Raw genomic sequence first — 288,358 nt, forward strand, 5'->3', positions numbered from 1 at the left:
CAAAACAAGACCAAAAAACAGAGGGACTTTTCAAAGTTCTCTCCAGAAAAAACAAAAAACAAAACATAGGTCAAGCCAGCCAAAGAGCAAGGCAGCTTGTCAGCTTCCTTCTTGGCCTGCATGAACCCATGGATGAACCCATGGATGAACCCGTGAAATCTTCCACAAGACTCCTGTTGGTTTGTGTTATCAAAGCTTCATGAGCTGACTCAACAAGTATCCTGCCTTTATCCTCTCCGCCGGTATTATCTTGAGTCCTCACCTTTGCTACTGACCGTGGAAGCCTATTCTTTTCAGGCAAGACGTCAGACAGCCCACAGTGGTTCATCTTCAGGACAGTGTGACAGGAAAGAGTTTGCACGGAGGCTGGTTCTCACTCTTTCATTTATCCGTCTGTGGATACAAATCTGAGCACTCTGTTAATTTCAAAGTTTCATGTGGACAATGCTTTTATTGGAATGGCAGCTGATCTGTGCTGAATTGACCCCCTAACCCCAACCCCCTCAAATGCTGAATTTCTAACCCCCAGTGTCTTGGGATAGGACCATATTTGGAGACGGGGTCTTTAAAGAGGGGTTTAAGTTCAAATGAGGTCATATGGGTAGGCCCTAATCTACTAATATGATTAGTATAAGAGAAGGAGATTAGGATGCAGACCCACACAGAAGGAAGGAAGACCATGTGAAGACATAGGGAGAAGGTAGCCATCCACAAGCCAAGGAGAAAGGCGTCAGAAGAAACCAATGCTGCCCACACTTTGATCTTGAACTTCCAGCTTCCGGGTTTGTAGGAAAATAAAATTCTCGTGTTTAAGGCACCTGGCCTGGGGTGCTTCGTGATGGAAGCCCTAGAACACTAGTACAGGGGCTAAAATATCTCACCTTGGTAATACGAGTTCTAGTCACACACTCTTCGGTTAAACACAGCTCCTGTCTCCATAGTAATGACTGACACCGAGAGCCTGCTGAGAGTGTGCGTGGGCTCAGTGACTGCAGACGCAGCCCACACCACCAGTGAACCCATCATTCACGTGAAATCAGACAACAGTGGGGCTGGCTGGGCCTTATAAACCCTCTGGCCCCTTCTAATTTCACTCAGGGCTCTGTTACAGCAGTCTGGACAGATGGAGCACGGGAGTCCTGTCCACCCCCCCCATCCCCAGAGTCAGGGTTCCCCACGGTGCCTTTGGGGCTCACTCTGCGCAGCAAACACGAAGTGTTGGAATTCCTTCAGCTGGGTCAAAACTGCCACGGGTTGTATTTGAGTTAGTTACTTGCCTAGTTTATGCCCTTATGCCTGGACCAACCCTGAGGCGAGCTTGTCTCAGCCCAGCGTCTTTCCACAACACACTGCCTCATAAAAATAACTGATTTATTTAAAAAGAAAAAGAAAGAGACAAAATTCTTTAAAAAGACAAGCTAATAGATAATCGTTCTCACCACCAAGGGATTTGCAAGTCAAAGAAAGGATTCAGCATGCAGGCTCTCTAGGAAGGTCCCCTCGTATATCAGAAATATGACTGGCTCTATAGAAATTCATTTTATGACTCTTTAAGACTCACCTATTTTGTAAAGTGAAAGGGAGCACACAGGGACTCTGAGCATAGCAGGTGGAGTCAGTAGTCATACCCTGGGAGGGTTCCCTAAGGGAAGGGGTCACAGGCCAGCGAGGAAGGGATACACTTTGATGCCCTTGAATCTGAGGGGAACTTTGTGAACAGCAAGCACTGTGTGTGCCCTGTTTCATGCGCATTAGCCACTGATTTCCTTTTCACAACCCTGGGGGGTAAGAACGATGTTTAGCCCCATTCCACAGGTCAAGAGACTGAGGCAGTGAAAGATGAGGTGCTTTGCTCAAGGTCAGATTCCTCGCTGGTCCAAACCACCATGAGCATCCCTAGAAAATAGGGACTTTAGCTTGAATCTGAACTGGAAATTAGAAAATCAAAAAAAGCCACTGGACATTCACAGACTCAAAAATAGAGAACACGTATTGAGCTTCTGGTTCTGAAATTGTTTAATAACTGGAAAGTAGTTTCAAACATGAGTCTGGCCCAGTTTTGAGGAGTCCATTGAGAGGAATACAAGACTTATTTTCCAAAGCGAGTTGCTACATTTTTCAAGGCAATGATTTCAAGTCTGAGGTAGGAGGAAACAGATACGAGGGAGGTGTAATTTAAACATTTTATAACTAATTGATGTGTAAAGTAAAATATAAAGATCCTCCTTGTAGTTTTGACAATTGTGGAATATTCAAAGCCTTCCTTTTTAAGGATTAGGGAAAATATTCAGGTCCTTATTTGTTCAACTCAACCATCTAATTACGTGACTGTCTTCTTCAAAATACCCTACTATAATCTCAGAGGAGATGTGTGAGTGTTCTACGCCATGTCTTCCTTACAATAATAATAAGCAGAAAGTAAATACAATTTGGTGTTTAAATAGCTTTCCTCTTTTCTTTGGCCACCCGGGTCTTCATTTCGTTTAATTAATCTGTTCACTACTGACGCGTACCACCTCTCTGCCATGCTTTGGGATGCTGCGAGTTCCTGGTGTACAAAAGAACAATCCGTGTGGTTGGATTCTGGACTGTGAGCTTGCACGTGGGTGTGCTTGCACTCTGGAAACTTTCTTCCTCATCCCTGTGGGTCAGCAGGGACTTCCCGAGTTGTTAGTGGCTTCTGCCCGTTCTGAGCCGTCCACGGGGTCCGACTCCCCGTGCTGAACTCACCAGCTTAGAGAAAGCAAATGATGTCTAAACACCGTAAGGCACGATACTGTGAGGGACCCCACTGGATATCTGGCTCGTTTGTGCCATTACTGTGTGTTCACTTCTGTAAGCGAATATTTAAGTCTGGTCACTTGCTTGGTTTTCCGTGTTGTTTTTAATGCACAGAGCATCTACCGTTCAGCAGCCCTTGCCCCTCTTCTTTTCTTCCTTCCTGTGTGTGTGTGTGTGTCCTCATTTCCCTCCCTGGCTGCCCCCTCATCAGTACATTCCTTGGCCATCCCCCGGTAGGAGAATCGTGGGGCTGGGGGTGGGGTGGAGGATGAGGGGGGCCCAGGCAGGAATCACTGCCTACCTTTGATGCCTTTTCCAGCGCGGTGCTCTGACTAATGAACAGAAGCCACTAATGAAGAACGAGGCCGGGTCTCTCCTTTTCCAGAGACTGAGCCCATTACCCTCTTGGTCCCCACTAGCCTGCGGGCACCCAGCCTGCTTCCCGAATGGATGACTTCTGGCTCACTGTGCCGCTTCCAGTCCTGGTGCCAGTGGCCGTGAATAACCTTGCTTTTGTGCGTATTTATTTTATTTCGAATTTCTCCACCCTGGTTCTTTCCACCTCCAAACTCCCCACTCCTGCCGCCCCCTTCACTGGCCCCATGTGGTGATGTTTCTTGAAATGTTAGATTCTTTCTTCCTCTGTCCCCCCTCCAGCTCTGGAAGCATTTTGTTTCTGTACTGCTTTGTGAAGCTGGTGCTGAGTCCAGATCCTTGGGGCTTTAAAGTCGAATTAATTATTAAACAGGAAGGGAGCGGTACTTTCAGCAGGCGCCAAGTAACTATACTTAAACTGCAACCTGGCACTGTTTTCCCCACCCTGGTGCTGTGGTTTGCTGAAGGCAACTGGAGATTTTTATTCTAGTTTTAATCAAGCATCTCTGTAAGTTTTCAGGCCGTTAAGATTTGGCAGCGGAGGGCTGGGAAGTCAGTCTTCATCACCCCCTGACCATTTTGGAAAAAAAATATATTATTGTTTTTTAAATCAGAAGTACTTTCCCAAGTTCATAAATCAACCTGAAATTGACCGCTCCCTACTGTGCACCCTTCCTGAGAACAGGGTGGGCTTTTCTCTCAAACGTATGTGCATGTTGTCTTCTATTTCTATCAATTAGTTCCCGCTTGTAGAGAAAGATGAGGTTTTTCGGCTAGAATCATCAGAGCATTGACCTTGTTGCCTTGTGATTGTTATGGTCATGGCTTTAATTTGGAGGCTAAGTTGATGATACCAGGATTGAGAACTACTAATGATGGACATGTAGTCGATTTCCCTAATTTCCTGAATCCAGGCATGAATAGTTTTAAGAAATCCACAACCCTTTGGAGTTGCTGGGCCCACTTGGCCCAGATACTGGCCATGGGTGTCCTGTCCCAGCTTTGTGGGGTAGTCGGTGCCAGTGTTTTGTAGAGAAACCCAAGCCCCTATCAAAGGTATCAAAGTAACAGCCTGAAAGGGCCAGCTGACCCCATGCCGGGCGCCCCCCTTTGATTTTCACAGGGCTGCTGGCGTGTGGTGGCGGTCCTTTCCTGGTCTCAGCTGACTGGCTTTCCACAGGAAGCTGGATAGGAAGAGCGCTCAGTCTGCTTCATTAAGTCTCCCCTGTGGCTGAGCAGCCTTGCGGGCTGCCGCAGTGGGAGGGGGAAGAGCTCTCTGGGTGCAGCTGGGTGCGTAGGTAGGAGCATGAAGCATCCTCAAGAGGAAAGGGAACAAAGATTTGGTTAAAAATTTAGATTCATGCATATACATTGGGAACAGGGCAGAAAACAGTAAGCCCAGCACATACAACCCTCCTGCTCTCCTCCCGTGGCTTGTGACGAGTGTGCACGTTCGTGACTGAGCAAGGTACACCCTTCCCACCCTTCACGGTGTGTGGGGGCGGGGGGAGCGTTCACTGTGCACATCCTTTCTCTGTGAGAACGGGCAAAAAGGAGGGATGATCTGGGAGCCTGGCTAGCCAATACTCTCTTGAAATGCTTATTTCCTGTTAGAGATAAATATATGTGTGTGCACACATAGATACATACATTTATTTATACGGGCTGACAATTCTTACTTTTAAAAACACATAAAATTCCTACCTCATGTATATTATCTACATCTTGACTGTATAATTTCCATCAGCCAATACATTGAATAATGCTAAGGAAAAAGTGTGGTCCATTGGCTCATTTAAAAAGACCGGTGAGAAGAACCCGGATACATTCACACTCCTGAGAATTTAACTGAACTCTAAATTTCAGCGACCTTCTCTAGACTTCCCTGCATTGCCATCTTCCCCACTGGCGGACCTTTCCTCACTGTCTCATCCTGGGACCCCCCATCTTCCCCCCACCCCCCGAGTGCCGATGCTGCTTTTGGTTCCCACTCTCCTGTTGGGTCCTGTTACTTAGGATTCTACAGTGGCTGCACTGTAATCGTTAGGCTTCTGACTCCACGAAGTAATTTAAGAACTTAGATGAAAAATGATGTATTCCGCATCGAGCAGTATTTGGAAGATATATTTACTAAACAGACGAGTTTGTACAATTTCGACCTGTTCTTCATGTCCCGTTCTCCCCCACTGTCCCCGAAAATATATTAAGAACTGGTTTTAAAATGAAATGATCGGATTTCTGGTCTTCGACTAAACAAAGATCTCAGTCCTTTTGGTTTGAAAATGAGCTGTTACTCTCATCTCTCGCCCATGGAGTGTTTGCAGCACAAAACTTTCAAAAATACTTTATTTAAAGTAATCTCCTAGGGGCTGCCCTGAATCTTCCATGTTCAGATATTGGAGCATGCTGGAAAAGTGAGTTCGCTTCGTTGAAAAGGAAAACTGGCCAACCACAATAACAACACTGTAAACGAAAACAAAAACAAAAAGAGGAAAGAATATGGGGAATATAAAATATGCATGCACTGCTTTTTCAACACCTTTTATTCCCCCTCGCTTTCAAGATAACTCTCAAAATATCATCAAGACCTATAGTTTCCTGCAGACTATCTCCCCCTGAACGCCAAAAAAGAAAGAGTTAGGAAATGCGTGTTTCTGTCTGATTTGCGTCAACACCGTTCTGAAAGAATAATGAGGCATTGCTGTCGTCGCGAGGAAGATTTACTTTAAAAGGGGGGCGGTCTGGGCGGTTGTCACCGTCCCTACTTGCTCTTTGGAACGACCAGCACCGGGCAGGGCAGGCTTCCGTGCCTCGCGACAGGCTTCGATTCTCGGCTGAGCCCAGCCGCCTGCCACGTTGCAGTCCATCTCTGCAGGTGTATGGGCCACAGCCCTAGGCAAGGCCGTCCCTGCCTTCCCCCAGAGGTCTCGGAGCCCTTCTGCTGCCCAGCTGGTTCCAATTTGAGGCCTACACTCAGTGCTGGAGCTGTATTGAGTTTCTTCCCTGAAACCAACAAAACCTGCTTCAGCATTTTGCTTGGATTAAAATATTTGTCCCTTTTTTCACAGGGCAGAAGGAGGACTCCTGAAGCCTCCGAAGGAAGGAAATCATTACAGGGCCCTACAGAAGTAGGTCATGTGCTACAGCTGCTCATAGTTTAAGAGGAAGAAACATGGGACCTCAAACCTGGAACACGACTCTTTCAAAATGCTTGAGAGCAGCCCAAGAAAAACATCCTCCCGAGGCTTATCTAATAACCATGATCTATAATCGTCTCAATGTGTGCTTGCGTTTCCTTCGGAGTTTGCACCTACTTCCCAGAGCTAACGAGATGCTGAAACAGAACACAGAAAAATTTAATGAAGGGGATTTAATAGTTTGTGTTAAAGCTAATATGGTCCATTAGGAACTGTCATTTTTATAAACAATGAAGATATGTTACCCTCTCCTTTGGTGTAAAGTCATTCCATGCAGGACCTGTAAACATTCAGTAATGATCTGTAGAACATGCATGAAAGACAATTAAGGCGCCACTTGAAAGAAAAGTCTCTTTTGCTCGCATATTTGGTTTCTTGCTAAATAAACTAGGAAAGATCATACATGTGTCAGCATACGCAGACATCGTGCAGAGGAACACGTGTGTGCATCGCCTTGACAAAATCAAAGAATAAGGGTCTTGTAAGTGTGTTTGGTTTGCGTAAGCTTGGGAAATATCGGAGGCGATTAGTTAATTTAGGATCACAGTTTCGGTTCTTCAGTTCATGCTGTAGTAATAGATCCGCCGCTATGGTATGGGGGTGTAGGGAACATGAAATTAACAGTTCACGATGCCATTAAAGGCGCAATGACAACCTTCGAAAGCTGTAAATAAAAAAGTTTCTGTAAAATCTACGCACTGCCAAGATAGTACGTTCTGCTGGGATCCAACTACCTTTCGGAATTTATTTCTTCAATTGTGGCCAGCACCCAACAGGGGTTGGGTTTTAGGAATTGTCTATTTTTTGGAGCCTAATGAAATGTACTAGAGAAAATGAAATCTCGACTCTCCCTGACTTCGTAAACAGAGTTTGTTCCCTCGCTCTCCGTTTTCTCTTAAAGACAAATGGCTCCTTCTTACAGGTTTTAGGTTTGGCAGAATTTGATGAAAAATTCTCCCAAGTCCTTGGTGTTTCCTTCTGTGGACAAGAGGGGGAAGGTGCGGGGATGGGGGGAGTGGGGAGGTCCAGATTAAAATTATTCTACTTATTCACAGAGACTTGAAAGCTCTGGTGAAGAGTTTTGAGAAGTAGCCTCAGGCAGAACTTGCTATCAATGAAGGCCAGGAACAAAAAACATTTAAAAGCAGATTACAAATCCCTCCTAACAAAGCAAAATCAAATCACTGATCGATAAGTGCAGCTGGGTTTAAATTGTTTCCTTAAAAAGGCTTTACAAACTTTTTTGAACGATAGGCTGGAGGCTGAACCTTTTATGCTTCAGAGCAAGTTCCTTCTGGAAAAGTCTTTCCCCTCTCTTCCTGGGAGGCCTCTCCTGGGACAAGCCAGAGTTCCTCTTTTCTTGCTAAACATGGCCCTGTGGCTGGAAAAGACTTGCAACATGGTTTCCAAGAAAGGGGAAGATGTTCTTTGATGTATGTCAAGGGCTCTAAGATATTTTAGCAAATCGTCCCAGTAGCCTAGCTGGATTCCCCATGGTCATCTCGGAACTATTTGTGAAATGCCCAAACTGGGGTGTCTCCTGTTGCTATAGAATCAACCTGAAACCTAAAGAAAATCTTTAACAAAGAAATGCCCCAGACACTAGGTCACTCAAGCCACAAGAATGTGGGGGGTAGATTGTGGCTTGCTGTCTAGATCAAGGCCATGTGGGGGATGTGGAGACATACCTCCCAGACCCATACTTAAACTCAGATGCCTAGCCCTTTTGGTGACTGAATTCAGAGTTTTGTTTTGTTTTGTTTAAAAAAAAAAAAGGGGAGAGAGAAAAGAAAGGAAACCAATGAGCAAGTGGTGTTTAATTTATTCCCATATGTTCCAAATGGCACAGAGATAAGCAAAAAGGGTTCTGGTACATTTTTTAATGATTTCATTATCACCAGACAAGAATTGAAAGATCGTCCAGATGTTACTGGAGAGATAGAAAAATGAGATTAAAATGTAAAAATAATAATAATACTATGAATGGCTCCCTGCCCTAGAAAAGTCCTGGGCCGACCTGGTGTGATCTTTGAAGTTAGGCCTATTTGCAAATGAGTTTATACAAAAGGCAGGTGAAGAGTAGGTACAAAAACTTGGTTCTGGCCTGGCCCTCTCTTCTGTCCATGAGCATCATTTGACTGGCCAGTGGCCGGGGTGGGAGGGCGGGGATTTGTAATTTTGGAGAAGAATCGGCAGGGGCAAAAGATAAAGGAGTCTCCCTTGTTCACATGGGCTTCCCCAGGCTGAGTGGTGGCCTGGCCTCAGCCCGTGTCTCACACACACAAGAATATGTGGAAGACAGGAATTACCCCCTTGCAAGTGGGTCACAGACCTACTCCTCCCTTTTTCCTGGGCTCTTCCATTCCCATAATATTCACCTTGAAGGAATGGATCCTGTCCCATTACAAAGTGTCTTGGCCACTCTTGTCTGAAGAAAGCTCTCCCTTTTTTGAGGGCTCCTGTCCTGCTCGTATAGAAATAATTTACTTCCTAGCAAATGGTTTTATTATCTCTTCACAGGCCTGCGTGTCACCTAGAAGACAGTAAGCTCCCTGAACGTGAGGACGGAAGTTTTCTCATTCCTGCTCTGGGCTCTTACTGTCCCAACTGCTCAGTAAAAATCGGTCTATTAGGGGTGCCTGGGTGGCTCAGTTGATTAAACGTCTGCCTTCGGCTCAGGTCATGATCCTGAAGCCCAGGGATGAGCCCCACATCAGGCTCCCTGTTCAGTGGGGAGCCTGCTTCTCCCTCTGTCTGCCGCTCCCCCTCCCCACCACTTGTGCTCTCTCTCTCTGACAAATAAATAAATATAAATCTTTAAAAAAGGTGGAAGCAAGAAGTGGTTTTGGGAAAGAAATCTCCCCTTGACAGCACTGTCTGTCCCCTCGAACCTTCTTCTAAAAATCCCTTGAGAACAGGAACTGCAACTCCTGAGTTTGGATTTCAGGCCCTTGTCACCCTTTTATTCCATTAGGCTAAGACCTTCCACCACCGGGCAGAAGGAGCAGAACTCCCATCTCCTTGAAAATATTTGAGTTGCCATGTTTCTTCGTTCTGCATGACAAACACAGAAGGACACGTTTGTTTCATGGCTAAAGCACTATCTGACCTACCTTGAAACCCCAAGAAAAATTCTCCAGCCACAGAGTTGTTTTCTAATGTTGGAAATAACCTCTTTCAGCAAAACGTTACATGAATACAATATAAATCAGTATAGCTATCTGAGTTGTGTAGTTGAAACATTTTTAGGGATACTTGTAAATTAGGTTCTCAAAATTCTAACAATATCTACTTGTCTTTTTACTTAGAATTCTTTAATTTTATATTTTTAAAGATTTTATCTATTTATTTGAGAGAGGAAAAAAAAAAAAAAAAGAAACCATGATCGAGGGTTGGGGGAGAAGCAAGCTCCCTGCCGAGCAGGGGGCTCGATCCCGGGACCCGGAGATCATGATCTGAGCCAAAGGCAGATGCTTAACTGACTGAGCCACCCAAAGCACCCCAATCTTTACATAAGATTTTTTTTAATTTTAGAGTTTATCTTTAAGTAATCTCTATATCCAACATGGGGGTCGAAATCACAACTCTGAGATCAAGAGTCATGTGTTCTGCAGACTAAACCAACCAGGTGCCCCTATAATTCTTTCCCTTTTACCAAAAGACACCTAATTTCCTGTTTCCGGGAATGGAAACAAACAATATATAGCAGTGCATTTATTATGTTAAGGGTTGATCACTGGGTTGTTCAAGCCGCTGAGAACTTTTTGTCTTTGCTCCTGGAGAGGCTTGAAGGATGAGTCTCTCAGCGGTTAACGGTCTTTGTTAATTCATGTGCCACGAAAGTTCTTTTTGCTTGTAGTACAAATCACCTGGTAAAGAGCAAGTTCATCTCTTTAGCTGAAAAAACGTCTGTCAACTCCCCCATATACACAAATACGAGTGACAGCAAAGTTGCGTGTAAAGCCCATTAGTTGCCAAAGCTATTGTGTTCAGCTCTTCCTGCTTGTGTCTGTAACAGGACACAGAGTCAGTGGCTCCAGTTTATACAGCCAGGGCCCTGTTTCCCTCAGTGGTTCTTCAGGTGCATAAAGGCAAGGTCATCCCCAGATTACTGTGGTTTTAGTACACAGAACTCACTAACGGAATTCAAAATCTAAGTCTGTGCATGGGTTTTTAGTCTATATATATATCAGGTAAAGGCTTATTTTCCACGAAATAGACATGCTCTAAGATCCTGGAGACAGTTGTTGGACACCCATCATGATGGCATGTATCATTTTTACTACTCTGTGGCTTGGGCGGCCAGCTTCAAGATGTCAGTGAGAAGGTCCATAAAGGGAGTGTGACGAGAACGTGGAAGTGTCAGTGAGGACCTTAAGTCCCCACAGCCCGTTGGAGCCGTTTTACCTGACTTTAAAAGCCCCCCTTCCTCCCTCAGTGATCTTTATGGAATTACCTGCCTTGTTGGTCCATTGTCCCACACAAGCAATTTGGTGTTTTCACCAACCTTGGTATCCTTCTGCTCTAGGACTTGCTCATTCTGGCCTGGAAACTTTCTCTTGTGTCTGCCAGTCATCCTGGAGTCTCCCCAACCAGTCACTTTTTACCTCTTCCAAAACTAACTCTTTAAAGCTTTCATGGAAGTAAAAACTCTAGTAGAGTACTGGGAAGCGTTGGTCAAATAAAAGCCGTTTAATTGAACTTGGGATGACGTCACCCGATGACAAGTCCTCGCTTATTTCCCTGTCTTTCAAGAAGCTCTCCAGATGAACTCCGGTGTATATCCGGTCCTTCCGCTTCCGGAGATCCTCCTGCTTCTTCGGTTCTCAGTTCTTCAGTTTTTACTGTATTCTTCTACTTATCTGGAACAGGTGCGTGTGTATGCGTACGTGCCCATGTGCACAAGTTATTTTGGGACTACGAGATCCTTCAGGAGGACAGGAATTATCACCTTCCTTTTAAAATTTTTACTATGAGTCCCATTCCCACCTAGTGTCAATAATCCCAGAAGTCATTTGATAAACATTGCCAAATTACTGGTAATTTTTAAGGGAGAATTCTTGTGACTTCAATAAAAACTTCACCTGGGAAAGAAAGATAGAGTAGAGCAAAAACACTGTGCTCTAGTTCTGGATTAGTTCTGGACTAGTTCAATTCTACAAAGTGCATATTTAATAAGAAACCCTAATAAAGAAGAAGTAATGGAAAAATGAGTAATTTTATTTTTTTAAAAAGATTTATTTATTGGGGTGCCTGGATGACTTGGTTGGTTAAGCATTTGCCTTTTGCTCAGGTCATGATCCCAGGATCCTGGAATCGAGCCCCACATTGGGCTCCCTGCTTAGTGGGGAGTCTGTTTCTCCCTCTCCCTCTGCCTGCTCATGCTATCTCTCTCTCTTAAATAAATAATATATAAAATCCTTTAAAAAATAAAAAAAAATTATTTATTTCTTGGAGAGACAGAGAGGCAGCACAAGAAGGGGAAGTGGCAGGCAGAGGGAGAAGCAGCCTCCTGGTTGAGCAAGGAGCCTGAAGTGGGACTCAGTCTGAGAACCTGGGATCCTGACCATAGCCAAAGGAAGATGCTTAACCAACTGAGCCACCCAGGCATCCCCAAAATTAGTGCTTTAAAATGCAGATTTCTTTTAGTGTTTCTAATTTTAAGTAGGTTTTGAGGTGGGTAGAACATAGTTCATCTTCAGATAATGTAGTCACAAGCAGAGCTGTCCTATGAAGGTTATTCAACCAGTGTTTACCAAAGATACCTCTTGATTCTTTTCTTTTATAAGTAGTGATAGGATTTTTAATCCATTTTTTTTCACTAAAACTCTCTTGTCTTCTTGTCTAGGAATTGGACTATCACACCAAAAAAAAAAAAAAAAAAAAAAAAAAGAAAGAAAAAAGAAGTCAGAAAAGAAACAAAGGGTATCACCATTTTTCTGACATTTAATTTACTTATTTCATTTATTCATTCATTTATTCAGGAAATAAAGAATTTCTGCCTATGGGCATAAGAGATCAGGGGGAAAAAATGTGGAGTCATCCACAAGGTTGAGGTAGAGCTAATGTGTTCCCATCAGATGTCCTGGGATGACTTTTGAGTTTGATTTTTGAAATTCATTCAGATATACAAAGGCCCAGTGGAGAGTTCAGAGAGTGCTGAGATTTAGTTATCCAGGAGACAGTTCAGTGCCTGCCTTGGGAGGAAAGCAACTTACAAAGTCTGAAAGATGTAAGGAATGGGTTGCCATTAATCCACTAAGAGATTTCTGCAGGGGAATTTCTGCAAGCTTCAACTCACTATAATGTGGTAGCAAATGCGGTTCTGCAGAGATACTTAGTAAAATTCTCAATGAACTAGTAGCAAACCCAGCTCCTTGTACATCTGATACCATTGTATTTATCTAGTAGTCAGCAAAAGAAAAAAAAAAAAAAAACAATGTACGATTATTTTCCTAAGTAAAAGCGAATGAATGAAAATCTAAATCAGCCAAATTGTGCCTTAAAAAGGCATACTTTGACAGAGAGTAACAGTGGGAACTGCATAGTTTGTTGTCTGAATTAAATACAAATTTACACACCCAAATGACTAAAATAATGAAAGTGATAGATTAGTGTATTGATGCATAATCACTGTCTAGAATGCAGAACTTATGAGCAGCCTGATTTTGAGAACAATTACATGTAATTAAAGCTGTGCTGGTTACCAAAAAAAAAAAAACAACAACCCAACAAAACCCCAAAAAACCAACAACAACAACAAAAAAAAAAGCAAAAAAAGCCCAGAGAAGCCCTTTGTGTATAACACCAACTAATTACTTTTTTTTTTCCCCCAGGGAGGATAGCTCTTAAATATCTGTGCTGCTATTTATATCTGAGCCCATTCAGGAGTGATAGTGATATGAATATGGATTGCTTAGTGTGTTCTTAGAATGCGATTCGCAACTCATGCTTTTTCACCAGTCCTCTTTAAACACCTTTATAAAATAATAACATCCTTAAGACTTTATAAAATAATAACATCCTTAAGACTCTTATGTAAGAAGGCCATTAAGATTCCTGCTTTCTGGAGCACCTGGGTGGCTCAGTCCCTAAGCGTCTGCCTTCAGCTTGGGTCATGATCTCAGGATCCTGGGATTGAGCCCCAGTTGGGCTCCCTGCTCAGAAGGAAGCCTGCTTCTCCCTCTCCAGCGCCCCCTGCTTGTGTTCCTCTCTCACTGTATATCTCTTGGTCAAATAAATTAAGTCTTAAGGAAAAAAGGATTCCTGCTTTCTTCATTGTTAATAAAAACAAATCTTTAGGCACCTAGGTGGCTCAGTTAGTTAAGCATCTGCCTTTGGCTCAGGTCATGATCTTGGGTTCTGGAATCAAGCCCTGCACTGGGCTCCCTGCTCAGTGGGGGGTCTGCTTCTCCCTCTCGTCCTCCCTCTCTGTGCTCTCTCTCTCTCCCTCAAATAAATGAATGAAATATTTAAAACAAAAACAAAATTTTAAAACCCCAAATATCTAGACCTAGCATGGCAGTTTGTAAATCAATTTTTCTGGCTTTGTCCTCACTACCTGAAGGGCGACTCATGGTAAATACAGGAATGCTCCAGTGTGACAAACACTCTTTTCCTTGTAAGGTCCCCCAGTACGATCGTATTTAATCTAGCCTCACGACAGTCCTGAACTTCTGTGTCACTCCAGCATAAAAGGTTGTAGTGGTTCGTGTCTGTGTCACCAGGCACCCCCCATTCCTTGCCTTTTGGTAAGATGCAGGTTCAGCCAGCTGTCGGGGCTGCGGGAGAGGCTCTCGCACTGGTGTCCAGCTGCCTCCAAGGCTGCAACCACCTTCCAGGTGCAGTGACTTCACCCATTCCCCCCTCTATCCTAGTTACAGAACCACTTCTGGATTTTCTAAGGCAGTTCTTTCAGACATGTTCATCATTCAGAGGATAAGCAACAGCGGCTAGATCCCTTTCCTGTTGTAGAATTGTCCGCACAAATCAGGGAAGGGGGTTTCTATGTCTAGATTCAGCGGGCAGGAAGAAAAGTCACTGGAAGAAATACCAAAATAAACGAGAAAATGGATTTTATTCAGGCGGGTGACCTCTGAGAGGTGTTTTGTTTATTTTCTGTTACCCAAGGTGCTTCTGACTTTTCTGGAATGAAAGGTGATCTGTCGTGCTTGACCATGCGAGATGGGAGATGGCACTGTCCAGGGGGGCAATTCCTGGCTTCAGCCATCAGTGCTCTAAGACTTTCAGAGACTTATCTTATTCCAGGTCTCCATGGGTCCCATTGGAAAAAACTACAGTAATATCTATGTCATAATGCTATTGTGAAGATGAGGAGATTTACAAAAAGGAGGCTTTCCGTGCCAGATCCAAAAGAATTTTGAGTTGCCCTTAGCTGTTCATTAATTAGTTGTATGTAAAAATTAGTAAAAACACAAAAATGAATGATTACTACACGTTAATTTTACCTCAGATTCTCATCGTATTCCTCACTTCTTTGGGTTAGGATATCATGGCAGAAAGTTCTTACTGAATATCGACCTGGTTATATGCTGAAGACATTTTTCTGGAAGGGCACAGACAATACTGTTGATAGCAATTTCCTCAGTGGAAAGGATCGGTCAGGAGAAGGAAGAAGAACTCTTCTTTGTCTTGTACAGGTCTCTGTAGAATTGAATTTTTACTGTGTGCAGTATATATTTTACTTTACTGTAACAGACATGGACACCAAAGTGGAAATGCACTTTTCACATTAACTGATGCTGCACAGGATTCTGGGAGGCAAGAATGGTTTAAATGAAAGACACTGTGGCCCATCTCAAGGCATAGTGGGGATACATGGGGACCCCACACCCTATTACTGACCTCAACACACTCTGATATGGGGATTATAGTCCATATGAGTTGGCCTCAGTCAGACCTGATGTTGAACATCAGTCTGGACACTGGTGAGCTGGGGTGCCCCTGAGAAAGTTAGTTCATCTCTCTGGGCAGCACTTCCCTCACTGGATAGGTTTTAAAAGGAGGATCATAATGTCAAATTCTCCATTTTTCTACTTCCACGTGTGTTGTGAATATTAATAAGCTCTGCCATAGGGTAGGGTGGGGAAAGTTGGTAAATCTTTTTTTTTTTTTTTTTTTTTAAAGATCTGATTTACTTTATTTTTAGAGAGAGAAAGAGAGAGCAGGGGGAGGGTCAGAGGGAATGAGAATCTCAAGCAGACTCCATGCCAAGCATGGAGACCCAAAGAGGCTAGATCTCATAACCCTGGGGTGGTGACCTAAGCTGAAGCCAAGAGTTGGGCATTTAACACAGGTGTGTCGAAAGTTGGTAAAGCTTAGCTTTTTCTTTCCCTTCCTTGATTCCTTGTCTACTTGACCTGTGGAACTTTATTTTCCCCCCAAACATGGTATTTTCAATGAACTATTGGGACTTCATCAAGATAAAAAGCTTCCACACAGCAAAGGAAACAATCAACAAAACTAAAGGTAACCAGCCTACTGAAAGGGAGAAGATATTTGCAATATCTTTTTCTTCTTTTTAAGATTTTATTTATTTATTTGACACACAGAGATTACAAGTAGGCAGAGAGGCAGACAGAGAGAGAGGGGGAAGCAGGCTCCCTGCTGAGCAGAGAGCCTGCTGTGGGGCTCAATCCCAGGACTCTGAGATCACGACCTGAGCTGAAGGCAGAGGTTTAACTCACTGAGCCACCCGGGCGCCCTGATATTTACAATATCTTGACAAATCTGATAAATCTGGCAATAAATAAATAAATATTTGCACTATCTTGACAAATCTGATAAATGACATATCTGATGAAGAGTTAGTATCCAAGCTCTATAAAGAACTTATCAAGCTCAACACCCAAAAACCAAATAATCCAGTTAATAAATGGACAGAAGACATGATTAGACATTTTTCCAAAGAAGACATCCAGATGGCTAACAGACAGATGAAAAAAATGTTCAACATCACTCATCATCAGGGAGGTGCAAATCACATCTACAATGAGATATCACCTCACACCTGTCAGAATGGCTAAAATTAACAACACAGGAAACAACAGATGTTGGCAAAGATGTGGAGAAAGGGGAACATTCTTACACTATTGTTCGGAATGCAAACTGGTGCAGCCACTCTGGAGAACAATATGGAGTTTCCTCAAAAAATTAAAAATGGAATAACCTCAGGATCCACCAACTGTACTGCTAGTATTCACCCAAAAGATACAAAAGTACAGGGATGCCTGGTTGTTAAGTGTCTGCCTTTGGCTTAGGTCATGATCCCAGTGTCCTGGGATGGAGTCCCACATTTGGCTCCCTGCTCAATGGGGAGCCTGCTTCTTCTTCTCTATCTCCCCCATGCTTGTGTTCCCTCTTTCATTGTTCCTCTGTCATAAATAAATGAGACCTAAAAAAAAAAAAAAACAAAAAAACCCCACCAAAAACCCCACAAAAACAAAAGTACAGATTCAAAGGGATGCATGCACCCTCATGTTTATAGCAGCATTATCAACCAAAGCCAAACTATGGAAAGAACTCAAATGTTCATCAACTGATGAATGGATAAAGAAGATGTGGTATATGTATATACAGTGGAATATTACTCAGTCATCAAAAAGAGTGAAATCTTGCCATGTGTAGGGACATGGATGGAGCTAGAGAATATTATTATGCTAAAGGAAATAATTCAGTCAGAGAAAGACAAATACCATATGATTTCACTCATACATGGAATTTAAGAAACAAGACATGAACATATGGAAATGGGGAAAAAAGAGAGAAGGAAACAAACTGTAAGAGGCTCTCAAAGAGAGAACAAACTAAGGGTTGATGGAGGGAGGTGAGTGGGGCATGGGCTAGGTGGGGGATAGGTATTAAAGAGGACACTTGTTTTGATGAGCACTGGGTGTTGTATGTAAATGATGAATCACTGAATTCTGCTCTTAAAACCAATATTGCACAGTGTGTTAATTAACTAGAATCTAAATAAAAATTGAAAAGGAAAAAATATATTTACGACGCAGTTCCTAAATTATAGTAAATATTATATCTCGATTTAGAAACAAACAATCAAACATGGTATTTTTTAGAAGAATTCGCTCCCTGTCTCTTTCTCTCTCTTACTGTCCTCTCAACACAGTGTTTGGTGTCTTAAAAAAGCTACCCAAAAGAAGCATTCCCAGTCTAGTCCAAAATTTTTTTAAACAAACAAACAAACATAGCCCCCCCTCAGGAAACTTTGCCTCAGAACTGAACCCTACTGTGGCCTAGTTAACATTCTCTGATTCCGCCAAAGTGGAGGCTCAGAATGTCTGCCAGAAGCTACTATTCCCTCTAAATCTGAGAAAAACGAGTAGTCTTTTTTTTTTTTTTTTCTTTTTTAAGCCTTTGTTGGAGGCTAAAGCATCACTAATCATTGACATTCCTTTGTGGTCTTACTTTTTGTAGTTTTAAATTTACTTTTGGGTTCAGGGACTTTTCTAAAATGCCTTTTCTGGGCTTGGCAGGGCACATGGCTGGAGTACTCAGTTCTGCCTAATCGATGGAGAACGTGGCTGGTAAAGTCCATCCTCCCTGCCCTCTTTTGCTTCTATTTTGAGGATTAGAATAGGGTTCAAGTCCAGGGATCCAAAGGAAACCTGACTTCCTTCTTCCTTTCTTTAATTTCCAGTCTTTCCAGCACATCTTTCCAACACCCAGAATGGATTCTGTTTCTATCCCCATTGAAGACTCTTCTCGACTTACCATCACGTAGGCATCTGATCTGCAAATCACCAAGTGTTCTCTGTTGAAGACCTAAAGGCTGACTGTCCCAGCTCAAGTGATGAGCAACATAATGACATTTGGACTGGCTGCGGGAGAAGCTGGATTTCTCGTTGCTCCAGTCACTGGTACACATGATGACAAAACTCAAAGCCAGAAAGCCCACACTACTCCAAGGTAGATCAGGAGTAAACATGCACTCTTCCAGGAATTACTTTTGAATCCAAGGGTTTCGTGGTAGGACCTACATAGCAAGTTCCCTCCGTGGACTAGAAGTCGCTGGATCAAAATATCCCTGTGGTGCGAAAGTTGCCATATTTGCAGTGTTCCATTCTTTATACAAGAAAGTTCCGTTCTTTATACAAGTGTACTGCATTTAATAGATACACAGGGCTATGTTCACAGTACCCTAGGTTTATGGAGGAAGGTGTGTCGAACTAACCACGTTTTACAAACTGGCAAGTTTTTGGTTTAGTTTGTGGACCTAGTGTGTAGTATGGGCTCTAGGGGTTGCATTTCATAAGCAAACAGACAGTTATGTGCAGCTCAAAAGGGGGACCAACCAAAGTGTCCACTGACTGACTAGTGGGTAAGAAAGATGCGGTATACACACACACACACACACAATGGAATATTATCCATCTAAAAGAATGAAATCTTGTCATTTGCCACAATGTGGATGGAGCTAGAAAGTATCATGCTAAGTGAAATAAGTTGGCCAGAGAAAGACAAATACATTATTATTTCATTCATGTGTGGAACAAAAAAAACAAAACAAAACAAAACAAATGAGTGAAAAGGGAAAAAGAGAGAGAGGGAAGCAAACCAAGAAACAGACTCTTAACTATAGAGCACAAAATGGTGGTTATCAGAGGGGAGGTGGGTGAGGAGATGGGAGTAAGTGATGAGGATTAAGGAAGGCACTTGCTGCAAGGAGCACCGGCTGGACTATGAAAGTGTTGAACCACTACATTGTATGCCTGAATCTAATATTACACAGTATGTTAATTAACCAGAATTTGAATAAACACTTTAAAAAATGGGACCAACAGATACAAGACTCCAGGAGAGTGGTAAATTCAATTCAGAAAAAGAAATGTTTGGCTCAAAAGTCAGGGAGATGAGGTTCTAAGAATTGGAAGTGGGAAATGAATTAAAATGCTTTTAGTTAAACATTTTAAAGGAGAAGGATCAATAATTATTTCATACCTTGAAATGTGACACTTGTTGGAAACAAATCTTCCTCTTAACCCAAAGGAATGAGAACAAAGACATTTAAGTGGCTGCAGGGAGGGACGGTTGGAGGCAAATGAACCTTTTTATGTCCCTTAAAAAAATTCTTTTTTGAGTCTAGTTGACACACAATGTTACATTAGTTTCAGGTATGCAACAGAGTGATTCAACTTCTCTATACCTTATGCTATGCTCACCACAAATGTAGCTCCCATCTGTCACCACACAACGTTATTACAATATCATTGACTAGACTCCCTATGCTGTGCCTTTCATCCCTGTGATTTATTCACTCCATAACTGGAAACCTGTATCTCCACTCCCCTTCACCCACTGTGCCCATCCTCCACACCCCTTTCCCTTTGGCCGTCATCAGTTTGTTCTCTGTATTTATAGGTCAAATTTGGCTTTTTTGTTTGTTTATTCATTTTCTTTAACGTTCTGCATATGACTAAAATCCTATGGTATTTTTCCTTCTCTGTCTGACTTATTTCACTTAGCATAATACCCTTTACACCCATCCATGTCAATCCAAGTGGCATGATCTCATCACTTTTTATGTCTGTATAATATTCCATCATCATATACACATTCTTTATCCTTACTGATGGACTCTTTTTTAAATTTTTAAATTTTTATTTTTTATTCTTTTTTGGACTCTTTATTTAAAAAAAGATTTTGTTTATTTATTTTAGAGAGAGAGAGTGAGCAGGGAGAGGGGTAGGCGGAGAAGGGGGAGAATCGCAAGCAGACTCTGTGCTGAGCACGGAGCCTGATTCAAGGCTCGACCTCATGACCTGGAGATCATGACCTGAACTGAAATCAAGAGTCAGACGCTTAACTGACTGAGCCACCCAAGCGCCCCTACTGATGGACTCTTAAGTTGCTTCTATATCTTCACTATTGTGAATAATGCTGCAATGAACATAGGAGTGGATCTATCTTTTTGAATTAGTGTTTTCATTTTCTTCGGGTGAATACCCAATAGTGGAGTTATTGGATTATATGGTATTTCCATTTTTAGTATTTTAAGCCACAGTGGCTGCGCCAGTTTCCAACCCCAACAACAGTGTGAGAGGGTTCCTTTCTCTTCACGTCCTCTCCAACACCTGTTCTTTCTTGTGTTGTTGATTTTACCCATTCTGACAGGTGTAAGGTGATCTCTCTCTGTGGTTTTGTTTTGCATTTCCCTGATGGTGAGTGATGCTCAGCATCTTCTCATCTGGATGTCGTTGAAAAAAGAGTCTCTTGAGCGCCTCTGCCCGTTTTTTAATTGAATTGTAAATAACCAACTGTGTTTGGAGGCAGAAGACTGGGGTTTGAATGTACCCCCCCATCAATTTCCTACATGGCAGCCAAAATGCTTTTTAATGACTCAATTGTGATTATGTCCATAACCACAGTAGGGTTCCCCAGCAGCTTCTCATCATTCTAAAATCCCCATGTCCATAACATCATCTATACAGGGAGACCTAGGGCCAGCCGCACCTGGGACAGTCTGGTTTGTGCTCTTATCCTGGTGTGAGTTTAACAGCACAATCTCTGCAAACACAAGCCTCTAATTTGGACACTTTCTGTCACCCCTACCCCATTGGTCTCCCCTGGGCCCTCCCTGCTCCATCCCTGCTGCCCAGCTGTACATGGGGGCAGAGCCTGCTGGTTGCCAACGTGTGTGTTCTCCTCCTCTTTCTCTTAGTAAGGGATCGATCGCCCCCAACTGTTAGACCTTATACAGTAAAGCCCATTTCTCCTCCCTAGCGATGAGGTACAACCATGTGATTAAGAGCTTGTTAAAGGGATGTGTGCCAAAGTGATGGAGGCAAGACCCAGGGAAAGTTCTTAAAAGGAGGAAGTATGTCCATCTTCTTCCCTTTTCCTTATCCTGCTGCTTGGACCATGGATGTGGAAGTGAGCCCTCTGGGACCATGGAGCTGAGAGATGACAAGATAACTGGGAATGACCAAATGGAATGGACCCACACACCAGCCTGGGGTCACCCACCTACCGACAGTTCCATGAGTAAGAATAAATGCCAAGCTTCACTTACATTACTTTTATTCGGGGTCTCTTTTACATACAGCTATACATACAGCATATCCAAATGAAACAGGATTTGCTACTAGAAATGCCTAAAATACAGGTGTTGGCTTTGTGTCATAAGCTGGTTCTAGGGCTCAGTGGGTTAAGCCTCTGCCTTTGGCACAGGCCATGATCTCAGGATCCTGGGATCAGGCCCTGCATCAGGCTCTCTGCTCAGTGGGGAGTCTGCTTCCCCCTCTCTCTGCTTACCTCTCTACCTGATTGTGATCTCACTCTCTCTTTCAAATAAATAAATGAAATATTTTTTTTAAAAAGAAGCTTGTTCTAAGGACTCAGAAACTGCAGGCTGTCAGGCAAGCGACCCTTTTCACAGATGACCCTTGATGAAAGCACCTCCTACAGTAACTGGAAAGTCAAATTACATACCGGTCAAGTGGGGGAAATGGTGGAGAAACTGGGTGCTCTAGTGGGTATTGGTGGCTCCTAGATGAACTCAGGTTAGAGGTAGTCATGTGGCAGACAGTGATGGAGGGCGATTTTGTTCTGCAATGGGCAGGACTCTGCAGCGTAAAATTGGGGTTGATGGAGAGACCAAGTTTAAAAAGCTAGCTGTTACTGTGCCCCTAAATGAAACCCGTTGCAAGCAAATCTACAGGCTTAGGAGGTGATATTATAGTCCAAAGTCTTTTCCAGGCATCTCTGGGCAGTTTTTTTACTTTGTCAGACAGTGTGAGAGATAGATGAAAGAGGAAGGCGGGTGTGTGTGTGTGTGTGTGTGTGTGTGAGAGAGAGAGAGGGGTGGGGAGGGAGGAAGAGGGGGAGGGGAGGAGAAGGAGGAAAAGAGGAGGAAAGACAAGAGAGGCAGGAAGAGGGGGAGGGGAAACACTAGTCCAGTGTCAACACTGCATCCAGAGGGTATGGCCAGGCCGCTAGAGCTTATCATTTCAGAGGATCTCAAATTGCTGTCATTAGGCTGAGAGAAGGAGAAGGGATGGAACAGAGGGCTAACAAGAACAAACCAGTGGCTTGGGGCTTTGAGCCTGTTGGGAATTGACAGGTTGCATTCACAGGGTGCTGAGCAGAAGCAAACAGGGCAGGACATGACTGGGTTCTTTAGGCAACCGTGTTGCCAAAGAAGTCAGATATTCGCTTTGCCAGAACCTGTGACCCTCCACCCCTCAAGCCACTCCAGGGGCCCCCAAAGGGCTCAGGTAGGAAGGGGGCTGTGGAAGCTGACCTGCCATCAAGAAAAACCACCGATGCTCATCTCAGATGCTGCCACAGCGGAGAAGGGATAAGGCACAGAGAACACGGCCCAGGAGCCCGGGAGACAGTGGGAGCAGGTTCCGGAGGCAAGGGCAACACATGTGCACGTGTGCCCCCCACATGCTTTACTCCATGGCCCAGGCGGGCTGTTGGAAACTGTTTTAGGAATAGGGGCTCCTGGGTGGCTCAGTCTTGAGCGCCTGACAATGGGTGTGGCTCAGGTCATGCTCTTGGAGTTGTGGGATTGGGCTCCACGTTGGACTTGGCACTAAGCGGGGAGTCTGCCGCTCCCTCGCCCTCTGCCCTTCCCCGTCAAAGAAATTTTTGATGAACAGGTGACCACTGCAATTTCCCGTCTTTGTCCTTCAAATCTGAGTGGGGATATGGTGTTATTTTGGGGACTCTGTGTATTAGTTGGCTAAGGCTGATTGAAAAGCAACACAACAGATACTTAGAGTGTCACGGTTCTGGGAGCTGGGAGTCTGAAAGCAAGATGTCAGCAGGATTGGTTCATTCAGAGAGCTCAGGTGCTAGGAAGGCTCCAGTCCAGGCCTCTTGCCCGGGCTCAGGTGGGTTGCTGGCAACCTGTGAGCAGGCAGGCTCACCACCGTGTCTCCCTCCGCCTTCTTCTTCACACAGTGTTCTGTGAAGTCTTTGGCCCCTGTCTTCCAACCACCATATTCTTACAACATCCTGTGTTCTCCTTCATAGCACATAAATCAATGATAACTAGATGTATATGGAATTGTAAATGGAATTGAATGATAGCTGCTCCTAGGGCCATATTGTAAGCTCCTGAAAGGAAGGCAAAATTTGCTTCTCGGGTGGCCTCTGTGATAGGCTCATGGTCTTGGAATGCCCTCTTCTTGAGTGTGGGCTCAGCTTAGTGACTAAGGTAATATAAGATGACAGAAGGAATCAGAAGGCATTTCTGAGATGAAGTAATAGGAAGGCTGTGGCTTCTGTCCTATGTGCTCTGTCTTGGATCACTCCTTCTGGGGGAAGACAACCGCCATGTTGTAAAGGCAGCCCTGCACAGACAGGCCTACCTGGGTGAGCTCGGACTGGTCTTCCAGCCCCATTCATGACTTGAGATGACTGCAACCTTGTGAGAGATTTTGGGCCAGAGACATCCAGGTAAGCTATGCCTAGACATCTGAGGCAGGGAGCTGTGAGAAAGCGAAAGTTTGCTGGGGTAAGCTGGTAAACCTTGGGCCAATTTATTATCCAGCAATAAGGAGCCATACACTTCCTCATGAAGACATCCCTGGTACATAACCCGAGGACACTGTCAGAAAACACTGGTTGAATGAATGATGTATACATACATGGATTCTCTAATTAGGAAATGTAATATATCACTCCAGCTCTCTAAGTCTCAAGTTCCTCATTTTTAAAAAAGATTTTATTTATTTATTTGAGAGAGAGAAAAACAGAGACAGCACAAGTTGGGGAGAGAGGTAGTGGGAAAGGGAGAAGCAGGCTCCCCAACTGAGCCATGCAGGTGCCCCTTGAGTTCTTCATTTTTAAAATTAGTTACTCTTCTTAAAATAAGGATTAAATAAAACCTTATGCAGGAGTGTCTTATAAACCATAAGAAATGGCACAAATAAGTGAACTCACTTAAGTATTTGTGTTTCCTGTATGCTCTCTCTAGAAATGACCGAAGGGGACTGATGATTTGCCTCATGTGAAGGCCACTGGGCTGTTGGCACACAGCCTATCAGGTTGCCTACCACACTGCCCTGAGGTAATTTACTTTAAATACTTCACCAACCACATATGGCACACGTAAGCGTTTGTTTTCCATGAAAACCCCAGGAGTGCTTATTTAGCATTTGAAAGACCCTAATCAGAAACCCACACCCCAGGGGTGATGAATTATGAGATGGAGACCTTTACCCAGGAACCCACACTCCAGAGGCAAAAACTTTGACTCTTATTCTCCAGACCTGCTGGTGAGAGTCTGCCAACCAGCACAATCGATGTTAGAAGCAACTTTTTATTATTGTTTCTACTGGACAGCATTTAAGTTTGTGGTTGACTTGAAAAATGTGGGGGTTCTTCAATGCCTTATGTCAATAAGGATCTGGGGTGCTTTGGGCCCTGGTGGTCCCCAAAGGAGGACCTTATCTGCTGAGCTGCCTTGGAGGACCAAGGGGCTGCAGGAATGCCGTGGGCTGGTCACAGAGTGAACCTCCACTCAGAATTGAGGACAGAATTTAGGGGCTATCCTAAGCTTAACAGAATGGGCCTGTATAAATTTTTTTTTTAGGATGTGTTTTAGTAAGTGTTTGTGTGGCATGATTTTGCCTGAGACTTGCTTTCTGTGTGACAAAGGGTTGTGGGGCAGGAGACAAACAGCCTTGACCTACCTTGAATCACTGGACATGACTGAAATTCCCCCCAGAGGACCCGACATGGCTGGACCACTGACACATCTTAGGTCAGCTCACAAAACCCAACATTGGTGTGGCTTCACTGTCCACTGCCGAAACGGGACACTCTGTCCAAACTTGTAAAGACCAATACAAGTGGGAAAATGAATGCATTATCACTGAATTGCCCTCAGACTCCTCAGATGGTGAATCCTGGTGGGAATATATTTGCTAAAAATAACTTGGACTTCATTGCTCTTGCCTCTGCCTTTATGTAAGACCTCCGCTTGCTGTCAGTCAACCCCACTCCCATGGCCCGCTGACCACACCCGCTGCTGGGCCACATCCTCCACACACCCCACATCCACTGGCCGCAGGCCGTGTCTGTCCCCCCAACCGCCATGGGCACAGGCTGTGTGGGCGACTCCCCACACCCGAGAGTTTCAGGGCCCCACCGAGAGGTTGGCAGATTGTCCCTTCAACTCTGTGTCACCGTCTGTCACCCTAAAATAGCAGAGCTCCCCATTGGTAGCTTTTGCCTCTCGCTGCGCTTCTGTGGGGGATCGGAACTTGTCTTTGGGTGCAGGCAGGGGCAGGAGACAGACACTGTCTCTCTCCCACCTTTTTCCACTCCCTCCTCCAGAGAACTTCACACCAGAAGGCTCTGCCTCCTCCTTCAGCTGCAGCCAAGTCCATGGGCAGCCTGGCTCCCATCAGCCCATCTTCCTTCTGATCACCAGACTTTTCAGGACCCACGGACCCCTCACTGTGGGCACAGCCCCGGTGCAAGCTGAAATTGCTGCTCTTTCATTACTGTGATTCGAGAGACAAGACTTTAAAAATGTCAGGTCCAGAAGGGTCTTTGGTTATGCAAAGATAGGGAATTTTTGCCCTAGTTTTTCCTCCTAAAAAAAGAAGCTTTGCTCCTTGGTTGCTTCGCCTTTCAACTTTCACAGCAGAGGCTTCTGAAGCTTGGGAGGAAACGATCAGCTCCTGTCATGAATTGATGCAGGACAGGAGTCAGGAAGCACATTCAAGGAAGTTCTTCAGAAATGTAAATAACACATAGGATCGTGGCAATAAGATCTGATGTCAATAATTAGCCCTCGTTGAGTTAACAAGTGGATTAACACCATTTACAAGTATGAACCCAAGAATGTGCTGGAAAACAGCCTCTCCAAGATGTGTTGGGACAGAGCCGTTACTAACAGATTAACAAATTCTGGCCAACAGACCGGATATTCTGTTGTTTGACAAACTTAATAAAACAGAGATGCTCACTGATATTGCTTTCCTACTAAATAGAAATATCCCAAGAACATATGCAGAGAGGATAAATAAGTATGCGGCTTTGACAGAAGACTCAGAATGAAAGCAGAATGTGAGGGACAAGAGAAAATCTAGCTAACGCTTCTGTACTGTGGATGGGTTTCCTAGCTTAACACACTGGACATTCACTGTAATGAGACTTCATTCAAAGACAGAAGTTCTACGTGTATATATACAGGACTTTTTTATTCTGTGTTAACGAGTGATGGATAATCAAAATGTGGCCAGCTTCTGTTCATTTTTGAAGTACATAAAGATCTATTAATCCAAAGAGCAAGAATAAAATGCTGATGTGAAAATATATCAGGCTGTACACTTAAAATATATGTGTGTCTGTGTTCTTGGTGGTATGCTATGTTTTGATTAAAAATTTTTAAAGTGTTAATGCTGAAGATCTCCGCTCTCATTTAGGCCATAGTAAGCCACCATGACTCACATGTTTTTATAAAATACATTTTCTAGGACTACAGCCCACAGCACAGCTCTTCATTGTTTAATTCCTAGGCCGAGTGACTATTTCAGAGCTAGCCACCGAAGTGTTCTGATGGTACATGCTTTGCAAACTCTGATAGGTATGGAAAAAAGTGAGAGGAACATTAACGGTAGCCAAGAACTCTACACTCTAAACACAAAAATAAGCCCACCAATGCTCTGCTTGCCCCAAACTCACAAAGCTCTGCTTCTGGCCCATGGGGATAAGGCCAAATAGAGCCTCATTTGCATTGCATAGCACCTGGATTGTTTAAATTCTTTTGGAAGGCACACCTTCCTTATCTGTTGGTCTATTGATGGACACTTGGGCTGTGCCAAATTATGGAAGCAGCCCAAGTGTCTTTCAATAGATGAATGGATAAAGAAGATACAAATATATATATATATACATATATATGTATATATATGGAGTATTACTCAGCCATCAAAAAGAATGAGCTCCTGCCATTTGCGATGACACAGATGGAGCTAGAGAGTATTATGCTAAGTGAAGTAACTCATGCAGAGAAAGACAAATACTGTATGATCTCACTCATATGTGGAACTTAAGAAACAAAACAAATGAGCAAATGGGAAAAAAAGAAAGAGAGAGAGAGAGAGAGAGACAAACCAAGATGCTGACTTTACAGAGAACAACATGATGGCTACCGGCTGGAGGGGATGGGTGAAATAGGGGATGGAGGTTGAGGAGGGCCTAAGTGTTGCATAGAAGTGTTGAATCACTACATTGGACACCTGAAACTAACATCACATTGTATGTTAACTCTACTGGAAAGAAAACAAAATAATAATAAAAAATTCCTTTGGAAGGCGACTCACGAAGCCCCTCAGCTCTTTTCCATTTAAGTAAGTGAACTGAAAACATGAATCTTGGGAGCAATAATTCAAGTACTGGAATGTACTGGGTGAAATAAAGTCTGAAGATGGGTAATGCTTGAACACATGCCAGAACCTTCTGTCCAAAGCAAATACAGACTTGTCTGCAAGGTGATGATGGCATTGACACAGTGAATGTCACACACCTCAGGATCGGATGGGAGGCTGACATCATCGCATCTCTGTCCTGAGGGGTGGCAGGACGGTTCCTCAGGCCGTGTGTGTTCACTCTGGCTGGCAGTGAGCGTCCCCAGCAAGCCAGAGGGCCTCGTGTTTTCGCCCAGGCCTGTGATGTTGTAGATACAACACAGGCCACGGATCAGTGTTCAGTGGTGCCTTGTCACCAAAATAGTCTATAAGATAAAATCATAAAATAAATAAGACACACATCTTGGCTCTCCTTTTCAAATCTAAAAGGTGGGAAGAAAAACAATCCTTTGGAATTGTGAGGGAAAGAGAGGGGGAGCGGTCAAGCTGCCCATGCACTTGACTTGAGTGGAGGACCCCCGCTCCACCGATCAGTGACCCTGTCAAGGTCACGCACACCACACACTTTCTAAAATCACTCTTTCAAGGGGCACGTACCAGCTTTGGCATGGGAAGACGGAGACTGTTAAAGAGTGGGTAGAGGGCCAACCTTCCATGGTGACAGAGTGGGCAGTGATGTAGGTGAAGAGATATGAGCTCTGATGAAGGTTTCCTTTCCCCCAACCCCTTTCTTTATTCAAAAAGCGGGCTTTGAGCTACTGCACCGAGCTATGTTCTGTGGTCGGTGTCTGCTCCTCCAGCCTGAGCAAACATGGTCCTTCTCTCTGCACTGACAACCATCACAGGTACCACCCAGTGCCCTGGAAGGGACGGCTTCCCTGGCAGGTCAGGTCATGGCTGCCATGGGGCTCCAGGCACTAAAGGTGAGGCCCAGGCAGAGAGGTTCAGTGCATGCTGTGGATGTTCCAAAGAGCAGAGAACAGGAATTTCTCAATCACATTTTCCTTGATCGATTCGGTTGCAGTGTGAGGATTTCCTGAATGTTGGCTCTCAAATTATCAATATAATAATATTATATAACAGCTTCCACTCACATATTAATTTTAAAAAGTCTTATCCATACTTTTTTTTTTTAAAGATTTTATTTATTTATCAGAGAGAGAGGGGGAGAGAGCAAGCACAGGCAGACAGAATGGCAGGCAGAGGCAGAGGGAGAAGCAGGCTCCCTGCTGAGCAAGGAGCCCGAAGTGGGACTCGATCCCAGGATGCTGGGATCATGACCTGAGCCGAAGGCAGCTGCTTAACCCACTGAGCCACCCAGGCGTCCCTTATCCATACTTTTTTAATACGTTGATTACAGCGTTTCCCTCCCCTTCCTCCCTCCCTCCTTCCTCCTTTCCTTCCTGCTTTCCCTCCTCCCCCCTTTCTCCTTCCTTCCCTCATTCTTTCAAAATAGAAGAGATAATATGCCCCAAACCTATTGGCCGAGGGCTTCACTTGTTTGGGGCCCTGGGAAGGCTGGGTCCCCTGAATCAGCTCTTCCTGTCCCCGAGCTTGGAGTGACTCTTCGCTCTGTGACTGTCCCCTTTCTTCTTCCACTTTTTCCCTTCCATTCTCCTGCTAACCTTCGTTTTCAACCTCGCTTGAAACACTGGGGATAAGCTAGCTGCCACCTGCTGGGAAATGTGCTTCTCACACGTTTCCAGGACATAGATCCTACCATTCTCTTCACCCTGGGCACCCCAGTGTCCCTTTTATGCTTCCACTCTGCCCCTTCCCACCCTCGACCATCACAGAGCATGGGCCATGCTCTCACAGCCAGCAACTCCTTTCAACCCATACGTGACCACTCCGCATGTTTTAAACATGCACAGTTTACGTGCTGTTTCTTACAGTTGACTGGATCTCGTTTTGAAAACAAAATGAAACAAGAACAGTTGCTAAACTCTGAATGAATTCAAAATCCTCCCTCCATTAGGAGAGTTTTACCCTCTCCTTCAGGTGCAATAGTAGTATTTGTTAATTGTTTTTGCAATACTAACCTGTCTTCACTATTTGGCAGTCTACTAAGCATTTCCTTGTCACAAGAGTTGATAAGTAACCTCTCTCTAAATTCTTACAGTGGTCCTATGAGGCAGGGACTGTAATTTTTTAAATGAGCAGAATAAGACCCAGAAAGTTTAAGTGACTTACCCATGTCACCTGGCTGTAAGTGGAAAGGAAGAAGAAGGCCCCCCCCCCTCAAAGAGGTGCTGAGCTGCAAGGTAGGGGTGGGGTGAAGGTAGTTTCCCTTCTTGCCCACTTCTTTCATACCATAGAGAAGACACTGCTTGTAGGTCCTTTGTTCCTTTAAGACTTAGAGAAGCCTGAGAGAGCTGGAACAATTACCATTACCTAGTGACCTTGACCTTGGCCTTAACTGAAACACCAAAGAAGGCAAAGCAGCCCAAAGAAGAGAAGAGCTTCAGTCCCATAAAGAACTTTGCTGTTTCTACTACAGCATATTTTTTAGCCTTTAATTCTCTCACAACAATATTACAGTATTATTTTCCTCGGATACATTATTATTACCCAAACTAAGCTTTTCGTTGCTAATTATGTTATTTTGAGACCATCCATACAGTAACAAAAACACATGGTAGAAAATTCATTCAAACATTCAGTTGGACCTTTTCTTCTTGTTCATGTAATGTCCAGTAATGTCAAATCTAATTTTTACAGAATGAGTTGGGCCCAAGTTAATCCATAAAAATAGATTTTTTTTTTTTCAGGGAAAATGGGAAATTGACAATTTCCCCAAGAATCTTATATGAAGAAGTACTCTCTTCTATTTGAACAACGACATGAAATTAAGCACTCCTGGATTCTTTTCCCCTTTATTAATGAATTAGAATACACAATAGATTTAAAATTAAATAAAATTCTCATCAGCATCATTCACGTCTTCATTACTGGTCACTTGTGCTTTGTGCAACTGGGTTTCCATTTAAATGGCATCATGTCAAAATAGGATTTGGCTGTGGATGACTGCCAGGGGAGTGGGGTGGGGGTGAGGCCTAGCTGGGCTGCAGGCTGACCTGACCCTGTCCAGCCTGCTCCGAGGCCAGTCAGGGCAGGGGATGGCCACAGGGAACCAGCCGGGGAAGCCGTAACGGGGCAGCCAGGTGGAGGCAGCGGCAGAAGGACAAGCACAGATACAGAAAGCCGAGGCCAGCCACGGCCTTGAGACGGTCAACAACCACTCGGGTGACTCCCAATAAAGGCTCCTGAGACAGTTCCTCTCCTGGCACCTGGCTTGAATTGACTCACACAGCAGCTAACTTGGCTTTCCCTTTGTATTCCAGCCTAACACCTGCGGGTCACTTTCCGCATGCTTCTGGACTCTCGTCCAGATTCTCAGGAGATCCCCTGGACAGTGGGGACCTTAGATACTCCCTGGACAGGCAATTTTGGAATTCTCCCTCCTGTGGAAGGCAGACACCTGGACTCAGAGTAGGGCTTGAGGGCAACCGTCTGAAGGGATTTTTGCCTCTTGATTTACTAGTTGTGTTGGAAATGTGAGAACACAATGCTACATGGCTAATTCTTTTCTAATTCTGGTGCTGTTTTCCAAAAGTGACAGATTTCAGAATAACTAAATAATTTCTAGCATCTTTTTTTTTTCCTCCCAATATTAGTATTATATGTGAAACCTGGTATTCTGAGACCTTTCCACCACCCATCTGGTTCTCTAGGAATCTTTAAAAAGTGCAAGTACTAAAAAAAGAAAGAGGAAGAAAAGAGAAAAAAGAATGATTTCAGGGCCATACATATGTCCCTTTGGCCAAAGAGTGTTTTCTAGTATCATCAGCAGGCCATAATGAACTCAGCATCATTATCTAGTCTTAGTAGTTTAGGGAAGAAGTTAAATATGGTAGCATAATTGATGTCATCATGCATTGCTCAGATTAGGGATTGACTCTTGCATTCTTTGCTGTAGACCACTGGAAAGTCTTTAGTGAAACCACATTTAACCGGTTACGCCGACCGGTTACGCTGACCGGTTACGCTACCGGTAAAAAGGAAATCCTCCTCCTTCTTGCTCGATTACAGTCAGTCTGAACTTCTCCTTCTCACACACCGCCATTAGCTTATAGAGGATCATGTGATCACAATGGACCCAGATCATCCCTGGGAGAGCTATGCCCATAGGCACCACTTGCCGGGGGCCACATGTTCTTAAAAGATCACTCCCGTCTGTCTTCTACAATCTTGTATTTTTTCTGTTAAGGAATGACTGTCCTTTCTCACCTTCTGACCCAGAGCCATGTTTTGAAATGAACATAGGAATTCTGCCGAGCATTTTATCAGCTGTGATGGAGCTTCAGGTATTTCTACCAAATTATTAAATTTACGTGGGGGTGCCTCTGTGGCTCAGCATCTGCCTTCGGCTCAGGTCATGATCTTGTGGTCCTGGGATGGAACCCCGTGTTGGGCTCCATCACTCCATTACTCAGGGGGGAGCCAACTTCTTCTCCCGCTGCCCCTGCTCGTGCATACTCTTGTTCTGTCAAATAAATAAAATTAAAAAAAAAAAAAGCTATGTGATAATATGATTCTGAATCCTGTTTTTGTCTTTGGTTTTTTTTTTTTTCCCTTCTCTATGTCGACTTCATTTCTAGAGCTGTTCTTTTTCCAAAGCGTATTCCTCAGTGACAGCCCTGGAAAGTGAACCGTGTACGAGGAGCCACCCACATGTATGGGAGCTTATGCAGATTGCTGCAAAGATTCTGAATAAAATATTAGCAGATAGAAATGGCCATCAATTAAAAAAATCAAGTGGAGATCACTCCAGAACACAATAATAGTTCAATATTAAGATATATGTTAATATAAATCACCACTTTAATAAATTAATCACCCATCATATGTTGATCCAAACAAATGCTATAATGTGTCCTAGAGGTAATATCACACTCTCATTTTTTAAAAAAACCTTCCTGTAATGGGTATACCTTCTTACTTCCTTATGATAAATCTACACACATATTCATTTCAATGTTAGTATCAGAGTGTTGTGTGGTAAATCCCTAAAAGACAAGTACTTCCATTCAAGTCAACAGCAGGTCAGGGGCCTCTATTATTACCAATATTATTTAAAATTATTCTGGAAGTACTAGTTGAAGGAATTAAAATCACAGAATAGGGGCGCCTGGGTGGCTAGGTGGGTTAAAGCCTCCGCCTTCGGCTCAGGTCATGATCCCAGGGTCCTGGGATCGAGCCCCACCCGCATTGAGCCCTGCATCATGCTCTCTGCTCAGCAGGGAGCTTGCTTCCTCCTCTCTCTCTGCCTGCTTCTCTGCCTACTTGTGATCTCTCTCTGTCAAATAAATAAAATAAAATCTTAAAAAAGAAATAAAATCACAGAATAAGAGGTCCAAATAATACACCTAAAGAGGAGGCAACATTTTTATTATTTGCAATGATATGATGTGACTTTACATGGAAACCCCATGGGAATTATATAAAATCTTATTTAAAGGTTGGGGCATATGGGTGGCTCAGTCGGTTGAGGACTGATCTCAGTTGATCAGTTTTTGATCTCAAGGACTCTTGATCTCAGTTTACTCAGGTCTTGATCTCAGGGTCGTGAGTTCAAACCCCACGATGGGCTTTGCGTTGGGCATGGAGCCTACTTAAAAAATAAAAATCTTATTTAAAAGAAAAGAAGGGGTGCCTGGGTGGCTCAGTTGGTTAAGCATCTGCCTTCAGGTCAGGTTATGATCCCAAAGTCTTGGAATTGAGCCCCACGTAAGGGCTCCTTATTCAGTGGGGAGTCTGCTCCTCTCTCTCCCTCTGCCCCCCAACTTGTGCTCTCTCTCGTTCTCTCTTTATCTCAAATAAATAAATGAAATTAAAAAAAAAAAGCAAAAGAAATAGGTGACCACGTAAGAAAAAAAAAAAATTAATAGCTTTTAACCAAACAGAAGAAAGAAGGAAAAAAGGGGACACAGCATTCTTTTTATTTATTCATTCAACACATTTTTTTTCTCGAGGGACTCCTTTGTGCCGAGCCCGGGGACGCAGCTGTGATGAAACGGAGTCCTCATCCTCCAATACCTGCCTTGTTATTAGAGGAGATAAACGGTACATAAGCGAGGAAAGTTGTAAGTAGACAAATCAGACTTTTCAGACAGCGGTAAGTGCTGCGAAGGAATCCAGGAGAAGGGTGGGGTGGGATTGTGAAATTAGGGGGACAGCGACGGAGGAAGGTGTCCCCTGCAGGTGGAAGGATGAGAAAAAGCCCATCACGCAAAGGGCTGGGGACGGAAATGCAAGAGGGCGAAGGAGAAGGAGCTGTAGGCAAAGAGCTCCCGGGGTCTGAGAGACAGTGCAGAGGTAGTACAGCAAGCAAGGGGCTCAGAGCAGGAGCACGCAGGACGCCTTCAGGACACGGAGTTTATTTTAATGGCAACAGGATGCCACAGAAGGACAGGCTTTCAGGGGAGTGTCCGTGATGTCATTCAGTGCTCCCTTGAGAAGCTGACTCTGGCTGCTGTGCAGAGAACGGACGGCAGGCAGCACGGGTGGAAAGAGAACAATCTTCCACCTAGACGAGAGGAGACGGCGGTGGGGCGGCGACAGGGACGCTCGCAGAGCTTTGCCGTGTATTTCAGATGCAAAAAGAATTGCCAGTTCTTGCGAACAGATTGATGTGGAGAATGAGTAGGAGGAGAAATCAGGGTGTAATTCAAAGATCCCATTCACAACAGAAAACAAACAAAACATGAAATGTCTAAAAATAAATTACACGAGAAATGTCCAAAACCTATGTGAAGAAAACTATAAAAAATCTGCTGAGGGACTACGGAAGAGAGGGAAAAAAGATTTGCATAATGGAGAAATAACTTGGTTCTCGCAGAGGATATCAGTGCAATCTCAACAAATTTGGTTTTTTAAAAATATAACAGAAGGTGATGAATCAGAGACCTGTACCTCTGAAACAAATAATATATTATATGTTAATTTAAAAAAATATATCAGAATGATACCAAAGTTCATTGGAAGGAAAAAATATTTATTTGAAAATAGCCACAACATTTGTGGGGAAAATAAAGGGCAGTGACAGAAAAGGTCTCTACCAGCTACAAAAATGTGAATAAAGCCACAGGGAGGGAAACAGGGAGATCCTGCAGGTAGAGAAATAGACAAGCACATGAAAGGAGCAAATAAATGTCTAGTCAAGGAATTGATCCAAATATATCTGCACATTTTCTATATCATAAACATGGCATAACCATGCAGAAAATTATGATTATTAAGTATCTATTGTTAGGCTGCTTAACTAGGCCTTTGAAGAAATAAAGCTGGATCTCAATTTTGCTTTTGACAAAAATAAATTCAAATGGACTAAAGCTGTAAAGGGGAAAAGGTGAGTAATTTTGCCATTGCAGGGTGAGAAAGACCTTTCTACGCATGCTCCGATATTTGAAAGGGATGTTTGTCAATTCAAACTACCTGGACGGTAAAAAGTTGTTTGTGTGTCAAAGAAGCAAGAAGGCAAGCAAAATTCAAGTTTAAAAATATGATTAAACTCATTCAATTCTATGGGTTTGTATCCCATCTATTTGCTCGCAACTTCCGAAAGAGACCTCCAGCCAAGTATTTCCACATTGTTGTAGGTTGAATTGTGTTCCTCCAAAACTATGGTCCAGCCCTCACCCCAGGAATCTGTGACTGTGACCATATTTGGAAATAGGGTCTTTGCGGATGTCATCAAGTGGAGGTGAGGTCATCTGGATGAGGGCTGGCTCTAATTCAGTGACTGGTGTCCCTACAAGAAGAGGAAAATGTAGTCCCAGTCATCCACAAGGAAAGTCAGCCAGGCAAACGCAGAGGCAGAAATACAGTGAAGCAACTACAGACTACGGAATGCCAAGTCCTGCTGGAAGCCTCCAGAAAGAGACAGACATGGGAATGATTTCCTTTGTGGAACCTCACAGGGCATGTGGCCGGGCTGACACTCTGATTGCTAACTCCTGGCCTCTGGAACGGCAAGAGAATATGTTTCTGCTGTTTCAAGCTGGTTTGTAGTAATTTGTTACAGCAGCGCTAGGAAACTGATACACCCATCAGTGTCTCATGTTAGGGCTTACTGAGCTTCGTTAAAATGAAACTTACCTGCATAAATAAAACACTGGAAATAACATACATCCAATGGTAAGAGTGGTTATATCTGGAGAGTGAGATAAAGGGGACTTGAGCTTTTTACATACTTATATGGACTAACTCTTTTGCAAGCTTGTTTTTTTTTTTTTTTTAAGTAGGAAGAGATTTTCAGAGAAAAGCCTGCCACCATGCCATGAATGGAATCCAAAAATTCAATTGTGTAGAACGGAAGGATATGTTATTGGGGGAGTAGGAGACAGGATGGACATGAGCAGCTAACCAGCTAAGAGTTCCACGTGTCCAGTTGCTCATTCCAAACCCAACTTGGTCCCAGCTGGGCCTTGTTGCTGTGCTGGTGGTTGTCTGGATATGTGGCTTAAATATCCTTGGGGCTGATTCGAGGGCTTGGGCTGGCTGGGATTTCTGGAATAATGGCTCCATTCCTGAAATCTCCCGGTTAGTTAGCACCTGTTTCATGTGTCCAATTGTGGAGACTGAGCCTGAGGACACCAGCAGACACAGAGATCCAGAGTCTACCTCTCTCCTCCCCAAACTTCACTTCCTGCCACTGCCCATTGGCTCGGCTCCTGGATCTCTCCACACCTCTCTCTGAAATCACGGGTGCCACAGCCTTAAGAAAGTCAGCCTATCCCCTTTGGAAACTGGGAATGCCTAAAAGTCAGGGACCAATAGCCAATCTCGATACATATCTGAGTTTGAACTTCTATGGGATATACTAAGGAAGTGTGTGTGGTGTGTTATATATTGCACCATGACCTGGATAAGGAGTAATATAAAATAATAGTAAATTATTGTGTCTCATATGATTCTAAGGCCCAGTCCTACTCCCTTAATATTTTGATATTCTTGTTTTAGACTCACTTTTCACAAATCATTGGTTATTAACTGGATTCATTCTACTGGATTGCCGTTTGCCTTATAGGTTCATTAATACTTTAGCATTTGATTGTTTATATACATACACACATATATATATACACATATATTATGTGTGTATATGTATATATTTGTGTATATCTACACATAATATATATGTAAATATGTATGCATATTTATTTTATAGGCATATGTATTTTATATATATACATATATCATCATATATACATATATATCTATTTATACATCATATATGATATCATCATATATGATATCATATATCATATATGATATCATCATATATGATATCATATATCATATATGATATCATCATATATGATATCATACATCATATATGATGTATATATGATGATATATGTATATATAATGTATATATGTATATAATGTATATATACATATATAATGTATATATGTATATATAATCATGTGATGATATCATATATGATGTATAAATAGATATGTATATATGTATGTATATATAGTTTATGTGTATGTTTATGTATTTATACATACATGTATAAGGTATATGTATGTGTATATATTTCATATATATGTCTGTGTGTGTGTGTATATATATATATTTCATGTAAACATATATAAATACAATCTCATGTCCAGAGTTTTTTATCTATTTCAGGTTTGTTGTATATATACCCTACATTGGGCCTGTTGGCGGCATCTGATAGACAATATGCTAATAGTTCTGGATAACTGTTCAACCTACTATAATTAGCCCTAAGTAACTGACCCTTCAACAGTCCCTCAACAGCAGCAGAATAAAGGGCGTTTCTTTAATGTGGCACGTTGGGCTACCTAAAACCCTGAGAATTCCAGCTGCTGACAACTCTCTTCTTCTGATGGAAATACCAGTTTTGTAAATCTCTGTGAATGCTTTCCTGCCAGTTTCCTACCCCATTTTACTTCACATACCAGGCTCTCTGGAATCTTCCTCACCCCAGAAAGCTAAGGTCATTTGTGCTGGTGAATTTTATGTGTCAGTTTGACTGGGCCACAGGATGACTGGAGAGCTGGTGAGACACCATTTCTGGATGCGTTTGTGAGGTTGTTTCTGAATTTGAATTAGTGGACTGGGTACAGCAGGTTGCCTTCCCCAGTGTGGGTGGGCATCATCTAATTCACTGAGTGCTGGAAGAGAACAAAAAGGTGGCGGGAGAATTCACCCTCTCCCTCTGCCTGAGAGCTTGAGCTGGACTCAGTATTCTCTTGCCCTCAGACTGGACCCCACACCATGGGCTTTCCTCATCGCCAGGCCTTTAGACTCAGACTGGAGCAATGTCATTGGCTCTCCAGGGTCTCCAGCTTGTAGATGGCAGATTGTGGGACTTCTCAGCCTCCATGTTGCAGAGTTAACTCTTCATGATATAGGTATATATTTTCCAGTGGGTGTATTTCTCTGGAGAACCCTGACTAATACACCATCCCACAGCTTCGGGGCCAATCCTTCCTATAACTTTCAAGCATCCCAACCCTCCTCAGCCTTTCTACATAGTCCTGGAGCATGAGGGAGCCAGAAATACTGGTTCCACCATTCACCAGGCCAACTTGAGTGTCAAAGGCAAATGAGAATCGCCAGAGCATCTTCCGAAGCTGATGTAGGTACAAGGCAAAGACTGGAAAGCCTGGCCTGCCGCCAGAACATGCAGAGTCCCCAACAGACAACCGTTTCTCTAACAGGGGGGTAACAGAAGGGAGAGACTACATTTATTAACTGTGTCCTTGGCCTGCTGCTGCCTGACTTCCTTTGGGCTTAGCAGACGTGGTTTGGGCGCCCCACACTAATGCATGCATGCTACCATTTGCATGTCTGTGTTAAAGTTGACATAATAAGGAGGGCTTACCTCAAATAAGTGCTTAAATGAATTCTCTTACCGGTGTAACATTTTTGTCTACCACCTCTCACTGTGCCTTGTGGCTGAAAAAGGACGGGACCTGTGAAGAGTGCAGCTGCTCTGAAGCCATGTTTACACGCATTGATGTGCAGGAGGGAGAGAAAATGGGACTGGGGTCGAGTGAACTCCTGTAGGATAAATAGAGATAAATAATTCAGATTCTCATTATAATAGAGGCATATAGCTCTGGTGCATGGGAGCGCCCTGCCTTTGTGCAAATTGGTATGCAGTGGCTGTTCAGAAGCTATAGCATGTAATCTAGCATTAATATTAACATAAATCAGAGGCAGGAATTAGCAATATTTCTGAAGTCTTATAGGATAACTGGATTCACACTATATTGTTTAGTCCTCCTGGGCATTTTAGTAATCGTGTAATAGAAATGTTGAGGTAGTTGAGATATCCTTTATAAGACTCTATGAAAGGATCTTCAACACAATGTCTTTCGTAGACAGTTTTGATAGAATGCGTCGAACAAAAAGAAATATGCCTATTTTGGTAATATGGGTATGTTTCATTAGCTCAGCCTGCAGCGATATGACATTACATTCTAAAAGGAATACAATTAATAACAATGAGAGATTTTTAGCTCTCAGAGTGTAGCTGGAGGAACTAAGCACGGTGTCAGGGCAATTAAGCAGAGTCCCTGCATTACCTTTGTCTGCCCACCCTTAACATCACCCTGTCTCAATGCGTTGAATAGTTATTTCTTGAGCATCGCATTTGTAATTTATTTTGATGTTTCTTATAATTCAGGCCACCATTGTAGGAAAAAAATGATTCCCCCCCCTTTTTATTCAGGTAAGAAAAAAAAAATCTTTTAAAATAACCAGCTAGGAGAAATGAACATTTCTTTGGATGGGCACAGCGTCCTTTTTTTTTTTTCTTTCTTTCTTCTGTGAGGGAATAAATGATTGCAAGGAAGATGTACCCAGTAACTGCCGGGTGACAAACTGGGATAGAGCTACCCTATTGGTACAGCAGCAAAGTAGAGAAACACTTTAGAAGTGGGTAGAGTCTGTGCCTTCTACAAGAGCAATCCGGGGGAAAAAAGTTGTACTTTGAGACGATTAAAATAATCAGCCGGGATATTATTTTATTCAGTGTTAACCTTTATGTTTTATGTTAAATGACAGTGAAGGTTCTGGAACATGGTGATTCCCTAGGGTCCCAGTAGCCGAGATTTCTTTTATTTCTAAAGAGGTTTCATTTCACTCTGCAGTGCTGAAACCGCTCTTGGCTCCGTTCACTGGTCAGTTTTAATAGGCATAGCGAAAGATAAAATGCTTTGAAACATGAAAACTCTGGTTTTTAAAAAACAGACGATGAAGAGGCTGGTTTAAAAACAAAATCCCATTTCTGTGCATCCTGTCTGCCTCAAGCTTTTGGAATCATGGCTCTGTTTGGGAAAGTGGGGAGCCTGAAGGTAATTGGTGCTGAGGAGAGAGTGCGGGGAGAGGCAGAGAGAGAGAGAGAGAGACCCCCACCGATCATTCTCGCTGCCCCAAATTTATCCTGACGGACTTTTCTGGGCGAACCTCGACAGTCTGTAAGCAGGCATCCAGAAATGCTACTGTTGAGTCTAAGCCTTGGGGGGATTAATACGCAACTCCATTTCCACTCATGAGTAATGTATTAAAATTTTGTAGCTAATAAATTCTTAATCTGAGCGGCTCCAGGTTATTTCTTACTTACACAGCGGCTTGGTTAATGTAACACCAACCTGGCCAAGGCTCCGGCTACCTGTTATTCTCTCGTGCTGTTTTCCCAAGGCTGCCGAACGCGGTCGGCCGGACTGCCGACTCCCCCTTCCTGTGACCACTGCTTAGTTCCTGCATATATGCAGAAGCACACACCTCTTCAGACAATTAAATCACACCAAACTGCTCGGGGACTGCAGACCTGCGAGGGTTATGTGAGCAGTCCCCCTCCCCTGCTAAGTATTATTGACAAATCCATCAAGGGCAGTGATGCATCGGTTTCCACCTTACCTAGAAGGACACTAGGGCAATGGTGACATGCTGTCACCGTGGTAACTGCAGCTGAAGTGAACAGCCGGTTAGGATAGGTGACCTCTGCTGGCACGGTGCCTAGAGATGGAGCACTCACTTGGCCGCCGTGTCATGGGGACCCCAAGGAGCGGCCCGGTGCCCTCAGATTGATTCATTAGGCCCTAAACGTATCGATCGCTCCAATTTGCAGGAATTTATTATATTGATATTGGACTGATTAACATTTTGTGCCAGACTGGTTCGATATGTGCTTGTAACAGCTTTTAATGATTAATTGACTTTTATGATTCCATCTCAGGGCTGTCAGTGAGCTGTGAACTGTGGGCAGGCTCGCTTCTGGGCTGTCTCTCAAGTGGCACAGGGCAGTGATTGAATACCTCGGAAATTAGTGTCCTTGCTGTCTCATTTTATGAAAGATAAATGCTATGACATTTAATGCAGACCTTAATTTAGAACAGAACTAAGCAGATCATTTTGCAATTTAATCATAAACAGGTAAATATCAAAACTTGTTTAGCATTTTACAAGTAAAGCACACAGAAAACAGAGGCAAAGCAGAGCAGGCGACCGGGGAGCCAGCAAGAGGCAAAATAAAATCCTATGGGCTAGGAGCCGCACGGCATTTTAATAATCACGTAATTTATTAGGACCAACGTCCGAGCCCATTTTGCAGCCCAGAATATACTGCTCTCATTCACTCCGTGGTGAGCCCCGGGCGTGCTGTCTGGCAAGGGCTGAAAAGTTAGCATTTACCTTCCCGGCCGCAGGCGGCCCAGCAATATTGCCTGGTGAGTCGAGGAAAATACATTGGCTCCTGTGCCCCAAAAGTAAATAGCAGACTAAGGGACGGGCTCAGGTTGAATGTGTGCCCCTGACATGCAATAAGGGGTATATCATATTCAGCGTGGTTTATGTGTTACCTAAAACAACCGTAAACATTATGAAAAGGCAGCCTGGGAAGATGAGATTTTATTGTACTCTCTAACAACAGAGAGAGAGGAGCGTGCGGGCTGGGGGCTGCCAGCTCACACCTTCTCGCATTCATATTTAAAGCATATTTCCTTCCTTTCATTTTAATTAAAAGACTTAAGTTAGGGAGAAACTGTCTAAACATCACGTCAAATTATTCATGTTTGTACATATAAGGAATAAAATAAAATGGGTCTGCGTGCCATTCTCCTTTCTTCTTTCCCCAACCCGCGTTCTTCTATCAAGTGGCACAGAGAGTAAGGACACCTCTACCTGACAGGCAGTTGCCAGTTGCTGACGTGTGACGGGATGGAGGCCGTGTGCATACTGTATGGCCCTCTTCTGAGATATGCTCAAACCCCAGCGTTGTTATTTGACCCGCCCTTCTCGCCTGTGAGAGGCATAGGTGATCAGGAACCAGGCACCGTATGGACGCTGGAAAGGGCTTCTTGTGGCTCTGTGCGCTTCCGTCCAAGGCCAAGACCATCCCTCGTCCTGACCTTGCAGACAGACTACCTGACATCATTTCCACCTGTGCATGGAGCTACGGTTTTGTTCCCTGATTCTTTTATCTGATGGAAAGCAGAGCTTAATCAGGTTTCTTGATACGTGTGTATCTGCACACACACCCAAACAGGCAATCTTTGAATGTATGTACTTCACCTCCATGGTCTGGAGCGCCCTCACCTCACTGTCTGCCCCAGATTCTGAGCCTTGCTTGTCATCCGTGACCGTGGGCTATGCGTGGCCTCACAACCCGCTGTGCAGTGCCCCAAGTGTAGACAGGACCAGAGCATGGGAAAAACCTCAAAGTGCCTCTCTCCTGTTTGGAAATTGAGAAAGCAGAAACATAATTGCTTTTGTTGGATCACAGTCCTGAATAGCAAAAGATGTTTGAAACATCTGCCCTTCCTTTGATTGGCTTTACGTCTTCTCTCTTTTTTGGCTTCTGTTCATTATTCTGCATTATATTCATTACCGAGAAATCTCTTCCAAGCCAGTATTTTCATATGCCGAAGGACGACTTGGATGCGGGGTATTTAATCTGATCCAGCCCCACACAAACTCATAATAGACTATGACACACCACATATAGATAAATTCTATAGTGAGGGCTCTGTTTCGTGCTCACGGATCTGGTTCTCTCCATTGTGCCAGAAATACCGTATCCTCAGGCGCAGAGGGGGGAAATGATCTCTTTCCAGTTTCTCCCTTTTATTGCAAAGAGGGGAGAGGAAGACTTTGGCGCCGTCCCGAAGCCCCGCTCCGGGTTCGTGCTGCCGTGCTCCGCAGCAGGGTTTCCTCCGAGTGTGTAAACACACACACACGCCCAGGCACACACTTCAATACCTCTGATCCATCACTTACGTAGGTTCTGCCAGTCCCCCTCCATCAGGGAGGGGTCTGTCCTTTTGGTGTCTCGTCGGCATCATATGCTCACTATGCTTCTCAAATTAGAACTCAGATTTCTTAACTTGGTTGAAACCCACTGGTTTCATCTGACTTCCATTCGTTCCGCAAGGAGAATTTGCAGGCACCGCTCACTACACTCTTGCCTCTTTCCTTCCAATCACTAATCGAATAACTTTCTGTGTCTATTTTATCTTCTGTTTCTGCTGTCAGATACCTGTCATACTATTAGCAGGAATTCCATGAAAAATTTAACAGGAAAAAAAAATGTTGATTCCCCCACATGGACTGCTGGAATACATTCTCTCCACATCCTGTGGTTATTAGCCTTCAAAATATTTACCTTTTAGTGAGCATTTTAACTCGGGCAGAGGAAGGTATAAAAAAATGTGGACAAGGGTCTTATGCTAAATCTAACAGCTAAGGAAGATTCACAAGTAAAACACGTTCAAAGTTTCTTATTTAAAAAAAAAAATACATTTTTTTCCTCCCTACATTTTATCAGTGAGAGTTACCGAAGAACCATGATGGTATGCTTTCCTTCAGTCATACAATTTGCAAACAACCTGTATTAGACATGTAATAGAAATTCTAGTACCAACAACCTTACATTTTTGTTACTAGAATTTCAACGAGGTATTGGCATTTTACTTAGCAATCATTGCCTTCAAAATTGATGGCCCAATCCATCACAGTGGTATGAAGATTTATTGTTTTACTCTATTCTGTAATTGTATCTGTGTGTCTCCTCACATAGCCCAACAACACCCCCAGTGAAAGGTGCACATACAGGTATATCTTACCTTGTGTCTCAGTCAGTCTGGGCCGCTATGACAAAGTCCCTTAGCTTGTTGGGTAGCAGGCGGGGGTGGGGGGTGGCTTATGAACAGCAGAAAGTTCTTTCTGGCAGGAGGCTGGAAGTCTGCCATCAGCATGCACCCTTGGTAGGGCTCTGGTGAGGACCCCCTTCCATACTGTAGACAGCCAACTTCTTGTTCTCTCATATGGCAGAAAGAGAGTGACCCAGCTCTCTGTCCTCTTGCTGGAAGGGCACTAATCCCATCCATGAGGGCTCCATCCTCATGACCTAATTAATGATCTCCCAAAGGCCACACCTCCAAATATCCTCACGTTGGGGACTGGATTTCAACATCGGAATCTAGGGGGAAGGGGTCACAAACATTCAGGCCACACCCCTGAGGAAAACATAATTTTTCCTGAGATAGTTTAGTCGGAGTTTTAAAACTAGCTAAGTTTATCTCTTCATCCTCATAAGGCCTCAAGAGGGAAGCCTTGGTCGGCTTCCATGTTTCACTGTTTGAAGAGATCCTGAAACGTCAGTACCCAAGCAGTGTTGCTGAACGTCTGCTCGTTTGGTTGAGACGCACACAGGATACTGGTTTGAGGTGATGTTTCACTTAGTATCTAAGTGTTTCGGTGATGTGCAGACAAAAAGACCCACTTCTGAGATGTCACTCACCCTCTGTTCCTCGATAGTGCCAGGGCCTGCTTGGCCTGAGGCCCCACAGCACCCGGTTACCTCCATGGTTGGGCAGGCCCAAGCCACCCTACCTCTGAGTTAGTTCTGGCCTTTTGAGGGAGCTCACGGGTTGATGTGTGGCACTGTGGGTCAGTTTGGTGGCCGTGTGGTGACTTGCCCCCATCGCCCCCTCACCCCCAGCTTCTCCCTCTTCCAGGTGGGAAAGTAGGAACAGGTGAGCAAAGGGGGAGTTGAGGTGCTCCTTTTTTGCCCCTCCTCAGGTGTGATTCCACGAAATGAAACAATCCTGGACTTCCTATCCTTCAGCCATGAAGCCCCATCAGCTCTCAGGGGTCCAGCAGGCTTGTCGTCACACTGCTGCTCTGGTAGTGGAGCTCCCACTTCCCCCTCCACTTGGGTACCATCTGGAGCCCCTGACACAGAGACCCTGGGATGTTAATGGCAAGCTTGTAAGGAGAAAAGAAGAAATGGGGATCCTGAGGGCAGGGAGTCAAAAGTCCACTGCAGAAGAAGGTCTGGCCCTCAGAGAATGGTGGCCACCAGCCGGAGTCTAGGAGACCTGACGCTTGCAACCCAGCGAGCCAGTTCGGGTGCCCAGCTCTCAAGGGGCTGAGGCAAGGCCCAAGGGGTGAGCCCATCAGAACTCTATCCGAGCCCATCTTTGTGGAAACAGGAGGTTTAGGGCACAGGTCTGTTTCCAGAAGGCCGTGATGGGGAGAGGGGGAAGGAAAGAGCAGAGCACCAAAAGGAAAGTCTGACAAGCTGGGGAAGAAATGGACCTTCACCAGGTCTTGATTGTAAGCTAGGCTCTGTGCCAGGAGCTTCGCTGATGTCATTTCCGTGTTTCCCATGGTGTGTTTCCTGTGTCATGGACGGATGAGCTGGAAAGGCAATAAAAAAATTAAGTAAAATACAGTTAATACAAAGATACAGGGAGAACGATGAGGGTGTTACCTAACTGGTTGAACTTCGAGAGCCACTGCATTAGCTCATGGCATCATCAAAGCTCTTGGAGTCCAGCAGTCTTTGACTCGGATCATATGCGGATCAGTTCAGGGGGAATATGATCCCATCGGGCATCAGGCCCACATTCTTGGGACTGGAGAGTGCCGCCTGGGCAATATCCACCCTGAGCAGAGCAGGTGTGACGGGTATGCAAGTGATGGGGACCAACATTCCCATGAGACACAGGGCTGAGCTAGCAGGATGAACTCGGAGGCTTCCTACTCAGCCGTTCTTGGGTATGGCATGAGGAATGAGGAGAGCTGAGCAGTGTAACGGCCAGAAAATCCTGAGTCCTTAGGTCACGGACATCCTGCCTGCTTCCCTGCACAGCAGCTGTGACTTATTCTTGCCTTATTCTTGGAATGGACTCCTGGGTCGGCTTTAGGGTTCCTGTTCCCATCTGTTCAGTCTTCCTAATGTTGACTGTCCATCTACCAAGCTCCCTTGGGCTGAAAGCCAGCACCCTGATAATCCATCCTAGCCACCTCTCTGCCAGAAGACACTCAGCTGCCTGCCTGCCTGTAGGTCAGGGCTGGACCCCTGGAGACTGTTCTGAAAGCTTCCTAGAGATGCATCCATACTCCCCAAGATTACCTGGTCTTCAGCCCTGTGTCCTGGGTCAGAGGTTTCACTGCCTGGTGAGTGCCGTTTCTGACACGGCAAACCCTATGGGGTTACAAAAATGCTCAAGACCCCCAAATGGACAAGATTTCTCTCCAATGTGTTTATCCAATGGCTCCAACCTTTGCCCCTGAGGTTAAAAGGAAGTGGGAATTGACATGAAGAATGGCAGAAGCCGAATAGCAGAACTTCTCATTTGAGTTTGTTTGTCTCCCGTGGCTCGGCTGCTTTTCCTTGGGTTTGGATATCTGGGAATAAATTCTTCAAATTGCATGTTAATTACCGCATTTGTGGCTTCCGTAGTATCAGACATTTGCAGGAAATATTACAGTTATAATTTCCAGATTAATAAAACTGAAGACAAAGTTGACCCAGTGGACATAATTTACTGTACTTTTCAGAAAGCTTCTGATAAGGCCCCTCATAAAAGGCTATTAAGGAAAATAAATAACCATAAGGTAGAGAGTAAAATCCTATAAATTACAGCATCCGAAGAAACTAAACCAAGTGAAGGGATTCACAGTGACCTGCTTGTATGTATTGTGTTGTTTATCGAAAATGCGTGGGCAATGGGTAGTGAAGAAATAAAACAAAACAAAATTAAACAAAACAGAAAAACAACCTTGAATTTCCATTGAGTCTGAATGGCTTTGAAATTGTCAGACCCTGCAGAGAAATAAACAAAACAGAGGCTCTGAGAATAGCACGGTACAGAGGTGCATGTGAAGTAAGGAAGATGTCTGAGGAATGGGGCCGGGGGAGAAAGCGTGTGTGTGTGTACACACACACACACCGTGAAATACCTGCTGTCTGTTCTGTTCTGTACTGGTAGGTTTACTTTATTAGGATTTTTTGGTAACATTATAGATAAAATTCCTCAAGAAAATAGCATTAACAGAAAAAGAAAAGAGCATGTTTAGGGGTAAAGATGAGCACAGGCACAGAATAAAGAAAACCTGAGGCCTGCAAACAGACTTCACAGCCCTGGGGGAGGCGCGGGAGCCCCCTTGCCCCTGCTCCTGCACTCACCTCGCAGCGGGGGTGAGGGGAGCTGAGGCTGAGTCTCTAGGACGACACAGGATAAGACTGGCCCCCAACCAGCTCATCTACTGTGGTAGGACAACACTTGGAACCTCGTCTCCGTAGATGTTTTAGACAGTCTCCTTTTTTTTTTTTTTAAATTTTTATAACCATATAATATATTTTTATCCCCAGGGGTACAGGTCTGTGAATCGCCAGGTTTACACACTTCGCAGCACTCACCATAGCACATACCCTCCCCAATGTCCATAACCCAGCCACCCTTCTCCCAACCCCCAGACAGTCTCCTTCTTAACTGAAGTGGCCGGATGCTCACTCTTCCTCTCATCTGTGTTACGTTGACCCAGCTACCCAGCCAGCTCCTCAGGGCGCCTGGATCAGGAAGTGACCAAAGGACTGAGCAGGACAAACACCGCTTCCTTGCCCCAGATGGAGGCAGAGCCAGCTGGTGGCCAACACAGGGTGCAGGAGAGGATGCCAGAACTGCCCTATAAGAGACAGGCTTCTGGAACTCACCTTCTTGGGTTTTCTTCACTTGCAGGTGGAAAATCTTGTTCCCTGTGTTTCACAAAAGAGATGGGAAAAAGTAAAGGAATCCTTTCCTATTGGGACATGAAAGCTCTTTTAAAAGTTAAATCTTCGGGGGGCACCTGGGTGGCTCAGTGGGTTAAAGCCTCTGCCTTCAGCTCACGTCATGATCTCAGGGTCCTGGGATCGAGTGTTGCCTCTGGCTTTTTGCTCAGTGGGGGGCCAGCTTCCTCCTCTCTCTGTGCCTGTTTCTCTGCCTACTTGTGATCTGTCTGTCAGACACTAAATAAATAAAATCTTAAAAAAAAAGTTAAATCTTTGATTAAAACACTGTGACAGTATGGTAAATGCAGAGAAGGGTGTCTATGTAGAATTTTATTATTTAATAATAATGCCTAACATTTATTGAGTGCTTTCAATATGGCTGGTGTACTGTACATACCCGATCCCATTAAAACCCCAGAGATTTCCCCCAAATTCCATTGTATACACAAGGATAATGAGGTATAGAAAAGCTGAGGAATGGACCCAAGGCCATGGAGTTAATTGGCAGAGGCAGAACCCCAACTTGATAGCCAGCTTCCAGAAGTCACCAGGTGACCTACCCTCCTCTACAGCAAACATTTAGCATAATCACTATGCTAATACCTATATCCATATAATTTCATATAATATGTCCTAGATATCATACATGTAACTATGCCGTAAGAGCTAACACTATTTAAGCATTCGTAATTGACCTACTTGGTGCAAATTGCTTTCCATGTACACTTTCCAGTCTTCATTCAACTTAGTGAAGTCAGTGAAATTATCATTACTGAAAACTATACAAACAGTCTGTTTGGATAAATCTGGTCCAAGACATTTTCCTTTCCCTGGGTGGAAGGTAAACCATTTCCTCGTGCAGTTTACCCAGAGACGACTTGATTTCCCCATGTGGTCACACCACAGCAGCTCTGTTCTGGACTTGCTGTTTTCTCTACCGCCCAAAGAGCTGTTCTGAGCAGCACTGTCTTCTGGGTTTGGCCCAGGCCTTTTCAGAGTAAAATCCAGAGCCAGAGTGAATAGAAGTGCAAGCCATCCCACTTAATGCCATCATAATGCCACCCATCTCTGGAGATCATTATCATTTTAGGAGTGTTTCCAACTCACCTTTGCCAACCTGGGTTTATTTCATTGTCAGAAAGTGAGTGTGAGCGTGGGGACCTAACACCAAGTACGTGACTCCGGTGCATACTGCTGAGTGACTCAGAGGGCCCTAAGCCCAGCCTGTGAGTAGTGTACACACTGTCCTTCGTCTGCAAGACTTGAGTCTTCAGGGCCTCCCTCTTCTTACACATTTGTTATTTCCTATGAATAAACATGCCATGTAAATGTAATGACCTCACTCCAGCGTCCATGGCCAACCCCTGGATATGACCACAGAGTGAAGATGACACGTGCTGGTAAACTTCTCAGAGACAGCTGTCCTCGTCGGTCCTGGTTGTCCTCTTCCACTACCTCAGTCTAAACCTTCACAACAGAGGGTATTAAATGCTGAAATGAGTCTGCTGAAAGGCTCAGATGCTGTAGCTCCCGCTGACCTCGGCCCTGCCTGAAACAAGTGGGAGGAAGTCATCTTGGCGCATATTGGTTCTTCCGGTGGCCCAGGGAGGTGAGCAGGTGTTTCCCAGCCCCTCCTCTCTCAGAGGGGCCATCTTCACGTAGGACCTGGTGACAAAAATCACACAGCCAGAACATTAGGACATACAGCTCCCTTTTCCCAATCTTGCCACTGGATGGGTGAAGAGTCCACGACCCGGCAGCCCACACAGGGTGCCGGGCACAGTGTGGCATCCAGGCCAGGGCCTCCTCTTGGCCTCGTAGAGTCCTGGGCAGCTCTGACCTGAGCTCAGGCGCGTCCTTCATTCAGTTGCCTGGTGGAGAAACGTCGCTGGGGATGATTCCCTCTTTATAGCTCAGGAACGCTGTGTTCTTCGGTGAGCCATGTGCCTAATGTGCTTTAGGCTGTGTCTAAGTGATGTGTTTCTCCAACCAAAAGTGAAAAATTCAGACGGTTTGTACCATATTTTTGTATATTTAGAAACAGCTGGTTGATTGACTGAATTTTTAATTTTTCACAGAAATGTTTGATGTTCTGGAGACTGTGTCTTTTAAGTCCTCTGAGGAAAGAAAAGATTTATATGAAAGTTTCTTTTTCCATAAATATTTTAGACTTCACTGGATGGCTGTGAACAGAAGTTCGGTCCCTGAGATGATCCTTCCTCCCCCACTACCTCAAGGTTTGTTTTCCAAAGTCACGACCACCCACTCCGGCTCTGGGGATTTGCCCTTAAACCCTTCTTCCCTATTCAGCTGACATCAAACCCTTCCATCACATTTTGGAATTGGCTTTCGAACTGCTGTTACCGTAATTTCGAATAAACAAGCCTGAATATTCTGTCAAAATACTTACATCACCTGGGCTGCAAAAAATAGGCTATTTCTTCAAGCCTTACACATAATAGACACCAGATGGATATTCATTAGGTATATATATTGGATCAATATTAAATATTAACTAATTCTGGGGGGCGCCTGGGTGGCCTGGTTGGTTAAGTGTCCAACTCTGGGTTTTGGCTCAGATCATGATCTTAGGGTCCTGAGAGGGAGCCCTGCCTCAGGCTCGACGCTCAGCAGGGAGTCTCTCAGGGGATTCTCTCCCTCCCCTTTCTCATCCCCTCACCCCTCCCTCAGTCTTGTGCACGTGCACATGCTCTCTCTCTTTAATAAATAAATAACATCTTAAAAATAATAGATATTTATTAATTTTTAACACACTAAGGTATTAACATAAAGTTACTTATATGTGATACTATAATATTTATATGAATCAATAGATAATTAATAGTATAAAATATATTAAGTTGAATCCAATTGCCTCCCTCAGGTCTAATATATATGGATAAGTAAAATGATTCAAAAAGCTACAAGATTGGAATGAAGCTCATATTTAGTGAATATGTAAGTGGATGCTAAATATGGTGTTACATGTTTCATAAATTATCTCATTTAATCTTCACAAAAACCTAGGTGGTAGAGCCTACTGCCTCCAGCTTTACCCACTGGGAAACTCAAGGATCAGAGAGGGTCAGGCACTCACCCAAGACTGCACAGCTGGTAGGTGAAGTAGCCTGAAAGTTAGTGGAGGCTCTGGTTCTAAGGGCCATGTCTTTACATCCTAAATGCTTCCTTGAACTAGCCCTTTCACTGGTCTTCAGTATTGATTTGTCCCATCTTCTGGAGCTTTTACATTAGGTTCCCTTGGCTGGATTAGAAAGCAGAGCGTGGGCCAGGCCTCCAGAAGTCCATGAAGAACACGCACCCACATGGCCTATGAGTGAAGAAGTGGGGCCGGAGTCTCTTGGCCTCTTGCTCCTGGGTGTTGAGGAACGTATTGGATTAACTGGCTGTCTTTGCACAGTTGCTAACACCCAGCAGGTTTGAACAGATGGGATCATAACTTCCCAGAGTAATTTCAAGGGCACAGAATCAGAGGTCACGAGACCTCATCCAGCCAGAGTGAAGGAAATGCAAAATATCCAAGTGTCTTACACCAAATTCTATGTACTTAGAAATCTTCAGGTGGGCGGCTCAGTCAGATAAGCATGCGACTCTTGATTTTGGCTCAGGTCCTGATCTCGGGGTGGTGGTCATGATCTAAGGGCCATGGGATTGAGCCCCGAGTTGGGCTCTGCACTCAGTGAGGAGTCTGCTTGTCTCTCTCCCTCTGCCCCTCCCCCCTCAAATAAATAAATAAATAAATAGCGTCTTTGAAAGAAATCTTCGGGTGGTGGCATTTCTTTTCCACAGGGGTGCTTGATGTCACTTTCCCCTCCTTTGTGTGACTCAGCCTGTTCCTTGGACAGGAAGCTGAGCTATTGAAGTCCCTCCTCTCTGATATTTCGTGTGGCATGGAGAGGACAGGGAAGGGAGGAAGGATAAACGTTGAGAGGTGAGAGCCTCCCCAGGAGTCAGCCACTAGTGTAACACGTGCAAGGGCAGCCCCTCACAAAGCAGGGAAGGTGCTCGACACGGTGAGGAGAAGAGGTGTGAAGAGGACCTGTCTCTGTGTCACACCTGGACAGGCCACCACGTTCCAATTTCTTACCTTCTCTTGGGTTTCTGATAAGTTGGTGGTTAAAAATAAAAATTCAGGCACACCTGGGTGGCTCAGTGGGTGGAGTGTCTGCCTTCGGCTCAGGTCATGATCCCAGGCTCAGCAGGGAGCCTGCTTCTCCCTCTCCCTGCCCCCCCCCCAACTCATGCTCTCTCTCTCATTCTCTCTTTCAAATGAATAAATGAAATCTTATAAAAAACAAAATCAAAACTCATGAGAAAAGATGATTTAAGACAAAAAGTTGACCCCTGAACAAGATGGGAGTTGGGGCAGTTGAAAATCTACATATAACTTTTGACTCTCCCCAAACTTTTAACTATGAATACCTGCTGTTGGCCAGAAGTCTTACCTATCACATGAAGAGTTGATCAACATGTATTTTATATGTCATATATATTATATACTGCGTTCTCACAGTCGAGCAAGCTAGAGAATAAATATCATTGTTTTTTAAAGATTTTATTTATTTATTTATTTATCTATATATCATCTATCTATTCATTTGAGAGAGACAGAGAGAGCCGGGGGAGGAGCAGAGGGAGAAGGAGAATCCCAAGCAGACTCTGCACTCAGCACAGAGTTCCACATGGGGCTCGATCCCATGACCCTGAGAGACCATGACCTGAGCTGAAATCAAGAATCAGGTGCTCAATCACTGAGCCATCCAGGCGGCCTTAGAGAAAGAAAACATTAATAAAATCATAAGGAAGGGAAAATACATTTACAGTCCCGTATTGTATTTACTGAAAAAAAAAAAAATCTGTGTATGAGTGGACTGGTGCCATTCCAAGCCCTATTGTTCTCAGACCAACTGTATATTTTCTACATCATAGAATTCTCTATTAAGAGAGAATTCTATTGACATTAATTTAATTGACATTGCCAAGTTCTTCCTCACTCTAAAAAGTCAGTAGTTTTTGCAGAAGTTACGCATTCGGTTCAGCATGACTTTCCCTGGCACTTGCTGTGTGTCCTCCTGCATGGTTAAGAGGTAGACAGGAAGGTGAGAATGACCGCTTACCTGCCGGGAAGTTTCGCTGCAATGGTGCCCCCTTCCGCATGGATCATCTGGTTACAGGGGTGGGGTCCTCGTATGGAAAGGGTCCCAGCTTCAGAGGCACAAACTTGCATGACTAGCAATGGGACCTCTGTCCCAGTCCCCTCAATTTCTGACTTTCAGTTTTCTCATTTATAAAGCGTTCAAATACTATTTCTTTTTTGCATGTACATTTGAGGCTTTGGTGAGATCATGAGGGAAAACCACTGAGTGGCACACGCTTTGGCTCTCCTAGGTGCCCTTATTAGTATAGCTTCTTAAGGGGGGAGGCCCTCTTCCCCTCAGCTCCACGGGTAGCAAACTGAGCAAGGCTTCAACGTATTTATTAGGAGCTGGTCCGGCGCATTTCACAGAGTGATATCAGAATTTGGTCAAAGGTGACTAGGGAGGACATCTGAAAACAAACAGTTTAGGCCTTCGCAATACTGATGCAAAGACTATCTTCCCCCACCCCCACCCCCCCGCCCCCACTCTACCCGGCCCCCGCCTTTTCAGTGGCATAATTTGGGAAGCGCTGACTCAGAGTGTTTGAATCTGTGAGAGGGAGGGTGTCACTGGGGGAGAAAAGAGGGAGGTCTCTTCGCCAAGATTTGCAGGTGTTAAATATAAACCCCAACTTGGTTACTGTGACTCTCCTGAGATGGGAGAAGGAAGTGGGTGGGTGGACGGGAGGGTAAGGAGTGGCAGAATCAGGCTGGGAACCAAGGAACTCCATATGAGGAATCTGAACAGATACTCCTTTCATATTTCCTTCCTTCTCCTGGGGGTGGGATTTACATAAGCATTTTCTTGAGTCCAGACCACTAAGACCATGCCTTAAAAGACATTTCACTTTTCCTGCCCATCATCGGGGCCAGTACCTTCCAAGAGGCAGAAATCCTGGAGCAACAACGAAGGTGCTCGCCGTGTTCTGAAAGCCTTCCAAATCACGGCACGAGAAAGAACGAGGAGGTGGCAAACCCCACTACCAGCCTGCCATCCGAGCTACCCTTTTAATCAGGAGTGTTTGTTAGCCCGCTGCGTCGCCATCCTGTTCAAGCCCCGCATCAGCTTTGTGATGCCACGCACAGCAGAGTGATCTGTTAAGCCTTCCTAATAAATAGTAACCTTTGGAAAAGTGGTTAATGTTTGCCCCCTAAGAGCCTGTAAAAATATGCCCATTTCACACGCGTGGCAGGGCGGCCCCTGGAAAGACTGAAGGGTGTGCTTTTCAGATGAACGGTGTCTTTTTCAAGTGCAGTATTGTTGTAAAAGGCATATTATATCTGAAATGGATGCACTTTTGGTAGATAATGAATGATAGCACTTCCTTATTGTTGGTACCCACTCTCAACTCTTATGAAAAGTGGGTGTTGTACAGCTTTTGCAATGATCCTACAAAAGAAAAATTTTAGAGGATTTAAATACCTGACTGTTCCTAATTGTTATTCAGAATAAAAGGTTGTACTTCTTAAGTGTTCCCGCTTTTAACACTGTTTTTAGTTCCTCCATTTAAAGCCTGAAAATAAAAATGCTTTTGCATGTGAATACAGAGCTAGGTGTTCCTGGGGGGGTCTGTCTTGGGGGCTGGGGGCAGACACCCCCCCCCCACCGTGTCAGGAAGCCCATGGGACTGGGGAAGGCCTGGGGAGACCAGGCACTTCAGCCTGCATTCCCACATTTACTGGGCATCTATTATGTGCTGGCTGTTTCCAGGATCTGCAAGGCATATAAATAGTATGACATTTTTCTGCCTCAATTTCAGCTTTCAGTGGCGAGATATGACAGAACCGTTCCCTTGGTTGTGCTATCTGATCAGGGCTTGGGGCATTGAGCAATTCCACATCTGAAAAGGGCCCTACCCGGGTGGTTCCAGCCTACAATGAAGACTCTTAGCTGGAAGTTTCCAGAGACTCTTCACCCCTGGATTCTTCTAGGTGCCTTATGATGCACCTTGGCTTCCAGAGGGAAACTGGACTAAATCTCTTCAGTCCAACCAACAGTAGTTTCATCAAAAGGTGTTTGGGTCAATCGACAGCTGAGAATATTCTATTCCTTAGGTCCCTGGACAGCCAGTTTTTAGCAATATAACTTTTACCCTAAGTCCCTTATCATGTTTAATGCTTACGTCAGTTTTCCTGCCCTAATGAAGGACAGAAACTCATATTTTGTTTTGTTTCCCTTTGGAACAGCCCAGAATGTGCATTCTTCCTGCATTTTGTGTCTGCCTTGCTGCTCCCCTACCTCTCACTCAGACCTGACAGTTCTCAGCACACACTAGGAATTTAATAAGCGTGATTATGCATCCTGAGCGGCTCAATTTTCAGTGATCCTTAACTTCCTTGTTCTGTACTAGACATCCTCCATTTCTAATACATTCACCTTACTGTCCCTTGGAATACCTTTAGGGTTAACCCGTCTTTCTGGAGTCGCGGCGCCCAGGAGGGGAAAACCCTTCACAACGAGGTAATGATGAAGACTTCCTATCTGCAACCCTTTTAATACCTCCCAGGATGGGACTGGGTCTCACTGTCACAAACCAAGGCAGGATGGCCGTCTCCTGTCAGCCCGTCCGAATCAGAGAGGAGTTCATTGCTGGCTTATGGTGCCAAGCCCTTGTGGGCTTCTCCAGGGATAGACAGTTTTGCCTAATTCAGTGGAGACATGTGCGCCCCGAAATTATCTCCATTAGCTATGGTGCTGGGTATGTGGGAACGTGTGTTCTGACTTTCTCAGCAAATGGGTTTACAAAATACTTCAAGGGCTGGTTTTAGTGTCACAGAGAAGCCCTTGTTCGGTTGGCCCGCACTCATCAGTGGGATGCTTGGAGAACAGCGGAGGGGCTGGTTCCCTGGGGCAGCGAGCCGTGCCCCTCCACCTTCGGGAATCAGCAGGGGACACAGAGAGAAGCTCTCCTACCAGCTGCTCAGACTCAAGAGGGTTTCTGCAAGCAGCTTCAAGGTTTAGTAGCATTGAATTCCACAAGTTCTCACACAAACAGGCAATCCTCTACCCCTGGGTATTTTTATCCCCTGGTATACCCCTGATTTAGCTCCCAGGGGATTTCAGATATCACCCTCAAATAAAGGTGTCTGGATTTTCATCACTGTTCCAAACTAATTTTGAATTTAATTGTATCCCATCTTTTATATACTCACATTCTTTTCTGTCTCCCCTTCCAGAATCCTCTCTCTACCGATCATACCAGATCGGTGTCATCCCTAACTTGATGAGCATGATCTCTATTCTAAGCAATTCCTACAGGTAAGAGCAATTCGACATCATGTGCAGCAATCTGAAACGGACCACTGAGGAGGCACCTAGGGAAGCAAGAGCTACAGAGAACGTTCTTTCCATCTTCCTCCCATGCCCTGTTATGTTGTGTGTGTGTGTGTTTTTTTTGTTTTTGTTTTTGTTTTTGTTTTTTTTTAGTTCTGTCCATCAGCTGCTGGCAAGCTTAGGGATTCTGAGACAGGATCTCTTTAGGAACTGGGCTCTTTACTTATTAGTGAAAGGACAAACATCCCCCTTGCTCCTCCCCTCCATCTCCTCCCCAACAGTGAGAACCCGGATGATATTCATTCTCAAATGTTTGCAACTTTACAACACAACATGCCGTCGTTCTGACAAGAAACATACGGCTGGTACAGGAGGTCCTGGAAATGTTTCCCCTCTGTATTGGAAGTAGAGAATTGCCTTCGTTAGAGTCTCCCAGGTGCTAAAGGAAGAGAGCTGGGCTGAGAAGGGAGAGCTGGACAGAATCCAAAGCTGCTGTGTTATCTTCCTGACTCTCCTTTGCCAGATCTTCCACAGGCGAGAGCACAGTGCGCAAAGCTCCCTCCAAGGGCAGACCTGCTCCTTGCAGCGCTGCCTAATGGCAGACCAATGTGTGTTCATGCCCAATTTGAAGGAGGAAAAAAACAAAACAAAACAAAAAAAAAAACCCAAAGCTGTCAGTGTGTGGTTTCTATGGCCCCAAGCCAATCCAGGGTCTTGAACGGTTTCATAAATCCTCAAGGCCAAGGCTGCCACAGGCCTGGGGAGGGTGCTATACAGGCGTGATGCTGCCTTGCTGAGGGCATCACACACCAGGGGAATTCCACCTCACTAATGGCCGGGGCCCCTGGGAGTGCACCTCTCGCTGCATTCAGGTTGAAAGGCAGGCTGTTTTTCTCCACTACTTCCCCTTAATCCATTGAGGGGTCATCCCTGCCATTCTCCACAGGAAAGACCTGCTTTCTGCCAAAAGGCCAAGCCCATCATTCTCCTCCTCCCTGTGAGGGCTTTGCCTCAGAAGCTGATGTGGGGATAACTGCCCCCCAGGACCTCTCGAGGTACCGAATTACATGTTGATGGCTATTATTTTCTGGATATTCAATAGTCTTCTTGCTTACAGCTACCTGTCATTTTCACCTGTTGTTCTGGTATCCAATTCTTACCCTAATCTACTTTGCAAAGCCTTCCCTTTATTCTGTGGTATTTCTTCTTGGCTCCTTCCTAGAGGGAGTGAGTTAAATTAAAATTTAAAAACAGAAAAGAATCATGTGAGAAGGTGTACGTGCCTCTCAGCGTGCTTTGCATGCGAATTTGTTTCTGAATTCAGATTTCGAGTGTTGAAGTCGCACAGTGTGTCAGATGAGGATGGTGAGCTCCCCTGGATTACTCAGACGTCAGCGAGTAGGATTTCCAGTCAGTGCGAACAACATCCCAGTTCTAGTATCTACTCTACAGAGATGAGGCGAGGTTGAAGGAAGAAAAGGGTAAATGAGACCCTCCATGTCTTCTTTCCGACCAGAAAGATTGTGCTTATTAAGTCAGGTCAATATCTGAAATTTTAAACTCAGGTAAGACTTAAAAAAACATACAAACAACCTTTCACTTTGAGATGCTGCTCATTTCTTAGAAACCCATTCCCTAACAGTAGATTTTATCTGCTCTAATAATCTTTTGCTGAGTCAGTAACTCTACCAACTGGACAATAAGCAAGGTAGCAACTTGCTTCGTTATTTTCCCTATAAGTGTGGATTTTATTTCTTCTTCTTCCATTTTCAAAGAGGGGAAGGAAAGAACAACAACCTTGAGATGCAGTGAAGTGCAGGGAACAGTGATTATCCAATGATAAATATCCCAGGTTGGAGAACCCTCCCGTCTTAGCCCAAGGGACTGGGACCCAGACCAAGAGACTGTTCTTTCTTTGTTAGGATATTGTGGCTGCAGCTCCAACTCAGAGGAGCATACTGATTCCTGGGAATGACGGGGGTCCTTCCCGTGGAACCCTCCCAACAAATCACTATAATTAAAAACCATAAATGAATATTATTCTACCAAACTCAGGCCAATTTATTGGTTTTTTTAGATATGCCCACAGCTATGTCAGAAAAAAGTCAAGGCCACTGGTTGAAGAGCTCGCGTGAATTTTACGTATACATGGCAGGGAGTGACTCACTGAATTTCTGTGCAACCACTGTATCTGGAGAAAGAATATTAGGTATGTATAGAAACTACGTGAATATCTTTTATGTAAAAGAAACTCGATGTGCTTCATCTTCGAAGAGTCTAAAGCAAAGAATATTTTCACCCTGGTAATGTAATAAGTCGTTTTTGATACACACCTTTTGCCTCATTGACTTTTTAGAGCATTTAAGGGCTGAACAGATTAAAAAAAAAAATCCCCCAATCTTCTGTTGAGGGTAAAGGGCGGACGTGTACTGGTGTATCAAAGGGAAGAGTACCCAGCCCCCTGGTGCCCAGAACAGATACATCCTGTCCCTAAGGCTTGGCTCAGGGCAGAGACAGGTACCCTGCTCACAGGCATTCCTCTGGAGCTCAGTGACAGTCACTGAGTTCTCCAAGGACTGGGCCAACCAGACACACTCTGATCTTTAGGAGAAAAGAGGAAGACAGCGAGCGTGAAGGGGTTTCCTTTCTTTTGTGCGTTCCCAGCCCCCTCCCTTGCTTGGTACAGAGTGGTGAACAAATCAGAATGCATTTGATGGCACGGCCTTGAGAAGCAGTAGTAGACTTCTCTGAACACTTCCAGGGGAGACATCCAGGACACTGGCAGTAAATACAATGCAGCAACGTATCTCAGTGAGGAGCACTGTTGGGTGCCTCAGAGTGTAACTGGGAGCCAGCAGGAAATGGGAAGGGGCTCGGGCCCCTCAGCTACTCCTCCTAGAACCATAGGTCTCTTATGGACGTCCACGGTCTCCCTCCAGCCAGCCGCACTGAGTTAATCACACAGACTCCACTCGGTCCAAGCACAGAACCGGGAAGCAGAGCCAAAACAGGGCTTTCTCCTCCCAAAACGCCGGAGAGGGCATTGTTGTAGACAACGCAGGATGAAGGAGAGAATCTGGCAGGAGGAATCTTTTCCATCCTCCTGGCTGTGGAGTGAACAGGTGGTCCCAAATCTGTCTAAGTGGTGGTGGGGGGGAGGCGGGTGGGGGAGAGGATGAATCTGAAAATATAATGTCCTGAAACTGAAATCCAAACCGCAGAAAGGAGGGGGAATAAGTGATAAGGTAGTAGTCTCAAAATTTTCCACCAAAAGATCAGTAATCTCAGAAGAAAATGCATGTGTTTGGATGAGAAGGGGCAGGGATGTGTCCAAAGCCACCATCTCCAGCCACAAAAAGCATCTGAAGTCTTGATGGTTGCCGCAAGCTTCTTGCATAATACTAGATTCACACTTATTTTTAATATAAAGGAGTATTTTGAAATTATCTATCTGTTAAATCACTTGACTTGTCCCCGAAAGAATCAGACATTAAATGGGTGCTCCAGGAAGACACACTGTGCTCGTCTGTGACTTGGTTTCTGGAACCCAGACCCATCACCTGCACCATTCTGTAGCCGCAAATCGAACGAATATAGCCACCGGACGGGCTTTCTGCTATAAAAACAAAGTCCGGAGACCAGATCCGGAGATGTCAGGATGGGGGCGTCCGTAGAGAGGAAGGAGACATGCACCTTTTCCCCCATGACTTCCCCTCGCTTCACCACTCCCGCTCTGTTCTGCTCTCCAAAAGCCTCCCTTGAAATGTCAGGGCCCAAATGTGGGAACAACTTGCCTCTGATCATTTCTCTTAGCCTCGCCTAGATGGGTCATTTGTTTTTCAAGAAGACCCAGGGGGGAAAATGAGAAAACAAATAGGAAATTAAGGCTAAGAAGCACAAAATGCTGGGTCTCTTGCTTTTTCCTCATGCACTCACCTGAGATGACCACACTTCACCTCACAGGGCTGGCGGGGCTTGGCAGCCACTGTACCCTTATGGGACCTGGTCTCCTGGACATCCAGACGAGAAGGAACTGGGTCAGAGCCCAAATGTGACTGAAGATGTGTCGTGTTATGTGTGTGTGTTGTCTGTGCTTTGTGTGTTTTGTGTCTTGTGTGTGTGTGTGTGTGTGTGTGTGTGTATACAGTGTGTATGATACGGGCACACAAATTTGGGGACACAGTGCAGTGAATCTTGAAATCAAACAGAGCTCAAGTTCGATCTTTGTCACCCACCTAGACCCCTCCCACTCAGTCATGCCACCTGAAGGGTCTATTTTTTATCCGGAGATGGTGAGGAGGGGTGACTGGCAGATTCAAGAATCTCAACTCTCAGACGAGATGCCAACGCTTGGATACAAGATCTGTCTCAGCCCTGGATTCTATCAAGTGCAAATAGTACTAGGTCCACGTTAATAAACCCAATACTCACACAAGAATTCTAACTGTTGAATAGTAAGAGTGCAGCCTTATTACAAAAACACAATGCAGCAAAAAAGTCCCAAGCCGCCACTGAGAATATGGAGGGGGTTGAGAATAGTTGCATTTAGATATTTCATTCCAGTCTGTACTATGGAATAGGCAAGGACACAATATTTATATAACAATATCGACAGTTCTTAGGGTTTCCTTTTATCACAGTCAAGAAAAAAAAATGGCAGAGAGGAAAAAGAATACACTTAGTTGGAAACAACTTATCCTTATTTCCAGACCAAATCCTACAATTGAATTTAGTCTCTTAAATTTGGGTAAATTGCATGATTTTGTTTCCACTCTGACCTTTGGAATCTGGCTGATTAAGGCTCAGTCTGCAAGGGCAGCTGGTCTGTCCTTCGACCAAACCGACCCACGAGAAACCAGGCAACCAGCTAGGAATCATCTAGTATCTGGTTAATCTTTACTGCTTCCAAATGCCCAGATTGTTCAACTGCCTGCATTTGAAGGTGTGTGAAGCTTTTCCCTCTCATCTTTGTCCTGCCACAGGAGGACATGAAGGACGGTCTTCAGGGGGAAGGGTCACTCTACAACTTAGAAGAGATTCATTGGCAGCGACTGAGCCCTGAGGCGGTGGCCTCCCAGCCAAGCCACACACGGAGGGCACGCACCAGCTTGCCTCTGATTCTACGTCTCTCTCCTTGGACTGAATGGGACCGTGGGAATTTGGGTGGCCTTAGCACACACTATCATCAGCGGAAAGCCTCATTGCAGACTGTAAAAGGAAGACACCGAAATTAACCACTGTGTTCCACTATCTGTGGTCTCTGGGTTTATGGAGAGGACATTTTGCAGGCTAACTGTGTGTTAAGGATACACTTTGGCTATCTCCCCTGGCAGGGTCAGTTGGAGGGAGAGCTAATCACTCAGTAAACAGAGAAGAGAGATGCTTATACTTAATAAGCCATTGCAAATGGAAAAAGCAAGCTCCTAGTCGATGTGATTCTCTCTAGAAACAAATGGCTTGGATCCAAACACTACAAAGCCTTTCAGAATGCTGAGGGGTCTCCTGGTCCCAGGGCCCTCAGGACGTAATCCTTCTGCCTCGTCTCTTTCACATGGAAGTAGCTTTAACAAGGGAAGAGGAAATGATTGTGCGTGCATGCGTTTGTCACAGCCGTGATTTTTTTTTCTTTTGTCTTAAGTTACGGGAGCTCCTGATGTGCAGCATATCCTTCCCTCTAGGGAACAGACGCGGCAATTAAAGGGGAGGGCCAGACGGAGCCTCCGCAGCACCCTTCCCCAAGGGGCTGCCCCGCCCCCTCCCCCGCCCCACCCAACCCAAGAGAGCTGCAGCACAGTCGAGCTGTGGCTGTTCAGCAAGTGGCAAAGTTGGCCTGTTGGCAGAAGGGAGGTCGAGGTCCCTGCCAAGGCTTGCTGCTCTGGTTTCTCTCATCTCTGGCCCGTGCCAACCCTCCTGTCAGATGGAAGGAACAGTGTGCTTCAGTGGGCCAAAGAAAGCTCTGCGACCCCGCCACCACCACCGTCCTCTCTAGGTAGCATCTTGTGCCCATTCTAGATAGTTCCACTTAAAATGTGGGCAATAAAAACACTAACTGGGGGTACTTGGCTGGCTCAGTTGGTACAGCGGGTGACTCTTCATCTCAGGGTCCTGAGCTTAAGCCCCATGCTGGTGGGGGGGGGCAGTGGTGGGTAGAGTTTACTTAAAACGAAAAACAAAAAAACCCTCAAAACCACTAGCCTGTTTCCCTGGGCACTACTTTAAAAAAAAGAAGGAAGGATAATAGAGCACTTTGTAAATACACTACACATAATACTAAATAAAGCTGATATGAGGTTACTGCCAGACAGGGCCATGGAAGGAAGTGGGGGGATGCTTTGTACAAGAGAGAGCTCCCAACCAAGGAATTCTACCAGTAGAATGGCAGCCCCCCTCCCCCGCCCCGGCTTGCACATTTCCTTCTGTTCTTTCCCTAGGAAAAAGGACTTCAGAGATTTCCACCAGTCCACATGGCCAATGTCTGGGACACTAGCATCTTTTAGTTGGAAGAAATCAAAGAATCCAGGAGGAAGACAAGACCATTCACCTGCCTCTCCTCTCTACTTAAGAGAGTGTGAGTCTCTGGTCTCCTTCTGCAAACAAAGAAAGGAACAAGTTTACTAATCTGTGTCCCTTCCATGTTCCAGCTTGTGATGACAAAGTGATGCCAAAACACGGTCATCAAATAGTGTTTGTTCTGTGTACTCCTCTATTTTGGCCATTTCTAGAACTGGACTCAAAACTAAAGATCAGAGATTTGAAATGATTACCTGGATATTTCCACTCTGCCAAAAACCTCTGGCTAATTTGTCTGATCAGTGTTATTTCATTATGTGTGTACATTTACACTTGAAAAGAAGTTTTAAAAGCACAGTGAGATACCACTTCACACCCATCAGGATGGCTATTATTATTATTAAGAAGAAGAAGAAGAAAAAGAAGAAAAACCCAGGACATAACAAGTGGTGGTGAGGATGTGGAGAAATGGGAATTCTTGTTCATGGCTGGTGGGAATGCAAAATGGTAGGACCGCTCCCCCCAAAATTAGATGTAGACATCTCATATAACCTGGCAATTGCACTTCTAGGTATAGACCCCAAAGAAGAGAAAGTAGGATCTCAAAGAGATACTTGTACACTCATGTTCATAGCAACATTATTCACGATAGGCAACAGGTGGACCCAGCTCAAGTGTCCATTGCTGGATGAATGAAGACCTGAAATGTGGTCTGTCCATACAATAGACTATTATTCAGTCTTAAAAGGGAAGTAAATTCTGGCTGGTGATAGAACATGGATGAACCAGGAGGACTTGAAGCTGAGTGAAGTAAGCCAGCCATAAAAGGTCAGATACGGGATGATTCCACTTCCATGAGATACCTGGTGGAGGCAAATCCATAAAGACAGAACGTAGAATGGCTCCCTAGGGCCTGGGAGGAAGGAGGCAATGGGGGGTTTGTATTTCAAGGATACAGAGTTTCCATTTAAATGAAAATTCTGCGGATGGATGGCAGGGATGTTTGTACCCAATGGGAATGTCCTTAGTGCTATTGAACAATACACCTGAAAATGGTTAACAGGATAACAGGATAACAAGAAAAATATTAGTCCATCTGATATCATGGTCTACCCTCATAACATACTTGAGGGAGGAAAAGGCTTTCTGATCTCCATTCTATAAACCAAGGAAGGCAGGACAGGGGCTGTCACTGAGATCCACCACTTCCTCCTGGAATCTGGACTCTAGCCCAGCCCCATCTGACCGCATCGCCAGCTCCAACCATCCTGTCCAAGGCGGTCCACAGGCCCTCCCTGCCTCCGGCCCTTTGCTCCAAGGCACTAGAGACAGGACCCCCCCACGGTTAAACCTTAGGATGTCTGACAGTTGTGGGATCTCAGGAGAGGGTGATCAGGCCTGACGGCACCTCTCCTTGTCCTCCTCCTTTCACAGAGGGTCAGAGACATCAGCCCCTCTGCTGTCCTCCTAGACTCTGCAGATCTCCCGACCTGACCGGAGGGCATGGTTCCTGCTTCTATCGCCTGTGAGTTCCTCCCAGTGGCCTGGAACCTTCAGGAGAGGCCTGGATCTCCTCAAATGCCAGCCACCTCCTGGGTAGGTGGGTCCCTCCTTTCCATTCCCTTCCTTTTCCCTCTTCAGACACCCTTCCTTCCTGGACTTCAGCGCTTCCCACTCTCCAGGGCAGCTCTTCAGAACCCAATCCCTCCCTCCCTGGGGACAGGAAAGCTCTCCCCAGGCCAGCACAGGACCAACACCCCCTCAGTTGAGCCCTTCTTTTTTGTTACAATACTGTTATCCTCTCTCACCTCCTTTCTTCATCCCTCTGGAAGCTTCTTTGGCTGCTCTGCATTACGTGGCTGTTCCTTTTGGAAAACAGGTGTGCCCTCCCAGGGCTTCTTGGGACTTTCCATCACAGCCCAAAAGGAAAAAGAGAGAACTTGAAAAACACCAGGACCCTATTAAGGCAGGTGCAAGACAATCCGTCCTCTTCTGTGGCCTGGAGGAGTCCGGAAGGGAGGCGAGGACAGGGGAGCTGGGGACAGTCCCAGGGGACAGGCAGACAGGCGGCGCAGGCATGCTTCCTTGGGAAAGTGGGCTTCGGGGTGGTGGTGGTGGGTGCTCCGGAGTTCCAAAGCATGTATGTCTGCGTGTGCTGGGGGGGGGGGGTTGTGTGTCTAGCCCCGATGTACGAGGAGAGTGGGGGAGGGGATCCTCCACGCCTGGGAGTCTCCCCCCACCCCACCCCCAGTCCAGCCTCGCGGGTCCTGACCTCCACCCAGCGCCAACTTTTTGCTGCTTCCGTTAGATGGCGCTCAAGACTTTCTAACCACTTGCGAAAGTGAGCCTGGCCCGGAACAAAAAGCACCGCGGGGTGTGAGTGTGAGCGTGAGTGTGAGTGTGTGTCATTGGGAGGGCGTGCGCGAGGCCGGGCACAGGCGCGGGCGTCGCCCTGGCACCACGCAGGGCCGGGTCGCGGGTCAGCCGGTCCCCGGGCGGGAGCGCGCAACCAGGAGGGCCTCCGCACGGCCGGCCGAGAACTTTCGCTTTTTCCTCGCCCAAGTGGGAAACACTTGGGTTCGCAGCCGGACCCCAGGCTGCGCTCCTCTAGAGGAGGGAGCGCCGGGCCGCAGGCCTGGGGATGCAGGCGCGGGCGGCCGGAGGAAGGCGGGTGCAGGGCAAGCGGGAGGAGAGGGCCCGCGCTGCGCGGCTGGGCGACCTGGGGCGCAGACAGCAGTTTCGGGATGCACTCACCGCCACCCTTTCCTCCGCCCGGACTGACGGCCCCAGCTCTCCTTTTAAGAGCAGGGGACAGGTGCGGGGTTTGTTGTTTTAACCGTTCAAAGGCAACTGTTTAGTGCAAGGTTTAATAAACTTAGCGCGTTCGTGCGTCTCCAACAGACAAGGGCAAACTTTCTTGCTGGCCCCAATGCAGGTTAAGCCCGAGTGCTGCAGTCTAACAGCTTCCGTTTTAAAAAAGACCCTGGGTACCTTAAGACGTAAGATACGATCGCTGATTTTAAAATAACCGATTAGGGATCCAGGTGGGAGCTTTGTCTCCACCACCAGGAGCATGTCTCCTTCCACGCCCTCCAAAAAAAGTGACTCGACGAGAAGGCACTCCCTTCTCCTGATCCTCTCCTTAATGTCAGTCTGAGCGGGCACCGAGGCGGAGTGGGGATAAGTCGCCCCAACCTCGAGAACACAGGAGCCAGAGACCTTCCTTTGTGCCTCCCCTCGGGTGTGAACTTTGTCGCGCGGTCCGTTCTCCTTTAAGAAAGTCGCGATCTCTGAATATAACGCCTGCGCCAGCCGGCGGGACACTGGGAAGCCCAGGAGCCCACCCGCTTGGATCCCCGCGCGTGTTGCGACCCAGGCGCGGGGCGAGCGCGTCCACACCAGCGGGCCGCAGCGAGAACCCGGGTCAGGGAGGGCGGGGGCTAAAGGGAGCAAAGGGCTAGGAGCAAAGGGGCTGGGGCCGGGGAGCCGGGCGCGGGGTGAGCGGGCCGTGCCGTTCATTTCCATAAGAAAGCTGAAATCTCTGCTGGAGGGAGGATTTCTCGTCCCGACCGCCCTCCCCCTAGACCCGGTTTTCTGCAAGAAGCGGGCTTGGGAGCTCAGAGCCCTACGTGTGCGCGCTGGTCTTTGATGGTATTGATAAAATGTGGTTTCAAATGCTGCCCCGACTGAGGCCGGTTTCCTGTCTGCGTGCGGAGTGGAAGGACCGCGCGGGGTGAGTCCAGAGCGCCGGGGAGCGGGCAGGAGTAGCAGGGGAAGAGGAGAGGGAGGGCGGCCGGGAGGCGCAGAGGAAGTTCTCCGGTGGGATTCTCAAAAGGAGAGCTGGGATGAACCAAGATCCCAAGGCCAGAAGACTGGGGGTGGGGGGCCGTGGCGGGGGGGGGGAGCGCGTGATCTGGGAAGAAGGCTCGCGAAGCCCCCAACCCAGTCGCCTGGCTGGTGAGAAGGTCTGGCCCGTTCCGCGGTGTCCTTCTTCAAAGATCGAGGGAAACTTCCTCAGCGCCACAGACCCTCTTCCTGAGAAGGAATAAAGTGAACTTGCTTACGTACTTGATTCCACGGACGTTTCAGTTGTTCCTGCTTTCGCCTTGAGTCCCTTTTCGGCTTTCAGTGTGAACACCACCCATGTGTCCTCAATTTCTATAGTGTGTGTGTGTAATCTATTATATCTATATCTATATATATATATATATATAAAATATTATATATATATATATATAATCTCCTAGGTACTTTATGATCCCATCTGGAGAAATTAAAACCCAGATCTGTAATGTTTATTCTTAGATAGTTTACAAAAAGCAGGGGAAAAAAATGTGTGAGACACATGTCTGCAAATATAACAAAAGTACTTTCCCTTCTGCTTGAAAAAGTTGCCTGCAAATGGCTTCCCTTTACTGGTTCTGGACCACCTGTACTTATCCCAAGAAACTAAATGGGGTCAGGAAGAAAGCGCCAATCAGATCAAGCAATTAAATACCAATTATGACTATTAGTGACTTTATTACTCATGATTGGAGTGGAGGACTTCAAACCTGCTCAAGATAATCAAACTGTTTCAAAAGTCTGCTACCTAAGTTTTTTTTTTTTTTTTTTTTTTTTTTAAACAGCACTCCACCCCCAATAAAGGAGGTAAGAGGATAGAAGATAGAGGGGATCTTTTCAAAAAGTACTCCAATAGGTTTCCTATAGTCGATGCTGAATTTCTTTCTTTCAACAAAGTTTATTGCCATTTCTGATAAATGACAGGGTCCACTTTTCTGGCGGGCATCTAGTTTGGCAGTGTGTGGCTGCTGATGGGGATTCCAAAGTCTGGATGCAGAATTGGGGTGGGGAGGGTGTTTTCTCCCACCAGCAACTCTGGGACTGCTTAAGCCCCAGAGGATTTTTAAGGAGCAAGTGTTATAAACCTTCAGATGGGGTAAAACTTACTGGGATGGTTGGGAGGTAAAGAAGTGAGGGATGGTGAACTCAGGGAATAAAGGAGACATAAGGAACTTGGCTTAGGGTTTAAGTTTCCTTTTTTGCTCCTGGGTTGACATGGTTTGGGCCTGTCAAAAGCTGAGCGACTGTTTGAAACATAAAGGTTCCTGAGAGGAGTCTCTTGGGTTTAAAGGCTGCTGTGGTTGGGTCTCTTTATTAATTGATTGTGGTGAGGATTCCATGGTAAAAAGAGAGGATGGGGCAGCCTGCAGGGCCACCAGGAAGCAGGTGGGCGAAGCAGCCAGACCATTTCCGTGTGTGTCGCCTCCCCTCATTGCCCTTGAATTCAACCCCCTCCTATGGGCCTGTCAGGACGCTGGGTGAGTTGGGACCCTGAATTTCGGGTCTGTCTGCTTTGGGCCGTCTCCCCAGCACCTTTGTTCATGGGTGGAAGACCACAGCAGCATCACACATCTTGTTCTGATGTATTTACCGGGCTGGTCTGGAAATGCCCAGGCTGCATGGTGGAAACCCGAGCTGCTTACGACAAGCAAACTCCCCTGAGAAGCCTGTAAAAGTTTGGACAGTTTCAGAGTGCTGGGTGGCCCCTTCTGTTGATGTGAAGCACACGGTCACCTCCTCCCAGTTCTAGCTTGTTAGAGTTAATTGCCCTTCAGTGAGAGCATCTCACACCTCAGCCAATACCTCCGAGGAGGACTCCTCTGTAGGTGACAGGAGAGCGTGGAACCATCTAGGACACCAGGAAGGTCCCCAAACCTCACCCGAATGAAATGAGCCTGGGATGGTCTCCTTTCCATTGAGATACATGTCTCTTCTGCCAGGCTCTGGCCATGACCTACAGAAGACCCTTGAGTCCAGAGACTCAAACTACGCTCACTTCCTTGAGTGCTCAGGCAGCCAACCCCAGAAGCAGATCTTCACAGGACAGCCTCATAGGTCCATAGCAAATTTGCTGCTGACCCTGAGAATGCCGCGAAAGAGGGGGCCAGAGCTGGCATGAAGCACCCCTTACCCTTAGCCATTTGGGCCCTGCCTACCACTGACCCTGGCAGGGAGGGGAGAGGGGCAGGGCTTGGGAACAGGGCTAAGAAAAACCATTGTTCCCGGCCTTGGGTCAGCTGCAGACAAGCCTGAGACAACAATTCCTAGGAGGAGGAGTGAGGGTGGAGGGTGGAGCTGGCCCTCTGGTTCTCTCTGGCTGTAGCACCAGGAGTTCTAGGGCTCTGTGCTAGGGAAAGAGAGAGAGAGAGAGAGAGAGAGAGAGAGAGAGAGAGAGAGAGAGAGAGAGAGAAAGGCTGGCGGTACTTGCTTTCTCAGGAAACCTGGTTGGGGAGTCTGGTCAGAGTTGGAGGCAGTTGTTCAAGGTGTCAGGCCAGGAGAAGGAGTTCCATCTGTTCCCTGCACCCCAGTAAATACAGAGAAATTCTGTTCCTTAAAAAGAAATGTTAGAGCTTTAGACTTTTCCCAGCCAGAAACCTACCTAGTTTCCTCAAGGTTGCTTGTTAGCTATATCCCATCCTGCCTCTTTTCCCCTTTGTGGCCTCCGGTTGCATTTCGGGGGGCTTTAGATAATGCTGCTCGTGTCAGCAAGCTTCCCTGTCTCCAGCCGCACCCCATCTCCCTTTATGGAATTGTAGTCGAAAACCAAACGCGCACACACACAAATTCTCGTTAAAATTTTCTGCTATTCTTCCTGACTGGAAGAGTTGACAAGACGGAGACATTAAGTTGCATAAAATACAGTGGACTGATCAGCCAGAATGCATCTCATTTGCACTTGTACGAAGTCGGGGTATGAGCTGGTGTCACTCACGGCCTCCAGTCCTCTTTGCCGTGCTGCACTGCCTGGCTGGAATTTTCTAGCAGGCCCCACTGTGGAGGCCATTTGTGAGGTTGGAGCCTTCCCCCCCAGCCCAGGCCATTCAAGGTGAGGGGGGGGTGGAATTGGGGAGGGCAGAGGCCTCTGGAGGCCTGGCCCGAGGGCTTGGGCCAGCTTGGGGAGACCTTCCTCTCTGGGACGCTCAGACAGCTGGATGCCCCAGGTCTGCAGTGATTCCAAGGGGATCCCTCTGGCTTGAATGAAAGGGGACACCATGAAGGAGAGGGATGGTCACTGAGCACATTTTCTACCCACTTCTACCCATCTCCCTAAGTTTTGTTCTCATTCCCTGCTTTGTCCCCAGTGGAGGGGTCCCTGGGCCTGATAGTTTCCTTCACCTCCTCCTCCTCCTGACCTCAGACAGAGCCTGAGGGCTTCTCTCTTTTCTCCTGTCTCCCTGAGCTCCACTCCTGGGCTCCAGAGTTCCAGAAAAAAATGCCTTTCTCATCAGCTCCCAGAGGCACCTGGCATCTGCTCAGAGAGCCTCAGGATCCCAGCGGGGGTACTAGAGGAAGTTTGGAGTCTTTATGCTGTTCCCCCTCACCACTCACAATCACCTTCCAGCTTTGGTGTCCACTTTTCCTGCCCCAGATGCTGAGGCTTCAGATTCCTATCTACCAATTCGTACCCAGCACTTGGGTGCTGGGTAACTGCCAGGGTATATTGGAGGCTGGAGTCCTGGAGGCCTTAGTGGTAGAAGGTCCAGAGGAAATGGGGTCTTCTGGGAGTCTCAGTGGGGGTGGTGGGAGGGCCTGAGTGCCCCAGCTTAGCCTCCTTTGAGCACCCCCAAAAGCGTGTCCCGGGTGCTTCTTTTCCACCGTGTTCTGCCTGCTTTCCTTGCAAAGGTCATGGGACTCGGACTTCCGCCAATCCTAGGAGCTCCCCTTTTCTTCAGTGCTTTTCTTGCCCAGCAGGGAGGCTTCTGGACTGCTTCTGGGCCTCCACTGCCAGTCCCGGACTTCGGCCTGTGACCTTCCCGGAGGGGTGGGGAGCCAAGGGCCAGGGATGTTGCCCAACAAGACCACCGCCTCACAGGGCCTGGACCACAGACGAGGGCCTTCGGACCCAGGCGCAGCCAGCCACCCACCCGTGCCCGCGGTGGCCTGCAGCAGCGCAGGGGCCAGGGCTGTGGAGCTGGGCAGCCAGCCCTGCACCATTGACAGCCGGGGCACGTCTGCAGCGCCCCAGGGAACAATCAATGGACTCTGTGTCCCGGGAGCTGGGGACACGCCTGTAAGGTGTGTGATAATTTAAAGATCCTTGGTACTACTTTTGCATGAATCCTTTGTTACAGCTTTGTCAGTTCGCATGCCTGCAGCAGCTCCCCCTCCCGGGTCCTCCCCCCACCCCCCCATCTTGTTCCCCCTGGCGAAAGGGATTTGGCACTGGGGATCTGCCCAGACCCACTCCCCAGCTCCACAGCCCCTCCTGCAAAACCGCTTGTCCCTTAGTTGTGATCCACCGCCCCCCCCCCCCCCAATCGTGCTTGGGGCAGATGAACACAGTTCAACCGCCTTTGCCTTGGGAGGCTCTTCTGGAAGAACAGGCTTTCTGAACCTCGGAGGGCTGCAGGGGTGGACTCCTGCTGCAGGTGAATGAGTGGCTCACCTGCCTCAGCATCTGGGGGACTGCAATGGGCACAGCAGGGTGCATGGGGGAAGGGGGAACCTGCTCTTCCAGAGTAAGGGTTGGAGGATTCCTTCAGAAAGAGCAAGGGTGAGGATAACTCAGAGCTCAGAACTGATGGCCTCTACTAGCCAGGCATCAGGGCCACCAAATCCCAGCTTCCTTGGGTCAGATTGCCCTCCCCTCCAAACCCCAAATCAGGCATGACTCCTCTTCCGGCCAAAGCACAGCTCTAGCTAGGGTGTTTAAAGAATGCTTGGTCACAGAGAATGTGTAGGAAAATTTACATGCTTCATCCTATATGACTATACATTTCCCATAGATTTCCTATATAATTTGTCTTCATCCCTCTTTTCCAGGCCTTTCTGCCTGCACAGTCACTGGGAGAAAAATCAAGTGTAAGCTCCTCTCCCTGCAGAAGGTTCTGTATGTTATGTAATGCTCACATGGGGTTCCTCAGGTTACCATTTTGCTGCAAATCAGCCGCCACACGGTTTTCTGGCCCTGAGATGGGGGTGAGATCCTCAGGGTGATGCTAATGTGGGTGGGGGCCTTCATTCCCTGGAGACTTTTACTCCCCTCCTTGAAGCCCAGGAACAAGGCCCAGGAACAAAGTGGGTAAGTAACTGATCTGCCTTTTGGTCTCTCCCCTCCCTTTTACCCCTTCACTTGCAGGTCCTCCTCTTTGATACATAGAGGAAAGCCTGTGGGATTGAGGTACCTATGTAAATAGTGATGACCTCGGTGCCCCTTCTCATTGAAAAGCAGAAAGTCCATTGCAGGTGCTGGCTGCTCAGTGGCCCCACTTCCACTCGCCTAGACTTCACTGGACCCAAGACCCCTTACTTTGCCTCCTTCCCTTGTTGAAAACATCCAGGACAACTATTAAATAGTTCTCAGAAGAGTTAAAGATATGTCTCGGGGTCAAAACATATTTAAAGCCCTGGATGAATCTTAAAGGAATACAATCAGTAGGACGGCCTGAGCACCTTTGAAAGACTGCCCCCCACCACCTCACCGCCCTCCAAAATGCTTGTTAAAAATACTTTGTTATTGTGTTCCTTAATGGGTTTTTCCACATTGTAACCTACAGATTCTCAAGACCAAGCTACTAAAACATTAATTTCCCTTTTGTTAGTTTCTGGGTGATACTACACTTTCTGATTAAACTTACTGAATTTATTTTTAAAAACTTGGCTGGGAGAGTTTTCAACCTTGGAAGTGTGAGTGAAACATAGATGCTCTCCCTCCCAGATTCCTACAGGAGTTGGGGGAGTGGGACAAACCCTGACTCACACCTCCAAGTTGGCCTGTCTCAACCTGGACAGAGCGAGGGTAGCAGGTTTTGTCACCTTTCATGCCAGTGCTGGAACAGAGTGAGCTCCTTGAAATGAATATCTATTCTATTTCAGTGTGCAGCGTTCTGGCCGACTAAATGGGCTTGCCTTCTGCGGAGAGGCAGTCCTGGAGGACATAACTCAGGAGCCATCTCCCAGGAAACTCTTCATCAGAACATCCCTTGTCCTTCTGTATTTGTTTTTTTGCTTTTGTATTAAAAAGCTGTTTTGGGGGCTGCCTGGGTGGCTCAGTGGGTTAACCCTTTGCCTTTGGCTTAGGTCAAGATCTCAGGGTCCTGGGATCGAACCCCGCATCTGCTCAGCAGGGAATCTGCTTCCCTCACTCTCTACCTGCCCCTCTGCCTACTTGTGATCTCTATCAAATAAATAAAAAAATTTTCAAAAAAAGGTTTTTTTTTTTTTCAAAAGCTGTTTTTTGTTTCCCTCTCAGCGCCTGTTCTGTTATTTTGCAGCGACAACAATGAAACATGAACAGTTGATCATTCTTTTTGTCCTCTGTAAAAGTGTCGTGTATTGGGGATGTCACAAAGCCCTAGACACACCTCAGCGTGTCCTGTGCTTTTGATGGTTACTTGCTACTCACCGGGTCACGAAGGACCCACGCTTGATTCTGCCTTCCCCCCAGATGATTCTCCCAAACAAGGTCCCTCTTCCCAACTTGCAGATTCACTTAAATGTGGCTTCTCAAAATCAGAAGGACCAAACTCAGGTTCTCCAGGGAAGTCGTACTGGTTTATACAGTGACTGGGCAGCCTCCCCAGGATGACTCCTCTCAAGAAGGAGGGAGAACGACAGACATGTTTCCAGAGACATTTCTAAAACTATGGCAACTAAGTGAGTTTCACGGATAAAATTCTGGTATATTCTCAGTCAGCTCAAGTTATTTAAATTTTAGTTTTGTTCCCACGTATAGGCACGCACACGCCAACTAGGATTACGTTAGCGGCGCATTTTCACTGGACAACTCTGGTGTCAGCAGCCACGGACCAACAAACTTATTTTCTGAAGAGTGGAAAAGAAAAAAAGCAAAAAGCTCTCCATCTCTTTTCAGTGGTTATTTTATGCTGCTTAACACCCCAAAAAGACAAGAATTGCCTGGACTTCCCAGCTTCTTTTTCTAGGAACAGGTAACTAACCATGCTCTTTCCCCTCCCCCCCAAGACCCAGCTATTTTTAAAAGCTAAAATTTCTCTTTCCAAAGGGAGGAAAAGGAACGAATTTCATTAATGAATTACTTACATGGAATGTGACTTGTCTGGGGTCAATTGTATTTGTAAATAAACGGCTTCCTGTTTATTATACACGTTTTACCAAAAAACGGATTCTAATGCCTCTGAGCACTTAACACAGCAAATATTTCAACTTCTGGTTTGATCCCCCCCCCCTCTTTTTTTCCTACTCACTAGAAAGAAATCCGGTAAAACAGTCATTTGGGTGTGGGGTGAAGGGGGAAGGTATCGTTATCCTTAAGCATCCAGACTGCCCTGGGGAAGTCACCCCTTTAAGTTCTCAGGTATGCCAAAGTGCGAGCGAGGGGTTTTGGCTCTCGGGGAATGATATTGGGACCCATTTGGAGAGTTTCACTTTGCCCCTGGATCTTTCTAAAAAGGGCCGCGGCCTTCTTTTAGCCCTTCAAAAGCCAAGCCGGCGCGCGCTGGTCCTGGCGGGCGGACTGGGCACCAACTCGCCGCCTGGCACCCCTGCCTTCCCCTGCGGCCCGCGCTTGCCTGCCGCCAGCTCGACATCGCCGCGCAGGCCCGGGGCCCGCGGTCCCAGGCCCGGCCCGGGGTAGGAGCGCGGTGGTTGGTGACCGGGACGGGGCCGGGCACTCGCAGCCTGCTCCAGCATTTTCCCGGCGCTCGAGTTTTCCCCACACGCGGGAAGCCGAGGCGCGGGCCGAGTGCCCAGAGTTCCCCAAGCACTCCACTACCGAATGCGGCGCGCAGGGCCTGGAGGCCCGAAACTTCACAAAGCCGCCAACGTCCTCCTGGCCCTGCCCCCGCTCCACGGCTCTGGCTTCCAAGGTCTCCGCGTATTCCCAAACAATGCGACCTACCCGCGCACGAGGCCAGTCCTCTCTGACCCCTACTCGCGCCCCCCATCCAAACCTCTCCATCTTCCGACAGTATACATACATACATGCAAAGGGTTAGAACCTCATTTCTGAGCCATTGCTTCCCCTTCCGGGCACGGCACCCTTCGGGCAGAGACACAAAGTGCCCCCCCCCCCCCCTTCTGTAAATCCCAGGCTCCGGGCTGGGCCAGAGTCTTTGAAGACCCAGGGGGTCTAGCTCCGTCTGTACTTTTCCTCCAGGGCTCCGGGCCTTGGGGCAGCAGGGAGGTGGATCTCCGGGAGGGCCTGGGTCAGCAGGCCCTGAACTCAGCCCCTCTGAACTCTGCGGTCCGCGGAGGGGGAGGCGGCAACTGAATTCCGGGAGAGGAGGCTGGACCCCAGCACGGAAAATCCGCAAACATGGAACGGAGGTCGACTGGCATTTCTACCTTGAATTCCCCTATGCGTTCCAAAAAAGTGTTCGCCAGGACCTCTGGAACCTGAGCCGACCGACCTTCCAAGGAAACTTTCCCAAGTTTTCATTTCTCTCTCTCCTCGATTTCTTAGGTTTTCTCCAGCCACCGGCCTTGTCAATTGCTCCACCAACTGCCCTTTAGTCTCTAGGGCTCCCAAGGCCCTAGTATTTCCAGAATTATGACAATAATTGTTATTATCAGGCTGGGGAACGAGCGCAGCATCAGAGGACAGGGAACAGGGGGAGAGTAGAGATGCTGATGAAAAGGGATATTTCAACCCGTGTTTCAAAAAAAGTTTCAGTTGACAATTATCAGTAACCCCGATAGACAACTCCATTACAGAAAAAAATTTACTACTGCTCTTGAAAAGCCGTTATTTTTTACATCGCTTTTAGGAAGATAGATGAACAAAACATCGCGTTTCAAGCCATTTTGATCTGTAATTAAATGGCAGGATCGGTTTGTATTCTCCTACGGCTTTTACAGAAGTTGCAGTGATCCAAAGTCGGGTTGCTGTGTCAGAGTGGCATTTTATTAATGAGAATACAAAAAGCTTGCATATTCTTAGCCCTGCTTGAATTTAGTTGCTAAGCAACCGGTGTATGGTAATTCATCCGCGAAATTTAAATCTTTGAGAAAGGATCGTGCGTTTTGCTGAATGGTCGCCACGAGGAAAACAACTTGTGGGACTGGCAGCAGCTGTTACGGCTGGGCCTACGGCCGGGCCAGGCCAAACAGGGATCGAGCCACCCCACGGCGACCGCCACCACCCCACCTCAGCGCCCGGTCTGCCCTGGGTCCCAGAGAGAAGCGGGGTTTCTCCCGCACGCTGCCCCGGCGCTGCCTTCCTCCGCTCCTCGGGTCCCCATTTCCACTTGAGGCAGGCCCTGCACCTGAGCAAGCCATCTGCCTCCCTAGGGCTTGAGAGTCCAGGCCGAGAATTTCCGCAGCCCCCTCCCCTCCCCAGCACCCTCAGGCACGCGGCGCGAAGGCGCGAGCGCGCACACACACACACACACACACACACAGCGCGCGCACAACGTGCGGCCTCGAGAATGCCAGTTGCCCTCTTCCCAGACCCCTCTGAGGTCATTTCCAGAGCCATCTCTTCCTTGAGGAAGATCCGACTCAAGACTCATAAAGAACGCAGCCCACAGCCCTCCAGAAGGCCAGGCGGCCGCCGCTGACCGGCAGTGACATCATAGGCTCCTGCTCGCCACGCTCGCTCCCACATTTTAGGATACAGGAACAAACACGGATGTGAAATCAAGAATGAAAGAGAGAGTAATCTAATTAATAGGCCATGAGCCAGGCTAACAAAATCAAAGAATCTGATTACACAAGCACCCCTCTTGCTGTCTCCGCTCTTCCACCCCCACCCAGGTCTTCCAGCCTCCGCACTATTTCCTTTTCTAGACTGGAAAGTTCAGGCAAACCCAGAGCCCTCCGATTTCCTTGTTGAAATCAAGATCAAGCCCACGGTGGGGCTCCAGCAGCCGGGAGGTCACGTGGGTGACCTTCAGGCCCTCGGAACAGCCGCCCTGAGGAACTGAGATGACCAAGTGACCTACAAAACCCCAGGAGCTGGGGAGGTGGCCCCCGTATTTGTGACGCGCCGCACTCTTCCCAACATCAGCAACAGCAACACCTGTACTGATTGCTCATGCTGTCAGAAACAGACTAGCAGAGAAAGGTTCTTCACTCACAGCCATTTCAGGAAGAGCTATTTTTGGAAAACAAACATAACACAACTCTATCTTTCCAATCACCTTGCTTCTGAGTCACTGATAGCCTCCAAGTCTTAACTCTCAACACCTTTCCCCCAGCATAGATGTCTGAGCACAGCCAGGTATGGGGTTTTTATCACTGATACATAGCATCTGTCCTAATCAGTCGGCAGCCACGTGCATTTCATGAAAGAAGAGAATTCTTTCATTGCTATCCTTCAGCCTTGAAAAAAACCAGGTCCACCTCCTAAATAATTAATTTCAAGTCTGCATCCAGTGCCAATACTTGTTGCATCCATTTTAGAGTTTGATTAATTACCCTGGAACTTGGGCAAACTAAACTCCATGTGGAGAGAATGTTTCTTCCTTCAATTTAGTTCTGAAAGCTACAAGTTATTGATGGCTCTTACTCTATTTACATACAAATTGGTGCAAATATGCCCATATCTTAAAATGCATTTTGTATAAATATATAAAAGTGTCATTTTTGATTTAGCTTGAAGAGGTTGATCATTTATTACAAAAATAAACGAATAAATACAACAATATATTGTTGCTTCCAACAGGATAAATACTTTACAAATATATAATTTAAAAAACAAATTTAATTGTTAAAATTATTTAAAATATTACACTTATCGATAAAACTATCAATAGTATATACTGCATTTAATATTAGAACCAATTATTCTCTGAATGTTGAAAACCATTCATACAAAACAGATTATGAGCATGGTAATAAGCAAACACTGGAGGCTACAGGGAAGCAGAGGGAATCTCTAAGATCAATAATGAACAGTTCTATTTTGGAACAAAGAAGTAGTCCTTGGCTAAGTACTTAAAATAAAAAAAAGGCAGAGCAACAACAGCAAAGTGACTATTTTAAATACACCTTGAATGATTTATCGCCCATACTTGCAGGAAGATGGTTGGGTGAATGAGGTGACAGGGGCTTGGACAACTGATCAGGAACCACAGGACACTGCAAACTATAAATGGGCCTAGCTCGGGATTAGCCAGATTGATGGAACAGAACTTTGTCACTTTCCTTTGGGTTGGAAGGGGAGGAGGGGGTGGATTGAAATGGAGGAAACAAATGGCCACTTTACGAAGCACAAGACACTTGCGCTGCAAAGGAACACAATGACCAAATTCATTAAAAAGATCTGGTGATATATAACAATATTTTCATTATTTACATGTGTAACAATATAAGCCTTAGCACAAAACCTCTCAGTTTTGGCTGCCCTCTTTTGTTTTTCAGCCATGAATTTCATTTTGTAAATACATTCAAAGGGTTGATTTAAAAAAAAAAAATATGGAGTGCAAGCATGAGCTCACTTTTAAACGCAAAATGATGAAATAAAATGGGCTTTCTTTCCCATCTTCTCCAATCAAAAGTTACTCTGCTACCCCTAAATCTGGGCTCCTTCCAAAGTAATCAGCAAAGGTTGCTTTTTAATAGAAAACAGTGTGAAATCTAATGTTAGTTCTTTTGTTGTCAGCCAAATCGAGTAAGCAAATACCTCCTAAAATTTTAAATGGACCCATTCTCGGTCTAATCAACCACTACCATTCCTGTAGGGAAAATAGGGTTTCATCTCACGTGCCAGTAGTAGCCACCCTATAAAACCCACCACACCCAGTCCTCAGCTTTCTCACGAGGCCTGCTTTACTTGTCCCAGTAGCCCCTCAAAAAAATGATGAAGTTTGTCCCCACCCCCAACCCTCACTCCAGGTTGTAAATTTGCCACGCTGAGAGATTACAATAACAAGAGAAATAGGAAACAAGAAGGCAAAGAAAAGTAAATTGTAGTTTCTTGTTTTCAATTTTTTCCCTTCTCTCTGTTTAATAAATATGGCCTTTTTCAGATTTCACAAATCAAAATGATTGTGATTTTTAGTACGATTTGGTGTTTAAAATAATGCAACCCAATACACGGCCATCTGGCTGGGCTTGATTTATGAAAGTGACACAGGGTCTGTCTGGAAGAAATGACTGTTCCTTGTTGCTCTCACAGTTTTCCGGGTTTTTTTTTTAACCCCTGCATCAATATCAGAGGAAGAGAGAGGAAGATGAGAGAAGGTAGAAAGTGAGAGACAGCTAAATGAGATTAAGAGGAAATTAATCCATAAAAAATCATTGCTTTATCACTCCCCAATACTTTTTTAAAGTACAATACAAAGGGACTCAACTGAGCAGAGTCTTTTGCGTCTGTAGTACTCACAACCTGAGGCATTATACTTTCATTTTCCCACATTGTAAATATTAATACATTAACTTGATAAATGTGACCGCTCTGCAGGGTGTGGCTAAAGAGTGATCAAAAAAAGCTCAGAGCCCAGGACCAGTAAAGAAGATACAGAATCATACTGGGGAAAGACCAGAACACAGAAATATGGCATCTGAAGTCTGAGCTGGTGATCACACTGAGGGTAATGCAGTGTAGCCCGAAATCAGGGTATTAGAACTACATTCTTCCAGTACAAGAATAATAAACAAAACAAAACAAAACAAAACAAAACAAAACAAAAAAACTCCCAAACAGCTTAATAATTTAAACTGAATTGCATATAGTTATTAATGGGAAGTAATTAATATAAAAATACTTTATAGACTTGTAAGCTATTCTTTACAACTATTAGTCTTCAGAAAAGAGGAAAGACACTTAGTATGGTTGGGGGGACGGGAGGGGAAAGAGAGGCTAAACTTGGGTTGGGGAGCTCTGTCTTAACCATTAATAACCAGTTGGCACATTATTACTGGTGCTGTAGTCCAGTCTTCTGGGAAAGATGATAAAAAGACACAGGTATCTCCAAGAAAAGGACTAGTCTTTAGACAATCTCACCTGAAAACACTAAAAACACCCACTGAAACCAAGGGAGAGAAAAATGTTGTGAGATTTATGGATTAACGAGGAGTGACAACTATGTTAAAGTACTAGCAGTTTCTGTCATGTCTGTCCTTTACTCTCTATTTCCAAATATACCTTAGGTGGAGCAGGGTCTGCTTCCTCAGTGCTATCACTTAAGGACTTGCATTAGTAAAAAAATATCTTCTAAAGAACTCTTTTCTTCCCACATAGCGTTTACGCATCAGACACAGACTAGTTCATTCTAACAAATTTATTTTCTCGATCAGCTCTTACGGAATCACTACTCAAATTAAATTACAATCAAATGATCACATCAAAAGATACCCTTACTACCTAGCAACTGTCCATATTTTCATTTCATTTTGATTTGTGCTCGTCTGAAAAAAACACGTAATACAAGATCTGGGGAAAAATAAATTACCGTTTTTGCAGCAGTTCATAAGTATTCTGAATAAAATATTAAAAGAAGTCATTTAATGAAAATATAAAGCAAATATTTTTAGATCAACAACGGATCTAACAATTCTATATTGCCGTCTTTTGAAAAGTCTGTTTATTAAAACCTACCAAAAACACTGCTTGGAAATGGCAGTATTATGTAATCACAACCTCAGCACCCATTCAATCAAAGTTGGCAACGGATTGAGAAGAGAAGTCCAGAGAAGTGCGTCGGCTGGTGCTCAGTCCTTCTAAATCTCTTTATCTGAGTCAGTCCAGAAATAAAAAATAAAAAATATTAATAAAAAAAATATTAGCGGTGGAATCTTTAGGCCTCATCCACCCTAGTGACCGCCGTTAAAGCCGGGGTTGGTGGCGGGGCCTCGCTCCTTGCCCAGTCCGCGCCCGCCCTGCCCAGGACTCGGCCGGGCCTCTCCCACTCCTCGGAGGACATCCCCTTCTCCTTCGCCCATCCCTCTGCTCTTTCATGATGCTTTATTTCCAAGGTTACTTTGAGGATACTTTTTCTTTTGGCTTTGCTATTCAGTCTGTTAATTTCAGAAGCTGTGAATATTTCCTTTTTTTTTTTTTTCTTCCCGAAGACTGTTCTTTGTTTTCTCCTTCCCATTTCATAGTCAATTTGTCCCCAAATGACTTTAACATGGCCAAGAAACACAGGGCCCCCGAGCACAGAGTCATCCTCTGATTAAACCCAGTGCCTCAGCTTTCTTTCAGGTCGTTCCCAGGAAAGAAAGTTTCCGTAGATCACTTTAGGCAGCCCTTTGGAGGGGGGAGTGAGTGAAAAGGAGAGAGGGGTGCTTTTTTTTTTTTTTTTTTTAAGAGGAGAGGACGAGGCAGGTGCTAGGTGCTGGTCCACCGTTGCCATGTAGGACTTTCTAGGGTGGATAAAACCTCAGGAGTGCAGTTTTGGTGCGCGAGGCATCTTCACTCTTCTTTAAAAAGAAAAAGAAAAACAAAAAGGAAACACCACCACAGTATAAACGAGATCTCATGATCGCCTCCTTTTTCTCTTCCGGTTTTGTTTGTTATATATATGTATATAAAACAGTCTCGGTATTTATTACGCTTTTTGTTTTGTTGTGCCCCTCCTTCCTTGGACTTCAGAAACGTCTCCTTGGTCTGTCTCTCTCTCGCTCTTTTGACTCCAAGGGCCGGCATGTTTGTCTTTGGGCGGAGGGGAGGGCGGCGGACCGGCCCCGGCCCCGTGCGGCCCCAGTGCGGGGTTGGCGCTGCGGCGGCGGCGGCGGCGGCAGCGGCGGCGGCGGTGGCGGCGGCGGCGGCAGGAGTTGGTGGCGGTGCTGACAGCGGCTGCGGAGGCGGCGGCGGCGGCGGCCCTCTTTGCGCTGCGCCCCTGGCCTTCACTGCACGCTCGTCTGCAGTCCGTGGTGCGGCGGCGGCGTGTCGGCGCTCACGGTGCCCACCTGCGAGTAGACGTCGTCCGGCGTCTGCTGTTGGATCCCGGGTGGCGTCATGCGCTTCTCCTTTTGGCGCCGGTTGCAGAACCAGACCCGCACGACCTCTTTCTCGAGCTGCAGGCTGTCGGCCAGGTTGGTGATCTCCTGCGCGGAGGGCTTGGGGCACTTGAGGAAGTGGCTCTCGAGCGCGCCCTTGACGCTCACCTCGATGGAGGTCCGCTTCTTGCGCTTGCGGCCCTGCGCGGCGATCTTGTCGATGCTCGTGGGGCTGCCGGTGCTCGAGTCCGCCTCCTCTAGCCACTTGTTCAGCAGCGGCTTGAGCTTGCACATGTTCTTGAAGCTCAGCTGCAGGGCCTCGAAGCGGCAGATGGTGGTCTGCGAGAACACGTTGCCATACAGCGTGCCCAGCGCCAGCCCCACGTCGGCCTGCGTGAAGCCGAGTTTGATGCGTCGCTGCTTAAACTGCTTGGCGAACTGCTCCAGGTCGTCCGAGGTCGGCGTGTCCTCGTCCGAGTGCGGATCGTGGCTGTTGAGTCCCGGCCCCGCGCCGCCGCCGCCATGGTGCGGAGGCCCCTGCGCGTGGTGCGGGTGAGGAGGGTGAGGGTGCGCGTGGTGGTGGTGGTGGTGGTGGTGCTCGGCCAGCTCGGGTGTGTCCCCGCGCACCAGCCCCGGGTGCACCAGGCTCTGGGCGCCGCCGCCCGCGCCGCCGCCGCCGCCGCCCGGACCCGGGGGCGCGCTCAGCATGCCGTTCACCGTGAAGCCCCCGGGCTGCGAGTAGAGCAGACTCTGAGGCGGCGGCTGCTGGCCTCCGGCCATGGACGGGAGGTGTGCGGCGGCAGCGGCGGCGGCGGCGGCGGCGGCTGCGGCTGCGGCGGCCCCCCAGCCCCCCGGGTGGCCCTGGTGCGGGGGCGGCGGCGGAGGCCCGAGGTGCGGCGGCCCGCGGTGGTGCAGCGCGGTGCCCGCGTGCAGGTCGTCGCGTCCGGACCCGCCCTTCACGTCGGGGCCCTGCGGCGGCGGCGGCGGCGGCGGCTGCGGCGGCTGCTGGGGGCTGCCGGCCATGCCCACGGCGCTGCCGGACCACGGCGAGCTCGCCTCCACGGCAGCAGCGGCGGCGGCGGCGGCGGCGGCGGCGGCGTGGGGCAGGGCTGTGACCCACTGGTGCGCGTGGCTTAGCATATGGCCGCCGTTGCTGGCGGCCATGGCCCCCTGCATGAAGTCGCTCTGGACCATCTTGACGGAGGACGGGTCCCCTCGGTAGGCGCCCGAGGTCACGGCGGCGCTACCGGGCTGCATGCCGCCCGCACCGCCTCCCGCGCCGCCGCCGCCACCCCCGCCGCCGCCACCCCCGCCGCCGCCGGCTCCCGCCGCGTCCGAGTGTACAATGGAGCCGGCCGCCAGCAGGCTGTTCCCCGGCAGGTAGGGGTTAGAAGCCGCCGTGGCCATGCCGCTCCGCTCCCGCCACCCCACCGCCGCCACCACCGCCGCCGCCGCAGCAGCAGCAGCCGCGGCCGCCGCCGCCGCCGCCGCCGCGCCCCCCCGCCTCCCGCCTCCTCCCCCCCCTCCTCCCCCGCCCCCGCCCGGGGCCCGGGCCGGCCCCGCCGCCTTCGCCGCCGCCTCCTCCTCCGCCGCCTCCGCCCCCGCCGCCGCCGCCTCCGCCGCGGCCCCCGGCTGCAGCTGCAAGGCCGCTCGGCAGGGCGCGGGGGTCGCCGGCCGGCCTTGGTCAGCAGCAGCAGCAGCAGCAGCAGGAGCAGCGCTCTGGGAAGGGGGGCTCGCTTCTCGGGGCGCGCTCCGTGGCCGCCCCCTTCAGGGGGGGTCGTGGCCGCCCCCCAGCCCCGGCGCGTTCCGCTCGCTCCAGCGGGGCTCACCGGGCGGGGCGCAGGCCTGCGCTCCGGGCTCTTTGGCGGGGCGCGCCGGCTCCGGCTCCTCCTGCTGTCCTCAGACGAGTGAGGACTCTGCCCGGGCGCGGGGCTCAGTCCACCTGCTAAGTGAAGATTTCACGGGAGACAACAAAGAAAGCAGCCGTTCCTCTCTTCCTTAACCAAATTATGGATGACCAGCCACCGGACTGCTCCTTCCCCTCGCCCGCTCTCTTCTCTCCTCCTCAGGAACACATTTCACTCGGTTTCCTTTCGAGTAGTAAAACTTTTTTTTTTCGTCCTTGAAGGCGTGGTGATGCTGGCTGCTCGCGTGTGCGGAGAGGAGAGGCTGGCTCCTGCTCTCCTCCTCTGGTCCTTTCGTTTCAAGTTTTGTTCTGTCCTAGGAAAACTTCTTGCGATGGTGCATTTCTCTGAAGTTGCTATTGCCGGAGCTCTTGGTTGCCTCTGAAACAAGAGTCCTTTTTCATTCTCCTCGCAACAGTCACAGTCTGATGCGACATCTTTCCTTTTGGGCAGAAATTAGGAAACAAATATAACAAGGAAAAAATTGAACAGGAGAAAAATGAGGTCGAATGGCTCTGTTACCTTGTTGCTGACGGTTGGGGTTGGTGTTTTATTTTTTTCCCAGCAGTTGTCTGGAGGAGGAGGAGGAAGAAGAGTGCATTGGTGGAGGTGGAGGTGTGTGTGTGCATATAGGGGATCCTTGATACACAACCAACTCCAGTGGGCACGTTGCACGGCTCGTAGAGTGCACCGACGGCGCTGGCGCTGGCCGAGCCGAAGCGGAGTTGCAGCGGGAGCTCGCTCTGCGCCCTCGTTCGCGCTCTCTCTCCCTCTCTCACTTTCCCTCTCCCTCCCTCTCTCTCTCTCTCTCTCACTCCCTCTCCCTCTCTCGCCCGCCCGCTCTCGCTGGGATCTGACAGTTCGCTCTCTGTCCCTCCCTCTCAGAGCAGGGACTGTCGAATGTTTACCCTCCGCCGCGAGCGCGCACCCACCACCACACTTTCCCAAATACAAGGAAGTCGAGCACCAGGGCCCCCGCTGATTGGCTACCCGCTGGGTGATTGGCAGGCCCAGAATGACTGGCTCAGGACGCGCGGCCCCCCTTCCGGCCGTTCCGATTGGTTGCTTTTTAATTTAGGCAGAGCGTCGTAGAAGCTGGAAATCTGTCGTCCCCCCCACCCCCCCGCCCAGCCTCCCTCCCCTTGGCCACTTTCTCCTCTCCGCCCCTCCCCCTCCACCCCCTCCGCCACATCTTAACTCTTAGTGTCCGGCCGAGAGGTTGGCGTACTCTCCGCGGCTCAGGGCGTTCGCTACCAGTCTGGGAAGGGGGATGAAAGGGGAGAGAAAAGGGAGGGAGGGATGGGAGAAAGGAGGTGGCGGGGGTGTGTGTGTGTGGGGAGTTAGAATCAGAAGGAAAATGAAGAGGGGAAAAAAATCATGAAAAATAGCAACCTACCCACTTCACCTAGTACTGCGTTGTGTTGCCGCCCTCCCCGCCCCCACCCCCATCCCAGAGATTTGTAAAGCGCGCGGCATGGATGCACCATTCACGCTAATACCTATAGGCAGATGTATCCCCAGTGGTTTCAAAGTTTCCTTTTTCCTTCACCAGCCGGCCCCCATCTCTGTCTCGGCGGGGGTGGAAAGGGAGAGCTCGCATCGCCAAGGGCTCGGGTCGTGGCCACGCTCCTTGGAAATCCGCCACCGCAACTTTCCGCAGTCGCTTTGCGCTGGCGGCGTCCCCCTTTGTTTAAGTTCTCGGATGCCATCATCTGGGAAACCTGCAGCCCAGGACCAGCGCGGTGCCCGCGCGTGCGAGACGGACCGCTCGCTGCCGCGGCTTGCTCTCTCCCCCACCCCCTCTCTGCCTCTGCGCTCTCCCTCCCTTCTTCCCTCCCCCCTCCTCTGGGATTCAAGCAAGTAGCGAGCGTGTCCTTGTGTGTTTGGAGGGTGCCGGTCAGCAGAGCCCTGCGATGTATTTGAAAAGCAATCAGCTCGACCTTTCCCCATAGATCCATCGTAAGTGTATTCCACCCCAAAGGCTCCGGGGATTCCCAGTGCAGCGGGAGCCGGCCTAAAGAACCAGGATCCACTAGCCGCGCCCTCCACCGCTTACATTGTGCTTGTGTGTGCATATGTATATGTATGTATATATATGTGTGTGTGTGTATGTATATATATATATGTGTGTGTGTGTGTGTGTGTGTGTGTATGTATTTTCCCCTCTATGGTTATTAGTGGTGTTTTGCTTGCTCGCTATTCTTAGACACAGTGGTGCTTTTTCTTTCTTTTCTGTTTCGGATGGGTTTACGTAGTGAATGGGCTGGCGGCGACAAACGCTTTCTCAGCCCCAGCCTGGCTGAAAGAGTTAAGGGGGACGGGAGGGGGCGCGCGCAGGGTAGGCGGGAGAAGCGGGGGTGGGGGAACGCGGCCAAGCGGAAACGCTGCACAGAGGAACCTCAGCGAACCAAGAAAAAAGAGAAAGTGGCAACGAAAACAAGGGCAAATTGAACCCTCCTCGGGGATTTCCAATGAACTAACCCAACTCGGACATTCAATAAATACATCGTTTCTAATGAGTGTGCGCGGGCGTGCATCCCGCACCCCTGGCTGCGGGTGCGCCAGCCCTGCGCCCGCCGCCCCCAGCCAGCTCCTCCAGCCGGCAGTCCTGAGCTCCAGCGGCGGCCCTGGGGGTAGTCGCGGAGCCGCCGGTGTGCTCCGATTAATCTGTGAACCGGGCTGCCCTCTCCCGAGGAATCATTCCTCTGGCTGAATGCAGTTAGGTGTACTCAGTTAAAGCCAGAGCTCTCCAGCCCAGCCGCAAGCTACGCCTTTGCATGATCTCGAGATTAACTGTAGACGCGTAGGATTTAAGATCTCCTCCAGCTCCTGCTTGCCGGGTGAGAGATACCGTCGTAGGTAGGTTTTTAGCAAAGCCATTATTGCTAAGGTACAGCTCTGAAAGGCAGCGGTAACCAAACCCCAAACAGAACGGATTTTTCCCCCTTTTACGTCCCCCTAAGATTCCTTTAAAAAAAATATTTATGTATGTGTATATGTATATATAAAAGATGGAACACAGATTTCATTGAATAAATCTGAGATCTCCAGGTGCAGACGTTTGAATAGTCGGTGCCAGCACCCCGTGTTTTCCTTTCCTGCCGATTTTGCTTGGATCCGGCTCAAAAACCGAGAGAGTCTCGTGGTTTTGTTTACACTGAATGGGGAGGATAGGAACAGAGCCATGGGGCCGCCTTTCATTAATATACAGTGAGGATTTTGTCTAAATTACTGCTATGAATTTCACAGTACACGCTTTCAAAAGCAGTCTCAGGTGGCCTGATGAAACGTGATAGCGCCTCTGCAAACAGATCCACTTTCTTTCTTTTCAAGGAGGGTGTGTGTGCATATGGGAAGCCCCCCAAAACGCTGTGCTCCTCGATAACAGAAATACACTTCTGTTCCGAGGTCTGTCCCCTTCGTCCTCCCTCCCTTTCTGCGCGTACTTAGTTTTCGAGTCGCTCCCCAGCCTTCCCCCCCACCCAGCCCCACCCCATCCGCCCCCTCCCTTTGCCGAGTGTGATTGTTTTGTCTGGAAAAAAAAAATCCAAAGTATATAACAAGGGGAGAACAGTTAGTGCTGATTTTCATTTGCATACATTTTCATATATTTTGGTGAAAATAATAGACTGGTGGAGAGCTGGGTTTAGAAGAGTCAGTATAAAGGGAAGACTAAGGATGCATCGGTTCTGGGGAGTTGAGAATATGCCTCCCCCCCCCCCAGGCACCTTTAAAAAATAATAAAACATCTTCTTTTATTTTAAAATCTAATCCTGGAAGTTTGTTCGGTAAGTCCTTTTCATTTTCTTTACCTGCTTTCTCTCTTTCTCCCCCCTTTTCCGGTTTGTTTATGCTCTTGTAGGTTTGGGAGCTTATTTTCATGGCTTGGGACAAGAGAGGGTTCACAGAGCAACTGTTTTGAAGGAAGGAAGGGAAAGTGTGCTGGGGGAGAGTAAAAACACTCAACCCTGCTAAAATATTACATAAAAAGATGGACTCATTCCAAAGCTCCCCTGTAGTGAGGCATTTCACTTTTTGAGGGGTGGGGGAGGAGAGTGCTATTAATTTTAATTGTTGGTTGTGAGGGAGAGCCCTAGAAAAAATCATTATAAAGCACGCAGTATTATACATATTTCTTGTTTTGCCCCCCCCCCCCAGAGAATCAGGAACAGAGGGGAAGTTACCCCCTTTCTGTAGCCAGGGCTGATGTGGTGACCCTTGTGTGCTTGTCTGGGATTGTGGTGGGGGGATTCCTGCTGGGAGCAGGGGGATTGGGGGGGGGGGCTTGGCAAAGGGAGGGCAGAGAGCCGAAGTGGAAGGAAGCAGGGGAGGAAGAGGAGGCAGGAAGTCAGTGCACCCCTGGTTAATGGCGAGTCTGGGGAGCAGTCTCAGTTGCTGCCTCCCAGCTCGGTAGTGAAAGTCCATCAGAAAAGGGTGATCAATCAAAACTAACCAGGACATCCTCCACTTTATTCCCAAAGGAAGCGGGAGCTTTATTATAAAAAACCAGATTTTACTTTGTTTTCCATTTTGACAGCCGTCTTTGGCCCTCCACCCTTGCCACTGTCCCTGGGTTTTGTAAAAATCGAGGGGGAAGTTACTTGCGAGGTGCAGTTAGTTAGATAAATATGGCTGGAGGAAAGAGCTAGGCCAAGGCCAAGCCTGTGTGGGCACCTTACCTTGGTGAAATAGGCTGGAGAGGATTGCAAAAGCTTCTTGGTTTTGTTCTTTTTTAAAGAAAGCCGAGTCTGATGTGATGAGGGGGTAGGTTCAAATGGCTGGAATTTTATTGCACGCTTGCTTCCAGAACACCTTACAATTCAAAATTTGTAATTTCTTTGGAAACAGTTGATGCCAAATCAGTGAAATGGTTTGTAAGGAGGGAGGAAGCAGTTTCAGTTGGGGAGGGGGTGGTAAGAATCACCAGTTTTCCACTCCTTGTTTACGTGCTTGGCAGCGTTGCTTTTGACTGGGGTTAACTCTCTGTGCTCCATTGGACCAGATGCCATATAGAGCTGCTCCCTGAAGATCATTTGTTTCCTTGATGGGGAACATTTCTGAGCAGAGCATATTGGTTGCCATAGAGAAAGAAATAAAAGGAAGAACACTAGTCACATTAAGCTATATGTTTGTGCACTGGGCTTTAGATAAAAGGACCTCGGTTCAGCCAAAGAGAAGAAGCCAAACTAGAGATTTCTAGCGCCACTAAAACTAGCTTTATTTTGTTTTGGACTTTTACAGTTGAAACATATAAGCTAATTTTATTGGTTGTTGTTAATTTTATATGACACGGTTTACTGAACAAAATAAACTTTGGAAGTGCTCGGGAGTCGCACTGTTGACTTGTCAGCAGGGGGCGCACTGACTCGCCTTAGCAGGTTCTGAGTAAAATGTAGCTGTTTCAAAAGCAAATCTGCTCCTCCAAACTTGCCAAAGGAACAAACACCCCTACCTCTCTATGCATATTCACAATGAGGAGTGGATTCATTACATAACACAGGGTTTTAAATGTGAGGACCGTGACCTCTCTGTCTCCCACCCATCCCTGTCCGTGAAATGGCCCTGAAGGAAATACAGTTAAAAAAAAAACAAAAACAAAACAAAAAACAAAACCAAACAACAAAAAAACCACAGAGAAACAAAAAAAGCATTTGTCCATTTCTCTCAGTGAAGTGTATGTAGGATTGGGAAACAGAATTGGGCTATGGAAGCAAAAACATTTAAAAAATTATCAAGAGCACAGAATAAGTTACTTAAGAAGCTACATTTCAGGTTCTATTTTTGGGGAAGCAGTCAAGAGAGCAAAATTGCATTCTAAGGTATTATCTGTTAAATACTAAATGTTCTTCAACTTGATACATGCTTTGACTTCTAAATAGAACTCAGGCTCTTGGAGATTTAGTCAAGGCTTCCAGTATCCCTTTTACTCCATTTGATACTTAATGGTTACTTCAATTCTGGCTACCTCCTATAGCTGTAGAAGATTTGGGGTTTACCCTGGAAAGCCTTGTTAGGGAAAAGAAAATACAAAATAGCCGTCGGTGAGAGGAAACTGTGGGCTTGAAACTTTTGGGGACAATATTACTTAACACAGTTGAAGAAAAGTTTTAATAGAGCACAAGCTTCCCGCCTCAGGGATTTTTAGGTACGGCCAATGAAGACTGAACTTTATTGAGCAAAGGATGAAAAAAAAAATGTGCGGAAAACTTCCTAAAATAATGAAGGGCAAATCCTGACCAGTTCTGAGGAATTAGTCTGTTTGTCACTAACAATTTTCCCAAGGAGATTTAGAGACTATGACTAAGGAAGGGAAGCCATGAGTGACTGGAAGTGAGAAGCTGGCTTCCACGGTTCAGTGGTTCAACGCACCTGTGAATGTGTCACAGAGCCAGTTAGGAAGGGGGCACGTTTTGTGAAAGCTCTAATGTCCCTCTGGAAGAGGGGAAAAGACACTTTATTCTTTCAAACTCAACTCCAAATCAACCTGGTTCCAGCCAGGAGAAGTTTTTCTTTGAAACTGACTTGAAAAAGTCAAGGTTTGGATTTATAAATGGCATTCAATTTCAGGAGAGTTGAGAGATTATGAGACTCCTGTGAGCAAAGCAGATAGTCTGAGCAACATTTTAATTCCACGATTTTCGAACGGGAGCTCTCACATTTAGTCAGGAGATGTACTGTCAGGTTTGTGCTAATAAAACAAGGTGGAAATTTAAAGAAACTGTGTAATCTGAGTCCAAACATTGCTTTTTCTTCAGCTCTCCGGACTTTTTCAGACAAAGAACTTCTGGGGAAGATTCACGTGAACTGGACAAATGCCTCTAAGCTCCAGTTTACTTTGTGTGTCCAGGGTCGCTAAACGCATTTAAAAATTATTAAGGAGAAAGGAAACTTTTTCTATTTAGCAAGACAGTTTGGGAGAAAAAAAGCAATAATTGTACATATTTAGAGAGTGAATTTTTTTGGTTTTATGAGATCTGTGATTATAACTATGTTGGCTGCTACTTTCCTTTCTTGCAAAGGTACTTAAAGACACACACACACACATACACACATACCACACCAATGAAAAATGCTCGCTCCTTATGATATCTATAGTCTCAAATTACCTAAAGTAAAGGAAACAGAAAATAATAATTCTGGGTAAAGCAACAAGTTAATTTGAGAACTGACATATTATAGAAATCGTGTTAGGATTCTATAATGATTTGGAGGTGGCAATGATCAAGCTGGGTATGAATTAAGATCCCAAGTGCTGGGCAAAACTACAGGCTTTTAATCGTTGGGGATGGTGAAATTGCTTTTGCCAAAGGAGAGAATGAAGAACATTACCTGGGTCAAACGTACAAAACACAAAATGGGTATTTACTCTTTTGCTTCCATTTGAGGATAGTAAGGTGCTCTGATATTTGTAGAAGCACATTCGCAATTATCATTTACAAATTAAAATGTTAAACATATTCATAACCCATACTGTGTGTCATATACAAAGGAAGGGGCTCTTCAACAGCAGCTTTTGGGTGGAAATGAGTATTTGTCATCTTGGCAGTGGATGAGTTGTTTCTTGGTCTTGCTAAGTTTTTATTTATTTATTTATTTTTGAAGCCTGCAGATAGCCCCCTCCTTCCCAGCCCAGTTCTTTGTATCACTTTTATCTGATGATCTGTAGGAAGGGAGCAAACACTTAGTTGTTTTTTTTTTTTTCCCCTTTTAAGATGGGTTTGGAGGAGCAATTGTAAATTCAGACACTAGAAATTCTCACCCTAAATAGTAAGAAGCTTTACTTCTGATGCTTGTAGGACTGCTTTAAACTACAGGCCATTTCAGACTGTGGAATCTAAATGAAAAAGGCATGTTAAGTTGGTTATCGAGTGCAAGCTTTTAAAACAACCCATTTCCAAGTGTTTGCCCGCTCTAGCTGCATGTATGCACCTGGCAAGTCTAGTAATGAAAACTACCAATCGCTAGGGCAGCCATAGCTGACACAACGTGGTGATGGACTATTCTTGCCTGCCCCTCTCACCTCCCTGCTCCCCTATTCCCCCCCCCCCCAACACAATGGTCTTCTTCGAATTTAAATTCACAGAGCTAGGTAACATAGAACCCAGCTGATTGACCAGGGTGATGATGGTGATTTATTAACCAAAACATGTGGGTATATCCTAGGTAGGAAAATATTCCAAGGTCAGATTGGTGTGTGTGTGTGTGTGTGTGTGTCTGTGTGTGTGCGCGCGCACGCGCACGTGCACACAAACGCGTATGAATTTTTGTGTCTGTTTTTTTAAAAACAAAACCTAGAAATATTAACTCAGTCTTGCCAGAGGGGTGGCTGGATTTTCGGAGCTTGTGGTTCTAACAGAACTGAATCCTCCTCTCCTTTGGAAACACTCTATCCAGACCGTTCCTGTACATTATACAGTATCTCTTTTCTGGCTTGGAACTGAGTAGTTTTGTGATGGATTAGAATCATCGTGGCACATCAGAAAACAACTCTTGCACTTTGGTGTCTCTGTTTTTTATTATTAGATCTTTTGGCATTTGAACTCAGCTATTGTCTGAGGAGCTGAGCGCAGCTTACCAGACTGAAGGCTGCTCTTTTGGACATTTTCCCCAATGTGGGAAAATGTGGCGTCTCTTGGGTGAATGTGGAAGTTCCCACTTATGTCAGGCTACCTCTTTAGGCCCACCCTAGACCCCTCAGCCACAGGGAGTCTTCAAGAAAGTGCGGTTATTTTTGTTCACCTTTAAAATACATTCCCAACTTTAAAATACATTACCAATGTTTATTGATATTTGATACTTCAACTACTACATGGTTTGCAGCAATATAATTTCAGCCCTATATTTGGAAAAGAGACTTCGGTAGTAGAACTAAGTGACTTTGCTCTCTGCAGTTTCATGTACTGGGGTTTGTCCCTAGTTAAAAATTAGGTATCCCCTACTTCTTTGAAGGCCCTCCTCCTCTCAAATTTTCTGCAGGGAGCCTGATTACTCAATAAAGCCCAAGGGAAGGATCCAGTCTTACAGTGATGCTTGAGAGAGGTCAAATCTTAATTTAGTATTATATCTGGGTGCAAAAATCCCCATAAGTCATGGCATGTATTGTCCAAAATGGCCTAGGCTCTTCCCTTTATTTTTTGTTCACGACTCAAAAACAAGTAAAATTTGACTTGGACAAACACATTATTGAAGTATCATAAGTTCGAAAACACTACGATTTTCTTGCAGGGGTCTGATAGGCGATTCTTTGCCAGGGCTTTAAAGTCCGATTGGAACTTTCCCTAGAAACTAGGTTTGTCTTGAGGGACACCAGCGTTCCAGGGCTGCATTGCCTAGCGGAGCACTCCATTTGTGGCTGTCGGAAGTAACTTCTCCCGAATAGGTGGTGACTTGTGGGGGTCTCAGGGCCAAGCTCTTCTTCCTTGTACTGCATTTTATTTTTTTTTAGATTACAGTTTGTGTAATAAAATTAAGAGGATCCCATTATTCCCTTTCTCTCTAAACACTGCCTTTAAAGGTCTTTCAAACTATCCTTTGAACGCCCACAGCGGTGTTCAGAAGTTAAATTAGCATTGCTTTTCTATGGAAAAGAAAAATGTAAAGAGATTTAAAAGAAAAAATAAAAAGGCCAAAGGAGAAGGATAAAAGGTAAAAGGAGTAAGGTGGAGAAAAAAGGAGGGCTATTGGGGACCGAAAGGGACAAGAGAGAGGAAGACTGGGGTGCGGGACAGCGAAGAGGTGAAGGCTGAGTCACCGTAACAGGTCACTGGGTACACAGGAGCAAGAGGGAACAGTCCAGGAAAAACAGGGTGCAAATCGCTCCCCACCTCCCAAGGCCTCCTTCCCGCTCCGCCGCTGGAGCGCAGACTTGGAGCTCGGCGCCGCCCGCCCGCCTTTGTCACCGGCTCGGTGCGCGGCCGCGGGCTCCCGCGGTGGGCTTTGTTCTGGCGGAGCAGGGCAGGACCCCTTCGCACCGCCGCATCCCCGCCCTCCCCGAACTGGGGACAGTGGGGGTGGGGACGGGGCATAAGGGAAGGGGACCGGAGGAGCAGCAGCGGGCGCCTCCGAGCCTGGGATTTCTTTCCTTCGCTCCTTTCCGTAATTGAGCTGTTGTTCTCCCTTCGGGAGGGGGCCAGTGCTGCGCGGGAGGAGGGAGAGAGGGAAAGGGGGCGCCCGTTCTCACCCCGAAGCAAGGGCAAGGTGCAGCTCTCCGTGCCTCCGTCCGCATATTTGTAGGGTATGCATGTATGCAGGATGGATGGAGACATGCATGTATGCATGAGGAGAACCGTTGATTTTAGTCCCACGTTCTAGGTTTCTAGCCGAGGTTTTGGCGACTGCAGGGCACCTCAGGTCGGTACTGGTTATCTCCTAAGATCTGCTCTCGAGATGTTTTGGGGCCGCGGGTGGGCGCTGTGGACGCTCCCTGGGTCCGGGGACTGTTCACCAAGAGCGCACAGAACCCTGTGGCGGAGGCCTGTGGCGGGGGACAAAGAGGCAGACACTGGGAGCAATCAGAGGGCAGGCGCGCACATGCACCCACGCGCGCACCCCACTTAGAGTCCCTCCCCATGAGCCCCCGCGCCTGGATGCCCAGGGCTCTGTCTCTGGAAAGTTCGCTGCTTGCAGAGCTAGCTCCCTTCTCTCACCGTTGCATTTAGAAAACGGCGTTTGAACGTGTGTCACCCTCTCCCCAGCCACCCCCAAAGGTGTGGGCAGATTGCAAGAGTTACTGCTCTGTTATTGTTTGTCAAACAGGCCCCTTCTCTTGGGAGAGGGGCGAGGGGCATGTGGCGGATCCCGGGCCAGGATTACATTAATCAAAGTATTATTTCCCCAGAGAAGTCGAGCACAAATGAGAGTAAATCCTAATAAAATTGGATCGCAGAGAAATGGTACGCTTTAAGTAATCTGTACTGCCAGATAAAAATCTCACATTTATAAGATGTGGGTCTTTAAAAAAAAATTCGCACACCTCTGGCCATGGCTTGGCTGCTTGGTCCCGATCAGGACGTGGGACAATTACTATCCAAAGCTCAGCTGAACTTCTGGAATGAGAAAGGGACGTGGACACCCTAGAGTTCGAGGTTTCACAAAGTCAGGTTTACTCCAAAGGCACTTTTGACCCTGGGCGCCCCTGTGGGGTGTGTGAAGAGTCCCTGAGACAGATCAAGCTCCCCCTCCGTGCCTGTGAGGACTTGAACTCTATACTTTTGGAGCATGGCCCCTGCTCTCCTCCTCCAACGATGCTGCAGGGTGGGCTAGTCCCCGGGGATGGGGGCGCAGAACCCCGCCGAGCGGAAAGGCAGACGCGGCCGCCGATTCCGGGTCTCCCCGTTCCCCCAGCCCAGGACCGGCCGCATCCACGCTTGGCCAGGGAAGGGGCGTGCATTTGAGGGTGACTGCTGGGGAAGCCGAAGGTGCAGCTCGCCGGCCGGACTTCTGGTACTTTCGGGTCGTCCCAGCCAGAAAGCAAGGCTCGAACTTTACCCGCCGTCGTTCCCCGAGGGGTAGGAAACTTTGCGACGCTTTGCGCGGCTGTGCGGAGGAGAGAAAAGAAAGCCGCCCTTCTCCCCCCCAACTCCAGAGCCAGGACCGAGTCAAGCCAAGCCAACCAGCCAGGTGGCAAACACCCCCTGCCAGCTCGCGGCCTCCTGCAGCCGCGGAGACAGACGAGCGGGCTGCGACGCCCCGCGGCCTCTCGTTGATGACCGGCGTGCAGTCACTGAGTCTGGTGTGGCGGGTGAGCCCCAGCCTCAGAACTCCGCCAGACCCTTACCGCGCGGCGCGGGGGAAACCCGCTTCGGTCCCGGTCCTCCGCCCGGCCCCTCCTCCGCGCAGGGAGGCTGGCTGCGGGGCCTCTCCCCCGCCCCCCGCGCCCGCGCCCCCGCCCGCGCCCCCGCCCACGCCTCAGCGGGGCGCCAACTCGCGGCGCCCCCTGCAGGCCAGCGCCGGGAGGAGCCAGCGCGCCGCTGGCCCGGGCTCCCGGGCCGCGTGGGCTTCCCGTGCTACCCACGGCCACGCCCCGCCTCCTCCCCCGGCGCACGCGGCGCCACCGCCTCCTTCGAACGCCAGCTCCCGGCTGCGGGACGGGAGGAGGGAGCGAGGGCATGCAGGGAGGCGCGGGGAAGGAGGCGGCGGCGACATCCCCTCCACGGCCTGCTCCCACCCCCTCTCCGGTCCGCGCCGGGCGGCCCCTGCTCGTGCGGGCGGTCGCGCGCCTTGTCTCAGGCCTGCGGGCTCCGGAGACCCGAGAGCCGCGCGGTGCGCTCGCGGGGGGCAGTGCCGGACCGGGCCGCCTCACCTCCGGCGAGCGCACCTCGGAGGGACTGCCTCCTCAGCAGTCCGGCGAGCGGAGCTGCTTGTAGCGGTGTGCGTGTGCGAGGGTGTGCGTGTGCGAGGGCGTGCGTGTGAGTGCGGTGCGCGCGCAGGGCAGGGCAGGAGGCGGTACGGGATGCTCCGGGGCAAGCGTAACCTTTGCAGCCTCGAGATCTAAATCTGCAGTAACCCCCCCCCCCCCCAACACACACCCCATCTCTGCACGTGCGTCTCCTTCTTTTGCCTTCGTCGGGTCTGATTCCCAAAGAGATCCCTCTTGTGGTCCGGGGATATTCATGGACGCCCCGACTCACGTGAGCGAGGGTAAGACTGAAAGGGACAATGTTCGCTGAGAAATGCCACCGAGAGCATTTCCATCATCCAGCCTTCTCTGAGGACTTGATTTCACGGGTCCAGGGGCTTGTGTATCTGCTTCCTCTCTTTCTTGGCCTTAAAAACTGCTTGGAGGTGGTTTTGATTTTTGGACGCGTAGGGAGGAGGTAGCAATCAATTGAAAATCACTTTCTGGCTATCTCTTTAGCTGACTAGTTGTGCTCCTGTTCTGTGCCACTGTCCTCAGCCCCTTCCCAGTTTACTGGCTCCTTTCCAGTGATGGGCAATTTTTTTGGGGGGGGGGCGTGAAGACACCCACACCTTTTCAGTTCTGAAATAATGACTTCCCTTTCCTCCAGTCTGTGATTTCCATAATTTCATACAAAACAGGGCTGTCAGTTATCTCTCATTAGAGAAGAGAAAAGCAGACTAGCAGAAGAAAACTTGGGCCAGATGCAATCCCTCCTTCTTAAAACATTAACCAGTCCCATCCAGATTGTTCAACTCTCAAAGGGAAGACAGGGCAGAGAGAATTCAGAAAAAGCTTCCATACTCTCTCCATTACTGAGAATATGAACCCAATTGCCGAACTGTATTTTTAATAGCATGAGGCTCAGAGAACCCTAAAGAGAAACTTTATAAACACTTTTAGTTGTCCTCTTTTTGCCCTTCTGTTTGTATCTGAGGATTTTTAGTAATTTGGAGAAAACAGTGGCATGTATATATATTTTTTATTTCTTGGATTTATTAATATTAGGTGTTTTTCCTATTAGCCACAATACTTTATAAGACCTCCTGTCCTGGAGAAAGGCTGTAAGTGAAATTTACAGATCCTCATCTCAAGAGACCTAACCAGCTAACATCTTGATAGAATTTCAGTTATTCCTTGTCACAGGGTAATTTATAGATGGCTACATTTTAATAAAGAACGTTAATGGTTGATGTTAATGTTTAACGAGATGAGTTTTTGTTTTTGGAAAACCAGAATTTAGCTTTTCTTTGAATTATTAATCAGGCTGTTTGCCCATAGGCTTTCCTAAGAGAAGGGGAAGGTGCAGGGGAGGGTATCACTAATTTATTTAAAGCTTATGTTGACATACGATTATACAACTAGCCTTTTGGAAAACAGTAAATATCTAAACCATGTCTATAAACACCCACCTTTGGGACTGTGAGAAAAAGGAAAACCTAATTACTTCCATAGAAAACAGCACTCAGTTAACAGTTAACTAAAATATTGTTTGGCAACCCTTAGAAGCTCCTCCTCCTCCTTCAGTATAGTACCCTTTGGTAATATACACATATTTATACATGATGTAAATATACATATGCACATGGGTAGATGTTTATGTACATAACATAACAACATATATACATACCCCCAACTGAATACATTTGCATATAACATGTCCATGTGTAATATAGCAAACTTCTACGATTAACAATACATTGTACAACAGATAGTCTTAAAATAGCTGGGAGAGTAAATCGTATTCCTATTGAAAAAATGTTCACAATTTATTTTGAAATCTGAATTGTGCTAACTGTAAGATGACACCACAGAAATCAGTAAATAATACATGCATAGTATTAATATCTTAAGCACACCCCATTTAAAAGTACTACGAACTTAAAATAACTTGTCTTATGTAGAATAAAAAGGTATTGTATTTTAGAATGCACATTTAAAATAAAAATATTCTATCTAAATTCAGGTATTTTTCCCCCCTGCAAATTAAATACTGTTGCTTTAAAACAAAAATTAAATTCTGAATGCAATGAAAATAGCATTAGTTTTATTTTCCATTCTACCATAAAGAAAATATTTTTAAGTATTTTAATTTTATGTGCCTTTATATCATCAAAAGACTTTCAGTAGTCTAGTGATAATTCAGAGTGTAAACGGGAAATCTGAAACCATATATTTATACTTGAAATGATTTGTTTAACATGGGATGACATGTTACCTATTTGTTTCTGGTTAGATAATATTCTGAATCGTAGAATTTTCAAAGTTTTTTTTTCCCTTCTTAAAATAAGAATTACAGTTAAAATGAATATATTGGCAAGAATCCAAATATACTTTTGTGTTGGCAAATGTAAAGAAATGTTATACCCAAATGTTATGCTTTAAAAGTGATTTGTCCTAGTTAATAAAGGAATCAATGGTAAAGTTTTGAAACTTTCTTGAAGACCATGATAGGAGGAGCTTTCTCACATAATGAGAGTTACATTTACTAATGTCATAAAATATTATTTTGGTTTTTCTATGTTTATTTAAATGTATATTTCTTTCCTGGAAAACATATTTAAGGTGGTGTTCCCATGTGTAATTTGTCATTTATTGCAGAGAGTGTATTTCAAAGACAGATAACTCCTCATTGGTATCTAAATATTAGTGGTGAGCTTGTAAAAACAAAATCCAATTTAGCAAGCTGCTTCTCCAGGTTTGTTTCTTAACCTCTTTATTAAAAAGTTTGAAGTCACAATGATGGAAATACCACAAGTGAAAATCTTAAAAAAGGAATATTGCTTGTAAAGAGGCAAAAAACCTTTTTATTCTAGATGGGGTTTTGAAATAACTGCAAAAATAAATTAGTCTTTTATTTTAAGAAAGTTTTCTGTGTGATGGTGTGGCGTGATATGAGTAGGCACAGGCTACGTAATGATTTTAAAATGCGCAACATTCATTCAAAAATTTGGACCAAGAGTCATTCACTACCAGAATGTAAAAGAATCTTTTCTGCCGATTTAATTAATGAAGTGAGTAAAGAACTATTTTAGTAGGCTCAAGTTACACATATAGAAAGATTTGTCAGAATAAATACTTTGGCATTCTGTGGCCTAACAGCAGACAGAACTATAATATAGCAAATAAAACACCCCAGACTGTAGGCATCCAAGATTCAATTTTATTAAAAAATTTGGCAGTTAAAGAAAAGAAGGAAAAATGCTTATTAAATCAGGGCAACTATAAAATGTTGACAGATCTTAAGTTTCATATCCAACGAGGCTCTGAGGAAACAGCTAGATGTTTGTGGACTACACGTTATTCTGTCAAACCATTTTTCCTAGTGAATTACCTTTTCAATCCCCTCCAATTTAAACTCCCAACTTCGTAGACTAATCATTTTCTCTCTCCCTCCCCCCATTCCCTCTCTCTTTCTCCTTCCCAAGCCTGTAAGCGTTTGGGTGAAGCTGATTCAGTAAAGGTTCCGAGAGACACCCGAGAGGGATTTCAGGTAGTCAGCCTTAATGTTTAGACATTACCAATGACACACATGAAGGGGAGATGTATCGGTGTTCTCTCAAAACATTTATTTATTTTTTTCTTCCCTCATCCAACTACCAGCTTCTTTTAAAGAGAGAACCAGGCGAGGTCTACCGAAGGCAAAATAAATCAGAGAGTTGAATTAATTATCTAGAGAATTCAGGCTGCTCTCCCTTCTGCGTAGCTATTAAGGAAAAAAAAGAGGGAAGACAGAGCGAAATTTCAACAATCTAGATTGGCTATCTGTAGTGATTAAATTTGTAAGATCGCAGCGAATTCTGTGAGATAGTGCTTGATTCTTCATTCTACCAGTGTAATGAGAGATGGAACACACACCTGAACAGATCTCTCGTTGAGATATTTACCAGATTTAAATAAAAAGGGTGGAGGGGCCTGACTTGCCAGGTTTGGCTGAGGATATTGATGGGATAATTGTTCACCTTTCTGCTTAGCCCCATGAGAGGAGACATATACACATATCACAAAATACTTTAAATTAATGTTAAATAGTCCGACTGGGATCGCTAAAGTTAGTTACATCTAGCAATGGATTAAAACGTTAGCATTAGACGGGTAATGTACTAGAATCTTAGTCTCCTCGTATGCTATGACTTGGAAACATTTGCTGAACAGGTTTTCAAGGGTCTTGTAGGGAGGACAGTTTTCTCAGTGTAATTTGGAAGGTGGTCTCCTTTTACTTTCTTACTTTACTTTTTCCAAGGAGAGACAGGGGACAAAAATCGAGAAAATACAGGAGGGCAATGTTACGTATTGTAGGTGGTAATTAGGCCCACAGACTATTTTAAAGTAGTGTTTGATAGAGTAGGCTAAGATTGAGCATGATTTGGGCTTAATCTAGAGAACATTAATAAACTTTAATTGCTGGTAACTTAAAAAAAAAGACACCTAGTGGCAAATATGATTTTAAAAATAGCACCTAAGAATCTCTATTAACAAGCTTTGCTTTCTCAAAAATTTCTGGAAAATTGTGTCACTACATTTTGCATTCATGTAATTAAACATGCTGAAGTATTATTTAACACATAAAGCATGAATACTCCAAGAACAAATAAAAATGTAGGCTAGATAAAAATTGCTGATTTCATATTTGGTATAACTTCAGGGGGGAGTGACCAGGTAAAAATTATGGGCTAGTAATGCTTTGTATTTATTCATAAAGTTTTATTATCCTGACCGAAATGATATCCTCTGGATTACACCTAGAAAAGTGAAATCATCTTTTAAAATTTTAAATGATTCTTATTTCTAGATGCACATAAAGATAGGGAAACACTTAATAGCGTTCAGGTTTGCTTGCATGGAAATTAAACGCATAGCAAGATTTAGTGAGTAAATGAATGATGTTTAATAGACTGGGCAGTTAGACCCAAGATTGTACTTTTGTTGTTTAAACAGCAGCCTACCCTATTTTGTTCCCTTGAGCCTCAAGAACTTGTATCATGTGAAATTATTCCAGAATCACTAATTATTCCTCACCTCAGACCCTTTTCAATGAAGCAAGGCTATCCACTGAAGATTTACAGTGAAACAGGATGTTGAACTTATTATTAGGGAGCACTCCTGTCAAAAAAATTTGCAAGATTTTTTCGAAATAATACCTACAGGGACATTTATTTTGCTTCTTCGCTTTCTCATTGAAAAGTTAGGGCCCAGTGCTCCACGTTGGCCGTTGATCATGGTGGAGGCTCCTGCGAGGTAGGCATGTAATTTCTTTATCTTTCACCTGCAAATTACACACATTATTTTACAGCTCAAAATAAGCATTCCCAATGAGTTGCATTCAGCAAATGTCTTTCACGGCATTAGTACAGAACTGAGGTACAAAAGAATATTAATCTAATACATTCCAAAATTCAAATACTTGTGATTAATAAGCATTATTATCTATAAATAAGGCCCTAATGATACTTTGGCAGTGTTGTAAACACAAGAATCAGAGGCAATTATTGTCATTATTGTTCAGCAAGTACTTCCCATGAATACCAAATGGGTTTTGCTGTCCAGCTACTTGGCAAGAAAGGTTCCTATAAAGAAACAGATGTTGGCCAATCAGGACTGGCTACTATTAACGGCCCTTAGTCCAAAATGCAGAGTCCTTAAAGAAAGAAAGAAAAAAAAAAAAAAAAAACAAAACACCTCAAGACATCAAAACGGTTTTGTCGTGATTTTAAAAAAATGCCCTTTTATTATAAACGTAAAAGCATCTTGAAAATAATGCTGTTTTCCAGTACTGACTTTGGTGAATGGGACGCATTAGCAACCATTGTGCCAGCCGGAAGTAAAGGTCTTGTTTGTGAGGCTCTAGACCCGGTGGGATGAGGTGCCCTTGAAGTGAAATCAGTGGACAACAAAAAATAAATTGCAACAACATGAATAACTCTTCTAAGAGCACAGGCATGGCCATGTTTCTCTTTTCCCCCTCCTCAGGTTACAAAGAGCTCATTCCCTCACTCTTCTCTGTTAAGCAGGACCAGCACACCAGGCCTAGCTCCAACAACACCGTGTGTGTGTGTGTGTGTGTGTGTGTGTGTGTGTGTGTGTAGGGAGGCTGCTGCAGTATGAGTTAAAGCAAATTCCTGACGCTCACAGAGGAGTCCATGCAGGCCCCTTGCCATACATTTTCACTCTGCACTCTGGGTCCTACAAGCCAACGTAGGACCAGATTTGGCTGTGCCAAGGAGCTGATTTTAGCTTGCAGTCTTACTAAATTCAATGGCACTGGGTAACAGCGAGATTAGTTTTTGTGGAGAAGCAAAAGAAAAAAAGAAAAGTTCTGTATACATTTTCCCAAGGGATAGATGCATTGAGCATTGAATATAGATTTATTGTCTATTTTCAAGTTTTCCTGCACCAAGTCTTATGCTTTAAAGATGTTATAGGTCTGGGGCGCCTAGGTGGCTCAGTGGGTTAAGCCTCTGCCTTCGGCTCAGGTCATGATCTCAGGGTCCTGGGATCAAGTCCCGCATCGGGCTCTCTGCTCAGCGGGGAGCCTGCTTCCTCCTCTCTCTCTCTCTCTGCCTGCCTCTCTGCCTACTTGTGATCTCTCTCTGTCAAATAAATAAATAAAATCTTAAAAAAAAAAAAAGATGTTATAGGTCTGTACGGGGCTTGAGGGAGGGGCGGGGGCATTGAAAAAGCATTGAGTTGGTTCCCCATGGCACTGGAGAAACTTCGAGAAGAGTGGGGTGGCCGTGGAGTAGGTGATGTTGTGAAGAAGCCACGTGTTTGTCAACCACCGTTGCTGGCTCTCAGTTTTGGTGTGAGCATGTTGTTCGTGGAGAATGCACTGTGGCATGGGGCGCTGACCCACTGGAGGTGAGTGAGAGTGTTGTATGGACTCCTTTCACCCCCAAGCCCCCAGCAGACACCTCTTTATCAGCACATTGGGTTTGATGGGATTTTTCCCTTCTTGCCTTCAGGAAACAGAAGCAAGGGATTCCACTTTCCTGGCAATAAACTGGGTGGGGAATCAGGGATAGTGTCAACCTATGAGATTTTCCTCTGCTCCTAAGGAGAATGTTCTTGCCACACTTAGCTCTTAGCCTAGACTTCTGTCACGGAGGAAGGTCTCCATGCTCAGGGCTGCAGGTGGCTGGACTCCAAAGCTGTTGTTGACAGGAGGCCCTGGGCACTGTGTCCTCTCTTCTATTTTCAACTCCTCTAAATGGGCTGGAGGGAGAATGGCCCACCAGAATTCAGCAGCCTGTGCTCTCTCTCTGAGTGGGTAACAGTAATGATAATGACCCAGTCTTTTACTAAGGACTTAACACGTGCTTAATGTGCGTCATCGATGTGCTTAATGTGGGTCGTTGTACTGAAGCCTTTAAGTGCATGTTTGTATTCAGGTTTGACGGAGGAGCCGAGGGGGGGTTAGGGGGTTCCTAAATCACCTGCCCAAGGTCATGTGCTAGTGGTACCCCGTTTCAGTCATGTCTCTTAGAGCTGGTGTGTTTTTAACAGCAGTGCTTTACTGCTGTCCAAATTCTGGGGTACCCTGCTGCTTTCTCCCCTTCTTGGAGTTTCCCAGATGTCTCCACTGGCAAAGCAGTCCCGTAATATTTGTGAGTGCAGCTGACCACCCCTCTGCAACCCTCCCCCCCAACTGCAGGCTCATATCAAAACAAGGCTGGTAAAGGCTCTTAAGGCCTACTAACACAGCACAGCCACACTCAGCCACATCTCCCAGCCCTGTGTAGTATGGGAACAGAATAAGGCTCAGCCTCTTAACCTGGAAGGATTACTGCAATTTGGTTTGGATGGCCCATTTCCACCAAAGCACAGCAATTATGATGAGGGTCTCAGAAAGTGCATTTGTGTCTATCTGTAAATTCCTGCACTGGATATGCAGAAAGAGATGTGTCAATTTCTCTGTATATGAACACCCTAGGGAAGAGAATAACCCGCTAGTGGGAAGCACTACCCAGCCACAAAGTTCACTGTGACTCTGGGGATTGTCTCTTCTTCCAGGCTGACGAAAGAGCCCATCGGGCTCTTTTGGCTGGTCTGCTCCTCACTGTGCACACATTTGCAGGGAATAAGTGGGTGCCTTGAAGACACAGGCAGAGCCCCTGTTTTAAGCCTCTTCACTGGACTTGGCATCTTTTGGGAGACAGTGGAGCTGTTTCAGATGAGCCCAGGATAAATCAGGGGGGCTGGACCCGATGTACCCCCTGTGAATCTGAGCATTTATTCCTCCTTACATTGACCAGAAAGCAGAGTATGCAAATGCTGGTTCCTGCCAGGAGGGAAGTGCATGCTTTCTCCTGGGGTTTAAGAGAAAGTACAGTCAGCTGTGGAACTTTGAGAAACACCAGTGCTCTACTCACCGCAACAGTGACACAAAGGTTGAAAAAATACTCCTCAATAATGATGTCGTCCTAAATGAAATCTTCATTGCTTGTCACTGGCCCCCAAAGGGCAGAATGTTATCTGTAAAGGTCAGAGTGAAAAGGTTACTTGACTTTTGGAAAATGACTTTCACCAATTAATTAATTAGGTATTAATTAGTTAATATTCTGCCTCATACCAAGAAAGAATATGACACAATTTATAAAAATATGAGACAGGCGGAAACTAAGGTCGGAAAAATGAGCCAGGGGGGAGGCAGCCTAAACTAATGTGTAACCTCAAATTCTGTGCTCTGCTTTAAGATGCCAGAAAGTCACACAAAATGACACGAGATAGCGTTTGCTTTCTCCGTCACAAAAAACCAGAAAAATAAAAAAGAGAGCCTTTCCACTAAGCTATCAATCTATGTTAACTTTTAATTGAAAAGACACTGCTTTCAAGATGAACTATCAATTACATATGAGTAGAATATATTTCCTAAACTTCCTTGCTGTATTCAACCTCAAAGACGGTGTTGTGAGAGGAATTTACTACGATCGCTTTTGTATTCAAAACAAAAAAGCGAATCTTGAGTCCATTCAAAATGTGTATTGGAGAAGTAGCATTATGATGCTCTTCGGCAGCTTCTAATGTTAGCGACTGGCATTTTACTTCCTATGTTTACTTCCCATAAAATAATTTGACAGTTTGGAAAATAGAGACCTTGTCTGCTTCTTACAATGAGACCCAGGAAATCAGTGAATGATCCATATTTTTACTGTTCCTTTTCTTCGTCGTTGTTGTAATTGTTGTTTAGATAGTCAAGAGGGAGACAGGAGAAGAACTCAGTGAAGTCCTTTAGAGTTAGGGGCATCTCAATTCATGCACTAAGCCACCAACTAGTTTAGTGGTTTGGTTGCCTCATGTAACTCTTTTGCTCTCTGATTTCTCATCTGTTAAACCAGGGTAAGGGATTTAGTTGGTCTTTAGCTGCCTTTTCTAGTCATAGAATTCTGTTGTGTTGAATTTTCTGTCATCTAGAGAATCCATTAATGTAAGCATGATTTTTAAATATCTAGTTATATTTCAATTGCTATAGAACTTGCATGTAAAGAAGAATATGGGGCATTCTATTATGTGGTGTAAATCAATAAAATGAAAATGTATCCATTGACAACATTTGTATTTTCACCTATTACAGAACGGTGCCATCTCTTTGAATACAATACACTTTTATGCCCCATTAAAGCATGCTTGACATAGCTTTCAACTACTTGCAAATGCTGAGAAGTTGCAAAACATAACATTTACAAAAGATACATCTGGTGCATATTTATATGACTTCGAATAAGGAATCATTTAAATACTGCTGAGCCATCTCCATATTAGGAGAAAAGATACTCCATGTCCATATGTGAAATCGGTAGTAAAATACATGTAGGTTTAAATTTCTCTTATGCATTTTTTTTCTTCACACATGTTAAAAATATGAAAATACTGATTAGGTCTTAATTCATCTATTTGAGTTGCTGCAATTGCTTTTCCCTTGAATTTATAGATCACATCTTTAAACCTAGTTTATATTCTAGAGGAGATGAGTTTTGAAAGGGGTTGAAAGTAGCACTTTCTACTTAGAAAAGTTGCTTCTTCAGGTGCAGGAATTCTTAATGTGGGGTTCAACACCCAGAGATAAGCTTCAGGGCTCTCTGAACCTCCTGGATTTATATGCAAACATTTGTGTGTGTCCATCTGCATGTACATATATTTTTTCCCTGGTGAAAGCATAACTCACAATTGTATCTTAAAGAGGTTTGTGATCCTGGAGCAGTTGGAAAGATTTGAAAGATTTGAAATCCTGGGGAATACTTGGGGTTACCTCTCACTAGTCGTTTAATCTACCTTCTGTAGCCCCTGTCTTCTGCAGGTTTTATCTGAAAAATATAAGTGTTGCACTAGGTAATCTCAGATGCCATATGCCATTTTCAGCACCACATTCTGTAGGTTTAAGTGGGAGACTTCCCTCCATCCCCCTAAACACTTAAGCTCTAATGTCGTCAGAATTTGTTCTACCCCATGCGTTTGTTTCTGATTGTTACTGTGGAGTTTCAGAGTGGAGTAAAGGTGGGTTACACTGAGCAGTATACAGGACTGTATACATACCAATTTGGGAAAAAAGAACACCTAAATTGTACAGCTTTTCTAGAATGCCATGTGGTACAGCATATGAAATATAACTTGTACCCTCCAGCTCACACACACTTTAATTAATGTTATGGGCTGTGCTTTAAACGGAGACAAGTGAGAAAACCAAGGTTAAGGACACTCTGTTCTTTACTATGTAGATGGAAAAAAGAGACAGCTATGTAAATTAAGGATTTCTTATCTCCTTGTCAATTTCTTATCTGTTGTCAGTTTGAATGATTTCTAAATCAGAAGAATGCTGAAGATCTGTTTTCCCATCAATTTTGAGCCTAAGGAATTTGGAGCTGAAGTTCTGAGCCAGGAAACAGTCCTGTTTTGAATTCAGAGGCTCTGCTGCTGAGCACAGATGCCAGGCTGATGATAAATTCCAAAAGGTTCAGCTTGATATTTCAACCCCAGAGGTCAGAGAGGATTCTTGGAGTGGGCAAGGGGAGTAGCAGGGAATCTGCTGTTGTAGCACTTGGGAGGGGAGCAGCTTAGCAGGCCCGGGTGACATGGCCAGCTAGGAGAGACTCACCTTTCCTAAGTGGAATAGTGTGGTGGGCACTGCCGGCCTCAGGCTGGACGGCAACTCTATGTTTTTGTATGTTTGACTTGGTGCATCCCTAACATCTGGAAGGCTTTCTAAATTTCTCACTTCACAGTTTGTTATTATGGTGTTTCAAAGGCCAAACCTCCAAAGCTGATGTGATCTATTGTGCAAATTTTCTTAATTTGAGAGGTATTGATTGGGCAGATTGTCCCGCATTATTATTTTTTGGAGCCCTTGAGATCAATCATGTCAGTGTGGCAGCTGTGTGTGCGGGCTAAGTCCACAGGAACACCACAAACCAGATTCCAACCTCGGAGGCAAGCACTGACTGCCACCTTTTAGCCTTCTCTCTTTCCTCAGATATTTTTCTCTGTTGCAGATCTAGTAAAACTCTTTCCTTTAACAAGAAGCGATAACTTTTTCTGAGTTCAAAGCCCCACGGAGATTATTTTTTGGGGGAGGATGGCTTGAAAGTGTCCTGTAGAACCGAGATGGCTGCAGTCATGAACTTCATACGAAGTCCGATTTAGTGCAAATGCGTTATGATGTATCCTGATGACAGGAGGAAACCGGGGATTTATTTATTATTAATTCGTATTTCGAAGGGTTGACAGAACTTTTCACGACCAATTGAAATGACAAAAAAAAAAAAAAAAAAAAAAAAGGACATGATTAAGGCTTGAAATATCACAGACCAAATTTCAATGGGGAAGGGAATAAAAATATGGTTTTTTTCTTCTAAAGGACCATAACTCTAATGTTCCCAAGTGTTGTCAAAACCAGAAATACATCCTGCATCCTGTTTCCTTAAACAGTGAAGGGATTGTTCTGCCTTTTATGGTTATTTACCATGGTGCAAAGATGTGATGAATCAACCTGAGTACCAGGGAACCCCAGGAGGTGGGAGGGAGGTCAGAGTAAATTCGGCTAATGATGTTGCATTTTCATCTTTGGAAGGAAGGGAAATAAAAGACTGATGCTTGCTACTGACGCCATTGTGTCTCCCCTGGAAGAGATCTGAAAGGCCAAAGTTGTCCTGATCGAGAGCTCTGTGTTCTGTCCTCTCGGTTTTTTCCGAGCCCTGTCTCCAGCCCGGGTGCAGCAAGACTGTGGTTTGGTAAAAGACACTCTACCTAGGAATACTCTCTCGGGAACCTCTTTGAGAATATCAGTAAAGTGACCACAATAAAACTGAGTGACATGCCATTGATAACGTGAGCTGGTTTAGGTTTAACTGAAACTCATCCAGTCAATAACACATCTATTGATTTCCTGTGCACAAACACAGGGTAAATAGTATTTTACTTCAGTGTCATAAGGACCTTGGGAAAAGAAATGAAGTGTGTCCAAAGCACCTTAGGAAAAGCCACCTTCCGGGTCAAAAGTAACCTTCCCGTCAGAGTGACTCAGTGTTGCTTGCAGCAGAAGGTCATAAGACATCCCATGCAATGGAAAGCAACAGAGAAACAAACGACAAAAGATATCTGGCCCTTTTTCGCCACGGACTTTTTAAGTCCCTTCCCTGAGGTCCTGGTATTTCTCCTGTAATCAACATACATTATTTTGATTCAGAAACACCATTGGTTTATCATGATATATACTTTTTTCAGTTGGATAGTATTATTCGGGGGGAGGTAATTCCATCTTGGAGAGGTTCTGCTTTGCAGAGGTGAGAACTGAAATCCTTCAACTCGGGTTTCTTAGATTGCAGTCCACCTAGAGAATGTTTTCTTATGTCTCTTGAACTTTTCTATTCATTTCATTCATGACTTAAGTGAATCATGGGTGGGGTGGTTTTTTTCTCACCCTCCCCTCCCCGGTTTTATGGAAAAATCATTGACACGAGTCCCTGTCTAAGTGTAAGGCACACAGCATGAGAATTTGATTTACATGTACTGTAAAATGCATAATAGCTTCAGCCAACATCTCCCTTCTCATACAGACACAATGAAAAGAGAAGAAAGACGAAAAAAGGAAAAAACAATGTTTTTTTTTTCTCTTTGCGCTGAGAACGCTCAGGATTTACTCTCTTAACTTTCTTATACGTCATATAGCTGTGTTAGCTGTAGTCCTCTCATTGTACATTATGTCCCTAGTATTTATTTATTTTATAACTGGAAGTTTATGCCTTTGCACCACCTCATCCTTCTCTTATGAGGGCTTTTTATTCTTCCTTTTAGATTCCACATGGAAGGGAGATTACAGAGTATTTGTCTTTGTCTGACCTCCTTTGCTTAGTTGAATGCCCTCAGGGTCCATCCATTTGGTCACAAGTGGTGGGATTTCCTCAATTTCTTTTACGGCGGAATAATATTCCATTGTGTATATTTCCCAGAATTTCTTTATGCATTCATCCGTTGATCGGCACAGGTCTTGACTTTTGTAAATGACGGCGCTATGAACATGGCTGGGGGTGCAGATATATTTTGGGGTTAGTGTTTTTGTTTCCTTTGGATATATTCTCAGACAAAGAATTGCTGGATCATAGGACAGCTCTATTTTTAATTTTTTGAGGGTGTTCCATACTGTTTTCCATAGTGGCTGTACCAATTTACAATCGTAACAGCAGTGCACAGGGGTTCCCTTTTTTCCACATCAGTGCTAACTTTATCATATCATAATGTTATCTTTTGTCATTTAGATAATGGTCGTTCTATTGAGCTTGAGGTGATACCTCCTTGTGCTTTTGATTTGCATTTCCCTAATGACGAGTGATATTGAGCGTTTTTAATGTACTTGTTGGCCTTTTATGTATCTTCTTTGGAGAAATGTCTATTCAGGTCCTCTGCCTATTTAAAAATTGTTTTTTTGTCTGTTTGTTTGTTTGTTTTTTGTTACGGAGTTGTATGAATCCTTTATATAGTGTGGCTGTTACCCTTTATCAGATATATGGTTTATCAATATTTTTCCCATTCTGCAGGTTATCTTTTCACTTTGTTAGTTTCTTTTGCTGTCCAAAAGCTTTTTAGTTTCATGTAGTCCCACGTGTTTATTTTTGATCTTGTTGCTTGTGCTTTTGGTGTCATATACCAAAAATCATTACCATGACCCATGACAAGGAGTGTTGTTTTCTTTTAGGAATTTCATGGTTTCAGGTCTTACATTTATGTTTTTAACTCATTTCGAGTAAATTTTCGTGGGTGGCATAAAATGTGGGTCCAGTTTCATTACTTGTGAATATCTACTTTCTCTGGCACCATTTATCAAAGAGACTGTCCCCCTCCCCCCCATTGATTATTCCCGGCTCTCTTGTCAAATTTTAGTTGACTGTATCTGCATGGGTTTATTTCTGGGCTCTTGATTGTGTTCTATTGGTCTATTTGTTTCTTTTTATGACAGTACCATACTGTTTTGATGACTATAGTTTATAATATAGCTTGAAATTAGGGAGTATTATGCCTCCTTCTTTCCCAGATTTTTTGTTTTGTTTTGTTTTATTTTTTGTTTTTTTGTTATCTGGGATCTTTTCATGGTTCCATATAAATTTTAGGAGCATTTTTTCTACTTCTGTAAAAAATGCCATGGGAATCTTGGTAGGGATTGCATTGTATCTATAGCTAGCTTTTGGTAGTACTGACCTTTTAACAATATTAATTCTTCTAATCCATGAACACAAGATACCTTTTTATTTATTTGTGTCTTTGATTTCTTTCATCAATGTCTACTAGTTTTCAGACTAGAGATATTTCACCTCCTCTGTTAAACTTACTCCAAAGCATTTAATGTTTTCAATGATATTGTAAATAGGATTGATTTCTTTATTTTTCTTTCAGAAATTCGTTGTCACTGAATAGAAATGTTACAGGTTTTTGTATGTTAATTTTATCTCCTGCAACTTTACTGAATTCATTGATTAGATCTAATGATCTAACAATTTTTTCATTGACTCTTTAGGATTTTCTGTATATAAAATTATGTCATCTGTAAATACAGACAGTTTTGCTTCTTCTTTCCAATTCTGATATCTTTTATTTCTTTTTCTTGCCTAAGTGCTCTAACTTGAACAGGAGAAGAGGGAGTAGGCACTCTTATACATTTCTCATCTTAGAGGAAAAGCTTTCAATATTTTACAAATGAGGATGATGTTAGCTGTGGGCTTGTCATATATGACCTTTAGTATATTGATAGATGTTTCTTTTATACCTAATTTGTTAAGAGTTTTTATCATGAATGGATGTTGAATTTTGTCAAATGCTCTTTTTTGCATCTAGATGATCATATGTTTATTTTCTTTCATTTTATTGATATGATGGATTGCGTTAATTGATTTGTATATGTTGAATTATTCTTGTATCCTAGAGATAAAGCCTACTTGATCATGGTGGAGGTGCTGTTGAATTCTGTTTCCTAGTAGTTTACTGAGAATTTTGCATCCATCAAGGATACTGGCCTGCAATTTTCTTCTGTAGTAGTATCTTTTTCTGGTTTTGGGATCACACTGTCCTCGTAAAATGAGTTTGGGAGTGTTCCCTCCTTTTTGATTTTTTTTTTTTTTTTAATAAAAGCCTGAGAAATACTGGTGTCTCAAAAATTGATTTTTGTGATTGGTCTATTCAGATTTCTTATTTCTCCTGATTCAGTCTTGGGAAGTTGTATATTTCTAAGACTTCTTCTATTTCTTCCAGGTTGTTTAGTTTGTTGGCATACAGTTGTTCATTAGCAGCCTCTTATGATCCTTTGAATTTCTGTGCTATCATTTGTAATGTCTCATTTATCATTTATGATTTTGTTGATTTGGGTCTTTTCTCTCTTCTTGGTTAGTCTAGCTAAGGACTCGCCAATTTACTTTATCTTTTCAAAGAACAGAGCCTTAGTTTGCCTAATTTTTTCTATTGTTTTTCTGTTCTCTATTTCTTTCTGCCATAATCTTTATGATTTCCTCTCTTTTGATAACTTTGTGCTCAGTTTGCTTTTCTTTTTCTAGTTCCTTAAGGTATAGAGTTTAGTTATTCATTTGGGATCTTTCTTATTTCTTAATGTGGGTGTTGATTGCTATGAACTTTCTTCATAAAACTGCTTTTGCTGCATCCCACAAGTCCTGATACATGGTGCTTTCATTTCCATTTGCCTCAAGAAACTTTTTTTATTTCACTCTTAGGTCTTTTTTGATCTGTTGCCTGATTAGGTGAGTGTCGTTTAGTGTCCTTATGTTCATGAATTTTCTAATTCTCCTCTTGTTCTTGGTTTCTAGTTTTATGCCATTGTGGTCAGAAGAGATATTTCATTTGATTTCTATCTTATTGCATTTGCTAAGATTTGTTTTGTGGCCTAAAACATGGTCTTTCCTAGAAAATGTTCCATATGAGGTTGAGAAGAATGTGTACTGTGTTGTTGTTGGATAGAATGTTCTGTATATGTGCATTAGGTCCATTTGGTCTATAGTGTTACTCCAATCCTCTGTTTCCTTATTGATTCTCTGTTTTGATGATCTATCTGTGGTTGAAAGTGGGATATTAAAGTCTCCAACTATTATTGTATTACTGTTTATTTCTACTTTGAATTCTGTTAGTTTTTGCTTTATATATTTAGGTGCTTCCATGTTGAGTGCATAAATATTTATAATTTTTTATCTTCTTGATGTATTGACCCCTTTATTATTATGTAATAACCTTCTTTGTCTCTTTCTGCCATTTGTAGTTTAAGGTATATTCTATCTTCCATAAGGTATATTCTACCCCATTTTTTTTGGTGACATTATTTGAAATGTTTTTCCCTATCCCTTCAATCTTCTTCTAGTTTAAGGCCAAAGTGAATCTCTTATAGGCAGCATATTGTTGGATCTTGTTTCTTTTTATCCTTTAAGCCATTCTATGCCTTTTAATTTCATCTATTTGTATTTAAAGTAACTACAGCTGATGTTTGAACAATGCAGGGGTTAGGGACCTTGACCTCCTACACAGTCAAAAATCAGAGAATAACTTTTGAAATTTCCAAACTTGGGGCATTTGGGTGGCTCAAAGTGTCTGCCTTTGGCTTAGGTCATGATCTCAGGATCCTGAGATCAAGGCCTACAATGGGCTCTCAGCAAGGAGTCTGTTTTTCCTTCTCTCCGGTCCCCCTGCTTGTGCTCTCTCTCTCTCTCTGTCAAAATAAATAAATCTTTAAAGAAAAGAGAAACTCCCAAACTTTATCTACTAATAGCCTACTATTCCCCAGAAGCTTTCCTGATAAAGAGTTGATTAACACATACTTCATATGTGTGTGTATTACGTAGTGCATTCCTACCATAAAGTAAGGTAGAGAAAAGAAAGCAATATTAAGAAAATCATAAGGAAGAGAAAATACATTTACAGTACTGTACTGTATTTATTGAAAAAAAATTGTGTATAAGTGGAGCTTTGCTGTTCAAACCTATGTTGGTCAAGGGTCAACTGTATTGATAGGTAGAGACTTACTATTGTCATTTTATTAATTATTCTCTGGATGTTTTGTTGATCTGTTTTTCCCTGTTTCTTATCCTGCTGTCTTATTTGTTTTGACACCTTTTGGTATCATGTTTTGACTTCTTTATTGTGTTCTTTTGTATAGTTATCATAGGATTTTTTCTAGTGGTTACATGATACTTACATGTAATACCTTAAACTTCTAACCCCTTATTTTAAACTCATAACAATTTAGGAGCACCTGGGTGGCTCATTTGGTTAAGTGTCCAACTCTTGGTTTCAGCTCTGGTCCTGAGATCATGAGATTGAGCCCCGTGTCAGGCTCCATGCTTAGTGCAGAGTTTCTTTGAGATTTTCTATCTCCCTCTCCTTCTGAGAGAGGAGGCTCTCATGCTCTCTCTCTCTCTAAAATAAATAAATAAATCTTTAAAAAAAACCCATAACAACTTAACTTTAATGCAGTTAGTAAGCTTTACAGTTTTATTTTTTCTTCTCCCTCACATTTTAGGTTATTGCTGTCAAAATTTATGTGTTTTTTTTCATATTGTATAACTAATAACAGATTATTGTAGTTATGGTGACTTTTACTACTTTTTTTTTTTTTTTTACTTTCAACCTGCAGGGTTTTCTTTTTCTCTTTCTTTCTTTCTTTCTTTTTTTTTTTTTTTTTTTTTTTAGGGAGGAAAGATGAGGGTGAGGGAGAAAGAGAATCTTGATGTGTTTCTTTGATTTTGTTATTAATTGGTTTATATAATTGGCTGGTCCCATCTTAGGGACATAGATATTTAAAATTGTTAGATCTTCTTGTTGGACAGACTTTAAGTATGATATAGTGTCTTTCCTTATCTCTCATTATAGTCTTTGGCTTAAAAAATCTAATTTTTCTGATATAAGGATTGCCACCCCAGCTTTCTTTAGATGTCCATTAGCACAGTAAATTGTTTGCCACCTCCTCACTTTAAATCTGAGGTGTCTTTGGGTCAAAAATGAGTTTCTTGTACACAGCATGTTTATGGGTCTTGTTTTTTTATCCATTCTGATACCCTGTGTCTTTTACATTGGGGGCATTTAGCCCATTTACATTCAAGGTAACTATTGAAAGATATGAATTTAGTGTCATTGTATTGCCTGTAAGGTGACTGTTACGGTACAGTATCTCTGTTCCTTTCTGGTCTGTTACTTTTAAGCTCTCTGTTTGCTTAGAGGACCCCTTTCAACATTTCCTATAGGGCTGGTTTGGTGTTTGCAAATTCCATTAATTTTTGTTTGTCCTGGAAGCGTTTTATCTCTCCTTCTATTTTCAATGACAGCCTACCTGGATATAGTATTCCAGGCTGCATATTTTTCTCATTTAGTGCTCTGAATATATCATGCCAGTCTTTGCTGGCCTGCCAGGTCTCTGTGGATAGGTCTGCTGCCAATCTAATATTTCTTCTGTTGTATGTTACAGGCATCTTTTCCCTGGCTGCTTTCAGGATTTTCTCTCTGTCACTAAGACTTGTAAGTTTTACTCTTAATGATGGGTCATGGACCTATTTTTATTGATTTTGGAGCTTTTTTATTGATTTCGAAGGGGTTTTTCTTTGCCTCTTGGATTTTGATGATTGTTCCCTTTGCCCAATTAGGGAAATTTCTGTACTATAATTTGCTCCAATATACCTTCTGCCCCTCTCTCTTCTTCTTCTGGGATCCCAATTATTCTAATATTGTTTGTCTTATGATATCTCTTATCTCTGGAATTCTCCCCTCATGGTCCAGTAGTTGTTTGTCTCTCTTTTGCTCAGATTCTTTATTCTCCATCATTTGGTCTTCTATATCACTAATTCTCTCTTCTGCCTCATTTGTCCTAGCAGTAAGAGCCTCCATTTTTGATTGCACCTCATTAATAGCTTTTTTGATTTCAACTTGGTTAGATTTTAGTTATTTTATTTCTCCAAAAAGGGATTTTATTTCTCCAGAAAGGGATTCTCTAGTATTTTCCATGCTTTTTTTCAGGCCCAGCTAGCATCTTGATAATCGTCATTCTGAACTCTGGTTCTGACATCTTACTAATGACCACATTGATTGGGTCCCTAGCCTTTCGTATTGCCTCTTGTTCTTTTTTTTTTTTTTTTAAGGTGAGTTTTTCTGCCTTGTCATTTTATCCAGATAAGAATAGATGAATGAGAGAACAAAATACTAAAAGGGTAGCAACGACCCCAGAAAAATATACATTAACCAAATCAGAAGAGACCTGAAACTGGTGAATAGAACAGAGCCACACACTTGATTTGGGGTATATTTTGGTCTGTTAGAAGAAACAACCTTCCAAAATTTTTAAAGAAAGAAAAACTTATATATATACACAAAAATAAGGGTAAACATGATGAAGGGATGGAATATAACTGTAAAGATGAAAATTTAAAAAGATTCTAAAAAAGAATTTGTAAGATAAGAAGTTGGCTGAAAAAAGAAAAAAAAAGAGGAAAGAATGTGATCAGGCTGGAGACTAGAGCAAAGCCATGTGCTAGATTTAGGGTATATTTTGATCTATTAGAAGAAATTATATCCCAAAATTTTAAAGGAAAAAGAAAAAACTGTATGTATACAAAATATAAGGTTAAATACAATGAAGGGATAAAAGATGAGCATAACAATGAAAATTAAAAATTATTTTTAAAAAGGTATTGATGGGGCGCCTGGGTGGCTCAGTGGGTTAAAGCCTCTGCCTTCAGCTCAGGTCATGATCTCAGGGTCCTGGGATCGAGCCCCACATCGGGCTCTCGGCTCAGCAGGGAGCCTTCCTCCTCCTTTCTCTCTCTGCCTGCCTCTCTGCCTACTTGTGATCTCTGTCTGTCAAATAAATAAATAAAATATTAAAAAAAATAAAAAGGTATTGATAAAATAATTTAAAATGTTAAAATAGGAGAAGAAAAAATTTTAAAATAGAGTAAGGAAAATAAAATTAAAAAGTTTAACTTTGAGGGGCGCCTGGGTGGCTCAGTGGGTTAAGCCGCTGCCTTCGGCTCAGGTCATGATCTCAGGGTCCTGGGATCGAGTCCTACATTGGGCTCTCTGCTCAGCAGGGGGCCTGCTTCCCTTCCTCTCTCTCTGTGATCTCTCTCTGTCAAATAAATAAATAAAATATTAAAAAAAAAACAAGTTTAACTTTGAAAAACTAAAGAATCATGGGGAAAAAGCCATGAATTCTATGTACAGCATTCCCTCAGTTCTAGAGTTCCATGGTTCTCATTGATGGGTACACTTGGTCTTGGCTGAATATTCTTGCTGATCTGGAGGAGGGGCCTGTTGCAGTGTTTCTCAAATGTCTTTGCCGGTGGCAGAATTGAACCGCCCTTGCCTGGGGCCAGGCTAAGTCATCTGCTTGGGCTCATGCTTGGAGCTTTTGTTCCCTGATCATTTTCTTTACAGCTTTGGAGGTTGGGAATGAAGATGGTGGCCTTCTTGTCTTCGCCCCAGAGGAGCTTAGAGTTCGGGGCCCCACTCCTCAGTGCTCCCTCAGAGAAAGCAGTCAATCCCTCCCATCTCCTTGGTCTCCAGCCGCACTCTGTGCTCACGTGGCCTGTGATTGAGTGTTTTCTATCTTGGCACATGGCCCCGTTTGGAGTCTCCAAATCCAGCTGGTTCCGGAAGCACACTGCAGCACCACTCCTCGAGTCTCCCAGGATCTGCCACTTATGGGTCCCTGCTCAAAGAGCAGGGGCCTGACTGCACCTTGAATCATGGTTTAAGGTAACCCTGTCCTGCGAGCCCACTCCTTGGCTCCCTCTCTGCAGCTGGCTTCCCTGCTCTGATACCTGGGGGTTTTGCCACACTCAGACATCCCAGGTCTTTCTGTGCCTGCGGGTCCTGAGACCACACTGTCCTCACAAGGGCTCCACCTCCCGCTTAGCCTCTGGAGGGACATCTCCCCGCAGAGTAGACTTCTAAAAGTTCCGATTTGGGGTGTCACTGCTCTACCACTTGCTGGGAGCCCCCTGCCTCGCGGTCTATGGTCCCATATATCCTGTCATATTCACTTCTCTACACGTTCTACCTTCCAGAAAGTGGTTGATTTTCTGTTCCTAGAATTGCTGTTCTTCTGTTCCATCTCCTCTTGAGTTTGTAGGTATTCAGAATGGTTTGATAACTATCTAGTTGAACTCCTGGGACCTGCTATTTCAGTCTCCTACTCCCCTGCCATCTTGCTCCTCCCTCCAAATAAATCCAAGGTAGAGAATCTTAAGCAGACTCCATGTCTAGCATGGAGCCCTATGTAGGACTTGATCTCACAACCTTGAGATTATGACCTGATTTCATTGCGTCCCATAATTCTTGTAGGTTTTCTTTAGTCTTTTGTATTCTTTTATCTTTTTGCTCCTCAAATGGTTAGTATCCAATGTCTTACACTCCAGATCACTGATTCTTCTGCAAGGTCGAGTCTGCTTTTGAAACTATTAAATTCTTTAGTTCAGTTATTATTTTTTCAATTCTAGAGTCTCTCTCTCTTTTTTTTGTTAGTTGCTGTTTCCTGTTGAACTATTTATTTTGTTCATGATTTGTGTCCCTTATTTTGTTTAGTTGTCTGTCTGTGGTTTCTTGTAGTTCACTAAACTTCCTTAAGAGGATTATTCTGAATTCTTTGTCTGCCAGTTCACAGATCTCTGTTTTTTTTTTTGGGGGGGGTCCATTATTGGCACTTTATTAGTTTTCTTTAGTGGGGCTATTGGCTTGATTCTTCATGATCCTTGATTCCTTCTTTTGGGATGTTCACATTGAGTGATTGTGCTCTTATTCCAGACGTATAGCTTTCTTTGGGCAGAGACAGTTCTTCACCAGTCACCTCAGTTTGGGTTTCTAGGCAGGTTTACTGGTAATGTCCTTGGGAAGGTGGAGCCTGCTGTTATGGTCTATTTTTAGGTGAGGCAACTGTCTAAGCTCTTAGGAAGTGGATGGGGATGTATGCCACTGGCTAAGAACAGTTGGCTAGTATGGCTAGCTCAGTTTCCTACTCAAGTGAGGCTGTAGGATGGGCTTCATGGTTGTTGGGGTTCTCTGGTCAGCCTTGCTAGATGGTCAAGACTAGACATTATATTAAGCTATGAATTACCATCCCTGCACTGGCAGGGAAGCAGGACTGACCCTGGAGCCTATATAATTCATTATTTGGGTGCCCAAAAGATGTTAGAGTGTGCCCTGAATTCCCTGGGAAGGTCTGGCTACTAGTTTTGCTCTGCCTGGAGGGGAAGGCAGGACTGTGCCTTCAGCTAAAGTGCTGCTCTAGGTTGGGCTTTTGAGTGGGCTCTGCAGCTTCCTTTTGGCTCTGGTTAGGTTTCTTGGTTGGACAGGTTGAAGGTTGTATTCAGTAATGAGTGGGGCTAGGGACCATTCTCTATCTTGGTACAGCAGGAGCAGCAGCTCCTCTAAAGCTGGTAAAGCTCTTTGGTTGTTGTCTTAACTCAAGCCAATCTGCACCCTAAGTTCCTTGTCTGAACAGGGTCACTGGCTTTTCTCTGAAAGCTATTGGCTTTGCCAGGATAGTTTTGCTAAGTAAATATGAAACAGGCATCTGGATGAAAACAAAACAAAACAAAACAAAACACTAATAGACGTTCTATCACTCCCAGTGAAAGCACTGAAACTGGAAACGGGAATAATTCTTCTAGAGATGTTATATAGAAACCATGATCATGACATTGCAAAAATGAGGTGGGACAGTTTTGTAAACTATCTTTATGTTCTAAGTTGGGAAGCATTATCATTTAAAATGTAGAAACATTTTCTTTTTTACTATTTGTTCTAAGAATACTATACAGTGTCTGAAATTCCCTTTTTTCTTCTATTATGAACCAGGAAGATTTTTCTGATGGAGAAGATTTCTAAAAGAAATCAGGAAATGTGCATTTTTGAGGTATAATTCTCCATAAGAAAAGTCATACACTACTAAATTATCCAAATAAAGTGGCATGGGTTATTAAATTATCCCTGCAGTGTTGGGAATTTATGGGTGAACATTCACTATATAATATTGAATGTTCATATGATAGATCCAGAATTTTTTAAAAAGCCATTTTGCGAGGAAACAGTGAAAATTCATTAAAATAGAAGAAAGTACATCATGAATCTATATCCTTAAATGGCTGGCCGGTTTGGACTGAAATGAATGATAATTGAGCTACAAATTCCAGTTAAGTTGGTGAAACAGTTAATGCAGTAAACAAATTAAGTGGGCTAAATTTTAAAAAACAGATTGGAAGATTAAAGTAGATAGATCAAAATCAAAGAATGCTATAAAGGAATATGGACATATCCTCCAAAATGAGAAATTTCTTGTGCTGCCATTTCCAAGGAAGCGAAGAAAGAGATGACAAACGTATTTTGTAATTATTTGAGATTAATGTGTAACTTTTTGGGTATGTAAAGTAGGAAAATAAGTGAAGAAAAATATTTGAATAAAAATCTGGAGCATTACAACAAAAATATTTTTTAAAAGCCTGCGTATGTTTAGACTATTAAAAGGTCTTCCTTTCTCTTATTTTGGTTATGCCTTTTTAAATAGCTAATGGATATATCAGCATTCTTAACCTGAGTCAGATGATTTGGCCCCTTCATGACTTTTCTAGTGCCTCTGATACCTATTTCAACTTGTTTTCTAAAGAGACAGTATGTACTTAGCTTTCGCAGAAGTAATTTGGAACCTTTCAAACTCCCGAGTTTCTGTAGTCTTCGTTTTGTTCATTGGATTTTCTTCCCCTTTGCCTTTCCCCCCTCCTCTTAAAGTTTAAAATTAACCTTCCATTCCCACTTTGTTTTTTTCTTTTTGCTTTCCTCTGTGGTTCACTTCTTTCCCAGTGATACTGCTAGGATTTTTTTTTTTTTTTTGCTTCACCATCGAGTTTCTCTTTCATTTTTCTTTTATGCATCTATTGACTCTCCTTTATCCATAACATCCATTTTTTAAAAGATTTTATTTATTTATTTGACAGAGAGACATCGAGAGAGGGAACACAAACGGGGAGTAGAAGAGGGGGAAGCAGGCTTCCCACAGCAGGGAGCCCGACGCGGGGCTCTATCCCAGGACCCTAGGATCATGACCTGAGCCAAAGGCAGATGCTAAAGATTGAGCCACCCAGGAGTCCTATTTATAGTATCCTTATCCATCCCTGTCCCTTTTTCTTTTATGGACATAGTCATGTTGTCTTCTTTCTGTGGGGCAATTTCCCAAGCTACTGGAAATTTCAAACCAATATATGTTGATGGACAACGGATGTTTCATGCGGTACTGGATTTCTCCATGGCCTTTCTCCCGAATTTCTTACCCACAGCTGCTCAGGCTTGCCCTCTGGCTTCCTAAGGGATGCCAGCTCTGTCTTTACTTGTGTTTTCGGACCCTTCTTTGTTTGGCCAGCTTTGGTTATGTCTAAGAAACTTGAGGTTGGGAGTTCTGCCTCACCAACTTAATGTGGCATTTTATTTTATTATTATTTTTGCAGATCATTCTTTCTTTTAAAAAGTTTTTATTTTAGTTACAGTTCGCTAACATAGTGTTGTATTAGTTTTAGGTACACAGTAAACATGGACATTGTAGTACATTCTTCTCATCAGCTAAATACAGGGTACCTCCCCAACCATCCTTTTGGGAGCAGACCTGGCTGATAACAAGAACACCTTTAGATGGGAGGCAGAGTGTTCATGCTGAGTCAACGGACAGACAAGGGTTTGGAGAGGGGTCCTCCGATTATACTGCGTGTGTCACCCTGGGTAAGCCATTGGATTCTCTGCACCTGTCTTCATTCTTGGAGATAAGGGTTTTTTGCGTACATTTTGTACCTGGTGCATTTCCAATAAGGTTTCATTCCTTGTATATGCGCCTGTGGTTGAGACCTCAGAAAACTTAAAGCAGTACCATTAGGCACAGTAGACACGGTGGCACAGCAGAAGGCAGAGGTGGTAGAAATAATGCCATTACCACAGTGCTCTCAGTGTGTGTGTTTCATTTTATCTTGACAATGACCCTGAAGTCTGATGAAGATCCCTGGCCCCTCAGTGGGGAACTGAGACCTCTCTTTGGGCCACCACTGTCATGTCATTAATTTGGGAGGGAAGAAATGCCTACTAAAAAGCCACGTGGATATTGTGAAGGTAATGGGTAGTACGAGATCATCCTGAGTGTGGAAAATTGGAGCCATTCAGCCTCGTAGAAAAGAGGAGTTTTATGTTTCATTCCCAGGTTCAGAGAAAAGAAAACCTTTCCTTTTCTTTTCCTCTTTGTTGTTGTTGGCAAGACTCTGTAAGACTGCAACTCACATGTAAGACACACTGGGCCAACTTTTCAAAGAGCCTCTATACTTTGCATGTGTTAGATTTTTCATGCATAGCTACAGTTTTCGGCGGTGGTGGAGCTTGTGGGGTGGAGGGGAGGGTGGGCACAGATGGATTTTTCACATTTGCCACCTCACTTTGAATGTGTAAATGTACTAATTTTGTGAGATTTGGTTTCCGGAAAAGAAGAGATCCCGAAGCAGGCTTATATCTAGAGCAGTGTCTTCTTTAAGTGAACAGCTCTGAAAGTGGTCAGGATTTGCAGATCTGCTTGGATGGTGGTAAGAAGGTGGTGTATTGTTTGAAATAGAAATCAGCCTGAGGAGAGCTCTGAAGTGTCTTGCAGTCTGGGTGGGCTAGACATTAGTCTTGCAGTTGTGTACGGCTCATGTCATGTCTTTTTCCTAGGCACTTTTTGTCTCAGATGGACCTTCGCTAGGGAATGATCGAATGTCTCAGAGTTAGTGATTTGCTAACAGAAAGCCTGGCAGGTTTGTTTTATTCTCAGAAAGATCTAGATTCTTTCTTTCTGATGTGACCCTCAGTAACTTTAAACTCCCTAGTTTTGTCTATTTGCCATCAATGCCTGTTAGGATAGAGAAAGTTACATTATGGGAGAAAGTAGGCATCAAAACCTCAGCGGCTTAAGATTACAAAAGTTTCTTTCTTTTTTTCTGTTGTTGTTGTTGTTGGCTCTGTGTTTTTGCTATTTTACTTATTTATTTTAACTTTTGTTCCAGTATGGTTTCTAAAATTTGAATTCCAGTATAGTTAGTAGACAGTGTTTTATTAGCTTCAGATGTGAGATAGAGTGATTCAACCCTTTCATCCAATGCCCAGTGCTCATCACGACAAGTGCACTCCTTAATCCCAGTCTCCTATTTCCCCCTCCCCCACCCCAAAAGTTTATTTCTTGATCCCATTTCACGTCCACTGAGAGGCAGAAGGGGTGCCCATCAGCTATAGATAGTTAGGGACTCAGAATGATGGAAGCTTTTCTCTGTACCTGCTTCCACACTCACCATAGCGGGAGGAAGGAGACATGGCGAGGCTTGCCCTGGCTAAGGCGTCTGCCCAGAGGTGACACCTGCCACTTCTCACATTTCATTGGTCAAAAAGTCTCATGACCGTGCTCCACTTCAAAGCAGTGGAAGGCACATTCAATCCTACGCCAAGTCTAGGAGGAGAAGAGAAATTAACAACCTGCTGGTGACTACCTCATCGGCCATTAGACATCAGCACGCAGGGAAGGTATTTGTCTTTTGTTTATGGTAATTAGCACCACCAGTGCTAATTTCTCTACCCTGGACATTTCTGAGCATTGGTAAAAAAGTGTTGTCACATATTTCCACAGTCGTCCCCATGAAGTGAATGTTCCGCCTCCTTGGAAGCTTATAATACAGCAGCTTCAAGGACTATGGATACTTTGAAATGTTTTTAGTGACAATGATTATGATGAAAATAATAGTGAAGAATAAAAACTTACCCACAGAGAGAAATCCATCCCTTAAGCCGTGCTTTAAACTCACTTCTTTCTTTTGAAAGTACTTTCAAGTCTTAATCAAAGGACAACATCTTCATGACCAAATTAATCAACATTTGATGGATAAGGAAGTTAAGGATCAGAGAAGATAGAGTAGACTTCTCGGGTCTCTAAGATAGAAGTGAAAGTGTTGAATTCACATTGGGGGATTTTACTGTAATCACCAGAACAACCTCTGCCACCATCGCTACGGACCTCTGTCCCCACCCCCCAACCCCATCATTATCCCCACCACCCTCCTCACCCCCCCATCTTTCCCACCTTCACACTACAACCACTACACCCGTCTAATGTTATAAACAAAGACAGTATGACCCAAATAATGTTTCTTTTCAGAACAATCAGGAGGACCATAAAATTAGGTAAGATTTTTTTAAGCTATTAAGTTTTTTTTTTCTTATACATTTCATAATCCAGGAATAAAAAAGGTCACGGAAGAGGATTGGCAACTCTGAACAACTTTGATTGGGAACATGGTTTGGACTAAACGTGTCTTTCTTCTTCTTCAGTTTGTCTTTTTATTTTTCCCTTTCGATTTTCTTCCTGGGGTACTTTTACTTTCCCCTTTAAACTTGAAAGAGAGATAGTGTTTAAAAATGCCATACTCCATGACCTTCACGGCCCAGAAGGGGTGGTGCGTTCGTGTACTATGGTAGCGCTTACTTTATTTTTATATAGCCCTTTGAAGAGCACAGATGTGGGCAGGATTTCCAAAGTCGGGGCTCTTTTTCCTGCCAAACTCTGCTTAGAAACAAGCATGGGGATGGTAGAAGGACCATCCGAAGCAAAGTGGCACAGTTGCCCAGTGAATCAGAGGGATTTGGCAGAATCATTGCAATCAGCATGTTGTACTTCATGAGTCCACCTGTCTGCTCTGATTTGGGTGTGATGCCCCAGGCCTCTGGGAGAGTGTTCAGAGTGGGCTTTCTTTGGAGATGATTCTTATTGGCCCCTAAACTGTGGAGATCAGGATTCTGTCTTAGCCTCTCGGGCTAACCTGGGGAAGGATGGCATCTTGGATCCTTGCCCATGGCCTATGCAGTGTTACCAACCTTCTACAAGGCCCCAGGCATTTGTGTCTTTAAATACCCTTGCTGGCTGAGATAATGATGGAGGGTAGAGAGATTCTGGCCCAAAGCTAACACCCTAGAGCTTTACTAACCCCCCTACCCTTAGCTCCAAATATTAGCAAAACAAGGACGTTATCACATTACCAATCCAGGCTGCAATTGATTATTTGCCAAGAATTCCACGCTTCCACCTCACATAATACATTTTATTTTTCTTTTGGGGATTTGTTTTCTGAATCAGTTTACTTCTTCGTGGTCCAATAATCACCAAATGGAATTCTCTCCATCTTTCATCCTTCATCATTAGGGGAAAAAATACAGTATCATTTTCTGGCAAGAAATAAATATCTCAAAATGAAAGACAATATTTAGTGACCAAAAAAAAAAAAAAAATCCCTCAAGAGCACTACTTTTCTGATGAATCAGAGCTGGAAGTGATTAAGGGCTCAGTGCATTAAAACAATGAGCACTCACGTCCATTCCTTCATTTTCATAAGAAAATCAAACATCCTCTTTTAAGGAAGTGGGGGGTTGCTTAACAAATCTTTCAAGTGAGCCATACATAGATAAGTGCATTGGCATGGTTTGAGGAAACGCATAGAGGAAATTAAAAATATTTATTTTATTGAACTAATATTCCCAGTTGGAGATTAAAGTAGCAAACGGAACCCACAACTGTAAGGTCGATGCGATTTGGCCATTTAGTTTCTATTTATTTTGTTCTTAACTGTCAACTTGAACTTGAGGAGAAGTTTAAAGTTGTAACTTACTAAGTGCTTAAAAGAGTGTTCCTTGTATATGAGATGGGGTTGTCTCAGATTGTATTTTTGGGTAAAAATACGTGTGGTTTGATTTTATTGGAATCGGTGTTTTTCTTTTTAATTTTACATTCAGAATTTGAAATTCCTGGCTGTTTTCAGGTTGACTAAAATTTTGCTGTGTTGTAGAGAGTTATGATTTCATGATTGTGTGAGTTTGGAAAGGTTCTTATGTCTTTTTTGTCATGGATTTCAAAAGAAAACGTTTTTAAAGACACCATTTAGGGGGCGGGCACCTTGCTGGCGCAGTCGGTTAAGCATCCGACTCTTGGTTTCGGCTCGGGTCTTGATCTCAGGGTCGTGAGATTGAGCCCTGCACTGGGACCCACACCCAGCAGGGAGTCTGCTTAAGATTCTCTCTTCTTCCTCTGCCCCTCCTGCTCATGTGCACATTCTATCACTCAAACAAATAAATAAATCTGTATAAAGAAAATTAAAGGCATTATTTAGGAATCAGGGCTAACTGTTTTTTCATTTCTGGCTGCTACCTCATTGCTATTGGATCTGGACCTACTATTCTAGGCTGGTTGTGTTCCGTTTGATCATTGATGTCTTCTTCCTGGATGGACGACTGTTGTACTTTTTATTTCAGATTTACAAGGAAAGGGACATCTGGAATGCACACCTGTCACATCAGACAGTCACGTTTGCTCAAGAGGCAGATAGTCGCTACCATGGTTAAGCTTCCACCAGTACTTACTATGTTCCAGGAAATAGGCTAAGGAATTTATGTCCATTATTTCTTGTGGAGACAGTTACTGTTTTGCAGTAACTATAATTATCCTCATTTTATAGGTGAGGAAACTGACCTCTCAGAGAGGATCCTTCACTTTCCCATGAGCCCCTAGCCGGCAAGGGCCAGAGCTGGGGTTCTCCTGGTGGGCGTCCTCTTGGGTCCCCCCTCCCAGATGTTGCGGGGCTTCTCTAACAGTGGCAGAGAGATCCAGGTGTTTCAAGATGGTCGTAAAGCTCTTGGGGCAAAAGTTGATAAATGCAAAAGCAGGGCTACATCCCCGTCCTCTTCCAGTTCACAGCAATTCTCCTGCAAAACAACTGCATTTGCAGGCTGGCTTTTCCATGGAAAAGCTAGAGTGGGCACACGTTCAACTCAGTTCCCACTGTGTTTTCTCACAGAGGTTCTTCCACAAGATTACAAAGACTGGGAACCCAGCCTATTATTATTAATAATTTTTAAAAGTTATTCTGGCTTCTTTCAGGGCCATATCAGTTTCAAAGATCGCTGTCAGGGTGGGAGCAACTGAAGTTGAAACGGCCTGAATGCTAAATGTAGCCTGAGAGCGGAAACTTTGTTCTTCAGAGTTGAAAAGTCGGTGGAATATTCATAGAAATGTAATATGAGCACAGGATACCGAGTCAGTGTCAAAACTTTGTTCCAAACCATATTTGCTATTTGTAAAACTCACTCCTCGGGGCCCGGCTGGGGGATGAGAGGGCAAATGGATTACAGCACGCCCTGAGTCAGGGCTGTGTGTTGGGGGCTCCCTTCCCCACGGGGCTTTTCTCCACAAGAATTAGGGTTCGTAAGGGGGGGGCAAAGGTAATGGGGTCCAGCCCTTCTAGGAGGACCATCTCTGCCTCAAATACAGAAAACTTTCCTGTGTGTTTCACCTACAGTTTGTGCCAGAGTTTGAAATAGAAACTGTGGAGGGGTCTATGTAATGTTTCCCATGTGCAGAAGTGACACCATTTGCTTTTTTCCTTGAAGCTCTCCTGATTGAGATATTGATTAAAAAAAAAAAAAAATCATGGTGGCATAGTTCGCAATGAATATCATCTTCAGATGCTGGACTTCTATCTTAAAACTAACCAAAGGACCCATCTACTGATGACCCAAATTTCCTTTCAAGAATTAACAAATTCTCTCACATTTTTCCCCCCGTGGAACTCTACTCATCTGTAGTTAATCTAAGAATTAACATTTAGCAAATTACTGCCCTAAATGAGGTATGTGCCTGGTGGCTCCGTTGATTAGAACCCTGTGCTAATGAGATCACGGGTTCAGTCCTCGGGAGGGCTGGTTCCCTTCACCGTGGTCCCTGTCTGAATCCCAGCCAGGCCTCCCAATGCACACTGCTTACAAGGGGTCTTCTGGGGAAGAATCAACACAAATTCTTCATCATTTGTGGGAAAAAACCAACTCAAAGCAGATGCCTTGAGTTAACTCAGGGCATGACAGTGATCCCGAGGGGGTAACGAAATGGTACTCTAGAGAAGGCAAGGGCTGCTTGCAGATGGTGGAGGTGTCGCACTTCCTGGGGATGGCTTCTGGGCTGGGAAAACAGATTTGGTGTGTGTAGGACGTTCCGGTCCTGCCAAGTGAAAGGGGGACTTTCATATAGGAAGGGTAGGAGGCTGGATGTTTATCCATGGGGCAGACTCAGAAGGACACTTGGTGGTGTGGGGGGGTGTTGGTTGTTGAACTTTCACTCATCACTTATTTGAAAGACAGATCATTCTGAGCCTTCCCTATAATGTCAGTAGTCATGTAACCCATGGGACCATTTCTCCTACAGCCAGGCCACTCCAGTCTTGGGCTGGCAGGAGACACCGTAGCTAAGAGCTTGAAGAGCAAGGGTGGTTCTCACTCTTACTCCCTCTCCATTTTCCACTCTCAGAAACCACCTTTTCAGAGGTAGGTCCAGGTCTGAGGCCAAACCTCACCCAAGCATGACCGGATGCCTTGATATCCTCCGAGGCCATTTCTTGGGTTTAAGGAAGAATAATGCCTAATGAGCTCCAGCTGTGCCTAGTGGCATTCCCTGTTGAAACCAGCAGCCCCCACTGGCTTTCTTCCATTTTCCAAGAATACCTTCTTCAGGGCAGCGGCCACCTCTTTTTTTTTTTTTTTAATTTTTAAAAAACTTTAACTATTACATCCTTATTGCCCAGCAGATTGCTTTGTGTTTGGAAGTTCAATAAATATCTGATGGATATTCAATTGTGCAACTGGTTCCATTTAGACAAAGGCAATATTTTAAATGTTATCATCTTATTTTTCTCTTTGCAAAATTATATGCCCTTACCGGAAAAAAATGAGAAAATAGAGAATAAATATCACCCATAATGTCATCAGTTGGAGATAGCCTTTCCTGGCATTTTAGGGTGCATGATAGTTACCATCTGTATGCATATCTTTCAACTATACGGGACTCAGACAATACATATTATTGTGTAATCTTTTTTTTTTTTTTTACTTATATAAAAATCTTTGCATGATACTATATATTGAGATTATATATTATTCCACCTTATTACCTTTAATTTTTTTCAGAGCATTTTATTGCATGACTGGACTTCAACTTAATCAGTCACATATTAAAATCTTGTAGTTTAAACTCTTTGCATAGTTTTGTTTATTTCCTTGGGACAAATTCCGACAGGAGGAATTGCATGGTTCCACGGTTTTCTAATTTGCTATGTGTTGGCAAGTTGAGGGTCAGAGAGGTGCCCCCAGTATGAACTCTGGCCTGCAACAAACAATGTAGTGCATTGCCACTCTCCTGCCTTGCCAACAGTATTTATTAATCTTTTGTATATTCGCTAACTCCTAGGCGAGAAGGTAGCAGTGTGCTTGTACTTTGCATTTCCTTTATCAGTAGTGAAACTGAGTATTTTTTTCGTGTGGCTATTTTAATGTCTACTTTGCAAGGTGACTGTTAATATTTTTGAAGACCCGTGTATTTTGGGGGCTAGTAGACCTCCTTCTCTCTGTTCCTTTATTGTAAAAAATTAGTTAACACCATCTATTTGAATACAAAGCCATATACAAATATGTTGATCAGCTTTGTGACCCTGCAGGTTGAAGGTCAGAAGGAAGGGTCACCCAAGAGTAAATGGGCTGAGTAAATGGTTTCCAAGCAAAGACCTGGGTGAGCTTTGCCAGAGGAGGGGCGGGGAGAGCCACCTGTGAAGAAAGGGAAAGAGGATGTGACCTGAAGATTTGTGACTTTGAGAAGGTCACTGGAAATAGACAAGGTCAGAGATAGTACAGGGGCTGGCAGCTCCAAACGGGAGCCAATTAGACACAGAAGGAAGCGAGATGGGCAGGGGAGCTGTAGGAAATGAAAGAGATGGTGCCCCGGGGTGGTCTGTGGTCTCCCTGGGGGGTGGGAGACAGGCATCTCCTCAGATGTCCCTAACACAGCAATGGAAAAGAGAAACACTAGCAGCGCCTGCTTCTCTGAAGACTTATCTGGAGTCCAGTGTGGCCAAGGCAGGCGTGTTTAAGACCAGAAAGGGAGATACCACTGCACGCACGTGTGGTCTTCTGGCTAGAGTACACCTGTGCTTTCTTGGAAAGCCCAGGAGTAACCACACCTGGGAGAGGGAATTGAAATATACAAATTAGTGGTAGTTAAATAAAGATAAAATACTGCACTAAAGTTGCCCCAGCATGAATATGACTCCAGTTATGTAAAACTGTATATAAAGATATGTAATACGTCATTATAAATATAGGTTTTAAACATGATATGTATTACTATATATATATATATATATATATATATATATATATACACACACACACATATACATATACATAAAATACCTGAATATAGGAATATGCACACTTGCCCATGTCATGTCCAGAGAGTGGTAATGAGGTGAGACAGGGAGAAGGAATTATTCTCGCTTTTCCTCACATTTTTAAGTGTTGCTTCACTTGTTCCAGCAAACATGTATTCATTCTCTAGCTTGTACATGGTCGAACGAAGAAAAAAAATGGTTAAGACGGGAAATATATGTGTGCTGAGGGCGGCCTTCCACTTCCCCTCAGTGGCATGGCTGGGGATTCATGAGGGCAGTAGAAGCTGAGGTCCTGGGCTGTCACCCGAGCCCCTGCCAACTCAGACAGAGGAACCCCTGGAAGTACCTGAGAGTCACACCTGGGCCCCGCAGGGCGCCGAGCTCATTGGCATGTCACACTTAGATGACAGGGGAAGCCGTGCCTTCTTGGCAGGCGGGACTCTAGCCAACAGGTAAGACATTTCCAGGCCACCTGTTTCCAGATCAGGTGAGCATCGCCACCTGGCAGGGAGGAGGCACGGGTTCATTGCAGGGGAAAGAACTCAAGCTTGGTGCAGGAGGAAAAATGAGAACTTTTCTCCTTCCGTTCAAGAGCTGCCAGTGCATCATGAAACAAAGTATCTGACTGGGACTTTTTGTTATTTTACATCAGGTAAAGCCACTTTAAGGCAACACGGTTTCCTGCGTCCTTTGTGTTCCCCTGTCCTGTGGTCTGGAGACAAAGCTGGGGAACAAGACTCAGCTGACCTCTGACATTATGGAGCTACCCTTGAGTAAGGGAGATGGACGGATGGCACGCGAGGGACCAAACAGAGAGAGGGTCACACGTGGTAAGATTGCTCTGAAGGGAACCAAAAGCGGTGGGAAGCTCAGGGCTGGGCTATTTTGGATCTGGAGACAATGGAAGGTCTTTCGGAGGAGAGGACGTTTACCCTGAGTCAGGAATGAAGAGAAAAGGTCAGCAGGTGAGTCGCCAACTGGCAGAAGGGGGACCCAGGAGGCGGGACTCAGCTCAGCCTGCTGACCGTCGGTCTGAAGAACAGCAAGTGTGTGGGGAGCTGGTCAGCATGAGGTTTGAGAGGCCAGCAGGCATCAGGTCATGCTTGGCCCCATAGGTGGGTTATATCTAGATATTCAGTTTTGTCCTTAGTACGAAAGCAAGGTAAAGTGTGCTTAGAAATCTGACATCATGATGCCGCTTCATTTTACACAAGCTTAACACCAGCTTCAACTCAGCATGTGTAAAGATCTGTTGAAGGAGTGCAAAATAGATAAACGGACTGATGTTCCAGGGTCAGAAAATGTCCCATGTTTATTTTATATTCTATTCTATTCTATTTTATTTTATATATTTTATCTTACTTTGTTTTTTTATTTATTTTTATTTATTTATTTGACAGAGAGAGATCACAAGTGGGCAGAGAGGCAGGTAGAGAGAGAGGAGGGGAAGCAGGCTCCCTGCTGAGCAGAGAGCCCAATGCGGGGCTTGATCCCAGAACCCTGGGATCATGACCTGAGCTGAAGGCAGAGGCTTTAACCCACTGAGCCACCCAGGTGCCCCTATCTTATTTTATATATTGTATTTTATTTTTAAGCTACCGTTTTGACTTCCATTACATCAACAATCACCCCCATTTAGATTTATTTTCACAAAAAGACCAAGCTACAGAGATGTGAATGAAGTCTGATGCTGCAGAGCATGCCTGAAATCAAAGGAAAGGTTAATGAGATACTGTCTCCACAGCGTGGAGTGCATGAAGCGCTTCCCCAAACGGGACGCCATCCATCTTTGTCATCTCCCAGCATGCTGGGCGGAGCAGATGTTCCTGCTGTCTCTGTGGTGTCTCCAGATGAGGAAACCATCTCAGAGAAGTGAGAAAGGACTGGGTGGGGCCATACCCCCAGGAAACCAAGAAGCACCTGGGAGTCAGTGTGAGGTAGAGAACAGACATAGATGTTGAGCTTGGGCAGATCTGGTTTCCAGACCAGCTCTGCACTTAACTGTTGTGGGGTTTTGGAATAGGCACCCTACTGTATGATCTCCATGAGGCCCACTTTCCATCTTTAAAATGAGGGTAATATCATTTACCTCATAATATATTGCTGCAGATTAAAAGAGAAGAATTAGAGTATCAGGCACACATGAGACACTCAAGAAATATTAGTTTCTAAGTTCCATTACCCATAAAAATTCAATGAATCCTTCCCAAAATAGAACATCCTTTAGAATCTTACCCTCCTCTTTTTTGTTGTTGTTGTGGATGGGACATCCAAAAGGATGTTAGGGATTTTTTTTTTTTTTTTTTTTTGGTTTGTGGTAAGCTGACTTTGCACTTTAAAAGGGAAAAGAAGGAAATCTGTAGTACCTCAAACAATGAGCCTTTTTAAAGCCTGCATTGGACTCCAATTTCAAAGAATATTCTTATTAACATTCTTTCTTATAAATGGAGCGCTACTCATCAAATATTTATAAGTAGTAGCCCTAGAAGCCAGCGCAGTGCTTGGCAAGCCTGGGGACATTTCCCACGTGCGCTGTGGGATGGCGTAGGCAGGAGAGACCTTTTAATTTTGTGACATGGTTTGGGGGCTCCAGCGTGAGCTAGTCTTGGCATGGTTTCTCCCTGCTCTGGGCCTGTTCTGGAGCCTTTCAGGACTCCCACGTAGACTGTCCTCGCAGGAACTCCCTTTGAAGTCCCTGGGAGCTCTTTGAATGGAAAACATACACAACGGGGGTGTTGATGCAAATAAGCATCAAACCTGATGTACGTGGGGGAATAAAGGTGCTTCTCACCCCAAATATTAGCTCTCAAGCCCAGAAACTACGGTGTTAAAGAAAAAAAGTCATCCCTCTAATAACCCCCCAATCTATCACCAAAGCTCCATCATCTCCATTTGCTTAGGAAATGGTAAACCTGCTAATTACCCGAGAGTTTTAATTAAGCAACAGATACAGACAGTGCAGGGCTCTGTTTTTCCTTTAAACATATCAATAAAATGAAATTCTCAATTCCAGAGCAACTTGCTAAATGGAAAAAAAATAAACATTACTCTCTTTTGAAATATCACTCATCGAGCGTGATAATTTAGAAAAATATCTCTATTAGAGATAGTTAGAGATATTTTTTGGTAGAAAATGCAGTCGCCGATGTAGCACAAAGCTGCAATTTGTAGACAGGTTAAGTAAATTAAATCACTCACTGTCTTTTTTTTTCAATGGCTTTAAAAGTTAAAGGTAATTTGCAAAGAAAATGCTCAGTTTGAATTGGTTTGTAATATCTGTTAATGATCTTTAAAAAAATCCACTTATTCACAATCCGGTCCCTGGGGGAATTCCAGCGTGCTATCAGAAAAATTTCTGAAGTCTGAAATGTCATTAGCTAGTGATTCCTTTGAAGTAAAAAGCCCCCCAAAAATAAATTATATAAGGTATACAAGTGCACAGGACAATCACTTTGATGAATAATATCTGTGTTTTTCGTAACTAAGAACGCAACAATTGAAATCCAAGCTGCTAAATTATAGAGCTGTCTTGTGAATTACCTCGGCGGAGGTATGCCTGTTCTGTTTATTTCACACATATATTGAATTCTTCCATATATTTATAGATTGTTGATGTAAAAACAGTAGTGTTGGAACAATTTTGATTATATTCATTGTGTTTACCTTTTGGAAACACAAGGTGTTGCCTAAATACAGCTCTACAGGTGTTGCCAGCCGGAACTAAAACAATAGCCTGTTTTAGGGCAGCCTCCTGGATCCCAGATCCAGGTGCCCTGAACCGCGGCGCGAATACTGCACAGCCCTGCGAATTGTCCGATATTAGATAACAGCGCTGTGAAATACTACACCAAAGGGGACATTTTCTTCCTGACCCTGGCTGGCTATTGGTTTTTGCCTGGAAGCAGAGGAGTCTTTGTAATACGATATTAGTCAGTGTAACTACAGATGCTGCTTCGGCTGCTATAAATAGCTACTTTTTTTTTTTTTTTTGAGAAGAGTCGGATTTTAGTAAACCGTTGGCTACAGGTTAATTATACATTTCGTAAGAAGGCACTTCCTTGTAGGCAGCCTAAATTTGTTGCCTTTTAATGCTGCTTTATGTGAGGATAGCCACGTGTGAGCCTCTAGGAGGACCTTCATTATTTCTTTTTTTTTTTTTTTTTTTAAAGATTTTATTTATTTATTTGACAGAGAGAGATCACAAGTAGGCAGAGAGGCAGGCAGAGAGAGAGGAAGGGAAGCAGGCTCCCTGCTGAGCAGAGAGCCCGATGCGGGACTCGATCCCAGGACCCTGAGATCATGACCTGAGCCGAAGGCAGCGGCTTAACCCACTGAGCCACCCAGGCGCCCCTTCATTATTTCTTTATTTTACACATTGGGAATTTAACTTTTTGTTCTTCTCAACCTGAACTGCCAAGGGACCCAGTCTTATTCATTTTTCCTCCAGGGGAAGGCATTCTGTTCTTCCCAGTTCTGCTGATTTATAATTGTAGGTGTGGTTCTTCTGGTTTTCTGTTCTGTCACTGACATCCGGAGAGCACACCGAACGTGGTTAAGAACAAGCCCCTGACTGATTCGATAATATTTAGTGCCTCCATGTGCTTCATCTAAGAAATGGAAATCAACACTTGAAACTTTTTTGGGAAGCTTTATTGGCGTTCCATGTATGGAAGATCACTCAGTGTGTTATCCTGGAAAGGGCACACCCTGTAACTACCTCCCAGGACAAGAAAGAAAATATAGCCAACATTCGTGACTGCCCCTAGGATGGGTCGCCCCTTTCCTCCTCAAAGTAGCCACTTTCCTGATGTCCAACACCATAGATTTGGTTTTTGTTTTTGTTTGAACTTTGTGTGAATGGACTCCTATGGTTAAGTGTTCTTTTGCGTCTGATTCTTTCTTTCAACATTGTGTTTGTGAGCTGTGTCTATGTTGCCAGGTGCAGTTATATTTTCCATTTTTATTCCATTCCATTCCATTCCATTGTATCAATAATATACCACAATTAACCATTTTACCCTGGATGAACATCGGGGTGTTGTCAGTTTTTGGCTATTTCAAGAGCTACTATAAGCTTTGTCATGCATGTCTTGGGGGGGTGTAGCTGCATTTCTTTTGGGTGTGTAGGCTAAGAGGGAAGTTACTCCATTTTAGGGCATGACCGCGCTCAGCTTTAATGATGTCAGTTTTCCAAAGAGGTTGTATAAGTTTCCACTCCCACTGGTGGTGAGAGAGATGTGCTGCTCTCATTCTTGTTAACTGGTATTTTTCTTCTTTCTGATTTTGGTCATTCTGGTGACATGTAGTTGAATATCATTATGGTTTTGATTTCCCAGATTATTAAGAAGTTGAGCATCTTTTCATATACATTGGCCGTTTGGAAATTTTATGAATAGGGTTTTCAAGGATTTTGTTTGTTCATTTTTCCATTGCTTTGTTCATCTTCTCTGTTTTGAAGGAGATAGTTATATATTCTGGATTATTCTAGTTATGATTTTTTTTTTTTTTAAGAGAGAGAGCACACACATTCGCTGCTGCTGCTTTAGCAGCTTTGCATCCACTTCTGGTGTGCAGGAGTTCCCAGGCATAGATGCTGGAACAGTGCTCTTCCTCTCAGGCCTAGGAGCAGAGGGGTTGGCCCCTCAGACTGGACCCGAAGAGCACCTTGGATAAGGAAGAGCACTTTGGATGAGGGGTATAGGGTGAGGGGTGGAGGGCGAGGGGGAGAGAGAGTCCCAAGCAGGCTCCATGCCCAGAGCGGAACGCAACATGGGCCTCTAGCTCAAGACCCTGAGATCATGACCTGAGCCAGAATCAGGAGTTGGAGGCTTAACCCATTGAGCCACCCAGGTGCTCTAAGGATATAATTCTTTTTTGATGATATATATTGCAAATATCATATACCACTCTGAGTTTGACTTTTCACTCTAAATATGGTATCTTTGGATGGATAGAAGAGTTAAATTTTTTAAAAATTATTTTTATTTTTAAAAATTTTTTAAAGATTTTTATTTATTTATTTGACAGACAGAGATCACAAGAGGCAGAGAGGCAGGCAGAGAGAGACGGGGAAGCAGGCTCCCTGCTGAGCAGAGAGCCCTATGTGGGGCTCGATTCCAGGACCCTGAGATCATGACCTGAACCGAAGGCAGAGGCTTAACCCCCTGAGCCACCCAGGTGCCCCAAGAAGAGTTTAATTTTTACATGGCCTAATTTCCTAATATTTTCCTTTATAGGAAAAATTAAGTACTCACTTATTTATAGAATAATCATGACTACCCCACCCCCCAGCACTTTATTCTGTTAGTATGATAAGTTATTTAATAGGTTTTTGAATGTTAAACCAATCTTCCATTTCTGGACTAAGTCCAATTTGGTTATGATATATTATTTATTTGAAGTACTTCACATATTTTGATAATTTTTACAACAATGTGTATGCATGAAACTTACCTGTACTTTTCCTTGAGTGTAATGTCCTTGTCAGGTGAGTTATCAAGGTTTAGCTGGCTTATAAAATGATTTGGAGAAGTGTCCTCTTTACGTTCTTTAAAAAATTAAAACATAAATAAGTCTAATCTAATATAGTTATTTAAAATATATGTAGTTTGTCCTAAGAATATTATCAAAGTTCTCCAGAAAAGAAGAACTAAACATTTGTGTGTGTGTGTGTATTTATTTATTATAGGAGTTGACTAGCACAGTTATGGAGGGCAGGAAGTCCTACAATGTGCTGTCTGCAATCTGGAGACCAAGGAAAGCTGCTCATGTAACTCACCTCAAGTCTGAAGACCTGAGAATCACAGGGGTCCCTGGGGAGAAACTCTGTAAATTCTAGCTGGATTCTGAAGGCCCAAGACCCAGAAACTCTGATGCCCGAGGGCAGGAGAAGATGGATGTCTCCACCTTTCTTCTGTCTTTCTCTTCTATTCTGGTCCTCAATGGATTAGATGACGCCTACTGCATCGGTGAAGGTGATCTTCGTTACTCATCTACTCGTTCAGATGCAAATCCCTTCCAGAAACGCTCTCACAGACACATCCAGACTTATGTTTTACCAGCAGTCTGGGCATCTCTTAGCCCAGTCAAGTTGACACATGAGAATAATGGGCACAGTGAGTATTCGTCACAATTTCTTTCATTCCAGGCTTCTGTATATTTTAATGTAGACTAGTGGCAGGAGACCGGTTTTGTGTGAGTTTGCCTGAGAAAGAAAATGGAAGTCACACTATCTTCTGGGACTCACAATCTGCTCATGCGCCCAAGGTTGAAATTTGTTATCACATCTCAATCTTGGGACCCACAATCAAGGCTCATCCTGGGTTTAAAGGAGGACCTGTAAGATGAGAAGCTTTTGGGACCTAAGAGAAGCATTCAAATAAAACACCTGCTCCCCTATGAGAAGCTTCAAAGCCAATTTGTCCACTTTTGACCCTTCAGTTACTGCTCCACAGAGATTATTTTTTTTTAACTTTAATCCTCTTCAATTCTGTATATCTCATGCCTTACCCCATCTTTCCATTCCTACTTGCTAGTGTCCAAGTTCAAGGCCTTATCACCTACTGCTTGGGCTATGGCATTTGTGGGACATCTAGTGTCCATTTTATCCCCTTCCGAGCCATCCAAGTGCTCGCCTTAAAATGGGCAGCTGGCCATGTTAGTCCGTGTTGGGAACTGCTTGGTGGGTCTCTATTGCTCTCTGAGAGGTCGTCCAGGTTCATGAACACAGCACACGTATTCTCCCGTGACCTGGCTCTTGCTGACTTCTCCAGCACGTGTTGCTCCTCACACTCCAGCAGCTCTATCTGCTTGCGGTTCCCAGTACCCCCCCTGGGGTTCTTCGTGTCCCAGCTTTTGTGTGTGCTAATCTTTCTCCCAGGGATAGACTATCTATGTCTTGCTCCTGGGCCATCCATTCTATCACAGTCAACTCAAGCCAGAGACCCTTCATCCCACCCACCTGGGGCGGCATGGTCTCCTTTTTCATCCATGCCTCTGGCTCTGATTAGACTGTGAACTTCTTGAAGCCTGGGTTCAAATCTGAGTCATTCTTCCATCTATAACTTGCTCTGTGCTGGAGGGTAACAGGTGTTCAATGAGCATGGATAGGCTTAAACAGAAGAGACAACACTTACTAGTTGACTAGTTTGGGTTTCATTTCTTTTTTTTTTTTTTTTTCTTGCAAGCCCGAGATGGAATGAAATGAAGTGGCCCAAACGCCATGACCAGAAGGGATGCAGGAAGTCAAAGATGATGGAAAATCTGCAGATAGCCATCTCTTCCTAGGATGGGATTCATTTTTGTAGAATGGATTCGTGACAAGGATTTTCTATAAAGATAGATTTTTTCCAGAGAAACAAATTTGAACACTTTAGTCCAAGAATTTAAATGAGGAAAAATAATCCTACTTAAAAGGCAAATTGACCAATATCCTTCCTTTTTTCTCTTATTAATAAAAGAGTTTACACGGAAACTCTGTAAGAAATTGTGTAAGAGATTCACAAGGATCATTAAAGTCTCTATGAGACATTCACTTTCACTTTGTAAAATTGGCTATACCCTCAAAATGGTATCCCATAAAAATGGACTTTCTGGGGCTCTTATATATATGAATGGGTTTTAGTCACACAGTGGTGCCATTCATTTTATTTGGCCCATTTATTGCAAGTACATTCTAAATTTGGCCTTAATTATTTTTCCTTTCACAAAAATATTTTGTGGGCTCTTTTTGAACCCCTACTACTTCCTTCTTGCCCCTTAAGACAGAATCCAGGAGTGTTACTTTTGTTCTCTTCTAATTAAAATAATTGCTTGGTTCCTTTTAACTAGATTCGTTCAGTTATTAGCCTAATACATGGATGGGTGCCATGGGGTGCTTGAGAAACAAAATGAAAAGTGATCGTGTAGCTTCACATGAAAAAGATTGTGCAGTGCCAAGGAGCATTACTCCTTTCAGCTGGCATTTTATAACGGCCTTTAGTAAACCTGGCCTCCCCCTGCCCCCATACCCTCACTAAAAGACTATTAAGTGAAAGAATGGTTCTATTTTCTCCATTAGGTAGACAGTGAACTTACTACAATTTGAAGAGGGGCACTTGATATGCTGGGTATGGCCCAAAGACTGGGGGGCTGGTTTTAATCTCTGCCCCGGCTTTGTCTTTCAGAATAACTGCAATTGAAGGATAAATGCTCCGTGTCCTCTCTCTGCCAGTTGGCGTTTATCAGAAGGCACTGGAAGAAGAGGGACAAAGGTGCCTGGATGTATGTGTTCACCAAGAGTTGTCAGGACCTTGATTCTAAAAGGAAGTTGTAAACTAATGTTTTTGACGTCAAGATGTTTCTGGAAGTGGAGGCAGTTCAAGAGTTTGGCAAACACAGGCCTGCAGGCTAAGTTCAACCTATTGCCAGTTTTTGTAAATAAAGATTTATTGGAACACAGCCACACCCATTAGTGGACTGGTTGTCTCCTGTGGCGCTTGTGCTACAATGTGGAGCAGTAGTGGCCTAAAAGATTTACTGTCTGGTTCTTTCCAGAAAAAGTATGCTGACTCTTGATACAGTCCGTCCAATACACTGAATATTTATGAATGCACTACTCCCTGCTGAGAAAGGTATTTATTGGAATTTCAATGGGGGTCCTCATTTGATGAGATGCTAAGGGCTTTTGGTAATGTGCTTAGGTTATGAGTGTTCGGTACTGGTGAACAGACAGCAGGAAGTGAGGCAGATTTGGGGCAAGACTTTATGGTTTGAGAAAGAGGCTTTGCTATTAATGTCTCAGTGGCAAGTCACTGATGGCTGGGCTGTTCCTGTTAGATAACAAGATTGCTCTACTACGTGGAGAAGGTGCTGAGATTTCCAATGTGGAATGCATCTTGATTTACTCCTTCAGGACCTTATGGTCAACATTATGGATGTCTGCTTCCAGGCCAAAAGATGGGCACCCTTTGCCACCAGTTGGTAGTTGGATGGGTCAAGCGAGAGAATGTGCATCCCAAGCATTCCCTAAACCGTAAGATGCTCTATTTGTGACATATGAAAGCAGCAGGGCAACTGTTGTTTCTGTCTGGCACATGAAGAAATGACGTAGCCTACCCAAGATCAAGTAGTCAGCCAGAAGAGTACCCGGAGGCTAGCTCTCTTGCTTTAAGTCACCATTCTTTCCAGTATACCATATGCTTCTTTGCGTCACGCTTCTTTCCATGGCTTCAGAAATGCTCAGTTCTTTAGTTCATTTCTTTATTCTTTCATTCACTATTGAATGTTCTTTAACAGCCTGCTATGAATGGATAAGGAGCTGGATGTTTCAGGGAGAGTGAGGACTATGTAAAAAGAGTTGGAAGACCCTTATAGTAATTTTATTCTTGGACCCCTGTGGCCAGAATCCTCCAGAAGGACGTAGATTCTTCTCTTGAGTTCCCCTGCCCTGACCAAGGAGCTTATTTGTTATATGGAGAACAAGAAAGTAGATTGGATGAGAAAGGGAGAGCAATCCTGTCATTCAAAAGGGTTGCCTGACATGTTGTTTTATGTCGTGTGTGCGCGTATGGTATGTGTACACACCATGAAAGGAATGAAAGAAAGAGGGATTCTGAAGTGTTGATAGCAGATTTTACCAGCAACTGAAGGATGGAGACAGTCTAGGTTTGGAGGATTTGCAAGTTAGGATTTTGTATATAAAGTCCAAGGGAATCGATATCAGAGGAATTTTCCAATATGAATTGTCCGATTAAATGACATAAATTAAACATGCCAGATGTGGATTTATTTTATCACACTGTTAAATACAGCCTTCATTCAGATTGTCTTCATTCAATGATGTGTCTTGTAAGTTTTGAAATGATGATTACCAAATGTGCCTGGAGGAAGCAGCTTCCACCAAAATATTAAATTTGCCCTGTTATGGTGAGAGAAGTGAAATTCTTGAAGTTTCTGTTTTTGACACTAGCTGTTTTAACAGGGAAGTTTGCCAGTATTTTCTTCATATTCAGTGTTGTTGGCTACTTGTTTTTTTCAGGTTTGTCTATGAGCCTAAGTCTACGATTCTCTGAAGCAAATATGCCGGTGAAGTTGCCTGATAAAAAAGCAAACCTCCCAGAGTCTTCCATTGGAGAATTGTCACCTGCAAAGACCTCTGAGAGGTAGAGTAGAAAATTCTGCCTTATTCTCCTCTCCCTCCCTTTCCATAAGTCACTCACAGCCCTGCCAACTGAATTTGGAGGTGGTGCTATCTGATTCTGCAATTCATTAATGAAGCCATGTTACTTCTCGGATATTCCCAGGATCCAGGATGCTGCTGTCTTAAGAAATGTAATTTGGTTCAGCACAGAGAAAGCATATTCATAGCAGGTCTCAGCCGTGAAACAGATAATACTTTTCATCTGTAAGAAATTTGTAAGCATTGACTAATTTATTTAAGTTCCCTGTAATTGAGCGAATTTTCTTCCATTTGCTGTGGGAAAACCCTTCTTTTTCTAATTCTAATCTTTCATCAGGTATTCTCCTGAAACCTTGTCACCATGCTGGAAATGTTTTGTAGAGGGGAAATACATCTTTGAACACAGTGTAATATTTCACTGAAATAGATGACCTCCATTTCCTCCGTGTAGAGCCTATTTTTAAATGTTTAGACAGTGTTCTGGAAAAAAGTGAAATCTCCTTGAAAATTGTGGGAACTGTTATTGCATTACTCCAGCCCCCATTCCTGCCATGACTATGGGCAGTATTCTTCAGGGCTTAGAGGTATTACTTTGGGTTCCCCAGAAAGGAGAACTGGAGGAAAACCCAGGTGCTGTCTTTTTCGTGGAGAGTTCAGTGTCAGAGTGGGACAGGCTGGGGAGAATGGTGGTCAGGCTGAGATGAAAGGAACAAATACAATGGTGTGTTATCAATGTGGCCCCAGCTTGGCATGGGGTGTAACCGACTGCTCTCTCCTTGGGATCGTGGTTGGCTAGACAGTGGTCCTCCAAAGAAATGTGTGCATCCTGATTTCTAGAACCTGGGCATGTTGCCTTCTGTGCCAAAGACTTTGCAGATGTGATTAAGGATCTTGGGATGGAGGGATTGCCTTGGATTATCTGAGTTGATCTAAAATCCAATGGCAGATGTCTTTAGAAAATGGAGGCACAGGCAGAGGTGCAACTGACAGATGAGACGGCAGGGTGACTGTAGAGGCGGGGCTTGGGCACTCACCAGAAGCTTGAAGAGTTGAGGACGGGACCCTTCCCTGGAGCCTCTCCGCCAGCCCCCCTGTTGGTGTCTCAGCCATACTGATGGCATACTTCCACAGTCATACATCTCTGTTGCTTCCAGCCATCATATTTGTGGTAATTTGGTACAGCAGCCATGGGAAACGAATGCTGGGAGGTGTCAGGATAGACTAATAGAGGAAGGACAGTGAAAGAATTTATTTGCTACTTCCAACCATTGACTGGGGAATGGTTTTCCTCATGGGACATTGACACCACTTTGTGTGCCCCTCTTACCTCCGGATTGATTGTGGTTGGGTGCAGAATTTCTCTGGAGTGTCTCATGCTTCAGGGATAATGGGGAAGCTCCAGGAAGGGAGGACAGAGGCTGGCCAAGCAGACTTGAGAAGGGGCTCCATTTACATGCTAAAGTTTGTGGTCTGGAAGGTGGTAGAAGCAAGTAGCTGAGAGCCCAGAGCAGTGAGGCCAAGTCACCACTTGAGAGGTGGCATAGAAAGGGGTTGGAAATGATGATCTGCTTGGTTCTCACCACAGTGCCATGAGGCAGATCCGGTATGAACTCCTCAGTAGGTACTCATTCTCCAGTCTTGATTAGCATGAGCTTCTGGAACTCACTGTCACTCACAGTTGCCTGTCTCATCTTCAAATGCAGTGACTGAAATCCTATCCTTTAGTTGAGTCGAAACCCCCCTTCACAGACGACTCTGTGATGGCTCTAGTATTACTTCTTGAGGCACATAACATAAAGCTCATTCTGGCATGTGAAAGCTCTCTCCAAATATCTGAAGACAGGTTTTATCCTTTTTCTCTCTACCAAGCAGAGCACACCCCATTTCTTCAACTCTGGCCTAGTAGAACAGCTTTCTCTTTGTGGCTGGTGGCTGTCCCTTGTCCCTCTTCTGGACATGCTACAGTTTGTCTTCTCACAGGGAAGCTCCCAGAATACACTGGGACTTCAGGAATGGTCTCCTCAAGCACACAGGGGTCTTTCATCCTTGGTGTTTATGTCGATTATTGTGGTCAGAGCTTGTTTTTATTTTATTTTTTTGTCAAGCACATCCTTAGTTGCACTAAGTGTGGTGTTGGTTACAGTGTTTCTCACACATGTGTATGGATGTAGAAGCAGGTGTTAGTGAAGGTGCTTCATCTTCACTGAAGGTGCCCCTCCAAGAGCTCCAAAGAATGGATCAGTTTGCAAGTGGTGTTACTGTATGGTAGAGATCAAGATGCCACCCCATGTCATGGCAGATAAATAGTCACAGTTTTATGCAGAATTAAGGTCAGTTGAGGCTTCTTACAGGTCAGTACCAACTGGCCATTCTCAGCCAACTTGCCCTGCCACCATCCTTTCTCCTCAGAAAACAACCAACCAACCAACCAACCAACCAACCAAACCCACTTCTGGAGCACCTCCTGGGATGGAGGAGATCTACCTGGGTTGAGCAGGCAGAGCTCCCCTCCTGGTACCATGCAAGACCTCAGGATCTTCTTCAAGAAGAGCTATTACCATGGGCTAAGAAGGCCAGTGGACATGAGTTTTAGATCCATTATCTGCCATCTTCACAGGAACCCTGCAAGGTAGACATGACTGTCTTCATTCTACTGATAGACAAGTTAAGGCTCAGTTCAAAGGAACTTTCCTGAAGTTGCAGTACAGCAGGCCTAGGATTGAGCCTCAGGGGGCCAGCCTCTCTGTGCGGTGGTCAAAATGATTTTGAAGCTGTACTTGAGGGGAGAGGGAGTCCTTGGACCTCTGCACGTGCACTGAGCCTTGAGCAGAGCCTTCCAGACCACCTGAAAGAACTGGGGAGCACACAGTTGGCATTAAATAGCCTAGGCTCTGTAGGGTCCTCCTCAATGACTGGCTCTTCTGGTCTCATATGTGTTAGGAAACATTCTTGCCATGTTCTGGCCCAGCCTCCACAGTTCACAGACTTGGGACTTTCTTTGGCCCAGTATTCATTCACTAAGTGCCTTTTGGCTCTCTTGCATAAGCCAGGGTAGAGATGGAAGAACAGATGTCCTTGGCTTTAGTCATGCAGCATGGGAGTAGAGGGGTTTGACTGAGGGTCTCAAAGGTCTAGGTCACTCAATATGATCCTGCAGAGATGCCAGTAGCACTTGAACTTCCTCTGGACATCTACCCAGACCAGGGTGCTCTTGACCCCATGACACGGGCCAGTAGTTTATGAAGCGTTAGCCACCCTTTTTACCTCTAGGATTTTTCTTTTCACTTTTACCTCATGCAGGCAACTAGGCCAGTGCCTACTTGTTTTGGGGGGAGGGAAGTGACAGTGAAAAATGGGTCTTCACCTGGTCTGGTAGATTCTTTAAGTTGGCAGCTTCACACCCCTCTTAACTGGTTATTTCTTATAACAGAGGCTAGACACCAGACATTCAACTTCCTGCCGCCCTACAGATTGGAATGGGCAGATGCCTCCAGTGATGAGTGTGAAACACACAGGCCCCTTCCTTCCCGGCCGGCTTTGTCCCGCTTGTCTGGCGTGGGTTGCTCAGGGTCATTGTTAAACAGGGGCCTGGCTGGAGGCTAAGAAAAGCCTGCCTGCTTCCTTGACTGCGCCTTTGAGCACTATGCCCGATTTTTTGCTTGTGTCTCACAATAAATTTCTATTTGGCCAAACCTCTGTTGTTGGGTTTCTGTGACATCCTTCCAGATATGAGGCTTACCCACTATACTGTTCTGTTTTGCTACAGCTATGGGGGAATGAAACACTTAGGGCCCTGCTGAAGAGTGGAGAGAACAAGTCTGTGGGGACATTTCACACTCATGATGGTCGGGGAAGGGGACTAGGAGAAGGACATCTGTCCTTGGTGTCTTGACACCTGAAAGGGACTGGAAGGGTAGAACCCAAGGGTGTCCCGGTCGGCTTCGGCCAAAGACCTGTGAGAACCAGGTAGGGGGAGTGACGGATGTATCAGAGGTTGCCTGCATAGACAATTAGCACCAAACCCCGCCAGCCTCTCCCCTACCACGACTTAGAACTGAAGATTCCTCAGAACTTGGCCATGGCTGAGGGAAAGGTGAGACCCCATGACTGAGTTTCTGCCACCTTGCAAGAATGAGGCTTCAAAGTAGACATGATATTAAGTTATTACAAACATATTTTTAATGCCTGAGTTGTCGACTGAACTGAGCACCACCTCTGTGTTAGCCATTGGGTAGAACCCCTAGAAGCACTCTTTGCCAGGCTGAAATGTCATGCTGGGTGAACCCTCGAGTGGGCCTGCCTCTACTCCTGCATGAGGACCCAGTCTAGGGGACAGTATCAGGCTGAGCGGTGGGGCAGGGCTGCCAGGGTTCAGGGTTTCCAGGGTCTCAAGCTGACCTCTCTGACGGGGCCCCTGTTCTCTCTCGCAATCCCTGAAGGGCTTCTCAGTGCCCAGCCTGCTTCCGCCCAGCAGGTGGATTCAGCCTGGAGGCCCTGGGAGGTTGCGCAGAGAGAGAAGGTTTGTCTTTCTGTCCTCATGGAAATGTTGCCGAACACTGCTGAGGTGGAGAGGGAGAATTCAGCAAATCAGTTTTGATTTTGGAGATGATTATAATTAAGCCAAATCGTTTCCTGCCTTCTTTCAAGGCTGCCACTTTTCCAACTTTCCATTCAATTAAATGCTGCTCATTTGAGCAGCAGCCCTGTGGTTACTCTGTACTCTCCAGTAGCTGGCTGGCGGGCTTTGAGGGCTTCTCCACCATGTGACCTTGGGCAAGTCACTTCATGGATCTCTGCATCATCTGTAGACCACGGTGGATGACAGGACCTCCTCCCTGGGTTGGGGGAGGAGCAAAGACCTGGGAACCGGGCGAAGCACACGATCCGTGAGGGCCTGAGCATGCGCTTTCTCACCTGATGCCTGTCGTTCCCTAGGAGATGGGGACACTTGGCCTCATCAGGAAAGAGCTGCGTCACCAGACACAAATCTCATGCTTTCCTTCTGATGGTCATCAGGGAGCAACAAGTCCACGTTCATGGCTCTGCCTAGGTGCCTACTGAATAGTGTTACTATTTTATATTTTGTTTGAGAGGAGGAAGCTTGCTTCAGTTGACTACCTTGTACTTCCTGGAAAGGTGATTTCTTTTTCGTTTCTTTCTGGTTTTGTTGTTGTTGTTGTTTTTTTTTTTTTTTTTTTTTTTGTTTTTAGAGAAAGAGAGAGAGAACAGGAGGGGCAAAGTGAGAGGGAGAGAGAGAACCCCAAGCAGACTCCCTGCTCAGCAGGGAGCCTGACCCAGGGCTCGATCTCAGGACCCTGAGATCATGACCTGAGCCAAAATCAGAAGTCAGAAGCTGAACTGACTGAGCCCCCCAGGGGCCCCAGGAAAGGTCGTTTCTTTCTCACTGAAGGGAACCTTCTCTTCCACCCCTGCAGGGCTTCCAAAGATGGCTGAGTTCTATTGCAGGGTTGAACTCCCCATCAAAAAGTCAAGGATAGTTGGAATAAACCTTTAAAAGTGAAATTCTTAATTGCATTATTTATGATCACACCTTCATTTCTTTGTTCCATTCTAATAGTTTCCCTATTTTTGGATGATGATGATCTGCTGCCCCTCATTACAGCACTCCTCCACCCCCAGCGCCTCTCCGCCCCCATCAAGGAAGGGTTCTCCATGAGAGCTGGTCTCTCTCTGTTGCTCAGAAGGGCTGTATTCCAATGAGCTCCTTCCCTTCATTCATTATGCTGAAATCATATTTCTAGAGGACAGAGATGAATGCTGTGTACTTATCTGATTAAACTGCCTGTTGTTTTAAATCTATTTTCACCGACTTTTTCCTTCTGATAGACATTCAGTGACACAACACATTAAAAATTGTATCTGTATCAGTGGTTTCCTCCTTTGTATTTATGTAGCGCGTGCGCATGCGTGTGCGTGTGAGTGAGCAGGGCTAACCCAGCGGTCCCCTCTTAGGATGGGTGTGTATTCAACAATCATGAAACAGTGGCCCCTTCGAAAAAGGAGAGGTTGAATCATATGTTTTATTGATCGGTTAGAAAAATCGCACCGTTGTGTGAGCACCAAACATATAAATTACATTAAAATGAAAAAGTACAAAGAAACGCCGTTTACCAAAGGCTTTTTACTGGAGTGCCAGAGCCTTCATTGTCATGGGCAGTTCGGCAGGTCTCCCTTCTGGGCCATTTTCCGAGTATTTTTGCATTTGCCGAGTATTTCAGCAGGGCTTGGGGATCAGGACTGAGTGTGTGTTCGTCCTTGCCTGCTGGTGTCATCAGAACCTCCCTTAATCTCTGAGTTCTTTGCCCCCGCTTTACCAAAAGAATAATGCCTCCCCCGGAATTAACGCAAAAATCAATGGCGAAGTTAATTGAAATCTGGATCTCTTAATGTTTTGCTCTTTCTTAAGTGATGGCTTGGTTTCTGAAAAGTGAGGTTTAACTCAAAGGACGACTTTAACTGAGGGTGAGTGAATTGGGAGGTGAGTGAAAGTAGAGGTAGATAATTTTCCAAGAGACTGAAAGATAGTGTTTGCATTTAGGATTTCATTTCCTTTCAAGTTTTACACTGGAGCTTAAGGAATGTTACCAGATGAGAAGAATGACCAGGGCCGCTGCTCTGTTGTCTCTTTAGAGGCTGGAAATGCTTTGAAGGAGGCCGGCCTCTTCCCTTTCCTCCCACGGGGCCAGGGAGAGCAAGAGGGGCCAGAGAGAGGACTTCCTGCCACCAGAAGGGGGTCAGCTTCTTTATTTTAAAGATTCTCCACTTTTTTGGTGATTGAGGTATTCATATTATAGGGATTCAGGCCTGTAATTTGGCTTAATGCTGGCCACACTCGTTATATTTAAAACAGTTTATAATCCTCAGAGTAAACTCTTTGGCGGGATTCTCATGCCAGTTTGCGGAGGCAAATGCAACCGGTATTTTAATCTCTACTTTGCAGAGGAAGACACGGAGACTCCAGTGGGTTAGAATTTGTCCAAGATGACCCAGCGAGGGGCGGGGGATGCCGGTCTATAGACTCTTAGGGAAAGAGATAGGGGGTCAAGGCCCAGGCACCCACCTTGATGGGGTTCCTGACTGTGCGGTAGACAAGGTTCAACTTCAGCTAGTGGGGACATAGGCGGCATCCCTCTAGTGCCCTCGCTTAGTGCCAGTCCCACCCCGGGGCTTTGCAGTTCAGCGTGCTGGTTCTGACTCTCATTGGGATCTTCCAAAAATATTCAGACAAAGGACTCTGAAAGGCATCTGGTCAAGCTTTGCGAGGAGAGAAAACTTATCCTCTGATTCCCGAAGCCCCGAAGTCAGGGATTTGATTATGCTTATCATGATCTCAGCTTCCACCGCTCCAAATGTGATTAGTTTTGTAATTAGTTAATGTCATTACCTGTCATCAAATCCAGACAATGTTGGTCTCTGAAACCTCCCGTGGCAGAGAAACCCACAACCTGACATCTTTTCACTGTTTAACACTGAGTTTCTTTAAGAATTCTGGCAACTGTCCCTTCTTTCCTAGACCACAGGTCTGAAAGTTAGGGGAAAGATGTATTTCTTGTGTTTCTTTAAGGCAATTTAAAATTCTTCGGTCCGCTTCCCAAAACTTTTCTTCACTCCAAGCAAAGCATAAATATAATCTTTTCAGCAAATCTTATACCCCACCATATTTTCCTTCTTATGTATGTTGGCTATATTTTGCTTTGGGCGGAATGGCCAAAATAAGAACCGGTTTACCGTAGGGAAACACCCCGTTAAGAACTATTTTTACCTTATATAAAATGCTGCTTGTCTTATTGCTTACTTGCTGTTAAATGCTGGGAAAATGGTTTTTCTTCTTTGCTTCTATTCAGATATTCAATACATATTCTCCGAGTGTCTGTTGTATGCAGGTACTTGGGAATACAACAGAGCACAGATGAGCTAAAATCCTGTCCCGAGGGAGCTTACATTCTAATGGGGGAAGGTCGATGATAGGAAATGAATATGTTGAAGTAAAGTACACAGTAGGCAGGTTGGACAACTTCCATTTGCGCCCCTAGACCCCCTCTCTCCCCTTTACCACCCTGCTCTGTGGAGAGTCCTGGGAAAGGAGGTCACTAAAGTTTGCATCAGTGGCTTCTTTGCCCCCACCATGGTCTGGCTGGGTCAGGATCTGGAAACTGAGGCACAAGAGAGTGAGGTCGAGGTACTGATGACCAGTCTGTCCCCCTCTGCTGGCCCAAGGGTAACATAATTGCTTTTCTATCTGGTGGGAGTCAGCCCTCCCCAGTGTTGCTTCAAGCCCAGGGGTGATATCTGCTCACCAAGTTTGGGTTTTCTTAACCCTCATGTAACAACACCTCTGAAAACAGACCCTTCGTTGGCCTCTCCCAAGTCACCCATTTGAACGAGCCCTCTGTCTCTCACCAGGACCCTGACTGCCACAGCAGGTTAGAAGACAATACCACGGAACGATGCCATTCATCGGCTATATTGCTTGCTGTCACATGTGTACTTTTGGACTAAATGTCATCAGACTTCAGGTCTCATGGCTCCCTTATGACTCAGCATCTCCTGTCGTGTGTGGGGGCCCCAAAGAGCTGCTCCTTCCTCCACCAGTCCAGCAAGCCTCCGAAAGCCTACAGGAAAGTGTAGGTCCCTGAAATGGGGTCCTTGAGACCCTCCCCAGCCCTTCCTCCTGCCCCAACAGCTCTCCCTTTGCCCTGTGCCCTACCCCACCATGTCTTTTTATTCCTCTGCGATAAAGAGCTGGTTCAAGAGCCCTCTTAGAAGACTTTGCTGGTTCGCCATTTTGAGGAAGGAAAATATATATAAATATATACAACATATATGTATTTAAAGGTTTGATTGAATTAAATTTCCTGATTACGAAGAAGCTCACGCTGACTGTAGAGAACACAAAGTACAGGACTTGGGAAAATTCATCTTACTCTCATCTGTAGGTACCACAAACATGCTGGATGTATTCAGGAACCTTCAACTTTAGCTTTGAGGGGAACACATTTATACGTTGCCAGGCCACCTCTGTTGACCAATGCCTTTTTGTTTTCTGAAGAACTTTTATAGAATCTTGGACTCTTTTCCCCTGCCCAGTTCACACCGGCCTGAACTGCCCACTTAAGCCAAACCAAGTATTTTCCTTGTCTGCATTGGAGCTTATTGCTTGGGTTTGGGGAGTGAACTTGGGCTCCCTTCTCCCCGGTTCAGGGCTTCTCCTCCTCTTGAAAACAGGGTCCAGGGATTCAGATGGCCTGGAGTGTGCCCCGTGTTTGTGGGTGGTTTATATACTTATCACCTTCCTGCTGGAAACCCCTGATGGGTGCTGTCCAGTCAAGGAGTTTTGCTCCTGAGTAACTCTCCCCCTCACCACCTCTTAACGCACCCCTGTGTGTGTTAAGGCCACATTATGGTGCCCTGTGCAAAAAGCCCTTAAAATATGAAATCCCCCATTTCTCTTGATAGAAATGATGCAGAAAGAAAAAAAAAAAAGCATAACAGCTTTGTTACCTGATGGTACTTATTAGTTAGCTTCCCTCAGAAACAGTTTTGAGAGATTTCATGTGGATTTAAGTTAGACTCGGGGAATTCGTCAACAAAAGCCACTGATTGAATGCCATTCATATGTTCCCTTTTTTCCCCCAGTCTAAAATAGATGAAATAAGGATAATAGTCTTCATTTGATAATGCACTCAAGAATCATTCAATATAAGTTTTAGTTTAAAACTCCCAGTTTCCAGCAGCCTATTTAAAACATGTGCATGCGTACACACACACACACACACACACACACACACCCCAGTCTGGCTAAGAAATATCCTCAGGAAACCAGCCTGGAAGAACAGAGGGTGAAACATGAATGAGCTATTTAGCTTTTCTTGGAAAATGGCATAATTCTCAGAGGAATGAAAGGCCAAGCATTCCCCAGATTTTTGTCAGGCACATGTACCAGTCCACAAAATGCTGGAACCCCAAACACAGAATCTGGATTGATTTCAATCTCAGTAATTCAGGTGTTTGTGGCAGAGAAGAAACACCACCCAGAAGGCAGCATCCTGAGTTACCAGAAGTTTCGGGTGCAATAAAATTTTCCGCAACACTTTCAGCTTCTTCCACACAGGGATAGTAAGTTAGTCATTCAGTTCACAGAAGCAGAACGTTTTACTATTTGAAAAAGAAATCCCGAATCCACCAACATTTGGGACTAATATGCTGAATTAATGTATTTTTCTAAGGTTGGGTAGATCTAGCTTCAATCTGCTGGTATCTTTGTTTTTTTTTTTTTTTTTTAAATTAATTAATTAATTAATTTGACAGAGAGAGAGACACACACACAGAGCGAGAGAGGGAATACAAGCCAGGGGAGTAGGAGAGGGAGAAGCAGGTTTCTTGTTGAGCAAGAAGCCCAATGCAGGGCTCCATCCCAGGACCCTGGGATCATGACCTGAGCAGAAGGCAGACGGTTAACTAACTGAGCCACCCAGGGGCCCCTGCTGGTATCTTTATTTCGACAGCTCTGTGAAGTGTTTGTTGAGTGTCTGTCTGACGGGTGGTATGCGGTCTCATTGTGTTAGATGGTGCGAACTGTGGGAACTCACATTGCTATCTCCTGCTTTCAGGGAACTTGCCATCCAGCCAGGGAGACTGGACAAATACTTATGAAACAATCAGTGGATAGCACAAAGCACTAAATAAAATATGTGAACGAGTGTGGAGCAGGAATTGAGGAGAGAGAATGAGAGAGAGAGAGAGACAAATTGTACTAGATTGTTACAGACAGGGCTGTAGGCATGGGGGTACAGGCTAGGGGTTGTTTTGTATAGGTTGAGGAAGAGAGGTTAGTTTATCAGGTTGAGATTTAGCAAGAGAAAAGCCACTAATCGAAAGAAAAATAAATTGAATATCCAGGTGCCTGGTATTTCTTAAAAAGAATTAGGATCTTCACATTCATGAGCTATTTCTAATAATAACCACATGACAAGTTATCATAGCTCCCATTTTGGATATGAGCAAAATGAGACTTAAAGATATTAAATAATTTGCTCAAGATCATACTGAGGGTAGCGGCTACACTAGGATTGTCTCGGGGCCATTGAAGAGGTCTGCCTATTTATTTCCCTCGCTTCCAATTAGAGCAGGAGGCACTCTGGTCAATTGCATTTTGCATCTTGCATAGGAAATGAAGAAAGGGATGGGAAATTTTAGGTGTGAAAACAAAAACCCATCTAGATGTTTACTGAGCTTTGGAGCCAAAGAGGAAGGGGAGGATTGATCATGTTGGAGCCTCAATGCTCAAGGTAGCCGCAGTGATTGTCACCCAGGGCGTCTTGGCAGTGGGGACCCTAGCAGGTGAGGTGGAGGTCTTCTTCCTCCAATCAAAGACAGTCTGCACACAGGTTCTGCTATCCTGCGGGGAGAGGTCCCAGAAAGTTCTCTACTCAGAAAGGAGTCGAAGAACATGTGGCAGATGGCGAGTTTTCCCTAAATCTGTCCTTCTTTTCTCCCTGGACATGAAGTCATTCAGCTAGAGACTCTATTTCCCAACCTCCCTTTCTGGACAGAAGATTAAGTCATGGCCTATGAGATGTGAGCAGAAGCGATGTGTGCAACTTCTGTTTCTGGTCTTCAATGGAACGAGCTCTTTCTAGGCTTCCTCTCTTTCTCCCCCTCCCGCGGGCTGGAACTTGGGTGTGCTGGCAACCCCATTAAGCCAAGCAGATGCTCAGTGCCCTGCAGGCCAGGAGGCAAATGGAGGGAAGAATCTGGGTCTCTTCGTCACTGTGTGAAACAGAACATCCCACCAGCCTCGACTGTCCAACTCCAGAATGTGAAAAACAAAACAATTCGATCCCAGGCAACACTGTTGAATAATACAGAACATTTCTGGGCTGGAGAGCAGAGAAATTATTTCAAGTCAATATCTTATCTTCCCTCCTTTTTTCCCCTGCTTTCCCTCCTTCCACAAATATTACTTCCACAAATATTCCCAACTCTATACCAGTAACGCTCAAGTGACAAAAGAGTCATGTTCCTCCCGTGTCAGAACCTCCATTCCAGCAGGGAAAGAGATAAAGCAAGCAGACAGACATAAAATTAAAACACCAGCAGACTGGAATACATGTTGTGAAGGACATGCACTAGGGTTTGGGATATACATGGCTGAGCGAGAGAAGGCCGCTCGGGACAGCAGGGGTAGGGGGAGTCTCCGCGGGGAGGAGGTGTTTCAGATGAGTCTGAAAGGAAAACAAGAAGCAAGATGTGCCGAAATTGGGGGCACACCCTTCAGAGTGGACGGGAGCATGTGCAAAGGCCCCAGACATGGAGGAAATTCTCGAGCACAAGAAACTGGAGGCAAGGTTGAGTGGAGAGAGACGCAGTTCTTTTTGGCAGCCTGTGCAGGGGCTGGTATTCCAGTGGCTCTTGAAGGGTTTTAACAAGAAGGGTCTTGTGTGTTTGGGAGGAGGGAGAGTGCACTCAATGTTATTTAAGATCATTTTTTTGCCTTTTTATAGAAAAAAGAATTCTTACAGTTGGCACAACTATGGTAGTCCTAGCAGTGGAGATGGAGACAGGTTATTAAAAAAAAATTGCACTCACATAGATGAAAAATGCAGCATAAGGGGATATTCAAAAAATCACAGAAGAATTTCTCTAATCATATAACATTTGAATTCAGGTTAAAAAAAAAATAAATCAGTACAGGGCGCCTGCCTGCTCAGCCATTAGAGCACATGACTCTTGATCTCAGGGTCATGAGTTCGAGCCCCATGTTGGGTGTGGACCTTCCTTAAAATAAAAATAAATACAAGTCAGTAGTTTGAAGCACTAAGTTGAAAGAGGGTTTTGTCAGCAATTCGCTGTCAGTTCCAAACAGGTCGGGAAATGCTGCTTTAGAGTTTAGAAGCCCTGTCATCTTGTCAACATTTGTAGTTTGGGGTTGTGGGTAAGGTTGTTGAAAAGGGGGTCTCCCCAGAGACACCGAGCATTGCCATTTCGGGGAGTTGGAGGCGATGTCATCGTCTTGGGACTTTTGAAAGCGTCTGTGCCCTGGCCTTTGGAATTTCTCCCCCTGGTTTAGAGACAGTGAAGAAGGAAACGGGCACATTTCAATTCATAAAACTTTGCAGACTGTTACAGCTACCTGTTTTTTTCTCAAGCAAGTGAAGGCTGTATTTAAGATCCATCATTTCCTCCAAATATTAATTTTTCTGTGTGAGATTTGCCTCTTAAAGAGCAATATCCTGACTTCTTTTGAAATAACTATTCACAAGTGGGATCTTTCAGAAAGGAAATGATACAGTTCTCAGACTTGTAGATGTCAATCCCGTTATTACTGGGGTATTCTTTCTAAGGTTTTTTTTTTTTTTTTTTTCTCCCCAGCCTTGTGGAGATAGAACTGACATATAACACTGTTTAAGTTCAGGTGTACAGCGTGTGGAGTTGACATACTTACATAACTTAGAGTGCTGAGGTTTTTCACAATTGTCTTTAGAAATAGGACATCATGCCCCCTCCCCCGTTTTTTTGGACAGAGAAGTGGTATTGGGGTCTGAAACAGACCCAATTAAGTATATTGCGAGATACTCTTTTGTTGGCTGAGGCTTTTTTGTGCATCTAAGAAATTTCACAAGAAAAGAAGTCCACGTTTCAGCTTCTGCACATCAGGAAATGGTTAGTGTGTCCCAGGCTCGCCTTACAGACCTGCTGGGGAGGAAAACCTTTCTTTCTCTTCCCTGCCCCCCATCCCTGCCCATCTCTTACCCCCAAGGGGGAACCGGGGTACGCTTGAATGCCCCTGGAGAATGGCCACCGTCTGTACAGCTGCTCCAGGAATCGGCCTTGGAACCAGGCTCTCCTGGGGGCAGGAGGGGGAAGAAGGATGTGGGGTCAAACATGGCTGGATTTCCTATGGCAAGGCTTCTTTGCGGGTGCTTTCTCCCTCTGCTCCAAAAACAAAACAAAACAAAACACCAAACCAAACCAAATCCAAAACAAAAAAAAAAAAAAAAAAAAAAGGAGAAAAAGAAAAAGCGCCCCTGGAAGAGGCCTGGGGAGTCAGATCAAATGTACTGGCTCAGAGCCAAAGCTTGACTTGTCCCAGCCTGCGTCTCAGACCAGGGACTCCACATTTTCAAGTCTTCATTTCTGTCCCGTTGAAACTGATAGCGAAGGTTAATGAGATTAACGTGGCCAAACACTGCGGGCTTCTGAAAAAAGGAGCCAGATCCGCGCTGGCCACTGTGAAAAAAGCGGTGGGGCCATTCCCGTTGGGGACATTTTCTTGGGCTCTCCTCGAATAAAACTTGATTGTTTTGTATCAGAGGATTCAAAAGGGCTAGTCCCACCAGTGGCTACCCCCGTAAATGCCTGCTGAGTCCCTGAATGAGTGCACGTCTTCGTTTATTTTATTTCGCTTCTGACCTTTTCACCAACTTGGCCCAACCCTTGCCACCTTTGCAAATATACAGCGATTAATATTTCCTGGGATGGGACCTTTTATTCAGAACAGCCGTTGCGGCTGTGATGAAATGCGGTAAAAGGAAGACCTAGTAGAGAACGAACCCCAAGCTCCCTATGGGGCCCGAGAGAGGAACTCTCTCTTTGGTTGGAGGCTTTCAGAATAAAAAGGTCTCGAGAAAGGCGGCGAGGAGGGAAACGTTGGCCTGTGCGTTTATGAGCATTTTTAAAAAAATGAAATAGAAGCGAAAGGAGGAGAAGGAGGAAGAAATTTTGGTAAATCTATAAAGTCGCCACAATTTATGAGAGTTTAAAAGGCAATTTCTTTTTAAGGGGCCAATTCCTAATTTCCCACATAAAAGTATGGGAATTGAATGGTAAATCCTTCTGCAGCGACAAGACCCCTGAAAAGAGGTATGAAAAAGAGTTACTGTCCCTCTTCCATTCATGTCTCTTGAAAGCCGGTGGATGTGAAACCGCCCTGAAACACACAGCGCTGGGTTTCAAAGCTGCCCGGATGACTTTTCAGAAATGATCTATTGTGGTGCTTTGTTTTGTCCGGGTCGCCCTCGTTTTGTTCTGCTCGGGCTGTATCACTCTTCTGCCGCTGCCATTAATCCACCCTGTCTACTCCTCCCCATTCAGAGGCACATTTTACCCCCTGCCCCGCACGGGGAGCCCTGGGACGATGTGGCTGAAAGGCTCAGCGTAGCTGCTGTGGAGGGACCGAGGCAGAAAGGCAAGGGGGCGGGGCGGGGTGTGGGGAGGGGAGCAGGTGGGGTGCTGGGTGCGCAGGCTCACCTGGGTGGTGCGGGTGTCTGGGAAGAAAAGCCCAGGGAGTGGGGGAGTAGGGGAGGGAGGGAGGGGAGCACGCAACGGGAAGAGGCTTTATCCGTCTTCTGGGAGCCCGCGCACGTTGGGAAAACCTTTTGCTTGCACTTGAGCTGCGGGGCTGAGCTGGCCCGTGAGGCCCTGGGAATGGGAGCTCGGGTAGCCTGCGAATAAAACCGCCCTTCATTTTCAGTTTTGCTTTGGCTAACTTGCTTGCAGCTAAGTAAATAAGCTCCTTGTCGCTCCGGGCGGGGTGGGGTGGGGTGGGGTGGGAGGGGGGTGGCGGACAGAAGGCAGCCTGGGATAAAATGGCAAAGGATACGATGATTTGTAAAAAAAAGACCATTATATCTGAAATCTGGTGTTTGGGCAGTCACTCAAAATTTGGTTCCCATCCTTGTCTTCTCTTGGAAATATCATTATATTCAATTATATTCTAAATAAGGAAGATGCTTCTTTTTTACTTCTCCGTCCTGCACATCTCTCACTCGTAAGAGCCGGGGGGGGGGGGGGCTGCGCAGAAATCGCGAAGGGTCCTGGGATATGCTGGGTTATACAGTAGTAACAAACATCGCCCTCATTATCAGTGGCTTAACCCATTAGTTTGTTGCTCTCACCACACATCCAGTGGGGGTCGGCAGGGGGCTCTGCTCATCACCCTTCTTCGGGGAGGTGGGACGATGGAGGCTCAGTCTCTACACGTTCATCCATGATCTCCATGGACAGAAGTAGGTACGATTCTAGGCTCTCACACTGGCAATTAAATTTCTGGCTCAGACGGTGCTTCCCCTAACAACTAAGTCCAGTGGCTGGCCCCTACTGCCGGGGCCACTAGGCTCCCTCCCTGGTCTCCAGGAGAAGGAGGAGAACCAGACATCTGCCAGGACAGATCCCACACACGTTCTCAGGATTCAGCAGAGGGCTGCATAAAAGAACAAAGAACAGGGCATGGAGCCATTTCCAAAACTTTGAATGATACAAGTCAGGAATTAAACATGCCGAACACAGTGTGGTTCGCCCTAAGACTCCCCTGTGATTAGAGCTGCCCGACCTTAGGCAGGTTACCCAATTCTAATCATTTATAGAGTCAGTCAGTGGGTTTGATCGGTGGTTCTCAAATCCAAGTGGGCTTTAGATCACCAGAATAGTATTAGAGCATTAAGAATGGGACCTGACACCCACGCTCTCTGATTCAGCAGGCTTGGGCTTGGGTCCAAGACTTTGCTTTACTGACCAGTTGCCGAAAGATGTTCCTGCTGCTGGTCCAGCGACCACATTTCTCAGATGGTGTCTTGATAAACTCTACAGTTGGATGTAACAAGGAAAGGTAATCTCTCCTATAGGGAATGGGGTAGAATTAGTTGGTGAGTTGGCTTATAACTACAGTAAAGTTTTCGTGTTGAAATTTGACTGGAAAATGATTCACCGGAGCCTCACCAAGGCTTCACCTTTTTCCAGAGCACATTTGCATGTTGGGCTGACATGTATAGTTTAAAAGACACATCTCAATTACAAGATGTGGTCCAGACAGCTGCCCTTGTGGGGACAGAGGCGGCCACTCAACTCTGAGCAATTACTTAAAATTAGACTTGTCAAATTTGTTTAGGGTGACCAGGCAAGTACATACATTGACCTGATGTCACTCTTTCCAGAGAGACACTGTAATGATTTTGTGTATCAGTCAAACTATTCAAATACTTACGCTGCCTTCATGCCGTAATCAACATTCTGGTCAGATGTCATCTTTAGAAGCCCTTGGGGATTTGCATCCCTTAATTATTCTTCAATACCCAAACCAAGCATTCTTTAATTGGTGTAAATTGAACGGTGTTCCAGTGCAAACAAGGAGAGGGCACACTGATCAATGATTCCGTGCATGTCTATTGGAAAGCCATTGCCATTAGATCAAGTCACAAATCCTCAACTCCCTTTGCTGCCGTGGAAACACCAGCTCACAGAGCCCGCTGATACTATTTCCACTTAAGTCATCAAGATGGGCAGGCACGGAGTAAGTTGTGACTCCAAAAAAAATCTCATCTTTCAGGGAAAGGGTTAAAAAAAATCCATCCTAAAAATGCTTTTCTGTTCCGGTGTCAGAAACCGCATTCAGGAGATTTTTATTGAGAATTCAGCTAGAAGTGTTTCTATCCTCCTGTGATTTGACGTCTGTCTCTCTCTTTCTAAATTGGAAACAATATAAAATTGTTGTTAACTTGTCAAGCCGTTCTCTCCCATGATATCTCTATTTTTTGTTCCTGATAGTGCGTGATCCACGCGATCATACATCCGAACTTCGGTCGGGTACGTGAAGGAGGGGCTCCCTCCTACTTTTAATATGATCGAGAAAACTTAAGGCCCTATACTTAAGCAGCCCAGGAAAAATTCTTCTGGTAAATGCGTCGTGCCCACTTTTCACTCTTGTCTCTTTGTATCAGCTCTCTCAAATAGATTATTTATCACTGGGCTGGGAAGAAAGAGAAGCCACAGGCCCGTCACACGCCCCTGGCTCCGATCTGCCAGTCTTCCGCTCCCACGGCTCAGAAATACTCGAGGTGCGGTGGCTATGTGTGTTCATTTTTCATCTCTCCGGCTTTTGACAAAAAAGTGCTGGTTCTTGGGGCCGGGAGGGGGGGGGGGAATCTTTCAAGTTGATTTGAGTTTGAGAGTGGTGCAGGGCCAGATGCTTCCAGTGAGTAGAGGAGTAGAGAGCTGTCAACTTCCTCGATGATCTATGTTATGTTGCTTGGATGTCAAGGGCGGCTTCCGGTGGGTAAGCTTGTTTGGGAAGCACGTCTCCATGTAGGGCGCTGTCATTTACACACGTCCTAACAGAAAGCACGTTGCTAGTTTTCAGCAATCTAGGCAAGGGTTTTGAGGATCTCAGAGCAGGCGTTATGAGAAGTCTTAGCCTCGGGGTGGGGGGTTCACTATTCTGCTGGAAGAATTCAAACAGGGTAACACGGGTGGTCATATTCCTATGTCTCAGTAGGTATCATGGACTGGAACATCAGCCTTAAAATAAAAGCACATTCATGCTGGGAAGCCAAAGGAGATCAGTGTTCCTTTATTTGGATGAATGTTGAGAGTCTGAAAAAGTGGACTTGAAAATGGACAGCAGAAATGATCTGCCCCCTCCTGGTTTTGAGGGACCCCTTGGCATCTGCCGTGGAGTGGCTCCCCACCCTCCCTGCTCCATTTTTGTCACCCTTCTTCCCACAGACACTGTTGCCTGGCTTTCTTCAGCCCTGCAATGGGCACATGGGACATAAGAGTAGAATCCTTGGTTTGGGTCCTGGCTTGTCCCTTAGAAGTCATGTGACTTCTCTGGGTTTTGAGTTTGTCACTTGCAAAATGAGGGGGTCCAATGAGGTGGACTCTAACATCTCTTGGAGGTATTACAGCTGAAGAGCTATTTTTTCGAGTACTGACCCCCATGGAAGCCAAGGGAAGGAAGCCCAAGCTGCATTTCCTTGAAATCCATGGTCTGGCTCCCATTCACAGAAATGGGTATCCTGTTTCAAATGGAGACTCTAGGGGCGCCTTGGTGGCTCAGTGGGTTAAAGCCTCTGCCTTCAGCTCAGGTCATGATCTCAGGATTCCGCACTGGGCTCTCTGCTCAGCAGGGAGCCTGCTTCCCCTCCTCTCTCTCTGCCTGCGTCTCTGCCTACTTTTGATCTCTGTCTGTCAAATAAATAAATAAAATCTTAAAAAAAAATGGAGACTCTAGTTCAGTAGGTCTGCAGTGGGGGCTGAGACCTCGTTTTTCTCAGGTCTCATCCTTCCCGTTTCCCACTGTACCTGTGACTAAACGGCCGGACTCATGACTGAACGGGTCCGATGCCTCACTGGGCAGTGTGCTCGTGGGAGTGGGAGGAAGGTGGAGGCATTCGTGGGAAGAAGCAGGTGCCTCTCTCCACGTCTGGCTCCTCACTCATTGCCCAGAGGCCATAGTTCTCAAACATGTACTCTTAGTGCTTTCTTTTCCTTCTGTTGGTTTCTCTTTGATGTCCATTTCAACAACTACAGATTATTTAGAGGGAGTGCCATGTTGCACGTAGCATGACAGTGGCTCCAAACATCACCATTTTATGGAAGGAGCACTGGTCTGGGAGGCAAAATATACGGGTATCACTCTGGCTGGCCCACGAACTAGGGCAGTGAAGGACAGCCCATCCGAAGTTCTGAGCTCTGAAGTAGGCGGAGCCTTTCCGGCCTGACTGTTGACTGGAGAGGATGTTTGTAACAGTCCTCTGGAATCTGCAGCGGGTAGGTTAATGAGTTTGAGTGAGTTTGAGTTTTCACTCTGCTATACCAGGGAGTCCTCTGGGGGCGGGGGTGGGGGGGGCGCAGAGACAGTGCCTCTGGCTTCTCTTGTTGCAACCCCGGGCTCTCGCAGGTGTGAACTTACAGAAGGAAGTTCTCTCTCCCTCTCTTCTTCCTTCCCCTTCTCTCTTTCCCCTATTTCTCTCTCTCTCTCTCTCTCTCTCTCTCTCTCTCTCTCTCCTTGACGCATGCGCACACAAATGCGGAAATGTTTGCTTTTCGCATTGTAATCTATTTTCAGTGCAGGATTCCCCAAACTTTTCTGATACAAATAAATTTGGGCCCTTGTGGAGCTCCTCCATTTCCAAGGAGCTTCTCTGAGTCAGCAGGTGGGGGGTGAGCCGTGGGGGTCAATCCTCCCATCCCATTCTCTTTTCCTCTGTCTTTTAAAAGAGTTCCAATGGATTCTTATTTTCAGAGATGTTTAGGAAAGAGTGTTTTTACAGATTAGAAAGTCTGGGGATGGGACGAGGCATCAGTGATGTTTAATTTCCCCCAGAGGATTCCCATGTGAAGTCTGGTATGGTTTCTGATTTGCTTGCCTAGCGCAAGGAAGCAGTTAGGGGAGCCCATCACCTTGTATATAGGCCAGTGATTCCCTAATGTGATCACGTGTGAGAATCGTCTGGACATATTTTTAAAAATCCCGATGCCTCGGTCATACTTTGTAGCAATTAAGTCAGAATTTCTGGAGGTGGGAGCCTGGCATCAGGATTTTTTTTTTTTTTTTTTTTTTTTTTTTTTAAGATCCCAGGTGATCCCACTGTGCAGCAGAACTCAGGTTCTATTTGGTTGCAGGTTTCAGTGATGAACCATATGGCCTCTGCTCTAGGCCTTGCTGCTGCTGAGGATGTGGTGCCTTTCACCCTTGTGTCTTTAATCACCCCCAAATCTGCTGGGGAGTCCTCTCTCATCTTCTCAGGCACTTCTCAGCAGTGGACCCCTTTAGCACCAAGCAGAAGGAGGATCTATCTGACTCAAGCCTTCTTCACCTCCTGCAGATGTTTTGTTTAATTAAGGTGAAATTAACATAAGATGAAATTAGCCATTTTAAAGTGTAAAACTCAAGGCATTTAGTCCACAGTAAGGTACAATTGCTTCCTGACTCTAGTTTCAAAGCCTTTTTTATTACCCTGGAAAAATATACCATACCTATCACTTACTCCTCGTTCTCCCATCCTCTGGCCCCTGGCAACAACCAATGGGATTTCTGCCCATGTGGGTGCCTAGTCTGGATATTTCATATAGATGGAGTCATAAATTTGTGACCTTTTGTGTGCCTGGCTCCTTTCATGTCACAGAATGTTTTCAGGGTTCATCTGTGTGGTAGAATGTTCCAATGCTTCCTTCCTTTGTATGGCTGAGTAATAATCCACCACATCTCTGCCTGTTTTTGTTTTTGTTTTTTAAAGACTTTATTTATTTATTTGATAGACAGAGATCACAAGTAGGCAGAGAGGCAGGCAGAGAGAGAGGAGGAAGCAGGCTCCCCGCTGAGCAGAAAGCCCGATGTGGGGCTTGATCTCAGGACCCCGGGATCGTGACCCCAGCCAAAGGCAGAGGCTTTAACCCACTGAGCCACCCAGACGCCCCCTCTGCCTATTTTTGGAATGAAGTTTTCACGGCCCCAACCATTTCCCTTTATGGCTGCTTTTGCATTTTCACGCCAGAGATGAGTTGTCATGACAGACCATTCAGCCTGCAAAGTCTAAGATATTACCATTTGGCCCTTTACAGGAAAAAAAAATTATTTATTTATTTATTTATTGCTGATTCTTGTCTTAAGTAATATGGGGGGAAACTTTGTTAAAATCCCATGTATGGAAATTCTAAAGTTTTAACATAGCTTATTTTTTTCTTGTGACACAACTTATAAGTTCAGCTGGATGAACACATATGATAGAAAGGCTATGACAATTTTGAAAAAGACAGGTAGCAGGGGGAAGACCTTTCCTACAATGTAGTACATAAATCCCGGAGCTATGTTAGCTAAAGGATGTGGTGGTGGTACAGAAATAAGCAGGTAATGGAAAAGGCTGGAAGCTAGGGAGAGTCAGAAATATATGATCAAGGTGGCATTTCAGGTCATTGGCGGGGGAGGTGGGTTAGTCCATGTAGAGGGTGTTGGACTTGTCTCACTGGGACCAACCAGGTAGAGATCCTGAAGCTGAATCCCCTTCCACTCCTTTGAAATAAATTCCAGAGGAATAAATTATTTAAATGGACAAAAATGTATAAAAGTATCAGAAAAAAAAATTGGAGACGACCTTAGCAAGTTTGTAGTAGAAAGCTTCTTCTATGCTTGACAGGAAAGTGACAATAGAAGAAAAAGTTGATTAATGTGGCTAAAATTTGATAAAATTGGCTAAAATGTAAAACTTTCATGCTAGAAATGTAATGTAAGTAAAGCTTGAAAGATCAAACAAAATTAACTTCAGAAAAGTATTTTTTGTTATAGGCAAATGGTTAATGTCTCTAAGAGTAAAAAAAAATGAATGAGAATCCGAACAGAACAAAATAAATAGGGGGGAAATATACAAACTAGTAATAATGCAGTGAATGCAAATGGCCAGTAAATGTGGTACTAAGAGTGTTCAATTCTTCAAATAACTATTGTCACAGGAACACTGGTTTCAATAAGATGTCGGTTTTTGTTGGTATGTATCTGATTGACAAAGGTAAGGGTGTGTGGGGGAAGGCTCTGTGATAACTTTTTGGATTCTGTGTTTTTGGTGGTATAGTTCACCTTTGTAAATGTGAATACCTTTTGTAAATAACATCAGCAACCTGACTTCTTGGACATTATTTTATTACATTTTAAAATTTATTTAAAGAAATTTAAAGGTTTTTATTTAATTTCCAGTTAGTTAACATATAGTATAATATTGGTTTTAGGTGTACAATGTAGTGATTTAATACTTCCATATATCACCATGTGCTCATCAAGTAGGATTTTTTTTAACCTGCTTTATGGAGGATGACATGTACAATCTATGCATATGTAGTGTATACAACTGATGAGTTTGAGGACAAGTATACACCCATGAAGCCATTGCTGACATCAGGATCGTGGCCACAGCTACCACCTCTCCGAGTCTTCTCCTGAACTCCTTATTATTATTGTTATTATTTTACTTCTTTGTGATACGATCACTTAACGTAGCATCTACCCTCTTAACAAGTGTTAATATGCAATAAAGAACTGTTAGCTAGAGGCATTGTGCTCTATAGTAGATCTCCAGAATATATTTATCTTGCAAAACTGAAACTTTGTATGCTTGAGCATCGCTCCCTATTTTTCCCACCAAGAAGAATTTAGTAAGTTATGATATACCCACATGATGGTTTTCCAAGGAGCGATTGCAAGTGAGGTCGCATTTTCAACATTGATACAGATTCTAAGTACTCTGTTTAAATCAAATTTGTATTATGTTTGCTTCCCTCTTTTATTAAGAGACTCATCTTCTGGATCCATTAAGGGGAAAAACAATGCACCTTATTGCCAACCTTGTCCAAGTGTTGGCTATTACATGCCTTTAAATGTTTTACTTACTTATTTCTACTAGCGACGTTACATTTAACATATAAGACTTGAAACATACAAATCCATGTTTGAGGACCATGGACTTCGGTTGGTGTTTGTGGGTGCGTGTGTGTTTGTATGCACGTACATGTGTGCACGCATATATTTGTGCCCGTGAGTGTGCTGTCCTTGGAGAACCTCGCATCTAGCGGAAGGTGCTCCCACTCCTAGAGCAGTTCTGTTCCCTTTAAAGATAGATTCAGGGATTAATAAACCAAGTGAAGACATAAACGGTCTCTCTGAGGATAAAACCTTTCCTCCTGTAGACTCCTTTATCTTCTGAATGGAACAGCCTGGGATGTGGATGCTAAGGGAAACCACAAATAAGTCTGAGAAAACTTGCCATTTGGCAACAAGCTCCATAATCATTACCCAACACTCTGGAAATTTTTTCTTTCCTTTTTTTAAGTCTTCTGGGGCTTCATCCACTTCCTCTGGTCCTTTGGAATTAGTTCCACCTGGTAACGAGGTCCCTGACCCACCTCACTCTCCACTTTATCTCCCCACTCCTCCATCCAACTGAGCTGGTTCAGAAGGCAGTGGTATGCCCAGATGCATGGTGCTTTTGGTCCTACTTAGAGAATCAGAAGTTGCCTGAGAGCAATGACCATCAAGCTTTTTAATTGCTCATCCTAATCACGAAAATATTTTGGGCATAGGCTTCCAATGCATGCTTATCTATATATCTACCTATCATCTATCTGTCTACCCGCCTACCTACCTATCTATTGTGTACCTCTATTGTACTAAGAGATTATACACATTTTTAATATTTACATAAAGGTGAAAATTCAAAATGATGGCATTAAAAAGTAGAAGTTCCAATATTTTCATGTCATGTCTACATGTCCCCATGTAGACCAGAGGGGGAACGTCTAACTTGAGGGCCTCAAGGGCACTGCAAACACGCAAGGCAAGGTTTCCTTCCCCAGTGATCTGCCTGGTCCGAGCTGCCCACTTGCCTGCTGTGGACACAAGGTGTTGCTGCAAGTGACTTGAACTAGTTTGTCTCTTGGAGTTTCTTTCACACTCTTGCCTCCTTTGCAAGGCTTCCCCTTGCCCTTGAAGCTGCACTCGTGTTCTCTCTCAAGGGCTCTGTTTCTTGGTTAGGACCTGTACTTGGCCAACCACAAAATGCTGGCTTGGGTGAATGGATGGATCCATGGGTGGATGGTCTTAGAGGATTGGTCCAAAGCCTCAAGGAGCTTGAACAGCAAGGGTGCAGATTCACACAACAAGGGCTGGTCCATGTGCTGGAATGGAGCACAATGCCTGGGTGTCTCTGGGATGCAAGTCCCTTGGGAGCAGAAGAGTTTTCCTGACACTCTTCTATCTCTTCCCTCCTCAGCACCTAGCGCAGTGCACGGCACAGGGGAAAGACTTGAATGAATGAATGATACAAATGTTATCGTGGAGTGGTATCAATCAGGAGAACTCTTCCATTGTTGACTTTGGTTGGGGATCTAAAAACACACTTCCATTCACACGCAGGTTGTTTTTCTTCCAAAGTGGGAGAAAAGGTTCTGCTTTGGGGGATAATCTCACTGACTTATTCAAATAGGCAACTGGTACTATGGGGTAAGAAATGTTTGAGTGTCATTTCTGGCAGTTTCTCTAGCTAGCATTGCTACTCCCCATGGGGAGTCCTGGCTTCCTCTGACACTTGATTTCATCATTATAGCTTTTTTCCAGATATCTCTGGACCCATTCCCCACCCACCCCCGCCCTCACTGTCCTCCTCTGTCTCAAAAATCTCTTAGTTCCCCCTTACCTTGACCCCTACCTCCTCTCACAAATGAACATTTGCTTTGGGCTTCTTTCTACTGCACCCCACCTCCTTCTAAAGGAATTAAAAACTAAGAATTTTTTATTGTGGTAGAAAACACAAGATTTATCCTCTTAACCATTTTTAATCGGACAGTTCAGTAGCATTAAATTTATTCACATTGTTGCAAAACAGATCTCCAGACTTGCAAATCTGAAACTGTATACCCATTAAATGATAACTCCACTTTTTCCCCCTTCACTAGTCCCCTTGTAAGTGCCATTAAAAAAAAAAGATTTTATTTTATTTATTAGAGAGGAAGAGAGAGAGAGAGAGAGAGAGAGCGCGCACAAGCAGGGGTAGTGGCAGGCAGAGGGAGAGGGAGAAGCAGACTCCCCACTGAGCAGGGAGCCTGATGGGGAACTTGATTCCAGGACCCTGGGATCATGACCTGAGCTGAAGGCAGATGCTTAACTGACTGAGCCATTCAGGCATCCCATAACTGCCATTTTCGTATCTGTTCCTATAAATTGGATTACTTTATGTCCCTCATATAAGTGGAGTCCTACAATATCTAACTTTTTGTGACTGGCTTATTTTACTTAGTGTCATGTCCTCAAGGTTTATTTATATTGTAGCAAGTGACAGGATTTCCTCCTCTTTTAAGCTTGAATAATAATATTTCATTATTTGTACATATCACATTTTCTTTACCCATTCATCTTTTGATAGACATGTGGGTTTCTTCCACCTCTTGGCTACTGTGAATAATGCTGCCATGAACATGGGTGCATATTTATTTCTTTGAGACCCTGCTTTGCAGTCTTTTGAACTTATACCTACTAGTGGGATTGCTAGATCATATGGTAATTCTATTTTTAATTTTTTGAGGAACTGCCATACTGTTTTCCATAATGTCTGGACCATTTTACAGTCTCACCAAGAGTGCACAAAAGTTCTTTGCTAACACTTATTATTTTCCCTTTTCTTGATAAGAGCCCACTTAATGGGTGTGAGGTGATATTTCATGATATTTTTAATTTTTTGAGGCACCTCCATATTGTTTTCCATAGTGAATGCTCTACAATCCTACTAATAGCACACAAGTGTTCCAATTTCTCCACATCCTCACGAATCTTCATTATTTTCTGTATCTGTTTTTGGTTCGATATTGTTTTGTTTTGATAGTAGCCATCTGATGGGGTTATCCCATTGCAATTCTGATTCATATTCTCTGAAGATACATGATGTTGAACATCTTTTCGTATGCTTGTTGGCTATTTGCATGTTTCCTTTGGAGAAATGTTTATTCAAGTAGTTGTTCATTTTTTATTTGTTTTTCTTTTATAAAGATTTATTAATTTATTTGAGAAAGAGAGAGCATGAGCACGTGCTTGTGCACGTGGGAGGAAGAACAGAGAGAGAGGAAGAGGGAAAGGAGCAGACTCCACCCACTGAGTGTGGAGCCTGACTCAGGGCTTGATCTCACAACCCTGAGATCATGACCGGAGTCAAAATCAAGTGTCTGGGGACGCCTGGGTGGCTCAGTTGGTTAAGCAGCTGCCTTCAGCTCAGGTCATGATCCCAGGGTTCTGGGATCGAGTCCCGCATCGGGCTCCTTGATCGGCATGGAGCCTGCTTCTCCCTCTGCCTCTGCCTGCCTCTCTGTCTGCCTGTGCTCACTCGCTCTCTCTCCCGCTGTCTGTCTGACAAATAAATAAATAAAATCTTTAAAAAAAAAAAAATCAAGTGTCTGATGCTTAAACAACTGAGCCACGCAGGTGCCTCTATCTGGGTTATTTTTATTTTTTAATTGAAAAAAAAAATTTTTAAAGTTTTTATTTAAAATCCAGTTAGTTAACATACGGTGTAATATTAGTTTCAGGTGTACAATATAATTGTTGTTCTTGAGTTGTAGTTCTTTGCATATTCTGGCTAGTAACCCCTTATCAGATGTATGATTATAAATATTTTTTCCCATCTATAGGCTTCCTTTTCACTCTGTTGATTGTTTCCTTTAACATGCGGAAGTCCAGAGTTTAAGGTAGTCCCAGTGTTAAATATAGTCCCAATTGTCTACTTTTGTTTTTATTATTTATGCTTTTTATATCATGTCCAAGAAGTCATTGCAAAATCTAATGTCATAAAGCTTTTTCTTTATGTTTTCTTCTGGTAGTTTTATAGTTTGAGGTCTTAGATTTAGGCCTTCAGTCCAGTTTGAGGTAATTTTTGTATATGCTGTAAAACAAAAGTCCAACTTCAAAATTTTGTATTAGATATCTGGTTTTCTCATTATCATTTATTGAAGACATTCCTTTCTACATTGAGTGGTCATGACACCCTCACCTGAGGGTCAAAGATCATGTGGCCATATACATAGAGTTTATTTCTGGGCTTTTTATTCTATTCCATTTCTGTGTATATATGCCTTTATGTCAGTACCACACTATTACTATCGCTTTGTAATAGTTCTGAAATCAGGAAGTGTGAATTCACTAACTTTGTTCTCCTTTATTTTCAAAATGGTTTTGGCTATTTGAGATCCATTGAATTTCTATCTGGATTTCAGGATTTCTAAAAATTTAAGTAATGCTTTTGGGATTTGGTGGGAATTAGGTTGAATTGGTAGATTGTTTTGAATAGTACTGACCTCTTACCAGTATTATCTTATAATTCATGATCATGGGATGCCTTTCCATTTATCTGTCTTTCATTTCTTTCAACAGTGTTTTGTAGTTTTCAGTGTATAAGATTTTCACCTCCTTGGCTGGGCTTATTCCTAAATATTTTATTCTTTCTGATGCTATTATAAATGGAATTGTCTTCTTAATTTCCTTTTTGGGTCATTTATTGTTAGCATATAGAAACACAACTGATTTTTGTGTATTGATTTTGTATCCCATCACTTTGCTGAGTTTATTGGTTCTAACTGTGTGTGTGTGTGTGCGCGCGCGCGTGTGTGTGTGTGTGTGTGTGTGTGGCTTTTAAGGTTTCCTACATATAAGATCATGTCATCTGTGAACAGAGATAATTTTACTTTTTCCTTTCTAATTTATATGCTTTTAACTTATTTTCTTGCCTGAATGCTCTGGCTAGCACTTTCAGTACTATGTTGAATAGAAGCAGACGGACACAGTATCCTTCTCTTGTTCCTGCTCTTTGATGAAATGCTTTCAGTCTTTAGCCATTGAGTTGTGAGCTTTTCATATATGTTGAGATAGTTTTCTTCTTTGCTAGTTTATTTAATTTTTTTAATCATGAAAGTATGATGATTTTTTTCTGAATGCTTTCTCTGCATCAATTGAGAAAATCATTAATTTTTGTCTTTTATTTTGTTAGTGTGATACATTTATGCCATTCTTTACATAGTTCCTGGAGCTTGTTAAATATTTCTTCCCAATCTTCTGCTCTCTGACAATACTGAGTCTTCAGCAAAACTGTGGGTAAAGATTTTTGTCAATATGTTATATGTTGTGATATAGTAATTTTTAAAACATATCTGATCTCTTTAGTACTAACTATTCTGAGTTTTGTTTAAGAGAATATGACTCTATTCCTCTATGTTCACCTAGCCCTTTATTTACAGTTCTTCCTTATTTTTAATGTCTTCTGAAATCCATAAGTAACCCCCAAAGCATTCCCCAAAATCTCATTTTGAAGTCTTTTGCTTTTCTGTGAAACTGCTCAGTATGGTGACTTACCACTGAGGCATTATTAAAACAATAGGAACTGAAACTTGACATTCCTCCTGGATGCCAATATTACCTTCTCATGGTGGGTGTTTTCTGAATCTATCGAACTCAGTGGCAGGTGTTAAACATATCCCCCATTACTGGGGCAAAAGCAAAAATCAAACAATGAGACAAAACAGGATAACAGGGCCTAGCAGATATTTGGTAAGATAGGAATTTTATTTTTAAAGTCAGTTCATCCTTTATAAAACTGAAGGTTAATTTATCTATGTGTTATTTATAGATGTAATCAATTCCATTCAGAGAGACACACCTACAGAATTAGGTCATAAGTTGGGGCATGGTGGCTCAGTGGGTTGGGCTATGATCTCAGGGTCCTGGGATCGAGCCCCACATCGGGCTCTCTGCTCAGCAGGGGGCCTGCTTCCCCCCACCCTCTGCCTGCCTCTCTGCCTACCTGTGATCTCTTTTTCTGTCAAATAAGTAAATAAAATCTTTAAAAAAAAGCATTAGGTCATAAATGAAGGAAAACAACATAGGACATAATGTAAGAGCAGAAAGGATGAGAACAGTCTTGTCGTCTCTGATCTTTGTCACCCCCAAGCTCTGTTGTTTTTTTTTTTTTTTTTTTGAGAGGTTGCAAGTAGGTAGAAATGAGGGTAAAGGGGAGTAGCGCAAGCCCAATCACAAAAATGCTGTCTTATCATAATTATTTTCTAAATACTGCTGTAATTACACTTACCTATTATTAGTTCTTTATCACAGTGATGTTAATAACAATGGCATGTCTAAAAGGGACAGTTTACATAAAGCTTTCTATTTGAGGCCCATGAAAGCCAAGTAAAAAAATTTTCAAAACTGCGGTTTGGACATTTTTTAATTAGGTAATTGGCAATTGTAGATTATTTCACCTTTTCTAGAGCTTTTTGTTTTTGAGGATCAAAAGGCTTTTCCCTCTTGTTAATGTCAAAGAAATAAATGTCTGCCTACCACTGTTGTTTCATGGATGAAATGGTTCAATCTTTGTACCAGTATTATAAAATTCTGGTCTGAATAATTCAGTTGTGGAGCCCACATAGAATTTCCTATGAGGAATCCATAGAGAAACCCAGCGTCTTACAAAATGATTTCTCTTTCGTTCATGTTTTATTTTATTTTTAGTAAAACTCGATCATTAGTAGACACTACGGGTACCATGAAGTGTCAGTCAGTATGGAATATGTGGTTTATCTTTACCCACAGCTCTAGAAACTCTTCATCCCTTGAAAATTGGGCCGGAAAAGTGAAATATGCAGGGGCACTCCAAATTCCTGTCTTTGGTGACATTGCCAAGCAGGTGGGAATTGGCTGAGTTTTCTGAGGTGTTGTGTTTACCTCATTCTCATCTCCTGTGTGAACTCTGGGTTTTCTGCCCGTCAGATGGAGTCGCTGCCAGCATGACATTCTCTGTCACGAGCTTTCTGTGCTCCCTATGTTACACAGCCGAACTACAGGAGTATCAAACAGACCTTCAAAATCTTGGCTCTGTAGTTTCCCCAAACCCCAAGCAGGAATTCTTCTGGAGTCACTTCTTTAGGAATCTTTGCTTGGCTGGTCCAGCTCCGAGGGGAGGATAATTGTGGCAGGATAATCTCTTGTAAGGGTCTCAGGTTCTGTCTTATTATTATTATTTTTTAAAAGATTTTATTTATTTATTTGACAGGGAGAGAGAGAGTGAGAGAGTGAAAACAAGCAGGGTGAGTGGGAGAGGGAGATCCGCAGTCTTCCCGCCACCAAGCAGGGAGCCGATGGCAGGGCTCCATCCCAGGAATCACGACCTGAGCCGAAGGCAGAGGTCTAACGACTGAGCCACCCAGGCGCCCCGCAGGTTCTGTCTCATTCCCTGTTACGTCCATGTTCTTTTCTGGCAAAAGATTAGGTGTGGGTGCATGATCACGTCCAAGGAACTGAGGGGGTTGAAGCGTGGTAGGTAGAAGGACAAACTAAAGTCCTAAATAAAGTCCTACTACAGGTGACACTACCTGAAGCATTGTAGTCCGTAAAATGAATTTGGAAAGTTGTGCTGACAAGAGGTAACACGAGCACAGGGGGCCCCCATGGTTTTGGAAAACCACGGGACTGTGTTGATTGGAAAGAGAAATGGGAGCGTCGGGGGCCCCTAAAAGGACCCCCGAAGGGCTTGTCAGACTCCTGCCCAATATTTTTTGGCTCCATATCATCCTTTTGGGATTTCTGTTGACTTAGGGAAGTGGGGGTAATTAGCTCCCTGCTGCTTCAGGAACTCTCCACGCACGTGTTCTCTGACCATGGCAATTTGCAACAGAGAATAAACCCGGGTAGAGAGGCTTGGTCAATCACTGGTCAATTAACCCAGTTGAGGAACTGGTTAAGTGGCCTGGCAGGGTGGCCAGGGACGGGCAGGCTGCTCCCGCAGTGGGTGGGACCTTCCCTCTCCTCTCCCTTCCTCGACAGCTGGGCTTCCAGAATGCCGTCGCTGGGCCACCTCCCTGACATACAGTGGTAATTTCGGCTGGAAGGAGAACATCTGGGGAGGCTTCCTGTGGCAATCTCAGGGGGCTGAACGAGATAATCAGGCTTAGCAAATTGGGTTGACTAGACAATGAAATATTTATTGTGATTCCTACCCCCCCCTTCTTTTTTGAAGTTCAAAAATCCTTGTCATCCCTGGGCTGAAGTCTGTGTACTTGACAGGAATTCACAATTAGATTAGAAGTGGCCTGCTACCATTTACTGATGACCTCAACCTGCGGCAGGCAGAAGGCAAGTGATTGTGTCTGCATACGGGCTCCCTTTAATGGAGTTTTCCCCTAATAAACCAGAGAAGTCCACGAAACAAAAGAAAGCAATCCCAAAACCCGCCTGTGTGATGGTCTTTCATTAGTTTTTGGTGGATGAGATATTTTCTTACTGGATGAAAAGAGAGGCAAATAACTTCGATATGGTTTTAAAACGGACTTTTTAGCATGAATGATGTGTAGTCTTAAAGCTCTGTGTTTGAAAATTTACCTTGGATGTGTACCAAAAGCACATAGAGCATTGTCATTCAGTCCAAAATGCTGGTTTCCCTTTAGATATTTATATAACGCTACATCTGCCTCGTGTGTTTCGTGACCAAGTCCTCTCTTCGAGTTAGTTGATTAGGTCTTGGCTGTACCCTCAAGCCAGGTCACATATCAGGGGAGAAGCATTCAGATTCGTCATCAGAGAGGACTCAGCTTTCTGCCCAAAGTGGACAACTGTGTTTCTTCCATGCACACACTAATTAGTAATCTGGAATCTAGAAGTTTCAATCAATCAGCAATCAACACTGATTACAGAGAGAGAGAGATGAAGGCTCCTCATCCGGGTATAAGATGATGTCTGCTTGGGGCCTCCCCTACCTGTCTCGCCCCAGTTCCTCCCATTCTCCAGGGGATCCCGTGCTGCAGGGAAAAACTCTAGTATTCCCAAACCTGCCCAGATCGCTTCTTCCTCCATGACTTCACACCTGCTGTGTGCCCCTAACTTTGCTCATTGGGCAACTTCCTGCATATCTGCTCTTGGAGACCCCCTTCTTCCTTCCTCACCTCCTCCTGGATACCTTCCCGGGCCATCTACTTTCCATCACGCTCTGTGCTGAGAAAGGCATCTCTGCTTTGGCCTCCCATGTCATCCTCTTTGCTGTTCTACTATATTATTTTACTTCCTTCAACACCCCCAATTACTTATGGAGGGTCTCCCCTAGGGTAAGACCTGCCCAGATGGTGAGAATTTGGACCCAGTTCCTGCCCCCACGGGGCTCACATTCTGGTTGAAGAGAAAGATTATAAACAGGAAGAGGAAATGGTACTGGGTATGGTGACGAAATATACAGAGGATTTTTTCTCCTTTCTGTCTTTCCCAGCACGCTGGGAGCCAGAGCAGGTGCTGGTAACTCTAGGAGGAAGCAGTGCTTTCGCGTACATGAGGTGTCAGGAGATAGGGAACAAATGAGCCGAGGAAAGGAGCATTCGGTGGACCTTTATCTATGCTCCCAATCTTTCCCGCACTGCAGGATGTAAAAGAATCAAAGCTAATTTTTCTCGTGTTTACAGGTGGAAAGTTTTCTCGTCTCAAAGAATATCTTTGTGACCTTTTCGGAGATAATAAGAAATTTTCCCTCTTACCAGGAAACAGCAGCTGGTCCATATAGAGAGGCAGATTGCTATTAAACATCTCCTGCCTGTCATTGATTCATCATTCAGATAGATTACACACAAGACACGTAAAAAATGATGGTCGGCACCACAGGTTTTTTATTTCTATTAAATTCTATGGCATATGATCTTGAACAAACATTTGTAGTCAATATTTGATAAAAAGTCCGATTCAATCAAGTAAATAAAGCATTAGAAAAAATAATTTCATTCCTTTGCTAAACTAAATCCATTAAGACTCTAACACAAGTAGAATGGAGGACAAAGAGTGTTTAAAACAAAACAAAACAGTGAGACCCATTGTGCATTTGCATTTTGAAATTAATTGCTGCCCTAATTATTTGTCAGTAGAAGCATAAATTAAGCAAATATAACTTACGGTAAGCTTTTAGACACCCAAAGGATTCTCCCCTCAAGAGTAAATTGTCGGAAGGGTTCTGTGTGACGGTTTATTTTTGCTGTCTTTCCATGATCCAGGGAAGGGAGAAGACTGGAAATGGAGCGGTGCGGAGATGATACAGGGACTGCAGACGAAAACGTCGACACAGGTAGGTGCTTTTAATTTTCCCCTGTAAGGTGTGAGAGGGTAATAACAAATAAGGAATGTTGGTGCCAAAGGAAACCTTTGGAAACCCTACTGAAGTTGAACTTCCATGAAAAGCAAGTGACCCCAACACGAAACCAAAAGGTGAAAAACACCGTTAAGTGTGGCGTGGTTATTCATCGTGCCTTGCATAAATAGGATTGATTGGCTTGAGTATTTGCTCCATCTGGTTTCCCTTACACCGTGTCAGTGGAGCTATAGGCATCTAGCACAGCTGGAATATTTTTTCTAGCCCACAATCAGGCATACATTGTTGGTGATCTCTCTGAAAAGCTTCCGCAACAACACAATGATGCTGAATAACAAACAGCTCCAAATCTCAATGACTGAAATTAACCACCAAAGTCTACCGCTCATGCTTCCTGGGCTGCAGGTCAGCCGTGGCTTGGCTGATTGAGGGTGGGTTCAGGTAGGTGACTGTCCTGCGGGTGGGCTCTGCAGGTGTGTGGGTTGGTGGGAACAACTCCTTCACCCTGCGCCTCAGTTCTGTTCCTTTTCATCTGACTCTCATTCTGCCGGGGTCATCTGAATTACTGGGCTCATGATCTTCTCACAGTAAAAGTGGAGGCTCTCAGGGGAGTGAGTGTAAACATGCAATTCCTTACAGCCTAGGCTCCAAATAGGCACAATGTCATGTCTGCCCCCCTTTCATGGGCCGAAGATGTCCCATTGTCAAGCTCAACGCCGGTGGGGTTAGACAGTAAATTCTCCCCATGGAGGTCAGTGTGAGTGTGTTGGGGGGGTGGGGAAGTGACTATTTGCTGAGCGATAATTTAATCTACTGTGACTACACATATGGAAAGGAAGACCTTCATTTTCCGATCTGGACCTTTACACAGGAATTATTTAAAGTTTGCCTTAAACTACCCCCCTACCCCCTCATGAGTTATGTTAATTATAAATATGTTAGATTAGTTAGAAAGATCTTGCAGGAAGATAAAAATATGGAGGATTTAGACAGATATGTGAACGAAACTCTAGCAACAATGGCCTGATGTGGCCAACGGAGTCTCACCCTGCTGTATGAACAAGGGGTCTTTTGGATGCGGGGCTACAGGCGGCCTCAGTGGGCTTTGAGGCCATGCACTGAGCTGCCTGGTAGAGACCAGACAGCAAGAAATTTTGCCTCAGCAGATGTGTGCATGACTTCACTGCTCTGATTACAGCATCACCTCTCCCCTGTCACCAACTGGCAACCCACAGTAAAGGATGTTTTTCTGATCATTTTGCACTCATTAAATGCAGCTGTCACAACAGTGGATGTGAGGACGCATGCAAAACTTTCCTGCCACGTCAAAATAAAACTGAAGAGCTTTTTTTTAAAAAAAAGAGCTGAAACCTTTGAAGCCTATTCTCAAGGAATATTGGAAATATTGCCTTTCGTCGTTGACAATTGAAAGAGTTCCCTCACGATCCCAATTAAGCATTGGCCCAGGCTACGGAAGCATCATCCGTCAAAATTTTGCAACAGGAAACATTGGGCCGAGCACCGGGGTTCAGTTCCTGGGTCTGAATGATCTAGGGGTTCCATACTCATGGAAGTGGCTGATCCCTGCTAATGATTTTAATGAGCAAAGGAGTTCCCCGATTCTTGAAGAAATGTTACAAGATTGAAATAATCGGACGTCTCCTACATACCCCATCAGAGAAGTGGGGCAAACAAGTGGATTCTGGATCCATAACACAGACCTGCTGATTAGACTCTCAGGATGGAGGCGAGGGCCTTCCTTGGTCTTGGCTCCCTCATCAAAATCCATTTCACCGATCTACAGATTTGCAAAAAGGACGGCACCCTCAGTGATGTGTTTTTGATGGAGCATCTCTTGAGCATTCCAGTTCCTTCCCAAGTACCAGTCTTCTTCAAAAGTTGACTCTGGGTTTTGCTCTTCTGAGTAACTTTCCATCTGCCCCCTCCGTTGGGGTGGTAATGGGGTCATTGGCTGTGTTCCCTCCATACCACTGCCCACCTATATTTCACAGTAGTGACCACTCTGTCCCTGTCGTGGCACCATTTGCTCATGGGTCACCACTTGACTGGGATTTTTTGAGAGTCAGGACTGGGTTTATGGTCATATGTGTGGCCCTAATGGAGTCATATGGGGCTGCCTGCCACCCCAAATGGTGAAGGGCAGAAGGGAGGAAAAGAGAAGAAGGCAGTCAATGGCATCAGGCAATTTCAAGGGGTGACTGGGCACACCTTGCCTCCAAATGTTGCTGGTGAACATCCGGTAACAGAGATATAGATATTTTTGCCTCCCCTCCTCCCCTCTGGTGCACATTACAGGTTCCTGGGCACATGGGCAGTAATTCTTGGTTAAGTAATAGGAGAAGCACTTACCCCTGGGGTGAGTGTGTCCTTCAGGGTCCAGTCAGGAAAATTTACCTCACAAGATATTTCTTATCTCTGAGTCTCTGCCTAAGTTCACTTTTGGACAGAGCCTAAAGGGAGCAGGAGAATGTGTCCCAGCCCCACAACCATGAAGCAGAGAGAGAAGAGCTGGGAGCTTGGTGACAGGCACCACAAGAACCAGATGGCTGAACAGTTTGCAAAAATCGAGTTTGCTCCCCATCACAAGATGGGACACACTGGAGTGACCCACTACAGGGTCTGACCACCATGTCCATCATTCTCACCTTCTCGTGATAGGTGGTGATGTCACAGGCAGCTTCAGGGAACAAAGTGTAAGGAGCTGAGATGCCGTCTTCTGCTTGATGCCACACTGGTGAGAAGGTCCAAGACCAGAGAGAAAGGACGAGTTCAAAGGAATCGTGGATGGGAACCTAGCATTCTCTGGTGTGTGGGTCGCCGTGCCTGTGCTGCTAGAGATCTGAAATAAGAGCTAGAGGACCAGGCAGAGGGTAAGTGGGCCCGGAGTTCGAAGAGTGTTTTGCCAGCTTAGGTGAGCCCAGGAGGGTCATGGAGCCCCTTGTCCACACCACACTCTGCCTCGTCCTGAAGAATGAAGAACTTCTTTCCTGGTTGCTTTGTCTATCCGGGAGTATATTTTGACTAGATTTTTTTCCTAATTGGAATTTATGAGATCTACTTTATAAACACTGCTCAACAAATCAAGAGGGGGTTCACACTGCTTGTGTGTGTACTGTGTGCAAGCTAGCTCCTTCCCTTCCTTCCGCAACTCACCTTGAACGTCCGTCCCTTCCACGGAGGCCATCCTTTAAACGCCCACTTTGAAGTTGCTCTTCTCCATCACTCGCTACCTTAGGTGCTGGTTATTTTCCCTGCCTAATTATAATTTATAATTAGTTCCTTTACTTGTTTAATTATCTGGCTCCTCCAGAAGGGCAAGGCCAGAGTCTATATCCTTACGCTAGCACGGTGCTTGGCGTTTCATAGAAATGACAGATGAGCTAAATACTAATACTAAAAAAATACGCAGAGTGTGGAGTGGAACATTAAATAGAATCCACTGCTTTTTATCTCAGACTCTTAACATGGGGAGGAGACATAGATACAGAGGGGTACCAAAACCAGGCATTGCGAGACAATCCCTTTTTAGAGAGACACCGTGATGGATTCTGATAGAAAGCATTTCTGGTGACCTTGACCATGGTGTGGATTGCACTGCTCTTCAGCTGAGGAGAAGGGTGAGCAGAGAAGCAGAGTGGGCTTGTGGTAGTGGGTTTGTAGCAGACACAGGACAGGCATCCCCTGACTCCTGAAGAATGGACTTCTCACTCACTGTGGTTTAACTCACAGAGGTCAAACTCTGGTCAGTGTGTGTGTGTGTGTGTGTGTGTGTGTGTGTGGTCTCAGCCTGAATCATCAGGTAATTCTGGTGTCATGGAGGGTCCAGCCTGTTTGAGGGGCAAGTTGTCCTAGGTATCTTCGGTCTGTCTCTCGGTCTCCCTAAAGTCAAGTGGACTGTGCTATTACTCTCCTCTTGGGTGGTCCATGGGCCTCTGTGGTCCTCAGGAAGTGACAGTAGCTTACACCCATTCCATGGGCAGCAGACAGTATTTAATTATATTATTCATGCCTATGCCTCTTTCAACTGTGCTTTCTACATACCTTTCATTTTATTAAGAAAGTGCTCACAACTCGGTATCAATAGCACCATTTCTCAGTGTTTCCTGAACACTCTTAATTCTGAGGGCTCTGGGGTGTGGCAAGACCAAGACTGGAGCTCAGAGGGTTATCAGTGCCTGCCTGGAAGGGGACCCTGGACCCTGCAGCTTATGGGAAGGAACTGGTCCAACCCTGAGAGTTTGGGTGGGCCACCACCTCGAGTTGGGGCGACCACCCGGAATTTGGGAGGCTTGAGAATTTATATTTTCATTAATGAATGCTTCAGAAAGTGTACTGTCCCTAATTCCCTTCCTTGAAAGATGGAAACTTTAATGTGCAGTTAATTAAATGTTGTGTTGATTTGCAAGCCCTGAGCTCTTAGGGGCCTCGGGAGGTAGAGGCAAGTTTAGAAATCAAACAACGGGAGGACTGGCTGTCCCTGATCTGACCACAGAGTGAGTGGTACTGTTTGCTCCAGATGCCCAGGAGGCATTTTAGGCACCCCTGTGGCCAGGACCTGTGTCCTGGGTTTGGTAGTGCCCGCATGGTCTGTTTACTGTGGAAAGGAGCAGACCAGGGCCCGGCTGTTTTCAGGGGCATTCTTCCCCCCCCCCCCCCCCCCCCAGTGCTCCAGCACTTCTTTGTACTGAGAGGAGCTGTGTCATGCTAGAATTCTTTTCACAACAAACTAAAGAACCCAGCTGTGGCGCTTGGTGCGACCGTGGAAGCTGTGGGCTTGTGCACACGGTCCGGAATGGGGGGAACCATTTAGCTGTGAAGGTGGGCTCCGTGTCAGACACAGTGCCAGCCCGATTGGGGTGGGGGGGAGAGTGAATCCTGCTCATGGGGTGTCTGGGGCCCGGCATCGGAGGGCACCGAGGGGTTGATGGATATTCTGGTACTGAGGATTGGAGGCTGAGCAGGGCAAGGCCACGGAGCTCGCCTTCTCTCACTGCCGCCAATAGATGTAGGGGAAATGTGACCGAGAAATTCAGCGGCTGGATTTTGCAAGCGGAAGTAGGGTTCTCTCCAAAGAGCTAGCACCTGTTAACAGTGACAACCTTATCATCCATTTGGCCCTGGCTAAAGGCACAACTTCCGCAATTACCGAATGACATCTTGTAGGGTTATCTGCCACCAGAGCTTGCTTTCCTCGACACCACGCCTGGCAAGAACAAAGCACCCATACCTGATTAAGAGACACACTGATGTCTCGTTTTGGCATCCGAACTCCTGACTTATCAGTCTTCTGGGCGGTCATCTTGCTTAGGGTGCTCTAGAAAGCTGGCAGAGTTTCTGGGATTGACTTTGGAAAGTGTTGGCGGTGCTACGATATTCTTATTATGAATAAAAATTTTAAACCCAAGCTGATAAACATATTTTTTTTCACACTGAATTCATCAGGAATACATTAACATTTTCTAAAAGGTAAAGACAGAAAAAAAATGAAAGAATTAAAAGGAGAACATTAGGATGTATTTGGCCATTAGGATCCCCGTTTCCATCAGCTGCTGTATGAGCCAGAACCTTACCCCATGTAACTCACACTCGGGGAATTAGCCTATGGAATAATTATCACTTCCGATGAGCAGAGTAAGAGCTTGTTCCCGTGTGTGTGTGCAGAGCCATTCGTCCTAAGGAAGAAATCTGGAGTGAAAGCTCACAGCATATTTTGCATAGGTCCTGTAAAAGGATCCAGGCAAAACAGGCTTTGCAACATTAGCTATGATCATATATGGAAAAAGCAGTTACTTTCTGTGGTGACATATGGCTGAGTTGGTACGATGCCCAGGAATCTCAGTGTCCCCCCGCCCCAAGAAGGGTGAGCCCCGGCTTTATCCTCTGCCCCGTTGTCATCGGGACCAACAGCACAGGCAGCCTGTGGAGACACTGCCGGCAGAAGTGAAATCACGTACACCTGCGCCAAGACCAAAGCTGCTGTTGGGCTCTGGCAGTTGTCAGGTGGACTGTCCCCGTCTGTGGAAGTGATTTTTCCTAAATCAGGGAAATTATGAATGGAGCCCATACCCATCTGCTTCAAATTCGAGCGTGGTGACACCCCACCGTCAACAACAACGATCAAAGCTCACTCTTCTATCGTAAGGGTGATCCTGTCCTTCCATGATGGGAATTTCGACTCTTTCTCATACTCTTCCATAACCAGGAAACTCACTTCCGAAATTTCTAACGTGGCCAGGCAAATAAATTGAGATTGGTTATGGAAGGGGCAGAGAAACGTGACCATGTGAGAGCAGGACACTCGTAAATTCACTCATTCATTGATAGGACCGTGACTTGATTCAGTTAAGCGTCCGTGCACGCCGGCTCTCAGTGCTGGGGACGCGAAGAGATCTTTTCCTGCAGGGTTCACAGTGCCGAGAGAAGGACAGCGATTCCCGAGGAAGCTGCCAAGTGACGCACGCTTTAATTACAGGGTTGCCTTGACAAATCCCTTCCCCTTGGCTCTGGGGTGGGCCAGGAGGGATTTAAGCCTTCTAAGTGACCCCGATTGCTGGGTGCAGGTGGGGAGGACAGTGCCGCTGGGATGGGTCCATCCAACAAAGACCACTGCTCTGCTGCTTCCTAGCTCTCGACCCCTGATGGAGACCTGCAAATCTCCGCTTCCTCACTCTCCGCACAGAGAGGGCAGTGCCTCCTGTCGCCCGATGTGCTGAGACTTCATTGAGGAGTTTTATGAAAAGAGCTTCATGGGCCCCTGGCTGTTGTGAGCGCTCAGGAGGGTCAGCGCCCTGTAACGGGGAGTGTGGAGCCGGGCTTGGCGAGGCAGCTCCCAGGGCCGGTTTGGGCCCCAATGGGTGAGTTCTCTGCAGGCGGAAGAATCTCCTAGGTTCGGGTTTTGGGAGGAATACTTTGGTTGGAGAGGTTTCCGTACATAAGTTAGGAGACCGAGAGACAGAAGGGTGGAGGGTGCTGAGCTGTGGCCAAAACCCCAGTCTGGAGGAGGCAGAGACAAACTGGACGGGGAGTTGTGAAGGTCCATCTGCAGGGGCACAGGGAAGACACACCTGGAAAGTCAAATAGGAAGGAGGAATGAAGAGAGAGACACGGAGGGGAAAAGGGAGGGAAAAGGAGGGGAAGTGAGACACACATACACACACACACACTCACACACACACACACACACACACACACACACACACACAGGTACAGAGAGATATATAGAGAGAAACAGGAAGAGAGACAGAGAGACAAGGAGAGAGGGAGGAAGAGGGGACATGGGGAGACTTTGGTGTTGAGGCTGAGGGCCATGGCACTGACTGAGAATACAGCAGGGAGGATGCTGAGTAGAAAGGGTGTAGGGGGGCGCCACCCCCTCCTCCAGAAGAGGAGCTGCCCCCTAACGGGTGCACAAGTGTGCACAAGGCACTTGGCTTACCCCCAGCTCCCGTCTGCCTGTTCCAGCACTCCCAGCTCCCCACGGGCGACCTGTTCTCGGCATTCGCCCAGTGGCACTTGCTCGGGAGCTGTGTGCCCAGATCCCGGTGCGGCTCCCAAGGGTGTGACCAGCAGCCATCTATGGAGCAGAAGATGAACGCTACGGGGCTGGGGGCTGAACTGAGTCAGGAGATGGAGAGCTCAGCCGCAGGTGCCTATTGGCCGTTCTGACGGTGGGTCTGTGTGGGCACAGTGGCTCCTGCGGGCTCCACGCAGCCCCCACACACACCTGCTTCTTCCCTCCGTGCCCAGGGTTGCAGGTGCTGCCAGACTCACTCCTCATGCTCGCACATGTTCCTCAACACCCGAAGAGCGCCTCCTGTGCGGGGCTCTGTCTCCAGGACCAGCCACCGGGATGCCCCAAACGGATGGGGTGTGTCTGTCAGGAGTGGGGCCTGGTGTTCCCCTCCTCCTCCAACTGTGGCCTGAGGGGTTTGATCTCTTGCTAGAGAAATTCCAGGCAGGCAGCAGGTTGTGCGTGGAGAACGAGGGGCTCGTCCTCCCACTTTGAAGCCACAGCTGCTCTGCCTTCTGGCCGCTCTTCCCTCGGCCTTGGCTTCAGAGGCCCCGGGGAGCTGTTTTCAGGGGAGCAGCTCCAGGCTCTCCCACAAAAAACATGTTCCTGGGGAAAATGCAAAGAGTGTGACCTCAAAGAACAGATAAAGCTATTGCAGTTTCTTCTCCAGGCCGGTGCAGACCCTTCAGGGCTAGGATCTGCTAGTTTCTGTAGTGAGTGGTATGGCTTTAGCAGATGGGTCTCTCTGTACTTTGCCATGAACATTCACGGAGCACTTTGTATGGGGATGGGGCCTGGGTGGTGGCTGTCAACTGCGTCACCTCATCTAAGCCCCATGGTGAAGTCCTGTGAGGGCGGGGAGTACAGGGGTTCCTTGAATAACACGAAATTGAACTGACATGTGGATTGTTTTGGAAATTTTTTTGAGATTTGCAGCAGTTTGAAAAAACTCTCAGACCCAACTGAGTAGCTTAGAAATACCACTCCTCCCTCCCAATTAAGGTAAAGGTATTATTGTGAGAATGCAGTATATAATACTTATAATGCAAAAAATATGTGTTAATCCATTGTTTATGTGATCGGTAAGGCTTCTGTCAGAAGTGGGCTATTAGTAAAGATTTCGGGGAGTCAAAGGTTATGTATGGGTTTTTTCTTTTTTTTTAAAGATTTTATTAATTTATTTGACAGACAAAGATCACAAGTAGGCAGAGAGGCAGGCAGAGAGAGAGGAGGAAGCAGGCTTCCCGCTGAGCAGAGAGCCCGATTCGGAGCTGGATCCCAGGACCCTGGGATCATGACTTGAGCCGAAGGCAGAGGCTTTAACCCACTGAGCCACACAGATGCCCCTATGCATGGGTTTTCCACAGCAGGAGGGGGTGTTTGTTCCCCTAACCCCCACATGGTTCAAAGGTCAGCTGGGTTTGAGAGTCTCTGTGGTCTAGGCAGGGGCACCAGAGTTCAGAAAGGTTAAATAACTGGTTCCTGGTCACACAGCTAGTCATGGCTGGAGATTTTATTTTTGAGAAAGAGAGAAAAGGAGGAGAGAGAGAGCAAGCATGAGTGCTCGCGAGCAAGGGTGGAGGAGAGGGGCAGAGGGGGAAGGAGAGAGAGGATCTTCAGCAGGCTCCACACCCAGTGCAGAGCCCAACATGGGGCTCCATCTCATGACCCTGAAGTCATGACCTGAGCCGAAATCAAGAGTCGGATGCTCAACCGACTGAACCACCCGGGCGTCCCTGGAGATGGTTTTTGAACCCCGATCTTTGGATTCCGAGAGCAGAATTCATTATATTATAGTCTATTGCCTCTTCCAGAGTTCTTCATTTTCAATGATTTTATTTTCCGCCCTTTTTGGGCACTTCAGCGAGTTTGGAAGTAGCTCAAGGAAGAGGCACTGGGTGGAGGGCGAGACTAGTGCTAAGTTCATGGGCTATTTGTAAATCAAATGAGCCCTCTTCTTGCAGCCTAGTGGAACACTTCACACACCTGGAATATCTTTCCTCTAAAGCACGGACGAGCAGCATGCAGTCCTCAAGCTCTAGCAAGACAACCTTTCATCTAATAAATGCAGGTACAAATGCCTTAGTTCCGGCTGTGGAGCCCTTCAAATGCACACTCATGCCTTCTGGGGTGAGCTGGCCCTCCAGCTGTGGCTGGCCCTGGGAGCCTGGGGCTCAGGATGAGCTCTAGACAGATGCTCACCCGAGAGCTGTGACATCTGAGTTCATGCGCGTGTAGCTAGCTGGTGTCCCAGGAATGAGTCGGAGAGACACAGACTTTTCTCCTATCCACACACATCTTCAAGGAAGGGTCTGGCAAGACGTTCCCATTTCACTCTTCGAGAAGTAGTTCCTGGAGCAGGACATCCCACCTAGAAATCACGTTGCCAGTCCTCCTTCCCTGTGTGACTGTCATACTTTTTGGGTTGCCCCTAAATCCTCAGCCAAATCATAGGTCCCCTCTGCCTCCACTTCTCCAGCGACCAGAAGTCAGCCGTGGATCTCTTTGGTGTTCCTGCCTTGGGGTTGGACTTTCATGCTTACTTATCCCTCCTTTGTTTTTCCCTTAGTATTTATGGAGGGAGAGATCATTCTTCTCTAAAGTTCCCCCGTCTGCCCTCCCTCTTCACCAGTTCTTAGTGCACAAAAATGTGTTTAAAACACGGACAGTTTCAGATTCTGGATTTCATGCTGCTCTTGGCCAAGGTTCCCCTCCCCTGGCCTGCCATCCCAACAAGTCCTTCATGAAGAGGGCAATAGTAAAGGAGTGTTTGAAGCTTGGGCATATTTGTAGATGCTGAAAAGTATTCTATACATGTACATTTATATATGGAATTCATAAACATACATATAAGTCTTCCCCCTGAATTATATTTCATGCTTAAAAAAAGAGTACAAAGAGCCTCCCGTGCAGAAAAGTCACTTCAAAGAGCCACCAGCTCTTGAGGAAGTTGGTAGGCTATGTGTGGATTCTAGAAACCAAGGCCGGCCTCTGTCCATGGGTTAGGAGGTATTGGGAGGGCTGCTCCCTCCACCCAGCGTGAAGGTGTGTCTCGTGCCTCTTGCCAGTGGGAGAAGCTTCTTTTTCATCTCAGGGTCCTGGGTTTCATGGGACTGGAAGGTCCTAGTGGTGGGGACCATGATGGTCAGTAGGAAGCCACCAACCCAGAGCAGCTTTTTCCTTGGTTCCATTCCTAGGAGGGCAGCAATAGGCTTCTTCACCCTCCCCCATCCGTATCTCTTCCAGATACAATCTTAGCTCTAACATTATATCCTGAAAAATAGTGTTAGAGAACAAAACCCAGCCACTTTCTACCATGTCTGACCACTTCAGGTTAATGATCCGGGCTTGAGAGCATCAAGTGAAATTCACAGGAAAGTCACAGACGATGAGAGAGAGTCAGATCTTGTGTGTGTGTGTGTGTGTGTGTGTGTGTGTGTGTGTGGTGCTCAGTTCACTAAGAGGTAACTGGGAAGGAATCTGAAAAGTGTTCAAAAGGGGAGTTGGTGGTAACGTTTGCTTGTGAGGTCCAGGTTGCCAGATTGGCCTTGTCTGGAGTTAGATTTTGAGAGGCTGTTGTACTGGAATTTGCCACGTGAGCCAGAACCCATTTGCTGGGTTTCTCCCTCAAGAACTGCTACTGAGAGAGGTGAACCACGATTTGGTCAGGTGAAACTCATTGACGGGGTTAGGGTGAACAACACTCAGGGTCTTTGGCCCTCTGTGGGACAGACACTGAGTCTATGGTTAACTGAGGGGTGTGGGGGGGTCATTGCTCAAATGGACGCTGTGGTCTTTTTTAGTAAGAGCATGGGAACTGGCATGACATTGGGGAAGATGTGTGGGATGAGGGGACTTGGAGGATTGGCTCATTGCTTTCCTCTTAAGCTGACGCCTTAAGAGGCGCCTGATGGCAAGCCCAAGCCCACCCACAGAGATGAGAACCTACAGAAATGGTAAAGCCCTCCAGGGAAGGATGGTGCAGCGGTCTTTGGCAAACTCTGCTAATGTCCTAACAATCCACATTGTCAGGACCTCCTTTCTTCCTATTGAACTTAAATTCTTCTCCCTCCGGTTCAAGCCACTAGCTTCTCACTCCCTACTAGATGGGGATGAAGAACAGCTGGTTACAATCTTCTGTGCATAAATCCACAGTTCTTTGAGAAATGAACTCACACACACACAAAGCTCAGAGTTCTACCTTTAGGATTGTTTTTTCCCCTCTGGAAAATATTCTCCAGATTAAATAGAAATTAATTTTCAATTTCTCAAAAATCTTATTTCCTAGCCGATAGCATTTCCATATGGATATCTTACAGGAAAATAGTAGACCCTTAAGTTCTGGAGGTTTAGAAGTCTTGCCAATACTGCTTTTGAAAATATGAACTAAAAGTCTTCCTAGGGAAAGACTTGTCATAAATAATAAGTTCTTGGAATGAAAGTGTCCACGAACTCAAGGGTTTGTGTGATGTTGTCTCCCTGAATCTTACGGCATCAGGAACTAGGGTTTTAAATTTGGAAAAATGTATGCGCTGTAAGCGGCTTGTACTGTGGAAGAGGATGAGCTTCAGGGCTTGGCTCTGCTCTATTTTTATTTCCATTATGGGTTACTTTTGTGTGTTTGGATGAGATTCTACTGATAGAGGAACCAGGACAGTCCAGGTCAACATTTGGCTTCTGGTTGGACCATGCTAGAAGCAAGGGGTGTGGGGTGGGTGGGGGTGAAGAGTGGGGAGCGCCCACAGCAGTGGGCAGCAACACCTTGGTGCCTCTTCTTGGCTGCCCTCCTTCCTTTCTGCTCCCGACACTGCCCTTCACCAGGGCAGCCACCAGCAAAACCCAGAAACCTGGAAGACACTTGGAGAGGTCACCAAGGTGGGTGCAAATTTCTTGGTGGGGGGAGTGGATTGTTTCTGATTTTGCTGCAAAGGCCAGAAGGTAAGAATGATAAAGAGAAGGGGAGAAGAAAGGGGGACCACAGTGGAGGGAAGAGGGAGGAGCAGAGGGGGCGGAAAGGCGCCAAGGGAAGGGGAGGGAGAGGCAGGGAAACAGCTGTCAGTTTCTGGGAAGAGAAACTGAAAGTTACAGTGATGTCTCAAGGCGCAGCAGCCCCAGGGCTGCTAAAAACTCCGTCATTGGATTCAGCCCCTAAGCCAGCTGGCACCCCCCACGCCCTCCACCACCTTGCTCTCCTAGGCACTGGGAGTAGTAGCAGAGTCACACAGGGAAACTCCACTTAACACCGTGTCCTTAACGATTTCCCTGTTCCCTCTGTCCCATCCGGACAGAACTCGTTCAGGACCTCCCCGGCCTTCCCTCCATCTGGCTCCATTCCATTTCTGGCCCCCTGTTCTCGAGCCCCAGCAGCCCTCCCCGGCTCACAGCAGCGCCCCAAACGTTCATGCTCTGGCTTCTAGCCCGCATCTGCCTCACCAGCTGCCTCTCTTGCCAACCGACCTTGAACCGGGTGCCTCTGCCACCCAGAGGTTTTGGTGACTCCCCCGGGCCACCCAAGCTTTTCCTCACAGCGTTGCACAGGTTGTGCCCTCCATCTGGAATAAGAAAACCGGGGAGCTCATGGGAGCACTGGCAGGGGCTAGACTGTCACCCTTTGAAGGAGGCACCAGGATCACCTCCATTGTTCCAGAGGAGTAAACCGAAGCTTCTAGAGGTTCGCATCTGGCCTCTGGGAAAACCTATTAGATAAGGAAAGAGTGAGGGGAAAAAAGAGCTAGCACACATTGAACACCTACTGTGTACCAGGGCTATGTCAGCCCTGGATGTATGCTCCCGATGCAAGATGCCACGACTTGAATGCCAAGCTGTCCCATTTTTCCAGAATAGAGATTTTTGATCCGTGTTTAGTTAGAGGAGAGACACGCAGACTTTGTTAGTTTGTTTTTTATCTGGTGTGATAAGGTAAGGAGTTTCTCTGTCTGCCTCTTTTCTCATTGTCAGTCCTTTTGGTTCCTTGGCTTGCAGCTGTTGTCTGTCTTTGAGGCTCACGAACTGTTTGCAGGAAGAGCTCTAGAGAATTTGGGAAGAAGGGGGGTGGGGAGGAGAGAGGTGCGTGGGTTTTCAAGAAGCCGGAAGACACAGGGAAAATAAAGGTGCTCTCGAGTGTGTCGCCTGCAGCCTTGTCAGGGAACGTTTCTGTACATGGTTCTTCTTCCCTCCCTCATGCCGAGCTGGCTCTTCATCATTTTTTAACATCTCTTTGGGGACAGGGACATGAAAGTGAACAGCAGGTCAAAGTCAGGAATTCAGGGTTCTGGGGTGGTCTGGTCTGATAGGCTCCCTTCGTCTGTGGCTATGCCCTTCGTGGGGGCCGGTGAGGCCGGTTCACGATTCTGGTCACATCACCCGCCCCTGGGTGACAGCATCACACCTCTATCCGTCCATTTACATTTCAAACCAGCACCCGCCTGCTCTTGATTAATTATTCAGTAACGCTGGTCACTTGTGAGCTTTTCTGAGCTCCTATTTCACGTAAAAGGTCCACTCCTTTTTTAGCCAAATCTTCTTTCCCTGATCCTTGTGTAGTTTTTGAAATGAAATGGTATGCATTCCTTTTGAGCCCTCAGCACTCACGGATTGGCTCCTCTTCTTGGCAGCGGTACACCTGGATATTGGATTAGCGGGGCAGCGGGGGCGGCGAGGGGAATCGCCCGTCATCATCCCCTTCTCTGCCTACCTCTGACCTTGGCCAATTCCCCCTCACGGAGCTCCATTTTTTAATAAGTGAATAAAGGGGTTTGGAATGCTGAGGTTCAAGGTCTGTCTGCTCTCTCTTTAATTATTGAGGGCATCTAGGAGAAGTCACAGAGGGACATGGGCTTTAGAATTCAATGGAATTTGGGGTGTCTCCACTGGCTCTGGCACCTATTTGCTTATTTCTGTGAGACTTTGGATAAGTTAGGTCATCCATCTGCATCTTACTTTCTTTCTGTATATTTCCACCCTACAATGGGGGTGGAAATATACAGGTAGCAGGGTGGGGGTGGGGTTGAACAGGGAGGCATGAAGCGACACTGGCCACAGGTAAAGAGCGTGGACCATGGGAAGATGGCGTACTAAAGATTTAACATTGACCTTCGCAAGCAATGCAAATAAAACGGTTGACACAGAAGCAACCTTCAAGAACAGTTAGGAGGTTTCTTGTGGGGTTACCTTTACCCCAGGCAAAATTCTCACTGGTACCCACGTGGGGGAGTGGGAGTGCCACGTGACCAAACCACCTCAGTTCTCAGTGTTTGAAACCTGAGGTTTGTCCTCCAGACTTTTAAATTCTGGCTTCTAACACTTATTAGTTGTGTGCCGTTGGAAAAATTTTATTTTCCCTGGCCTTAGTGTCATCATGTTCAGAATGGTTCTGATTCAACCCAGCTCAGAGGGGGATATTGTGAAAAAATTAAATGCAAAAGGTGGAAACACCTGGTAGATAGTAGGCCTGCAGCTGATGACTTCGCTTTCTTAATGTCATGATAAATTAAGGTCTGCTCATAAATGAGTTCTGGTCAGTTCTCAAGACAGAGAAGGAAAGTCCAGATTTTTCTGTTTTGTCACCAAAAGTATTATTAGGTTTTCAAGGAAACAGAGTGCATCCTTTATCACATAATAAAACTGAATCTACTGGTTTTCTGGCCAGGAAAGAAAAAAAATAAATAAATACAACTGACATCAATTCTCTGTGCGTCTTGCGTCTCCTCTCCCCGGTTTACAGTTTTCAGAATCCAAACGTCCATCTGTCTCGGAGACCTTTCTAGTCTCTAGAAAAGAAAACACTGTCTAGATATAGTCGTGCTGTTTCATGCGGCTGCCTCGGAGCCCCCTTGCATGCTTCCCTTCTGCTGACAAGTGCACGAAGCCAGGATGCTGACTTATGGCTCCCTCTGCCCCCGTGGGTTAACCCCCATCACAGGCCACTCTGTGTGTTAATTTCATCACAGCCTCCCCCTGGCATTTTTGTGGTGAGAACACAACAGAGGACACGCATCTCGGTGTGCGTTGCTTATTGCCACCCATGTGGAAAGAGCAGCTAGAACATTGTGGACACCCAGGCCCTTCTTTCCACGGTGTTTATACAGTCTCAAATCAATCAGAGAGCTCCTGATCTATTAAGCCCATTAACGCACCGCACACAGTATTACCTGATGGAGAGGCCTGTGCTTGAGAACATTAAAATCTTGACTTAGTTTTCCAGTCCAGGCCCCCCTTGGCACATTAGATCTGAGCCACACACCTCGGATTTCAGTTCAAATGTCCTCTTACTCTGTAAGAGGCAGAGAGAGAGAGAGAGAGAGAGAGAGAGTGAGCAGGCTCCTGGGCTTTGGGCAATACTTGGCAATTAGTGCACAGATGTAGTAAAAGAACAACAAAAATGCATTTATTTCCCATCTCTAATGAAAAAGTGATCAAACTGGGGAAGTAAGACAGATTCTATTTAATTCTCAAGTAATTTCTGGGCTCACGCAGCGGTTGGTGCGTCAGGCCCTGGATCTCTGTCCTGTGAAAGGTTGAGAGGCTGCCTGCTGGGGCCTCCCATCCTGCTGGGGAGAGACTCAAGCCCCAGCGGACAGGTCAGCTGGGACCTGGGTGGGAGGAAGGCAGAGTGGAGGGTGGAGCCTGGGGAAGCCTTCCTCGGGCTTCCTCCCTCCATGTACACGTGGCAGTCCCCAGAGCCCACCCTCCAGGGTTCCCAGCTCCCCTCCGCCTACTGCCCACACTCCTCACCTGGTCTCAGGTGCAGCCCGAATGTCCTTATTCCATGGCAGGTGCTTCAGTCACAGAAGTGCGTTTGGCGACCCTCAGGACCTTATTTCTTCCATTCGAGACACCAAGAGAAGAACTACCCGTGCCTACTTCACAGCATGTGTTAAGAAGAGGCAATGGAATCCTACCGGAGGTTACTAAGAGGCTGAAAGAGTGTAAATACACAGGTGTTAAACAGAAATCCCTGCCGACTGAATAATAGATGGGTTGGAACCCCATGGCCAAACTCAGCAGCAGCCGGCCGTGGTTGTCCCTGGGGGCAGGGTGGCGACCTGGCCTTGTGGAGTCCCTTCCAGCAGTTGGGGAGGATACTAGTAGGCAGAACGGCCAGGACGCCGAGTGTCGCCTAGCTGGAGCTGCATCCCCCTCCCACAATCCCCAACTGACCCTGGTTGGTTGGTAGCACGAGCCACTGCACAAGCAGCAGATATCCCTAAGACGCGGCGTCTGGTGAGGGAGGAGGCGGCGGAATGTGCAGGCTGGGCGCTGTCCACCTGCCGTTAGCAGTGACTCAGAAGGAAGACCGTTTTACACTGGGTGAGTCCGAGACAATGCTGAGTTCGTGGATGGGCTAACTCTTCTGCAAGGACGGAGGCCGGAAGCCTTTTGTGAAGATGAATCAGTTTTCCTATACTTTCCCGTGGCTGCCCAGGGGGCCCCTTGGGTCAGCGCTGGGAAAACATGGCAAAACTCTGAAGCTTTGCCGTGGTTCCCATTGTTTTGTTTGGTTTTAAATTAAGTCCGTGACAATGGTTACGATATCCAGGCACGACGGACAATAGTCAGACTGACATTCCATCTTCATTTTGAAGAGCATTTAAGTGGGAGTCAGAGGATCACACTGTTAAAATAAGATTAATGACAGGATAAATGCTAACCTCCCCGATGTTGGGAAGAAATATAATGAACAGCCAAGGCTGGTTACATGGAAATGTCATCAGTGGCCACACAGGTAGAGAAAGTTACTACCACGGAGGACAAAGTTGGGCTATGCAGAAAATGGGGTCCAGGGGTAACTGTAGCCTCAGCAAGATAAAGCTGATTTTTCTTTTGCATGGAAGTCTGGGCATAGATGGTCAAGGCTGTGGGCGTCTTGCCGTCCACTGCTTCGTGGCTCTTCCTGGGGGGTGACCGTGGCTTTGACTGGCACACCACCCTCTACTCTCCATCTCTTGCTGCTTCTTTCTCGTGCTTGCCCTTGAGCCTCTATTCTCAAGGACATCTCTCAGTCCAAGGGTGCAGAGGTAACATACCTGCACTCCTGCTGGCAAGAAAGAGGGCTGGGGAGGCTCTGGCAAAGGGTAGATGCCTGCTGTTACCTGTAGAAGGTTCCCAGAAGCTCCTACATGGCACCCTCGTCTACACCCTGCCTGCCCAGGCCACAGCCACGTGGCCACACGTGGCTAGCTCTGTCCTACAATCAGTGCTTTGCCAAGACCAAGTTCTACAGAAGAAGTGGAGAACAGAGAGTGGGGCAGCCCTGGTGGTCTCTACCCATCATGTAATTTCAGCGCTTCTGGAAGGTGCCTTTTGCCTTCCCTTCCACGTAGCTGATGCCGAAGGTTTCTCAATTGTATGGAGTCTTTCCTTAAGACAAAGTGGACTTTCTTATGCTGTGATCTTCTCCAGGCCACTTGTAGGGTTCCCGGTACTCATTCTTTCCCCCAGTAACTCCCAGCCCAGCTGAGCTGGTATCATGGTAATACCATGTCTTCCCAGTGTCCATTTTAGGAGAGGCATAGATATTATTGCGGCTGACACTTAAAACACACTAGATCTTATACTCACAGTTTAGATTTTTTTTTTTGTTTGTTTCTTTGTTTTTTTCTCATTTAGCCCCCAGCAAAGCCCCAGGAGTTGAGTGCTCTTAAGAGAGACGCAGACTTAAAGCCAGAACCCTCACTAACCCTGGTGCTCACCATCACAACCACATGGCCTCTCCTTTATCCCATCTGATCTCCAGGTAAGGGCAGGCCCTATGCTGATTCCAGAGAAAGAGGCACATTTCTCTGGGTCCTGGTTCCGAGTCTGAGAGGATGAGGAGTAGAGGTGGGGTGGGCAAAACCATACTAAAGATCCAAAGGAATGTAAGGCTGTTTGGTAAGTTCCCTAAGAGGTGAACGCAGGTGTACTTTCCTGTAGGTTTCAGGAGATGTAATGTTAAGGCACTAGAAGGGACACTAAAAAAAGAGACAATCGCTTTACTCCAGCTGCATCTCCTTCCCTCTGGTATACCTGGAGCCCTTCACCGGGCCCCCGTTTCAGCACAGTGAAGGTCATGTCCCCATGGGAGCCAGCTGTCAGCAGGACTCCTGCCCCCGGGGATATGGTCCGACTTGACTGGAATCCTTATTCTTCGCTTATTTCTTAGCACTTATTTCCTCAAACTTCTTTTTTGCTTTAGTGCCCGGATGCTACTTTTTCTACGTTAGTGTTTTTCATCAAAAGTCACTCCTACCCATACAGTTTCTGAGTTTAGCAGATTTATCAGAGACTAGAAGGATTTTCAGGGAGATCTCATTCTGGGGTGAGGTCTCTGGCACAGCTGCCCTGCCTTTTCCCTCCCGCCTCTGGAATAACTTCAGCATGATTCCCCTGCATTTGTGAATTTATATCCAACCACCAGTTAAGATTCCTCAGAAAAATGGATTCCTTCGGCTATAAGAGATGCTAGAGAATGAAAGGGTCCTTCCCTTGTTGCCCTTGATGTTTTGGTGGCTAGACGGATACAGCCAGAATCTGTCTGTATCTTCAGGTAAGGAAGAGATAACATGATGCTCCCTGATGCTGGCAATGAAGGAGTCTTGGCTTGTCATGTGGGCTTGAAGGCAGGGCCTCGGGATCATGGTGAGTTTATTGTTCCTGAAGCAGTGGGACTTGCTGTAGTATTCAGAGGTGGAGATCACTAACAATTTTGAAGGTGGTTGCCATGAAGGCATCTGTATGAGTTTGGTCATTGATGGAAGTGATGGAGATGCCTAGAGCTTTCCATATCTGGTCTCCCTTCATTCCTAAGCACATGGGAAGGCTCAAGCTGCTCTGAAACTTGTTAGACTAGATCTTCCCAATAGGCTTTGAGTGAAGAGATGTGTCATTTTTGGTCTGAGGCAGTTGAGAGTTTTCCATAGTCTTTCCCATGAGCCATGTGTCGAAATAGTAGTGGAGAAAGATAAGAGGAGCCTAGATCCCCGAGAGGGTGGGTGGACAGGAGCCCAGCTGACCTGCTTTGGACTTTTCATGCACAAGACAGAAACTTCGCTCAGGGGATGGGTATTGAGAGAAACACCAACAGACAGAAGATCTCGTGCTATTTTGACTTTTGTTACCAGAGCATGGACTAGTTTGTCCTGAATACAGATAATATAGAATTTATATAGACTGTGCTCAGCTCTATATAAATTCCTCAGAATGTTCCTGGATGTCTAACAGATTCTAAGGTTTGGATAGTCAGGGGGATGTTTTGGGATGAGAAGAGAGGAAGGATTTTCTGCATCCTTTATTATTATTATTATTATTTTTTTCTCTCCTTAAGTGGCCATCATCTCAAAGACACTGGGGGATAAGGTGGCAAGTACTGAACAGAAACACTAAGAATTGAAGAGAAGCACTGGATAGGACGGTTCCTGAAAGCCCCCTCAAGCCTCGGCTTCCCTAATTGATAAGCTGTTCTGGAACAATTCTGCTTGACATGGTGCCCCGGCAGGTTAGTAAAAAGGAGAATGTTGTGTTGAATCCATGTGTTGGCATCCCACCTTTCACAGCAGCTGAGAATCCAGGCTCTGTTTCCATGAGTAATCACCAAACATAGCAATTATACATATCACACGAGATGAGAAAACCCCAGGAGGATACTCTGTGTCCCTTCCATTCAAGTCTGAAATCCATTGCGGATATTGGCGAAGTGGCTCCAGCAGGGAGGTGGGAGAGGGGACGGCAACCCCAGAGGTGACCGAGGTAGCAGACAATTCGCACATTCCGCTCTTGGAAGCTCAAAGGGTGCTGAATACTATGCCTAATACGACACAAAGTGAATATTTACTTATGCAATGGTGACTCTCAGTTCAGAATGAACGTGTTCATTAGGCGTAGAGATTGTTTGAAAACGCTTTCTGCTGTGCAGAAGTAGCGTGTGAATCCTTGTCCATATCATCTCCAGCGCAGAGAAAGGCTCCACCTACATATGGGGTGCGTGCCTCCCTGTGATGAGTCAAGTTTAATTCTCTGCCCTATTTTCTCTGAAGCTCTTCCCGGGAATAGGGACACTCCAGCCACACAGTTGCAGCTGGTGACATCTGCAATCCTTCCTTCTAAGGATGAGGCCAAAGCGTTGGCAAGAAGGCATGTGAGCAATTCTACTCATGTGTATTATCTGTGCAGCTTCTAGAAAAGTCCTGATAGAAGGAGGCACTGAACTAATATGGGAATCTAAGAGAATATACTTCATTAAAGAGGAAACCTCCTTCTAACTCCCAAACAGAGCTAGAGGTTCTGTCTAACAAAACACTTCCCTTCTAATCTGACTTCTGGAGTTCCACCTTGGAATATGGAAAAGTGTCTCTAGAGTTAAGTACCTCTCAGAGAAAGAAAGATTTTTCTTGACTCCTTCGACAAGGAGCTTCTGGCACTGTCCCTGTGTTCAGTGACCCTGTCTCAGCTGGCGAATTCTCAAGTTCTCCAGGTGGGTGGGCTGCCAATGTTCACTTGAGAAAGTGAAAGGCTATTGAGAAAGGAGAGACTGAGCTAGCTTTCTACTTTCTTCTTTCCAGGATGCTCTCCAGGAAGATTCCTGTGAGCCTGACTCAGAAGAGCAGCAGTCTGTCCGTGAACCTGGCGAAGAATTTGATCTCGAGAATTTGATCTTCCTTCCGCAAGAGCTTGTGATGGCCACGTTTTCCTCTTCTCTGACTTCTTATCAGCTTTTCAAATGGTGGATTTAGAAAAACTAGAGTTATTCTAGCATTGATTATGTGATCTCAGATTCTTACAAGTAGTTTTCCTCCAGATGAATATTGGGAAGAGTTTGGTAGCAAGCTATATGGTGAGGCAGGAGACTGGAATGAAAGTCCAAAGGTGTTGTAAACTGGGGCAGGTTGCTTCATCTCTTTGACACTTTGTTTCATCAGCTCTAGATTAGAATGTGGATTAAAATGTTTCTAACTACTAAAGTCTATAAATCCTGAAAGCTGTGCTCCAGAGGAGAAAACACACACGTATATGTATATTTATTCACTCTTTTGCCATGCTTTTGTAGACTGGTTCCAGAGAGTTCTGAATTCACCTAGTAATAACATTATCTTAATTTGGTATTGAAGACACAGTTCCAATAACTTAACCCGTAAGACTTGTACACTGGCTGACTTCCATCCTTTCCCTAATAAAGTAGATTAATTAATCCAGGCAATTACTGTCAAGCAAAGGAGCAAGGTTGGACATTCTCTGAGAAATTTGGTGGTTGTACATCTGATATGGTTAATTTGCAAGACCTTGGATGGAACATTTTAATTAATTATTTCAGTTATTATTATATTTAGATAGTGCTGGATGGGTAGAAATCTATTAAAATGATAAAGTTTGGGTCAATTTACCAACGAAAAGGATGAACATCCTTCTGCCTTTTCTTTTTTCTCTCTAGAACCATAGTGATTAGAGAAATTATATCACGATATTGGGCAAATAAATTAGTCAATCCCAGCCCAAAAGTAGTTTATGAGCAAACCATTAGAACCCTTTCCCAGTCAAATGGAGGTCTATTGAGAAGCAGTATGTAAATAGAGCAAAGCTTATGAAATGAAATTGACAGGATAGAAAATTTTCATAGACACAACCCGCCAACAAGGACTTTTCTTACACATGTCTCCATTACCTTGATAAGATTGGGAGGTGGCCAGTGGCTCTATAAATTTAAAGCAAAAAGTGGCAATTAGGTCCTCAGGGTACATCCTTCTCCCTCTTTTATTCACTTCAGGTTCATTGTTTTGGATTTTTCAATTATATTTTTATGTTTCTGGTCCTTGGAGGAGGCTGAATATGACATTTTGACAGTGGAATCTGAAAGAGCTACAATTCTAGATTCTGTAAATACTTCTTGATCATTAAAAAATGTCTTAGTTTTAACTTTGATTACTGTCTCATTGGTCAAGCCCTTTGGATTACATATACATTTTATTGAAATGTCAATCCCCCAGATTCACGGTATAGAAATCTGCTTTTCAGAGGTTCAAACAGTGGGTGGTTTAGTTCATATCCTTTACCCCAAAATGAAAATTCTGGGATTCTCATCAGCCTTCTCCCAAAGCAGACCTTTAAAGCTTCCCCAACACATGTAAAAACCAAACTTTATGGGGATCCAAGGCCAGCCAGGAAATTTTAACAAAGACTAAATTTTAGAACAGCGAATCTTCAGTTGTGCAAAGGACATTGCTAAACTTCTGGGTTGGAAGGTATCCTGATCTACCTAATTCTATTTATGAAACTGCATATGTGCTTTGAAACTCCATTTAGATCCAACTCTTTCAGCTAGAGATGGAAACCATATGTGTGTCTAAGGCCCATATGTTAGGGCTTGGAGAGTCTTAGATTTTGTTTTGATTTCCAACGCAGCATCATTTTCAGATTTGGAGACATCTGGGTATGTCCTTGACCCTCTGTGTCATGAGGCGATATTTTTGTTATCCATTCTTCTTCTTCTTAGATGATTCCCATTTCCATATGCTTAGGAAGGTGTTGCGGCCTTTGGCTCTCAAAAGATCGCTTTAAGGGGAACAGAGAATCGAAGTAAGTATGTGGAAAATCAAGTTCACAGTCTTATACCTGGGTGAAATAGTATTTTGTTTATTGTTTACGTGAATTCATTAGGGCTTCTTTTCTCCTTCACACACTGTTTCTTTCCTCTACCACGGACCTCCATTTCTGCTGCACACATGCCCAAGGATTGTGGACACACGCCAGTGTGAGGATGGCTGGCTGACCTCCAAATCTATTTCCCCATTCTTTCGAGGTGATAGTCTGGTTGTAGCCAGACATGTAGCCTCTCAAGGACTATCTTCCAAACCTTACTGACAGGTGTGTGTTGAAGATCTTATTGATGAAATGTGAGCAGTAGGGATAGGAGACATTTCAAACCCTATGTCCTAACACACAGCCTTTCCCTTTGGTTGGTACTAAGACACAGAAGAGTCTAAAACTAGCTTCAAATGCAGATGATGGCAGTATCCTGGGGGATGATGGACAAAAACAACGGGAAGAACTGAACTCTTCTAATTTCCGCAAGGAGCAGAACCACCTGCTGACTGCTCCCCCCTCCCCCCAACTACTGGACTGGCAGGAAAAAAGCTTCTTTGTCCTTAAAATCATGTGTAGATCTTAGGGTTTATGCATCATATAATTAAAGGAAAAGGAACCCTTTTCTGCATAAAACCAAGAGAGATTCTTAGGCTGTGGGGACATGGATTCAGCAGAAAATCAGTTCTCCAAACAAAACATGTAGAGATCCATTCGGGGAAAAATAGCCAGTATGGTTATTTGGCTTGATGATATTGAGAGTTGGAAGAGTTGTTTATTCAACATGAACTCATTTTTCTTCTTGGTTGGTTGGTCACTTAAACCTCTACTCTTGAAATTTTTAACAGTTGAGTTAATCACAGGGTTAGTCTTTGTTGAAAAACATCTCTTCAGTGAAAGGGAGCAGACATAAGAATGAAAAGCCAAGTGTGTTAAGATTTTCCTGAGGGCAGAAGGTCCGGGAGCTTTTCTCAGTAGCTCACCCCCTGGGGGCAGGCTTTAGTGGACAGCTCCTGGGCTCTGGTAGGTGAGATCCGCTGGGACCTCAGTCTATGATTTCATCTGACTTAGCCTCATGTCTCTAAACTATGACTTGGCAATGGTGACTCCCATTTCATTCATTTTTACATCTGGTGGATCATTTGCAATAATGTCTCTATGATATCTGGCACATAGCACGTGTTCAATAAATGGTGTTCTGAGGTTGAGGGCGACTTCTGACAGGTTCCTATTGCTGATGGTGGCTACCGGATACGGGGTTTGTGGAGGCAAGGACAAAGACTTGTGTTTCCATGAGAGCAAAGAAGGAGGGGCTGGACTTCCAGATTGGCTTCCTTTGGACTGATTCTTTGAGATTTCAAGAACCGCGATGTGCCAAGCCTTTTAAAGATCTCAAGGGATTAATATGTTTTTAAACATAAAAAATATGCTACATGGGGGTGCTTGGGTAGCTTTGTCTGTTAGGTGACCAAGTCTTGATTTCAGCTTGGATCCCAATCTCATGGGTTGTGAAATTGAGCTCCCTGCCTCATCTGACCTTACCCTCAGTAGGGAGTCTGCTTGAAGATTCTCTCCCTCTGCCCCTCCCCCCCAACCTGCACACTCTCTCCCCCTAAAAGAAATGCATGTTAAAAAATACGTTCTATATTTTTGCATCTTTTATAGTATATCAGGATTTGCATTTGACTTGATGCAGAGTGTAGTCTGAAGGAATGTTTGAATACACAAATGCATCGTTCAATGGGACTGTCAGTGGTGCTTATGTGATGTTTATAACGGTATTAAATATTAAAAAGAAAAGCGTGGTCTGGGTGTTTTGTATACAGATGCCACATACATTTATTTATTTATTTATTTATTTATTGCATTATATGGTTTAATCAGATGGTACAGTGGAGAGCTTTATGCAAAACATGATAAGTGGTAGGAAACAACTGTGTAAGCTCTGATGTAAAGACCCTGAGGGCTGTGATGTAATTTCTTTTCTTTTCTCTAACATCAATTAATTAACATTTAGTGTATTATTAGTTTCAGAGGTAGGGTTTAGTGATTCATCAGTTGCAGATAACACCAGGCCTCATCACGCTGAGTGCCCTCCTTACTGCCCATCACCCGGTTACCCTGTCCGCACCCTCCCATCTCGCCTCTAGCAACCCTCAGTTTGTTTCTTAGCGTTACAAGTCTCTGGTTTGTCTCCCTCTCTGATTTCATCTTGTTTTAATTTTCCCTCCCTTCCCTTATGTTCATCTGTTTTGTTTCTTAAATTCCACATATAAGTGAAATCACATGATCATTGTCTTTCTCCATCTGACTTATTTCACTTAGCATGATACCCTGTAGTTCTACCCATGTCGTTGTAAATGTTAAGATTCCTTCCTTTCTTTCTTTTTTTCTTTTGATGGATGAGTAATATTGCTTTGTGTGTGTATATATATATATATATATATATATATATATATATATATTACCTCTTCTTTATCTAGTTACCCGTCAATGGAACTCTGGGCACTTTCAATAGTTCGGGTATTGTGGACATTGCCGTTATAAGCATATATAGCATTCAAATCACTATATTTTGTATCCTTTGGATAAATACTTGCAATTGTAGGTGATAGGGTAGCTCTATTTTCCACTTTTTAAGGAACCGCCATGCTGTTTTCCAGAGGGCTGGCCCAGTTTACCTTCCCACCAAGAGTGTAGGAGGGTTCCCCTTTCTCCACATTTTCCCCAACATTTGTTGTTTCATGACTTGCTAATTTCAGTCATTCTGCCTGGTGTGAGGTGGTATGTGATGCAATTTCTATTCAATCTTCCATGTAGTTTGATTTTGAAGACAAATCCTCATGACTCGGCTCACGTTTGTCTTAAAGCTGCATTAGGAGTGGCTTTGGATTGCTGTCTCTCACTCTTCTGACAATTCGAGAATCACACATTTGCCCTGGGATGATGTCAGGTGTGGTTTTAGAAAATCAGTTGATTGAGAAGATTTGGTTATAGTTGAAATGAGCATCCTCAGATCATAGTGAGTTCCATAACTGGTTTTGGCAGTGCAATGGTCAAGATGGAAAAGTTCATGACTGATTTACTACGGTGATCAGGGACAATTAGAAAGTTGAACAGAACAAATGGACACCAGGGCCCAATTTTTTGGTCATATGTAGAAGCTGGTTGTTTTCATGAACCCAAATGGTTGTGTTTGTATACAGAAAATAAAGTAAATGGTTGAGGTAGTTATTCATAGAATCCAAACTGCCCCTCTTTACCAATCGCTTGTGTAAAATATATTAAATATTTAGAACAGCAAATAACAATTAAGTGCTGAAAAGTTTGAGTCCAGAAACAAATACTTATGGATTTACAAATCTACAAAGATGCACTGTACAATCCATGACTGATTTATTCATTTGGAAGACTGAGGCAAATGTTGTAGATCTATCATTCATGGAGCAATTGGTTTCTTTGGCCCCGTGGCCTACCAACTGTGTTCAAAATGGGTCTGTCACTAAGCTGCAAGGAAGAACAGGCATGAGAGAGAGGTGTGGTTTGGTGGATTACGGTTATCATTTAGGGTAAGACAACTCGATATAGCCCTTCTGATGAAGAGGTATGAACTTCCAGTTATAAAATAATAATAAATAAATCACAGAGATGGAAAGTACAGCATAAGGAATATAGTAAATAATATTGTAATAACATTGTATGGTGACAGATGGTGTCTATACTTTTCATGGTGACCCCTGAATCACATATAGAGTTGTCGAATCGCTATGTTGTACACATGAAGCTACTATGGTACTCTATGTCTGCTCTACTTCAATTAAAAAAAAAAATTACCGTGGACTCATTTGAAGGCTACATCTCCTGTTTTCCTCCTGTATCTCAGGCTGCCCCTTCTGGGGCTCTTAGTCTTGTAAATGAGGGTTTCCTCACAGCACCTTACAGACCGTCACAAGTTTTTCACTCGACTCCTGTCCTGGGAAATCTCATCCATTCCTGTGGTTTCGGTTTCATTTATACTCCATACCCATGTCCTCCAGTGCAGAGCTTTCTACCAAATGTCGGATTCATCTTCAGATTCACTTACTTATTAACATGCCTGTCTGTCTCATGACCCTTAAATTCAAAATATCACTATATAAAGTGATAAATATCACTTTATCATTTCATCACGTCTTTCCTCTAAGTCTCTGTCTCCACTGTTTATCTAGTTGCCCAAGATGCCCCTTCCCTCAACTCCACCCCGCAATCAGTCAATCCGCTAATCCATCACCGATCAGTCAAATGTCCATGTTCCCAGTATTCTTGTATTTCAGGTCCCCATCATTTCCTATCTGGCTTATATTCCAGACTTCTGATTTCCTCCTGCTAGAGGATCCATGCAATAGAGTTTATCTTGTTTTGCAATCATATACTTGTGTGACTGTATGATTGCTTAACTCTGTCTGTAAACATGAGTTCCAAAAGAGCATGGACTGCACCCATTTTTGTTCACATTGTCTGGTTACCTAGCAGACGGTAGAGGTTTAATTCATATTTGGTATTTGTTGAATGAACATTTGAATTAATCTGGTTTCTTGCTATAGCCTGATCACACACTCTGTCTTCAGTCTTGCTCTTATATATTTCACTTACTATCTTGCAAAACATTTAAAGGACATCTAACCATGCTATGGCTCTCCATATCATCCTTTAATGATTGGTAAGATCTGAACCTCTCCACACACCTACACACCTTAGACTTTTTTTCTTTCCTTTATTTTTTTATTTGAGAGAGAGAGCACGAGAGAGAGAGAGAGAGAGCGAGAGCGAAAGAGAGAGAAATAGAGATCATGAGCCGGGGGAGTGGTAGAGGGAGCAGCAGACTCCCCACTGAGTAGGGAGCCCGATGCAGGACTCTATCCCAGAACCCTGGTATTTTGACCTGAGTTGAAGGCAGATGCTTAACTGGCTGAGTCACCCAGGCATCCCACATACCTTAGATATTCATGATTTGTCCCCACTAATATCTCCAGTCCCATTTGTTTTTTGTGCTAGTAGGGGGAGGGAGAGAAGGAGAGGGACAGAGGGACAGAGGGAGAGGAAGAGAGAGACATTCCATGCAGACTCTGCACTGAGCATGGAGTCTGATGCAAGGCTCAGTCTCAGGACCTCTAGATCATGACTTGACCAGAAATCAAGAGTTGGACACCAACCAACCGAGTCACCTAGGCGCCCTGCTTTTCTTTTATTTTTGCTGCCTGCCTCCCTCCTGTCTCCCATCCCATTCTTCTTCTGCTCTCAAACCATCCTAGCCTTGCTAATTCCTCCTCATCCTCCATGTCTGGACTTAGATGTCACCTGTCAGGAATCTTTTTGTGACCCTGCAAGAAGCTTCATAAACCTGTTTGGAACCTCTGTAGTAATTTGCATATGTCACCACACTCTGAATGATGACACGTTTTTCTCCCCACTGTACTCCAAGAGTAGAGTCCAGTACCTGGGAAAAAGTAGATGAATGACAGACAGACGTGTAGCTCTGAGCACCAGGATGCATGATGCTTTCAAGGGACAGGGCAGTCTCAGAATGACGGTGAGTTAGGACTCGCGTAGACACATGATCAACCTGGGTCATGGAGCCCTGCAAAGGTTATTCTCAATCTAACCTGATTCCTTTGCTCCTGCCAGGACACCCTCTGGCAATTATTAATAAGAAAGAGGGTGAGAGAATGAGGGAAAGTAGTAAGTGCACAATGAGGAAGGAGGAGTGAGGGTGGAGAATGGATAAAAAATACACAAAGACAATGATAAAGAGCTTAGGGGTGTTACTGCTCGTTACAGTCTGAGTGATTTGTGATCTAAATTGTTCCATAGTGACAGCATTACTGTGTGATGGAGTTTCCTGACTTTGTTTTATTGGAATGTGGTTGCACTGTGGAAATGGTCAAATTCTTTGGTACTTTGGGGAATATGAATCTTAATTCCAATCACCATTCTAATTCTTTTCTTTTAAAAATATTTTTTATTTATTTGACAGAGATACTCTGAGAGAGGGAACACAAGCAAGGGCAGAGGGAGAGGGAGAAGCAGGCTTCCCGCTGAACAGGGAGCCCAATTTGGGGCTCAATCCCAAGACACTGGGGTCATGACCTGAGCTGAAGGCAGACACTTAACGACTGAGCCACCTAGGTGCCCCAATCATTCTAATTCTTCTAATTCTGGCCAATCATAGTATTGCTTTTAGTCTTGGTCTATTTATTTATTTATTTATTGTCCTCATATGGCTTAGTTAAAGTTGGATTTTCAGTGATTACTTGCTCTTTTTGGCACCAGGGTAATTTTTTAGAGCTCGAGCTTGGTTAATATTTAAGAATTTAAAGTAATAATCCTGTTTTTCACTTATTGGTAATTTTCAAAACATTGTGCCTCTTAACTGAAATTTCCATGCTTAGTCATGGCCCAAACTGAAACAGTTTTTAGAAAATCGACAGTCAGCACATTTCACATACTTTTCACCTAAGTTGAAGATGGGAAGTATTTGTGCTTTGTGGGCAACATTTCAGTTTTTCTAGTTACTAGTGAAACAAAATACCTAAATCTAAAAGCCCAGAAATACACAGACATAAAGGTCAGAGAATTTAAAAACAAAAACTGAAATGAAAAAGAAGCTGGGGCGCCTGGGTGGCTCAATCTGTCGTGCATAGGACTCTTGATTTCAGCTCGGGTCATCAACTCAGCGTCTTGGGATGGAGCCCCACATTGGGCTCTACATTCAGAACAGAGTCTGCTTGTCCCTGTCCCTCTCTTCCTTCCTCTGCTTAAGGACTCTCTTTCTATCTCCCTCAAATAAACAAACAAACAAACAAATAAATAAATAAAACCTAGGGTAAAAATAAAAAGAGAAGCAAATATTGTTAACCTACCACTTGGTCATTGCTGATTTTCTATATATTGAAGACCTATCTTTATCCCCAGTAAGGCTATGTCTGTATTTAATAGTGAAGTATGTAGTGAAACCAATAAAAGTAACTTGTACCATTATGTTCACTTGAGTTTAATTCAGCAGACATTTCTTTTTAAATATATATGTTTATGTCTTAAAATAAAGATTGTGTATATTTAAGGTGTATGACTTGATTATTTGCTATACATTATATAATGAAATGATTATGGAGTCAAGCCGATTAACTTATTATCTTTTTTTTTTAAAAAAAAGGATAAACTTTTCCCCCCAAAGATTTATTTTAGAGAGAGAGAAGGAAAGAGAGAGAGAGAGAGAGAAGGTGAGCAGGAGGGGCAGAGGCAGAGGCAGAGGGAGCATCTCAAGCGGACTCCCTGGTGGGTATGAAGCCCTATTTGGGGCTTGATCTCCTGACGCTGTGCTGAGATCACGACCAGAGTTGAAACCAAGAGCTGGAGGCTTTGCCAATGGAGACAACCCCGCCAACATATCACTTCCTATATAGTGATCGTTTTATGTGTTTGTGTGTGATAAGACCATATGAAATCCACTCTTCGCAAATTTCCAGTATTCAGTGTGTTATTGGTCATCACCCAGCCCATTAGATCTCTAGACCTGCATATCTTACACAACTGTGACTTTGCACTTTGGGGCCAATATCTCCCCATTTCTCCCACCTTCCTGCCCCTGGTAAGCATTGTTTTAATCTCTGCCTCTATATACTTGGCTTTTTTAGATTCCACCTATAATGAGATCATGAATTTTTTTCCTTTCTGTGTCTGGCTTATTTCAATTAGCATCATGGCTTCTGGGTTCATCCATGTTGTTGCAAATGGCAGATCTCCTAATGGAATTATATATATGTGTATGTATATCCACCATCTTTATTCACCCATCTTATTCAACATATGTACACTTGGGTGGCTTCCATTTTGGGAATGGGGGTGCTGCTATCTCTTTGAAGTACTTATTTCATTTCCTTTGGGCATATAACCCAAAAGAAGAATTCCTAGAGCATATGACAGTTTTATTTTTAGTTTTTTGAGGAAACTCCGTACTGTACCAGTTTACATTCCTGCCAGAGGTACCCTAGGGTTCCCTTTTCTCCACATCCTCCCAGCTCCTAGCTTTTATTTCTTTGGTAACAGCATCTTAACAGCTTTGAGTTGATAATGCGTTGTGGTTTCCAGCAAACCTTTCTGGAGTTCTCACTCTCTGCCAGGTACTGAGATAGTATGGGGGATAAAAGAAAATGGCCATAACTTATCTTCGCTTTTGAGAAGCTCTGCTGTGTGGGAGACCTGTGTCTCAGTTTTCTATGGTGCCTGTAACAACCACGCCCTTAGTGGTTTATGACACACATTTGTTACCTTACGGTTTGGACAGAAAGATGTCCAAAATGGGCCTCAGAGGGCTAAAAGCAAGGAGCCAAAAGAGCCGTGTTCCTTGTGAAGGTTCTAGGGGCAAATATACTCCTTGTCTTCTCCACCTCTAAAGGCTCTCACATCCTTGCCTCATGGCTGCATCGCTCTGATCTCTCCTTCTGTCCTCTTGCCTCCCTTTCTGTCTCTGACCCTCTGGCCACGCTCTCTTATAAGGACCCTTGTGGTTACATTGAACCCACTCGGATGAGCAAGGTTGATCCCCCATCTCAAGATCCTTAATTTAGCTACAACTGCCATGTCCCTTTTGCCCTGTGCGGGAGCTTATCCATAGGTTCCAGGGATTAGGACATGAACATCTTTGAGGCCATTTCCCATCCTGTTACCACATGTAAACCACTACAGAATCATATGTCTGTTTATATGTTCATAGTTGTGCTCTTCTCTTCAGCTAAATAGTGGCAGGAAGTGGACACAGTCCTACCCACCATGCCCAGACCCCACAAGTTAAAACTCAAGACGACGAGCAATGTAAGATAAGCTATGCCAAGCATTGCTATGGAGAAAACACTGGAAGCCAAGGCTTTGAATTGGAGGTCATATAGCAACTTGACCTTGAAGTATAGGTTGATGAATTAGAGTACTGGAGGTACAAAGCCATGGAGACGTGAAGCCGGGTGGTATGTCTGGAGAGCAGCAAGCAATTGAGTTTGGTGGAAATGAATGTATGTGTGTGTGTGTGTGTGTGTGTGTATGTGTGTAAGGCACCAGGGACCAGGGACCAGGGACCAGGTCTGGGGCTCATGGATGACAGGATACCTCATACCGAGCAAAGAGAGAATGGTACTTGGGCTAGATTATTTGGGGGACATCCAGAGAATGTATAGAGAGCAAAAGTAAACCAGGAACATACTAGAAGGAGGACACGTTGTCTCATGGAGTCAAGGACAAAGTGACCAATCAGCACAGATATTTGCTGCTGTATTTCTTTATTCTCTGAGATGAGAACGATGCTTTGCTGCTGTTGTTGTTCTGTAAGAATTTTCCTTATAAGAAACTTTCAAAAGGAATTCAATGAGAAAAAAAATAGCTAATTTATTTGTGGGTCCCAAAACTTGGTTTAGACCAACCGTAGCCATAGCAGGAGCCTGGCGGTCCTCAGGAAGTCCCCCATATTCCAAATATTTGTTCCCCCTCTTCAAATGGTGTGTTGCCCAACTGTGTGCAACTTTTGGCCCTTCTGTCATTGTCAGAAGCATTGTCATAAAGCACTGTCACTGCTTTATCATCATCAAACGGAAGGGGATAAGGTATCAGAGATGAAAAAGACAGCTTCTTGAGAGAGAGAGAGAAAAAAAAAGAGAGAAGCTTTGAGGCAATGTTTGGATACTTTAACCAAAAAATGTATTTTTTTTAATTACCTGAAGATTTTTAGACAAATGGAAAACTATAGACTGGGATTATTCAGAAAATTGATTTGGGGCTTCAGAATCCATGGGTGAGGGTTTCCGGAAATGAAGCTTCTGTTCCTGCAAATTGTCCTCCTTCCTGTGCCTAACGGATCATAGCGGTGAAGGGGATAGATCTGGAGTCGGCTTGCCTGCTCAGCTCTACTTACTCGCTGGGTGACTTTTGTCCGACTGCTGGGCTTCTCTGTGCCACAGTGCCTTCATCTGTAAAGGGGGGAAAATGATGGGCTGTTCAAGCTTGGGTGCTCCTAGAGGCTCAGCGTGAACAGAGGGATCTGTGTGAGGTGTTAATATGAGAGCAGAACCCCCGACAGTGAGGGGGAGGACAGTGTGCTCCCAGTGTTAGATGGACTTGGGCCAGATTGTCATGGTTTGAGGAAGACACCCTAGAAGAGATCATTGCAGATCTAGGGGGAAGAGGAAGGCTGTTCTCCTGTGGTAGAAACCTGCTGGTCAGGGCTCCCAGGCTCAAGGTCAAACACAGGCCTCCTTCCCGGACTTGGACCCAGGACCCACTGTCCTAGCTGTTCACTCGGACTCCTCTGGGTTCCCGCCACCCTTCATTTGACCATGAGTGTGGTTCTCAGTTGTCTGCTTGTAGCTTTTCCTCCTCACCTGCTGCCATAAAAAGTCTCTTGCTTTCAAGTCTATCTTGGGGAAAGCGCTGACAACGGAACCTATTGTTTCACTCTTGGATTTGGGACTTCCTCATAGCCACTTTAAAAAAATGAACAGACTTACTTATTTTAGGACCGTGTTAGGTTTATGGATAAATGGAGCGGCAGCTCGAAAGAGTTCCCCTGGAGCCCCTCTAACCTCTCTCCCCCCAACCCCCTTCCTACCCCCGTTAGCCATGTTAGCCATATTTACACTAGTGTGACAGGTTGGTTACACTTGGTGGAGCCAGTGTTGATTGACTCACAAGACCTATACTATCAATAATGCCAATAAAATTATTTTACTACAGTCTATGGTTTCAATTAGGCTTCACCCTTTGGGTTGTACGTTCTATGTACATTCTATGGCTTTTGCCAAATGCATGATGACATGTATTTCCAAAGCAACACACAAAACTCCCTCTGTGGTATTTAGAGGCACCAGTGCCCTGTGCCCTGTGCCATGTAGGTGACAGGGTATTGCTAACCTCTCCTTCACCCTCCTCCCTCCTCCCAGCCAGGCTCAGGCAATAGCCCCAGGGACCATAATCAACTCACCCCACTCATCCCCAGTAATGACATCTTTCTAGCCATCGGATGGCCAGTGATCCGGCTCCACTCATTGTTCTGAGCAACTGCTTACAAGAACTGCACAGTTTCCAGGCGTCCCAGCTTGGATGGTCTGAAGGTGGGGGCAAAAGACAACGTTGATGGTGAACAGTCAATGGGAGCTGGAGTGGGGAGCTGGGGGAGACAGGCTTGGAAGGAGGGAGAGCCTGTACCAAGGGTGACTGAGGAGGCCGTGGTGCATGGCCGGCTGCTTGGTCCTGGGGACTTCATGAGATGTGTCTCAGAGCTGTACGCCTTTGATCCCAGAGTGGCCAGCAGTCTTGCACTTCTTGGTGGCATGTGTGTGAGTGCAGAGCGGGGTTCTGTGAGCCCATCTGTGGCATCAGGGTAACCCGGGACAGAAGGGAAGAGATGCAGGAAACAGGAACTCCATCACATTGCCCTTGAGCTTGTAACCCATGTGGGAGTGGTCACTGCAACAGTGTTGGGCGGGAGTGGGGGTGGTGGTGGGAGCCTTTGAGGTTGCAGCACTCACAGGGGAGGTGTAAAGTCCCAGCAGAGGGATGGAAAGGACCCAGAACATCACTGGTGTATGGTGAGCTCTATCTAAAGAAATACTGGCTCTGATGGTGACAATGATGGTGATGGTGATGATGGCTGGATGATGATGGTGATGATAGCGTCATCAGTAATATTATCACCTGGGGGAAAAAGGAGCAAGCAAGCAGTGATGTACATGCCGAGTGTGCTTGTCTCTCTTTCTCCTGGGAAGCTGTCCTATACCACAGAAGGGTCCTTAATGTTTCCTTACGTCAGCTGGTTTTTGGCAGTCCTTGGTCTGAACCTGGCACCCGGGCAATTCAGATTTTTAAAGTAGGTGCCTCTGAACGGCTTATCGGCACTGCGACAGATCCGCCGTGCCCCCCAGTCCCACCGCTGCCTTCTGGGTTCACCCTGAAAGATGACATCCTCTAGTTAGTTCCACGTTGGTGTGCCCAGAGTCATTGCCAGTCGTCCAGGAGTGTTAACAGCTTCCCTGGTTTGGGAATTGAGACCGTTTTATTGTAATTGAGTATGGCCAGGGTACCTTGGGAAGGGTCAGAACAATCCTCCTTGGGGAATTGAATCGGAATAGAGAGAACAAAAGAGGTGGGGGTGCATGGAATACCTGCAGGGTTGGGGCGGGGGAGACACATGGGTCCCACTATGGGAGAAGCTGTTCCTAAACTGTGCTCTAGGTGGCGCCATTCACACCAGACTCGTCCTGAATGGTGTCCCTGGAAGGTGTGTAACGACCCGCTGGCTGATGGGGTGGGGTGCGGGGGAGGGGGCGGGGACCGGGCGGGGATGGGCTGGGGTTAGGGAGGGGCAGTTGGCTCTGCTTCTATGCCCGGTCACAAGGGAGATTTGAAATTTCCTGGGTACGTCTGGTCTAGCTTGCGGGACTCAGCGGTCCACCCCTGTTGTCTGTTTTTGTATTTTCAAGTTCTTCACTTCGAAGGCTGAACAGCTCTTCCCACCCCCAGTGATGGACAGTGTTTTACTCCTTTTGGGTGTGTAAATTCTGGTATATATGCTTGCTTCCATCAATTAAAGACCAAATTTAGAAGGCTATATGGTCACAAATAAGGAGCAAAATTTTCATTGAGTCTTCTTCTCTTGGTTTCATGACCTATAAAAGGCAGTTTGGTTGAAGAAAAGTTCTTGAGGATATTTACAAATACTCCAAACATTTTTAAGTATTTCAAATATTTCCCAATATTCTTATTCTGAACGTATACCAGTTGATAGCTTTTTTGGTGAAGTTTACAGAGAAATGAGAAGACATCATGTTTAAACACAAAATACATTATGACTAAGTTGGAAATAAATTACAGGAATTTAAAGATTAAAGACAAATGACAGGGATTTAAGATGTATGTGTTCACAATATGTTCTTAAATACAAGGCAATTTGATTCTAGATCATATTAAGCCTAGATCAATTCAACAGAAATCCTTTTTGCGATGAGTGAATGTTACAACGGTTGCCAGGGTAATAAATATCTTCTACCTATTTCACCAAAATATTGGGTTTTTTTGTTGCTGTTAACGGAAAGAAAAATACGTTTTCAGCCATAATGATTTCTAAAGAGGTTCTATAAACGCGGGTGTGCCTCGAATTAAGAAAGCCAGACATTTAAATAGTTGACCTTACAGAGCACATAAATTAGAGGGTAATTACTTAAATGTTCTTCAGTTTGTGAAAGGATTTACAACAGGGTTCTTCTAAATAGCTAACTCTCTAGTGAATTTAAATTGCTGGTGTGTGTGTGTGTTTTAAAATTAATTCCTTTTTTTTTTTTTAATTTAAAGAAACACACCTGTTGCCTAAAACAAGGTGTGTCTGAATTAAGAAAACCTGAAGGGTTTTTCTCCATGTTAAGCATATTTTTAGATTGCATTATAACTCATACTTACCAAACTTCCTTTGTGGGGAGGGATTTTTCAGCAACAAACTTCAAAGTCACTGCTGAACTCACTTATGTTCTGGCCCCTGGGAACTGGGTGGCACACCCTCTCCAGGTTCATCCTGGTGGTAGAAGGTTCCAAAGCATTCCATTCAGGCTCAAGGCTGATGGGAAGTGGTTATTTTGTGGAGCTCAAGGAGTGCCCTAGGCTGAGCCTTTCTATCTTGGAGTGGGAACGCAGTGGAGGTGGTCCCAGAGAAACTATTGACCTTGACTGGAACCTGATTCTGTGACCCTGAGTAAAGGTTCAATACCCTCCCAGTGTTAGTTGCACCACCTCTTAAAAGGACACGAGGATTCAGCTGATGATGAGGAACTCTTCCCTTTGAGGCTAATTGCAGTGTCTGCACCTATAATAGATCTAAGTTTCATTTAAACACCAACCCTGAAGTACATTATTCCTCAGGAGGTTGATCTTTTGAAATCATATATGGATTCCTGCCTCTTGAGATCTTGTAGGTGGCTTATCTTTCTGCCCATGCCACAGCTTGTCTCTCTGTGAGTCCATGACTTGGCACGTAGTGTGTTCTGTCCTTTCGGGCAGAGAGAATAACTTTGGGACTGAGGCCCAATGTCATGGTCCCCAAGCCTTGGTCTGCTGCCAATCACCAAGCCAAGGTACAGCATTCATCATTCATTTATTCAAGGAAGTTTCTACGTCTTCCACTTTATGTTATCCACTGCTATCCCCGCTGGGTATATAGCAGGTCATGAGACACAAAGTACCTGTCCTCATTGGGGGATATAGGCCTTAGTGCCTAAAGCAAACAAATATAGAATTCTTGTTGGCAGAATTAGAAAAAATAAAGAGGATGTAGCACATTTGTCCTATGGTCATATGAATTTAAGGTAAAATATTGCCTATATACCAATATATATCTGTAGTATTTTAGAACTAAAATTTCATTTATATTTTTGAAATAATTGTGCTATAGATGGTGATTAAAAAACCAGTAAAGTGAAAAATGGGTAAGCTAATCAGGCTTCCAAGATTGCCCCCCATGAGCCCCACCTCGCAGTACTCACATACTCATGGAGGATTGGTATCAGGGTTGGTCTTTGTGAACAACAGAACATAGCAGAAGTGACGGCAGTCCATTCCAAAATTAGTTCCTAAAAGACATTGTGGTATCCACTGTGGTTGCTTTATTTTTCTTGGATCATGGGTCTGCGGGAAATCAGCTGCCATATCATGAGAAGTCCAATAAAGAAGCCTGGGTGTTGAAGACCAGACAAGGAAGAAATAAAGTCCAGCATCACCAGCCTCGGGAGGGCATGGAAGTTGGTCCGTCAGCCCCAGTCAAGCCTTCAGGTGATGGTAGCCCCAGCTAATGTAGCAACTGCTTGTCATGGGAGAGGCTGAGCCAGAACCCACCCATTCCCCCTGCCCCAACTGAATCAATCCTGGCTTTCCGACACTTTGAAACTATGAGATAATGTTTGTGTTTCAGGAAAGTTGTTATGCAGCAATAGCTAACTGATGCAGTTAAAACCCATTGTTTTCAAATAACAACAACACAAAAATGTAGCAATTATTATTCCCTAAGAAAACAGATTCTTCCTGCAAAGCACTAGGAGCAAAATGATACTCTTTTGCTGACACTGTTGATCATTTTATGTGTGAAAGTGTCCCTGGTGCTTGTTCAGGTTACTACTGGTTTAACATACCACACATAATTAATCATTAACTATTACTTCAGCTCGATTGCATATCTGGCTGAAATATCACCCTATCTACTTTTCTTTAGCCAAACCCCACCTCTTTTTGGTCACAGAAATGCTTTTAGGACAAGTAATACAGCTCATTAAAATCTAGGTTTCCTGGTGCCTCTGAAAAGGAAAAGGAAAAGGAAGATGATTTTACACCTGTAGTTGCAGTATTTTTATTAAGGGCATCCCCGTTCACTGTTAGAAATGTCCACGTTTGGAGAAGTCATATGACCATCCTAGCTAAAAGCAAAAAACTCATTTATTTATCTTATGTTTTCTCATTTTGCAAGGTTTTTTTTTTTTTGGTAGGGTCTTGAGCTCACTTTCGAGGGCGAATGATGGAATGATTGAACATACAGCATCTTTTCTGCTCAATAATGTTTTCCCTCCTGATGTCTGTGTGGAGAGAGACAAGGCTCCCCTGGATTCCAAGTATTCTAAGCAAATACTATTAGTTTTCAAAGTGGCAGCCAAGGGTCCAGCACCTGCCGTAACAGTATTAACCACAGGGATGGTAATTAATGAGTTTCTTTGCTTTCTGAAGGAAAGCAAAGGGGAGGGGAGATACAGTGAAAGTGATTCTTCCAGGGAAGAAAGGAGGTGTCTCTCTAAAGGATGTTATAGGGCTGTTGTGCCCCTGGCTTCCCTAGCATGTCCGAAAGGAGCAGGCCTGGAAACTGATCAGCCCCCTGATCAGCACATGGGCAGCCTGCAAGATTTGTCTCATACAGCCTGGGTGGTGAGCAGAGTCCCACCATGTGGGAAGACCTGGAGGATTCTGGACATTAGGGTGGGTCTGATTTCAGCACTCATAGCTAAGAGGGATTCCTCTTGCATGTGGATTTTATGGCATGGGAAGTTAGGCTGCTGTTGGAGATGCAGTGGGGAGAGGGGCAAAGAGCACAGGATTCAGAGCTGGACCAATCTGGGCTTTGGTACTTATTGCAGCTCTTATTGGTTATTGACCTTGGCCAACCTACTTGACCTTGGCAATCTCTGAGCCTCAGTGTCTTTGTCTCATAATCATGCCAACTTTCAAGTATCATACTGAGGATTAATTAGGACAAGTGTAAGACAGAACATAGGGACAGTTATCATTGGGGCACCCTGGCTGGTTTTTGTACAATGTACTCAGATGACAAATGGTTTGAAGGAACTTTTCAATGTCATTTGCCCTCAGCTTGGGCTGGTCTTCAGGGTTGCTGCCCCCTCTACCTGGGATATCGTTCATCTTCTCTTTGCCCATCTACATCTTATCTATCTTTCCCTTCCCCCCAATCCCTATTGATTTCTCAATCTCTCTCCCTATCTCTTCATCTCTATCTATATTCAGGTCTACATTATGCTCCATGAGCCTGGAAGGTAATGATTATCTTCACCATTTGAATTTGTCTCTTCCTCCACTCCATGCTGCTAGAGTGCTTTTGAGTATTGGGATCATGTTTTGGAGGTGGTAGGGCTTGGGCTATGTGAAAAATAAGTACTGATTGGTTGTCTTTTTTAAAAAGGGAGCTCTGACTGTAAAAGGAACACTTGCATTTCATGCAGCCCCTAAATTCATATGCCAGTATCTAGAGCTGCACCAGTGAATTCCCTGATATGTCTCAACTGTCCCAACAGTTGAGCGTTGATTTTTAAACATCCAAATACACAGTCAATGACATTGCTCTTTTCTCCATCTCAATGAAAAAATTTGATCTTGAAGCAATGACTAGAGACATCAGGCCCAGGAAGTTTTTAATACCCTAGCATGGCAATTGGACAAAGAAAGGCTTATTTATAGTGGTCCTCTATCCATCAAATGTGTCTGTGGATTTCAGTGTCTCTTGGTTCAGCTCCAGGCATGGCAGGAAGTCGAGAATGTGTGCCATGGAATACAACAAGGGAGGTGTCAATCAACTGAAAGGAAGTTGCTTGGGCCAAGGCCAAAGCCAATGGCTGGATGATGGTGTGTTGCTCCTCAGCACTAGCATTTGCTCTGGGCCAAGGAAACTAACTTTTGAAGTTAGATGAGGTGGTAGTTGGGGGGGTAGAAATAAAATCCAGAGTTCTAATAAGAAAGAATAAAGATCAGGAAACCATTTTTAAGTTCTTAAGTTCTTAGATCCCTGGATCTAAAATATAGCAGGAGGAAATAATCTGAGACACTTGTCCTAGGATACAGTTGAACTGTGACCACCTTCTGATGTCACTAGCAACTGCCTCGTGCCATGTGGAAAGGGCAAGAAAGGGCGAGAGTCAGGAGAGAGCGCCAGTTTAACTAGGACCAACTTTTTAAATTAATCAGCAAGTCTGGTCCCTCCCACTCAGTCAAAACTTGTGTAGGGAAGGCCTGTGTCTTTTTCATCTTGGTCTTCTTTGTGTTTATGGCATCCAGGGGGCACTCAATAAAGTCAACAATGACCAAAACATGCACTATGGCTTTATTCCTATAATTAAAATTATAAAAAAAATGCATATATTACTTCTTAATGGGAAATCTGCCAAAATATACAAAACATTTTAGTGCCTTGTCTACTGTTCCTTATTCCTTCCCTTTTTCTCCAAGTGCATGAAAAAATAATAAGCACCCATGGAAAGTTAAATACTAGGCTACCTGTATCTCTGGATATTGTGTTTTCTTTGAGAAACATATATTCCCTCTAAATTCTGGGGGATTTTTCTTCTCTGTTGGAAGGTAGACTATCATTCTGAAGTTTCTGGGATGATTTTGATTCTGTAGCTTGCTCTTGTTCATTTGTCAGTCACTCTGATTGTTAGAGTTTGGAGTTAACTTTAACATTTCCAAATGGGAAAAAGGTACTGTTGTGCTCTTGTTCATTTATTTTCTCCAGATCATTCCCTAGAAGAGAGTTCTGTGTAATGGAGCACAGATATTGCAAGGGGTTTTGACACATTACCAAAACGCGCTTCTACTACTTGATCAGTTACCGATCAGTAGCAAACAACCAAAACCTACTGAGCTAGTTTAAACAAAAAGGAGTTTATTACTAATTTTGGTGCTGACAATCAATGGAGGGCTGCAGGATCCATTCTGAGGCTGAGCATGTAGGGAAGAGAGGGAGTATTCTGTCTTGCATACTAAGGTCTCTGAAGAAATAAGGACCAAAGCTGCAGGCCCAGGAAACAGATAATTTGAGGGTGTGGGGTGGGTTTTTTGTTGTTGTTGTTGTTGATGTTTGTTTGTTTGTTTGTTTTGAGTATAGTTGATGCACAATGTTACATCTGTCTTGGGCATACAACATCTGATAACAGCTCTATACGTCATGCCATACTCATGAGTGTAGCTCCCATCTGTCACCATACAATGCTACTACAATGCCATCGACGATATTCTCTATGCTGTTGAAGGTGCATTATTAAGTGGAAAAGTGAAAAATGCCAAGCTTACTCCCTTCCCTGGCATGCTGGACCGACATTTTCCAGCAACAAAGAAAGGATGCCTTGTGTTGGTTGCCGGTTCAGAGTATATATTAAAACTTAACTTTTCAGGGTTCTTCTTTCTCTGTTGGTGCTAAAACTGAAGTTATGGTAGGATGTTCTGCGGTTCTTTCAGGCCACCTGCTTCTGGGGATAGAAGGCAAGGTTAACTCGGTGAATCCTTTGAGTACCAACTTCTTGTGTCACTTTCTTTGCTATAAAATCAGTTCTGTAACCAGAAGCAACATGTTGGATATTCTGTGAATATTGCATTTGGTAAGTCCTGGGGATTGTTGGTAGAAGGAAGGTGAACCTCCCTTTCCCTCTGTTTCCATGCCAGAAAAGACCCCGAGGCCCCTGCCATTATGGAAGGGGTCCAGTTATAACTAATCTGCTATCTGGTGGCTGGCTGCACTTGGAGTTGTGAGGCCAACTAGATCAGTCTTGTTGAAAAGAAATCCATGATCACCTCCATTTTTGCCGTCCTAGCTACTGAATGCATGAGTTTATTGAGAAAGCATTGGGGTAGTTGGAAAATGAGGCTGGTGGGTGTCCATAGGGTCCCATCTTGTTCTTCTGATGATTGAAAACCTCTTCCACAGGAGAACTCTTGGTGAGTATTCACACTCCACTCTGAGACCATTCTGGCATATTCATTCATATACCGATTCTCCAGACCACCATGTCACTCATCATTTGCTCTTGGTTTTTCCAAACCTTTTACCATATGGCTAAACCATCACCCATATCCCATGAGTTCGTATAGGTCTGTACTTCTGTTTATATTTCTAGACAAAGTGAAGAACAAAACAAAATAAAACAGAAACAAACCCAAACCAACCAGATGCACCACTAGAAGTTCTGCCTGAAAGGGGGTTTCCTTTTTCCATTGTCTTTCAGGGAGTGCAATGTATAAAAGTCCAATCATGATTGTTACCAGTATTATCATGTAAGCCAGTCCATAAACCAGGTTCAATTGTTTTTCTTTTTAAGAAAAAGAACTTTCTTTTTAAGAAAAAGAACATTTTCCATAAAGAACTCTCCATGGGACTTGGACCTGACATGCTTGAGTGCTGGGTACATCCAACTTCATGGCTTGGTGATTCTGATAACACCCAGTCCTGGGTGGTCAGTTAAGAACACATGGTTACTCATTGTCCCATTGTCAAGTATGCAGTCTACCAGGCTTTAGAAGTGACCCAAAGTCTGTTTCTCCAAAGGAGAATAATTATACTCTTGGGAACATCACTTCGCTTAAGTCTTATGAGTTTCGATTATTATTATCTTAATTCAGGTCTGTACAGTATTGAATCCTGCCACAGATGTTTTGAACACAACTAGATCTTCTGTATCATGAGGTCTGAATGTTTGCAATTACCAGGGCCCTCTGGAAAGACTTCTGTCGTCCTGGGTCTCCCTAAAAGAGAATGGTGGTGTCCTTTTTGTGTATTTGGTAAATGGATGGAAGCAACACCAGCAAATGTAGTGTGTATTGCCTCCAAAGTTCAAGGAGGCCCCTTTCTTAGTTGTCATGGGTTCATGATACAGCAGGTTATTTGTAGTGAATTTTGGTTACTGGGGAAAAAAAAAAGTTCATCAGATTGATAGATGAACACTGGGTACCAAGATCTGTTGAGTTGCTTCAATAATGAGATTACTTTAGGAACAGAAAGGAGCCTTTAATATCACACTCTGACCAAATTTTTGAAAATCCAACATTTTTCAAGACCCACTTTTCTTTGACATACACTAAATGGTTGAGTTCGGTGGGCTTGGGATGAGAATGACTTGTCCTGAGTCTTTTCAGGTCTTTGATGATGGTTCTTACCTCCATGCTTCCACCTGTGTTGTGTGGTATTGTTTTTGGTTTACTACTTTGTGTGAAGATAATGGTATGCAAATACAGTTCCAAAGATTTCCATTTGGCCTTCCTCATGCATGGCTCAATTTCCAACCAAATCTTATCCCGTTCAGGAAGGAGGCGTTAACTACAGGATGTGTTCATAGATCTCAAACCTTCTTTCCAATTCTTCACTTGACTGGTTAGACCACAGTGGTGTTCTGGTTACCTAGGAATTGATGATAACTCAGGACCAGGATCTAATAATCCCTGAAAGATATAGGTATTTCCCTTCCATCTCTGAGTCTCAGTTTCTTCATCTGTAACATGGAGAGGAATACTGCAAGTACTAAAACATTTGCCTTGAGGATTAATGAGAGGGGAAAAGCAAAAGTCTCAACAGAGGATCCGGCACGAGGTTCAAGCTGAAAATGTTAGTACTACCAGGATGCTTGATAATGGTGATGGTGATGATGATGTTGGTCATGATATTGATGTTGGTTATGGTGATGATGATGGTGGTGATGCTGCTGCTGCTGTTGCTGATAGTGATGATGGTGATGATGATGGTGATTATAATGATGATGATGATAGTGATGATGATGGTGATTATGATGATAATGATGGTTATGATGATGGTGATGGTCATGATGGTGGTGGTGTTGATGGTTATAGTGATGAAGGTGATGATGCTGTTGCTGCTGATAGTGATAATGATGGTGGTGAGGATGGTGATGGTGATGATCACTCTTTTGAAGCCATTCAATAGACTTTTGCATCTTTTTCCATTCAGGTGATGAGCAATTCTCATTGCTTGGATTTTTGGTATTTTATTGTTTTTTGTCGTTGTTATTGTCAAGTGGTAAAGAAAATTCCACACTTGGGAAGACACATCACACTAAAAATTTTTCAAGCTAGGTCATGTCAACTTTTTTGGTTTGGAAAATTTGAGGTTTGATTGTTCCTGCTCTTTGACACCTTAAAGTAACAGAGCATGGCAGTGTTGTTCAGAATCTAGCACTCTGGTCATTGGTTTCTTCAAAGCCTGACTTCTCCACTAGACCTCAAATTCCCTTAGGGTCAGTGCCAAGTCTGCTTGTTCTCTGCTATAGCTCTATCATGCACCTGCCTCTACTATGTGCTCAATAAGTATTTGTTGCTTGAATAAATAAATGGATTTACCTGTGTATGTTTTTAAAGCATCTTTTTTTAAAAAAAAGATTATTTATTTATTTATTTGACAGAGACACACACACACACACACACACACACACACACACACACAGCGAGAGAGGGAACACAAGCAGGGAAGTGGGAGAGGGAGAAGCAGGCTTCCTGCTGGGCAGGGAACCTGATGTGGGGTTCGATCACAGGACCTGGAATCATGACCTGAGCTGAAGGCAGATGCTTAATGACTGAGACACTCAGGGGTCCCATCTCTAAAGCATTTTATTTGCTTCTTCCTTTCCACCTTTTCCAGCTTCCAGCTACATCAAGCTTCTTGCTCTTCACTGAATACCCCAGGATACTTATGTCTCCATACCTTTCACATGCTTTTAAAAAATTATTATTATTATTATTATTTATTTATTTATTTATTTTTATTGCTGTCATGTCTTCCTACCTCTGTCAACTGGAAACTGTCATGTAGACTTCCTGCAAGAAAGGTTTCCAGCAGGTTTATTAGTGTTGTGAACAACTCTTTTCACTCAGGCTCCAATAATATTCTGCATTTTATTTTAGCATAATTCTTATGATTTTGAGCCTTATTTATGTGTACACACATCTGCCTTCCCATGTAGACTCTGCCCAGCACAGTTTCTGGCATGGAGATGTTCAGTGAATATAGAATGAAAGCATGAGGCTCAGTTTTGCCCTTCAGTTGGGGGAGAACAGGGACAACACAGTTTCCTGGTTCAGATGGGAGCAAACATGGTACAAATCACTCTTTTATGATTCCTTCTAGCTGCAAAAACAATCAGGACTCCTTCTGCATAGTTAAAACTCTGGGAGAGTTTTCCCTCCCAGCTGCCAATGGGAAGAAAGGACAACTGCTGATTTCCAAAGTTCATTCTGTCTTGTTGAAAAGCCAAAGTTTCAAACAGCATGTTTTTTAGACATGGCTTAAGTCTTAAGGAAATTATTTCTATATTGGAAAAATGTGAACTAAATACACAAAGGATAAAATTCTGTAAATGGAAAGGGTGGATGGATGGAGGAACAAAGTGGGAGGACACCAAAGGGTTTATCTGGTAATCTGCTTTGTCACTTTTACCTGGTGGAATCAGAGGATAAACATCAATGCTCCATATAGACTTCTTTTAAATAAAGTTAGGAAAATGGGGGTAGTATTTCATTTCCTGAAATGCATTAATGGAGTTTACATGGCTCATTAAATATAACCTCAGTTTAAAAAAATTAACATATAATGTATTATTAGCCCCAGGGGTAAAGGTCTGTGAATCGCCAGGTTTACATACTTCACAGCACTCACCATAGCATGTACCCTCCCCAATGTCCATAACCCAGCCACCCTCTCACTCCCCACCTCCTCCCGGCAACCCTCAGTTTGTTTTATGAGATTAAGAGTCTCTTATGGTTTGTCTCCCTCCTGATCCCATCTTGTTTCATTTATTCTTTTCCTACCCTCCAAACCCTCCACATTGCATCTCCACTTCCTCATATCAGGGAGCTCATATAATAGTTATCTTTCTCCGATTGACTTATCTTGCTAAGCATAATACTCTCTAGTTCCATCCATGTTGTCACAAATGGCAAGATTTCATTTCTTTTGATGGCTGCATAGTATTCCATTGTGTATATGTACCTCATCTTCCTTATCCATTCATCTGTTGATGGACATCTAGGTTCTTTCTACAGTTTGGCTATTGTGGACATTGCTGCTATAAACATTTAGGTACATGTGCCCCTTCGGATCACTACATTTGTATCTTTAGGGTAAATACCCTATTGCTGGGTCATAGGGTAGCTCTATTTTCAACTTTTTGAGGAACCTCCATGCTGTTTTCCAGAGTGGTTTCCCCAGCTTGCATTCCCACCAACAGTGTAGGAGGGTTCCCCTTTCTCCACATCCTCGCCAACATCTGTCATCTCCTGACTTGTTAATTTTAGCCATTCTGTCTGGTGTAAGGTGGTATCTCATTGTGGTATAACCTCAATTTTTTGACAAGGTTTTCGGGAGCAAGAAAATCTAACATGTAACTTTATTGATTTTGAGACATCCCTTTTCCCAACAGAAGTTAAGAAGTGGTTTGAAGATGTCTATAAAAGAAAATCTCAACTGTAAATAATAGATAGGTTATTTAAGACCCATGGGAGGAAGAAGAGCAGTGTTCCTCCAATGAATATTGGAGTTGTGCATTTTGGGGGTAAGTTATAAAGGAGACAATGCACTGAGGCAGATATTTGGAGGTACTTGGCATGGTTGATGGCAGCATTAGCAGAGAGGCAGATGCTGAGAGGGTCTTAGGTTGGCAGCATAATCAAAATAACAGAGATGGAAGGATGAAGAACTTGGGGGATACAGATGAGGCATGTAGATAGGTTAGTATTCTCAACTTTTACTGTTAAGATTGGACTAATAAGCCCACAAAACACATACAGATGTGGCCTATAATACACAGCCTCATGCGGTGAAGACAGGAAAATAAGCTCAAAACCTTATTACTTTTGTAACTATTTGGCCACGAGGTACCATAGTGTATTGCATACATCATAGAGCCTGGTTGCAAGTTTCAAAGCCTTGCCCCACTTCTTCTTTGACAAGTTACTGGATCTCTCTGTCTCTGTTTTCTCCTTTGTGCAATCAGACAGTGGAATCAGGGCTGCCCCATGGATTAAGTGAGTAATATTTCTAAAGCCCTGGGCTCCTATAACTTTTTGCTGTTCTTAATTTTGCAATGTGTAGATAGATGATGCATCATAATTTCCATTAATTTTGTGGTCTACATCACTATATAGTTATGATTACATAGAGCTTTTTATACTTCCAAATGAATTGACACTGGGCTCCTTTTTAACTTTTCTGTGACATTTGGTGACTTGAGATTTAAGTTTTACTTATGGTTACCTGCTGAAAATATGAATTTCATAATAAATTAACAGATGATTTTATTTATTTAATTTTTAAAATTAGATGCCTTTATACTCAACCAGCTTTCATTCCACATGTAAAGTTCACTGCGTGCCAGTTATATGTCAGGCAGGCACTGTTCTAGAAAGACAAAGATTCCTGTCCTCCTAAAAGATTTCTGAAAACCAAACAAAAATTTGGTGCCTTATACTGTTTATAAACAATTTGTCAGATTTGGGGGCTGACACCAAAATGAAAGATTCTGAAAAAAATTAAGTATTTTAAAAGATATGAGGCAAAAATCAGAATTATATACTCCTAAATGATATGAAGATATGTGATGAATAAAAATATGTTGTATTTTGTGTCATAAAAGTTACCCAGATTTCTAGGTTGTTAGCAGATGCTAAGATTTAGGATCTTTTACTGTGGAGATGAAATAACAGAGATGGAGGGGAATGAAAGCCAGTCAGACAAAAAAGAATCCTGGAAGAGTAATTAAAACCAACAATTGAAAAATACAGGAGACTGAGAATTTATTACCAATTAAAATGGAACATTTTAATGAAGTCTAGTGCTCCTGATTTCTCAGCATAAAAATCAGAGATTACAATCACCAGAAATCAGGAGAGGAGAAAAAATTAAGCCATATGTGTTTATAATCTTCTAAGAACTCTCCACGATGAATCTTATTGAGTGTTTACATTCAAGTCTAAGGAGAATTTTATTCTCCTCACTGAGGAGGAAACAACAGAAGATTTGAAAGGGTGAGTAGCTTTCCCTGGATCACTGGGTTGAAATGTGATGGAGTGAGGTTTTGAACTTGCCCTATTTTCTTCCAGAGCCAAAGCACGTTTTTAACAAATGATGTTCATTCCCATGGGGCTGTTCAAAAATTATTTTCACCTCTTTGGGGCACCCGAGTGGCTCAGTGGGTTAAAGCCTCTGCTTTCGGCTCAGGTCACGATCTCAGGGTCCTGGGATCGAGCCCCGCATCAGGCTCTCTGCTCAACAGGGAGCCTGCTGCCTCCTCTCTCTCTGCCTGCCTCTCTGACTACTTGTGGTCTCTTTGTCTCTGTCAAGTAAATAAATAAAAAATCTTAAAAAATATTATTTTCACCTCTTAAAATTATTCATTCTCAATTTATCATAGTTTCATCTTGTTGATGGAATGTTCTAGTGTAATAAACACTCTCCTGTTCTGCTCCCAGGTTGGACTAGACTAGCAGTGAGCCAGCACACGCTCACGTGCCCCTGCGTACATCCCTCAAAGTCCCACCCAGCAGCATCATATTAGATGCTCATTTCGATTTTAGTGATATTAAGATAAATAAGACAGAGTTCCTGTTCTCAGAGGGCTTACAGTGTTTCTGGAGACAGTTACTCTAGCAGATAATGATGAGATTGCAAAATATGTCATATTGATTATTATTAAACTCCTCTATTCAATTCCTTTAGATTAAAGGCGAGAATACTGACCAAGTGTTGACCACATGCAAAGACATTGTAGTTTCAGAAATGACCATGTTCTGGAAAACTAGGATGTAGCCGTATGACATGGTGCCATGGACGGGGCATATGGAGGTGTACAGAGTTGGCATTTTCATTAGGACAAAACTGGCTTAGCCCGAGACACAATTAGCACAGCATTTTAGGAAAGCACACCTAAGCAATTTGTCTATGTAGTTTTTAGTAAGAACAAAATTTCCAACTGAGCTTCCCAAAGGCGGATGTGCTTGGGTTGAGAGATCAAAGGAGCTGTTTTCAATTAGGACAGAGGCACAATTTGTTTGACTTAACTCAAAATTGTTAGGGGATTGTAAGTCAAAGTCAAAGTTATGACTCAAAGTCAAGAGTACCTATTGTTTAGCCATCCATTTAGAATATCGGTATGCCCGATACATATTTAGCATATGGTGCTCTAACAAAAAGACTTGTCTATAGGCAATAAACGATAGTGAAACAACGCTTAGTTATGAATTGGTATATATTTAATCAGGATACCAAGTAATACCCAGAATGGGTAAATTGGATAATTGCATGCATAAAGTTAAGGGTAGTTACTATGAAGTCATTGCCCTAAAATTGTGGATTTTCTTCTGAGAGATTACTCTTTGCTTCTACTATCTTGTTTTTATTTTAATTTAGTTTTTAATGGTATTAACCTATATGCATTAGGCATTTAAGATTATCTGTAGAATTCCAAGTCACCTGTCTCCATTTGCTAATCAAAATAAAAATTATAAGATACGTTATATCTATAGAAATAGATATAGAAATGTCCTGATGTTTTAAGTAAAGCAATATGCACTCTCTGTAGAGTGTGAAGACTTTATTAAAAGAGACTTTTGAAGCACAGAAAACTCAGCTGCATCTTCATTTCTGAGATCTTAAATTCCATAGAAATCAAATCCGTCGTAATTCATTCTGATCAGATTTGCTATCAACACCACCTTGTGCCCCAGGACAGTCTGTCCACCGACGGGGCTTCCTTCATTAGTCACCATGCATGCAGCAAGCCAAATCCAAATCTGTGCAGGAAAAGTAATTAGATACTTTAAGCAGTGATAAGAACATCACAAATAATCAATTTCTGTGGCATTACCAGCTACCTAGTCGAGGAAAGTCTATAAACGCAAGAATTTATTACAGAGTACCAGCCAGCCTATCGGCCATTGATTCTTCAGTGTGCACAGATTGCTGGGTTTAAAGGGTGGTCCGTTAAGATGCTCACCTTTAATTTTTCCCCTCAGATAAAAAGAAGTCAAGGTGTCCATAAAGCCTTCAGAATAAGCAAATGAGTGTCTTTATGGCTGTAAAGATGTATTGTGAGACTTTTCACCAAAATAGGAAACCAGCAAACTGCTCAGAGGTAATTAGATACAAACTGATGCCTGCCACTTCGTAAAGGGGGACGAGCTAATTACAATCACAATACACTGTGCTCAGAAACGTATTTACTGTGCTTATTTCAAAGATGTTTATTTCACCTGAAAGAGAAGGATCACAAAGGCATTTCCGTGTAATCAACACAAAGATCATCTTTTCCCGACCACATTTATTTCAATTTCTAAAGTTCATGGCAGACAGCATTTTAATCCATTTTAACCTTTGAGCTCCTCACGTGTTTAAAACTAACATCACGGGGAGCCTGGGTGGCTCAGTCCGTTAAGCATCTGCCTTCAGCTCAGGTCAAGATCTCACGTCCTGGGATGGAGCCCCGAATTAGGCTCCCTGCGTAATTCGGGGGAGAGGTTAGAGGGGAGGGGGGTCTGTCTCTCCTCTCCCACTCCCTTCCCCCTGCTCTCTCTTGCTCACATTCGCTCTTTATCTCAAATAAATAAATAAGGGGAGGGGTTTGAGGGGAGGGGGGTCTGTCTCTCCTCTCCCACTCCCTTCCCCCTGCTCTCTCTTGCTCACATTCGCTCTTTATCTCAAATAAATAAATAAGGGGAGGGGTTTGAGGGGAGGGGGGTCTGTCTCTCCTCTCCCTTCCCCCTGCTCTCTCTTGCTCACTCACATTCGCTCTTTATCTCAAATAAATAAATAAAATCTTAAAAAAAAAAAAAAGGAAAAAATGAAACTAATATCGCTTAAGAAAAAAAACACACATACCTACCTCTGGCTTCTCCCTTCCCCCCACTGGAGACAGCATGAAATACAATAATTTGACACAATAATTTAACCATAGTTTTTCTCTGAGAAAGGAATTCGACACTTATATATTCATTAAAAGATGAAATGTGCAGTTAATCCTCAAAACTAAAATGAACCACAAAGATCCAAAAGAACTTTCCCAGCACCATTTTGCACATGCTGCCCTCATAATGAAACATGGAATATTCATTACTGCAATTAAAATAACACCAATTAGAACCCAAATGTAAGTTGTGACTTAAAGTAGAAAGAAGTGGAGATGGATTAATAATATTCCTATTATTCAGGTTGACTTTGAGTTATTAAGATGGAATATAAGGCAAAAAACTTCAATCCTAAACCCCAAGTTAATTTTCTTTTAATTCTACCTGGAACATGACTTCTGTGTTATGTAGAAGATACCTGAAATTAGAGTTTAAGTAGAAGAAGAAGGAGGAAATGAAAAGAGTGAAGGGTAATTGTAAGTTCCTAAGAATTCGGTAGTGATGCATTTCTTTGTTTTTGAAGAATGGCTTACCAAGGCCAGAGCCGGGTGGGAGGTGAGTGGTGTGGACACTCTTCTGTGCAGGGAAGGAGAGAAATGCACACAGAGGGAGGTCCTCGGCGGAACGTTTTTGGTGGACCCTGGTACACCAACCACCTGGTGCATGGAGTTCTTTGTGCTGTTGGAAGGAGAGCTCCACAGCAGGATACCATGGGACCCGTTTTTGACCCTTCCTGGTCTTCCATGCGGTGTAGCCTCCAAACTCTCAGGGGACTGAGTTAGCATTTTCTGCCTGGTGAGGGTAAATCATAGAACATATATTTACTCTACACTCTAGCTTTTAAAAAAATGTAGTTTTAGAATATGCTAAGATTTTTCCTCACACTAGAACTTTCTCTTTGCCCCACAGATTTGTCAAACGGAGTTGAAGGCTTACATAAACCCATAAGCACCTTATTTCCAGAATAGGCTGATTTCAGTGTGTCCTTCTGTACTTTGGAGGAAATGCCAAGAATGTTGAAATGAGATGCTGACCAAAATTGACGAGCACATTATGACTTCAGGTTTTTTTCCATAGAAGATTGAAATTAAGAACCCACTGAATTAATATTTTATTTTGAGGCATGGGAAAAATACACTGCGTGTCTCATCAGTAGTTGGGATGCGACTGGAGAATATCTCTCAAGTTCATCAACTACTGAATGAAAGGAGAGATATAATTGCTCCAAGTTTAAGTTCTTAAGGATTGGAGTTGACAGACATATTTTTGTAACAAAGAGCTACAACAAAGCTCTGGTTGAGTTTCCAGCGATGTCAAGATAGTCAACAAAGACCCTTTTCAAAATACTGAGAGCCTTATTAAAATATCAGCCAACATGTTTTTTATGTGTTCTTTGGTTTTCTTCAATATTTATGTTCTGGAAATGGGAAAATCGTCGAAGCCACAACGACGGTATCTCAGAGTAGTGAGAAAAACGGTTTTCTATAAAGCAACGACCCCATCTCAAACTGCTGATTGTTGGTCAAAACGGAAGACTTCACAATAAATTGGAACTGGGAATTGAGAGGGCCAGGCCACACTAATTGAAGGTACAGGCTTCCCTGGGGAAGGGCACCGTCTCCCACCTGGGATATCAAGTCTCCAGAGAACATGTCAGATGGAGATGCAGACATGACCACTGACCCCGGAGTCTAGTTGTGTTGCCCAAAGCCACCTAAGTGGGAGGTACTATAATGACACACACATGCTTTCTGTCCTTCTCTCGGCGTGTTCTTGCAGTGAAAATAGCACACGTGTAATACGACAACCTTGAGAGAGCACAAACTGCAGGGAAATGTTACCTTCTGTGCTATGGAGGATTCATGAGTTTTCACCAGCTGCCCGAATCTGTCCGGACATGTTCCAGTGCTCCTCGCGTTAAGACTGGCAATTAAACAGAGTGTGATAGCTACAAGACCCCAAATTTGATTTCATCCTCTTCTCCTCTTTGCAGAGCCCAATTTGATTTTTTCCCCGGCTTAAAAAAAAAAATGCATAGACATATATCGCTAATGTGTGTGTGTATTCCTGAGGCACCTAAACAAAAGTGAGAATTTTGTAATACTAAAATATGGATTCCCTACCACGAAAGAAAATGCATTTTGCAGAAGGACGAATTTTCCATGGGTCTTTTAAACAACTGTGTGTTTAAAAATACACCTATTTCAATCGCATCTTTGAACTCAGTCTCATCTTGTCTACATACATAGGCACCAAAGTTCCCAGTTGGTTTACCACTGAATGTATAGAGAAATGGAACGTGAGCTTTCGGACACTCAAAAGGGTAGTCATCTGGAGAGACGATAAATACAAATAAGTAAATATGAAAGTCTTGCAAGTCTATGACATGCTACAAAGAGGAAATAAAAGCATAATCTGCGAAAATATGAAAAGAACCTGGAAAAGGAGCGCACCGTGTGTTTATTCAAGGCGACTGTGTGTTTGCTGAAAAGAAAAATGCATTTCAGCAAGGGACTGCTAGGATGCACAGATCGTCAGGGGAGCTGAAAATGGAGCAAGAATGACCAAAGTTAAGAGACCCAATGACTCGTGACATCTTCCCTTAAAAATAAAGCGCCCAAATGGGAAAGGGATAATAAATTTTAAGATCACTCACTGATTGGCAACTCCGATTCCGCTTTATTAGGGAGGACAAGTAAATTTTATGTGATAGTTTGTTGTATTTAAAGACAGTGTAAAACTCTCATTGCAAACAGTTGTTTACAGTGCGTTTTTCAGCGCCGAGCTGTTTTAAAGCTCAATTGTGCATTTTGCAGATAAAGTGGGAAAACTAACTGAAGGCTGTATTGTAAGCAGTGGTTGCCGTGGAAACCCCAGTTTCAAGAGCTGGTTCTCCATTACCACTTAATTTAGGCTTCCTAATTGCATTCCACTAAATCGGTAGCGACAATATCTGCAGAGCAAAACTGCATGCCCAGTCTAGCGCAAACCTCTTTGAAACAGGCTTTTTGAAAGCCAGGAGCTATAAAAACTCAGCATGACGCGGAGCATATGAGAAACCTGTAGTTCAAATGTACTACTGCCTGCTTTCTCATCCTTGGTAACTTCAGTGCGTTCCACACCAATCTATTAGTTCAGTCTACCTTAAAGATCATAAAGCTCTACCATGTGGAAACTCATCTGTCCAGCAACACATTGGTGCAAAATAGATTTAATTGTACTCCCAGCCCGGTATCATGTCCATCTTATTTTACTACACACCAGCAGGTAGCCACGCACACAGTCTCACTTTCCTTGAACTGCCCTTGCTCCACAATACGAGGAGAACAATACTTTCTCAGCTCAAATTATTTGCCGCTGTTGGTCTGAGCGCGGAGCTAGACCGCCCATATGTGACTTGAAGAGAGGCTTGTCAGAACCACTAGACATAAAAGCATTCCAATTATCGACCACACTGCTTTAATAGAGGACGCAACTAATATGATCGTGTAAGTGACGGTGCGGGTGAGGAGCTCTCCGTCACTGTCAGATTAACACTTGAGTTAAACTCTTGTAAATCAGTCACATTATGCCGCTGGTGGAGGAATAAACACAGCCCTATTATGCTTCGGATTCCAGAGGGCTCTCTCTGCAAAAGGAGTTGCACTGGATGCCCTATTCATCTGAATTTTGTCATGTTTATCATTTCGCAATTACGAATGTGGTTGGAACGTTGGAAAGGTTTAAGTTGCCCGCGATCAGATTCGGAAGCGGAAGCGTGTGGGTTGGGTGGCGAAGGAGAGGGTCCACCGGACCCCTCCCGGCCAGACCCTCGGGGGAGCACGGTGGGCATTCTGCCGCACGGCCAGAGGCGGAGGAAGCGGGCTAACCCCCCAGCCCCCCACCCCAACCAGTGACCACGGGATCCCCCAATCTGCGGTTTCTCTTTTCCCAACAAACGCTTTCAAGCAAAATGCCTGGCTGTTTTGGAGTACATGACTTCAAGCCAATCCGCAACGAAACTCCTCATGTCCTCGCTCAGGTCCCTGGGATTTGGCATCTCCAGGAGAGGCGAAGGGACTCTTTTGCTCCAGAGAGACAAGTAAACAACGGCAGCGTTTTATCCTCTCCCTGGCGTCGGTGCGCGTTGCTGAAGCAGTCTGGAAGCGGCTGCCAAGCACTCCACTATTGTCCTCCACCTCCCAAGGTTTTGAATGCCCTTGCTCTCCCAACTGTGGGTCTTCTGCAGGAATGAATGAGGCATTTTCCAGGACAAGACTTTATGAATGAGACAGACTGTGTATTACAAGGCAAGGGGCTCCGTGAATTTCCTAGATTAAGAAAGCAAATGTTAAGGGAGCCCTGCGTCTCTGTGCCAGTGGGAACGTGGAGAGGAAGGGAAATAACATCGGCCGCCAGACTTTGCCAGAAAGTCTCCCCACTGAGTCACGATATAAAGAGGCCCGGCCTATAGGAACCCTGCCCCGGGGTGGGTTCTGCTACAGGAGTAGGGGGGCTGTTCCAACGTGGTGGGGAGCTTCCCACCACCCCCTGGCCGATGACCATTTCAGCCTGCGGGCAGATCCGGCTGCTGCTGGAGGTGGGGTGGGCCGCTGCGCGCGGGGCTGCACGTTGCCTTGGCGTGAAATACACCCACTCGCCATCCTGTGACGGAGGACGCGTTTTTCTGGAGACTGAGCTCCAGTTCTGGGCTTTTAGTTTTCCTCCATCATTTAGACCTGATCAGGGTCATCATGTCCCGATTCCCTAGAGCTCCCTAGAGCTCCCTGGTATCCACTCGGAGTGGTGAACACACTTCTCTAATTATGATGATGATGAACTTGGATGTCTGGCGCTTTGGTGTCCGGCCTGGCCTATGTCCCCTCCTTTCTTCCTCACCATGAACAGAGAAGAGTAAACAAGCACAGTTTGTGTAATCTCTTTGATGTTGCCATCCTTCAATTAAACAAAGAAAAGCCAGTGGCCACCCCCTCCACCGCCCCCACACCCGACCACGCTTCTGTCCCCCCAATTCTGGCCAAAACACTCAGGAGCAGCTCCCAGAGGAGCCAGCGGGGACCCAGATCAAGGAAAAGTAGAGTCAACTTTGTTCAAGCATCAGGTTCCTGCTAATTTCCTCTCCTACTGCCCTTATGGAAACGTCTCTGATTTTATCTGCGTTCTCCCACTTTGCCCCGCTTATCTCTGATCCACCTCACCAAACTAATAAAATAAAGGACTAATGTTTCCTTCTCATCCTTAACAATTTATACCAATTCGAAAACTTCTTTGATCTCCCCTCCATTGTCCTAAAACTAAACCCCAAATCTTTGGGCTTGAAATCAAGCCTTGTTTCTGTTCACAACCCAGATATCCTATGGAAAGAAAATCACAGCAGCCACAGAAAATGATTACTGCTGAATTACAAATCACAGAGAGTTGTATAAATAGTTATGAGGGAAAATTGCAGGATAATGCTGCTGATAGAATCAATAACATCCTTGATGGTAATATACCCAGGGGTTCTATATATTATCTATCCTCTGAAATGTCAATATAATGAAACCTACAGAGGAATTTATATCAAGATCCATTCTGTGTTAATTCCCAGGTGAATAATAAATCAAATTGGATATCTCAAAGATCCCCTCTAATCGACTTGTTTAAGAAACTGGTTAAACGGGCCATCTTGCTTTTCCAACTAATGGATGTTAGTTTATACAGCATTTTAACCTATTGCCCGTGATAGTAGAGAACAAAATGTATCTTTTTATATATTCCCTAAGTAACTGGGGACCATGTAATTATATTTACCAGAAAATGTTCAATATTTGTCTTAGGTCACTTTGAAGCTCACTGCTTAGGAAAGGACCCAGAAAAAGTAAGGGTCCCTATAAAATGTTTTTTCAATACCCAGATAGATATCCATCGAGCTTTCTTTATCTTTAGCTGTCCCTGCTCATTTTCTCTTTTCTTGCCGTCTAACATGCTTTATATTAATCACTGTGAATTTTTGAGTGCTAGATAGCAACCTAGCTAACATTTTTGTACAAAAATTAAATATGCATTTCAAGCGGAAGGCTTTTGTGATCCTCGAGTGACACCATAAATGAGACCTCTACGGGTCTTATTGTCACGTCAGGTATTTTTGCAAATGGCAAGAAGGCTCCCAGCTCACTAGGGGACTGCTGATTAAATCTTATTCACACAAACAGAGCTTTCACATATATCTCTTTCCAAAAAAAAAAAAAAAAAAAAAGTTTCCACATTGAATCAATATTCAGTGTAACAAAATTCCACAAAGATAATCGTTTTTCTTTTTCTTTTCTCCCTCCTTCTCTCTTTTCTGCACATTGTTGTGCTATGTTTGTTTGTTTGTATTTTTTTAGAATAATTTATTTATTTTAATTAACATTATAATGTACTAAATGTATTATTTGCTTCAGGGGTACAGGTCTGTGAATCATCAGTCTTAAACATTTCACATCACTTGTTTTAAAAGCTATCTATTCTGATTCAAATAATGAAGCAGCTATTTTCTGTGTGTTTTGGGAACCAAAAAATGTTATTGGAAGTGGTCACGAGGTACCTACCTGCGCGTGGCCTCGTGTTGGAGGATGAATCTGGTGAAGCGGTCGGAGGATTATCTGGTGGATGTTAAGATCTTCAGTAATCTGCCATTGTCCTAAAACAAAACCGGAGTGATCTGTTCTACTTGAAACAAAAAGATGTTCAAGAAATTTTGCTTCCATAAGTTTGATCAAATACTTTAATTCTTAGGAGAAAAAAAAAAAAAGTGGAATCTAGGCAGTTCTGGCGATACAGTTGGCAAGATCCTGGGCAAAATGAAAGGCAGGGCCCTCTGTACAAAAATTAAGAACCGTAAAAAGGACAAGAGCTGAGGCTTGAGCTAAGTACAGGCCCTTCTAAGCTCAGCGTCCTGTCTGGCTGCATGGGATGCTGGCCCGAGCTTGGCCTCCGTGGGATTCAAGCCACCGCCACCCGCCCCGCCTCCCCCCCCCCCCCCCCCCCCCGCCTTTACTGTTTGTGTGTTCTTGACCAAGATAACCTCACTTAGCTTAGGCATTCTGGTCTTTAAACATGCTTTCCCTCACCCTTGCTGTGAGCCCACAATGTGAAAGTGCTTTGCACATTTCAAAGCATGATATAAAACTATGTCTTGTCATGCAATCATGTTACTATTTTTTCATCATGGGCTTGTGATTAGGGCTGGGAATGCACAAGATTATGATGTAACCAAATGCTGTCTTCCCTTCTCTTTCTCTGCTTTTCAGTGAAATGACTTGCTGTTCCTCCAGCCTCCTTGGGCTTTGGATCACATGAATACACCATCTGGTTTCCCCAGGAAACGAAACCCAACAACCATCTTCTGCCTCTGTTTAAGGTGCCCACTCTCACTAGTTGCTGGGGCCTGAGAGTAAGTTACCTACTGAGAACTTGTCGTCCTGAGGGGATCTTGTGTCCGAACATGACCTAATGAAGTCCCTCGGAGCTGTTTATCTGAGCTCTCAGAGCACAAACATCATACGCTCCAGTCGAGCCTGCTTTAAGTCAGAAGAACATTTTTCCCTCAGGTGCAGGCAGGGAAATGCCCTGGGACGTGAATGTAGTATTTCCCTTGTTGAAAACCACAGCCAAGTCTCCCACGTAAGATGAGCAACTGTAGAACCGAGTGGGGACAACTTGTCAGTCCGCAGCCTGCTTCTGAAGGTCTCTGAAGAAGCCCTCTGACTAGACTGAGAGCTCCCCAAAGATAGATGTTTCCATTGCTTCTAAGGCAAAGGGACCAGGTTGAGTCCTCCTTTTTGCCTAGATGCTTGGCTGGATTGGCTTATGAAGTGGAGACACAGGAGGCTCAGAGCTGAATCCTTTATCACAGCAGCCTAAGTGAGTTTAAGTAGCAGCTTCTTGAACTTCTCCATAGAACCAGGCATGCAGGCTTGGCCTGACAAGTTCCCTAACCGTGGAGTGTTTTCAAAACATCAGGTCCCATCCCCAAAACCAGTATAGGCAAAACCTACCATACAGAAATTAAAAAAAGCAAAAACACTGGCACATTTATGTCATAAACCGTGAATACCAATGATAATAAATAAAGAGTTCCACAAATTTGAGATGGACATTGAGGTGGACAATCTGATGGCAAAATGGGCAAAAGATGTAAGCAGATGGTTGATAGAATCAAGTGAAATGAGCATAATTTGTAGATGAGACTGGGAGGAAATGGGCCCTGTCATATATTTGCTGGTGAAGATAGAAAACGATATATCTAGGGAGAGGAATTAGGCCATGTTTAGCAAAATTATATATGATTTTACCTTTTGGTTGAGAAATCTCACTTCTAGGAAGCTATCCCATAGACACAGTGCCAAAAATAAAGAAAGGCATATGCAAAAAATTGTTTATTCCAACATATTAATATTAGCAAAAGATTGTAAATAACCCAGGTGTCTCCATTTATCTGGGACTGTGGGAATAAACAACAGAACATCGAATTTACAAAGAAATTCTGTATGGCCCCCAAAACAGGAATGAGAAAGATCTCTATACATGGAGAGAAAGCAGCAAACACAACCGTTTGCATAAAAGAAGCACTATAAATATATTTACCAATTTGCTAATGTTTATTTTCAAAAAAGCAAACTGGAGAGAGAAACCAAAGATAAATATAAAATCATTATCTAAAGTAGAGGGCACAGGGGACAAGAGGGAAACGAGATTTCTCTGACTCATGTCAGTATTTTGCAGATTCAAAAAAATACACAATTTAAATTTCAAAACACACTGAAATGAATGAACCCACTCTGTCACCATTTGGTGACATTCTCACACAGAAAAAAGAATGATTTCAAGTAACTGTAGACGACGTTATTTAACCTGTGCATCCACAGTGGAATATTTTATAGGGTCAATAGAGCTGTAACATAATGTTCAACTCCATTCAGTAATCTCATTATTAGCAGTAATATTGGTAATATCACTTGGTGCTTATTTTATGTACTTTGTAGGGTAAAGCAAATGAGTAACTTGAAGCCAGTATTTTCAGAGTAAAGAACAAAGACGTACGAGTGTAAAATGAAAGGATCTAGCAAAGCTCCTGCAGTGAGAATTGGATATTTCAGTATTTACTCAATTAAAAAAATTATGGATGTGGGGGGTGGAGAGAGAAAATTGATGATGTTTCAGGGTACAGACTTGCAATGAGTAGTAAATAAGCCATAGCGGTCTAAGCGCAATAGAATGAACTTGAGCATCAAAAAATGATGACTAATTAATTAAAGTCCATGAAATATGAAAATGTGAACCCTCAGTGATCCTAACAGTCAGCAGCTAAAGATAACAAAGCAAAACAATGCCCACATACATACAAAACAGAACAATTCATTGGAAATTGTTGCAGGTAACTAAGATATCAAATCCTTGGAATGCTGGCAACTAAAGGAAAAGAACCAAACATTTATCCTATTTTTTGTGTACAAATGTAATAGCCCTAGTTGATGAAGGAAAAAAAAATCTTTTTTAAAGGTTTTATTTATTTATTTGACAGATCACAAGTAGGCAGAAAGGCAGGCAGAGACAGAGGAAGGGAAGCAGGCTCCTTGCCAAGCAGAAAGCCCAGTGCGGGGCTCCATCCCAGAACCCAGAGATCATGACCTGATCCAAAGGCAGAGGCTTTAACCCACTGAGCCACCCAGGTACCCAATGAAAAAGGAAATTTTTTTTTTTTACAAAAAACGTTGTGTGTGGGGGGTTGCTTATGTGGCTTAGTCAGTTGAGTGTCTGACTTCTGCTCAGGTCATGGTCTCAGGGTCTTGGGATTAAGCCCCTGTGTGGGTCTGTGCTCAGCCGGAAGTCTGTTTCTTCCTCTGTCCTTCCTCCAGCTTGTGCGCATGCTCTTTCTTGCTCTCAAATAAATAACATCTTTTAAATTGTGGACAATTCAACTCAAGTAGAATGTCACTTAAAAAAAGATTTATTTATTTATTTATTTGAGAGAGAATGAGAGAGAGAGAGTGAGAGTGTGAGCAAGGAGAGGGGCAGAAGGAGAGAAACAGACTCTCTGCTGAGTGTAGAGCCCAATGCTGGGGTCGATCCCACAATCCTGAGATCAGGACCTGAGCCAAAATCAAGAGTAGGATGCTTAACCAACTGAGCCACCCAGATGTCCCTAGAATGTCATTTTTTACAGCATATAATGAATAGTGCTTCCAAAGATGGCGCCAATGATGTCTCCCTTCCTCTTTCCTCGTGTGGCCTTTGACTTCCCCATCAAGAAATGAAGTCTCTTCCCAATCATTTTGATCTAAGCTGGCCTTCTGGCTTGTTTGGAACAACAGAGTGAGGTGGATGTCATGCTATGTACCTTCCAAGTGGGGACCGTCAGAGACTTGAAACTTCTGCCTTTATCCCTTGGGACACTCCCTCTTCAGTTTTTTTTTTTTAAGATTTTATTTATTTATTTGACAGAAATCACAAGTAGGCAGAGAGGCAGGCAGAGAGAGAGGAGAACGATGCGGGGCTCGATCCCAGGACCCTGAGATCTTGACCTGAGCTGAAGGCAGGGGCTTCTATCACTGAGCCACCCAGGCGCCCCAGGACACTCCCTCTTCAAAGTCAGTTGTTTTATGAGACTCCACAGAGACCATCATGCCATAAGGAAGCCCAAGGTAGCCATGTGAAAAGGGAGGCCATATGGACAAGAGCTGAGGAGCCAGACAGGTGACATTGTTGAGCTTACCAGCCCAGCCCAGCTACCAGCTGAATGTTGTTGAATGAATGATCCCCATCAGGGCTGCATGGATGATCAGGAAAAATGCCCAGCCAAGCTCTGCCACTATGTGTGGAATGGTGAACAAATAAAAGGTTATTGATTGAAGCCATTAAGTTTTGGGGTAGTTTGTTACGTAGTAGCAACAACATAATTAGAAAGTCACTGTTTTGTGAACTACAATGAAGTATCCAATTCAGGCACAGGTTATGAATGAGGAAATCAAGACATGAGTTTGGTAGAGATTTTTACATTGGAAAGTCCATATCTGATCATCACCAAGAATGAGAGAGTCTAACAGTAGGTGCCTCTGTATGTGATGCCAGAGGGAGGACACAGCTTGTGAGATCTCCCTCTTCTCTTCCCTTCCTCCTCCTCCGTCCTCTTCCTCTTCTTCTCCTCTTCCTTCTTCTTCTTGGAAATAGTCTTGTACAAAAGGCAAAACACAAAAGACTCAGAGTTAAACTTGAGTTCCACCTAAAAGATTCTTTTGAGTGAATTCCAATTTATAGAAAATATAGAGATAGAACTACGAGTTAAATGACAATGAGAAAAAATGAACAGGTGCATCCAGGGAGAGAGATTTGTACAGGACCACAGACCTGGCTGATCTTCAAAGAGTCAGTAACATTAAAAAAAGAAAAAAAAAAAAAAGAAAGAAAGAAAAGGGGGTAACTCTAGATCAAAAGAGACTTAAGAGACTATCAGCTGTAGAATACATGAGTCTTGTCGGGATCCCGATTCATTCGAGCCAAGTGGCAGGAGACACACTGAGATATTCAGTGAAATCTGAATATGGAATGGGTGTTACATGACACCAGGAAATTATTTTTAATTCTTTAGGGTGTGATAATGGTATGGTGGTTATGTAAGAAAATGTCTGGTTTCTATTTTTCTTTCTTTTTTTCGATAAAGAAAAATGTGCTATGTAGAGGTGAAATGACGTGAAGGTTGAAATTTATTTTAAAATTCCTTACCAGTTAAAGAATAAGGAAGAGGGGAAGAAAGAGAAAAGGGAATAAATGATACAAAGTCTTGAGAAGAGTTGAGTCTGGTGCAGAGATACAGAAACTCATGATATTAAAAATCTCTCTGCTTTTGCTTATGTGTGAAAATGTTCATAATAAGATTTACATAATGAAAATCCACAAAATATGGAAATTTATATACCTTTTATATCTTAGCTTAAATCATAACAATATTTACTTGAATCTAGAACTATATTTCTCCAAAGAAAAATTTATTTGTATTTATTCTTTTTGATGGAGATAAAATTGGCGTATAAAACTATATTAGTTTCAGGTGTACAACAAAATAACCGCATCTTTAAATGCACAAAGTGATAAGTCTGGTTGCCATCTGTTATCATACGTTTGTTCTCCCTCATTCATTTCACCCACCCCCTAGCCATCTTCCTCTCTGATAGCCACCCATCTATTCTCTGTACCTATGAATTTTGTTTTGTTTGTTTGGTTGACTTTTAGATTCCATATCTAAAAAAAAAATCATTCTATATTTGTCTTCCCTTATCTGATTTCCTTCACTTAGCATAATATCCTCTAGATCCATCCATTTGTTGTAAATGGCAAAATTTCCTTCTTTTTATGGCTGAGTAGTATTTATTATAGATATGCCCCATTTTCCTTACCCCATTGGTCTATCGATGGAGACTTGCATTTAGCCCATAGAAGCAGGCAGCTCTTAGTCTCAGGCTGATGGGAAGTCAGAACCTCAGGTAACAGGTTTTAAAGTATGCATACATACACAGTCCTGTGAGACCATATTTGTAACCCCTTGCTGGCCCCGAGAGCAGGCGATGTGGATATGTCCATTGGTAACAGTGGCAAAAATTGGTGCTCCAGGTGAGTGCTTAAGCCCCTTTCTAGGAGGTACCAGGGAGCTGTATAGAGGCCAAGGGCAAGTGCCAAGATGGTGACCGAGGATCTATATTCGCCAGGAGCTCCTACACAATCTCTAGATGTGTGGCAAACCTGAAGCTGCCCTTTAGGATAAGCCAATAGACCTTTTTCCCAGGAAGACTGGGGGTGAGTTTTTGTTCTCCCTCTGTGCCATACTCTGGGGTGTGGGAAACTTCCAGTAACTGTCTTTCCAATTGTTTCAATCCCATAGGGGACCAGCAATGCAGGACCCCTTGGCTGCCAGTCCTCCTTGTGGCTTGTGAGCAGAGCTGCTTGTGTTGGGTGTGGGCAGGGAGAGGTAAGCCTGCTGGCTATAGTGGGGCCATGGGCGAGCCTGCTGTTGCAAGCTAGAGAGATGGAGTGCAAGAATGGTGCCCACCATCCCCTCCATCCCCAGAGAAAGTCCCCATAGACCTCTTTGCCTCTGGCAGACATTTTAAGATTAACTAATTAACCTTCTTCACATATAATCTAGATGAGTGAGTCTGTATGCTGACCCTTTAACAGTGGACCCCCTGTTTCCTTCAGCCCATGCTTCTCCTAGGCATAAACCACGTTGATTTTGAAAAGGAGGTATTTTGGCGACTCATGTCTCTGGTGCAGGTCCCAAGGGTTGGGATGCCATATATGGGGGATGGATTCCCTTGCTCCTCAGGAGATGCTCCCATGTTTGTGAGATCCCTCTTGAGTGTGGGTCTCTGTACAAGAGGTGGGGGTTTTGGTGAGACTGTATCTCTGTCTCTCCAACCTATCTGGTATGGTCCTTTTATCCACATGGAGGAACTGCTCAACTAGCTTTCAGGCCCTTTTCATAGGGAATTGATCTATGTGTAACTGCGGATTTGGTGTGTCTGTGGGAGGAGCTGAGTTTAGGATTTTCCTACTCTGCCATCTTGAACCCAATCCCTCTAGAACTGTGACTTCAAATTATCAATGAAATAATCTAATGTTGCTTCCCAAATATTTTAGTAAAACTGACCTTCCAGAAATACCTGCTACCCCTCACACTCAGGTAAGAAGCCAAGTCTTCTTGTATCTTTATTCCTTAACACATATTCTCTTATTACTTCATTCTTGCTCATTTTTGTTTTACTAGTTTGGTGTTATGTCTTATCTAGTTAGTTAGTTGTAAATGCTTCTTGGACATCGATGGGGTATGAAGAAAGAAACTGAATGTAAGCATGAATGTTGACAACCTGACTCTGCTTACTCATAATAGGGTCAAAGCACAATATGATGCCTAATGTGGCCCCTGGAGCCCATCTTCTTGGGTTCAAATCCTGTCTCCACCAGTCAATTACATGACCCTTCGCATGACTTCCATCTCTGTGTCTCTGTCCTCACTTGTAAAATAAAGAGAAAGCTGTCAGATCTTATTTGTAGACCCAAGTTCATAGCAGCATTATTCACAATAGCCAAAGGGTAGAAGCAACCCGAGTGCTAAATGGTGGATGAGTAGATACATATGGCATATACATTTAATGGAATATTATTCAGCCTTGAAAAGGAAGCAAATTCTAACTTGTGCTACAATATGGATGAACCTCGAAGAAATTATTCTCAGAGAAATAAGCCAGTCACAACAATACAGAAACTGAATGATTTTGCTTACGTGAACCACCTAGAATGGTGAAACTCAGAGTTTGTAAAGTAGAATGATGGTTGCCAGAGCCTTGATTGGGGGATGGTGGGCGGGCGGAAATCAGGGTTAGTGTTTAAGGGACAGAGTTTCAGTTTGGGAAGTTAGAAGAGTTCTGGAGATGGATGATAGTAATGGTTGCATAATAATGTGAGTGTACTTAATGCCATTGGGTTATACATTAAAACATAGTTAAAAAGGTAAATTTTATGTTATATATCTTTTATTACCATTAAAAAAGAATTGAAAGCTCAAAAAAAAAAAAAAAAGCTTAGCAGCTCCTATGAAGAATTGTTTTGAGAATCATTGGCAGAGGGGCTCATGGGTGGCTCAGTCAGTTAAGTCATCATGCTCAGATGAGTCTTGATTTTGGCTCCGGTCATGATCTCAGCGTCATGAGCTCAGGGTCGTGAGATCAAGCCCTGCACCTGGCTCGACACTGAGTGTGGAGCCGGCTTGGGATTCTCTTTCTCCCTCTCCCTCTGTTCCTCTCTCCCGCAAACCACACCCCACTGCCCCTGCTCATGCATGTGCTCTCTCAAAAACAAATCACAAAGACTCATGGGCAGTCACAGAGCGGGAACATGTAGAGGAGCAGGCTACATGGAGTGAGCGATCTGTTAGTGGCTACTATGCCGTCACGAAGTTTATTACTCTTACTTCCCTTCCACTCTGAAGACAAGGCTTTAATTCAATAAATTAACACATTATAGGGTTGGGACTTTTGGAGGGTGGGCTCAGATCCATCGGAGAACCTAATGAAAATTAAGAAACCTCTCTCTCTCACAGCCCTGCTCTGCACAACCATTTTGCATTAATTTGATAGATTCTCCTTCCCCAGCAGAAGTCAGAGTCCGGGGACACGGGCAAAGAACGCCTGTTTCCATGTTAGTGACCGCCTATGTGCAAATTGCCCCAGGAAGTATGTGTATTGTAATGGAGATCTGTTGGAGAAGAAGCCATTACACAAAGACATGGCTTTTCTTCCTTTCTTTCTCCCTTTCTTTCCTTCTTTCTTTCTTTAAAATTTTATTTATTTATTTGACAGAAACAGTGAGAGAGGGAACACAAGCAGGGGGAGTGGGAGAGGGAGAAGCTGGCTTTCTGCTGAGCAGGGAGCCTGATGCAGGGCTTGATCCCAGCACCCCAGGATCATGACCTGAACTGAAGGCAGACACCTAACAACTGAGCCACCCAGGCGCCCCCTTCCTCCTTTGCTTCCTTCTTTCCTCCTCTCTCCCTTCCTTCCTTTGTTTTTGAGAGACAGAGAGCACATCCGTGCACCCACAAGCATGAGCAGGGGCGAGGGGCAAAGGCACACTCCCCACTGAGCAGGGACCCAATGCAGGGAAGGATCCCAGGACCCTGAGATCACGACCTGAGCCGAAGGAAGACAGTTAACTGACGGAGCCATCCAGGGGTCCCTTTTCCTTTCTTTCTTTTCTTAATAGTAGTAGAATATACATAACATAAAGTTTACCATTTTGACTACATTTAAGTGTACAGCCCAGTGGCATTAAGTATCTGCACATTGTTGTGTCACCGGCAGCTTCACCAGTCACAGAGCTCTTTCATGTCCCCCAGCGGAAGCCTGTCCCCATTACACACTAGCCCCCCTTGCCCCTCCTCCCTGCCCCTGGCTGCAACCCATCTATTTTCTGTCCCTGTGAATGTGACTACACTCGGGACCTCACATGAGTGAAATCATACAGAGTTTTTGTCTTTTTGTGACCAGCCTATTTCATTCAGCATGATGTCCTTGAGGTTCATTTGTGTCGTAGCACGTGTCTGAATTGCCTTCTTTATTAAGTCTGGATGATATCCTAAATGACGGAATCTTGACAGGATGGTATGTCTGAGGGGTAGGGACATGGATGAGTGTGGGTGAGTATCTGTATGAGGAAAGAATGCTTTCTTGAAGGTTTCTAAATTACACTGTGGAATTAGTTGCCTATTTTGCTGCTCTCTGAAGCTAGTCCAAGCTTGGTTTTTTGAAAAAAGTGTTCATAGAATTTATGAGCCTTGGAAATGGGAAGAAGTTACAAGGGGTCCTTGAAACAGCATAGATTTGGAACCACTGTTTTCAGAGTTCATTCAAGACTATTCTAGTGGCTGCAGAGACTGAAGGCAGCTTCCCAATGTCACACTTGCTTTCTATATCACGCCTTTTCACCTTATGCCATGTTTCCTTGGCATTCAATATGCTTACATATATTTCAAGATAATTTTTGGTCTTGAGAGCAAATATTTACTGGGTTATTAGCCAAATGAAAGGAAAACAAAACATGACCTTCTAGGGCTGAGCCCATATTTAGGATGGGAGTTTAAGGCACATAAACGCTTCCACATGGAAATTGGCATCAGTTGGGTACAGGCCTGAATGTATAAATTCCATGGGGATTTTCCCGTCTCTCCCTACATTGCTAATGTTCAAGAAAAACAATGATGTGTGTGGAACCCAATGAGATTAGACTAAAACCCAGAATAAATAAGGATTTTGATATCATCCTTTCCTGACTCATGTCTTGCATGCTTTAAATTCTCTTGGCCCCATAAACACATTACAACTAATTATGGTTGAAGCTCAAAAGGCTTGGGGGTTGAGTACACAGTGGATTCCAAGGCATGAAAACCCAGCTCAATTTCTCCACGTTGGCAAGGGCATACTCCTCTTCAAGGGCCAAAAACACTGGGGAGGTAGGGATGTAGTTTGCAGCCAAATACAGGGAAGGAGGAAAGAGAAATAGAAACCAATCATCCATCATCGCGTCGTTAAAATCGCTTGGGGTTTTGGTTTTCTTTTAGTTTGTCCATTTATTGTAACAGCTGCAAGGGTGAGCTCAGCTGACTTAAAAATATTTTGTAGTACTAACATATTTGGTGACAACCCAACTGTTGGAAGCTGAGCAAAAGTGGAGAGATTAAAATCAGAGCTAGAGATTTGAGAATTCTCTGACATCACAGAGAAGAAATAGAAGATTTTCTTCTTTGATCTGTTATGTGACGTGAGTGTGATCGGTTATCAGTCCTGGAAACCCAAACTCAACAGCAAAGAACAAGGGAGAGTGCCCCTAGAACATGTGATTTGCCAAGGGCCTAGAGCTTGGAGGCCAGGATGGGTTAAGCCACCAGGTGATGGGGGGAGGCCCAGGGCCAATGGTCCACACTGCTTTGAGGGGCTCACAAAAGTATTTGCATTTCTTTTAAACGCAGAAGAAAAGAAATAAATTTTGGGTCAAAGAAAATGTTTTCATATGTAACATGAAAATATTTGTCTTTATAGCAACACAGTTGGAAGACAATTTTTCATCTTATTTTCATAGAGGATAGATCCCACAAAGGGCAAGGGAGTCTGGGGCCCATAAAGGCCATAATGAGGCTTTGTATGAAGTATTGGGTTGTGGTTCTATGTCATCCATTCCAGTGCCTCTACTGACATCTGGATCTTGGAAGGAACCCCGGGAGGTGGGCAATCTCCTTTAGGCACATGTCTGTTTGTGTTCATTGATTCCATAGAGGAGGTTGACATGGACTAAGAGCTATTTGGATTTTGACCATTTTCTTCTGAGGTTCCGTTACCATGAACCTGTTTGAGTTTCTTCCCCTTTGAGGCCAATAATCTTGTTTCCACCCAACTCTTTGGCCTTTCGTGGGAGGAGTAGATTCTTTTCTGAGAGAAGAATAAAGGGATTCCCAGTCCTCAGGGAAATAACAGTGAATTCCCTTGGGCATCTGGAGGAGCTGACAAAGAACCGTAACTATCTTTGGAGGAACTGAAGGCCACTAAAGAAGCAACTTAATGACTTGTGTTCGAATTTGGCATTTCCAGCTTACCAGATGCACAACACTAGCAACATTAACACATTAGAATTCTATAAAATGGTAATAATCATAAGTGTCTAGGTTGCCTTCTGTAGTTGTTATGGAAATCAAATGAAATAATGCGTGTGAACGTGTCGTGGAAATTTGGGACGTTTTCTCTCACAGGAGAATCTGTGAGTCATTTCACACATGATGTCTTTACAGGTAAAATGAGGGAGATGGACCTGGCTTCCAGTTTAGTTCAGAGGAGGGTTTTGTAGAGAGGACTGGTCCACAGGAGGAAGTGTACTGAAGACATAAATGCTTCCCATGGTTGTAAGTCATTGCTAAGCGATTACCTTTATCTGCGTATCATTGTACAGAAAACAGACTGTAGTTAGAACACCCCAGACATGTATGTTGGATCTAAAAACTCAACTCAAGAGCAGAACACTTGCATTTAGCCCATTGGAAACAGGGTTTTAAATTCTCCCCAGTGGGGAGGCCGAGGTGGTCCCCTGTCCATGGGTCTTATGTGACACTGCTCTCAGACACATACGCTTTACCTTTCCTCTGTGTGCCCATACACGAGTCCTTCCTCGTGAAATAACAGCTCACCCACTCACAGCAGGCATGGTTTTGCAAAGAGCCTGAACTTAACTCATAGCAATTACCTTTTCCTCTGGCTCAGTTTTTGATGTGCTACCCAGTAATCCCTGGAAGGAACTGCAATCCCTACCTGTTAGATGGGTTCCGCTCCCCAGGGAGAAGACAAATGGCTCCATGACCATTTCATCCTATGAGAAGTTAGAGCTACAAACCCACAGAGAGGCTCTCACTATCTCTGTTTCTGTCTCGGGGGGAACCATGGCTTCTCTTCGCCCTTCCAAACCCTCTTCCACCATATATCTTGACTTTGAAGTTAAACTTTGTAAAGGAAGTCTTCATGAAAAAGTTCTTTTTCAAAGCCTGCCTTCTCAAAGGGCTGGCGACAGGAATCTGCAGAGCCTAGTGAAATGAAAATACATGGCCTGGTCAGGAAAGGGGAAGTCAATGGCGCTTTCCCAAAGGACTGCCTCAGCCCCTGGGGCAGCCATTTCTCCAGGACTGCAGCCTGTATGTTGTGATGTGCTCCAGACCTGCGTGGAGGTGGGCAAGGTGATCCCACCGAGGCATCCACCAAATGATCCCTGGGGTGGACAACTAGCACTGGCTTGTTCCAGAGATGTCCTAGGTCTGTCGACTGACTCCAACCAGCCCTCCTACTCATCCAGTGGGGGTGGAGGCTCTTGGTGGAATTCGGCTTTCCCCTCCATCGCCAATGTGATGGAGGCTGGCAGTGGTGGGGAGGCAGAAGGGGGAGGCCTAGGGCACAGGGGTGGGAGGTTGGATGGGGAGTGGAGTGTGTGCTGGGGGCAGAAGACTGAGACCCCATCACAGGAAGGCCAGAGGAGGTGAACAACAGCCCCCCCCCCCCCATAGAATGTTCTACTGTCTTGCTGTCCCAACAGATTTCACTTACAGAACCCAAATTCAAAGACAGAGTTAATTTCAAAAGGGTGACCACAGGGCATTCAGTTCCAAGGGTGGCTACTCTAGTCACATGCTGTCTCATTTCCTCCTGCCAGTCAGGCTCCTGCTTCCCACCACACTGGTGGTCTTCTTAGCCTGCCTAGTGTAGGGGGTGCCCTGTGCTCCATTGTTATCTCACTCAACCCAGTCATATCAGCAGTTCTGACAGCTCTAGAAGCTCTTTTCTAGAACCTGTGGTTCTTACCTGGTTCACCCTGGCTGCTCGGGAGTGAACCCAGGCCACATCCTGGGCTTACCTCCGGGTCCCATGCTGGGCCACCACTGGGACCCCATGCTAGGTCATCCCAGGGATCCAAGCTAGGTTCATGTTTTCTCATGGCATTCTCTCCCATGAATGTTCTCATTCATGTTCTTGGGTCAGAGACCACTTCACACACCTTACCCCTACATTGGCAGGCTCCCCCCAAATGCTCCACATTTAGTTTTTCATAACTGATTTTAGAAAGTTGTCCTTGCATCTGTGCCTCCTAATTATAAAGCAACAGCTTTGATTATATTCTGTGTGTCTGGAATTAAGTTAGACCTTTTCAGGACTTTCATGGTTACAGAAATCAAGAATACATTCTGGACTTTATATTTCTTGGTGTCTAATACAGCCAGAGCAATGACTCATTGATTCTTTCTCGTAGACTGATTACTTTTTAGAATTATGGAAAAGTGTTTTTAATTGAAAATAAACAGCCAGGAGTCTCAAGATTATATGGCTTGGGGCTGGAAGGTAACTGAATATCTCTCAGGGTTCCAGAATTTCATTGAGTGGCCCAGAGGCTACACCTTGAGGGTCAGAGGGAGGCTGAGTGGATAGCTCAAGCATTCCCTCTGCATTTATTTTCTCTTTTAATTTCATATATGATTTCATCAGAGGGGAAGCCCTTGCAGTCAAGGGAACTAGTGAGTTGCTAGAGCTATACACTGATGAGTGGAGGGACCAGAATTAGAGCTTTGATTCCAATCCCAGGTTGTTCAAGGCGGGGTTGAGAATAGTCTCGACTCTATATAGATACGCATGTACATACACAAATGTACACAATGCACACACATACATACCCACATGTACACATACACACAACTCTGTGTTACTGAAATTCATCTTGAGTTTGGAAAATTAAGCTTTCATTTCTCTCTTCAGCATTTCGGATTTTGAGGAACATGCAAGTTTGTGATTGTTTTAGTCTCACAGTTTGGTAATGGCCTTCCAGAAAACGCGAAATCACTTGGGCACACTGGATCAGCATCGCGGCTCTTCCAAGGCCCTGGAATTTGCACAATGGCATCAGAGATAGCTCGCAGTACTTTCGCCAACAGTGGACTCGAGGGCCAGAATGATTCACTGTCCTACCTGCAGCTTGGTGGGTAAGTCTCGGTGCTTTGAAAGGGACATGGCTATCGTTACAGATTCTCAAATCTTTTGAGAAGCTTTGTTGATCATCAGGACCCTGTTCCCAAGCAATGTATTTCCCAAGTTCATTTTCTGTTGAAGCAAAACTGCCTTTACATTTCCTAAAATCCATAAAGATGAGGGACTTCTGGTCCACAGGAAGACATGGAAGTTGGATGCAGACAGGAGTCCGGACTTGGGGCATTTAGCTATGTCATTGGTCCGTGTTGTTTTATTTGCTCCAGAATATGCAGAATTGAATGCCCTTCATATGTTTATGCTAAGAATTAACTTATTCAAAAATATGATGTGAAATATAAAGCATGATGGCTATGCAACAAATGGGAAATATACAAATATATGTCTGTCAATGATCAAAGGATGAATACTCATCTAATCCCCTCCCACCCATATATAATTTTCCATATTATATCAGCTTGAGGGATGTTCGCACTACCTGGCATATACACTTTGAGAAAAAATAGTTTTAAATCATTATATAACTATTTATTTGTCTATTTATTTATTCAATAAATACTTACTGAGCAAATATCATGTCAAAAGAGACTGTATTCAGCATACGAAGATAAGTGAGTCTTTGTACTTTGCTTCTAATCTAGGGACAGCACACAATACTTTTTTTGTAGCCACACGACTTTTTTATTTGTCTTGAAAATTTCAAATGTCAGAAGCAAATTTCTCAGCAAACTACAAGACAGTTTCTGATGAGTGTTCAAGCATTTTGTCTTGAATTCATACTATCAACTTGATATCTCTGCTGTGTTAAGAGATACTCATGAGACAGCTGAAAGGGATAATATTAAAATAGATTAGGTGATTGTAATTCAGTGTCTATAAAAAGCTATAATCTAAAGGCCTAGAAAGTTTATTTCTATAACTACTAAAATGTAAATGGACATTCAAATGTAGCATTCATATTTTTAGCCAAACATAGCTTTTATCACATATAAACAAACAAGTAATCCAAGATTGTCAAAGAAGTTGTTAGAAGTATAAAATGACTAATTAAAATAAGAAATACCGGTCTTATTACCCTGCAGTGGTCTGGAACTGAATTGAATGCTGTTTGATTTAGGAATTATAGCAATTCATATCTTAAGGGCTCTGGAGTCTTCATCAAACCATGGAAAATATGGTACATTAACTCTGGCGACCATACACAGAGATGCTAAGCTAAGGAACATTCTAGCCAATGGAAATTTCTAGAGGGGGGAATCATGCTTTTCTTTCTGCATTCTGCATTTGATCTGCTTAGTTTTGGGTAACCATTGTTCAACACTCAACATTTTAGTCAAATTTTTTAAAATATTTTTTTCTGAATTGGTAGCAAATTCTCCTATTTTGGAAAATCACCTATTCAATACGCATATTTCCTCATTCCTCAAATGGGATTTTTGTGGGTCTGAAATGGGCATGGTGACTAAAAACTTATAAAACTTAACAAAAGGGCAGACTAGCAAGCCCAACCCCACTTTAAGGAATTAAGATTATCAAAGTACAAATTTTATTAGAGATCTGCAAATTCAAGATTTATAGTGGGGTCTTGGAAGTGATTTCTCTCTACTAGTCCCCACTCTCGAATGTGACTTTTTAAGGTGAAATTTCAATTTTAAATGACCCATCCTGCATTGGTAACAAGGTTCTGAGATTTTTTTCATGGACTTGAATTAACACCAGATGAAATTTTGCCATGCGTATTCCACTGTTGTGGGAAGACAGGTGAAAAATGAAAACAAAGTTCAGCACACATCAGCATAATCAATGCTCTCAGGAAACCTTCCTTCTTTGCTGCATTCCTTTCTCTATTCCCACTCTGTTTCCCATTTTTTATTTTATTTTATTTTATTTTATTTTATTTTATTTTATTTTATTTATTTGAGAGAGAGAGAGCACATAAGCAGGGGGAGTGGCAGCCAGAAGGAAAAGCAGGCTTCCCGCTGAGCAGGGACCCTGATTCAGGACTCCATCCCAGGACCCAGAGATCATGACCTGAGTTGAAGGCAGACACTTAACCAACGGAGCCACTCAGGTGTCCCTCTGTTTCCCTTTTACATGCTTTCTTTTCTCCTTCCCTTCTTTCTTTTCTTCCTTCTTTTGTACTGACATTAAAGAATGAATTTTTTTTAAAGATTTTATTTATTTTTTGACAGACAGAGATCACAAGTAAGCAGAGAGGCAGGCAGAGAGAGAGGAAAGGAAGCAGGCCCCCTGCTGAGCAGAGAGCCCGATGTGGGGCTCGATCCCAGGACCCTGGGATCATGACCTGAGCCAAAGGCAGAGACTTTAACCTACTGAGCCACCCAGGCACCCCATGAATGAATATTTCATTTGTAATATTCCTTTTAAATTTTAAATTTTTATTTAAATTCAGTTTCGTTAACCTATAGTGAATGTATTATCAGTTTCAGAGGTAGAGTTCAGTGATTTATCAGTCTTTTTATAAAAGATTTTATTTATTTATTTGATATATATAGAGAGAGCACAAGTAGGTGGAACAGCAAGTAGAGGGAGAGGAAGGCTCCATGCTGAGCAGAGAGCCTGATGTGGGACTTGATCCCAGGCTCTCAGATCATGACCTGAGCCAATCAAGGATGCTTAACTGACTGAGCCACTCAAGAGCCCCAAGTGATTTATCAGCCCTGTGTAACACAAGTTACCTGTCTTCCTTAATGCCCAACACCCAGTTACCCCATCCCTCCCCCCCGTTGCCCCTCCAGCAACCCTCTGTTTCCTTATAGTTCAGAGTCTCTTATGGTTTGCCTCCTTCTCTCTCTCTCTTTTTTAAACATATAATGTATTATTTGTTTCAGGGGTACAGGTCTGTGATTCATCAGTCTTACACAATTCATAGCGCTCACCATAGCACATACCCTCCCCAATGTCCATAAATTTTCTGATTCCATATAAATTTTAGGATTATTTGTTCCATTCCTTTGAAAATAATTGACGGTATTTTGATAGGGATTATATTAAATGTGTAGACTGCTTTAGGTAGCATAGACATTTTCACAATATTTGTTCTTCAAATCCATGAGCATGTTTTTCCATTTCTTTTTGTCTTCCTCAATTTCTTTCATGAGTTCTTTATAGTTTTCTGAGTATAGATTCTTAGCCTCTTTGGTTAGGTTTATTCCTAGGTATCTTATGGTTTTGGGTGCAATTGTAAAGGGGATTATTTCCTTCCTTCCTTTCTTTCTCTCTCTCTTTCTTTCTTTCTTTCTTTCTTTCTTTCATGTTTCTACTTGGTTAGGTTTTAGTTCTTTTATTTCTCCAGAAAGGGATTCTCTAGTATCTTCTGTGCTTTTTTTTTTCAAGCCCAGCTAGCACCTTGATAATCATCATTCTGAACTCTAGTTCTGACATCTTACTAATGTCCACATTGATTAGGTCCCTAGCTGTCGGTACTGCCTCTTGTTCTTTTTTTTTTTTTGAGATGAGTTTTTCCACCTTGTCATTTTATCCAGATAAGAATAGATGAATGAGAGAACAAAATATTAAAAGGGTAGCAACGACCCCAGAAAAATATACATTAACCAAATCAGAAGAGACCCAAAACTCGGTGGGGGAGGGAAGAAAGGAGGAAAAAAAATACACACACACACACACACACACACATACATATATATATATATATATATATATATACACATAGATGTATATACATATATGTGAATAGAATAGAGCCACACTCTTGATTTTGGGCGTATTTTGTTCTGTTAGAAGAAACTGCCTCCCTAAATTTTAGAGAAAGTAAACTATATATATATATATATATATATATATATATATATATGTATCTAGATGGATATCTATCTAGATACACACACATATATATACACACAAAAAAATAAGCATAAACATAATGAAGGATGGAACATGACTATAAAGATGAAAATTAAGAAAGATTCTAAAGAAGGAATTGACAAGGTAAAAAGTTGGTTGGAAAAAGAAAAATAAAAGAGGAAAGAATATGATCAGGCTGGAGACTAGAACAAAGCCATGTACTAGATTTAGGTATATTTTGATCTGTTAGAAGAAAGTGTATCCCAAAATTTTAAAGAAAGAAACACCTATATGTATAAAAAAAATAAAGTTAAATACAATGAAGAGATAGACTATGACGATAACAATGAAAATTAAAAAAGATTTTTTAAAAAGGTATTGATAAGAAAAAATAGTTAAAAAGGTTAAAACAGGAAAGAAGAAAATTTAAAAGCTAGAATAAGAAAAAAATAAAATTAAAAAAAAAAAAAAACATTGACTTTGAAAGACTAGAGAACCATGGGGGGAATAAAAACAAAACATGAATTCTATGTGTTACATTTCCCCAGCTCTGGAGTTCTGCAGTTCTCATTGATGGGTGGACTTGGACTTGGCTGGACATTTTTGCTGATCTTCTGGGAGAGGGGCCTGTTGCAGTGATTCTCAAATGCCTTTGCCAGAGGCGGAATTGCACTGTGCTTGCCAGGGACCACCCTAAATAATCTGTTCATGTTCACCCTCAGAGCTTTTGTTCCTTGAATGCTTTCTGTACAGTTTTGGAAGACAAGAATAAAGATGGTGGCCTCCCAATCTCCTGCCCGGAGGAGCTGAGAGCTCGGGCCCCATACTTCAGTGTGTTCTCAGAGAAAAACACTCAATCCATCCCATTTCCCTGGTCTCCGGCCACACTCCAAGCTCACCCAGCCTGTGACTGAGCATTTCTATCTCTGGTTCATGGCCCTTTTTGGAGTCTCCAAACCCTGCAGATTCCTGTCACACTGCTCCTCCCAGAGGAGAAGGAAGGTGAATCTCCCCGGCTCTGCCACTTGTGGGGTCTCCACCCAAAGAGCAGTGGTCTGACTGTTCCTTGGATCACAGTTTAAGGTAACCCCAAGCTGAGAGCTCACTCCTTGACTCTGTCTCTGTAGTCAGCTTCCCTGCTCCAATATCTAGGAGCTGGAGCTCTGCCACACTCAGACATCCCAGGTCCTTCTGTGACCCCACAGGTCCAGAGACCACACGGTCTGGTCTCTATGAGGGCTTCACCTCCGCTTAGCCTCTGGAACAACGTCTCTCAGCAGAGCAGACTTCTGAAATTCCTTTTTTTTTTTTTTTTAAAGATTTTATCCATTTATTTGACAGACAGAGATCACAAGTAGGCAGACAAGCAGGCAGAGAGGCAGGTAGAGAGAGAGAGAGGAGGAAGCAGGCTCGCTGCTGAGCAGAGAGACTGATGTGAGGCTGAATCCCAGGACCCTGAGATCATAACCTGAGCCAAAGGCAGAGGCTTAACCCACTGAGCCACCCAGCTGCCCCCTTCTGAAAGTTTTGATGTTGTGCTCTGCTGCTGCATCTCTTGCCGGGAGATGGCCTCTCCCCCTGTGCCTTGGGGAGGGGCCCCCTTGCCTCTCTATCATCTTGTGTATTGACTTGGATTCACTTCTCCGCATGTCCCACCTTCCAGAAAGTGGTCGTTTTTCTTTTCCTAGAATTGCTGCTCTTCTTCTCTTTGATCTGTTGAGTTTGTAGGTTCTCAGAATGGTTTGATAACTTGCTGAACTCTTGGGACCCCACAATATTTAGGTCTCCTACTCCTTCTCCATCTCACTCCTGACCCCTCCAGAACAGTGATTTTAAACCTATATTCAGCAGAATCTATTCAAATGCTAGGCGCTTTGCTTAACCCATACTCACGGAACCTTCTTAACCCATTTTCTGGCCTCTGAGATCTCTTACAATCTAGCTCCAGCCTCTTTCTCTAACCAGGCCTCACTCCCTTCCCTGTGCTCCAGCCACACTGGCCTGCTTTTGGTTCCTGAGAAACCCAGCTACCATCTCCTCCTTCTCTGTTTTTATCTTAGTTTATTTTTCCTTCCTTTTCCCTGTGTTCATCTGTTTTGTTACTTAATTTCCACACATGAGTGAAATCATATGGTATTTGTCTTTCTCACACTGACTTATTTCACTTAGCATAGTACTTTCTAGGTTCATCCACATCATTGCAAATAGCAAGATTTCATTCTTTTTGATGGCTCTGTAGTATTTTTTTTTAACCTATGAGAATGATCATTCTCCCTCTTCTCTCTGAAATCCGAATTTTAATTTTTTTTTTTTGTTAAATTGATCTCTTTAAAAATACATCATTACCTATGAGAAGTTCTCTCATGGGCTAAAAATCTAGGCTTCTGTTGCTAATGTATGCCTTCAAATTTTAATAATTTGATGTATCTATAGTTACAGAATTAGTGAGCAGTAATATATCTCAATTTTGGAAAATAGAGGAAAATGGTATAATCTGTGAGAAAGAAATTTAAAATCCACTTGAAATCTGTGAGTAATAATTCCTGTAGGAAATGCTTCTTTACTTATATTTGACTTGGCATTTGTTTATCAAGTGAATACAATTTACCTAGTATTCACTGAGTGCCAACTATGTGATACATGATGAAAAGAAAAAAAAACATGTATCCAAATAAAATTCTTTGGTATACTATTCCAGGAAATGGTTTATGTCTTAGTACTGATATTAAACTAGTGTCACTGAAAAATATTAAATTAGAGAGGCACCTGGGTGGCTCAGTTAGTTAAGTGACATGACTTTTGGTTTTAGTTCACGTCATGATCTCGGGGTCATGGGATCAAAGCACCCATGGGGCTCCATGTTCAGCTGGGAGTCTACTGGAGAGTCCCTCCCTCTTCCTCTGCCTCTCTCCCTTCCCTCCCCCATGGCTCTCTCTCTCTCAAATAAAAAAATCTTTTTTTTTTTTTTTTTTTTTTTAGAAAAACATTAAACTTCAGTTGTAGAAATGGTCTTTTTTAGAGAGAGTGTTGCTGTTTTTTTTTTTTATAGAGCACGGTATCACATGTCATTCCAAGGACCACATGAAAGAGGGCACTGAGTGCACTGGGTTGAAAGGCCATAGTTCAATGTCTTAGTTTTTCTTCTTTATACCTACAATATTACACAATTTGCTGGCTAGACATATGGTTCATTTATTACTCAATAAAACCAGAGGCCCAGAATCAGTGTATCTTGAGTAGAGAGATAACTGATCTCCTTTGGTTAATCATACTCTGTATCCATTCTTGGATCTTTTACCTGTGATTTAAAATTTACCAGATGAGTACATTTAAAAAAAGATAATTTCACTTCGTCCTCAATTTTTTTTCTTAATTGACTCACAGGCCAAGTTTTACATTTTTAACTCTTGTATTATTTTAAAAATACCTGCATATGTTAAAATTTCCCTTACAACCAGGATTCAGTTAGGAGTCCAACATAGGCAGATCTATGTGGACAAGAACAGAGCTGTGAAAATGTTCAAGCTGTAGCATTCACCTGCTTGTGTCTGGATCCGGGCTCTATCCCTCAGTAGCTTGGCTGCACTGGGCAAGTTACTGACCCTCTCTTTGCTTCTGTAAGATGAGGTTAGTAACAGAGCCCACTCACAGGTTTGTGAGTATTAATACATAGAAAGCATTTAAACCAATTCCTGGGTTAGAGCAAGAGCTCAGTAAATGTTATTGTTATCATTATTATATTAAAAGGTATAGATAAATTTAAATCTTAATGAGTATAGTCAAATTCAGTCTCACAGGGACACTTTCTTTTGAGTAAAGGAAATGTATTGCCTATGGGGAAAATAACATGGACTGAATTAATCATTACTAACAGCAATGATATCTAAATACAGACACTTAGCAGACAACAACAAATGGAGGGCAAGAGTTCTGTCATGATTGGTCTATTTTGTTGGTAATTCTTCTCACTGTGCAACTACTTCATGATACTCTGAAGTCCTGCATCTTGAAAGAATCCTTACTCTCCTTATTTGCAGCATCTTATCCCTTCCCACCAACTTTGCATCTCCTTTGGGGTCAAGGGTGGTCTTCTCACTTTTCCCTCCCTCTTGCATAACATACCTGGGATGTGCACCCAGGGCCTTCCACCTTCTGTGTTGAAGGTGGGGTCCAGCCTGGGCTACACAGGGGACGGAGCTTGGAGACATGGAACTGCAGGCCTTCGGCTAAAGGAAACAGGAGTGGAGAGAAACTGACCTGTTGATTACCATCCATGGCCAAGCACTGCTTCTTACTCCTAAACTTGTATTAGACCACTGAGACAAACGATTGAGACGAACCTTGCGGAAAATGGGGCATGAACAAGTACCCGATCACTTTTCTGAATTCTAACTCAGGGGTTTTTGCGTCAGCTCTCCAACCCTTGGGAGTGGGCCCGAATGTTCATTTGTGCCTTCTCTCAAAATGGCTTAGTGGCAAACACCAGGTCCCTATGTCAACCACAGAAAAATGAAGGAACACGAATCCTGAGTGAAGCCTTGTTTGTCCCTCCAGAACCACTCAGTTAAATTGCAGCCCTAACGTTAGCTGTGTCTCTATTTGCCTTTATGAGATGGGTACCTTGGTAAGGGAATACTGTTCTGCTCTTTATTTGATGAATTTCCTAAATTCAAGAATTTTATCTCTTAATGTTTATGTTCTATATCCAAGCTGCTTTACAAATATGAGCAATTTTCAACCATGTAATAAACACAGTATTAAAAGTCATATTTTAATGGACTCTGCACACCTAAAGAGATACATTATCTTAGGGTGTTAACTGAAGACCTCAGAGAAGTGTTTTATGCAGCCACTGCTTACAGTGTCTGTTGTTCTTGTCCCCAAAGTGTAGAGAACCAAGTTCGAAATCTCATTTATGCTCAGTATGATTCGATGCAATGTCTCGAATGTCATAAGGAGAATGATTCAAATTCTTCCCACCACAGGGGCAGGGGAAACCATTGCTAAGATGCATTTTGAAAGAAACTGAGGCCACACAAATTTCCGAAGCCTGTACCCAAAGACTGAAAGCTGATCTGCTCCTGTAAATCAACCACGTGTTGAAGTATACAGATCTCCAAGCGTTGAAGTATACAGATCTCCAAGTGGTGAACACATGTCCAGAGTTGTTCCTTTACACTTTCTGGGGAAAAAAAAAAAAGAAAAAAGACTTGCTGTGAAAGCTTGGGTACCCAAAGCAAAAGACACAACCTAACCTAACCCAAATCAAACCTTAGACTACATCCATATTGAGAGAATGGAACTGCTAGATGTTGAGCCATAAATTCCATGTCAGAAAAGCTGATTAAAATGATATTAATGGGGCCCTTGGTGGATCAGTGAGTTGGAGCCTCTGCCTTCGGCTCGGGTCATGATCTCAGGGTCCTGGGATCGAGCCTCGCATCGGGCTCTCTTGGCGGGGAGCCTGCTTCCTCCTCTCTTTCTGCCTGCCTCTCTGCCTACTTGCGGTCTCTCTCTGTCAAATAAATAAATTAAAAAAAATGATATTAATGGATCCTTCTATTTTTCGAGATACATGTGCTCCGTAAACTGAGCAGTTTGATTGGGTGCCTGGGTGAAGCTAGGCTCAGTGACAATTCTATCAAGATCAGAAAGGAAGAGGCTGGGCGCCTGGGTGGCTCAATTAAAGCCTCTGCCTTCAGCTCGGGTCATGATCCCGGGGTCCTGGGATCCAGCCCCGCATCGGGCTCTCTGCTCAGCGGGGAGCCTGCTTCCCCCTCTCTCTGTCTCTGCCTGTCTCTCTGCCTACTTGTGATCTCTCTCTCGCTAAAAAAAAAAAAAAAAAAAAAAAGGAAGAGACCAAAAGAATGGTAACTGGTAATTAACCATCTAAAATCGGAACATGCAGACACAGAAGTACATCTGACCAATTCTGAACTTTTGAGAAGGGAAATCCATTGCGATAAAAAGGCTCTTCAACTGGCAGCAAGAGTTCTTCTCAGTTTTCTGGGTGCAAATGCAATCATGTCACATCAAATCAGCCAACTGGTGAACAAAAACACATTCCTTTGTGGTTGCTTATTGCTTAAGTGGCCCAAATTAATGGCAGTCAACTCAACCTGATTTCGGTGGTTCCCAGTGACAATGGAGTCCTGGATAAACCCGCTGTGCTCACAGGTGTCTAGGGGCTAGCTGGCTCAAGGGGAGCTGGGGGCTTTGGTTATTTGCCTTCATGAATGGCTCAGACTTTTCATCCTGCAACACGTTGAATTCTGGCAAAGTCAACATTGGTTGCCTTTTATAGTGAAAGCTTCTTTGAACTTGTCCTGCCCACAAACCCAGAGGTTGCCCAGTTCAGATACTTCCCTTAGTCTCTTGATGTTCCTCCATCTAATATGTGATTGGCCTTGAACCAGAGTTTTTGTCCACAACTTCAGCCTCAAAACACAAAGTCTGTAAGGCTATTTGCTGGTGCTTGCTGTGGAAACCCTTTACTTTACTTCCTGCTTTGTGCTATGTAGGGAAGCCGCCAAAAATGTGTTTTTTGTTTATTGGTAATGGATCTTGTTGGAATTAAATTACTTAAGAATGTGTCTGTTGCAATTAAAAGAGGTATAATGTTTATATTAACATTTTGAAGTTTGGTTACTCTTGGAGCGTCAGTTTACATGAGTATAAATAGGCGATAATGAACATGATGAAGTATTCCATAGTCAAACTGTAGCTTTCTAGGAAAATGTGAGTGTGGTTAGTCTCCCCAGTACCAGCTGCAGGACAATGTAAGATATTACTGTTAGGGTTTAGTTTCTGTATGCCTTAAATAGTAGGTGAAGAAAATTGCTCCATGAAATTTTCCCACTTGAAATTTCAGCGAACGCCTCAACTACAGGTTGCTTAAGATCTGATTGTGAAGAAACGAACTTGGAAATGGTTGTGGGAAAATAAAACTAAGTATCTGGATTTAAATTCTTTGCCAGGGATTTTGATTAAAATCATACTGGTTAGAGAAGAGCATTCTGGATCCAATAATGCATTCCATTCTGCGTCCTGGGGGCCCCCCATGATGTACTTTTGTATGTATGTATGTTGACTAGGGCTCGCTGTCTACAGCACTTTCCTGTCTTCTCAGTGACGTGGTCATCCCCTAAAACTCTACAGGGACCTCTCCCTTCTACCTCTAACCCATTTTCATTTCACTGGTCTTATTGTCCAGTGGCATGTCTCAGTGTTCCCTGCCGCAACCTTTGGTTTGTTTTCTGGGATCTCTGTGTCCACAGTGGGCAGAGCCTATATATTGGAAACACACAATTTGTATCTCTTCTTTCGAAAATTTTTTCACATGATGGGGCCCTATCATTCTCAGGAGACACTTAATTTCCCACTCATCCTGCGGAGCTCACAGCTTCCATACCCAAGGGCACAAGGGCCAAGCTGAAAGAAAGAAATCAAACTTCTCACTCCCCAGGGAATACTTTCAAACCAATTCAATAAATCTCTGTGGCGTGCTTGTTATATTCCAGATACCGGGTGCCATGGGCTGGGGTGGGCAGGGAGAGTAGACCCAGAGATACAAATAAGAAAGTTCCAGCCATTGACAAGCATTTGTGGAGGAAATCTACATGCACACAAATCACTGTATAAGGCAGAATGCAGGGGTGCCCTGGTGTTAGAGTCGGTTAAGTATCTGACTCTTGATTCAGGCTCAGGTCTTGATCAGGGTCATGAGATTAAGCCCTTTATTGGGCTCCGCACTGGACATGGAACCTGCTTAAGATTCCCTCTCTCTCTCTCTCCCTCTGCCCCTCCCCCATGTGTGCTTGTGCTCCACCACGCCCCCCACCCCCACACTCTCTTAAAAAAAAAAAGATGGAATGCAGAATAGAAAGGAGATTTGAAGCGCTGTAGTTTCCAAATAAGTAGCTACATCTTCTCAGTGGAAGGGTAGAGGAAAGCTTGACGGAGACATTTGCCCTGCTGATGGGCCTTGAAATGGGGCTCGGTTCTTGGTGTCGGCGGGAGATGTCAGGGGCACAGAGACCAGGAATAGGAAATGAGTAAGATGAGACACATCCTGACTTCATGTGTATAGGAGGGGCGGAGGAGGGCAGTGAGGGAGGGGCCTGTGTGGTGGGTGGGGACAACTGACCTGCGCAGCATTTATGATCCCGTTCTGAGCCATTGAAGGATTTTCCAAATATTTTCTTTTCTGAGGAAATTTAGGAACTACGTAGAAGCATAAGGAAGAAAGATACAGCGCCTATCTTTCCTGCCTAGAGGGAAACTACTGCTGATATTTGGAGGGGTTTCCTGTTTCTTTGCTATAAATTTTAGAGAAACAATTAACAATATATAAGTGTTCTGAATTATTTTGATAAAACTTTGTAGAAACACCCTTGTATTTTTTTTTAACATTCAGTCGATATGATTTTAATGGCCACAATAATGTCCCCAATTAACATACGCTTTTCCCTTTCTGCAGGGTGACCGATGGTGGTGGGGCTAGCAGTCAGCGTAAAAATTGTAAAAAGGGATTGCACATTGTACGTACGAAACCGTTTTCACAAGACATCATAATTAAACCTCACTTTCGTCCTTTTCATTATTAGAAATTCATGCCACTTGATTAAAACTCAAGGCAACTCAGGGCCCCCGATGCCTCCTGGACCAGAGCCAGCTTCCTGGAGGATGCCAGAAAATGCAGGCACCCGTCCTCTCCCTGGCATTTGCAGTGTGATTATTTCCCTGTGAGCCCTGCAGAGGCCATTCCACTCACTTCTCTCGGAGTTGTCTGACCTGCACTCTTCCTGGGCCACCACCCCTTACCCAGTAAAGGCTCTTCCTCTTGGAGGGCTCTGGAGGGACCTCTCCTGGACATGTACCGCCCCTCCACTTGCATCTTCCAATGCAACAGACCTGCGCTGGCACAACCCTGTTCCCTCTCCTCAAGCTTCTGGGCTTGGGCCCCTGAAATCAAGGTGACTCGCTCCAGCAGCTTATGCTCCTGCTGGTGGCTTGTCACGGTCTAGCTGGAGCTCCAGGGGACAGGAGTCTGATTTCAGGTGCCTAAACTCAGCATAGCCTTCTTTCTCCCTGTTCACTTATCCTTTGTCATCTTTATTACTAGCAATATTTCATCCTGATTAAGTTTGAATTGGCTCCGACCATGGCCATTATTCTAGGCCTTTCACTCTCTTTAATGCCAATTTTCACCTCTGCCCAACTAACTTACTCAGAACAGCTTACTTTACCTTTTATCAAGAAGATGGACAATACCTAGAAAGATCGCTTTTGGTATTTTTACTCATCCTTTAACATAGCCTTGGATTAGTACTTCTCTCCTGCTTCAGGAAACACTCCATGAAACACAGAAGTGCCGGAATAGACAAAAGACTAGAAACAAATGGTTCATTTTCAAAATTGAAATAATGAATGAATCGGTAAAAAAAACGAACCAAACCAAAAAGCTGCCTTTGGCTTTTGACAAGAAAGAAATACCCAATTCTTTTCAGCAAGCATACAATGTGGAATTTCAATCATTATGATGATTACTGTCATTTTGCACACTATCAAAAACCTTTCAGAATATGGTTGCAGAAGTGAAAAATATATCGTGAAAATTTGGAAAACTACAAAAACAACGTGAAGGAAAAAAATAACCCACAGAAACACAGTGGATAGTGTTAAGTAGGACCAAGATTGTCTGAGATTAAATACTGGCAACTTATTAGTTGAATTATTTCAGGCAATTGAATCTCTCTCCCCTTTGGTTGTATCATTGTAACCATAGGGATCAAAACAGGATACATTCTGTGAATTATTAAATAAATAAATTAAATAAAGGTTTAATCACAGTCCTTGGTGTTTAGGAAACCTCGATCAATGTAGGTTTTATCCTTTCTTCCAATGTGTATGTATGTGTATACACGTATACACATACATATATACACGTATACACATACATACACATATTACATATTACATCTCACACATGTACACATATTTATGAAACTGGGGTCACATTGCATTTAACGCTCTATGGCCTACTTTTTAACTTGACATTGTCTTGTCAGCATTTCCCTGAGCTATTTCGCATTCTTTGAACACATGTTTTTTAATGGCTGAATAGCATTCTGTTCTATGGATTTACTATAATTTTACTTAACTAAATCTCTATTGTTGGTTAATTAGGCAGCGGCAATTTTTTGCTATTATAAATAGCATTGCAGTGAACATCCTTGTACATAATCCTTTGTTTGTTTCTCTCATAATTTCCTTGGGATAAATTCCAAGAAGTGTAATTATTAGGTCAAAGGACCAGAACATTTGTAAGAATCTTGATCCGTGTGGCCAAGTTGCTCTCCAGGAAGTTTGCCCTAATTTGTATTCTCTGTAGCAATATGTAGGAGTTTTTATTTCAATCACACCTTGACCAGTGATGAGTAATGCACAATATCCATTTTGGAGACTGGTGGCCTCTTTAATAACAGGAAACCTTAGAGCACTATTCATTTGTCAGCCTCAGTTAAAGGAGTGAGTCCTTGGTGATGTTAGGAGAACAGACCTTTAGGGCAATTACTTTTAGGCAATTCCTCCTAGAGTGCTAAAGTGAACTTTGAAAAGTTTCAGATATGCATATGAAAAATTAAGTGCAATTTAATTAACAATGATTACTGTTAATCAATTACCAACAATTATTTTTCAGATGAATATTATACTTATTTTTAAATGCCTATAAAACTAAGGTTATTTATTTGAGAATTGATCTGTAGTATTTGACCCGAGCAGTTTTATTGTCCCTAAAACTTGTGGGATGATGGCCTGTCCCCAAGAACTGAAAGTGAGCCAGCGCTTCTCCCACAGTGAGATCAAGTCCGGGCACACCCCACTGGGTATGCCTAAGGGCTTGCTCTTGACATTTAAAGAGGGATCAAAGGGAAGTCTTTTTATTCATAATTCACTGCTTCTATCAGTGGAGAAGCAAGTGGGTGATGGCGTAGGTAGGGGTACGGACCCTATCAGAAAATGCTGGAGTTACTACTCAGATAGTTTTTTTTTTTTTTTAAAGATTTTATTTATTTATTTGACAGAGACAGATCACAAGTAGGCAGAGAGGCAGCCAGAGAGAGAGGGGAAGCAGACTCCCCTCTGAACAGAGAGCCCCATGCGGGGCTCTATCCCAGGACCCTGAGATCATGATCTGAGCCTAAGGCAGAGGCCTAACCCACTGAGCCACCCAGGCGCCCCATACTCAAATAGTTTTGAGTCCCTTTTCTCACTCTCTCTGTAGCTGGTAAGGTCAATACAGTAAGTTACATCCACCGTGTGAATGTGAATAGTGTGTGTGTGTGTGTGTGTGTGTGTGTGTGTATGTGGTGTTTAAGCTATGGATTTTGTTTGTTTGGAGGAACATGCCTGCATCATTTAGAAAGAAGGGGACAGATACTTGTCCCTGGGAGATGGGGTTTGTGGTATGTGTTGAGTCTTGGCCTTTTTACTTAGTCGGGCAAAAGAGAAAGTCTTTCATTTTGCCTGCAAGTGAGGCGGCCATCACCACATTTGTCCGAACAAGCGAGAAGAAGTTTCCTTGTGCTATGGGGAGCAGATTAGAGTAAGGCATGCTCCCAGTGGAAAGCGGGTAGTGGAGAGGGAAGTGGGTGTGAGTGAGTGCGGCCAGCCTTCGAGTTGGGATGGACAGCTGAGGAAAGCCTGGAGCAGAAAGCAAACCATTCAGGACAGTGAAAATCCAGGAGACAACTCATAGCCCAGATGCCGAGAAAAAGACAGAACTTATGTAAATAGAGCTCAATAATAGCCCGGCTTCCACAGAAGGGTGGTTTTTAAGTGAGACTCAACCGATTTTGGTTGCTTCAGCATCCGCCTTTGTCTCAGGTCTTGATCCCAGGGTCCTGGGATTGAATCTCACGTCCTGCTTCCATGCTCCTCGGGAAGTCTGCTTCTCCCTCTGCCTCTGCCTGCTGCTCCCCTGGCTTGTGCTTGTTCTCTCTCTCTTTCTCTCTGTGAAATAAATAAATAAATAAATAAACCAATCTTAAAAAAAAAAAAATAAAAAAAATAAAAAGAGAAAGGCCCCAGTTAGATACTGTCTGTTATAACAATAGGGATTAATTTTAGTTTGGATCCTTTGCTGATAAGAGTGCTGTACCTGTTAGCGCATAATAGTGGGTATTTCCACATCACACTGTCATGACTGAGGTAGAAGGAGTGACTAGATTAGCACTGTAATTTCTCTAAGTCTTCGGTAGCTTTGTTTAACTAATGGCCCGGATGTGCTGCTTTGCCAAACACACGCTTTGATTTTGATAGAGACTGCGCCTTGATTCCCTGGGGGCTGGGGACAGTGGTCTCTGTGAGCACAGGGTGTCCCGCCGAGGCGGATGAGAACGCACCGTTGAGTGGGCTCTGTAGCTAGAATTCCAGTCAGTCAGTCCAAGTTGGGACTTAGGACTCTGATTTCCTCTCTCAGCCTTGAATTTGTGCTGTTGGCACATGAATCCTTCTTGATTCTTATCTTAGTCTGTAAATAGCACAGAAATTGCACATGGAAAAATGGAACAAATCATACTTTCTTTCAAAGGGCAAATTAAACATTCCATAGAATAAGGGAAGAGTTGTTAGTGGGGGGAAAAAATGCACCCTTGCTAGGGCCAGTGTGAAAAAAGAGTGGAGTCAATTGGACTCAAACTCAACCTTAAAGAAAGTTTTGAGTATTTGCACTTTTTTCTTTAACCACCCTCTTAGCCTTCCTGCCAAATATCAAATCCTGAGTTTTCCGAAGGTTTGAAAATATTCCCATTAATTTTTTTCTCTCATAGCCCTGTATTTACCAGGGCTTAAAATGGAAATACTGAAACCCAGTAATAAAGGGCACTATGGTATTCCTGGTCTGTCTGAGGCCAAGCACTCCTGGCAGGACTCTTAGGGAGTCCCGCTCCTACTAGGCTCCAGGGGAATTTTCAGTTAGAGACGGTTTTGAAAATTTGGGTTAATTCAGAATAGGCAGTTTACTTCGAGAAAGGGAGTGAGCTCTTTCTTTGACCGAAGGAAAAAAAAAAAAGATAAATTCAAGGACGAAATTCAGAAACTATCTTCCTGAAAGGGGAGTGGAGACAAACCTTCCTCTGTGAGAATGACCTCGGACTTGCAGGCTCTTCTCGTTGTTGTTCAGGAGACCCTGGCTACGTCAACTATGATTTCGTCTGGGTTCAGGCACACACACGGTTTGCTGCTCACTGGTGGGATTTGAGAGCGTCCCCTTTCTTCTTCTATTCAGGGTGCTTTCGAGAAGCCTCTGTTTAAGATACGGGGGTGTTCTGACTCAGTGTACACACCGAGCGCCTGGCCCAGAGCACAGTCCCCAGCAAACACCTGGGTTGTTCAATGGGTGGCTAGACAGATGTGAATGTGGAAGAGAATGCCTGGCTCTGTGTTCTTCTGAAGAGGCTTGGATGCGGGGAGGCCAGGTCTTGGTTGTGTGTGCACAGCTGTTCTGCCATCCAGTTAGGCTCAGGGTCTGGATGCCCTCGCCTACACCCCCCCCCCCCCCGCCCTGCAACCATTCTGCGTCTGTTCGCTGCCCAGCCATCTCAGGGCTTTCCCAAGGACTGCTCATCTCATCCCAGCCTTTAACTTTAAAGTTAAAGCCAGCCCCTCAGCTGGTCCACTTTTTTGCTTATAACAGCAGCCCCTCCCCAGTTCCTACCCTGATCCACACCCCCCCCACCTCTCTTAGCTTAGGGTGGACATTTCTGCTGCTTCCTTACGCCATGCCTGTAAGCAGAGTATCCTCCTCTATCTGTCCTCTCTTATTCTAGGAGGGGCAGCTCTATTCTTTTCTGGGGGAGATACCTTCTGCCAAACTGTCAGGCCCATCTTCTACCCTCCCCCTCCCGTAAGGGTGTAGGCTCTTGCGCTCTCTCTCTCTCTCTCATCTCACTGGGCCCCAAGCCATTCTCTGGATAGGCCGGACCCCCACATGTGGCCGGGGCTGCTCAAACCTGCCCTCCTCTGCATGGAGAACTCTTCTAGAACCCCTTCCTCCTTTGCTTTGCCTTTCATTGCTTATGGACATTTGCTCTTAATATGTTAATTAGGACATTAAGAAAAAGTACATTTCAGAAAATATGAGAAAATAAATTACCATAGTTTTATATATCATTTTGGCTAGTTACATTTTTTTCCCCTAGGTATTTTAAAAGCAAATTCACAATCCCATAGAATAAAAAAACACAAGTGTATATGCTATTTATTTGATTTAAAAACATATGTGCTCTTTGTAGAATATATGAAAAATGTAGAAAAGCCCGGAGGGGGAGATGTCGTAGAATTTCACCCTGCATTTCTGTGTACTTCCTTAGAATCCCTTTTATTGCATGAATATATAAAGAGCATACTGTATGCACAAAGTTTCAAGAATCACCTGGCTCAGGAAGACTCACAGGAATCTTGCTGAGGGGAATTTAACAACAGATTACAGTTACCCTTGGTGCCTCAGTACTCTTTACCAATAAAGAGAGAGAGAGAAAAAAATCTCATGTGGTTTTAGGTCATTCTTGTAAAGATGCCATAAATCATGACTCATGTTTCGGGCAATAAAAATGCTTACTGTATTATTTTATTTACAGATATCATGGAAGAAAAAAGATGCTTTTTTATTTTAATGGTTCTGGTGTCTCAATCGTGTATTAAGCTTCGCTGGGATGGAAACTGATCATTTATTAGACTGAGAGGCAACATAGTTTAGTGGCTAGCCATAGGGCGTCCTTGGCTTCATGGCCCAGCTCTGCAGCTTATTAGCTGTAACTTATTAGCTGGTGATAGTATGAATTCTTATCTTGTCCGTCTCCATAGTTAGTCTTAGTGAGAAGCTGGGTAAATCAGTGTAAACAGCCACTGCTGGCCAAAAACCTGGTGGTGTTTCCTCTTTGAGAATTCTTTCCAGCGTCCCTGATCTGTACCTCACTGCGTAAAATTCATTTCTTTTTTTGTGCTTATATAGAATGGGTACTCAAGTTCTATCATCATACTTATTTCAGTGCACATTCTAGTTATTTGTTTAAGTGTCTGTCATCTCTCCTCCTCTATTTGCCAATACTGTGAGCATATGAACTTATTAAATACGAGGACTTTTTTTTTTTTTTTTTTTTTTTTTTGAATCTTTGCGTTATCAAGACCCTGCCTGGACCCAGTGAGTGCCTAATAAAAGTGTCTGTCAAATGACCCACCACTTCTGGCTTTGATTCTCAAACTGAAATACATGGTTTCATATTTATTCTTTCTGCATTTTACCATTCGTGCCTCAACTTCTCAGGGGTGTTTATTGTTATGTGGCACGTGGCTATAACCTCGGAAAAGTCCAAACAAAACAAGACAAAATTCTGCGTCAGTAGGGGGCAGTGACAGAGCTTGCTTGAACAACAATTACATCAGCAAATGAGGTGCAGTGGAATCTATAAAGAGTGTAACAATGAAGGTATTATTTATTTTTATTTGTTCCTATTTCCCAAATGAGCCAACCGAGGCTCAGAGAGGCTTCATGATGAAGGACAATGCAGAGTTAATGGCGGGACTAAGCCTACGACACTTTGTGCGGTGGAAATAAAGGAGTTTCTTGAGATACAATGATGAATAGAAAACGCTAGGTGAGGAAACCTTATTCTAGAAGTGGCATCATGAATATTATCTGGTAGCAAACACACTAGAATAGAATAGAATTTCAGGGAACAGAACCATAGTAACTGAGAATGGCAAGGCTCAAGACTTGAAGGAGACTGAGAAACTTGAGGTTGACCAGATGTATGGCACAGAGCCGTTCTTCTTTCTTTCTTTCTTTCTCTCTCTCTCTCTCTCTCTTTTTTTTTTTTTTTTAACAATTTATTTATTTGGGTGGGGGAGAGGGAGAGAAAGTCTTAAGCAGACTCCAAACTGAGCAAGGAGCCTGATGTGGATTTTGATCCCATGACCCTGAGATCATGACCTGAGCTGAAATCAAGAGTTGGGCCCTCAACCAACTGAACCACCCAGGCGCTCCTAGAGCAATTTTTCTTACGTAGCTTGAAATTTCTTTTTCCCCAGACCCCAGCAAATGGCTCATATATCTGAACAGCCTTGATTTTACTGTTTCTGAAATCTCTATTGCCATCCTTGCTCACCTCCAAATTCAGAGGTTCTAGAATGTAGGTGAAGGAGTAACAGAGGTGATAAAGGCAGTCAGTAGAGAAATGCCATTGCCCACGGGTACTATGGTCCGAGTTTTAGCCATTTGTAATTTTGTTAGCATACGTTGGTGCAGAAGCATGAAACATTGGTTAAGCTCTTTTTACGAGATCTGAAAATAATTGTTTAAAAAGGTAATCATTTTAAGTTGTTTATTTCAAAGGTATTCAGAGTACTTGATGTGATAGAAACTCTTGACTTCTCAATGAGGTGGAATATGGGAAAAAAAACAAGGTCTCATTAAGGATGCAAAAACACACATGATTGGAAAATTTTCCAGGCTGAGATAACAAAAGGAATGTAAAGAACTTCCCAGATGAAGGAACCTTTAAGGTTTGTGTCAGAACTGGGGCATGTGGTGGGTTTTGCCATCTGAAAAACAGTGTGTCATAAAATTTCTGCAAACTTTGAAGGCTTTTTACATCCTTAACGCTGTTTCTAAGTGCCACCAATAAATAAAATGCATACCATAGCAAACATTTGGTAAATATTTACTTTAGCTATTGAATTGTACTTACTTTGAAGTTTTTTTTTTTTTTCTTTCACCTCTGAAAAAGCATGATATAGATTACAATGAAAATTGGCAGTCACACACATGTCAAAGTGTGAATTTCGGATGTTTGCAGGTTCTGAATATGTGGAATTTTGATCTTGAATGAAAACTTAACATCACAACCTTACACGGTTGGAGAAATTTCGCAATAGCAACAATTTCACATTTGCATAAACAGCTTTATTGTAGTTGGAGTAATATATAGGAGGAACACAGATTACCCTGACCAGAGTGAAACCTATAAAGCAATCACATTTGAATGAAGATTTTACTTAAAATCATAGACTCGGCAACTTTACAGTGCTTTTATCTTTCACAAGAGACAAATTTAGCCTGTTATGAATGAAGTCCCTTAATATCGGCATTTTCTGGCTGGCATATGTGTTTTGCCTCAATGAAACTTTAAAATAAGATCACACATACAAAAAAAGTGAAAGGGAGGCAAGGAACCAAAACATTTGATGAACAAATTCAATTTTTCACTCTAAATAGTAAAATAATTGAGTCTAAAGTGTTTATTTTAATTGAACTATAAACGTATATTCCCACTCAATTCTTGATTTCAGTCTGAAGGTGTGGAGGGTACAGAAACAGCTAGAATCTTTAGAAATTTATCCTTCTCTGACCTTCTGTTGGTGTTGGCACCATCTTTTGCTCTTGATTGGTGGAGGTCCCGTTTTGGTGGTGCAATTTTATAAGTATCTTGTTAAAATATTCAGGGAGATGGGTAGCTACATTCCACTTGTAACATATTACAAGCTGTTCTTCTTGATTAATCAGAATATTTTATAATATCTTTTTAAGCCTAAGGTTGAAAACAATTTGTGTATCACCATCAAGGTATGGTATTCATTTGAAGAATTATGTAAGTTAGTTCAGCATTTTGGATAAATGTTGGATTAATTATTTGGCTCCTAGGAAATTTCACTCAGGCGTGTCTTAGTGGCCTACAGTTTGAAAATAAAAAGCAATTGAACTGAGAAATACAAGCATACTATTGCACGATATTGCTATTTTTATTGTAATTCTAAGACAGTTTTATATAGCAAAACTCCAAACTTCAATGGAGGGAACCTTTATAGTTTTTAATAGGTCTTAACGCAACTGGTTATTAACTCCGACTCTTAAAAATATTAATTTATAAATTTGAAGGGAATGAAACAAAATTGTGTCATCATTTGAAAACGGGTAAAGCCATTTGAAATCAAAGCACCCCTCTACAGGATCTCATTTTTCTAGTCTCATTCAAATTGATGTGACCTTGTCAAAGGCATTCTGATTTTTATGTATTTTTTACTCACTCTTAACACACTAAACGGTGCTTTGGTTCCTTAAATTCAGAAGTGGAGTGCTAATTCAGGAGACAGAGATGCAAACATGGGGACGTCTTTATATTCCTCCCCTGACAAGTCAGTGGCTTGTGCAGGTATAAGGGGGAAGATCGCATTTCCAAACTGGAGATCCTTCCAGGGAAAGGATGAGCAAAGATGAAGGGAATTCTGTTAATGCTTCTTCAAATACCAGCTGCATATCGGAGTATAGCTCGGCTGATTTTGGTCTTTATTGTAAATTGAAAACTGAAATTTAGTAGCAGATCCTAGCTGCGTGTTCCCTTCTTTACACGTTTGGATTTTTGCTTACAACCCTCGGAAATAAATACAGGTATTATTCTCATTTTAAGGATGAATTAATGGAGGAAGAGAGTGGTTATGCAAGCTCTCAGTGTTGGTCATTGGAACCCAGGCATCCTGTCTGCAGAGCACACATTGTGTTATCTTGTCTTGCCCTAGTGAAAACCAGCATGGCTACATATTGCTCTGGGTCCTGAGCAAAGAGTATGACCAGTAATTTTGAATACATTAGATTTTTGAAGATGACCTGACAATAGAAATAAGCAAGGAGAATAGATTTGAAATCACGTGGCATCCCATTAGCAAGCAATGAAGATGATAAACCTTTTGGAGTATGGAATTCGGAATTCGAGGTTTTCCAGTAAGTATGGACACATCTGCACACAAGCACACACCTGCTGACTCCTGGGCTTTCCCCAGGAGAACGTCCAGAACTCAGCCCATCCTTGTTGCTTCTCATCAAGGGGCATGGATACTGCATAGAACTGCGCTGTGAAGAAGAGCTTAGCAGTAAATCCACAATTCCTCTCTACAAATGTCTGCCCTTGCGTGTGCGTGTTGACTTTCTTCTCCTTCAAATTGTTGCTGGTCCTTTTTCCTTCTCTGCCTGCGGTGTCCTAATATATGGAGCATTTTTCTCTCCACCAGCTGTTACAAGGCCATTGCATAACTTTTTTAGATCCTCTAGAAGCTGACTGGTTGGATCATGGAGGTACTCCCAAGGGCTTCCAAGTAAATTTTCTTACAGCGGGTAGCCTGTATTTAACACAGATGATCTCGAATGTACTCTTGAGAATTTGTGCAACCCTTTGTACTTTCTCTCTTTATGTGGCACTTGTTAGGACTACTCACCAAATATTTTCTGTTTGCTGCCTTCTGAGTGCATTGTAGGATTGTACTCTCTGGCCTTCTTATGATTGTGTGGGGGGAATCATATGACTGATTTTAGCCAATAAGGTGACTGAATTGATAATTCCAGATACTCTAGAACACTGCAGCTCACACGAATGTAAGTCACGTACATAATTTTAAGTTTCCTCGTAGCCACATTAAAAAAGTAACAGAAACAAGTGAAATGAATTTTCACAAGCTATTTTCCTTAACGTAAGCCACTCAAAATGGATTCAACATGTACTCAACCTAAAGTTAATGAGATATTTTACATTCTTTTGTTATTATCATTATTATTTCTACAAAGTTTTTGAAATCACTTGCATGTATTAGGCTTAGAACCATCTAAATTCATACAGGCTCCATTTCATGCACTCAAAGCTGCATGTGGGTAGCAGCTACTGTTTTGGACATTCCCTCCGCCATGGCGATTGGTGGTCGGCCATGTTTCAGATGGACACTTTGAAGGACATGTGGGGTGAAGATGTGTGACATATGGGACAGAACACACAGTTGCTCCAAGCAGAATATGAAATACAAGCGAGGATTAAATGTTTGTTGTTATAAGCCACTTAAATCCTGAAGTATTTGTAATATCACAGCGTAAACTAACCCATCCGACCTGTTTCTTCTTTTCTCGAAGTAGAATCATACCCTTTATGTAGTTTCTCGCCAACTTTGGTATCTAGATATCCTACTTGGTATGCCTTCATAGCCACCATGACACCTCTTCACTTGGTTGTACCATAATGCCTCTTATGCGTATAACGCAGTTTATTGAACTGGTTGTCTCATTGTTGTATATTTAGTGTTTGTTGCAATTATACACCATAATGAGCAGTGCTGTTATCCCCATCCTTACAGTTAAGTCTTAGGGAACAATGACGACTTTTTTTTTTAACACCAACTCCTAGAAATGAAGTAGCTGGGGTAAGGAGCACAGCACTTTTTATAGGGTTTAATAATTACTTGTGGTTATTTCCTCAGGAAGTATTAGCATTTTCTCTACCTCCTGAAGCACGACTGAGGGTATTTGAACTTTGACTTCTTACTGCGGTTAAACACTTCTTCGTGAGTTGGACAATTGTATCTACTATTTTGCTAATTGCTTGTTCATATCTGTTCTCCTTTTTCTCCTGAGTTGTTTATTTTTTTATTGATTTGTAATAATTCTGTCTGTATGCACAATAATTAACCTTTTGTTACCATAAATATTCTATACATTCCTCATTGACATTTTTCTCCAGGTTTCAGAGTTTATAAAAATAGAAAAATATGACTTCAAGTGTGTTTTTAAAGTATAATTTGTCTTTAAATCTGGTAATTGTTGCTTTACAGAAGCAAACTAAATAAAGCATTACTGAACACTTAGTTAATCATTACGAATCTGCCCTCCTCTTACAAAGCCCCATGCAAAACCCTCCTTGATCACAGAACATGACACGCGCTATAAATACTAAACCTCTGAGTTGCATATAAGTAAATAAATTCCCACTCTAAGTTCTGTGTCTATTTTCTATATGTAAAATACATAACATCTAATATTTCTACAACAATTTTAGGTTAACTGTACTAAGTGCATCTTCTCGTTCGTTAACGTTCAAACCACTTTTGACAAAATTCCTATTTTTCATAAAATTTATATTAAGAAATGAGAGTTGATTCTCCTTTCCCACTTCCCCATTTTGTCCAGTGACTCATCGCAAATTCTTTCTAAAGGATTCTCTTGCTTCTCATCTGCTCGGTGGTCGCTGTTATCATTCCACGCTTGCAATATCCGCCTGTTGTTCTTGGAAAAGTGTACTGTGAACTACAAGCTTATGCTATTTCTTAGCACTTGTATGTCATTCTTAACACACACAAGATGATTTGCATTCATTTGTAATCATTGTTCTTTGCAAAATACTGGTAAGGGGGTTATTATAATAACTGCCATTTTGCCCACAGGGAAAGTGAGACCCAGAAAGGTTAAGTGACTTACCCAAAGGCATACAGTGAATTGATGGCAGAGTCAGGATTGCAGGCGAGAATCCTCAGAGGTTGTCTGCTGTGGAGAACACTGAGCAACAGGGCCTCTCGGCTGTGTTTTCTTCCTTATTATTCCTTCACTACGTGAACAATTCTTCTAGGACACGTGACACGTTTATAATACAAGGTTGGAATAACAATATCTTTCATTCCATTTGGTCTTTCTCTTTTTGTATATATTATTTCAGCAACCTGGAAGCAGGTGAGAAATGGAGAAATCATTCAAGCTTTTTATGGGGGACAACTGAGTGGGACCACTGAAGAATCCAGAAGTGTATCGAGGCTTTTCCCTTAGGGGTTGGGAAACGCAGTCAGGTGTAGAAAGTAACCATGCACTTTCCTACGTCACATATGTTTCAACAATAAGAGGGGAAAAATAGATATTAGCAGTATCACAAGTAGGTGCCATGATTTTAAAGATCTTTTTTGTTGTCTCGAGTGATAAACAATGCACAATGGAAATCTGTGGGAATATTAATTTCAATTTATCCCCCAAATTATTTTCTATTCAAACTTTTTTTTTTTTTTAATAAACACTCCTGGTAATAGCAACGCTATTAAACCATCAAAACAATAGGTTGTTAGTGAAAAAAGGTTTTCCAGCTTCAAGTCTTAGAGACTAGAATGCTTTGCAATGTCCTGCTGAAATGTTGACTTAGTATTGTTTTCAACATAAGATTTTGGGAATAGTTAGGGAATTCTTCACTTGGGTGTGCTTTTTGAGGATCAGTATTGTACTCATATAGAAAAATAGGCTGTAACTTTCTCTTTATAAGTCCCATTACTGTCCCATAGTCCCATTACTACTTGAAAGAAAACTTGTGTTTGTCTTATTTGCAATACTGTTTGTGACTAGTTTTTCCTAGTTTGAAAGATATACTTTGACAGCTTTTCCTAGATAAGTTATAGGAAAACGTGATTTTAATAGAAATCTTTGGAAAGCACCTGAAGAATGTAAAATAAATTGTTGTCCAACTTAATTTGGAGCCCTAATTTAGAACATACACCTCGGTTTTTGCCTCCAAATGGTTTTTTGGTAACTCTCTGCCCCAAGAAGTTATCAATTATTACCCACCCTCAGGAAGCAAGCCAAGTATTCCAAGGTAATCAGATTAAGAGTGAAACTCAATCCGATTTACCTCAGAAGTAAGTTTTCTTTTTCAAACTTCCAGGGATAACACTTAAGTACATATTTATCTAATTCTGTGGTTCTGTATGAAGAATGTTAGGTCACATTGCTTCCTGGAGAGGCTACTCAGACACGTTTCCTTTTTCCTTATTCCACAGTGCTCTTCCTGTACCAGGAAAAATGAGGTAAGAAGAAAAACTCACCCTCTTAGGCAACTTTAGGCCTTACGTTTCAGAAAACAATAAAGCAGAAAATCAATCAATGGAACCAAAGGTGGTTCATATCTTTTGCATAAAAGCAGTAACTGCCTTCTCTCTGGCCATCTTCCCATTTGCTCTCTGCCTTTCCACCCGCCGCCGCCTCCAGTTTTGTGTGGCCACACCCCCTCTGGACTTGGCCACACCCCCTCTGGACTCCACAAAGCCCAGGGAAGCTGAGAGATGCGATTACCCTTGGGTTTCCTCTGTCTGGATTCCAGGGTGCCGGGCAGGTGGACCAGATAATATCCTTGTTTCTTCTCTGCTGTTTCCTGTGTTCAAGGAAGATCAGCCCGCTGCATGGTCGGCTTCCTGCCCTGGGCCCCTGGAAACTGATGGGTCCTGGCTCGCAGGAGATCAGGGAGGACCATCTTTGCAAACTTATATGTATATTTAACGGCGTAGCTTGGGCCTTGCACAGTTCCTTCTGGGATGTGAGTTAAACCCTGACGGAAAGAAGATGGGGGCTGGGGCAGGCAGGGAGGGTCACGAAATGCTCCGGGGTGGGGGGGGGGAGGTGAGCCCGTTTTCACTCAGGACAGCAGTAAACCCACAAGGTTATCACCTGGCCCAGCACTCCACTGACCCTTTGTTCTTTAAAGGGTGATAGTCTCATCTCCAAAAGAATTAGGAAAAGGAGGGAAACCCCGACAACCACAGTGCGTGCAAACGCAGGTTCCGAGATTAATAGTTACCACGTCTAGCAATCAGCTCTTTGGGGTCATTTATTTGAAATCCGTGAGTTTGGGGAGGTCATGATTGGTGGGGGGTTTTGGCAGCCCTAAGCCTAAAATAGACGGAAACTCCTAAATCGTCCTATTAAAACCAGATATCTGGCCACATTTGTTGATGTTAGTTTGGCAAACATTTTTTTTTAATACAATTTTTTTCCAGTTAAAAGTTCACTTAATCCTACTCGTATAAGCTTCCCTCTCTCTCCACAACTCGTTCCCCTTCCTTTCCTCTATCTGTTCCCTGGAGAGAAAAAGAACAAAAAACAAACAAAAAACCCCACCCCATACTGATGCTAAATGAAAACCAGAAAGAGCAACCTTATGTCATTTATTTCTCTGGGATTGAACAGGAATTATTGCTTTTCTTCGAAAACTGTTTTGGTTTAAACTAAAAAATACTTCAAAAGATACTTTGCATCAAATGTATATCTTCCATGACAAAAAAAGTCCACACCTAGTGATTTTCTTATCTTGTCTCTCTCTGATAAAATCTGTGTAAATATATTTCAAAAAAGAAAGAAAGAAGCAAAAAGATAAAAAGAAAGAAAGAAAACCCTTTGTGAGCTGCAGAAATCTCTTCTTCAGTCTGGGGCCCTTTCTATTCCTTTCTCTGGGGTGGAGAGGGGGAAGGGAGCTTTCTGGGCTAGGCTGGCCCTACGACCCTCCCTCCGAGTCTGGGGCCCCTGTGGGCCCCCCGACTTCAGCTCCTACGCCATTCATTCTGCTCGACCTGGGAGCCCGGGTTCAGCGTCCCCCTCCCCTGGAGTTCACCCTTGGACCCTGCTATTGTCCCTCTTGTCTGACCTCTGCTACTCTAAGTTCCAACAAGGTGATCTGGAAAAAACACCACTGGCTCCCTGGCGGGCTCCCGGACTCGTCTTTTCGCGCTCTCGGCGGCGACTCTTTCCTCCGGGGGACCACCAAGCGCTCAGCTTTGCACCGCCAATTTATGGCGCTGTCAGGGGCTCGGGCGCCGCGCCCATTGTGCGGGGCGCCGGGCCTGACCCCGCCAGCAGCTCCGGGGAGCCCGATTGTTCCCTCATTAGGGCGGCCGGGAGCGGCGGAAAGGCTGGCGGCCCTTTCCCACAATCGGCGACAATGTACGGCCGCAGACGTGTCACTTTCGCAGGCGAGGAGAAATGGAGAGGATGTGCCTCGGAGTGGGCTCCGGGCACACGGCATTCCCACGCCGCCGGGACGAGGAGGGGGGACCCGAACCCTCGGGCCCCCGGGAGCCCTGGGGACCGTAGTTATTTTTACGCGGGGTTTTGGTGGGGGCGGCCAGTGCGCATAGGAAGTGTGATGCGGGAAGCAGCGAGAACGCCTTCCAAAGAACTCAATCAAGAGTTACAAAGAACCAAAAGACAGTCGGTGAACCTGGGCACAGTGGGTCTTTGTGCACAAGGGCCAGGATTGCCCAGATGTAAACAGAAGGCTGCACCCTGCCCTGCCAGGAGCTGGGCCGGTGGCCACCGGGAGGAAGGCAGGAGCAGGGCCGAGCCGTGAACCAGTCGCTAGGAGATGAGCTCTCGCAAATGTTTCTTTTATAAGGAGAAGACATCCGCTGTGTGCAGCAAGCCCCTTTCTGGCCTGGCTTCCAGAGCCAGTTGCTTTTTTCCTCTTTAGTGTTGTCTGTCCGGAATGTGTGTGTTGCTGCTGCTCTTTCCCAGTGAAAGTGGCTCCCAGAGAGGTGAGGGAGCCTCAACTCCAGACTGTCACACTGTCACTTTCCCTCCTGGCCCGCAAAGTGAGGAACGGGAGCCCAAACCATGCTTCTCTCTCTCCCCCCGCCGGCCTCTTTGGCCTGTTCCATTGAAGAGGCCTTCTCTGAAACTGCAGATAAAGAGCCCAGCTTCAGAGAAACCGGGCAAAGGCTCAAGGGGAAGGGACAAAAAGAACCATCTCTGTCCTTGCCTCTTAGATGTATACAAAAGGCTATGCTCAGATTCTTAGGTCTGTGAAATGCTATTTGAATTGGACACAATACCCGCCTCACAGGGCAGGCATGGAAAGCTATTTCAGGCAGCCATAACTTAGGGTAATTCTCTTTAGTTTATAAACATCATTAACTCATCCTCTGAGATGATGCAAAAAACATGGAACATTTTGCTTCTGCACTTTTCAAAAAAGTGGATTCTAGAGCTTGAGGGCCGTGACTCTGCCTCAGGAAGGAACCGTGGTTATAAGCAGGTGATTTAAAATCAGGCGCCCAGAGGAAAGTTGATGGCAAGAAGTTTCAGGAAGGCTGTGCGCAGACTTGTCACTTTCGAACTCTCCTCAACTCAGTGCTTTCAAACTGCGATGGTGTTCATGTCTTCGGTAGAATATAGGGGTGAAAAGAAAGTTTGCATTCCAAGATGCTATTTGTGTAAAATGTGTATTCAAAGATACCAATGTCTGTATTGCAATGGCCATTTAAAAAGTCTAAGTCCTCCAGGATTTTAAATTTCTCTTGTAGTAGAGCTGAAGATATTTTCATGATTGCAAAATCATGGGAGTGAAACTTTTTTTTTTTTAAAAAAAGATGAGGTCTCATCTCTGACGTGCATCTTGTTCTATGATTTTGTCTGAACTACCAAAGCTTTTTTGACCAGAAAAAAAAAGGGCTCTAGGCTCTTGTTTTTAGTATTATAACAAAAACTGGGTGAAGGTGTTATCACAAGCCAATTTGTGTAGTTTATAAAAATCATCGCAAAGATTAATTTGGTTGTGACACTTTTTCCTTTTCTTCTCCTTCTTCTTTTTTTTTTTTTTTTTTTTTTTAGCAGATGGCTTTCTGTTCTCTGTTAAGCTTAAAATCAAATGTGTAAAGTTTTTCTTTTAAAAAAAAAGTGGTCTTAATTTGAGGCACGTTGTGTGTATTATAGTTTGTGATGCCTGTTCTTTGGTGATGGAGGGGTGTTTCTTTTGAATTTCTAGTTTTCCCTAAGTCTCTTAAATTTCACTGTTCTTGTAGTTCTGGGCTAGTAAATCTGCACTTGATCTGGGCCCAAACATATTTTGATTGTAAATAAAAAGTCTTCTTTTATGAGGATGTTCACTTCACAGGTTGAGCAGTGTAATTTTTATACAGGTCTCAGCGACCAATAAAAAAGCCACAGGAGGAATGATTTATCTTGTTGGTTACAGAGACTGTCACCGAGAGAAATTGTAAAAGATCAATTTACACAACCTGGTGTGAGAATGTTATTGATATAACACGGTTGATCAGTTTCTGGTCGTCTATGCACAGATGCCGGGGAAGGAGTATATCTTGCCATAGGTCCACTGGCCCAGGTCTTAATAGACTCAGCACTCCAAGAAATGGACTGAGAACCAATGTAGCTGAAGGTGTCCCGGCCGCACGGGGCTCAGCGGCAGAGGGGACCAGGCATTGGCTGAGCTCCCATTACTTCGTTTAGTGGTGTCATGCTTCCTCCTCTGTCTCTGTTTCGGTCTCTCTCTCTTTCTAATATTTTCCCTCCTACTGTGAGAACTGTTCACTTGGAGACTCCCCGTCTTAATTACAAAGAGCCCTTTTAACCATAGGTCACAGGACTTGGCTCTCTTGACAGGAAATAAGGAAACAGGCTACCTTCCTGGTTAAAAAAAAAAAAAATCAAACTTCCACTTCTCAAATTAGTTAAATGAAGCTTATCAACGGTTGGGAGTTGAGACTTTGACAGTTGGTTAATTGCAGTTGGTACATTAACTATGCTTTAACCAGAGCTGTTGGGGATGCAAGTAAATAAAAAATAAAGTCTAGGCATTTCCAGGGGAAGGCAAAGTGCTGCCGAAAAGAAGAAAACATTAATTAAAAAAAAAAAAAGAACACAATGTTAGAGGATTTAATTTCAGTCTTTCTGGCTGTAAGTATCACAAGACCACAAAACAGAGTCCAGGCCTTTACCATTTTAATTAAATAGATTTACAAGCATTAGCATTTTAAAAATGACATTGAAACCCCTTTCCATCTGAGGAAGTTCTTTCTCTCTCTCTCTCTTTTGATTCTACCTTCAGAATATCATCTGCCCATATAATTTTGTATGAAACATGCTATGGGAAATCTACCTAGTGCATATCTGTCTCCCCGTCCGTGTACACCAGTCTCAAATACAGAACGTTTTCAAACGAAGATGAATCTTAGTGGAATTGGTTTATTTTCCGATCTGCAATTCTTTAACGTTATTACAGAAGATGGAATATGAGAGACGGTGAAGTAAAGAACAGCAGCCACGAACGTCCGCGCCGGGGGCTTCTTTACCGAAAAGACGACTATAGTAAGGCCGGCAGAGTGAAAGCAACCTAGATTTAGGAAAATGTCACTGTGTTTTTGCTTATTTAACCTATCATTTGCACTCACATGTAATGTCAGAATGATAATTCAAATGTGGCCGGAGTTACAAGAGTATCAGAGAATGAAAAGTTGAAGAAGACAAATGATTACATTCTTCCAGCTTAGATTTTTAGCTATAATTTTAGTAACATTTTCTCATGCTGTTTTGTTTTTTAACAGGGCCCACAGTTCCTTGTATCTGTATATGCGCATGTGTGTGTATATGTGTCTATACTTATTATTTATTGCATATCTGAAGTCTGTTTTTTTTTCACGTTTTTGCAACACACACACACGCCTTCTGCTTGGAAAATGGATGAATCTCATGCTTTCTGAACACCTATTTAAAAGGTAAAAATCAACTAGTTTCTATGCATTCTATTAGATCAAATTTTAATTGTGAATGTCCAATTAGTATTTACTTGCTTTTGCTTACAGAAGAGTGAGTAAATGCGATCTTACTTTCATATTCCTGTATATTAAAATTCCCTAATAGCGCTCATTGTCTTTTCATTAGCTAAAATTCATCCTCACTTTCATTATCAACTGAACACAAACAAAAGATGGCTCACGAAATCTACCCTCCCTTCTTTTCCTCCCCCCGCCAAGTGTTTTCACGGCATGTGGATATTCCTATCTCGATATCAATGATGCCTGTAATCCAGCATCAGACAACTTTGCTGCTGCTTTACTCTGCAGGGCTATAAATGAATCCGCGCCCATATTATGTAGCTGGTAAGGATGCTCCAAGTCTATAGTGGGAGCAATTTTCCCCTCTAGATCAGAAAAATCGCTCCTCGGTATCTTCACATCTGGAGAGGACATGCTTGCTCACATCTTCAACCCATGTCTTTTGTTTTCTTTCTTTTTGTTTTAATGCAGTTTCTATTCGTGCCAAGCTCCTGATGGCCGCAGGGCCCCGCAAAGGTCTGGTACTGACTGTTCTCTGCCTTAGGCTTCCTCCCACTTCCACCCTCCTAACCAGATCAACCCCTCCCCGGCAGGATCCCACAGATCCAAGTTAAAATGCAATTTCCTGCTTTTGATAAGTAGACACTATCCAGCCAGAACAAAACAGAACACTCTGATGCAATTGTCTCATGGCCAAGGGGGAAGGCAGCTCCCACCCTTCAAGTCTTCCCTCATTTAAGCCAAGCAGGAAATGCAATTTCAGATCTTTATTCCTGCATTTTTCACCAGACTTTCCAGAATCATATTGATGGGGTCCGCACATGCAAATCATTCGGGGAGCCAGGGCCAAGATCTCAATCATGGGGAAGTTGTAGACAATCCTACCCACCCTATTAATTCAAACAGTAATGGTTATTTTCGATCTTGAATAGGCAAATAATCAGAAGAATCCCAGTTCAAGAGCTCCAAAACGTATTTTCATACCTGACATAGTTGTCTACCAGAGTGTGCCTTATCTTGGGAGGGTGTTAAACTACCTAGAAATATGGCCTGATTTTGCCAAATGACTTTCTGTAGGAGCTATCCAGCTGCATTATCTCTTCTGAAGACTATCAGTTTTTATTCAATTATCATTAATATTATTGGCTTCCCCTGCTTTTCCTGGAGTAGCTAAAGGACATATGGTTATGAATAGAGTTTCCTAGTGCATACAGTAGGACAAATGGAAGGGAACTAAGTAATTAATCAACCAACATATTTTTTCTACATGCAAAGCACTTTGGGCAGTCCCAAAGGAGTTATAGAAGAATGTAAGATAGACTTATCTGAATGAACCTATCAATTGGTTGGCAAGAAATCGTACTCAGTGACGAAGAGTAAATATGAAATTGGATTGAACTGATTAGGTGTTTTCCAGGAGAAGGTGGTATCAGTAACACTCGGATTTATTAGAAAACCTTTCCAAGATAGAAAGGATTTGGTGTGAAAGCGGGAAGAACAGAGAGGATTAGAGGTGGAGAAAGAACATGAGAGATGTTGTGGAGACAGGAACGGATGCAGCCTGGTCTGGAGTCCATATCATGATGGACATCATTAGACAGAGTCTGTGTTATCTTCTCGGTGGTGACAATAAGCAGGTTGGAAAGATAGGAAACCAGGTTATGAAGAGTCTTGATAGATATATCAGACACTTAATGCATGTTCAATAATTAAGTAAATGAGCTTAGATTCAAAGTGGTATAATGTGAATCAGTGAGGGCTTCCGTGTAGTAGCATGACTTAATGAAAGAGAGAATTTTGAGATATTGCTTAGATATTGGTTGATGTCTGTTATTGTGTGTGTGTGTGTGTGTGTGTGTGTGTGTGGTAGGTTGTTGTTGGTGGTGGGGGTTGCCTGGAGCAGAAGGGACAACTGCAGGATAATCTGCCATCATCCAGGGGAGAGGTAATGAGAACCTGAACCTGAACTAGAAAGTCATGGATGGGGAGGAGGGAAATGAAAAGAAAGGGTTGGTTTTGGAAACATCAGAGAGAACGGAGTCTGTACTTGCTAGGCAGTCAGTACAGAACTGATGACAGCATAATGTCATTGGACTAATATTGAAGGTAATGAATAATCCAAGATGGCACCAGAAAAGGGTGACTGGGATCATGGTTATACCACTGGCGGGGCTAGACTTCCTGATTTGCCTAAGGAAGAAATACATGGCTTGGGGCATGTATAGGAAAGAAATTATAACCATTTCAAATAAAACACTTAATGGAAAGTTAGACTAGACATTGGTTGAAAGAGTAAGTCTGCATGGGCAATCATGAGGATTGACTATGAATCTATAAACCCAACAAGCCATGAATGTAGGCTTTATCTATATGCTTCTAATGTGAGTTTAAAGAGGAATGGGATAACTTTCATCACATACTTTGCAGATTAAAGCAGGATAGAAATAGCATACAAATATAATGCATGTCCTTTAAGAAAAGTCAATAAAATCTTTTTTGATGGAACCATGTTCTCTTATTATATTTTTGAAAGTAAAGAACTCATCCTATTCTAGCTTTTCTTTTTTTTAATAAAGCATAAAGATGTGTGTGCAGAGAAACATGAAAAATGCAACCTCTCTTCCTGCTGAACAAAGTACCATCTATAAGGAAGCTCTCCACACTGAACTCATGTTTCACAACCCAGGGTCTGTGAACACAGAAAAAAAATCTTTTGAGGGAAAAGGAGTTGTTGAGTGAGTGAGTGATGTAATAAAAGCAGGATTCAGGGTCAAATGATCAGGCAACAAATTTCGAGCATGTAACTAGGCACCAGGACGCTCATCAAAGGCTGACTTGTTTGGGAGAACTATAAAAAATTTTCCCAGGTAGTACCTTTCATCTGATCTTTGCCAGAATTAGCTATGGAAAATAGAAAAAAATTAATTATTTATGTAGCAAGCATCTGCAATGACCATGAATTTCACTGTGGATAGTATCATCAACTCAATTATGTAATTATTTTCTAATCCCATAAAGAATATTGTAACTTTTTTAAAAAAGATTTTGTTTATCTATTTGACAGAGATTGCAAGTAGGCAGAAAGGCAGGCGGAGAGTGAGAGAGAAGCAGACTCCCTGCTGAGCAGAGAGCCCGATGTGGGGCTCGATCCCAGGAGCTTGGGATCATGACCCAAGCCCAAGGCAAAGGCTTTAACCCACTGAGCCACCCAGGTGCCCCAAGAATATTGTAACTTAAATTCCAAGTGACACCAAGCAAGATAGATGTTAGTGATGTTGGTTGGACACAACTGAGACATATGAACAAACTAGTTATAAAATCTCACTTTGAAACCCTTTAAAAAACAAATGCATTGAGTCATAAGTGCCAGTTCCCTCTTTTCCAGAAGGTTTGACCTGGCCCTAAGTAACAGAAATTTAAATCATTTGTGAATTAATACAAAGGAAATGAAGATTATGATAGGCATGCTCTATTGAACATAGTACAAGAAGGAAGAGAAAAAAGGAAAGAGAAATATATTTGTAATAAATGCTGAGGACTCACTGAAAATTCTGACACCGGAGATGAGGACATTCAACCTGTGGAAATTATTTGGAAGAACTTTCGTATCACTAAACCTACAGCTCATTTTAAGGACAAGAAAACTAGGTCATATGAATATCCTAAAATTCTTTGTAATCAAAAGCAACATTATGTGAAACCAAACAACCCTGATATCCTTGAAGAGAAACAAATAAATTTGATTCATCAGTTTTGGTAGAATAAACTCTTCGTGCATAATATCAAATTTTAGTAAATTGAGAACAGATGAAAATGTGTCAAACATAAGGAGGACTTATTAGAACCCAAGCCCCTGGACTTGCAGAGACATCTTTAGAGTTAAGAAGAACACAAGAAGTCCTCTCACATGGCTAGGTCTAGACAAGGTATCATGACAGATATAACAGAAAAGAGAATATAAAACAAATGAGTAAGCAGCAAAAATATTAAATAGGGATTATCACTTTGGATATGCTTTTTTTATTGGCTTGAAAAAAAATCTCATATTTTATTTCTTGATCTTTATCATGAGATTTCAGTGAATAATGGCACTGGTCCTTTGCTGTGTGTTGCTTACCATGATAAAACATGTATAACAAAGTTTAGCATTTTAGCCATTTTTATTTAATTAATTAATTAATTTATTTATTTAAAGATTTTTTTTTTAAATTTATCTGACAGAGATCACAAGTAGGCAGAGAGGCAAGCAGAGAGAGAGGAGGAAGCAGGCTCCCTGCAGAGCAGAGAGCCCGATGTGGGGCTCGATCCCAGGACCCTGGGATCATGACCTGAGCCTAAGGCAGAGGCTTAACCCACTGAGCCACCCAGGTGCCCCTAGCCATTTTTAAATGTAAAGTTCTCATTGTTGCATAACCTCACTACCATCCATCTCCAGAACCAATCCATCTTCTGAAACCGAAACTCTGTCCCCATTAAACATTAAACCACATCCCGCCCAACCCCTTGCCTCAGCCTCTGGTAACCCTCACTTTCTTTTCCGCCTCTTTGAATCTGACTAGGTATCTCATATAGGCAGAATCATACACTACTTGTCCTTTGGTGTCTGATTTATTTCAATTAACATAATGTCTTAATGTCAGAATGTCTTCAAGTTCCATTCATGGTGTAGCCCATGTCAGAATTTCTTTTTTAAGGCTAAATAATATTCCACGATGTGTATAGACCACATTTGTTTCATCATTCATCAGCTGATGGATAGTTGGGTTGTTTCCACCATTTGGCTCTTGTCCATGATGTTAATAAGAGCATGAATGTATAAACAGCTGTTTGAGTCTTTGATTTCAATTCCTCTGGGCATATACCCAGAAGTGGAATTGCTGGATTTTATGGTAATTCTGTTTAATTTTTTTTTTTTTTTTTGAGGAAACATTGTAGTATTTCCCACAGCGACTGCATCCTTAGGTGGCACAAATCTTCCAATTTCTCTACATGCTCACCAACTCTTATTTTCTCACTTAAAAAAAAAAAAAGATTTTATTTATTGATTTGACACAGAGAGAGAGAACACAAGTAGGGAGAGAGGCAGGCAGAGAGAGAGGGGGAAGCAGATTCCCTGCCAAGCAGAGAGCCTGATGCGGGGCTTGATCCCAGGATCCTGAGATCATTACCTGAGTGGAAGGCAGAGGCTTAACCCACTGAGCCACCCAGGTGCCCGTCTAACTTTTTTTTTTTTTTTAAATAATCACCATCCTAATCAGTGTGAGCACTGGTCCTTCAAAATCCTCTTTTCCATGTGAATTGGGACACACATCATTTAGTTTTAGCCAATTGGTTCCTAAAGATAAACATCTAAATATATGTAGGCTGAGGAAGCATGCGTCCCAGATGATGAAGACAAAGCACGATTCTTTTCAGCGGGATGCAGTCATGCCTCCATTACATCATCACATCACAGTGCATGGAGGAAGAAGCCGGAGGGGAGGGTTGTCTCATGCCTTGAAGGCACTGATGCACTAGGGTCTTCTGGTCTTCCTGACTTTCAGAGCTTGTTGGAGTACTTTCTTAAATCCAGGGAAACGAAGGTTTTTATTTTGGTGGATGGTCCCATGGTCTGGCACTTGCTGGACTCTCTTTCCTCAGACACTGAGATCTGTGCTCACCCTGATAACATCGGCTATTTCTCTTCCTTCCTCCTCTCAAATCTTCCACCTCTTCCTACTCTCTTGAGAAATAAGAAAGTTACTTCTGATTTATGTATATTTCTTCCTCCCGCCATTCCATGTGGATTCCAGATACGCTTTCAGTCGGGTGGCTTCAAAGTCAAGTTGAGGGATGAGCTCTTTGTGGAAGGCCAGTGCATCAGGTCATCTAATAGGCATAAAGAATACAAATTAGGTTCCTAAAGAACATAATAGAGATCAGATTGCATCCTTTGCCTTCATAAGCCCAGGGTATAATAAAATAATGTCCAAACACCATTGCTGCTGTGCTTGGAGTATGTGGCTTGTTGAAACAATTTTGAGGCACCTTCTTTAAAATGTAGCATTTATAAAGAACTCATGAAAATCCACTTCCTTGCACTATGTAGTCTGAGCCAATGTCTTACATAAATGCACTAGAGACGGATTCTTTACTTCCATTTCTTCATTATACAGAAGGGGTGTGCTTTCCAATATGTATTAATGATATTGATAATATGTTGGAAGATGCAAGTCCTTTGTACTACTTGTGCATTTTTCTATGGTGGAAAGCTCTGCCACGTCAGAGAGCAGTCACGAAGGTATGCCGGATCGTAGAAGAGAAACAGCCAATAACATTATTTGTGAGATACGTGCATTTGAACAAAAGAAATGTTGCTGTTAGAAATCACTTTAAATAGTCTCTTGCTATTTTCTCTACAGAACAGAGTTGCTCTAAATACCACCCATAACAGCGACGGCTCTTATCTAAAAAGGAATGTCTTTGGTTATTAGGAGACTCTAATTCTCTTTTCCTTTATTTTTCACGGCACCGACACAGAAGAGTTCTTTCCAGAGAGAAGGGAGGCCGGGAGAGTTCGGGGACCGGAGGTGGTCAGACGGCTACCAAAACCGTCTTTCACTTCCAATAGGTCTTCATGTTTAAAATCTCTGAGGTTTTCTTGTGTGTTATGAAAAGCAACCAATTTATCTTTTTCCATTTTCCCAAAGGAGGTTGACCCAAATCCAACAGCAGCAGTTGAAAAATGTCTCTAAGCTTTATCAAATGGCCCCTATAGAGCCCAGCTTAAAATTAAAAGCTCCCCTACCAGAGGGAATATATGTGACTTTAATAACTGAAGTGTGTTTTTACTTTCTATTACAGAGGTCAAAAGGTTCCTAAACAAACCAAATTTATCAATTATTTAGAGCTGATTTCTTCTGAAGTGGTATTTCTAAGATATTATTTGGTGGATAAATTCAATGTTCCAGAGCCAACAGCAGCATTTTATTCATAACAAATTTCCACTAAACTGAATTTGCCGAGGCAACTTAATTTCCACTATCGTGTTTGCACTGTAGAAATATCAACTGAAGTGTTATAGTGCCTAACTAGTGGGCTTTTCAAAGAAAAATTCCATATAAGCATGCTTATTCAGCACCCCTCCCCCAGCTTTCTGTTTATTGCTTAAGAAATGAATTGCCATTTCTATCTACTGGGATAAAAAAAAAATTTTTTTTTAAAGCTCCTGAAACATTCTTCAAAACCACAGAGACACCTTTAGAGTTAAAAACAATATCTTAAGCTACATTGTCATCCTAGCCACCAAAGAAAAATGAGATTGTTGTCAACGTTTTTTTTTTTTTTTTTTAAATGAAGGAGACCTAGGGTTGCGTGTCCTCACACGTGTGCCAACAGACACACACAGTGTGTGTGCACTTGGAGTAGGTCAAGGTCTTTTCCCCCAAATTCTTCTGGAATCTTGATGGACCACTTGGTTAGGACTCTATGTTAGAGAATTCAATAACAGTTTATAGAGCAACTGTTCTTCATTCTTAACACAGTGCATAGCCCATGTAAATATTATGTTTATTATATACTAACTAAACATATATTGGGTTTCTGCCTAAAGTCTGCCATTTGGTGTATGCAGAAAACATTATAGAACAGTTCATAAATTCATTTGAAGCTGTGTTAAATGAAAGCAGCCATCCAGAAGCTGAAATTTTTTCATCTTTAAAATGGCAGGGCTTCCCGGCTCGAAAGCAGGAGGCTTACTTACGCTGGTGAATGCAACACACCAAAATAATCAAGGAACTACGTGGCAGATTCTGCTTTAATAAAAGCAAATTTCGTGAAGGCAAAAGACCCAGTTATATTTCCCTTATCAATACGGCTCTTATTTTATTGCTTAGTATCATTATTATTATTTTTATTATTTTTGTAAATTCAGAAAAAAAAGGGGGGAAGAAAGCTTTTCCCATCTATGATACCTATTAGCCTGTTCAAGATGGAAATAACAGCAATTAGATTTTCCAGACATCCACTGATAAAGATAAATGGAAATGAAGGTGGAAACAAGAAATGGGAGCACAGGCAAGCCATTCTACCTTTCGGGGAACTGAGTGGTTGGGGGCGGAGGTGTGTGGGGGTCTTGGTCTGAGGCTAGGTTGCTTTCATTTCTGAATGGCTGGCTAACATCCAGCCACAGCCTGAGAAGACCCTCAAACGCTCATTTCCACCCCCCAACCCCCGTGTGGGTCTGGTCTATGGAGGGGAGTTAGTGTTCTTAAGTCAGGTACCAGGAGGGATGAAACAGGTACCGATGTGAAGACCGACTGAAGGGTTTTCGACTCTCACGTGTACCCTTCGTTCCTGGAACTGGTTCATGGTAGGTTTGGCTGAACTAAACTCCAAACATAACATTTGAGATTTTCACTAGTTCACTGAGTTGACAATTTCAGCCCTGCAGAAACAGAAGACCAGTGTTCCAGGTTACTGCTGCCATTTTTTATCACCACTTCCAAGTGCATATTAAAGTGCCTTTGATAGTAAGCAAAGCTTGGAAACTAACATGGCAAGAGAAAAGGAATGATGTTGTCTCCGTAACAATCTTTGTGAGGTCCAAAGTTCGGGAATGCTGTTATCAAGTCAATTAGCCAATATATTTTTTTTGCCTCAGGAGGGCAGGAATTTTTGTCTATTTCGTTCGCTCTCATATTTTAAGCACCTGGAACAGTGGCCAGCATATAGTATGTGCTCAGCAAACATCCAATGACTGAAGACACCCATCATTTGTTTGAAATGGTGATTTCCAACCTCATAGCTATGAGCCTGGCTTTTCCCAAGTATTCACATTGTACTGGAACTTCAAGGCTTCTCGTTTAATATTTTGGGCCTCTACTTCTTGCATTTGACCCTATGGAAGCAGATTCTATTTTAATCCTGCTTATATAAAATATTCTCTCAAGAGGAGCAGTTTTCATCGGTTGCTAGAGCATCGGGCCAATATTTGATAAATTCTCCCTTGTGGAGAATCAGGTGGTAACAAGGGGAAGCCTTCTCTTCTTTCTGGTTGTTAACATTTTAAGAATCGGTATCTGTAACTGCTCAGATATTCACCATGAAGTCCTACGGTGGTGGCTCTTTATGAGGTTATAGCAACCAGATTCATAAAAATATCACTGAAACTCAGAGAGTCCAGAATTTTTACTTCCTTCGCTGATGACCTTCCCACACATCATGTGAATAAAAATTTGTCCCAAGCACTGGAGACTTTAGGTTCCTGATGAGGTAATTAGCCCGTAAAAAATGCATCCTCTCAAACCCAGAAGGAGTGGCTAGGGGCTAGATACTGATGTTATTAAAGTATCAGGTGACCTTTGGTGGCTTCTTTGCCCAGTCTGAAGGTTTGCAGTGCCTGTCTTATCCAGATGTTTGATTTTGAGATATGAATGGATATCATGAATGCAAGAGTTTTTAAAAAAATGCCAAACTGGGGGCGCCTGGGTGGCTCAGTGGGTTAAGCCTCTGCCTTTGGCTCAGGTCATGATCCCAGGGTCCTGGGATCAAGCCCTGTATTGGGCTCTCTGCTCAGCGGGTAGCCTGCTTCCTCCTCTCTCTCTGCCTGCCTCTCTGCCTACTTGTGATCTCTGTCTGTCAAATAAATAAATAAAATCTTAAAAAAAAAAAAAGCCAAACTGTTCTTGC

General features: G+C 43.9%; 1 protein-coding gene and 3 long non-coding RNA genes across 5 annotated transcripts; 3 read left to right on the forward strand and 1 right to left on the reverse strand.

Moving 5' to 3' along the window:
* Positions 1-69,123: 69,123 nt before the first annotated feature.
* LOC131807680 (uncharacterized) lies at positions 69,124-72,968 on the forward strand. Its single transcript, XR_009344577.1, has 3 exons — positions 69,124-70,850; positions 71,598-71,636; positions 72,651-72,968. It is a non-coding gene; the product is annotated as an uncharacterized LOC131807680 (long non-coding RNA).
* A 6,995-nt stretch (positions 72,969-79,963) lies between these two features.
* Positions 79,964-83,117, reverse strand: POU3F3 (POU class 3 homeobox 3). The gene has a single exon (XM_059134331.1). It carries the CDS (start codon positions 83,043-83,045, stop codon positions 81,546-81,548), a length of 1,500 nt encoding a protein of 499 aa, XP_058990314.1. The 5' UTR covers positions 83,046-83,117; the 3' UTR covers positions 79,964-81,545.
* Positions 83,118-87,126: 4,009 nt separating this feature from the next.
* LOC131808332 (uncharacterized) lies at positions 87,127-136,815 on the forward strand. The gene is made up of 3 exons (XR_009344782.1): positions 87,127-87,330; positions 130,359-130,536; positions 136,395-136,815. It is a non-coding gene; the product is annotated as an uncharacterized LOC131808332 (long non-coding RNA).
* Positions 136,816-138,306: 1,491 nt separating this feature from the next.
* Positions 138,307-199,166, forward strand: LOC131808333 (uncharacterized). Of its 2 annotated transcripts, XR_009344783.1 has the most exons (7): positions 138,307-138,967; positions 140,724-140,847; positions 174,201-174,271; positions 192,435-192,561; positions 193,354-193,445; positions 194,131-194,301; positions 195,365-199,166. It is a non-coding gene; the product is annotated as an uncharacterized LOC131808333 (long non-coding RNA). The 2 variants fall into 2 exon arrangements; XR_009344784.1 differs by lacking the exon at positions 193,354-193,445 and having other exon boundaries at positions 138,308-138,967.
* The last annotated feature ends 89,192 nt before the right edge of the window (positions 199,167-288,358 follow it).

The sequence above is a fragment of the Mustela lutreola genome, chromosome 9, assembly GCF_030435805.1.
Source record: "Mustela lutreola isolate mMusLut2 chromosome 9, mMusLut2.pri, whole genome shotgun sequence".
In the NCBI taxonomy this organism is placed as follows: domain Eukaryota; kingdom Metazoa; phylum Chordata; class Mammalia; order Carnivora; family Mustelidae; genus Mustela; species Mustela lutreola.

Excerpts from the sequence above, each read along its gene's own strand:
- POU3F3 (XM_059134331.1), bottom strand. The coding sequence starts at position 83,045 with ATGGCCACGGCGGCTTCTAACCCCTACCTGCCGGGGAACAGCCTGCTG.